The 214,985-nt window shown below is 43.1% G+C and overlaps 12 protein-coding genes across 20 annotated transcripts; 5 read left to right on the forward strand and 7 right to left on the reverse strand.

The window, feature by feature from the left end:
- Positions 1–10,206: 10,206 nt before the first annotated feature.
- On the reverse strand, positions 10,207–61,785 carry usp34 (ubiquitin specific peptidase 34). Of its 7 annotated transcripts, none has more exons than XM_030417518.1 (78): positions 61,406–61,785; positions 53,054–53,144; positions 50,274–50,832; positions 49,249–49,299; positions 44,656–44,805; positions 44,270–44,337; positions 41,771–41,963; positions 40,667–40,728; positions 40,362–40,443; positions 40,070–40,162; positions 38,661–38,786; positions 38,427–38,556; positions 37,959–38,089; positions 36,666–37,384; positions 36,298–36,512; positions 36,047–36,165; positions 35,565–35,692; positions 35,245–35,334; positions 34,977–35,072; positions 34,727–34,809; positions 33,644–33,798; positions 32,995–33,108; positions 32,718–32,817; positions 32,194–32,356; positions 31,975–32,101; positions 31,614–31,764; positions 31,364–31,464; positions 31,040–31,255; positions 30,817–30,942; positions 30,503–30,625; positions 30,267–30,350; positions 30,018–30,104; positions 29,683–29,883; positions 29,517–29,599; positions 29,390–29,430; positions 29,116–29,240; positions 28,116–28,268; positions 27,492–27,596; positions 27,266–27,321; positions 26,848–27,152; positions 25,887–26,050; positions 25,729–25,794; positions 25,245–25,391; positions 24,890–24,946; positions 24,265–24,342; positions 24,037–24,131; positions 23,769–23,941; positions 23,507–23,657; positions 23,322–23,400; positions 23,178–23,231; positions 22,989–23,084; positions 22,833–22,897; positions 22,660–22,735; positions 21,189–21,236; positions 21,037–21,102; positions 20,859–20,939; positions 20,360–20,445; positions 18,720–18,888; positions 18,418–18,492; positions 18,090–18,241; positions 17,836–17,989; positions 17,294–17,338; positions 16,931–17,035; positions 16,367–16,514; positions 15,627–15,931; positions 15,193–15,522; positions 14,492–14,649; positions 14,322–14,400; positions 14,015–14,141; positions 13,821–13,928; positions 13,605–13,709; positions 13,392–13,516; positions 13,140–13,263; positions 12,958–13,037; positions 12,705–12,845; positions 12,295–12,435; positions 12,042–12,198; positions 10,207–11,841 (listed from the first exon to the last, which is right to left on the reverse strand). In XM_030417518.1, the coding sequence occupies exons 1-78, from the start codon at positions 61,446–61,448 to the stop codon at positions 11,102–11,104; spliced, it is 10,995 nt and encodes a 3,664-aa protein (XP_030273378.1). In that variant the 5' UTR covers positions 61,449–61,785; the 3' UTR covers positions 10,207–11,101. The 7 variants fall into 7 exon arrangements, with proteins under 7 accessions (XP_030273378.1, XP_030273369.1, XP_030273348.1 ...); XM_030417509.1 differs by having other exon boundaries at positions 32,194–32,380; XM_030417488.1 differs by having other exon boundaries at positions 31,581–31,764; positions 32,194–32,380.
- A 2,234-nt stretch (positions 61,786–64,019) lies between these two features.
- Positions 64,020–79,352, reverse strand: xpo1a (exportin 1 (CRM1 homolog, yeast) a). Its single transcript, XM_030430940.1, has 25 exons — positions 78,719–79,352; positions 77,364–77,496; positions 76,951–77,052; positions 76,090–76,162; positions 75,946–76,007; positions 75,814–75,858; positions 75,536–75,717; positions 75,182–75,230; positions 74,978–75,097; positions 74,242–74,370; positions 72,241–72,399; positions 71,382–71,564; positions 70,955–71,093; positions 69,564–69,745; positions 69,212–69,368; positions 68,763–68,926; positions 68,539–68,673; positions 68,257–68,440; positions 67,992–68,098; positions 67,250–67,444; positions 66,989–67,157; positions 66,443–66,577; positions 66,158–66,317; positions 65,503–65,599; positions 64,020–64,926 (listed from the first exon to the last, which is right to left on the reverse strand). Exons 2-25 carry the CDS (start codon positions 77,487–77,489, stop codon positions 64,780–64,782), a joined length of 3,201 nt encoding a protein of 1,066 aa, XP_030286800.1. The 5' UTR covers positions 77,490–77,496; positions 78,719–79,352; the 3' UTR covers positions 64,020–64,779.
- A 1,002-nt stretch (positions 79,353–80,354) lies between these two features.
- fam161a (FAM161 centrosomal protein A) lies at positions 80,355–87,679 on the reverse strand. The gene is made up of 7 exons (XM_030434670.1): positions 87,382–87,679; positions 84,759–85,027; positions 82,935–84,152; positions 82,453–82,620; positions 82,276–82,375; positions 81,996–82,135; positions 80,355–81,685 (listed from the first exon to the last, which is right to left on the reverse strand). Exons 1-7 carry the CDS (start codon positions 87,535–87,537, stop codon positions 81,400–81,402), a joined length of 2,337 nt encoding a protein of 778 aa, XP_030290530.1. The 5' UTR covers positions 87,538–87,679; the 3' UTR covers positions 80,355–81,399.
- Positions 87,680–89,027: 1,348 nt separating this feature from the next.
- Positions 89,028–94,445, reverse strand: cct4 (chaperonin containing TCP1, subunit 4 (delta)). The gene is made up of 13 exons (XM_030428798.1): positions 94,130–94,445; positions 93,276–93,328; positions 93,090–93,179; positions 92,826–92,934; positions 92,381–92,645; positions 92,128–92,260; positions 91,537–91,676; positions 91,154–91,250; positions 90,811–90,921; positions 90,565–90,695; positions 89,819–90,053; positions 89,314–89,427; positions 89,028–89,199 (listed from the first exon to the last, which is right to left on the reverse strand). The coding sequence occupies exons 1-13, from the start codon at positions 94,245–94,247 to the stop codon at positions 89,185–89,187; spliced, it is 1,611 nt and encodes a 536-aa protein (XP_030284658.1). The 5' UTR covers positions 94,248–94,445; the 3' UTR covers positions 89,028–89,184.
- On the forward strand, positions 94,445–102,039 carry pus10 (pseudouridine synthase 10). 2 transcript variants are annotated; one of them, XM_030428788.1, is made up of 18 exons: positions 94,445–94,463; positions 95,558–95,692; positions 95,786–96,064; positions 96,155–96,241; positions 96,725–96,759; positions 96,853–96,967; positions 97,221–97,282; positions 97,593–97,638; positions 97,930–97,994; positions 98,079–98,164; positions 98,254–98,379; positions 98,464–98,520; positions 98,619–98,695; positions 99,074–99,129; positions 99,242–99,359; positions 100,315–100,457; positions 101,205–101,304; positions 101,582–102,039. In XM_030428788.1, exons 2-18 carry the CDS (start codon positions 95,567–95,569, stop codon positions 101,618–101,620), a joined length of 1,617 nt encoding a protein of 538 aa, XP_030284648.1. In that variant the 5' UTR covers positions 94,445–94,463; positions 95,558–95,566; the 3' UTR covers positions 101,621–102,039. The 2 variants fall into 2 exon arrangements, with proteins under 2 accessions (XP_030284648.1, XP_030284639.1); XM_030428779.1 differs by lacking the exon at positions 94,445–94,463 and adding an exon at positions 94,505–94,771.
- Positions 102,040–103,652: 1,613 nt separating this feature from the next.
- On the reverse strand, positions 103,653–131,468 carry akt3b (v-akt murine thymoma viral oncogene homolog 3b). Its single transcript, XM_030422127.1, has 14 exons — positions 130,914–131,468; positions 125,420–125,920; positions 117,538–117,663; positions 117,337–117,448; positions 114,276–114,420; positions 114,050–114,181; positions 113,122–113,187; positions 112,803–112,871; positions 111,309–111,431; positions 111,081–111,209; positions 110,391–110,605; positions 109,130–109,217; positions 108,744–108,846; positions 103,653–107,704 (listed from the first exon to the last, which is right to left on the reverse strand). The coding sequence occupies exons 2-14, from the start codon at positions 125,463–125,465 to the stop codon at positions 107,619–107,621; spliced, it is 1,440 nt and encodes a 479-aa protein (XP_030277987.1). The 5' UTR covers positions 125,466–125,920; positions 130,914–131,468; the 3' UTR covers positions 103,653–107,618.
- Positions 131,469–145,142: 13,674 nt separating this feature from the next.
- On the forward strand, positions 145,143–149,559 carry LOC115592685 (putative surface protein SACOL0050). 2 transcript variants are annotated; one of them, XM_030435735.1, is made up of 5 exons: positions 145,143–145,249; positions 147,057–147,224; positions 147,451–148,509; positions 148,611–148,671; positions 149,123–149,559. In XM_030435735.1, exons 2-5 carry the CDS (start codon positions 147,065–147,067, stop codon positions 149,196–149,198), a joined length of 1,356 nt encoding a protein of 451 aa, XP_030291595.1. In that variant the 5' UTR covers positions 145,143–145,249; positions 147,057–147,064; the 3' UTR covers positions 149,199–149,559. The 2 variants fall into 2 exon arrangements, with proteins under 2 accessions (XP_030291595.1, XP_030291603.1); XM_030435743.1 differs by having other exon boundaries at positions 145,149–145,249; positions 147,054–147,224.
- Positions 149,560–151,672: 2,113 nt separating this feature from the next.
- On the forward strand, positions 151,673–154,347 carry LOC115568812 (lysozyme C-like). Its single transcript, XM_030396472.1, has 5 exons — positions 151,673–151,849; positions 152,786–153,091; positions 153,176–153,239; positions 154,013–154,057; positions 154,181–154,347. The coding sequence occupies exons 1-5, from the start codon at positions 151,684–151,686 to the stop codon at positions 154,263–154,265; spliced, it is 666 nt and encodes a 221-aa protein (XP_030252332.1). The 5' UTR covers positions 151,673–151,683; the 3' UTR covers positions 154,266–154,347.
- A 608-nt stretch (positions 154,348–154,955) lies between these two features.
- On the forward strand, positions 154,956–166,418 carry LOC115568867 (lysozyme C, milk isozyme-like). Its single transcript, XM_030396591.1, has 6 exons — positions 154,956–154,982; positions 160,440–160,611; positions 160,969–161,190; positions 161,543–161,606; positions 166,064–166,108; positions 166,270–166,418. The coding sequence occupies exons 2-6, from the start codon at positions 160,455–160,457 to the stop codon at positions 166,346–166,348; spliced, it is 567 nt and encodes a 188-aa protein (XP_030252451.1). The 5' UTR covers positions 154,956–154,982; positions 160,440–160,454; the 3' UTR covers positions 166,349–166,418.
- Positions 166,419–168,622: 2,204 nt separating this feature from the next.
- smim28 (small integral membrane protein 28) lies at positions 168,623–172,705 on the reverse strand. The gene is made up of 2 exons (XM_030413510.1): positions 172,480–172,705; positions 168,623–169,694 (listed from the first exon to the last, which is right to left on the reverse strand). The coding sequence occupies exons 1-2, from the start codon at positions 172,576–172,578 to the stop codon at positions 169,272–169,274; spliced, it is 522 nt and encodes a 173-aa protein (XP_030269370.1). The 5' UTR covers positions 172,579–172,705; the 3' UTR covers positions 168,623–169,271.
- A 7,088-nt stretch (positions 172,706–179,793) lies between these two features.
- Positions 179,794–189,124, forward strand: ifngr1 (interferon gamma receptor 1). Its single transcript, XM_030426646.1, has 7 exons — positions 179,794–180,109; positions 183,136–183,253; positions 183,430–183,611; positions 183,723–183,883; positions 184,211–184,385; positions 186,307–186,434; positions 186,944–189,124. Exons 1-7 carry the CDS (start codon positions 180,019–180,021, stop codon positions 187,355–187,357), a joined length of 1,269 nt encoding a protein of 422 aa, XP_030282506.1. The 5' UTR covers positions 179,794–180,018; the 3' UTR covers positions 187,358–189,124.
- Positions 189,125–189,283: 159 nt separating this feature from the next.
- ltv1 (LTV1 ribosome biogenesis factor) lies at positions 189,284–197,781 on the reverse strand. Its single transcript, XM_030426636.1, has 11 exons — positions 197,581–197,781; positions 196,898–197,032; positions 196,514–196,723; positions 196,034–196,121; positions 195,380–195,512; positions 194,853–195,072; positions 194,536–194,663; positions 194,280–194,419; positions 193,234–193,286; positions 191,995–192,195; positions 189,284–190,359 (listed from the first exon to the last, which is right to left on the reverse strand). The coding sequence occupies exons 1-11, from the start codon at positions 197,581–197,583 to the stop codon at positions 190,249–190,251; spliced, it is 1,422 nt and encodes a 473-aa protein (XP_030282496.1). The 5' UTR covers positions 197,584–197,781; the 3' UTR covers positions 189,284–190,248.
- Positions 197,782–214,985: the final 17,204 nt, after the last annotated feature.

Raw genomic sequence — 214,985 nt, forward strand, 5'->3', positions numbered from 1 at the left:
AAAGATCTACTGGTGAATTTAATGATTGGTTATTGAGCAGAAACGCCGAAACGCCGTGTGATTCACACAGAAAGCCGGCACTGTACACGTCATGTTGGTGATGTCGGTGTTTCCCAGGTGTCCCGCCTGTCAATCTAAACCAACGGACAGTTTAACAATCATATGGATGCTGTTATGATGTGTAGTGATTGAGATCCTGACCCACCAAACATCCTGGAAAGTGACAAAGTTATGTATTTCGCGCTAAATTACATAATTATACATAATCACCATCAGTAAACAGGTCGCTGTCTGACTCCCTCACTCGCGGGGACGGAGGCTGTTTTCTGGGGGAAAGTTCCCTGAAGTCTCAGTCAGGATGGCTGACAGTCGCGGTGATTTATTTTCATCACAAACACTCGGTGAGTTAAAGTTTTTTGCCGGTGACAGACGCTGTTTTTGGGGCAGAAATGTGACGAGTCGGTAGGACAGACAGGAGGACAGACGATTCTCCACGTACTGCTGTGGTATTTTTTTCCTCATATACGTTGCCAAAGACAGTTACAGTTACTACGTTACTGTTGTTCAGTCCTGTAACGTTGCTTTGTGGGACATTTCTCTGTATTTAGTTGAGTGAAGGACCTGTGCAGACCGACCAGCCCCCGCTCCGCGCCTCCGGATTATCCATTCACACTGGGACGGCTCACCAATAATGCGGCCCTGATACTACCTCCAGAGGCGGATCAGCGCCGGAGCGAAATTTCCCCCCTCTCCACATCTGAAACTTTCACACAGGGGAGGGCGGAGAATTGGTGCAGGATCCCCACATGCAAACGGCAGTGTGAAAGAGGCTAGTGTTTGAAACCAAACAGGAATTCCTCACAGCAGCTAAATTAAAGGAGAGTCTTCACAGTGCACAACAAACTCAACGTCATGAATTATGTCTAAAGTGTGAAGCTGAGACAGTGAAAAGATTAACATGTTTACTGCAAGAAAGCATGAGGTAGTTCATATCATTCACTGTGTTGTAACATGAGACTGATCAGGTTCAAGTGTTGACTTTATTTACAGCAGTCAAGAACATGTGTTTGTCCCTTTCATTGCCTCGAAATGTAAAAAGACTCTACCAGTTTTCATCCAACATGGCTGTAAAGTCTAATCATGTCTGAAAAATAACTAGTGATGATAAACCCCAAGTGATCTCAGAAAGACAATTTACCAAGCACATAAGATTTTTGTATAAGTGTACAGGAACTTGACAGGAAAAAATATAGATTGTAAAACTAAATCAGAGTAAATATTAAAATAGAAACAGAAATGAAACATGAGTAACCGTAGAGGAGAATGTAAAGAAATGGACCGAAGCAGCCATAAAAATTAGATGGCATCCATTTGGCTCCATCTGGTGGCCGATGTTCAGACCTGTTCGCTGCAGCCAGGCACATTTCTGATTTTGTTCTGTTGTGCATCATTCATTAAAGAAGATGCATTGTCATCATGATAAAATCTGAGTTTGTCATCAAACCAATGAAAAGTCAAGACTGTGAAAATATGTCATAAAAACCCTCTTTATCAATGCCTAACCCTAAACACTTGGGACTGAACTTTAACCCAGATGCCCCTTTACAGTAGGGATGCACATCTTCAACACTGAGGCGATACGATACGCATCTCGATACACTGCCAACGATACGATACATTAAAGATTCATATAAAACAACCACAGATAAGATACAATACGATTGTCCGACTTACCGCGATACAGTGCGATATAGTACAATTTTGTTTAAAATAATGCGATACAGTGCGATACGATGCGATGCAGGAGAATATTGTACAATGGAATACAAAGTGGTGCAGATAGTTCATGTCCATTCTTTATTTCTACAGTGTGCTTCACACTTTCAACAGCGACAATGGGAAACTAAACTCTAAGCAGTGGTGCCTTTTGGCAGTTATAAGCTGCTGAATGAATGCAAAAGTTGTACAGATTGACACACATGTTGTCACTGCCCACGACTTGTTTGAAATGGGTCCATATCTCCAACTTTCCTCCAAACTAGCTCAAAGTTAATTTCTCCTGTTTTTATTTACACAATCAGTGATGCCAATAACGTGTAATCTAACTTGTTAATATTTCCAAACCAGTAATCAGATTGAAATTACTTATTCAAGTCTTTGTGCGTTACTATTATTTTTGTCATTTTCCTTTGTAACAATATATATTTTTGCTTTCTTCTTGCATCTCGTGAGTGATGTCACGTATGCGAAAAGTCACGTTTTCAGCCCGAGGACAACTCGCGTGTAACCACGCAGCGACACAAACACTAACATTGTGTTAGCAGCAGCACCCCACAGGTGCTAACCACTGGAGCTGACGAGGACCTCTGTCACATTAACACCATGTCGCCGCTTCAGGTGAGAGCTTAGATTGGTTGTGTTTAATCGCGGCACGGCACATTTTACAGATGGAATTTCTCAAGTTGATCATCTCCTTTTTAAAAGCCGAAGTGTCCACAAACACCAGACTTGTAAGTGACCGGCGAGTGTATCTCTTCTTCCTCCATGCTTACTTTCTCTCTGACCGGCTCTGATTTCCAGCCTGTTGTTTGGTGCTCTGCTCACCCTGGCTCCAACTCGCGTGAGACGAGATTCTGGCTGAATTGGATGATTGCAGCAGTGGTGATAAGAACGGAAACAAGCACTTGGTCCTACTTCTAAATTAGTTTATTTTAAGTATAGATACGAGTCGGATTTTTTCGATGCAGAGATTTTATACACGATATATCTCAAGTTCATCCGTATTTTTTAACCTATGCACACTTCTGTCATCAATGCAACCACATTGTAAATGTTCATACAGATGTACCGATACAAATCGGTGAAACTTACCATCCCTACTTTACAGTCCCTACTTTACAGTCCCTAATCAATAAATTCTTCTGTACATTAATTCAGAAATATATAAAAACTAAGACAACTTATATAAACACCATGCAGCAGGGAACAACTGGCATAAAAAACATTCGTACATCTGCAAAATTAATAAAACATAAAAAGGACCAATAAAGAATATATTGTAAATACTTTAAAAATTATTATTCCACACATAATTGTATAACATGTATAACTACATAAAGCATTTCATAGGGATAGAATTAAAAACAAGTAGAAGGGACCCCCATTACAAAGCTCTGGCCTTCAGTTACGGATACGGAAGGGGCGGGCCTCAGTCAGGACTGTGAGGGACGGGCTATAAATACTGCAGCACTAACCACACTGTTCACTCCTGCTTTGACTCTCATTGAGGAAACACTTGTTGACAATCTGCGAGCAGAGATCAGTATATTTTTGGTGTTTGCCTATGCCTGAAGAAGACACAGTGATCGAAACGTTACTTTTGGTACACGTTATTTTACAAACCGTATTTAATTTTAAGAAAACATAATTTATGTTTAAAAAATGTTTTTTCACCTTTTCTTTTCAATTCATTTAAGACACATTTAATGTCATATTCATATAAACAGTTAAAAAGATAAATACACATTTTCATGACAACGATTTAACCATCATACGTTCCGGGGGCATACAAATGAGCCACCACAACACTCATTTCAGGGGGAACACTCGTTGCATCGTGAGGTGGAGACTTCCAGTGGAAGGACAGTGCACCTCCTGTCCCCAGTGGATAAGGAAGATGGGACTCTTTCCCCTATCCTATCCTGTCCCAACCACAACTGTATTTGTAACCCTAATAACCCTAACCCAACCTTAAATGGCTACAAACAAATTAATCTGGCAATTAATTAAAAATAAATAAATATAAAAACCATGCGGCAGGGAACAATTGGCATAAAAAACATTCATACATCTATAAAATTCATAAAACCAAAAGGACTACTAAAAAATACATAGCAAATACTTTTAAAATGATTATTCAACACAATTGTTTAACAAGTTCAACTTCATAAAACATTTCATAGTGATAGCATTAAAAACAAGCACAAGGCACCCCATTACAAAGCTCTGGCCTTCAGTTACGGATCTGGAAGGGGTGGGTCACATTCAGGGCTACGGAGGGATGGTCTATAAATACTGCAGCACTACCCACACTCACAGTCCACTTATTATAAGCGACTTTGGACTTATTTTTCTGTAACGTCGCTTGTAAATATTGGTAGCTGTGGGTTGCAGGTTTTTGGGCTTGTTGTTAAAGTCTTCCTCTTTTTGCATGTCATATTGTTTTGAAGTCCTGGGACTAAAACAAAAAAGGATCATAACATATGAAAACAATAATAAATACAATGATACAATGCAATCATTTTCTGGATTCTGTGTGATATTTGTGTATGTGCAAAGTGTAACAATCTCTGTTTTTTGTTTTTTTTAACCACGAATGGAGAAGTTGTTCGTTTGGGGTTTGTTTTCATAGTCCCACTTGCTTGTTTCTCTCGCGATATCTGGCAAACCTGCCCACACTGCTCACTCCTGCTTTGACTCTTATTGAGGAAACACCTGTTGACAGTCTGCAAGCAGAGCTCAGTTTATTTTTGGGAGTGTGCCTCCACCTGAAGAAGAACCGTAGTGGGTGAAACGTTGCCTTGGGCACATTATTTGTCAGACCATATTAAAGTTTAAGAAAATGTAATTTTTATTTTTTTAAATTATAGAAAATATGTCCTCGTGCCTCAAACTGCCCTGCCCACAAGATAAGGGCAGTTTGGTATTTGAGACAACCTGCATGTCACAATAGCACCAGTCACAGGATGCTTGTACGGCATCTGAATGTTAGCATGCGGTGAGTCCACATACATCTGGACGAAGGTGAGCTTGCTGTCTTTCATAAGAACAGAAAGCAACTCCTTGCTCACTTCCATTCCTGTGTTGTCGAGATAGCTCTGGAAATTTGTGGCCTCATGCATCCCCAGTGTGGTGACGGCACCCTTGAAAACGACATGGGTTTCAGTGTCCTTGGCCATAATGTTACAGGCAAAGTGCAGGGCCGTAGCCACCACTGAGGACACTGAGGTCGTGTCCTCAGTATTTTTTTCCTTAAGTTTCGTTTCATTAAAACCGAAAGTAAACACGGTCGCGACGTGACTGCAGGTCTATTTTTAGAATGGCAATTAAATGAATCGGAGCAAAGTTGCAACGTAGTGGTAAGAGGCTGCATCAATCCAAGTTATCATTTGCATGGATTAAAGTTATCTGTCGCTACGACGGATTTCTGTCATTCAAACTTCACAGAGGCAACGTATGAGATCGATGTAGATCAGAGGAGAACAGTTGGGAACTGGAAACCCCTCAAAGACCAATGTTGTCCCCAGACCACTGGTTGAGAATCACTGCTTTACAAAAAACTACATCTCTGCTTTCAATAACTCAATGTTGAAGTCACTTGACTTCACAGGAAGGACATGTACCAGTACAATATAGGAGCACAACAAACTGTCTGCCCATGTCTGTCTGGTCTCCCCATGTCTGTCTTCCTGTGTCTGTCCGTGTGTAGTATGGAAAGACATTAACACCAGAGAGGAAAAACATTGACACTGTATGTACTGTCCATCATATTTGAAGTACAAATGCTCTACATGGATTAATCTACCTTTACAACAATACTGCTTTCAGCAAGACAAACTCAATGAATGAAATAAAACCACAATGTCCCAGAGCTGATTGCTGCAGCTATTCTTCACCCAAAGTTCCACTCAAGTGTGTGTCCATTCAAGTTTCTGAAAGTCAAAGAAATGTTTTTTTTTTTGTTTAAAACCACACACACACACACAGCACCACTTCCTACAAAATGTAGTTTTTGTGATCAACACACACTCACATTCTCACATTCTCACAACATGATGACATTGACCGAGACAAATAGAAAATAACATGGTGAAAGTCTGGTTAACTTGCGTCAACGTGTTTCTTTAAGTTGGACGTAGAGTTGTTGAAAGCAGAGAGGTAGTTTTTCTTCGGCAAACACAATAAACATTTGAAAATATATGTCTGTTTGTCTGTGTCCACGTTTTTTACTCTGTCAAACTCAAATATGGAGTCCAGATAAGGACAAGGATTTTCTGAAAGTTCCTGCTCCGGATCATTATTAGACTCAGCGGATTGTCTTTCTTCTCCTGATGCAGCCACTGTCGCGGATTTGTGTTGACAAACGCAGTCGAGAGCGTGGCTACTTTGGTGGTATCCTTATGGGGAGGGATGACGTATTTCCGCTTTTACGTAGATCCCAGTGGAGAGCGTGCACTGTGATAGGTTTCCTTCTTTGACAAACACAGGCCGCCTGGTGGCAGGGGCCGGAGCTGCAGCCTGCCACGGCCTCCCAGGGATGGTGCGGGCTGCTTGAATTGGTCACTCTATCATAGTCACACAAATGATTACAATGAAAAATACATAAAAATATTAGGTCTTAATAAACAATAAATATAATGGTTGCCATTGCAAAATCAAGTTTTAGCAATATATGCTAATAACTTAGCTCAAACTTCCCATTTTGGAATTGTTGAATGCAGATACATGTACAAAAACAGAAATAAATGTAAACATAAATTAGAAGAAAATTACCATTTATTAAATGAATAACAATGCTAATAATCATAATACATTGTTTATTGCATGTATACGTAGGCTACGTTCAAATGTATATGCACGCTAACGTAACGTAGTTAGCATTATTTTATGCGTAGGATGTGACTTACCTCTTCACTTGCCTCCACCGGAATGAGCTCCATCTGCTGGGCTTTCCCTTTTATAGCCAGTCATAAGCGTTTGAAAACTTGTTAAAGTTGTTGAAATGTATAGTGGTTTGTAAGAGTGTTTGTTTTTTTGAAATAATCACTATTTGTTTTTATCTATAAAATGAATTAAAATGTTATATCAAGTATTATTTGTATTTTTAAACTTAAATGAAATGAAATTGTTTTCTGTTTGGTACCTGTTAAAACATAAACGCGTGTGCCTGGTGGCGACGTTTCGACCTTTGTATAGGTCTTCCTCAGGCCTGGCACATGGAGAAAAAAATACGTAGACTGGTGTTTGAAAAGCTGACAGGATGTTTCTCCTTCAAAAGTCACAGCAAGAATGAACTGGTGCCATCTCCCCGCCTGCTTTTATACCCTCCCCGAATATATATCCGTACCGTTGGCCTCCTTTGTTCCTCCCCTTTTGGTTTCTATCGATTGTAGCTTGGTAGTATATTTATATTATATATATTTTTAAGGTAAGTGCTTTTTGTTTTAAGTTTTAAAGATAAATTTTACTAGTGTTTTATGATACGTGGAGTTGTTTTTAACTTACAGGGTGAGTATGAATTGTATTGTTTTTTTACTTATTTATGATACGTAAGGGTTGTTTTTAACTTAAAGTCAGTGTAAAGCAAAATCAGCCATTTTCTTCCAAACACATTGAACAGGGCATAAATGTGTTTACTTAAAACATGTAAAAGCCATTCGGCCATTTAGAATTTAATTTTGGAGCTAGGCTCACAAACAGTTTTTCAACATTTCTGTGTTCAGGATTTAATGGGCGGGTCAGAAATCATGCAAATCATGGCCGCGTTACGTAACGCGGCCATGATTTGCATAAACCCGGCCCTGCTGCGGAAGTGGTATAAATACGTTCAGCCGTCAGCCTCAGCGGTTCTCCCACTCGCTCTCCAGTCGTGGATAGCATTGCTTACAATAGTTTGCAGCTAGCTAACCAGCCAACCAGTCAGCTAACCAGTCATGACTAACCAGTCATTCCTCCACATCCCTCGAGCAGCTTTCCTGGATGCCACAGTGTGCAGGGTGACGGCGCTGTTAGCTTATTTAAGTTTACTTCGGATGACAACGTAAGGAAACGGATCGATTTTGTCAACAGGAGCTAACATTACTGTGGGGAGTTAAACATCACCACCAACACCTCTCTGCAGTGTCCACTTTACCCCTGATAGTTTCAGCAACCATCACCAGGTAATGTCTGGATTTCTGCAGAGTCTGTTTACGCTAGTCACTGGGGCCGAACCGACCCTCTCCGTCCCCGGCTTGCATCCTCTTCTCCCGCCGACAGCAAGTGCCACCGGCCTTATGTGGCCGCCGCCGCAGCTGACCCTCTCCGTCCCGCTGACAGCAAGTGCCACCGGCCTTATGTGGCCGCCGCCGCAGCTGACCCTCTCCGTCCTGCTGAAGGCGGGTCCCACCGGCGGTATGTGGCGGTAGTATATCAGGGCCGCATTATTGGTGAGCCGTCCCAGTGTGAACGGGAACCCTAACCCTGACCCTCCCCCCAAAACACAGCTGTTCCAAAATTAAACAACGCTATCCATGGTGCTGAAATCCCCACTTCCAGCCGCACTCGCACATTTCTGAAGTGGGTTAGGGTAAGGGTTACTTCGGAGTGGGGGGTTTCGGAATGGAGGGGTGCCTTTTCGGAATAGCGGGGTCTTTGAAAAAAAGGGAAACCCCGCCATTACGATGAATTGAAGTCTATGTTCGGAACAGCAGGGTTTCGGAAAGGCGGGGTGTAACCGAAAACAGCGTCTGTCACCGGCAAAAACTTTAACTCACCGAGTGTTTGTGACGAAAATTAATCACCGCGACCGTCAGCCCTCCTGACCGAGACTTCAGGGAACTTTCCCCCAGAAAACAGCCTCCGTCCCCACAAGTGAGTCAGACAGCGTCCTGTTTACTGATGGTGATTATGTATAATTATGTAATTTAGCGCGAAAAACTTAACTCGTCACTTTCCAGGATGTTTGGTGGGTCAGAATCGCAATCACTACACGTTATAACAGCATCCATATGATTATAAACTGTCCGCGGGTTTAGATAGACAAGGGGAACACTGACGTCATTAACATGACATGTACCGTCACCTCTTTAGGAAATGTCCTGTGTCACTCTGAGGCTTCCTTACATCCAGACACCACAGCAGCTGGTTGAGTTTTATTTAAGTTGTTAAATCTGTTTTATTGATCAGTTGCTGTTGAGTTCAGTTTTAAATTTTACTTTCCCTGAGAGATAAATCATGAACAAACTGGCACTTTATTCTCAAAACGAGCAGATTTATGTCAGGAGAAACGTTCCTTCAGTACTAGATGTGTTTTGATCTCTTCACTGATGATCTGATGTCACTACAGTTGAGTTTAATAATCGATCTATTGTTATTTGGATAATTTATTTGTAAAATGGCTGCCATTAAGCAAACTGAGTTTCAGTTTTTAAGTTTAATATAATCAAATGTCTACTTTTGTTTTCAGACGCAGCTTTTATTCTTTGTCTCTTTTTCAAATTGTAAATTATATTAAAGCAGCTCTGCAGTAAGTTTTGTTTCCATGTACACAATCTGTAAAAATTTATATTTTCCATTTGAATTAATTTGGAATTTTTCTTTTCTAGTATTTGCAAATCTGTGAGAAAAATGACTTTCTTCCATTTTTGGATTTGTAAATAAATTTATTCTACTTTCAAAGAACAGAAAGTCAAATGTTTAATTTTTGGAGCAACAGGATATAAAACTGTCTTCTTACAAGATGTGAACTGAACACGAGCGACGAGTTTGTCCTGAATTTAAAATAATAAAAGAGATTCCGATCACAAGATCTGACTTTTCCTTTCTTCTACAATGTTTTTTGTTTTAAAATGTTTTGACCTGTTTTTTTATTTTTTTTTATCTATTAATATCAATCTAATGTTTTACGTGTTAATAGAAGCTTTTAGGTTCAACCTTCTGTTCATGTTGCTTTTATAACATTTACAGTGAGACAGAAGTTCAACACACCGACCGCATTTATCTTTAACAGAGTTAAACTCGGCCATCATCTCCTCCTCCGCCGACATTTCTGGAGCTTCACAGTAAAACAGTTTTGCAGCGTTCTCTCGGGGTGAACTGCTCCTTTAACTCACAACATCTGCGACAGATGAGGATTCATTTTAAAGTCTGTCAGATCAAACCACAGTGCAGCTGCAGTGTTGATGCTACAATCACCTTTTTCCCCAGTGTGACGTTAAGAAAATTATTCTGAACTTACACACTTAAAACTCGCTGCTCGAGGACTTTTGACCCACTCGGCTTCCCGTACGTCTCCGCTGCAGAGAGCCTGATGCCGGCGCGAGCGTCGACTCTGCAGCTGCAGCCTGGAAACATTTCAAACTCCTAATTTATCCAAAATGATGTAAAACTGTGAGAAAGAAAAAGACCTGACAGCTCCACATGGATTTCAGTTCATAATTCTTCATATTAAAACTGTTTTTATTAATTTATTCTCTATTAAAATAAAATCAGAAGAAAATCAGAACACAGCAGAAGAAGCAAAAATAAACAATAGATTATGGAATGTACTTCACTAAAGAAAATAAAAGCTCCAGCTGGTCCAACATGGGGGCTTTATTTCAACCACAGTCAAATAAAGCACCGCTTTTTATATATTCATATATATATAAAGATATTTATATATATATTTATATAGTTTTCATATACACCTTCAGGCAATGACTAGAGAGGATTCTTTACAGAATCAAGTTTCTTGTGGTTCTCTTAATTTACAGGTAAACTTAGTTTCTGGATAATTAAACCACAGAAAAGTCAAGGCAACTTTCTTTTGCCTCGTTCATAAAGTACAAAACTGGCACAGAGGACGACCATTTTTATACACAGTAAAAATGCAATAAAATTAAATTACATACAGAGGAGACAAAAGTTCTGTAAACCTTTCCCCGTTACAGCAAATAAAATCACTTTCCAAACAAATTCAAATCAGTATAAAACAAACAGAAAAAAAAAAACCTCAAAACTTTTTTTTTTTTTGCCCTTTGAAAGAAATGTGCTATAGCTTGTACGACTTTTTTTTCTTCGTTGACTGTCAAACGAGGGGGTCGGCTGTGCGTGGTGAAGTCTTACGGAGCGGAACGACACGGCGGCGCCACTGAAGCTGGAAAAAAGACCGACCGACTGAACATCAGCAGAAGGCAACGGACAGCAGCACACGAACAGCAGGAGGAGAAGAAGAAGAGAAACGGAAAACAGGAAACAGTTTGTTCCTCTGAGCAGAAGTCAGATTTCCAAAGAGAGAAAAAACAAAAAGAAAAGAAAAAAAGTTAGTTAAAGATCTCATGGCGGCTCTGAGTGGATGATGTCATGAAGAGGGCGGGCCTTTAACGGAGAGTTTGGTAACTATGGCGATGGTGGCTTCCACCGTCCTGTACAGCATGTCCAGCATGTCGGGTGGGGGGCCGGCGCTCGGAAACGCCTGGGAGGAGGGGGCGTGGCCACTGAAGCCTTCTGGCCCCTCCCCCACCAGCCCGAGGGCTGACGGGAAGGTGGCGTCCTCTGAGAGGGGCGGGGCTGAGCTGCTCTTAGAGCCCGCCTCCTTTTCTTCCTTCACCTCCTCTGACACCGCCTCCCCCCTCCTCCCTTCTCGCTGCTCCGCCTCCTCCTCCTCACCTGCCGCTACGTGTCGCGGTGGCTCAGGCTCCTCCCCCTGCACAAACCCCTCCCCCGCCTCCTGCAGCAGCGAAGAGGAGGAGGAGAACGAGGAGGAGGATGACGAAGAGGCCTCCATCTTCTCCTCTTTCGGAGAGGAGTCCAGGTTCCCAGAAGAGGTGGGGGCGGGGTCTGGAGAGGGCGGGTCCTGCTCTGTGCCCGGGTCGATCAGCGAGGAGGAGTCCCGCGTCTCCGTGTCCGAGGTGCTGGTGGGCGTCAGCGCCTCCTGGTGGTCGGGCTTCGGCTCGCTGCAGGGCGGGAGGGCCGAGGAGGAAGAGGAGGAGGAGGAGGAGGTGGAGGCCACGCAGAGCGGCGCCGCTGCATCACCGGGCCCCCTGTCATCATCACTGCTTACCCTCCGCCGCTTCACCGGGGTCGCTCCTTCATCCTCGGCTAACACACACACACACACACACACACACACACACACACACACACACACACAGAGAACAGTCAGAATCTCAGGATGTGGGTTTGAGGATTAAAGGTTCAGTTCACCTAAATCAAAAGCTGTGTTTTGCGGCTCTGTTCTATGTGTGTGTGTGTGTGTGTGTGTGTGTGTGTGTGTGTGTGTGTGTGTGTGTGTGTGGTACCTTTGGCCTTGTGGTCCTTGGCCTCCAGCTCCAGAGCGCTGCGCTGCTGGACACAAACACGACAGCGACCCAGCAGCTCCTGCAGGGCGGGGCAGAGGGCGGGGTCGACCGCCTGTGGCGGCTGGACAGAGAGCAGCAACACCAACGCCCTCAGGTCCTGACGGAGGGAGAGAGGACCCGTTAAGAAGGACCGGACAAAAAGATAAAGAGAGCTGTTCTGTGTGTGTGTGTGTGAGAGTGTGTGTGTTCGTACGGCGTTCAGCAGGCCGCTGGTCTTGCTGAGCTCCAGGCGGTGAGCAGCCAGCTCAGGCTGCAGGCTGCTCTGTTCATTCAGCAGGTTCGTCACCAGAACACCGATCAGGTTGGAGCAGCTGGGACCGGACAGCACCTGGACCTGCACACACACACACACACACAAACATGGTTGCTATGGCGGCATCATCTCTAGACAATTGCTTCCATAGAGAGCTGAAGCTGACGATACAGAAAAAACTGTCCAGTAGTGAATGAAGACACAAATCATTTATTGATCCTGTTTCAAAAAAGATTTGATCAAATAAGGTCCCATGAGGGAAACAGGAGGCTGCAGACACTCTCCATCTCTGGACTGTAGGAGGAGCTCCAGCTGAGCCTGGAGCTCCTGTACAGGTGAGTTCTGTGTACCTTGTGCAGGAAGCAGGTGAGGAAGGAGTAGGCCACGTTGTTGTTGAGAAACGTCCTCTCGTCCATCAGGATGCACTTGATGTACTCGCTGAAGGCCGGATCCTCACACAGCAGCTTCACACACGTCTTAGCCAGAACAGACTGAAAAGAGCAAACGACCACATGAGCTCAGCGCCGCCGTCTGCGTGAGGCAAGAACCTGAGTGCAGCGTTAATTGTTTGTCCTGAGATAAAAAGCTTCAAACGTGACGAACCTGCAGCTGACAGAGCTCCGTCCACAGTTTGGGGAAGAGGGCGAGGTGGAGAGGAAGTCCTTCATACGCTATCAACACACCTGAGAGAGAGGGAGGCTGTTAATATGTACCTGAGACGAGACTTTATGTAAGGTATATATCACACTCACACACACACACACACACACACACACATCACGTACTGAGTTTGACGAGTGTGTCGGTGAATTTCTCGCAGTTGATGGCGACGCGACACAGCAAGTGGATGAACTGGTGGTAGGACAGGAAGTAATCCAGCAGCATCCGGTCGTACACCTCATCTTTACCCTGAGAGACACACACACAGACACACAGCGATTATTTTCACAGACACTGACATTTGACTCATTTATTTTATGAAGCTTTATCCTAAATGATGAATTGCTTCTCGACAGGTGTGTCGCAGGTGAACGTACCTTGCCGCTCTCCACCATGGAGGGCAGCAGACACATGTTGAGCTCCGGTCTGGGAGGTCGGATGTTGTTCTTGGCTCCCATCAGCTTGATGTTCTCTCTGCAGGGCAGGTAGGGTCCGAACGACACTGAACACACAAACACACAGTCAGACAAACCGACCATCAATATTCTACTGAGGAGGAGGAGGAGGAGGAAGAGGAGGAGGAGACTCACTGGGGATGTTGCTGTGGTGGTAGGTGCAGTGGTTGTGCTGCAGGAACGGGACCAGAGTGTGCAGGAAGTCGTGAGGACTCAGCAGAACCAGTTCCTTCAGCACATCTGCAGGAAACAGAACAAAGAGCACGAGATATATAACGGAGCGTCGACCTTCATCATGATCTGATCATCGAGGTACATTTAAGACTTTTGACTATTATGAAATAATTTTACCCAGGCAGGCGTTGCGGAGCTCGGGCGGGCTGTAGGAGTTGAGGAGTGTGAGCAGCTTGTGAGCGAAGTCGATCCTCTCCTGCCACTGGATCAGAGCCTGCTTCACATCTGAACGACAAGACACACAAACATCTGTTCAGAACCAACACACACACACCTCCTGCATCACCTCCCTCACGTCTTCATCTCTTTACCTTTGCGCTGCAGGTACGGCCGAGTGGCTTTGAGGACCGACAGGAAGATGGAGAGCAGCTCCACCAGGTCTCCGGTGACGTGACACGCCGTGGCCTCGTGGTACATCATGTGCAGCGTGTTGAAGGACTGCAGAGGACAGAAACACAGAGCAGCGCTTCATTTACATCAGCTGTACACTTCTGTTCCCCTAAAATCCTACAGGACGCTCAGCGACAGGTTTCTCATTACTCCCATGTTGTAATTAGTCGTACGTCTCCTTGTTTTAATGCTTTCTCGTCTGATGTAACCACGAGATTCTTATCGTACCTCAGTCATGAGGATGAGTCCTCGGTTGAAGACCACCAGCAGTCGGTCCTCATCGTTCTCCAGCAGAACCCTGAAGGCACTGAGAGGAACAACAACAACACCAGGAGTCAGACAAAATAACACTGTGCCGACATTCAGTCTCCGTGTTGTCGTCGTGGCGCCATGCTGACCTGATGAGCGTGGTCCAGCAGGAGCGTCCGTCCAGGCAGCGCAGGTAGCAGCTGATGGTTGTTTTCTTGAACTGCTTGATGTCCTCCAGCTCTTCTTCTCTCATGTCGGCTCGCTGAGCCACGAACAGCTGCATCAGGTTGAAGAGCTCCTCCACCGCCTGCAGGGGGCAGCAAAAACACACGCAACACATTTCTATGATGTGACTGAATCTCCTATCTGGTTAAACTGCTGGACAAACAGAGTTCATCCTGTGAATTCAGCTGAATTTGAAACAAGTAAACAACCCACATGGGCGGTATTTAAACACTGGTTACTAAACAGTAACATCACAAGTTATTATAGATTCTTAATGCTCGTCACTGCGTGGTTGGATAAGTCATAAAATCAAAACTGTTTCTGTGTCGGAGTGCTGAGGATGAGTGGAGGATTCTCAGCCTGAGGGAAGCTGCTGCTCTGTGGTCTGATTGTACGGCACTAAAACCTTTTTTAGGGTTTTGTCCAAAATCAACAAAACCAAAGAGTTCCTTGCAGCAGCTTTGTGTAAGAGCTGAGTGTTTTCATCTGTAATCTTGAACCAAGTGAGCTCGAACACTACAACCTCTCCACCTGCACAGGAAATAAGCTGCTACCAAGCTAACAGAAACAACCAATCAAAGCAGACGACATCATCAGTCGACCTGCACACAGACGCTCCACCCACCCCGGGGTACTGGCTGGCGTGTGGCGTCAGGTTCTTGAAGGCCCACTGGATGTTCTGGTGCGAGGCGAGCTGGCGGGTGAAGGCGGGCGACTGCTCGCAGCACATGCGCAGGATGCCGTAGTAAGCCGGCAGCATGCCGCGGTTGAACAGCACCACCTCCTGGTCGTCGTGATCAGCCAGGATGTAGTTGAAGGCGATGTTCTTCGTCACCACCGGGTTCTGCACCACCAGCCGGACGTTCTCGGGACAATCCACACACATGTTGTACCAGAAGGAGAGCAGCGCCTGCTTGTTGTGGTTGGTGGCGATGGCCGGCTCGGACAGTTTGGGCTGAAGACAGAGAGGACGACACTCAAATCAAATCATCCAGGGAGGGAAAGTGTGTCAACATGAAGGAAAAGGACAAACATGAAATAATACAGTGGAGAACGTACCTGGAAGAGGTTCCAGAGGTCCATGAAGTATCCAGAGAACATGAGCTTCTCCGTCTTGGAGATGAGGCAGTAGGTCATGAAGCTGAAGTACTGAACCAGCTTGGTGGTGCCGTGAACGCTGGCGTCCACGTACAGCTTGGCGCGTCCCAGCAGCCCCAGCAGCAGGTTGTACACCTGGTGGAGGACCACGGTGGTGTCGGGCGACAGCGGCAGCTCGCGGGTCGGCAGGTGGAGGGAGCGCGTGGAGCGGAACATCTGGCGGAAGGAGTTGCTGGGGATGAGGGAGACGAGGAGGTACGCCGCCGCTGGAGGGAGGAGAGAGATCGGACGTCAGGATCAGGAACTGAAGACTGTTTTTATCTTTATCTCCCTCGTGTTACAGACAAGACGTTAGAGAAAAAAACTGTGTGATTGTTTTGGCTCTTTCCCTGACTGAGGGTCAAATTCAAGAAATTGATAATAATGTCAAAAAATGTCAAAGTTTTAAAGAAGGTGAGAAAACATTCCTGGATCTGTCCCTTCATGTGGATCCAGACCAAAAGTTAATGGGGTTTATTCTGGACTGAAACACGTCGTCCAGACAAGTTTGAGGAAATCTGTTAGATTTTGTGTTTTCCTTCTGAAAAACCAACCAACAAAGCCCATTTCTGCTAGAACACAACATGGTGTGGACCTCGACCCAACAAGGTTTAAACTAAACTAAAGTACCACGTCTGACACTGAGGGGTTCAGGTTCTTACATGTGCGGACTCGGGGGTAGTTGTGGGCCAGCAGAAAGCGCTCCACCCAGTTCTCCATGTTCTGCAGCACCCAGCTGTGGGCCAGTTTGTTCCTGGGAGTCTGGACAGCCAGCCAGTCCAGACACTGGGACGGGTTGTACTCGATCACCTGACGGGAGGAACGCAGAACACACATGAAGCAAAAACAAAGACACGTGAGTTCATTCTGACCTGAGGAGAACATCATCATCATCAGATGTTTGAATATCAAAAGTAAAAGATTTAAACAGACGAGTTGTTTCTGCAGGACTCTCGTTAACAGACATTTAAATTTAAGAGACAGTCGAGGTCTGGGGTCAGAGCAAAACAAAAGAACCTCAAGACGCTGAAAGTGATAAATAATCCAGACTAAACTTTATCAATTTATGTGCGTCTTATACAAAATAAGTCACACAGATGATCCTGACGTAACTGGTTAACACTGAAAAAAACAAAAACAATAGAAAACAACTCTGGCACCACATTAAATAACAGATGTTAAACTTGTAAGATATTCAGAAGAATAACTGTCGGTGATGTTTTTACCTCCCAGATCCTCTGGAGGATGTAGGAGGCGAAGGAGGGCATCCCCGGCGGTCCGCCCGCAAACTCCATCAGCATCGTCAGCAGCTTGAAGAACGGATTGGCGGCCTGACGGAGCAGAAATATAAACCGTCAGTGAAGCGGACGTCGAGCTACGTACTTCTTACACGCTCATATTTTAGATCATCTGGTGCGGCTGCTCGTTACGACACAGATCAGATACAAAATACACATAACAACAAAGTACAGCGACTAACAATCATTTTCTATAAAATGCTCATCACAATACTTATGTCGTCTTCTCTGTGCCTGTTAAACACTTTGGTGAAATATGAATGAAGCTGATTAAATAAACGGTCTCATCACCTCAGGAGTCAGCTTGGCGATGGAGGTGAAAAGCATCGACACGATCTGTCAGGAGGAGAATCAAAGCTCAGGGTTAGAAAACAGCTGTTTGTACTGCGAGCTGCAAACACTGACGTCTGTCTTCAAAAATCAAAAAGTGAGAGCAGCAAAATGTTTCCTGACACATGACAGAAGCAGGATAACAAACAAATCTGAGAGCTGCGACCCAGCTGCAGTGCATTCTGGTCCATCTCTGCTTCTCTCTATGTTATCTATTGTTGAATACTCTTATAAAAGATTTTGGACTTGACAGTAAAAAATCTGACATTTAGAGTCGTTTTCCTCCTTTAAAAACTTTGCAGGAAGTTCATAGAAATCATCACATCTTAAAAACATTAAAGAATTCAATAAAGATGCAGTTTTAATAAGGGATTTTCCTACTTTACTCGTTATAACACATTATTCACACATATGAGGATCAGTTTGTAACGTTCAGCAGGAACCTCAGAACCAGACAGTCCGTTTGGTGTGAATGTGTTTCTGAGTGTCTGTGTGGAGCGTACATGCTCGGCCAGGCGGTTGTTGTAGCGGCAGAGGCTGAAGATGAGGTTGCAGGTCTGTCTGATGTTGATGCCGTCTCTGATGTGCTGGAAGAGGAAGGGGAAGCCTTTCCCTCCGGTCAGCGCCGCCATGTCGCTCTGGGACAGAGTCAGATGTCTGCAGAGGAGAGAGAGAAAGAGAAAGAATCGTGTGAATGTTTCAGACTCCGGCGTTAACGAGGAATATGTTTGTTTTCCGTCGGACGCGGCTCTCGAACCTCTCAGAGCGAGACTGCTCCACCAGCAGAGCGATGAGGGCGATCATCTTCTCCAGAGCTGCAGGACGATACTTCTCCTCCGCCAGAGACAAGATGTCCTCCTCCTCGTCCTCCTCCTCTCCCTCCTCCTCCGACAGCACCTCCACCTGAGGCTGAGGGAGGACACGTCGTTTATTATGAGTCCTAAATATCACTGAATGTCTTAAATCTTATCAACTTCGACATGAAAGACAAACAATAAATAAAAGAAGTAGATCTGAATATAAATATTGTAAATAAATGCAGAGAGTTGTTGAACATAAATGTAGTAATCAGTGAGTGAGCTCACGTTCTCGGGGCCTTTGGTTCCCATGTAGAAATGCACCATGATGGAAATAGCTTGTAGTGACAACAGGAACTGACTCTGGAGACACAAAACAGAGAAATGATTGACCAACACTCACGTCTAACACCAGGAGCACTGAAGCTGCCGACTGAACATGACGGAGCACAACCAGCACCATCCAGACTGTGTTAGTGATCAGAGAACCTCACAGAAATAACAATGTTCTGTTCGTTTTAAAAGAATAAAAACTGAGGAAGTGAATCAGATGATCGATCATGTAATTATTTTGTTTCGTTCAGACTGACCTCCTCCTCTCCCATCTTGGCGAACTCGTAGAGAAAGGCGAAGTACTCGGTCAGGTGTTTGCTGTGGGGCTTCACGCCGTGCTCCATGATGGACAGGAGGGTCTTAACGAAGCGAGTGACGCAGGACCGGCTGCCGATGTCTTCAACCGGACCGTCCATGTCGTCAGAGCTGAGACACAGAGAGAAGAAGAAGAAGAAGAAGATGACAAGATGTTTTCAGAGCTGACTCAACCTGTCGGACCTCTTTCAGTCTGTGGGGCCACAAATCTTTCTCAGAGTCCGGAGAGACAGAACCACTGAGCGACACTGGGCTCCTGTTTGGATCTCTGTCGCCATCTGATGCCACAAACACAACACAGGCTGCTGTGCTGCGCGGCTCTGACGGCACAACTGACCCAAATCCATTTATCATCGAGTCTGATGAGTTATTCTGGTGATCAATACAGAAAATACTCAAAGTTTCTTCAAAAACCTTCAATTTTCAATATCAATATTAATATTTCACAAGGTGCTTGTAAGAGTAAAATAAGATACTGTACTTGAATTTTAAAAGACAATTAAAAAACATGATGCTCGACACCAAAACAGGTCAAATAAAATAAAATGCAGAAGAGACAACATTCTGCAAACAGGCGACAATAACATCAGGGATATTTAAACATGGAGAAAAAATAATATCTGGAATTTCACCTGGAACAAGATGCTGGTTTTTGTTTTTTTTCCTGGCATAGACACCTTTATTAAGCAGTAGACAGATTGGAAATATGGGAGATAGAGAGGGGGAGGTGACATGCAGCAAAGGACCTCCAGCCGGAATCGAACCGGGGTCGGCTGCGTTTGTGGCATGCGCTCTAACCACTCGACCACCTGCGCGCCACAAGATGCCGTTTTAAAGCCTTTCTATAAAAAGGTATTTATTCATTAACTTCTTTTACACATGATATTTTTCACTCCATTGTTTTATTCTTGGACTCTCGTCATGTTTGACACAAGAGGTTCAATCAGGATTAATAAAGTTCAACATCTTAAATTGAGTTCCTTCACATGAACTTCTTCAGGTTATAACGAGTCTCATTTTAAAGGTTTGTTTAATATTTTAATTAATTGAGTGGAAGAGGAATAAAACACTGACATGAAATTTAAACATCTCACTAACAATGTTTCAAAGATCTGGTGTGAAGAACTTGGTTGCACCAAAAAGGATTTTAATCTTCAGACCTTTAAATATGTTGGATGAAACTTTAAAACTAAGATTAATTCAAAACCTTCCTTCTGTAGACATCAGTCAACTGATTAATTTAATTCTGTTGCACAAAAACTTAAAACTCGAGTCTGAACGTTGATCCAGTATTCATTATCAATTTACACTTGGGGACTCTGAACTTTTGAAATAAGATCGAGGAACTGTGCAACAGAGCTCTGCTTAGTCTTAAATCTGGATGAATTTACTTGAAACACAGTTTTATTGGTTGAGCCCGTCTCACATGGGTAATGTCTCCTTTACTTTTGAAGCACAAACTATCTAAATTCTAATCTTGATAACGAGCTGTTGGTGTGTTTGGTATTTTCAGGAGGTAAAAAACAAACGTGAGAGTGAAACATTGAACTTTCAGAGCTGCCAATAATCAGGTGTGACGTACCCGTCCTCCATGCCGGGCTGCAGGTAGAGGTGAGCGTGAACCGGACGCAGCCTCTGGATGACGTGAATACACAACCGCTGGAACATCTGGAAGACAGAGGCAGACGTGAGTGTGACATTCATCAATTAATGACACACTTACATTTACAATTAATGTTTTTAAAGACATTTTTACCAAAATCTAATAGATTTTTGGATGAAACATTTTTCTTACTCGAGCATTTTAAGTAAATATAAAAGCTACACATGTTGTTTAGAGCAGATGTTGGTTTTATGCGAGTTATGTTGTGCAAGCATGAAAATAAAAAGACAGTTTTACGTTTATCGGTTTAAAGATTTCTGATGTTAGAAATGTGAACTTTGTTGCAGAACAGCTCAGCTCATTTTGAAGAAACAGAAATGTATACTATTCAAAGAATTTTATAAGCCAGAATCCATTGAAAGTGAGAAATGTAAGACTCTTTAAGGACCTGCAGAGCTCTGTGTGATAAAGCACTCACCTGTCTGACGATCTGATTTGGGCACTTTATGAGAATCTGCATCGGCCACCAGTTGTCGTCAGCCATCCGATCCAAAAACCACTGAAACAGAAGAAAAACATGTGAACAGAATGACGCTGCGTCCAACAGAAACAGCTCCAACACGGAGATGAGATGAGAGGTAAAGCTGTGACTGAACCTCGCAGGCAGCCTGGCTGTTGTTGAACTGTTTGGTGAGGAGCTCGATCCACTGCAGCATGGTGGGCTGGAGGTACAACAGGCACATCGGTCAGATTGTGTCCAAAAGTCAACAAACTAAAACTGTCCAACAACAAGGTGAGCGTGTGTTACCTTCTCCTTGGAGTGAATGAAAGTCTCGAGGACAAATGAAGTGCTGAGCTGCAAAGAGAAGAAAACATGAAGGGAAATTAACTTTTGTTTAACAATTCACTTGCGTTTTATTGAAACTTCTCTCTCAAACACTGGGGAACATTTTATACATGTGAGATTCGCAGCATGATGAGAAACAGCCAAAACATTCAGACTGACTCTAGAACAGAATGCAGCTGATTATATATTTTAGCATCCGGGAAGCTACTAAATATTGTCTCAATCAATAAACTGAACTACAAGATGACAAAGTAAAAAAAAGACCATCCAATCTTCCTACAGACCAAGTGGAGATATTTAGTCCTGAGAGTCCAAAACCAAAGATACACAGTAAACTCCGACATAAAACAGAGAACAGCTGCACGTTTTCCCATTTGGAGCTCAAAAAGGACCTCTAGACTTTTGTTTCACTGTTAAAAAGCATCTTTTTAGTTTCTTTAGTTACTATCACCATGTTCATTAATCAAATTAACCCTCTGAATACCAAATCCCGCCAGCGGGCTCGAAATACCACTTATTTTTAAATGACTGGCATTTACAAACCATTTGTTCTATCCAAAAACGGTCAGATTCTCAAGTTTTCGAGGGTACCTGAATGTATCACAAGCGACAAGCGCAACATGTCTAAACAGGCCGGAGAAGACGGGAGAATTTCATCAACCTCTTCTTTGATTGCCAAGTCTTCTTTGAAAATGTGCAGAAAATAAACGTTTATCTAAATTCTGTAAAAAACAAATAATTCTACGCTTCTTACTGTTTTCCGGAAGCCCTGAATGACGGACATACGCCGAGTATACCAGCTTCAAGAATTCTTTGAATTTTACGTTCCATGGCATTGTCTTGCAGGAGTAACATTTCTGCTCAGAGCCGCTCACTGCCTGCTCTTGGTGCCTTACAAAGCTTGTTTCAGGTCAAATTTAACAACTTATTTTTCCTTGTTCCTTGGGCCTGGGAGTACCTGAAAATGTGGTGTACACACTCATTCCTTATTTTTTTCGATTTTTAAAAAAGATAAAATCACAGAAATTCAATTTCCGTTTTTCTTTTTTCTAATGATTTATAGCTTTTAAATTTTGGTACACTGCATGAAGACATGATTGTAGCCATGGTTGTTCTGAATCTATAGAGGTGCAGCACTTCACTTTGCAGTGAAAAATGAGACCGCAGTGAGTAAAAATGTGACAGAAGCAAAAAACTGCCAGAAACTGCCTGGGATTCTGAGGGTTAAAGCACTTTTACCTATAAACTAAACTCTGTTACACACGAGCAGCTCTACAAACATGTTCCCATGATGCAGTTCAATCTCTGTATTTCACAGTGTACCAGAGTTTGTACATCTGGAGACTGGAGAGAATTTACCGTGTTTTCTCTCCAGTAATGATGCATTTTATTTCAAACACTGGTGTCGATGCTTGAAGGTGTTATTTCTCACCTTAGCGGTCATGAGGGAGACGGCTTTAGGGTCTGGTAGTGTGCTGGGGATGCTGCTGCAGAGCTGCCACATAAAACTGCAAACACAACAACAAGATATAAAAGGTGAGAAGAGATTAAAAGTTCACTGATTCAGTCTGTCAGAGTAACTGCGTCACAGGTTCTGATACCAACCCAAAGTAAGTGTGTTCAAATATATTTTTGTCCTGTAGAAACTGCATGTTGTCGTGCCAGATCCACTGAAACAGACGCAGAGATTCAAATGTAAGATTTTAATATTTAGAGAAACGTATTCATGTGATTTAAACTGAATGAAGCAGAGCCACGTACCTCCAGCAGATCAGGAGAGACGTCGAAACTAAAATCCTTCCCGTTCTCCTCCTCCAGCTCCACCCTCTTATAGAAGAGCATGTAGGCACTGTGTGTCTGCAAGTTCAATCAATACTTCAGAATCACCTTCTGGACTATTAAACAAACTGAGTGAGAAGACGAGAACAGCAGCCTGGAGATCATCCTCACCTTCTCAAAAGAGAAATCCATGAACTTGTCTGTGACGGAGTCGTACGTTTTCGTCTGAAAGATTAAAAAAAAAAAAACATGTCAAAGAAAAAATCAAACATCAAATCATCCGTCACGTTGGATTTCTCTGACTGCAGCTCGTACCGTCATCTCTCCACCGAAGCACTCGGAGGCGAGCTGGGCCGAGTCGAAGGACTTCACCTCCGCGTCGTTGAACAAGTACCTGCCAGAAGTGAACGTGTTGTTGTTAAATCCAACTAACTACTGTTCCTGTCTGAGGAACGTGAATCTGAATCGTTATTTCCACTCCGACATGTTTCTGCGCTCACCACTTGTTGTTCTTGTAGGCGTGCGGGTTGACGATGTCTCTGATGAAACTGTAGTAATGGCCGCCGTCTGCTGTGCCCGTGTGCACTGTGACGCCGATGAGGTCGTACTCGTAGCTCTCCGTGACCTTCGCCTCGCCCTCTTCCCGAAAACCTGCAGCACACGACAAATACTGCTCAGACTTCCACTCGTGACGTAAAACAAAACACGAACGATTCAGTGAACTTTCTGTCTTTCTCGGCGTCTCGTGACGTTTGTACGAACCCTCTTTGCGCTCTCCTTTGCCCATGAGGAAGTCTTCGGTGTAGGGCGTCATGTCGAGGCGCAGCGGGAAGGAGAAGTGGGTGTTGACCTTCTCCTTCATCATGGTCACCATGTTGAAGGTGTATCTCATGGTGTTGAAACTGAGGATCCGCGGCAGCTTCTTGAAACACGCTCTGCGGGAGTGAGACGGTGTGACGGAGGGAGATTTAACTATTTATCTCACAGGTCTAAATATGATCTTACAAACTGAATTGAAGTCTCTTCTGACCTTTTCTCTGCGCGGACCTTCTTGCCACACTGGGAGCAGGTGTACATGTTGTCGCCCTCCAACGTGTCTTTGATGGTCACCTCGTCCAGAGATTCCTGCACAGAGACAGAAGAAAAAGAAACTTAACAACTTTGTTTTTTGCAGAATATTGAGTCTGAAAGCGTGAAAAGCTTTTGGTAAATATATTAAATCATTTTCAGAGCTGATGCTGATGTTTTGTGTACTCACGTAGATGTTCTTCATATCAGCCACTTGACATCTGACGGTGTAAAACTCCTCCGCAGTCTGACTGACGTGGTCACAGTCCTGCAGGACGGTAACAGACAGTTAAGATTCACCACGAGATCAACGTCATAACTCAGTAAAATGAATACTGTGAATAATAATATATCACTCGTTAAAACAGGACTAAGACCACAAATTAAAGAAGAAGATGAGAAGTTTGAGAGCTGCTTTATGATTCCCAGAATAAACTGGATCAAAATAATCCACAAAATTCTTATTGTAAATATTATCACATATGTTTGCCTCCACATTTCAGTCATTTTGCTGTTCCTGAGCACTTCTGACAGACTGTTATGACGTCACAGTGAATTTAACCTCCAAGTTTTTGGACATCAGATATCAAAACTTCAAAATTAGTTAAGAGTTAAGGCCTAATATTCTGTTATGTGAGGTCACAGTGAACTTTGGAAACCAAACTCTGAATCCGTTCATCCTCGAGTCATCGTGAATGTTTCTAATTTAAAGACGTTCCCTCGATGTATTCTTGACATATCAGGTTCGCGAGAATGTGACGGACAGACGAACAGAAAACATGAAGGTAAAAAACCATTGATCTCTTCAAACTCACCAGAGAGACGACGTTGTTGGTGATGACGCCTCCAAACAGAGTCTTCACTGTGTTTTTCTGTGAGAAAAGACAAATAAGACACATCAATCAATTCAGCAATTATTAATGCTGTTAAATACGTGAAACAAACTGTCTTCTTTTTATTCATTTGGTTTCATTTTTGTCTCATCAACATGTTTTTCTTTCCTCTGAAACTCAACAGGAAACACGTTGTAGGGTCTTTTTATTCCTACAAAGTGTTGTATTCGGAAAGATTACTCCGATCTTTAACGAATAGTAAAATAAAACTTTTATCGAGACGTTTTGTGTAAAGAGTTGCTGCTGTTCAGACTGGAGTGAAGCGCCGTGTGTTTACCAGCTCCTGGGACATCTCCTCGATCTTGGTGATGAGGTCGGTGAAGAACTCGGTCATGTCCTTCTGCTCGCCGGTGTTCAGAGGCTGTTTGTCCATCGTGTAGGTTTTACAGAAGGGTCGAGGGTTGTAGGCTTTCCTCTCGCTCTCCTGAACACGACGACAGAAAGAGGACGACAAGAGCGCGTTTAGACGATTTAACAGGTGTTTGGTTGATTCAGACTCAGATCGTCCGTCACAAACTACAAAGTAAAAGAACTTTAAAACATTAAAACTAATAAAGACAAGAGAAACTTTATTTTACATGTTACTTAATGGACGGATGTAAATTCCAAACAGTGCTTTTGGGGTTAAAGAGGTCACATGATGCTCATTATCAGGTTCATCCTTTCATTCAGGTCCTGGTAGAAAAAGTTCACATACTTTAATTTTCTTCTTTGTGTGAGACGTTTATCGGAGCAGCTGGAGGTTTAAATGTTGAACTCACCATCAGATACGTGAACATCTTCTGCAGCTCCAGCAGCGTCGTCTTGTGTTTGATATCTTCAGCGTACTGCAAAACAAACACACACCAGGTGAGACTCCACACTCTGACAGATGTTCCCCTGATGTGCTCTGCCTTCAGTGCGTCCTGCAGGTTCTGACCTTGGCGGTGAAGACGGCCTGCCGGGCCTCGGGGATCATGTAGAGCTGCTGGATGGTGGAGGCCAGGTAACAGGTCGCTCCCAGGTTAGTCAGACCCACGAAGCGACACTCGGCCCGGACGTCGTCGTGCGGCCAGTAGTCCCACTTATACGGAGCGTGAGAGGCTGGAGGAGGAATAACGGAGGTTATTTTGGTGTACAGCGTTTGTTTGTGTTACATTCAGGAAATATCTCTTGATGTTTTCTGAACTCTGCAGCTTTATGGAACTCTTTTAGCTCATTATTGTACTTTTAAACATGTTTACTCTACAGTTAGTTTACTGTTCGTCTGTCTCAGTCTCTCCAGCGTTATTCCCACCGCAGGGACAACGACTCACAGAATCAGACTGGATTCACTTTAGCAAAGCTCAAATTGAGTCAGATCACCGGCAGGACCGACACAGAGTGTAGCTTGCAGAGTTTTCCTGCTTCAGGTGGGCAGAAACACCACGAACACATACATTTACATTCTGTCAGTGTTTGTGTAAAAAGTAAATGATTTATAAGCTGGTTTAGTGAGTGTTAACATTTTCAATTTAACAGGTTCAGCTCTGAAATGTTAGAAAACAAGGAGCTCAATCACTTTATAAAATTAGAATGCTCCTCGGAGAACGAGACTGAGAACATAGTACTGCAAACATCCACACTGGAGGCGACAGGTTTGGCTCAACTAGTCGTAATTAGTCAAAGTAAATTACTCTTTCAATAAAATCTCTCTGTCCTAAAATAAAAATCTACTCGCAGAGAAAAGTCTATTTTAAGTAACTGGACTCCTGAAAACTTTCACATCTAAATGAAGTTAAACTGAGTGAAAACAAACTTCTGTTTTTGCTGCAGCTACATCTCAGTTCTGTAAAAATGAGAAAAGGTCTCATCAGTCTAACAAACCGACCAATCAGAAGTGAAGTATTCAGCGTCCTCACCCTGCATGTGCTGTGACATCACCCAGTTGTGGAGCAGCCGGTAGTTCTCCACCGAGCCCTTCACCGTCTCCACCAGCAGGTCGTAGGCGGCGGCGCGGGCAGCGTGGGATTTGCATTTGGGCTGAGCGCGGTCCGCCAGGCTGGGCAGCAGGAAGAGGAGGTTGTGGACGTCCCGCAGGAACTCCTGACCCTCGCGGGAGAACTTGAAGGGAGGTTTGTGTTTGAGGACGCTGGTGGCGAGACGCAGGAGTCCGGTGAGCCCGTCGTCCTCGATCGTCCCGTCCTGCTGGTCCAGGATCTCACGGCTGGAGGAGAGAAGAACAGAGGTCGTGATGGGTTGGTGTTTAACTCGCTAACAGAACAACACGTCCTGCAGTTCACTCGAAAAAGGTTTTGTAAAAGAAAAGGATCGTCTGACCTCCTGATGCAGTCGGCGAGGTGTCGGGCGAGAGCGTCCAGGTCCAGCAGGGTGGTCTGCATCGAGCCGGCCAGCGACAGAGAGGGAGAGACCTTCTGTGAGTTCAAACAGACCAATACTAGCAACAGTTCAATGAAACATCACAACAATGCTACCAACTGTTCAGGATACTCAATCTATCACAGATCAATGTGATCATCTGGGCTGCGTTGTGTGAGGGTCCCACCTGGCTGGCGTCTTTAACGTGGATGTTGTCGATGAGTTTACAGAGCAGCCAGAAGTATTCTTTACAGCCGGTCCGTAGCAGCGGCTCCTCTTCGTAGTCCTCCACCTGCAGACACGTTACCACCAAACTGACGCGTTAATATCGAAACACACACATTCTGCTTTCAGTGGCAGAAGCCAGAATCCACTGAACCACTGATCTGATCCAGAACCACTGGAGACGTTTAAAGGCAGCCTGATTACGTTACGAGGCTAAAAGTTCAAACACAAAAGTGGTTCCGACCCAGACGGACTTATGAACGATCTGACAGGAGAGCAACGACGGGCCAACACGCTGAGGTCTGAGGTTTCTTGTCTGAGGCTGATAAGATCGATCTCCACAGCTAATATCACAACATTAGTAAACGCTCAATAAACATGAACGTTAAATAAACATATTTTGTGTCCCAGTCGCTCCGGCATTACTCCCACCAGAGGGAACATGTCTCAGAAACAGACTGCTTTCACTGTCGCAAAGCTCAAATTGAGTCAGATCATCGTCCCAGAGGACTTCTGACACAGAGTGTAGCCTGCAGCTGAGGTCCTTTCAAACCTGGACTTTAGCTTCAGTGTGTGTGTGACTCACCCTCAGTGGTTTCAGGGCCTGTGCGTCGGGCAGGAACTTGAGGAGCGTGGAGGCGGCGAGCAGCAGGAAGGATCTGTTGATGGACTCTCCTCCCTCCAAACCGGAGAGAGAGAGCTTGTAGAGACCGTTACAGGCCTCGTGTCTCACAGCCGGCTGAGAACAACAACAACAACATGTCAGACAACACACTGGAGATTTAGCTTTCAACTTCTGTAACTTCAACTTCAAACTTTCTCTTCTTCTGTGGTGTTAAATTCACAGAAGTAGTAACAGAGAAACATGAGCTTCACTTCTTACCACCGTCAACACACACAGCTGTGAATTGAGGGCATCTGTAGTAACGATTACGTCATTGTTGATTTTTTTTCTGAATTAATCGATTAGTTCTACAATCTAAGAAATGTTGATCAGTGCTCAATAAAATGTCTGATTTTCAGGAGATCAACACTTTAAAAATGTATTTTTTTGCGTCAAGTTATCAATGAATCAATTCATTTTCAGCCATTAAATTAACTGACAACCATTCTGATAATAGATTAATCAGAAAAAAGGTCTAAATTCTGATTCCAGCTTCTAAAATATGAAATGTTCTGGTTTCTGTTCTCCCCTCTGATAATAAACTGAATATATTTGGGTTGTGGACGAAACACTGATCGACATTTTCCATATATATATTTTGTCATAATAACAAACAACTAGTGGATTAATTAATCGATTAAACAGATGAAACAGTTGTCAGTTGCAGCCCTAGATCTCGTACCGGTCCGGTCTTTATGAAACCACAACCTGCAGCTGGTTAGCTTAGCGTAGCAGCTAGCCTGGTTCTGCACCTCTGCAGCTCAGCAACACATTAATTCTTATTTCTTTTTGACAAGATTCAATCACAACAAGATTATAAAATGTAGATTTAACTAAACTAATGTTCAGTAAGGAGCTTTAGAGGTGCTGGTGGTAGATTGTGGGTACTGTGAGGAACCTGTGGAGGCTCAGACGGGCTCACCTCCGGTACCAGCAGGGTGAGCTTCTTCAGCCAGTCATGAAGGTGGTCGCTGTCGGCCAGACTGGACTTGACTGTGGACGAGCAGTGAGCCCAGCTCACCAGCAGCCACATGGAGTAGTGAGTCACTGGAGAGAAACAGAGACCGGTGAGACTGCTTTCTTTCTCTGTATCAGGTCTGTTTGTGTTTGTTTCAGGTCATATTGTGATTATCTTTGTGTGGAAATATAAAATAATGAAAGACAAATGTTAACGAGAATCATTTTTAAGTTCTTACCTTCGTGGCGAGACCTGTGGTCAGACTGCGCCTTCAGAACTCTGTTGAACAAAAGTCAACGTATAAATGAAACTTGTTATATTTCAAACACCAGATGAAGATGTTCGGTACTCCTGTATGTTATCACCTGTGTGCGAGGTTGTCGTAGGTGTAGGCCACGTTGATCAGACGCTGGATGAGGTTGGTCCCCTGAACGAGGCTGAGGAACACCTACAAACAAACAAACAAACATCAGATGATGAAGAACCAGACGGTGGATGATCACTTCAGCCATCAGCTGGAGGAACACTCACCTCAGTCAGCCGAGGGATGTGCAGGCCTTTCCCGTGCTCCACGGTGGACTTGCGAGACTTGCCCGGCCAGGCCCGTTTGCGTTGGCTGTCGGCGAGGCCGGACCAGGAGAAGACGTCGTGGTAGGCCAGGTCCAGGTCTGCAGGGTCCACAGCAAACTGGCAGATCAGCTTCAGCAGGCAGGCCAGGCAGTCGAGCAGCCACTGCAATGAAGACCACAAACATGAAGATCCCACGATACAATTCTTCATTTAGAAAGATGCAGATCAAACTACTAAGATTATGAGAATGTGTTTTCATTGAACGGTTCCCTCGAAGGGGATCTGGTCTGTCTCACCACAGTCCAGGACTCCTGGTCTTTGGGCTCCAGGATGCCCGAGTTGAAGATCTCCAGGAGCAGCTGCAGACCTCCAGATGAAACAAACTGCAGGACGGGAAGAAAAACACAGACTCTAAATGTTTCCTCTCACACCTGGTGTTTGGATGTTGTGGTTTAATTTTCATCTTTACTTCAAAAACAACAAATTTGAGAGGTTTTAACAGGTCAATGTGGTTCTCCTCTCTCAGACGATGTGCTGCTTCGTACCTTGCAGCTCCAGGTGTTCTTGCTGTTTTCGATCTGATCCTCACTCGAGTCATCAGAGTCTGGATACAGATCGCTGTAGCTGCCCTGGAAACAAACAGAAGTCTGAGAAAACGGTCCATGCATTGTGTCCATGTGTGTATTTCCATGTTTTGAATACTTCATATGTCTAAACGTAAGCTCGAAGGTTGTTCAAGTCTATAAACCGTAATAATGAACAATTCAGCGTGTTTCCTCACAGTGGACTCTCGGTGGATGCGGCGGTTGGGTTTGCCCAGAGCCTCGATGATCTCCAGAGCGTACAGCAGCTTGTGGGGGCTTTTAATCCTCAGCAGCTCCTTCCAGCACAAACCCTCCCCGTTCTACACAAACAAACAAGTATGACAGAAAAACACGTCAAATTCAATTTCGATCAACATGAAGTTTAGAAATGGATCTCTGATGTTGGTGCAATATTTTCTCTTTTTGGTTCTGAGGGACCGACACCAGAATTGATCATTCTGATATTCTGCCAGGAAGTCATTACAGTTGTGTGTGGAGTGTGTGGACTGACCGTGTCGTCAGAGATGTTCTGGAACGCCTGCAGCATCTTGGGACACGTTGGAAGCAGCATCAGCAGCTCCCAAACCCGCCGAGACAGATTCTCTGCGTGGAGGTGAAGCTCCTCACAGCGTGCACTCTGCATGGACACACACATACAATCATTTTATTCCATCTTTCTCATCTTTATTACAAGTTGCTCTGCATCTGTGAGCACTTCTGGTGTTCACACCCACCTCAGGGTTGTCGTGGACCTTCTCGGTGTTGGGGCTGGGCGGTTTGAAGCAGGCCAGCATCTCCAGCAGGTCGAACAGCGTAGTGAGGTGTGGCTCCTGGAGGAGCAGCAGCATGGGGATGTGCTCCTTCTGAGGAGGAGGCAGGCAGGAGGCCGGCAGCTGGATGCCCTCCCCCTTCCTCTCCCTCCGCGGAGCTCCCAGAGACACAAACACCATCTGGGATCAGACAGACAAACACCATGATTCATCTGTGCTGTCCATTTCAAACGACGGTGACAAGAAATAAACTCTAAAGATAAGATATTATATCCTAAATATTCTCACCTGCATGTCTTTGAAGCCCAGCTCGTGCAGCGTCTTCTCGTCGTAGTCTGTGGTCAGCTCGTGGCCGGAGGAGATCATCCTGACTGGTCCCATCAAACCACCTGCAGGAGACAAGACAGACTTCACACAGCCGCTCAGAAGGACTTGTAAGAGATCTGCATCAAATGAAGGGTACTGTTGTCAGCTGTTTAGGTGATCTGGAGACGTTTGTAACTACACAATAGCGAGGGGAGGATCTGTAGGAGCCGACCTGGGAAGTCTCCCGCCTGCCGGCCGCTCTGGCCAAACTCCTGCAGCTGAGCCTGCTGATTCATCTGCTCCTTCTGCAGGTTCTCGTACCAGTGGGTCACCTCAGCTCGCAGGTCGGCTACCTGGTCGCTGGGGTACATCTCGATGGTCATCTGCAGACACACACACAGTAGAATACTTAAACACTGACTCTAGTTCAGAATCTGATCAAATCCCAGGTTTCACAAGTTGAATTATTAATGAACTTCGAGTTCTCCAACATAAAGTTTTAGTGTCAGAGCTACACGTCAGCTGTAACTGTGCTCAGTAACTGTTCCTTAGTGGAAGTTGGTGGTTTGTTGTGTCAAATGTGAAGCTGTCACCTTGTCAGGAAGGCCGGCGGGCTGACAGACGATCCTGAGTGGAAGAGACTGTTTGTCGCTCAGAGCCTTCAGGTGGCTGCTGATTCCCGTCCCCTCGATCTGCCACTGCCGCAGGTGATACGCAAACCTGACATGGACAGGAAACGACGTGTTGTTGAGGTGCGTTTCTGTTTCTGTACGGTCACTGTTTACATGAATGCAGTAGGAAGTGATTGGTACCTGCGTCGGAAGGCCTCCAGGTGTGTTTTGAGCATGAGCAGCCCCCTCTCGATGCTGGTCAGGCTGGAGTGGGCGTCCTTCTCCAGGTTGGCTGAAGCCATCAGCAGACTCTCCATACACTTCCTGATGAACTCCTGCTCCTTCTCCAGGCCCGTCTTACCAGCTGTCACAACACAACAACACAAACCTATAAATAAAAGTTTATAGCACTCGTTACATCCATAGCAATCAATGCATGCTGTCATTGTGTTTATTTACCAGCTGTTCAAATTAATCTTTATTGTACTTTTTGACCATGATTGTTTGATTCTTGCTCATTCCTACGCCAAGGGGCATCAAACAAACGTGTTGATGGGATTGTTTCACTTTAAATACTAAAAATGTTTTGGTTTGTGAGTGATTGTGTCGATGAAACACCAACTTATATTGAAATTAAGCCTCTTTCTAACCTTGAAAACATCGACATTAAGCATTTTGCAGGTTTTTGAGACTCTTCCGAGTGCACATGATGGAGGGAAACTAACCGTTGATGTAGTAGGAGTTGATGTACTGGATGGCGGCGCGGCTGATATCAGCAGACTGAGCTCTCAGAGCGATCCCCCACAGCTGGTCCATCCCACACAGCTGGAGACACAAACACACAAACAAGTCTGTGAGTTACCGTCTGCTCAGATTTAACTGAGGGTAAGATGAGTACATGCAACATATCTGCGGCATGTTTTAATACTTTATTGAGAAAAGAAATGTGTTTTCTAAATACTGTTTTGAACATGAAGGAATCGATTCGAGGAGTCTGTTTACCTCACAGCTGGAGGCGTTGTCCAGCGCACTGGTGGCGAGGCGAGCCAAGTTACAGAGGTGCTGAAAGAGGTTCAGGCCCGTCATGCTGATGGTCTCTGGCTTCAGCTGAGGCATCTACAGACACACAAAGTTAAATTAACACTGACGCACACAAACAAAGCAACATCAACACAGCTGCTGTTCGGGGCTCAGTGTGTTTCCACTCCGGCTGACCTGAAAACATCCACTGGAATCAAACCGCTGAATATATTCTGAGTCATTTTCTATTTGTCTTGTTGTGATCATGGATTCATTTGTTTAGGACAAACGTCGTCTTAAGCAGGCGAGTGATCTGTCTACAGCGTCGCTCATTCAGCTCTCGTAGAAAACATTCAGATATTTAGAAAAAGGACAGATTGAAAACCACCTGTCAGAGTGACTTTCTGAATACGTCTGAGGAAGGAAATTGATCACGCAAGTTGCTAATTCACGACTTGATTTACATGTTTTATAACCTTCTAGAGGCTGTAAAGCTTCACATAGTTTCGATGGTTTTTCACTTCCCTGCATTCATGATTCTGACAGTAACCAAGTATGAGTTTCTGATGTCTGACACTCTGTAAACTTCTCATTCCTCTTCTCTGTTTGTGTTTCCTGGCTGCGTCTCTACCTTCTCCAGGAACAGATGTTTGTAGGTCTCCATGCCCATCGCGTGCTGGTCCTTGCTGCGGACCTGATTGAGGAACCAGTGCAGAGCGTCGTCGTAACACTCGGCGTCCTCCACCAGGCAGTGCCACAGGATGTCCACCTGCTCCAGACTCAGTCCTGAGAGGCACAAACACACACAGCCGCTCAGTCTCCATCACTTCAGACTGTGGGAGAAACTCATTTCTCTTTCATGCGTTTTCTTTAATCATGCAGCTACTGTTGGAAGTCTGGACTTCAAACGGGTAACGTTAAGACAGGAGAAACTTCTCAAGTTAAGTTTCAAACTCCGACTGTCTGACTTTTGGTTTCTTGCAGTTTGCGTTCTAAATACTTGAATGAGCGCCGTGGGTGATAAAACCGGGTTAAATCTGGTGAAATACTACAAGAAACGGGTCATATTTTCTCCTCTCACACAGAGACAGTGGGAGCATTGTTCTCAGTGGGGCAGCTCAGGTTGCATAATGAGGTCTCTTTTTTAGCGTCGTTCCCCAAAGACTCCGAGAGAAAACCAAACACTCATTCAGAGTTCATTTCCAAAATGCAGTTCCTGTCGGAAAATACAACAGAGTTTGCAGTTCAGAGCAACAGAGACGCTTTAAACTGCTGCTGCATGTTTGTCAAACAGCAGCCGATGCTTCGTTCGTGTTTTTAAAGACTTGAAATGTGTCGACAGCAACAAGAGAAACCAGCTGATTTTTACTCTAATATTCATAGTAATTTCTTTTTAAATCAGGTCTGCACAATATGATAAAAAAAAAATCATATTGCAATTATCCCAATGGTACTGCGACTGCAATATGATCCATGATTTCCTTCTCACAGAAAAAAATAAATCATTTGTTGGGATCAGTGCCAATTAAACATGTTCATGCTGCAGGATGACAATCGGCAAAACTGTCCAATCAACAAGTTACCCGTCCCTCTTCGTTTGTTTGTGAAAAGTCTGTGAGAACAGAAAACTGGAACAAAACTAAAATGCTGCAACGTTCAACTTCTCTTGATGTGGAGCGAACAAACCAAACTACAGGTGTGAAACAATCCTTACTGAAGTGGTCTGGAGATCCCAGAGTGGAGAAGACGCAGGTGAGGAACTGCAGACGGACCTGGACCTCCGCACTGTGGCTGTACCTGCGACCATAAGGAACATGGGTTCATTCATTCATCATTCACAGGCTGTACAACAGAGTCTCTAAAGGCTACTCGCAACAAAAAGTTGTAAGTTATTTTTTTAGCTCTGAGTCACTTTTTATTGAAGCAGAACTGTGTGTGACTGAGCTGCAGGCTGACAGACTTACAGTGCAAACTTGTGCCGGTGTTCACGGACTTCCTGGATGTAGTGCTGCAGGTTGTCGAAGAACAGCTTCATCATGTGCAGCTCCTTCTCAGCCCACCTGACAGAACCAACCAAACACCGTCAGGACCAAAGTACAAACATGTGAATGATTCTCCCTCATCGCTACAGTTCAGGAGCCAATTCACATCTCAAGACCAGCAGAGGTTTGTGCAGGAAACATTAATACATTAATGTGAATATAAGACATATTGGTTATTAATGTTCCTTACATGGTGATCCAGTGAGTGTCGTAGCTGGAGCCGAACTGCTGGAAAGTGCCGAAAAGTTTGGGTAGCAGACGCAAAGAAACCACAACGGACCTGAAGGTAGACGTGAAAACGAGGGTCAAAAACAAGAACAAAAGAAAAGAAGGAATGAAATAAACACGGAAACAAAATATTGTTTCTCTGTTTTATGGATCATAAAAGATGTAACTTGTGTTTTTTTTTACTTTCAAACTTCAGACCCAAGAAAAATTATCTTCTAAAAAGAGACACTATAGATATTTTCCAGGTGAGAACTCCAGACAGCTTTCAGAGTCACTCTTTACCTGTGGTGGGCCAAGTTGTCGAGGCAACCTTCGATGAATCGCATTCGGATCTGTCGGTCGGTGAACCAACAGACGAGCGAACACAGCAGCTTCTCTGCCTCGTTAATCAGACCCTCAGACAGATGAATCTACAAACACACAGACAAACATTAGTTCACACTGAGAGCTGGTCAGTCTGACTTATTAACCTCTGATCAACAGCTCTTTAATCTTTTTAGTTTTGGTACTTTTACTTTTCCTCAGCTGTTGGTGCTTTTAATTTCTGATAATTTTATAGAAATCCTCCAATAAAAAAAAGTTATACTAACCTCTGTTAATCAGAGATGAACAAACAAAGAGCCAAGACACATCACACTGAAATTAAAGGCCGACTGCTGATCAGTCCGAACATCAGCCTGCTGTTCTGTTGTTCGTAGGTGTGTTAAAAACTACTTATAAATATGTCTGACATTAGAGTTGGTCTGGAGGGTTTGAAGTCATACCGCGTCCTCGTCCTGAACCAGGTCCCACAGCAGAGTGTTGCCCTTCTTACAGACGTTGTCCAGGTTGATGTCAGTCACAGCGTGGCTGCTGGAGTACTGGTGCTTATGGACGGCCGGACCTGCAGAGAGAAGAGCACTCACATCATTATCAGGTTAACATTGATGATTTAACACAACAACAAAAAAAGAAGTTGTATGGGTCAAAATAATCAGATTAATCCAGTCTTTACGAGGCCCGGGCTGTGGCTCACCTTGGACCAGGTGCTCATGGTAGATGGAGGCCAGGTTGGGGAGGTGCTGCTGGAGGTGGGAGCTGAGCTCAGCGTGGGAGTTGATCTGGACCAGCTCCTCCTCACAGCCCGACTCCTCGCCGTCAAAGTCGGCCATGTTCTTCTCCGACTTGGCGCTGACCTGGGAGCTGCTGCAGCTCACGTCGTCAGCACTCAGCATGTCCTCCACCATCGGCCTGAGAGAGGAAGGAGGGTTTTATAAAGATCAATCAGACAGCTGCATATAACAGTTCAAGTAATTGTTCATTGTGTATTGTGTATTGTTTATTTTAAACAGTGAGTGCCGGCCCGAGCAGATTCAGGGACAAAGCTGCAGTACGTGGCCTTACCCTTCATGATGATGGTGGTGATGATGATGATGGTGGTGGTGCTGGGGGCCAATGAAACGCCGGCAGTTGAAGAGCTCACTGCCCATGGCTTCTCCCAGGAAGTCCCCAGGCCGCGGCAGGCACGAAGGCTCCTGAGGCCCCTGGACCATCTGTGAGGGGCCGATGTCTGACGGCTGCTGCTGGGGCTCCGTCCCATCGGGCCGAGCAGACGACGAGGCAGAGCAGGCGTCTAACATCCTCATCCGGCCCTCCAACGACGTTGATGCAGCTGTAACCATGACAGCAGAAGTCTCTGGGTTGAAGGGGAGAACCTTGGACTTGGCCCCGCCCCCTGTACCACTAGGTCCCGCCCCCTGGCTCGGCCCCTCACCGAGCGCCTCCCCAGCCTTCCTCTTCCTCGACTCCGTCTGCTCCCTGGGCTCCTTCTGCTGCCCGCCCTCAGCAGCCGACCTGTTCCCCTCGTCTTCGTCCTCTTCATCGTCATCATCGTCCTCCTCATCGTCTTCCTCCTCATCGTCCTCCTCCTCCTCCTTTAAGGCTTCGCTGTCCGCCATGTCGTCAGAGTGCATCTCGCTGCCGGGGCTCCCGGCTGATTGGCTGGCTCTGCTGGAGGCGGCCTCGTTGCTGGAGGCCTCGCTTCGGCCGCTGCTGCTGCCCGGCCCGCTGCTGCCTTCCTCCACACTGTTGGCCGTCTCATCGGAGCTGCCCTGCATCGACTCCTGAGGAGCGGCAGAGACACAACAGACAAAAAGAGTATTTAAACCCTTCCATGTCGCAGCCAGAGGTGAGAGCACAGGTTAAACTTTCTGATCAGTTAAAAATGTCTCATGGCACAAAGACAGAGCGCACGACATGCTTCATGTGTTTTACTTTATTTTAAAACCCAAACTTCAGCTGTTTAGCAGAATGCTGAAACTCTGTTTAGCTGACTTTATATCATCAGGAGGAGGACAAGATGACTGAGGTTTCCCTTTAAGACTCAATAGGCATCATTTTATTTCTCCACAAGTTCAGTTCGACACGTCTGGTAACTTCAGAAACTTTGCAAACTCATAATCTCAAAGTCACAGCAGCTGCTTTCATGTTTAAAATCATAGATTCCACGTGTCCATCAGGAGCTCAAAGAGTCTGTGAAGCTACATCTGCCGTGGAATGAAATGTAAGCAAAAGAAATCAAAACAGCCGGGAGTCCAGGATCCAAACCAGCGTGTGTGTGTGTGTGTGTGTGTGCGTGTGTGTGTGTGTGTGTGTGTGTGTGTGTGTGAGTGTGTGTGTGTGTGTGTGTGTGTGTACCTCCGTGTCCGACAGCCTCTGCTGGCTCCTCTTGCTTCCAGTCATCATCTGGTCGTCCATCTCCATGTCGCTGCCTCCGCTGTGTTGAGTGTCGCTGTTGTCGCTGCTGTCCGGACTAGCGGCCGGTGAACCTGAGACCAGACAGGAAGACGGACTCAGAACCAGAACCCAGACTGAGAACTTTCCTGTTTCCCCTTTTCCAGGGAATTTGCTCTTGAACAAGTTTGACATTTCCACCAGTTTTGAGCAGAACTACTGTAGTCAGGGATGCAAAACTACTAACATACAGTTTCATTTTGATCCTGCAGGACATTTGTGAGTTTAATATTTCTACACTGTGGTTTGACAACGTTTTCTCCATGAATAAATATCCTGCCGTTTGTTAGTCGGTTGCAGAAACATCTAAAATGCAGCTCTGACATTTTCTGTTCATCCGTGTTGATTTGCCGAACGTGCATCCGGACTGACCTTTCTTGTTGCCCATGGGGATGTTAGTGTTGAGAAGGGAGGCGAAGGAGCTCTGCTTGGAGAGCTGGGCTTTGGCTGCCAGGGCGTTGTTCCACAGAGCCTTGATCAGCATGGAGGCCAGGTACAGTGTCTGAGGAGGGAGGGAGACACACAAGCATGTAATACAACAGCCTGCTGGAGATCACAGTGTGTTTACAGTAATACGAGGCTCTGTGTGTGTGTGTGTGTGTGTACCTGCTCGGTGTGGGCGCTGGGGTGCAGGCCTGACACCAGGTTGAGGACGTGGCGAAGAGGCACTGGGTCCAGGTTTTTGATGAGCGAGGGGAAAAGGTCGTGGATGTAACGGCTACAGTGTTTCAGCTAAAACACCAAACAGAGAGCAGAGTTCAAGATTTCATGAGTTCATCATTGACTGGCACACATCTGATGGCCTGCAGACAATATTCTTAGATCACAGAATAAAGTTTACAACCCAGATTCCAAAGAGAAAAACACAAAATGCCCTGATCTGCAAATAAATATAAAGTAAATAAAGTCAAATTCAAGCACTTTTCAAGCACCTTTAAGGGTCATTTACCAAATTTTCCAGCACTTATCGCTGGGGTAAAATACATATTATTTTTTTCACTTTTTATCACAATCATGTACATTGTATTACGCTGTCAACATCTAAAACAGGGTTCGTACACATTTTTCAAGCACTTTTAAGGGTCATTTTTAAGATTTTCCAGCACCTTACTGCTGGGGTAAAATGCGTATCTAAAGGAATATTTTTTATTTATTTATTTTTTTTATTTATGTTGTTTGTTTCGGACATGTCAATTCATAAGCATCACATTTCATCATTGTTCAAATAATACAACACACATGGCCGAAAGGGAAAAGCGGGAGAAGCCAAAGCTTATCAAGTCCCTATACTTGTGATTTTTTTCTTCACTTTTTATCACAATTATGTACGTTGTATTATGCTGTAAACATCTAAAATTATATTCTATAATAGCAAAAACTTCAGAAATTAATTATCCAGTCTGATCCCAATTTTGTAAAAGACACAGAGTTATAATGTCAAGCACTTTCAAGCACTTAAACTACAATCCAAGCACTTTTAACACCTTGAAAACACAACATTGAAATTCAAGCACTTTCAAGGATTTCAAGCACCCGTACGAACCCTGTAAAATGATGTTTCATAATAGCAAAAACTTTAGAAATTAAAGGAGAACACAAAGTTTTATCCATAAAAAGGGAAACCACTCAGCGTTCTTCAGGTACACTTGCACTGGGACAAAGAGACCTGAGAGCAGCCTGTAATTTTCTTTTTTGACATAAACTTTTATACACTGTTCGCTTATTCATCAAAGTTTAATATTGAACGTGTCATCAGTCCAAATTGCATCAAATTCACCTTCTCCTCAGCCATCCTTCTCTATTGCTACCAGGCTGCATGTGTGATGACACACACACACACTGATTTTATTTCTCCTTGTAATAAGAAAATTATCCAGTCTGATCCCAATGTTGCCAAGACACAGAGTTAAATTCAAGCACTTTCAAGGATTTCAAGCACCCGTACGAACCCTGTAAACAGTTCTCGGGATGAGATAAAGCTGCGTACGCTCAGGTGTAAATCTGTCCCGTCTCACCTGAGCTGCAGCCCAAATACAGTCCACATGCTGCGTGCTGAGTCGGCCCTCTGCAGCCAAGAAGTTCAGGATCACTTGGCACTGTTTAATGATCTGGAAAACACACACACACGGAAATCAGCAGTGCATGGAGAAAACAAATCGATCTACACTCTCCAGTGTTTCACAGTTATAGTCAAGAAACAGGCAGGGTGGAGAAACTGCATTATAATTAATATAACAACAAGAGAAATGTGTTAGTTTTGGTTATAAAGAGCGCATTTGTTTACAGTCACAGGATCATGTGTCTCACCTCAATGTGCAAATTTGGTCCGAATATGTGCTCCACCACATTGTTGTGGATCAGCCAGTCAGCTAGTTCCTTGGCGATGGACCTGGAGGATCCAAACAGGACAGAATTCAGTGTTTAGAAACATCAGAGCAGAAAACTTCAGCATGTCATGTTGCAGGATGTGAGTGCTGTGACACTGGATGTGAATCTGCTTCTTGTTAACCCGACAGGTGTGAACAGAGCTGACAGGAGTGTGTGTTTGTGAATGCACCACCTGTGAAAGCTAACAGCGTTTCATAAATGACTGACTCGATGGACGAGCTTACGTTTCTGTGTCGGACACCAGCGACTCGTTGTTGCAGACGTCGTTGAAAGTGTGGAGTTGGTTCTGAGGAAAACACACAAACGCACGCAGATATTTCACGCTGAGTGAAGAAGCAGCACATCATTCATTTTTGTACGAGGTTATTTCCCATCAGTGCCATTCCAAAACCTTTAAATTAAAAGAAAGCTGCTGACAGACAAACGGGCTCTTGGCTGTAATCATCACTCTTTCCAGGGAAATATCAGACAAAGCCAAACTTCAAATTGTGTCTGGGGTCTTTATTGGCTTTTATAAACTGAATTAAATAAAGCAGCAGCCTTTGTAAGATGCAGGCGTTTCTTCCACCAGGTCCACAGTTCAGACTGTGATCAAACTCACTCATATTCAAAGGAAACAAGTTACGTTTTAATCTCTATATTATTGACTTTGCTGTAGATGTGGATGGTTTACTACACAACAGCAGGTTTACTTACTGAGATATCACCACTGCTGTAACTAAGACAATATAATCAATTACAATTTTACAATACAAGACGATGTCCAGTATCTAAAACACTCTGCACTAGAAATTGGAAAATAAAACACTGGGAAGATGCACCCTTTAAAAGATTTACGACCTCGGAGCCAGACGAGCTCAGTGTGACAAGTCCTAAAATGGCTGCTGTACAGACGACGAACCATTTGGAGGAAACGATTGTTTTCTGGTGATGAATATCATGTTTATATGTACATACAAGTCTATTCTATTCCTCACCTTTTTAATCATGTCATTTATTTGTTGCTGTTTTTTGTAATGTTCTGTCCTTTAGCTGCTGTAGCAAACACATTTCCTCGTTTGTGGGACAATAAAGGAATACTGACTCTGAATGAGCATTAAAGGTCCAGTGTGCAGGATTAAGGGACATCAGGTTGAACACCCCTCACCAAACCCTCCTCCCTCTCCAGTGGCTACTTAAAAAACTCAAAAGTGCCTCTTTGAAGCTGTGGCAGTGCAAAATGGCGGACGAATGTTTAGGTGCGACTGTGACAACCTTCATGTAGACGCTCGGTTAAAAAGCCTCGAGCGGCTCGACTCGAGCGGCGGTGTGTTTGCAGCGTGACTCACTGTGATTTGGCTGAGTCCTGCCAGCCTCATGGTGAGCGTGGGGGACATGAAGTATTTGAAGGCGAGGTCCAGGCTCTCCTTGTCGAAGCACAGCGCGCTGTCCAGCGGCTCCTTCACCGTGCTCCACATCAGGTCGGCCATGTTGCGTGCCGCGCTCTGCCGCAGCTCCTGATCCGACAGCTTACACAGATACCTGCAGACGCGTCGAGGAGAACATGAGCTCAGCTAACGAATAGTTTGAAAGTCACATACGAATCTTTTTGGAGCTGACAGCGTTTGTTGATTGATAACTTTGACTTGAGTGATTCGTGACATTTCCACATGTACAATAGGAAAATGGGCGTCCAGAACAATGTGCTGCTCTGCTATATTTTTTTTTTTTGCTCAATCAATTCTGCTGAAAAACTGCCTCCCACTTTAGATCTCTCTTATGACTTCTGAGTTTCAGCCACTGGTGATAATCAAAGTTAAATTCACCAGAAATATATTTGATTTTGTCTGAAAAAACAACCGAGCAGCGAGCTTGAAATTCTCCTTTCCACTCTCACATTTCACATTTCTGTCGATGCGCCGAACTTCTCCGACACTTGGAAAACTGTGTTAGTACCTCTGAGATTCATTTTTAATCACATCCCTCTCCAGCCCTGCGTAGGCGGACTTTGAGACATCTGATCAACGGCAGAATGCTGCTGACTCATCCAGTCATTACTCTGAGCCGGGATGGTTGGGTTTGTGGTTTTCAGATCTTCTGTGATGAGCTGGGAGGCTTCGGTCGCTGCTGCAGGAGTTTGTGTTTTGCTGATCAAACCGATTTTAAAGGGATTTTAAGGACAAACAACTACAAAGAACTAAACTGGCTCTCGTGTCAAAAGAAAACATGTTTGTATTGTTTCCACACCATCACTGCTCCAGAAGTTTAACGTCATCCAACACAGACGTAATAAGACAGTGTTTCAAAGCGTTAACATCAACGGGACTGTGCACTGAATCTGATGTTTGGTATGAAGTGAAACATTCAAAGAGGTCACGCTAACAAGACTAAAGGGCTTTTCACACTACTTTTAGCCTCAGCTTCGGGGTCATCGCCTGAAAATCAACTCAACTCTGGGATAAAGGGTGCTGATGTGAAATGGGGTAGAAGTAACGCTGAGGTGTGAGCTGGACGGACATTTTGAGTGAAGAGGGTGCCTGAATAAATTCACGGAACAACCCTTTAATCATTATTTCGTATTCCAGTCGTCGTTTCCTTCGACCGCGACGAGTCTCTGCTCGGTGAGCCCGCCTGCATCACATGACCGAGCTCTGCTGCCGGCGCTCTGCCTCCTCTGGGGTCATGTGAGGAGAGGTTCACCGGAGGCCTGGCAACTGTTTCCATGGCGACGGGAGCTCTTCCTAGCAACACATGTGTGGCGCTTTGGAGGGGGAGAGAGCACGAATGAGCGAGGTGCGCTGACTGACTGATTATGAGAGAGAGAGAGAGAGAGACGGAGAGGAGAAAACAGCTCGAGACTGAAACCGTCCACGTCTGGATTCGTCATCTCAGATGGCAGAAAACATCTCTGGGGAGACGCACCGCGAGACAGACGCCAACACGTGTTTCCAAAGCACTTAAAGGTGCAACATGTCTATGTATCTGACAGTGGAGAACAACACAGGACTGTAAAGGCTGCAGATGAAGACTGGAGCAGGTTTTCTGTTTGTTCTGATTTGAATCAGTCACCAGAAGCTGCGTTTCTTTCAGCCTCATCTGGGCAGCAGAGCTGTCGGGGGAGGAAAGGTGTTCAACAAAATGGCAGCTACTCAGTCATGAACAAACTCAGACGGCTGCAGCAGAGTGAAGGACGCAGAGTTACACTGGGAAAATCATCTCCTTATTCATACTTTCACTCACAGAAGATTCATTTATGAAGTCAATTTATTTTCCTCTCAGAGCTCAGCGACAAGAACAAAAACCACAATATTTGTATTATTGGCTTTAATGCCAAACACGATATATAAACACACACACACACACACACACACTGGGATCAGATGACAAAATCAAAAATCAAAAATACTCTAATCTACATTTGAATGGCCCAAAAAACGGATGTTTCTGTTTATATCCTTTATTTGTCTTTGCTGAAATACTTACGCCTCTCATCTGTCAGGGTTTTCTTGATCTTTCTCTAAAGCATTTCAAAACATTTAGATGTTAAAATCAAAACAATGTCCCGTGTGTCCTTTCTCCACAAATCACTGAAACTACTCATTTTAAATCTTAATGCACCAGGTCAGAGGGTTCCTCGTATAATTGAACATCCAAGAAACATTAAAACTGTGACTGAGATTTCACAGACTGAATGGAGCTGCTGATAGTGAGGCAGAGGTTAAACGTTTCTTCTGTTCATAAAAACATTTAGCCTTTAGTCACACAGCACAGAAACTCATCAGGAACGAATGAGGCTGAATGAAACACAAACTGAAGCCTCCGTCACTGCCACATCTGTTCTAACTCACCGTATTACGTAGGTGCGGAACGGTATGATGTGCTGCATGACGGCTGGAATGTGCAACCATATTCTGATCTGTGGACGGAAACACAACGCAGTTTAATTAACAGGTGATCCACACTGGGTGTCGTTAAATCTTCAAGTGTCTCAGCTGCAGTTTATGAGACAAATGCAGCTGAAACTAATGCAGTCTAGTATTTATTTACAGAGGTTAAATATCAGAAACACCTGTCAGTAAATAAAATGCATTTACACAGTATTTACACAAACTACAGCCTCATCAATGACCATGAAGTTGACATCCCGCTCACTAAAACACAGGTTATAGTTCAGAAAGAGTTGTGTCTGTTCTAGTCAGCAGTGAGCAGCTTGTGTTTGGGCTGGTGGACTCACGTTGGAGACGATGGTGATGAAGGCGTGGGCGATGGGGAAGGGGAGGCTCTCCGGAGTGCCCGACTCGAAGCACTCCTTCATCAGAGAGAGGCCGTGCTTCCCGCAGAACAGACAGACGTAACGCAGCAGGTGCAGAGGCACCTCCACGTCCTGGTGGAGGAGAGACCACATCAGGCATCATTAAAGGTCCCGTAGAGAACAGAGAGAGCGCTACACGTCTGGTTTCATTCAGAAACGATGAACACGCTGTCAAGACAAACCGTGCTGGGTCGGTACAACGGTGGCAGGCCTGACCCAAACTGTTCCGACCAATCAGAGCAGACGTGAAGTCAACAGTCGACTCCTGTTCACTTATTTTCTAATTTCATCGTTCGATGTCGAGATTCAGTTCCCGTCGGTCAGTTCGGCAGGATGACTCGTTCATGTAGTTCGTTCGTTCGTTCAGTCGCACTTCCGGTACAACGGCGGTGATTGTAATGCACAGTTCTCAGCTCCTCGTTCTCAAACGATCATGCTAACGGTCAACATAACAAGCTGTTCATGGCAAATACATAGCTGCAACTACATGATTATGTGTACTTTTGGACAACACGACAGTTAGCAGCTAACAGCTAAAGCCAGCTAGCCAAGAACGAGTGACTAACTGAACGAGAATGACAGGAGAGGAATCATAACCGAACGAGAACGAGAGCTACGAACGAAATGAAATGGGTTTTTTTTTTTATGTAAACGGTTCTCATTGGCTAAAATTCAACGACAGTGTCCTAGACCCAGCATACGATTGGCTGGCTCTCAGTCCTCCTCACCACTCTGATAACTGAACAGTGAACAACACAGTGACTGGTCTGTGAGAATGAACGAACGAACGAGAGAGAAGTGAAACGGGGAATCAGGTCAGTTCGTTCACGTTAAAGACTCGTTCGTTCGAACTGATTCGTTCGCGACCGAGCCATCACTATTTTCTAATTGAGCTAAGCGGCAGAAAAACATCTGTGTGGAGACTTCTGATGTTTCTGTGGTTGTTTATCAGAACGCTGCGGCTCTGTTTTACTGTGACGCTCCGACACTTCACTTGCATTTTGCGGTGATCTGATCCTTTAAGTCCTGATGCATCATCACTCATTCATACTATCTTCTTCACATTTGTTGGTTCGCTCTTCAGAAGTGGAGGCACTCGCTGAGTCATCTTCATTTACAGACAACTGTCATCAACAATGTGTTGTTGTAAATGCAAATCCCACCAAAAAAAACATTTAGTTAATGGACATAAAGTTCCAGGGGAGAAGAACCTGCGGTGACAAACTTTAACACTTTAAATGAGTCCGGGTTAAACTGACCTCCATTAAAAATCTGGTTATTCGTCTATAAAAAAAGCAGTAAAACACAAAAATTATGAGCCTGAATTTAACTCAGAGTGATTAAAACAAATTCATGAAATCATGTCAACACTTCAGTAAACTCTTCTGCACAACACAGTGATGTTCATTGTTAAATAACCTGCTGTGCTTCTCAACATTTACTCCTTTTTAGCAGGTTAGTTTCTACATTTAAATTCCTCTCCAACTTTAACCACATGAACTTGTTGGAGTGTGGGGTTCACTGCCAAAACTCCACTGTAGTGCGGCTCGCCCCTGACCTGGATTAAGACTTTATGACAGTGAGAAGGTGAAATCCACCGAGCTCACGGATTATCTGAGGAATTCATCTGCAGGAAACAAGCCTGAACCCACATGGACGCATTCAACACGCCGTGGAGGTGCTGCCTTCTTCTCCAAAGCACTGTTATTAAATTGATTCTCATCTCTGAAGATTTTCATCTCGGAGCACAAAGAGCAGCGTCACGAGCGCAGACCAATGACAGCCTGTTACCATGGACTTCACCAGGCTCGGCACTCTGTAATAATGTGGGCGTCGATTTGACAAAACAAACCAAAGAGGGCAGGAAATGTAGACAATACTTAGTGAAACAGAGAACTGTACTCAACGCTCCACACACCGACTGACATGAACCAAAACTGTGATATCAGGCGTTTCTCACGTAAACCTTCTGCCTCCGGAGGTCAAACAGTCACTGAACACAACAACTGTCGCCTTCGACAATCAAACACTTTCTTACTTTGTCTCTCACTCAGTGAAAAACAGTCATCTTGTATAAAAGTGACACGCTCCTTTCTTTGGTGCTTCATATTCTGTTCAGTTCTTATCTGAACGTGACTGCTTTCGTCAAATGTCTAACGGATGTAAAGAACAGGTTAAAGTAAGATTGAGTTCTTGCCATTTTAGTCCACTGAAATAAAAGAACAAAACTCGTCCAGGACACGGAATAAAGCCAGCAGAGAGCAGATCGCTGCAACACGAAACCTCACATCAGACAACGTTTATATTTGGACACTCAGCCGGCCGGATCAGGTTTCTGATCTCGGGGCAGGAGACTGTAAGAAACTTCCTCATGAGCGAAACACGAATGCAGCGCTTCATGAAACCTTCCAGAGAAGAACTCAAGCACTTAAAAGATACCTGAACCAACTATACGTCTTAATTATCACATTTAAATCTTTACTAAACATCTTACGTACGACCGGCTACATCCTCATCTCTGCTTTATTTCAATTTACCTTTTGTTTTTCATTTGATCCTCAGTGTTTCTTTTTATCTTAATCCATTGTAAGAAGTTCTATTCCGCTTTTATTCTTCCTGCAAGTACTTGGATGTAAAATGTCATTTAAAAACATACAAAAAGACATTCAGTTAGAAGTGGTAGTTTACATTTTGAGCCATTTAGTTGCCTCAACATGGGTTGAATATTTGTTTTAATTCAACCTTGACAATCAAAACGGTTAAATTTATGAATTTTTCAAAGTTTAAAAGACTTTTTGTGCGAACCCTGAAAATAAATCTTTCTGCTCACCAAATACTGAAGCAGGAAATACTCAAGTTTCAGTAAGTTAACAACTAACCAGTCGAACATTTTGTAAAATCTTTACACTTTTCGTTCTAACAGAGCCGCGTACAGCCGAGGGTTTTCTGGCCGGACAGCACAGTTATGGCTGAATGATAATTGTGGCTCTTTTGCTCGACACTGAAACAAAATATAAAATGAATCTTTGATGACAAAATTGTTCTAAATTGACTTTTTATTCAGTGAATATGAAACAATCTGTACTTTAAAAATCTAGTGTTTAAAGCGAAACTCTCGCCAAAAAGCAACAGAGGCTTTATTTGGGATTGAATATGAGTCAAACCTTCGTGTGAAAGCATAATTACAACGAAAGAGGCACTTTTAAGATTTACCATAGTTTTGGTTTTGGGCACAGAAAAAAAAAATGTTCTCAATGCTCGTGTTCATGAGTAGAGACCCTGGTGATGCTACGAGCAAAGTTTCATGTTGTGTCGAGACTTCTTGGTGTTCTGAAAATAGCGATTTTGAAGCTAGCATGTCCTGCCCCGAGCTCTCCCGTTCAAAATTAACATGCCCAAAACCAAAACTACGGTAAATCTTTAAAGCGCCTCTTTCGTCCTAATTATGCTTTCACACGAAGGTTTGACTCATATTCAATCCCAAATAAAGCCTCGGTTGCTTTTTGGCGCGAGTTTCGCTTTAAAGCAGCTTCGAGGCGCTCTGGTCCTTGTTGATTCTGGCGGCCCCTGTGGACAGAAGTGGTACCAGCGCCACCATCTCCGGTTCGTTTCTCGTGTGTGCAAGCTACATTTTTGTTTACTGAAAAAACTGTATGATGATTTTTTTATGATATAAATGTTCTGCACATGCAGCTGCTGTGAGAGGGAGAAGACGGACGAGACGAGAGGTTTGAAGATATACCGATCATCTTGGTTTTCTGAGTTTGAAAGTTTTGAATGTCACTCTGAGACATTAACGTGTCTCAGGAGGACAAACGTCTCCTCCAGCTGTCCAGTTAACGAGGAAGCTGCTGCTGAAAAGGAGATGACTTTCAGAAATTTCAGATAAATCACAGGAGGTGACTCAGCAAAAAGTGCTGTCAGAGGAAGTGAACTAACGCTTCAGTAATCCTCTGCCTCTTCATTTTTTCCTGTTTCTCTGTCCTCCACATGTGTGTGCACTGTGACCTCAGACACAGTCACAGAAGACCAATAATCCTGAGTCTCTCCAGCAGTCGTGACACTGTTGAGCACATTATGCGCCCCTGACGTCTTCGTCTCTTACAGAAATTCTCAGACCTACTTCTACTTCTCATCATCACATCCGGCCCAGATCCGGCTCAGGATGCCCAACAGCTGACTGGCAGCCTCTTTGTGCAGTTTCCAAATGAAACAGGTCCAGCACAGAATAAACGATAGAAATACGATCGGCAGGAGAACAAACAACAGGAATTAATCTGACATTTTAAGTGTGCAGCAGAAAATGGTTCTCAGAGCAGCCTGTGGTGAAACAAGCATCAGCAGTTTCATTGAAATGAAAGAATACGTCTGAGTTGTTCTGCAGCGGTGACATTATCGGAGTGAACTGGCCCGAAGACGACGTGTTTCTGAGGAATTGTTTCCTGCTGTAGGCGTCAGGTGATTGACAGAAGGCAGACTGTAACTAAATGCAAGAAAAAAAGGTGAATTTCTTACATTCATGTCGCAGAAGGAGCCGAGGATGTTGCTTTCGTGAGCAGATATGTCCTGGAGAAAAGAAAGACGTTTTAGAGGATATGCATGACAAGAAAACTGTGTTCTGCTTAGTTAATTAATTCAGGAGGTTTCTGGATTTTAGGCCAACGTTCACATTAAAAAAGGATGTGAAAAGGAGATTTTACAGAGAAAAACCTGGTTTAGTTATTCAGTAAAAAAGATGTGACGATGCAAAAATTATCCAGCCCCCCAAAAACTGTAGCATTCACAGTTTTATCCAGATCATAATCAAAATATGGATAAAGCCCTTATATTCACGATCATCTCGACATCTATCCTCCGTGTTTTTATATGCCATCAACGATAAAAGTCTTATAGTCTCTCAAACCTATAAAAACACTGAGAAATAGCAAGAAATGCAGTTAATCTTTGGGATTAAATGTGTCTAAAAACCTACGAACACACAGGTCTTACAGTGCACAGCATGTCTGCACAATACTGAGATAAAACTGACTCTACGTTATTTAGATTTTCTTCTACACAGATACATATATCTGAAAAATACAGGACTTCTCACCAGGTAACTTGAATGGCAGATTAGAGGTTATGCTCATCAAGTGCTGCCGTCTTAATGTTCAGTGTGAGTGCCACGAAAACACATTTTAAATTTGAACGAGCCGACTTGATTGTCCTACTTGTGACGACTCTGCATGCACACACTGTGCAGCCGTAGTGCAGACGAGCATTCACACTACTTATTTATACTCCAAGTGCTCAAATGCAGACTAACCCGACGTGATTGGAGCTGCGCAGCCCTGATCTGTTCCTCGTTCCTCATTACTAGATAATGACTATGACTGTTCATTAAATCTAGAGTTTGTTGGTTTCATCCATGCACAACAAACAAAAGTGTTAAAACATTCAGCTGTGGTTTTATTCTAGCACAACCTTCTTGTTGAACAACACCCGGGCTCAGGGGCTTCCAGAAGCTGTTCTGGCGTGTCAGGTGTGTGACTGGGTCTTACCTCTATGGTGGGGTGTGTGTTGTGTTTGTAGGCAGTGTAGAGGGGAAACTGGATCTGGAAGATCTTGGCGGCACACAGCAGCAGCTTCTCCCTTTCCTCTGTGCTCCAGGAGCTGAACGGGTCCTGACTGTCACTGCTGCTGTTTGCTCCGACACCGCCGTCTCCACCCACGGAGCCGCTGGCGCTCTCCCCAGGCCCCAGTGCTTCCATTTGGGCTTCACATGGCTGGTTGGCACCCTGACCCTGGTTCTGGGTCTTATTCTGGTTCAGATCGGGAGTGTCGCCGTCCTCTTCGGCAGAGTCTCTCTCCACATTCACAGGTTCGTCCTCCCCGGGGGAGGAAGGCTGGGGGAGGGGCCCGGACGCAGCCTCGCCCCCGCTCCATTCAGACCCCGCCCCCTCAGTCCCAGGCACGCCACCTTTACGTGAGCGGTCCTGGACGCTGCAGAGGCGGTCTCTCAGGCTGCTGATCTGAGCGATGACCAGGTTGATGAGGGCGTAGACCAGCTGGTTGAAGACCTCCAGGTGTTTGTACTCTTTGAAGCAGCAGAGACATTGTCTGGAGACGACGCAGGACACACAGGAAGTGTTACAGAGGCAACCAACAGTATACAAACTGCTTCATTTCTTAGCAGCTACTGAATAACAAGGAAGACTGAAGGTAACTTTCTCCTCACGGTGTTTCCAAGTGGTTTAACTGTTGGCAGACGACCAGATCACTTTCTGTCAGTAACAACTACCAACAACACACAAGTTTATTCATTCCTTTAGTCTATAATGACGGCTTTTGTGCCCGTTGGCAGAGAGAATATCATCGTGACAGCGTCAAAGAGTTTCTTGGGGAGGTTACTGGGGAAACGAAGGACCTAAACACACCGAACAGACATCAAGAGCTGACCGCGACGAAGCCCAGCGCTTCACATCAGCGGCACTTGAACACACAGCGGCAGCAAACCATTTTTATGATCAAGAGTTTTTTTGACACCACTATCACAATATTGCCGCTGCCAATTGAGAATATGTCTGATGACCAGGAACAGATGTGGGGGAGGAGAGAAATTAGGAGAAATGGTGGATAGAACAGCTACAGGCTCAAGAAGGGATTCACTTAGCGGAACAGCCAATCAGAGTTCGGCTCTGCCTCCAACAGACACTTTTCACAGCAGGCATTCTGACTTAACAACGCAGGAAAAGGCACAGGTGGAATTTATAACATTAATGATGGCTGCATTCCATTTAGCTGAGCTTGTTCCAGAGCTCCATCCTGATGTTAACGGCGTCACACCCGTGCTTGTCCTGCTTTCTTAAGTCTGATTATCTGGCGTGAACATTGACTATTCAGTGAGCTCAGTCAGCCATCGAGGTGACCGACGGCCCTGAAATTCACCATCTGCCTGATTTGTTTTGATCTCGAAAAGCCAACACAGCAATCTTTTGTCCTCAAACTCGTCCTTCTTAAGATACTTCGCTTATAAGATATTAATCAACACACACTAACACATAAACCCCAGCAGGCACAACAAATCACTGCGTCTGACATATATAAGAAATGCGTCAGCAGCAGATTTTGATTGTTCAGTTCAGTGTCTTCACGTCTCTGCCACACACCAAACACTAAAACGTTCCAGCTGGATGAATGAAAACGAACCAGAACAACTGGATTGTAGCGTCACTGATGTCCTGACTCGAGGATCCCTGCTGAAGCCAGACTGTAACTGCGTTCTCACTTTCAAGCTTTCCAATCGCTTCCAAGAAGGTTTCCCTGAATGAGATTTGCAATTTTCTCTCTTTTTTTTTTGGTTTTTTAAAAGACACACAGTCCTGCTGCCCGGACAACCTTTATCCTTTTATCCTGCTAAAGGAAAGAACCGCTGACACCAACAACCCGTTCAGCACCGCCTGCAGATCATTCACTCGTTTCCTCAGCAGATCAGGAAGAAATGGGTCATAAATTTAATGTAATAAATGAACAATGTATTTATTTTAAGTAAAAAGGGGATAAAAATGTGATCAACGTGTTACGGTACAAGAATGTGCTGATGGTTAACAGATAGAGGAGCCTTCGTTTCAATTGTGTCGCTAACAGTCATTTTGTATTTTCATTTGTTTACACTGTACTTAAATACAGCTCTCATGCTACGAGAAGTGAGGTTGCATGAGGAACACAAGACCTTCAAGTGATAAACGCCTGTCCCTGATGCTGGAGGCATCAAGGTGAGCGGCGTCATTACTTACTTTAGTTTGAATCTAATGAAGTCAGTAAATAGCCACGTTTCCATAAAATGTCAAGTGAATTTTAAGCAAACTTTTGAAGGTTTGCAAATACTATAAAGTTTTGAGCACGGCTAACTAAAGCGTAACTTGCTCAGAGGATGACGCAGTGCAGGCTACGTGGCTACGTCAGGCTACGTGGCTACGTCAGGCTACATCAGGCTACGTCAGGCTACGCGGCTACGTCAGGCTACGTCAGGCTACGTCAGGCTACGTCAGGCTACATGGCTACATCAGGCTACGTCAGGCTACGTCAGGCTACGTCAGGCTACGTCAGGCTACGTGACTACGTCAGGCGTGGATGTGGAGGTAAACAGAGGCTAGCATAAACAAACCAGGGGACAAAATGGAGAGAGATCTTCAGGAATTGCTTTGGAAAGGGCAAGTCGTAATCAGGCTGAGGAACTTCTGTCAACACGTGCCCACTGCTGACAGATCTCAAACTGCTTTATGGAAACACTGATGTAAACTTTAAATCAGGTGACTCATGTCGGATGTGAGTGACTGACCTCTGTGTCCAGGAGCTGATGTAGCCCAGCACTCGCAGGGCATGTTCCTTCTTCAGCTGGAAGCCTCCTTCACTGCTGTCTGCATCCGATACTGAGGAGGAACAAGAGGGAGCGGCTGTTAGAGATCAGCTGGATACATCAAGACATCTCCGACCGAACACGTGTTATTCTAACTTTTCATTTTCCACAGAAACGCAGACTGAACACCTCCAATGAACTGCTGGTTGGTTTTATATGGCAACACTCACCAAACAGTCAGAAACACAACAGATTATGATATGTGTCACATAGTCGAGTTCCCCAGAGTTTTCTTTCAGTTTCACTCGTTCACTTTGGGTCAGAGATTAAACAATCGACATGAAGACTGATGTGGTCGACAACTATTGGTTTATAACTGTATCAGGATCAAAATATAACACAGACTGATTTATAATCTTCATCAGTCTTATGTCACAATGTTACAGAAAGTGAGAACATTCTTCCTGAATCCACCAAAAACTATTGGGGGCTGTTCCAGGCTGAGACCCATCCCCCATCCAAGTCTGGTGGAAATCTGCTCTAGTTTTTGTGTAATCCTGCTGACAAACCAACAAACGCACACCGTCCACCCTTGACCCCTTTCTATCCTCAACTAAAGAGATTCTAGTCCAAACACAAGCCTTTGTCCACTGTCTGAGGCTTTTGTACCGTTTCACAGTAATCTAAACAGTTCAGCACAATTCAACAAGTCTCAAACATTTCATCTACGAACCTTCAGAGAAAAATCCAACAGTACTGATTAGAAATCACTGGCCTGAGATCAGTAGATCATTTCATTTCCCACAACAACCCAAAAACAGACACGGGTGAAAACGTAACCTCCTCGTCAGAGTGACAACTAAAAATAGGAAACATCGTCGTCTTTAACGAAGGGTTAACACTGTCAGGCATATTCATGTATGGGTGAGGAAAACATGGTCAGTTCTCCAGAGGAATGAGGAGACATTCCCCAGAAAGGGAACATCTTGAGAAACAAAGATCATATCACACATGTTCTCATGGTCAGTGACTGAAGAAGGAATCGGCTGAGGCCTGAGGCTCAAGAATAAATCAAGTTTGTTTCACTGCAAACAACAAAGACATCGTCATGACGAGAAATAATCGAAGGACAATATGAACAAATTCCATCGATTAAGACACGTCGGCTCCACCATGTTTAAGAGTATTCAGTATCAGATGTTGATAATCCAATGAGCTGGTACCATGGCGCTGAACATCGACACCCGACTCCGACAGCTTCTCTCCAACGTTACTGTTCTTGTTTTGGCCTTCAAAGATTCATATCAGTCAGACTCGGTTCAGAGGAATCAAGTGTCTCCACTGAATCACTGACCTGAATTTGGCAGCGAAGAGACGGAACATAAAAAACAGAAACAACAGTAACCTGTCGACCATGTTGGCCGTTCAGGCAGGAACCAGAACTCTTTCAGCTCTGCGTGTGAACAGAAGCTCCTCTGAGGCCCACTTCCACACACGGGTGTTCTGGGACGCCGGCCCGGCGGCCTTGGCCGTTGTCCTGCTGCCGCGCTGAGGGATTGTGTCGTTTCACTGCTTTGATGATGATGTTGTCTGGGAACAGGAGCCGACATTAAACTCAGTTTATGGCTGCAGCTCACTGAGGATATAAATACGAGGAGGAGGAGGAGGAGGAGGAGGACACCAGCACTGTGTGATCACACTCCTCAGCTCAGCAGCGACTGTAACGTTCAGCCAGACTGGAGGCGTTTAAATAGAAACGTTCCAGCTGTGACACTATAATAAGTACTGATCAACTCAGACGTGTCGTTTTAAAAAGGCAACAGCAGGTGGAGAAGAATCTGAAGCTCTCAGAATGACAAAACGCTTCAAGTAAAAACACTTTCTTTCTGAGGTTTCCTTGTTTTTTAAAATTATTTCAGCTCACATGGTGATTGTTAGATGGTTTTCTGTATTGAGCTGTAGAAGCAGCTCAGGGCGTCCTCGCACTATTTCACCAACTTCTAATGTGCACAGGATGTTGCTTCAGTAATTCAGGGACAGTCCGGCACACAGACTGTATTCAGATGACAGATGCTTCAATGAAGCCAGTCGTCAGTTGTGTTAATCAGAAGTTTACAGCAAACAAACCAGAGATTTAAGTTGAAGAGGAGAAAATCAATCTAATAGCCAATAGTTGCTTTTTTAATGTGCTTGTCACTTCACTTACACTTTCCGTTTGAGGAACGTATTATGAGTTAGAGGAGTAATAAATAATCTGACCGTCTTGCAGAAAAGTGTGAAGCAAAAACACGTGTAGAAACAGCCAAACAATCTGCCTTTTTTTTCTGCATTATAAGACAGTTAATTTAGTTTGACTGCATCATTGCTTTATTCTGCGGACGTGTTAAAACAACATTCACACTCAAAACTCTTCATTTCAAGTGTAGAAATCAACACCCACTGGATACAGCTGTGTTTAACCACAAGCAACCGTTTCAAATGTCCAATTTAGTCGATTGGGATTTATATTTCTCGTTCTTTTTGCCAGTGAAACGTGACATCGTGTCGTGGATGCAGAGAAAAAAAAAGCCTCTCACAGTAATTTAACAGTAATCCGACAGACGGACGTGAATAAAAAGCCTCTCCTCACTGAAGTTGTGCTCAGACACACCAGTGCTTTGAGCTAAATGCTAACGACAGCATGCTAACCTGAATCTTCACCATGTTTACCATCTTAGTTAGCATGCTAACTTGAGCTAAGTAAACAGCTGGGGCTGAAGGGAATTAAATTAGTACAACAGGTTTTTATTCAAACATCAAAGTTTTGGACAAACTGAACTGTAACGTGATGACGGTGTTTGATGTAATTGTGAAGGCTCAGCCAGGTGAGTTCAGCTGAGGGGATCAATGTTTGAACTGAAGCTTAATCCATCTGATATTTGACCACGGTGGTCGGTCAACACGCCATCGTCACCAAACCAGCTTCTTCCCAACAATGACACAGCACAACGTCTTCCAGACAGTCCGAAAACCCAACAACTCGTCGTAAATGACAAAGAAAAGCACAAAGAAAATCCTCACGAACCAGAAAATGTAGAAACACACCATAAAGGATTCATCTGTTATCAGGATCGCTGGATACTAATGTTCTTCTGATCACGTTATCAGCTACTCACTGCAGCTCTGAACTCTTCATGATTCAAGTCACATCTTCTTGACATAAACTCACTTATTTGAGTTTGTCTGTGGTCAAAGTCTAAACTAAGTCTGTATGATTTAACGTCTGATCCTTGTGACTTTGATATAAAGATATCACAGGTCCAGGACTACAGCTAACCATTATGTATTTCATCACAATTAATTGATGATCAAGAGATAAATCCAAGAAAAAAACCAAAACCATCTTCACGTTGTTTTGTCTGACAAACAGTCCAAAACCAACAGATATTCCATTCACACACAGAACACACAAAAAGCAGCAAATCCTCGTATCTGCGGAGACCACGTGGATCAGCCCAACACCGCTCCCTGTTGTAAGAGGGGATTCTGCCTCACACACACACACAAACACAAACACACACACATGCTGCTGCAGCAAATCTGAGGTCGCAGGTCAGCTGCAGACTGAACACATGGAGCTGCCAGTCTTGCAGACAGAGCTGTCTCAGCTGACAGCGGCCTGCTGGGGAGCCGCTGACCCGACGCTCAACAACACCGGATTGTATCAGTGAAAGCTGTGAAGGCGTCCGATACAAACACGATACCTGCCGCACAACAACACACAGACACACAACCAGTTATCACAGCTGAACTGGTGAGCAGCAGCAGCAGGTTTCTGTCAGTAATCTGAGTCAGAATCGAGCAGCGAGGGGAAGCTGTGTGTGTGTGTGTGTGTGTGTGTGTGTGTGTGTGTGTGTGTGTGTGCGTGACAGCAGACGTCCGTCCACAGCACCGAGCGTCCACAGCTGAGGACTGAAAGCTGCTTGGTCAGATTTTCACTCTTCATCAGAAAAAGTTCCTGATTCAAACCAAATACTTTACAGTTTTACACAGTTTCATATATCACTCACTTGGCCGCACGATTAATAAATTAAATACTTTGCAATACGGCTTGAGTGCAACAGCCAAATCACAGATTCTGCAGTTTGTTGATGAAGATAAAATGTGTTAACAGCTTTATAATGAAGCACCGTGGAGCTGCAGAGACGTCCGGATCTGCACATCTTTGTTCTCCACATGTAAGAAAACATGTCTGATTGGTGCAGACGCCAACACATGTCACATCATCAGGATTTTAATAGCAGCAATATGATTATTTTTACCAAATCCTGCAGCACTAAATCTCAGTTCTCTTATGGCTGCTCCAGATCCTGAGTTTTAATGTGTTTTGTAGAAAGAAGGAAAAGAAACAAAAATGACTTTATAATTGTCTTTTTTGGGTGAACTGTTCCTTTAAGAATGCAGGTGAAGATTAAAGCTGCTGTTAAGTTTATATCATGCATCACATGATATGTGACAAACACCAATTAGACACCACACCCACAGTTTCCCAAAAACACACAGATTTTCTTCCACACGTCAGGATTAGACGAGTGTAATCTGATGACTGCAGCGTGTTTCTGTTCCACACATCAGAACAGAAACACTGGAGCAACACTCCTACAGATTAAACTCTGTAAAACAGAGTCGCTGCTCATTCAAAATGCACCATACAGCCAAAAATAGGTGGAGACTCTTTGTATACTTCTAGTCTGGAGTTCCCCTCAAGTCACAATGTGTGGAAATCTAACTGCTACAGCACACAATGACTTCTTCCAGCTCTGTGTCTGCAGTTTGTGTTTGTCTCTTTCCTGCTTCAACATGACAATGCTCCTGTCCTCCAAGCCAGATCCATAAAGGAATCTGTTGCCAAGTTCGGTGTTGAAGAACTCATCTGGTCTGCACAGAACCAGAACCCAGAGCTCCACCTCATCCAACATCTTCCCGGCCAGGTCAACACCAGCAGCCGGCGGCTTCAGACAAACATGGCTGCCTGGCTTTAGCGAGCAGCTGTCATTATGAAGAATGATAAAGTTACGATATTGACCTTTAATCATCACTCGACATAACGCTCTAACAATAAGAAGACAAAGGAGGAGCAGCCGAAACAGAAAGTGTTCAGGCAGAAACCGTCCCTCCTCTTCTGGTGTTCCCCCAAAACACATGTGTGGTGAGACACACTCAGTGTTCCAAGGATTAGACATATCATGTTTGTCAATTTAAAAGATTATTTTTTCACTCAAGAAAGTCACAGTTTGTTGTAAAAGTAGCGAAGCAGCATTAAGTTTAGTGAGTATGTCACCAACACGGCTGTCGCTGTCAGCTGCCGCTCATGAGAGACGACTACAAGGTTTCAGCTGCAGGGATGCATCGTATTTAAATTCATTTTATCTGTTATCTTAGGATATCAATGAAATGTTTCATTAATAAACAGAAGCAACAATGTGAACAGCATTTACAAGCTCTGACACAGAAGGTTTCACCAATAAACGCAGAAATATTAAATCATCCATCCTTCTTCACCACATCTCAGTTTTTACCCTCAACTACAGGTTATTCATTCATTCTTAAAACACAGAAATGTGAATCATCTGTGATCTTCACGTATCGTCGATGAGAGGCAGCTAATTATCAGTTATCTGTATCGGCAAAGACAATCCGTATTGTGACAACACTTGAACGACTGTGTGTGTGTGTGTGTAGCCTTTCTGATTTCTTATTCTTCAACAGTGTCACGGCGGCTGTAGCTCAGGAGGTTGAGCGGGTCGTCTAGTAATCTGAAGGTCGCCGGTTCAAATCCCGGCTCCCCCAGCTGCATGTTGAAGTGTCTCCTGATGTGCTGGTCGGCACCTTGCATGGACGCCACCAATATCAATGTGTGAATGCATGAATTACTGTGAGTCGCTTTGAACAGAACATCTGATAGATGCTTTAAACTGAAGATGAAAAAAATCACGTTTCATTCATGACACAAACAAAGTAACCAGGACCTGGATGACTGAGAACCTTCATCATTTTATCTGAGGGGAACAGAACCTGTTTATTCAACTACACAGCAGGATAGATAGAGGTTCTGCTAAGAATGAAGGACGCAGGTTTAACATGTAAATAAATCAATGTCATGTGTGCATCTCCTGTATGAAACAGATTTAATGCTCTCACTGCAGAATGGAGAGCAAACCTCTGCAGCCAGGTCCTAAAGTCTGGTTCAAAGTCTTCCTAGAGGACAGGACTGTAGAATAAAAGCCATGGTTTGAAATGTTCAGCCTTTGTCTGCAGACGAGTGTTAGAGCCAGGAGTGAGGACTTGACATTCAAAGAATAAAGGCCGACTTTTGGACACTACATCGACCAGCTCATGACTGCCCCAACATGTGTAGATGAACTGGTGAAACTCCACATGAGATTGTACTTCAGCTCGTATCAGTGCAGTTGTCAGTATGAGGAGATGGTTACACTACAATCAGAACGTTACACCCTCAGGATGTAGTAACTGTAGGCTCAAACAGCTCGCACAGTCGAGGTACAATTTCATGAATTAAGTCTAAATGTCAACTAGGAAGTCAACTCTTCTGGTCCATTAATCCAGTTACATTAATCCAGCCTTGTTTACGAGCCGTCCGAGCCTCAGTCTCTGATGTTACTACATCGTTTGGAGAGTCGTACACTGTGTTGATGAGAAGGACAGTTTCACCAACACGTCTACACAAGACATTCTGTTGAGGCGGCTTAAATCGTGAAATGTCAAGTCTATTCTCCACATTTTGAGTTTTTTCTTGAAGTGCATGATGACAAAAACCTGTCCTCCTCTCATCTGTTTCTCACCCCGCGGCTCCGACGCTCAGTTTGTGTCTGAGGTGTTGGGGTGTCCACATATTTTTAGCCATACACACCGAGGATGACATTCCTCTCCAATAACAGGTGGCCAACATCTCAGGCTCTCACAGCCGGAGTGAAATGTGTGTGCATGCATCCACACAAGTGTTTATCTTCTATTTGACAACCACATGCCAGCTCGTCCAAGAAGACATCAGCCTGATGTCCAGGTGCAGTTTGACTCAGTGAGAACATGCTGCATTCAGGTTAAAGTGGATTCCTACAGATCCTGCAGGAGGAGCATCCACTTCACACACACACACACCGGCTCATGACAAACACAGGAAAAACTGCAAATAACCCGCAAATCACTGCATGCTAACTGCTTCAGGAATAGAGTCAAAGCACACAGAAAAATCTTTGGTTTCTTGCAGACAGCTGTGCAGTGCAGCAGGGCCTGGTTAGCACGCCTGGACTGACGGCTAACTTTTAGCTATAAAGGCAACCTTGTATTTACGTTTGCTGGGTTAAGTTGACGTTAGCCTCCCGTGTGTGAAACGGGACTTGATGGCAAAGATCCGAAATAATTGTCCCACCAAAATGAGCCAAAAGTAAGGTTATAGTACATGAGACATCAGCCGAGATATATCGACAAAGCTACTGAGGATTAACGATATGCTATGTGCCAAAATATGCGCCTCGTTGCAGCCATTAATTTTCTGGGTTAGCTTGAGTCGCCGCGAGCTAAAGCTATGTTCCCATTTATCAGGCTCGCCAAAACACACATAAGAAATTCACATCATTTTAATCGTGTCAGCAATATCAACCGTGACCGTGTTATTGACAGTTAGCAGGCCATTTTGAACTGTGAATGTGACCATCCGCAAAACAATGGGTGGCAGCGTAGTGGACAGCTAGCAGACTGACCTGACAAACACATCAAACAAAGTCAGGCTGCTCGCTAGCTAAACCTAGCTAACTTAGCTAACTTCAAAATCCGAGCAAACCGCCTTTTAGCAAACAGCAGCTGCCTTCTAAACCGCTCGCGTGCACCGTGTTAACCGTCGCTAACGTGTCATGAGCCGTGGCTGTAATGTCACACACAAAAATGGTCGATGTCTTTAAATTCAGAGTGGATTTAGGAGTTAGCTTGTGTGAGTTCTGTGAGGAGTGTTTGACAGACAGGCCCCAAAAAACTGACTGCCAATCTGGAAAAGGGAAAAAGGCATCTGCATTCATATCAACCCGACACAGTGTGACACGAAGACACAACGTTGACCGACTGCAACACATGCAGAAACAATGTCACCACGTCCGCTGTCTTTACTCCTGCAAACGTCTGGATGGAAAAGACGGAGCCAATCAAGAAAACACACAAAGTTATATTTAGCTAGCCTCCGAGCTAACATGCTCCCATGAAGCTTCAGTGGACAGCGATGCTAACATCAAGCAGTTGGTTCAGCATCGCCTGGATGTAAATAAAAATGACTTGTTTACTTACTTTCATTTAAAACCTCCACCAGCTCGGCGCAGTTTTCACACATTGTTCATGAAGAGGAAAACTGTGTGCACCTACTCAAACCATTGCTCTGGAAACTGTTGTTGGCTGGCAGTTGGTTGTTTTTTGGGGTAGAAAAAAAGGCCCAGTGGAGGGAGTGATTGGTGAAGGTTATTCCACTGAGTGAAACCAGGGGAGACAAAAAGGTGTAGGACGTGATTTGCATCCAAGCGAAGTTGATGTACACCAAAAGTTACGAGGCACTGGAAGGCAGAAATCGAGTCAGTCTCCAATCTGAGCGTTACTTGAGAGAGCAGACATAGCAGCCATGTTGAAAAAGGAGGGGGGGCGACACAGAGTGACGACCGTTCGGCTCTTTCCGTCCTGTCTCCTCCGCGCGTTCGGGTTTCTTCGGTGCTCTCGCGATATCTCCTTCGTGAAGTAATGTTTACAACCTTTCCTCGGGAGTTCAAGGACAAGTGTGCTCACAGTCATCAGGATGACTTTAATTAGGTCAGTGCAGACAAATATCAGTGTTGATACTAAAAACCTCATGTCAAATTAACAAAAGTACATTTTTTGGATGCATAATTATGACTTTATATTTTAAAATAATGTTGTTTTTATCTTGTGAATATTACTTTTATCTCCATTTCTGCTTTTTAATCTGATTATTATGACTATTTATGTCATAACTTCAATACTGATTTTTAAACATCTCATAATGTTGGTTTTATATTGTAAATGTGACTTTTATCTCCATTTTTGCTTTTTAATCTGATTATTATAACTTTTTATGTCATAAATATGATTTAATGTCACAATAATAATTCATGAACCGTACAACCAGCACTGCTCCCAATAGCATACATCTGCATAAAATTCTTATAAATACCTACATTTATTATTATTTGTAAATTTGTCATTTTTTATTTTGTACACTAAAAATGTTCATATGTGTTTATTCATTCTATTCTATTTCTATAGCTTTTTAAATTATTTTGTTTATAATATTCTCTATTGTTATTGTTTTTTAAAAGCACTACTGTCCTTTTGCTGCTGCAACAAATATCCACATGTGTGGGACAATAAAGGTGCTGATTCTGATTCTGATTCTGATTCTGATGGGAATATTAGTTTTCATCATTTGTTTAAATCTTTAACTGGCAGAAATTTTTTTTCCATACAAATACACATTTTATTATTAAGATGCAAAATTCTGTTAGGATCCAAAGTTCCCCTTCATGGACTGACTGGAAATAAGTATTTAAACTAGTGAAAAACAAAACAGCATAAACAATATTATCTTTTTTTAATGTTTAATCCCACATTTGGTAGCTCTGATATAACTGAGTGAACCACGACAACTAGAAAATCATGTAATGAGGTTTAAGGGTTTATTTTGTCTGTACAGTGCACTAAAGCTAAAAACAGTGGTACCCTTTAATATGTGTTTACTACATCTGTTCACATCTACTCTGATGTAATACAACCTAAATTACACCGGGGCAGGTCAACTTTAAAACATCTTCTAACCAGACCTAGTTGTCATAACTTTCTCTGGACTCGCAATGTAGTTTTTGTGAACGTGTATGCTTGAAAACATCTATCGAATATAAAGATTCCCTCTCCATGAGACCAGCGACCAACCTGAGACTCATTTCATGTCTCGACTGGCTGCTCTCAGTGTGTATTTCAGTCTGGACTGACAGGGCAGAACATTCTTCAGTAACGTAACACATTCTTTATTTGCTTCATCATTCAGCCGTCGGTCCATGTCACTGTAATAATGATTTAATGATAGTTTTGGTAATACTGAGCAGGGAACTCATTTTATGTCACTTCTTGTTCCCAATTAGACCCCTGACTGTGGAGGAAAGTCCGGGACAGTCAGCACTCCTCTTCTTCTTCTTTAGTCTTCAGATAGAGTGAAACCTTTCAGGTGTGTTTAGGTTCATTATCCTGAGTGCTGCTTCTCCTCAGTCGGATTGGAGTCCATCCTGTTCAGCCCAGACATGAATCTTCTATTCAGATTAATCAATAAAGACTTTTTTTAGTCATCCACTGTGAAATTCTGATATTTCTTAGCCAACCTCAACTGTTCAGCATCCTCCCTGCCCTGAGAAATGGTTTAGAATCTGGTGCTCGTCCTCTGAAGACACCAGAACAGCTTCCTCTGTCAGGACTCTGGCTTGTTGTTTATTTATCTGTGATGAAGTTGCTTTTCTATCCCTCAGTGAACTGAGCTTGATGTATTGATCTTCTTGTGATGTGGTCAGGCTTTGGATACAACTGATCCAGTGTCTGTGAAGGGTTTTACAGTTCCGTGCACTGCTCCCTTAGAAACCTTTGGTCCAGTTATGATTTAATGTCCAGAAATCCCCCAATTAAACTCCTGACAACCTCACTCAGTTCCTGAATCCCCAAACTGTGACTGTTTCCAGGCTGACGTGAGAATATTAGAGATTTTCAAAGTAGTTTCAGACTTTTAGACTCCACTCTGAGTCATCCTGAGCGACCCTTCAGGTTCTGGAAGGCGAGCTGTGACATTCCTCGTCTTTTCCAGGCTTTCCAGAACCTTTTGAGGCTGTGGTAAGAATCAGAGTCATACAGACTGTTTTTGTAAAAATAGCCAACTTTATATTCTCAGAGTACTAAGACAGCTTTACAAACAGGATGATATGCACACAGCCTTCCTTCTCATCCAAACGCAGAGCGGTCCAACTGAAGCTCCGACTCATGAGAGCCGGAGTCAAAGAAAAAAACAAAACAAACACACGGACAAACCAAAACAAGACAACAAAGGAAGCAAGGAAGTACACGTCTACCTCCTTGAGCGTCACATTCGTCCTGCACCATGCACGTGGCACTTCTGAAACCAGAGCAATCCAACCGCTAACCATTGCAAGTGTTTCCACATTATATATTACATATTAACAAAGAGGAGGAGGTGAATCGAGGGAGTGAAGGATTAAAAATAACTTTGATTTCTTTCAACTTCATGCAGGTGGAAAAGAACCGTATGGCCAAACATAAAGCTTTAATTAGCAAAGAATTAACAAAAGATGGCATGTTACACACAAAAATCTTTGTATAAAATAAGTTTGGTGGAAAAAAAAAGAAGAATGAATCCACACAAGGGTTGAGGGAGTCAGGGGGACGAGTCTCATTTACATATTGACATTGATTTGGTCGACGTACAACCGAGTGCTGGGGTCCTTCCTCTGGCCCCTCATTCTCTTTTCAAACACACACACACTCTCACACAAACACACTTGAAAAGAAAACAATTTATCAACAGGAAGCGTCCTTGCTCTCTCTTGACCTTTCCCCCCTTCAGAGCTGTTTTGTACATGTTGTTCTCTGCCGCTGCTGCTTCAGTCGCACATCTCCTCCGGCAGCTCGTGAGGGTTGAGGATGCCGGGCACCGACATCTGGAGCTTGTGTTTCTCCTCCTGGGCTTGGCGCAGGGCCGTCTCCCTCTCCTCCAAGAACAGGTCCGTCGTGTCCTCGCCAGCAAACTCCTGTAGGACCACACAAGCAGAGGCTCAGCAGCGCTCACACCAGGCCGCGGGCTTTACATTCAAGCTGGACAAAGACGAAGACTTTCTCCCACAAAATGAATCCTGTGCTGCTCAGAATTTCCACAAAGTCCCTCTAATTAAAAGTCTGACACAGGCTGTAGCTTTCAGTCACATTGTCTGGTGTTCAGGCACAGTGTAACTAATGTTACACCTCCTTTGATATGTTGTCTTATACGTCTGGACTTCATCTCTGAATGTTCTGAAATCTGAACACTGAAGTGACCAAAAATCACATTAAATGAGCGTCATCAGGCTCCAACTCCAGCATCATACATGACACAACATGAATCAGTGATATGACTCATCATGTCGAAGTGACTCCCAGTCAAACAGAGTAGCAAATAATGGAAAGTAAGATTCTAATGTTTGCTGTCGTTTCCTTAAAAAGGTACAATATGTAAGAATGCTAATTTATGACAATTGTTAGAGTTGCTTCCTCGCTGAGTTCCCCCGGCCCAAGAATTAAAACCTCATCCTGCTGATGGTCCAAAGTTTCTGTGCCAGGAGCACACTCACCTTGATCTGCACGAGGAAGTCCCTCAGGTGCTCCTTGAAGGCGGGGATGTCCTGATTCAGGCTGAACAGACCCGTTACAAACACCTTCACCTGGGCACTGAAGACGAGACAAGTCAGCTGTTAGTGTGGCGGTGCAGTGTGAACAAAATAACATGAACATAGTCAGTATTGTTGATTGAATGTCCCCAGTTGTTACACTTGGCCTGAAGTTTTTATTTTGACATGGTTTATTCTTTCCAGAAGAACCATAAAATAAACACAAAACTGACAGAGCGCCACATTAAAATGTTGTGATTCATTTAGTAGAAGACTGTCACCCTTCTGTCACCTTCAGACTTTAGTTTTTCTGCATTAACCAATGTGAAAGATGTCTCTTGAACTTGTTCAACAGTGCTGACTCACTGCCTGATTTTAGGACTCGGGGTTATGTTTATGATCACAGCTGGAGCCTTCACTCAAAAACTTTTTATGGCATAAGTTCACTCTGGTCCACTGCAGCTGCTGTGGCTGCGTTGAAAATATCTCAGTTATACAATTTTTTCTTTATAGCTTGTGTAAAACCTCTCCCTTTAAAAAGCCCTGAATACTGACTTTAACCACACACGCAGCTCATGTAATCTCTCTGTGGTTCACCTGACGGGCTGAGCCTACTTACTCTTGCAGATGGGGGAAGGCCGTCTTCAGCAGGTTGGCGATGTACTCCTGGACGTGTGCCTGGTTGTTGGCTGGACTGGCAGCGCTCAGAGCAACGCTAACCTTCCCCTCCTCCACCAGGTTAAACATGTAGGCCAAGATGGTGGCGTGCATGGTCAGACCTGTAGACAGAGAGCGGGCAGGCAGGCAGGCAGGCAGGCAGGCGGGGGGTTAAATCAGAACTTTGAATTCACTTTTATGCAAGAATGTTTAATAACACTGGGCCTATAAAGCTGTTGCGCCTTACCTGCAGTGTGCGAGGTATCTGTGACCACAGAGAAGATGTGCTGCAGGATGTCACAGAAGTACGTCTGGTAGAAGCTCTGAGCTGCTGCCTCCTCGTTGGACACGTTCTGCAGGAGAGTGTACAGGATCTGAAGACCTGCAGGAGACGAGGACATGCTCATTAGACCAACACGGGAGTGAAAAACTGATTCTGTTGTCCACCATGATGTCATTCTCCGTTTCAAAATTGAACATGTGCCTGTTAAAGACTTTGTTTAGGCAACTTTTCAAAGGTGAATTGCTTGCAGGCCACTTCTTATGATGTAATTACTGTAATATTATTAATCTGGTGTTATTAGCTTTTATTTTTCTTCTATGTTTGGGATGAAGACGTTTGTCAAAGCTGCCTTGCAAAAAACATCGTATCGTATACCACGATCCACTCAAATCCAGTATGGAGCCGACTTTGTTATCATGCCAGGACAGTTTTTAAATTCCCTGACTCGTCTGGGTTTCTCTATTTGTGTGAATTCTCTATCTGACATGATGAGTTGTTGCCACTTCAGACCTGTGTCAGCCACGTTCCTCATCGTGTGCTTGAAGGCCCAGATGATGGAGTCCAGGATCAGTTTGAACTGGGCCGGGGCGATGGACAGGAAGGCTGGGAAGCACTGGGAGGTGGCGGCTTGAAGGAGGTAGAAGAAATGGGTTCTGTGTTCTGGGAATTCTTCAAAGTCCTGACGGGGAAAATAACGAGGAGTTAAACTCTGTAACTTCACAGCTGTGCCGTTTCCTCTGGTAGCAGGTGTGATTAATGACGCAGACAGACCTTGTTGATCATGTTCAAAGTGCACTCAAAGACGGCATCAAAGATCTTGGGGATTTCTCCCGTGATGTGGACTCCCAGCTTGTTGACGATGGTTGCCATGGTGCTGAGGACCTCGGGCTCCCGGGCAGCCGGGACGTTCCTCTGGTAGTCGATGAGCACCGCCTCCAGCAGGGGGGGCACAAAGTTCTCTCCCACCTGGAGCACAGAACAACACATGAACATGCTGACAGACCCACCAGCCACTATACATTACTACTTCTGATCACAGTTAGCCTGAAGAAACGCCCTCACTAGATAATCAACAGTAACTTCTATTTTATTCATTTACAATACTGAGAATTTTCTTTCACGTGGGGTTTAGTCTCGTTAAACTCTTCTAAAAACTCATCTACACAAGTTGGTATACGTCAATGAGAACCTGGTTCAAATAAAATCATATTGGCATTTATCTTTTACAGTGTAGGTCGCGGTACTGAAACCATTTTTCTGACTGTAGATTTTAATTATAAACATAACAGTTGTTTCTGAGAAGGAACTGGGCAGAACTCCAGTTTTCCGTTCGCTGTACTGGCCGAAACTGCGTCTTTACTGTGTTGTTGCTGAATCAAACACAGAGGATGCTTTGTGTGGACCGCTGCTAAAAATACAAGTCATTATAAACATAGATTTAAATATAAACACATGTTTAAAAACTTCTATTACAGAACGAACCAGGAACAATAAAAAAAACACGCCGGCTTACCATCTGAGGGTCGTTTGAGCGACTGACCCAGCCGGAGATCAGCTTCAGTGTTTCTCTCTTCACTGTCCTCATACTCCTGATCAGAGGCTGTTTGGTCACCATCTCACCTGTAACACATGAGAACAGTTATTCAAAGCTGCAAGAACTGAATCACATATCAGCCTTTTCTGAATTCTAGACACTGGTTTTGTCCCCAGCCAAAGTAACATCTCTGAAATATGTCCCTGAAAGTATGTCGGACACACAAACACACAGAGGAACTAACCGTTGGTCTGGACAGCTGAGGAGATGTTTTCACTCAGGCACTTGTAGACGTTGAGCATGTCCAGGTAGATTCGCCCCAGCTGGACAACAAAGGGGTGACCAACAGCTTTACAAGCTCTGACGTTTGTCTTTAGGATGCTGCCCAGCTGACGCACCGTCTCTGCGTCCTTCAGGATGTCCACGTTCTGCAGCAGAGTGCCCACAGTTTAGTTGACATTGACATTTTCAACAAAAGCATGAAATAAGAGCGTTGGAGGGCATTAAGGAATCGTGCTGTCCTCACCTTTGTGGCCTGCTGGATGATGCTGTCCCACACCTGGTTAGGCAGCAGCATGTACTTCTCTATAAGGAGCTCCTGAACTGCCTGATCGTTTGAGGCGGCAATCATGTAGCCAACGGCCTCGTAAAACGTGTGGACCTGCAGAGACGAGGAGCAGAGTTTCATCAGTGACATCAAAAACTCAGAGCTGTGTTGATGATGACAGGAGGTCCAGAGGAGGGACTGACCTGCTGCGGCTGCAGGTCGCAGATGATGGTGTTGATGTTGTTGAGGATCTCATCGATGAAAGGCATCACCTCGCCCACCTGAACCTGAACAAAATGACGCCGGCACTTCTGGGCGATCTTGATGAAGGTGTCACACGCCATGTCCTGCACACCGTCGTGGGTCTCTGTGTGGCGAAGAAGAGGAGGAGGAGGAACCACACAGATTCATGATGAGACTCTGACAGACAGCATCCATGTGCAGTCATAGTTCAACCAACACTGGCAATGGAAACATCTGAATCTAAATCTTCATCTCTGTTCCATTTTTATCACACATCACATTCAATGTGACAGAATGTTTCTATAAGAGTGCAAACAGCTGTGGGTTTGAATTCAAAGTTTAGAGAAGGATTTAGGGGAAGGGACTGGATCTGGTCCGTGTGGAGGATTTGGTCTCTTCAGTTTCTCACCGTGCATGAACTCAAACAGCTTGTTGACGACAGTCTTGAGGAACTTCCAGTGGGCTCGGAGGAAGCGAGGATACTGGCCCACAATGTACATGATGTTTGATGCTATGATGGCCTTGTTGTCCTTCCCTCGTTTCTGCTCACACAAGCCGAGCAGGTCCTGAGTACACAACACACACAATCATTGAACGTGGGTAACAGCGCAGCACACACACAACTGCTGTGTCAATAACTGGTCCAGGATTACAGAGAAAGCAATTAGAACTAATACAACTGGACTCAGCAGGAGTTAGCAGAATAAAGACTCCTGTCACACAGACATGTAACACAATATAAAATCGTCTGTGCGTCTCACCTTGATGACTGTGACCAGGAACCTCTTCTCGTCCTCCTCGTGCATCGCCCCGCTGATGGAGCCGATGGCCCAGCAGAGCATGTTCAGATTCCTCCACGACCACTCGGTGCCGTTCACCTGGTTGTGGAGCTTTTCTGTCATGATGCGTTCCGTGTCGGCATAATCCAGATGGGTCAGATACACTGCAGACACACACACACACACAGCTCAGTTTATTGTTGGATACCAACTATGGTACTCTAAAGGGTACCGACCGAATCACGCTGATACTACAGAGCACCTCTTCAAGTTAAATCAATGCCAAATTTCAGTGCATGAGACAAACTTCAAAGCAGCATTAAAGAACTTTTTGCATAATTTATAATGCAAAATACAAAACTGACCAGCAGGTTTCTGACCTGAGGAAACACCTGGTCAAACATGAAACATATCTAACAGCTGAAGAGAGTTCTGTGTTTGATAGCCTGAGACCCAGCTGATGTTAGCATGCCTGCAGCCAGCGCTACGCTCGCTCACGGACAGCTGAACCGCCCTGCATGACTGATGAAGCATCAACATCTTCATCAACATCTTTATGGAATTAATTAGCTTATTGGAGGAGTTGTTGTTGGAGATAACTCGGTTTTTATTCACTGTCCTGGCTAACATTTTAACCTTCTGACAAGCAATAGCCAAAATTCAGCCCCTGGCTATGTAAATGGGTTTTTCTGCATGTCCAGAACCTTAGAATGAAACCATCAGTACAGGAATTGTGAACTATTTACTGGGAAATATTGCAGTATGCAAGCACAAAAGAGATGCCATTGTTTCTTCTTTGGATCAGGCAGATTAGTCGGTGCAACACGTATCACTGCTCTCTGTTATAAATGCTCCTTTGACAGTACTTATTATTCAGTAATAATATTCTAGTCAAGTTATCGGGTTAAAATCTGTTTTTCCGTCTTTGAACAGCTTCCTCCTTTGATGATCCGATTCGTACACGTTTGATTGCCAATAATAAACTGTGTTATTGATATTAATTCCTCTTATGACTCAGTGACTCACTTTGCATCTAAATCAGTTGAAATGATGAGTTAACTGTTGTTTCCCTCAGCTACACAAAAACTAAAAAGGTGTGAAAACAGACAATATGAATTGGTTTTCTTACCATCTGATCTAAATTTAACACATTTCCTGACCCATATATAAAATGTATATTAAGAGACCTCAACCAGGTCAGTCCAGTAAGTGGAGCACAATGTAAATGACTTCAGCGTGATGGATGTGAGTCAGCGTAGGAATAAACAAGCTTAGCTGGAAGACTTCAGGTTAAAGGAAATAAATGATATTTTTAAACGTATGTACCTGAAGGAGGAGCATGTTTTTATCTGGGCAGACATGTTGTAACTTACCAAGAGTCTCTCTCATGTTCTTGTAAAGGTTAATGGCGTCCGTGTCCTTCATGAACTCCCTGACCACCTCACCCTGGTCGTTCTCCACCACCAGAACCTCCTCTGGTTTGGCCATCCGGCTCACCATCAGCAAACGCACCTACAAGAAGAGGAGGAGGAGGAGGAGGTTAATGTGAGACTGTGTGACTAGGCAAACTGAGCAGTCTTCTTAATGCGACATTATCAGTAAGTATTAAATGTTTGTACGATATAAAGGGTAATTTGTTGACATAAACAGACAATCCTTATTTTCACAGTTCACTACTGTGCAGCTCTTCCACAGCTGAATCACCCGACAGTCACATGTCTACACAGTCTGTGTGTGTGTGTGTGTGTGTGTGTGTGTGGTGTGTGTGTGTGTGTGTGTGTGTGTGTGTGCTGGCCTCACCTGGGAGAGCACAGGCAGGTAGAGGTGTCTGCGAGGCGGGACGTCGGACAGCAGCGGGGTGCTGGAGGTTGAGAAGGGACTCTCCCTGTAGAGCTCGGCTGCCAGGTGGTTCCAGTACTCCAGGCAGATCTTGAAGATCTCCGTCTCCTCCACCTCCGACACCAGCAGCATGTAGTGCAGAGCCTGAGGGCGGGACAGTGAACGGTAAAGGTGATTTATTCTTCTACCACAAAGACAAATAATAACTTCAGATCACAGATGACTGTTTAAGTCCTGGCATTTAAGATGATTTAAGAACTGAAATGTTAATTACAAAGAAGGTGTACAGTTGTGATTGGTTTTGCTCTGTCCGACTTTCAAAGTGGGAATTTTAAATTCACTTCATATTGTTATATTAGATATTTGTATTTATTCATGTTACAGCCAAAAACTTGAGCTCCTCTGTGTCCTGAGACTTGTCTGAGATTAATGTTCGATCTCTCTGTGCATCTCTAACTCTACTAACTCAGTCTTTTCTTGAACAAACTGCTACAGAGACTCTTGAAACAATTAGACAAGACGACAAACAGCCACAGGAAGGTGGTCTTTCAACTTAATTAGTCCCAAATGTGTCATTACGAAGGTGTAATCAGGACACCACATCCAAGGAAGATGGGAGAGGGTCAGGAAACTCAGTTCCCTGATACGAGGGCGAGAAACAGAGACGGAAATGACTTAAAACCACCAGCTGAGAGTTGTAGGTGTGTTTACTCAACCAGACCCCAACAATCATTTTTGGCTCACCTTCCCACCAGATGATCTACTCAACATGAAAAAATGTTTCTTTCTGTCCTGAAACTGATGGAACAGAACATCCTACCTCCATGAGCGTCTCCCGCAGGTTGGGTCTCTTCTCGATGAGCTGTCCGTGTTCTTTGAGGAAGGTGCAGAGGAACAGGCTGAGGTTCTGGATGAAGTTCTGCTCGTCGTCCTTCCCGTTGGCGTAGGCCAGTCTGATGTTCGTGTTCAAAGGCAGCATCTGACGAGATGACAGAAACGGGCCTTTATTTATTTATACTGACTTCAGTTGTTTTGCCATGATTGCATCCATAGTGTGTTTTGTTTGAGGAAATTGCTTTGACTGTAAATACATTCAGTTTTAAACCACTGAGATATGTGACCACCCAAGATCCCCCGTTCCATCTGACACCAACAAAGCAACCCTGCAAACACCGTCTGGTGAGGAGGACCATGAGATGAGGATAAACGCTTTGGAAAAAAGCAGTAAGTGAACCTTGAGTTAAGGTTTTTGCTTCCAATGTCTTTCAAATTAAGGGAATTTATAATAACATTTATAATTCATAGTAAAATGATGCTTCTTACTAGCAGAATATAAGATATGATCGAATGTTATCAATCCCGAAGGAAAGTCTCGTGCCAGAAGTTGCTCCAAAGTACAACCAGTAAACAACAGTGGATCCCGGGTCAGGGTCACAGTTTTTATGGAGAATAAAGAGAGTATCAAATATGAGTGAAATATAAACTTAGAAATATACGGAAAATATAAGATTTTTTTAAGGAGTGAACGCAAAAACTAGAAGTACGAGAGCAAACTAAAAAAGAATCAAATTAGAAGAGAGTAGTATAGAAGGTGAATACATGTATATTCCTTGAGATCTGAGAGGTTTGAGATAAAAGATAAAAAAAAAAAACTTCAATGACTTCTAAAACAAATGGTGAATGAAGATTATGATAAGAGAGGTGACGGGTTAGTAAAGTCAAGACTTCAAGAGAGTTGAAATGTTTAGTGAGTCATATTTAAAGTGTGTGTGCCTCCTGGTACCTGATCTGTGATGTGAAACTACACTACAGCATGACCAACATCACCCTGAACTGAGCCTGGAGGCGTATAGATGCCATATCTGAATATCTGCTGCTGTTTCATTTTGAAGGAGCCTTTCGAGTCTCAGAGGAGCCGAATGACTTATATTTCATCTTTATATTCTGCACACAACTTTGTCTCATCGTGTATTCCCTCCTCCTCCTCCTCACTTCCTCCTGTAGAGCCTCTGTAGGGTGAATGTTTTGTACACTGCTCACTCAGTTTGCTGTTTGATGGAGCAGGATTCATCAGCCTGATCAAACTGCAGTCTGGTCGTCTGTAAACAGTCTTGTCAAATTATTCTGATGATGCAAGTTTTGTTAAAAGGAAAACATTAGCTCACGCTGTAGACTAAAAGTAAGTGTTCCTGTGTGTTGCTCATCATTTTTCAGGCAGTCTGTAAAAACACTCTGTGTGTGTGTGTGTGTCACTTTATCCTGCAGAGACACTCAGCTGAAGTGTGTCACTTTAACGCTGAGCTGCCTGAGGAGGCTCGGTAGGGCCAGAACCTGCTGTGAATGTCTGATTCTCTGAACAAAACAACGACAACTCAAGTTCCACTCTGCATTTGTTTTGGGAATTCCCCCCCGCAGCTTTTATCTGTTGTCCCATCAGAACTGTTGAAATCACACGTTCATTCCTCCCACAGACGCGTTATTGTGTCTATTTGTAATAACAGTGAACAAACAGAAAACTGCTTACACCGACTGACAATGTTTGTGTGTGTGCAACAACGGGCTGACAGCAGCCTGCTGCCTCCAGACTGTTACTACTGTGTGTGAGTCTGTGTGTGTGTGTGTGTGTGTGTCAAAGAGTGGAAATAATGTGTCAGAGGAGGTTCAAACAAAGTGTGTGTTTGTGTGTAATAACAGAGTGGGCACATGTTAGTGTGCAATCATACAGAGTGCAATTAACTTGAGCACCACTCAAAATGATTGTGTGTCTGTGTGTGTGTGTGTGTGTGTGTGTGTGTGTGTGTGTGTGTGTGTGTGTGTGTACCTGTTTGAGCTGGCACATGGTGAGGGTAAACAGGTTGACAAACTGCTCCTCGTACTGGTTGACGCTCACTCCAGCGATCTCCGTCAAACATTTCAGCGTCACGTTGCGGAACATGGGCACGTTTAAAAACTGAAATTCACACATAAACAATCTGTCAATCAACAGAACGAGACGTATCAGCACTCATACTCATCTTACAATCACATCACCCGTCAACTCACAGATTCTCAGCCCTCATCGCTGCTCAGAGACCGACACTGACTGTGACTCAGTGTCACACACGAGGCTGCGACTAAAGGTAACTTTCATTATCAGTTTAAAATGAATTAATGTCCTGAAAACTGGAAGAAACAGACAACTTTCCCAGGGTTCAAGCTGACAGCTCTCATTTAGTCAAACTTCAAAGATATTCAGTTTGCAGCCTCAGTAATGCTACATTTCTGGGGCTGAAATTAAAAAGTATAGTTTGGTTCAGTGGGCCAAAAAGCTGATTTCTTTTACGTCTTCATAACTAAAAATCTTTATTTCAAAGCAGCAGTTGTTTAAATTTACACTTTGCACCACATTTCTCAAATGTTTTTTTAACTTTATGTGTACTGTTTGTTTTTATTTATTTATGAGTCACCTCAAAGTCAAACTTTCATCACTTTGACGGACAGTAAAGACGATCTGATTCTGATGATACAAATGTTTCAGCTGAAGTTTTGATGGACTGAATGGATTCGAGATGGTTTACCTTGTAGACCAGAGTGCTGATGAGCTTGGTCTCAAAGATGTATCCTAAAGGAATCCAGTTCAGGAAACGGAGGAGAGTCTCAAGCGTGGCGTGGACCAGTGGGGCATTCTGGGAGTTTTCCTACACAGATAGAGAAGGTTAGATGTGAGAACAGCTGGTGGCGTCAGAGGGAGATGCTGAGAGCTGATGTCAACCTTCTCTTACCATCACAAACTGGCACAGCTGGAATATTTGGGAGAACTCGTTGCACATGCTGAAAGACAAAGAGAAGAGATCGTCAGATCAAAAAGAAGAAAGTAGGCTTGTTACAAGATCACTAACAACCTACAGACACCGCTGGTACAGAAAAGATCCCTGAACACACCAACACATCTGTAACAGTGTTAATATCTGTGCATCTTTAGCTTCAGGACTTTGGATATTATAGAGTGTGGATACTGTATTGGGATCGGTCAAACACACTGTATCAAAACAGCATTGCTTTCTTTTGTTAACCTTGCGACTTTTGAGACAACTTCACTTCACATAACTCACAGTAGATCATATTCTATCAGTTACCTGTCTTTGAGGTGCTTGGCCTTCACCTGGGTCATCTGGCCACTGGAGAAGTCAAAAACTTCTTCGCTGAGCAGTTTGAGGATGATCATGTTGTTCTGACAGAGGCTCTCGCTGGTCCGACTCGCACCCACAATATCACTGATGAAGGTGGGCCAGTGTTTGGGCCATTCCTGCTTCAGGATCTAAAACAGGTCCAGAGAAGAAGAGCTCTGTGTCAGCAGCCTCATCACAACCTGCCAGTCGTTGTGCTCGTGTCAAACAATCACATGTTTATTCACCTGTACGAGGATCATGTTGAGTTTGGAAATGTACACTCCCTCCTTCTGCACATAAACAGAACAGTGACGTCAGTATCGAGCAGCACAAAGTTTATTTATAAAGTGCAACATCTTACAACAATGTCACTTCACCTCCATGTTTGCTGGATCAGAAGAAGTCTTGATGATCAAGCCAACAACATATTTCTTGATGCCTGAAAATACATCATAGTTTTTAATGGAAAATGCAAAGAGCAACAAATGTCCAGTCGGTTTACTGAATGTTATTAAACTGACCTTCACACTGATTTCGAGGGAGAATCTTCCAGCGTGTTTTGATGACTGTCTCCAGAATCTGCAGCGCATAATACTGAGAGAAAAGTAGAGACAAATTAGAGCTGTGAGAATTACACATTCTTCACATCAGGAGCTAATAAACAACAACAGGAATAAACCACAATACAGCATGTTTACCAGGTGATGTCATACATGTACAGCCTGAAATGTATGACCAGTAAACTCTGGACATGGACCATACACACCAAAAAACACATGTGAGCATTTCCATATGTACAGATGGTAAATGTAGTCTAACTAGAAGTGTGTACGCCATCTGCAGCAGACTATTCCTTCCACAACACGCCCATTAATCTAATGAGAAATCACAGTGTTGTATGTAATGTAATATCTCTTGTTACAACAGTTAATTTCAGCTTTTCTGAGTTGTTATTTGCTGCAGTATTTTACTATGCTGGCAGCAGAAACTGGTTTGAAAAGGGGAGAGCTGTAGATGGTGTGCAGAAGCATTAAAAGCCATCACAACTGAACAAATAAAGACAAAATTGACACCAAGGGATACTCTAAAAAGAAAAATCAACATTCACCAGCACTGACGCATGAGGATAATATCATCACTACAGCAACAGCAAAAAAGGAGAACAAATAATCTTGCAAACTAAACACACTGCGCTTCTATTAGCTGAAGAAAATCCAATAACTACAGCGGATATAAAGCAGAGTGAATTCTCAAACCTTGCTGCCCTGAAAGCCTCGGCCTGATGTGGATGAGCTGATTAATATCAGCAGACATTATTACACTGGCCTGATAGACTGTCAACAAGCAGCTGAGCCGATGCGAGTTCACAGTCGGGTACGTACTTTAGTTTTCATGTTCTGAGAGAACTCCAGGATGGTGTCGACCCTCGTCCAGGCATCTGGGTGGTCCTTCAGGTTGGTGAGAACTTCCTGGGCCACTCGTTGCTACAACACAGAACCCCCGTTATACATTTGCAGTGATGATAAGTACAATTTAGTCAAGTGAAGGTACTTAAGATCAATTTTAAAAAGGAACTTGTCATGAGTCCATATTCTGCTACTTTTAATTAAATGTAACATTTTACATTTAATGAATAACTGTGGTTACTTGTTAGTTTGCAGATTCAGATTATTAAGTGTTGATTGTCTGTTGCAGGTAGATTATTGGTCTATTGCTACTGAGCACCAGTTGAAGCTGCATAGTTTTTATTCCTGAAGAAAATACATCCAACCAGTGGGGGGGACTGAGACCTCACCTGGGATCCAATGTCGTGGTACATGGAGTTGACAACATTGTCCAACAGGTTGATGTCCAATTTCTGACTGAAGTCCAGCAGCTGTCTGGCTGGGTGATCCGCCAACATCGTCATTTCTGCTGGCATAGAGCTTCTGAGGGGAGAGGAGGAGAAATGATTACACTTCAACATGAGAGGCAACTGAAACATTATAATCTTTATCTGCACATGTGTATTTAGTGTAGTATTCTAATCTTTAGTTTGTATTTTAACCAGAAGGTTTTGAACAATGAAATAAAGGAAAAGAAGATAAAAAAAAGAACACAAATAAAAACAGCCATGGTTACAAGTGTCCATCATCTGAGGATGAATACAGCAGTTACTCACTGTATGATTAATCATCCATTTACTGGCAAAAGCATGTTCACTCCATCTCACTGCTCAATATAAGGAGGTCTTGTTCCAACTTCATGTGATTGCCTTTTTACTTTCGATGGCGACCGGTGACATAATCATTTATCCTTCCAAGGTACATAACCCAACATTCCTTAGGTATGACATAACCAGGAATGTTCTTGATTATAAAATGCAAATTTTCCCAAAAGGATTGTATCTTATGGCATTCACAATGTGATTTGCCTCATTATTTCCATATATTTCCGCACTTTGTTTTTTCTTTATTTTAGGTGTAATGAAATAACAGGTTACATCTTTCCACCCAAACTTCCTCCATGTTCTTGTTTTGTTTCACACATGCTGGTCCAGTCATCTGTTGTAACTTGGATATTTAAAGTCATTCAGTTTATAGTAGGAGCTCGGAGGAAAGAAGGGTTTGAGTACTACTCACATTTTAAGTACAATAAGCATGTTTGATGGATGCATTATTTGATTCTTTTTAATCCAAAGCTCAGGGGGGCTTCTGCACAAACGTGGTTTGTCTTCATTTCACGTTTTGTGGCTGTTTGTCTGAAACTAGTTATTCTTATTCAGCCCAATGTGTCTCAGCAGCACCCAGCCTGGAGCTTCACTCAGCCCTCGTGGTCCAATTCTGACACCCATTGAACCCAATCATAACCCGTCCAACATGAAACAACGCCCCCACCTGGCTGACTGGTGCCTTAGTGCTGCATTCACCACAACCCGACTCATAGACCCGTTTTGTGACTATTGAGATCCGCCAATATTCGAAAGTAATCGTAGAAAGCAGATCGAGGAGAAACAAGCCCCCCCGGTTACACTCCGCTGCGCCATGTTCAGTTTGTGTAACCGTTAGTTAGCCACCACGGCTAAAACGCCACATTACTTTTGAAACTGACGGATGCTAACGTTAGCCCACGATGGGTGAGTTAGGTTACTGTTGATCGGGCTGAACTTACCTGGTGTGTCTGGTCCGCTCCTCGAAAACAAGTAGTGGTTAGCTGGAGTAACTTGTAGTTGAAGTCCGGAATATGAATCTTCTGTAGCGACTGTGCGATGTTATCTCATGGCACAGGCTTACACTGCTCCTAACCTTCGGTAGCCGAAAGCTAATGTTAGCTTTCCTGGATGACACTAGCGGCGCTAATTTAAAAAAAGCCGTTACGGTGGATACTTATCGACTCTTAGCGATGTATAAAAAGCTTTCCGCAGTTTAGCACAGCCTGTTAGTTCTTGTCTTCAAACAGTCTGAAACATATCTCTCTTCTTTCAATAATTACAGCCGACTCCCACTAGGCTAATAGCAACTTAGCGTGCTAATGGAAAAGTCAATGATGGTTCAAGTCTGCCTGCTAATGTAAGCTAAGCTAACAACACAGATTCACGGAGTCACACTTAGAGCGGTATTCCGGGTCATAATCACGAAGTGAAAGAGTCTCGTTTTTATTTCTGATTCTATTCGCACACACTGTTGGAGAGCAGAGATGTTTTAATGCGTGCAAGTGTGCTCTTCCTCTAAGCTCATGCTTCCAACCACGGACCGGTTGAAACCGGTTGAGACCGGGATATTCATTCTCGGTGTTTCGGCCCGCCGCGCGCCGCGTAAAATTTGGACTATGTACCCGCCCATCCAGCATGTGATTGGTTGTGTTGGTGTAGTCGTCATAGAGTGTCATAGGCTGGGTGGAGCTGTCAATCTGGCTCAGCCTCCCTCCTCCTGTCTGCTTCCAGTTTGACCTCTGATGAGAGGAAACATGGACATCAACGCTCAGGCCTCCAGCAACAACAAATAACTCACATTCATAATGAATCAAATCAGTCTCTGTTTCCTTAAGATAGGTGATTTTATGTAAATGGTTCAGTGTCACATAAACAAGTTCATGATGGCTAAAATAGCGATACATATTTCATATAGCAATAGATGTTTGTACGTATCTGTGAGGTCATATATGATATTTGACAATATATAAGTCCCTGTACACACGTACACAGATCATTCTTCAAACAGAGCTTTTAATATACGTTCTGGCCTTCTGTACACACGTGAACTGCGTTTCAGGTTTCTGAAAACTGAGCTTTTGGAAAACTCCTGCCAGGCTGAAAATATTCAGAAACGCTGTTTTCATTGTTTATTTGTAGACTGGATAACTGCTCGTCTCCTTTTGTCTGGGGATGTCTCAGAACGGAACTGCTCGAGGGAAAGAGCTAGGATATTGCCGTACTTTAATTGGCAAGACTCCCAGTCCACATTTTCTTGGATTTTGTTCACTTTATATTCACATGTGGCACTGAAGAGTAACTCCTCTCCACACATTTGATTCTCTCCCTGCAGACGCCATTGTTGTTCTGCCTTTTCTGGTAATGACTTCAGGCTTCTGATTTGGCAAGTCTGCATCTGCTTTTTCATGTGGAAAGAGATTTTTTTTAAATGCTGTTGGTGTGGACAGAATTTTTTTTTTTTAAACCAGAGTAAAAAAATGTGTTTTTAAAAAATACCCGTGTACATGTGGACTAGTCCTGAGTGTATATGTCCCAAAACCAACAACTGAAAGCCATAAACAGTACAGAAACATCATTAAAGCTGGACTGTGCCTGTATGACAACAACAGAGTTTAGTGTTTATTTTTTCTCATAACTGTCAGATTAGAGAAATTAGGCCTTTTAATGGAAGACATTGTTTTTGTCACAGTTGGAAAAGCAGAGCGGTAAATAATAAAATGACTGATGACCAAATTTCATTCAGCTGCTTTTCGTTCAAAGTTCTGCAGCAGGTCCCAAATCGTTTCAACACACTAAAATTAATACATTCAAGTTGAACCACATAGCAGTCAAACCACATGTGATTGATTTTTGTGTGTTTTCCTCTGATGTACATTATTCTCCTACAAAGCAACACACAGAAGAAACATCAAATTGAATGGTGATGAAACGAAACAGCTCCAGAACATGACTGGAAAGCTGGCAGACAAGTATTGAATCTTAAGAAAAATATATTTCTTCCTTGACATTACGAATTTGTAGTTTAATTGACATCTGGTTTGTGGCGTGTTTTGTCACTTCCTGTTGGGTCAAAATGGTTAAGCATGTTGTTTTTGTTAAATAACTGCTAAAACAGTAGACAAACAGTATTGGTAGCTCACTGGAACCCTTTATTAGTAATACCAGTGCTTTTCCTACTATGATAAGTTAAAGTATGCACCACTCAGAATGGACTATAGCTGTGTCTAGCATCACGTCCTTAAGTCGGACTCTTGTGCATTATCTGTGCCCTCAATATTACCACACTATCAGAAAAAAAAGAATGGTCCTTACAAGTGCACCATTTTGCTGAAAAATGCTATAATGCAGCGCTACGTACAAATGTGAAAATCACAGTTATGCAAAATAATATGTGTCCAAAACTTAAATTAACTGCTCACTACGGAGTAATGGAATGAGTGGGAACAGTGATCAAGTTAACAAGGAAGTGATTTCAGACACAATCTCATCACAAAACTCTCCATTTTTATGAGCACAAAAATGTACAATACAATATAACATCTTCTTCTTCAGTGTTCCTTTTCACCTCATGTGTTCAGTTCTCTCCATCAGAGTTTTTGGACATTACTCCAGGCCAATCATATCATCACATCTGATGACATCACTCCCCTGCTTCCTGCTGTCTGGTGTCGGTATCGTGCTCGCTGTCCTCTGAGTAATGCTCATGATCGTCTGAGTAGTGGTAACTTTCATCTGAACCGTGCCGATCGTCTCCGTTATCATCCTGATCTGACTGATGACTGCTGTTGTCGTCTCCATCGTGGTGGTTTGATGACGCCCCGCCACTCCCTCCTTCTCTATTGTTTGGATCTACTTCCATGTCCTCGTCATCCAGGAAGACCTTTCTGTAGTGGACTGCTTCATATCCCATGTCTGGCTCTTGGTCACTAACACACAGAAGAGCACAATCAGCTTCTGATCAGAGAGTCAAATGCACGATCAGGCCTTAAATACAGTATGTCTGAACTCATATTCATAGTAATCAAACACACAACTTTCTTCTCTGGTAACGTGGCTCTTTATCTTTTTTTTCATGTGGACACGGGCTAATGAGACTTGACATTCATCACTGGCTTTACACTAAATCTTTTCCTCATTCTTGACATTCTATTGACCTGCAGCCCTTCCTAGACGTTTCATCTCACCATACTTTGAGTGTAGTGTGCAGAGTGCACCACAATGATGTCACAGTCTCACCTCTGTTTGCTGTCACTGGACGGAGAAGCTTTGCGGGCAGATCCTGATTTGGCCGCCTTGCTGCTGATAAACTCATCGGTCAGATCACACCCGTGCAGAGCGTCTGTGTAGCGCTTCTCTGCTGCCTGCTTGGCATTCCTCTGCAGAGAGTTAGTGTCAACAATAAAATGTCAATCAAAGCTAAAATAACACACCTTCATTGTTAGATTTCATCCGTCTCTGAATCCTGAACACTAATGGTAATGAAATGCTGCACTCTGAGGTAAGGCGTGATGCTCACCTGTGCAACCTGTTCCAACAGCAGTGGCCTCCCCTTCACCCTCCTCTGCATTTCTTTAATCTCCTGCTGGTACTCCTTCCTGCGCTGCACCTCTTGTTTCCTGCAGAGAACACAGAGTTATGGGTCATCCTACTCCATTCAACAGCTCATGCTGCAGTCATGTTGTTGTCAGGCTACCTGAATTCTTTGAGTTTGGTGTGCTGCATCTGTGAGAGAGCCAAGTGGGGGTCGTTGGCCTGGGCACGTTTGGACACCACCCTCTGCAGCTTCTTCTCCCTCTGCTTCTGCCTTTCCTTCCATCGCTCCTCCTCCTCCTCAGCCTTCTTCCTCTGCTCCAGCGCCTTTCTACTCAGGGAGACAATCTGGTCACAGATGCAGGGAGGTTTGGATGGGATGGGATGGGACTTCAGGAGAGCGGGGGCAGGAAATTCAGGATGGGAGCAACAATCAGCTAGGGGGTGTAGAAGCTGTTTTGGAGGGAGCTGTACGCACACTGCAGGGATGTTGGGAAAAGGAGTTCCACAATAATTCAGCCTTTGAGGATTTCAAACACAGACGGCAACTGCTGAGGACTCGATGTCTACACGGGACAAGTGCGTTCTGAGGCTGTCTCTATCTCAACTAAAATGGTGGAAGCCTTTGGAGTGCTGAGATGGTACCTCACGGCCTCATGGCGCTTTTTGGAGGCATCTGTGACTTTGGCAGGCAGGAGCTCCAGGCTGCCAGAGAGGGACGAACAGAGACTTGAGTTCGCCGTCCGAGATGGCCCGGAGCTGAGGTAGGGCCAACGCATCATCCGAGGGCTGCCCTGCTCCTTCTCGATGTCGGCCAGGATGCGTTCACGGTGTGAAGAGATCTGTGAGGTCTTAAGGTCAAAGGGTTCACATGCAGTTGTGGGCTTCACATCTTTGTGCTTCTCCAGGTGTTTCTTGAAGCGTCGATAACTTGCGTCAAAGTCAGGTATCTCTTTGTTGATATGGGGCTTGTGGGAGAAGTTGTCTCCTCCGGCTGCAGCGCTGCCGTCTTTGGTCTTCTTGCGATCACTGAGTCTTCGTGCCAGCATGCTGGGAGGCATGGAAGCGCTGCAGAGCATCTCCTGAGCTCTCATCTGTATCTTTATAGAGCGATACAGCTGCTCCTCCTTCATCTGCTCCCCTGATGCTGCTGCATACACAGCCTTGGGCACGGGCTTGGCCCTGAAGGGTTTGACTGTCTCCTTGTCAGAAGATTGTAGGTGATTCTGCTGTTTCTGCTCCTTCTTCAGTCGCTCCCTCTCCAGGAAGCTGAAGGGCTTCTGGTTGGTTCGAAGACGCTGATCTTCTCGCTCTCTCATTCTTCGCTGTCGTTCCTCGTTCCGTTCCTGCAGCTCTTCATAAAGCGGGAGGTGAACGTGAGCTGGTACCGGGCTGGCACGGAACTTCCTCTGGCACTCTGTCAGTTCCTCCAGCTGCCGCCGCAGATCAGCGTTCTCCAGTTCGATCTCTGAACGCGTCTTTATTCCACGCTTTCGTCTCTCGTCCTCACGCAGCATCATCTGGAAAGGTTTGGGAACCGTCACTCTGTGTTTCCAGTGCTCCTGCTCTCCATCTTTATCCCCTTGCCTCTTCTTCTTTTCCATTCGTCTCTTCGGGTCTGCTGGCAGGCTGTTCAACGAGGTAGAAGACAGCCGACGATGGTGAGGGGACATCTTAAAGTCTCGCCACATGTTCTTTATGTGTTCTTTTGGAGAAAAAAGCAGGCCTTTCTCCACATCACTACTGGCAGCTTCATCCTCGTCTGAGGAGTCTGACTGTCTGGAGCCTCTCCTGAGTTCAACAGCAGAGTGCGACTTCCTCAAACGGCGAGAAGCTGCTGGGCTGCTGTTTGACCACAGGAGCCTGAGAAAACATGAGATATCAATGACTGTTAATATGACAAAACACTGAACACTGAAGAAATACTGACCATCACTCAAACTCACTATATCACAATGAATTAAACAGTCTATTCTGCATGAATGAAAATCCCACTAATCATCTCCCTCCATGCTGATGAACGTCAGGTGAACTTTAATATCCCACAAAACATTTCTGGAGCTTCACAGCAAAACAGTGCTGCAGTAATCTGCATCAAAAATGAGTGATATTTTACAAAATGTTCTATTCAAATGAGAATTTCCAGAATTGTGACAACACTAAAAGGTAGATATCTCCAAATACAGGAACTAAAACAGAACTAGCAACATGGCTAAATACAAATGAAAGTGAACATGATGTTTTTCATGATTTGGGTGAACTGGCCCTTCAAGTTGCTGAGAAATGTCGACATAGCGCCCCCTTTAGCCCAAAAGGAGTAAGATTATGGATTCACACCTGCATCACTGCACTCTTTTTTATATACTAAGTGCATTTGCAGAAGTTCTCCGCCTTGAGGCCATTAAATAACAGAGACAAACCAGAAACCAATTGAATTAACCTCCCTCACATAATCTTGACTCCACCCACCTGTGTCCCGTCTCCAGGTTGGCCATGTCCAGAGGCTCCATGGACTTGAGCCGCAGCTTTCGTCGGTACATGCTCTCCAGCTCAGCCATGGTGCGGAGGTGGGCCTTCTTCAGCTCCTCCAGCTTGCAGTAGTACTCCTCGTTGGAGAAGAAGATTCCGGTCAGGTCGTGGTGTTCTGCTGCTGCTCTGTGGTCAGTCATCACGAGAGGGCCGCCCTTCCCCAGACACTCCTCATCACAGAAGTCAGAGCCCGAGTCCTCATACTCCAGCTGAAACGGTGGAAAGTCACGTAAAGCTCATGTGGAAATCAATGCTCATTTTCATTTATTCATTCATCTAAATCTTAAAGGAAAATTCCGTCAATATCCAGTCCACAAAACTGTGTCGAGGGTGTAAATACAGTCTTTTCAAATAAATTAGAAGTCTTGGAGCTTCCAAAGAAGAAAGGGCGGCTGTGCCTCAGTGGGTAGAGCAGGTCGTCTAGTGATTGAAAGATTGCTGGTTCGAATCCCGGCTCCCCCGAGCTGGGCTGAGCTGCGTGTCGACGTGTCCTTGAGCAGGATACTGAACCCCACATTGCTCCAGATGTGCAGTAGGCAGCCTCTGCCATCAGCGTGTGAATGTGGCAAGTACTGTAAAGTGCTTTGAGTACTGGAAAAAGTGCTATATAAATGCTAGTCCATTTGACAGTCAGGTGAAGCTCATGAGGCAATCTCTAAATCTTAAAGGTATAGTTCACCCAAAAATGAAAATCCAGTATAGTCTTTTCAAATAAATCAGAGATCTTGGAGCTTCCAGAGAAGAAACATTTATATTTATTCAGTAGTTTTTTTCCATTTTAAATTAAGTCTTCAGCCACTGCAGCTGTTCAGCAGAATGCTGCAGCCCTGTTTAGCTGTGAAGCTCCAGAAATGTTTTGTGGACTACAACACTTCACCTGACTTTCCATCAGCTTGGAGGAGGAGATGAAGACTGAATTTACAATTTTTTAGCTGAACTTTTCCATTCAGCAACTCAATGCAACAGTCGACTTGTGACAAGTTTGGCTTCATCGGTAAAACAACAGGATATAATTTAACTTGAGGTGAAAGCCTGGCCAATACATCTTTTTTTTTCCAACATCGATCTATATCGGCTCAACACACACATTTTATGCCTCAAATGTGGTTATCAAAACTTTGTTTTCCAGAATTAACACAATTGTTCTGCAACAGTTAACTTTACTTTGAATTTAATACATATAAAATACTCAAAGCAGCTTTTTCTGCATCATAATCTCTAAAAAACAAGTTTTCAGCCAACAAATACACCAATACCAATAATCTGTCATAAGATAATATCGATCAATTATATTGGCCAACCAGTATATCGTCTGGGCTCTAAAATGTGGCCTAATATGTTTGTTTTGGAGCTGTGAGTTGGTTTTATTCTATCCTGGCTGCAGGACATTGTTTTAACCACCAGGCCTCCTGGAGCAGAGCAGCCCTGCTCAGTGACACTCAGGCTCCTCCAGGCTAAGCTTATTATCCTGCTGCAGGAGCGACGGGGGCCATATGGTGGAGCACAAAGGGCAGATTATCAAGAAAAGAGCTCAACGACACACAGCCGGCATCAGATGTCTGGCTCTGCCACTGCTCAGATCATCATGAGGTGTCATGATCGTCACTGAAATGGAACAAGTGCTGCAGGATCCTGCGTGGGACGTCAGCAGTGTTGTTGTCCAAAAGGATCATTAAGTGTCTGGGATTAAAAAACGAACGTGGCCGTCTGGTAATCTAGTCAAGACGGAAATCCAAAAATAGTCTGGTTAACAAATTATACAGGTCAAATCCCATCACCACACAGACTGACCTGAAACTGTCAAACTGTCAACGGCCTGCTAACAGTTCAGGATCAGAGATTGTGACTGTTTCACTAGGAAACTAAATAAAGTTGTACACTGGTATAATTTAAAAATGTACAGCTCTATTAAGTCAGGGTTGTTATATGGAGGGGAAAACACATTAATCCAAAAGCAGTATTGTGATTTTACCAATTTAGGATAAGCAGATGTAAAGTGAAGCGTAACACCCCTTTAAACTCATGTTTTCCTCTTGATGATTAAAGTCAGTTGTTGTGATTTATTTGGCAGCATCAGTGAGGTGACAGGAAGGTGAAATTAAAGGTAAAATTACCTGAATACTTGTGTTTCCTCTGGTATTCGAAGGGATAATTCTAATTTTAATACACATTAAATGTTTTGCATTAACCGTTCAGGTACATGTGGCCTAAATACAGTAATAGACTTACTTTAGAAGACAATGGGATTTTATTAGCTTAAGTTAAGTTGACGTTTCCTTGACGTGGTACTTCCCTTACTGTAAGAGCACAGTGAGTTTTTTTTAAATTACTATTATGTAAATGATTGGAGCAATTTAAATAGTTTGTTTTCATGATGTCTGACACCTACAACTGTTTTAAAGCTAAGCTAACATGCTTTTACTTAGAACTTGTCAGGGATATTTTGTATCAGTAAAATCAGTCTTCAAAGTCATTTTTGACAGTGTTTAAAACTAAAATGTAATGTTATAACAGCTTTATCTTAGTTAGCTTGTCACAATAATGTGGTTTTTATTGTCTTTACCTCCTTCTCGTAGTCCCGGTTGTCCATCTGACCCGCAGCCGTGTACGGCAGCACTCTCTCCCGCTCGTAGGAGGCTAACGGGGCTTTGGTGTGCGGGTCAACCGGCGTTTTTAGACACGAAGTGACCATAACGTTCGTCCGGTGGGAATTCGCCATGTTTTCCTGATGTTTGTTCCAGTTTTGAAGTAAGTTAAAGTGATAAAATGAGGTTTTTAGTGAGCAGACGGCAGAGCTCAGGAGGAGTCGCTGTCCGCGTGCTTAAAACTGAGCCGGTATCCAGGCAGCAGGTGGGCTCCTTAGCAACGGAGCGGAGCTTGGTTGGGAGGGAAGTGACGTAAGGATCAGGAAGTAAAAATGACGCGGCCGTACAAATTAAAAGTATTAGGTTGATATTGATTGTATTAAGATTAAAATATTAAAATCTCTCTATATATCTTACTTCATTATATTCTGTGTAATGCCAATAAAGTCTTTCTATTCTGTTATATATATATTTTTTAAAAAAAGTTAATTATTAGTTAATTCTTTGTTTACTCACTCTCACTTATCATAGAGGCAAAATTATGCCTTTATTGGTTAAACTCTGGTCAGTCACCCATGGATGTAAACTGAGAAATCTGTCAACACAATTCTCATAATTGCAAAAGGAAAACAAAACAACTTTAAATATTCTATAACAAATCTCGGCTGTACGGTATTTCCTGGAACACAATGACTAACAAAAAGATATACCGAACAATGAGCTGACCTGTACACTGATTTATTTGATTATTTATTTCTCTTCCTTTTCTTCTCTTTATTTACTTTTTTCTTTTACATTTATCTTTCTTTTCATTTCTTTTTCTTTTACTATGTGCATATACTTAAAGTGTTGGTGTTGTTCCTGCGTGTTGATAGCACTGCTGTGATTTTGTATGGACTTATTCTCTTCCTTAAAGAGTTGAAGTAAAAACTAAATCTGTACAATATTTGTCTTTACCTGCAGTATATGTACAATTCAGTAATGCTAGGACTTCTAAAATAAAAATATATTTTTGTTAAGGTCAGATTTTGAGGATCTGGTCAGTTGGTTGCCAAATAGACTCATGACAATAAGGCCAAAATAGTGTTTCTAGCTGGAGTGCAGGACTTTTACATACAAATAAACATCTTTCACAGACACAGTAGCTGATTGCTGATCTGTAGATTTTGCAGTGGACCAGTTTTCAAATCTGGAGTCTGTGATGATATTCCCGCGCTGTCACGGCTAAAACAATTTATTTAAAAAAAATAAATAAAAGTTTAATATTATTATTGTAATTCTAAATTAGACTCTTGAATGTTTATGGTTTGCTGCTCATGCCATGAAACTAATGCCAAGATTATACTGCTCTGTTTGTGTTTAGTAGAACAATACATTACAATGTATTATTTCCTGGTGCTCAGCCTAAAAGCTCAGATAAATACAAGGTTTAGTTATTTCAGTAAAAGGAAAATTTACCCACATGGAAAATGTATGTAGAACCATTTTTCAGATGCATAAAAAGAAATATCAGTCTCCTTACAAATCCCTTTTTACAAATACTAAAGTACAATCTAAACTTTAAATGTACCCGTTTTAATGGTCCGACCATCCCAAAGGAGAAAGAAGAATCACAGTCAACAGCTGGAGTGTGAACAAAAAAAAAACAAGCCTTTTTTATTAAATTATGCAACGTAACAACTACAGCAGACATCTGAACAGACTGACGTCGACAGAGTCCTCTGATCCCTCGCAGTACGAGCAGGCTTAGTGGACAGAACTCACTGGACAACTCAAATCTCTTATCGGGTGTTCACCTGCAACAAGACACAACAGATTTACACCTCAGACACATGGATTACAACACACCCAGATTTAGCAAAAACATGAATGCAGAGACTGAATCCACAGTTTAGGATGTTGAGTCTTACCACGTCGTCGATCTTCAGGATGCTGCGGACCGTCTCTGTGGCCAGGGTCAGTGCACTGATGGAAACCAGTAAAGGCTGCACAACCAGCTCCTCCAGGATGTTGGAGATTCCTCCCTGTCACACACACACAGTGAACCAGTCAGTCAAACCAGTCTTGATACTGGGAGCTGTGTGATGCTGTCAGTTAATGCTGCAGGAGGCTAATCTAGTAATATCACTGCTGTATTACCATTTAATGTCATATTAAAGTTCATATAACCTTGTTAACCCTAGCTTTAATTATATTTACTATAAAAAAAAAAAAATATTGTTTGGTCTGTGAAATGTTTACTTCAATATATAAACATCTGATAAATCCCTTGACTGAAAAACAAGAACTACAGATCTTTTTTTGTTATTTTTTAAATTACATAAATAACTTCAACGACTGATCAACCAATCGGTTCAGCACTAATGCTCTGTCTGTAATCTACTTTTCTAATGACAGAGGAGAAGGAGAACAGACCTTGCGGACGTTGATGCCGGCCATCTTGTCTCCCTGAGCGTGCCTGTTGCGGAGCTCCGTCACAGTGGAGATGGGGTTCAGGCCGGCGTTCTCAGCCAGCGTCGAGGGGATCACCTCAAGGGAGTCGCTGTACGCCCGCACGCAGTACGCCTCCATGCCGCCCAGAGTGCGCGAGTACTCGGCCAGACGCACGGCCAGCTCGATCTCAGGAGCACCACCACCAGCAATCAGAGCCCTGAGGGGTGGAGGAGGAGGAGGAGGAGGAGAAACGAGATGAAGAAAAGTCGATACAATGTGTCACATTGTGCTCAAAAGGAAAGTCAGCTAATTGCTAAAACATGGTGACATCAGAACAAAATCAAACGGCCAAATCAAGAAACTGTATAATAACTAAGATTTCACTGAATTATCACACAGTATCTTTTACAAATCTCAGAGTTTTTAAACATGAAATCTTCTAGAAATTAGTCAAAAATCATTTCCTCATATTCCTGGGCCATGTTATTTATGTATGAACGCTCCCCGGCCAAGTTGCAGAGACAACCAGGAGTGGAGAGCTTTCAAACGTTACTGTTCCTCAGTCTGTTACGCTCCTGCAGGATGAACATGCAGGAGCGCCTTTGTCAGAGGTTATCTGTGCTCTCAGACAGTTTATCTGCCACCAGAATCAGCAGCGATAAATGTGTCTGTCTCTTCCCCTTTGTAAAGGCATTTGAGTCTCGTCTTTGTGAAATGGTCCCACTGACCTCTTCTTGACCAGGCAGCGGATGACACACAGCGCATCGTGGATGGAGCGCTCTGCCTCCTCGATCACCAGCTTGTTGGAGCCTCGAACCACGATGCTCACCGTCTTCCCGGGACTGGCGCAACCTGTGATCTGCACAGAGCGACACGAAACATTTACTGGAAGCTTCACAACAGTGTCAGGACAGCCTCAGCCTAATTTCCTAACAGCAAAGTACTTTATGTGAAGTGAGATGTGTGATGCGGACCTTGACCAGCTTGCCGGAGCCGTCCAGGCTGACTTCCTCTGCCAGCTCCGCTGTGCCGAGCATCTCTGGAGTGAAGTGGTCGATGTGGGCGATGGGCTTGGTACCAAGAGTCTGAATGGTAGAGAAGAGTTGTGAGACCTGGTGTATTCGCTAGAGAATAATAATATATGTGCAGTGACGTTGATATTGAGGGATGCTGAGAGACAAACAGAAAAAAAGAACAATGGACATGCTGACAACAAACTTAGCAGAGTTAACTTAACAGCTTCGTAGGGCTAATCAAAGCTAATAAGGTCCCTAGACCACAGCTCCAGTCTTCTCATCTCTAATGACGGTTGCTCACCTTGCAGATGAACTCGATGTCCTCTCTCTCGATCTCCTTCACCACCATGATCTTCATTTTGTTGAGGAAGTGCAGGGCGAGGTCGCTCAGAGCGTCTCTGTCACAGGACAGTTTGTTGTTAGTATCAAACATGTTACAGTTCACATCCAGACAGGAAACAGGGCTCATTTCTCCATTTTGTGCCTCTTCATCTCCTCTGACATTTCTCTTTTGATATTAATTATGTCACTGAATGCCACATTCAAAATCAAATCATCGTCTCTTCTGCCTCTCAGGTAGGAGGGACAAAAACGCAAGAAGAGGAGGCAAAGAAAGTTATCAAGGATGTACAAACTGAGAAATGAGAGGAGGGGATGGACACCACGTTAGCGGTGTTCACGTACCTCAGGATGGACTTCTGGATGAGCAGCACGTTGCAGCCAGCCTTCTTGATCTGTTTCACCATGTTGAGGATGTAGGCGCGCTCCTCCCGCAGCACGCGGTCCATCTGGGCGTAGTCTGACACGACGATCTGGTTGTCCATCTGCACGCCGAAGACGAACACAGCAAGTCAGGAGAGAAAAGGACCATGACAAAAAATCTGTTTTTAAAGTTTTTTTAAATAACCATTTTTTTGGGAAGACTGCTTTAATTAAAACTTAAAGATGGGATGTTTTTGGAAAACTTTGATGGCTGGAAAAATGACACGTGCTGGTTTGCATGAATAAAAACAGCAGCAATGATTCTGAGCAGTGCTGAGAGAAGAATATTAAGCCTTTTAAGAGCACTTACTTCAGCAAATATTACAAGCTGAGAAATAAAGTTTGTTTTGGATGTGAAGAGTTAAACCGATTCTCTACATGACCGTGGAACCGTTCATTTCAATGAGGATCAATTACAAACAGCGAGACCACAACTAAGACGTATTTCCTCCTTTTAAAGTCGAAGCAGTCAGAACAGCTGCAGTCTTCACTCTGATTAATCAGGTGACTCACGTCAGTTTTGGGCGGGGACAGGCAGAACTGGATCAGACCGATCTTGGCCTTCTCCACACGTGTTACGCTGCTGTTGGCCACCCTCTGGTTCAGCACCAGACCCTCCACCATCTCACAGTCATCGATGGTCCCTCTGATGTAACACAAGGATAGAAACTTTGATTAACAGCAGGAGTGGATATATAATTCTTATAAAGGTTCATGAAACACAAAGGAATATAAAAAGGATTATCTAACATAACCTCACACTCACCCGAGCTTCTTGATGATTTTGATGTCCTGCAGGTCGACACCGGTGGCGGTGGCCGGGTCAATGACACGCATGACGGCATCCACGCTCATGGGCGCGAGCAGGCTGGAATACTGCGACACAACCTTGGAGCACAGCGACGTGGTGGCGCTGTTGAGCAGCGTCTCGCGGTCGCTCAGCTGCACCGGCCGGCTCATAGCTGTCAGGATCTCCACACCCTTCTCCACGGCCTTCTGGAAGGACTCCGAGATGATGGTGGGGTGGATGCCTGATCGATGGGACAACGTGTGAACATTATTGTTTTAACTATTCAACAATAGATTAGTTCATCTGCAGAAAATCTGATTCATTAGTAGTAATCTGAATGTCAAACATACGCAGAATAAGCAGTCAGAACTGTATCCATTTATTTGAAATTTTGTTTTTTTCTGTCATCTGCAGCTCTCACCTTTCTGCAGCAGCCTGTAGCAGGCGTCCAGCAGCGCCCCGGCAATCACAACCACAGAGGTGGTGCCGTCACCGGCCTCAATGTCCTGGGCTTTGGATAGTTCCACCAGCTGAAATACACAAACACAAAGATTTTAAGCCAGGTTAGAACTAATTAAATACCAGTGAGTTGAACTGCAAATCATCCATGGAGGACATCAAACTAACGTTCATGTTTTGGATGCAGAACAATCAACACAACCAGGCAGCATCTGTAGGAACGTACCATTTTGGCTGCAGGGTGGAGCACCTGCATCTGCTTCAGGATGGTGGCGCCGTCGTTGGTAATGGTCACGTCACCTTTCTCATCCTGGATCTGAAACAAACAGCAGCACCTGCTTTAGTAACCGGTGGACATAAAAGACGCAAACTTGAGTTGGCCTGTGATCAAGATGATAAATCTGTTACTGACCATCTTGTCCATGCCTTTGGGCCCCAGGCTGGTTCTGACAGCATCTGCAACAGCTGTCAAATAAGCAGGTGCAACATCAGTACAGTAACAAAAATCAACTCAACATCCATGTTTTCATGAGCAGGAGGGAACATTTTAATATTTTGATTGCTTCAAACAAAAGAACATCTTAATATTAATGTGGTCTTGTTCTTCTTTGCACACACTGCAGGATAATAACATTAACAAACTGCATAAATTATTCATAAGAAGACAGGTCACAAAAAGAGAATCAAAATGGTTTCCACATTAAACATTAAAATAACAGTTGTATCTGACACTAATACTACAGAAGTGCACTCTACCTGGTTTAGCTCATCATTGTACCCATCTTAGCCTCTGGCCATATATAGTAAGAAACACTGAGCTAGCTTAATGCTGAGATTGTGTCGAGTCATGAGCATCTTGCAGGAAGAGAACAGTGCACCAAACTCCTGGTGTTTTACATCACAGTTTTGGAAATGACTGCCTCATGCTGCCTGCTACTTTAAGCTAACAATGACAGAAGCTTTAACGGAAGAAACTCGAGTTTGAAGTCGTATCTGGTGCAGTCATACATGCCGAATAGAGAAGTGGATTATTTTGAATCAAGAAATCGCTCTCAGCTATTGTATCCCTCATGTGCTTTTTATTACGGAGTAAAAGTGTTAAAATGGCACTTTACTGAATTAGATTTCGGACGAGGTAGAGACGAGTACCAATGAATAACGGTGCCCAGCCCAACCCAACCCAACCCAACCCAGAACTATTATAACTGATGGTGAGCTTTTGGACCAGATACCAGCCGTTTCAACAGTATATGTATTTTGGCCTACCTTTGGCCGCAGAGATGTTACTGAACCGAATCTGGGCCGGCTTGTCGCGGTCCTGGTACGCCCCTCCTTTGTGTCTGCCCATGTTTGAGGCATTCGATGCCGTTCTCACTTCGGGCATCTTGACTTTATAATCGATGGAAAATGTTAAAAGAAGTCTTCAGAAGGGGACCGATGCACCCCGGGGCCGAAACACTGCGATTCGGCTTCGGATGGACTTAGATTAAGGTATCTCCACCCGGTCCCAGTTAGAACCTTCTAGAGACACCGGCTGCTGCGCAGAGAAGAAGGACCCGGCTGTCAAACTGCCCGGCGCTTGGAGATGACGTAACAGACAGTAGGCGTCAAATACCGATGTGATAGAATTAATTTACGATGATTTTTATGGAAATGATCTCAATGTTTGTTAAGATTATACGTGAAGGTGTTCAGTTATCATTTGTCGGTGGGGTGTAGCCTATTTATTGTTAAAATAAGATGATTTATTTCGCATTAATTTAAGTAAATCTGATCTGGGTTGATTAGCTTCGTCTGTTCAGGCTAAAACATCAGGAAAGAAGCATTTTGGATGAACATGTTAACAAGTAAATGAAACTATAGCCTGTTTTACTTCATATCTTCCTGGATTAACCACCTTTGTGTCCGGTAGGTGTATTTCGAGTATTAAGCTGCAGCTCACTGGGCTGTTTCCATTCACGTCCTCTTATTATGGCTGTGGAAAAGTTAGTGTTAGCTACGTTAGCTTAGCACACAGCAGACAGGAAAACATGCTAACATGCTTTAGCTGCTGTTTTGAGCCTGTTGGGCAGAGGTGGGTTCAACAACTCATTATTTACATCGTGTGTGCTGCACATTACAGGAGCAGCTGTCTACTAGCTATCGCAGCTATTTGCCTGTATAGGTAATAAATATAAAATATAATATGTAAATATATATAAAACAGCCAGGATGGTATACAAATATGAGAACAACAGAGTAAAATAAAAATACAGAAGTGAGAGATAATAAGTGATGCAGTTATTGGATTTGTGAGGGTAATAGTGATGATATACATTTTAAACAAGGATACATTAAGTTTGGTTATCACAGTGACCCTCATGATAAAGAGGGGGACAGATTGTCCACCAGAGAGCACAGACAAGTTTATTTCTCATCTGTGAAGCTGTGAAAATTGCATTTATGTTTTGCAAAGTCATTGTTGGCAGATGAGATTCAGCCTGAGATGTTTTTTTTTAAAACATCAGATAAAATAACTAGAGAGACATTCACATCAACACCAGCAGGGACTGATTCATCGTGCACAATGATACATAAATACAGTTGAAGCAGCATTTAATGTGTGTGTTTACTTGGAAAGTGTTGAAGGAATCCTTCCAGCACTGATGTGTCTGATCGTGTGTTTCCTCCTGAATGTCTCTGCACCTCCTGCAGTCTGGAGTCATGCTGCCGCTGAAGGAGAAGGACAAACCCATCGTCCAGAAGCTGCTGTCAGCCGGCTGCTGCGCTCGCTGCGTCCTCCGGTTCTGCTGCGTGAGCGTCCAGGCTGCCTACAGAAAACCCCCTCAGGTGAGACTCATCCTGCATGAAGAACACGTGTTCCCTCCTCAGCCAGCCGCTCACTGGTCCCTCATGCCGTTGTGTTTTTTCCATCTCACACAGGATACACTCAACGAACTTCAAGCTTTCATCAGCAGTACAGAGAACCCCAAAACACAGGATTCAGCATCAGCAGAGTCCACAGATGAAAACAACAAATCCCATGATGCAGCAGTGTCAGAGCCACCTGAAGACCCTCCGAGTAAAAGAGCGAAACTGGAGGCCGGTCCGTCAGAGGAAGACGCTGCTGCTGCGGTCAAGCTGAAGGATGAAGAGTCGCGTGTGTGTGTGGTGTGTTTGGGGATCCTGCAGGACCTCTGTGGCCCGGCTCAGGCCCTCAAGGTGTGTGTGAGGTTAAACATTCACAGCTTTCAGACACAACAGTGCCAGCGCAGTGTACCGTGAACGTGAGGTTTTGTTCTACTTTCACAGATAGCCGAGACAGTGAAGGCCGAAAAGTACGAGTTCGACACCCTGGTGCTGTCCGTGTCTCTGCCCGCTCAGCTGTGTGTCCGAGAGGTCAGTGTCTCTGTGTGGTGTCACAAACAGACACCTGCTGATCTTCATATTATTAATATTTCAATCATTTGTTCTGTAGAATGTCAGAAGATTGTCACGGTTCTCCACAGCTGAATATGATGCCTGTGAATAGAAATTCTTAACTAACTTTATTAATTGATTCACTGTTTCAGCACGCGTTATGAACAGTGTTGTGTTTGTGAGCTGTTCTGTCAGAAGATTGATTAAATCTTTCATATTTCAAATCACATAAAAACCAACAACATGCTTTCAGTACTTTCTGCCTTCCTGTCTGTGGCACGTTTGTTCCCACTGAGGATCTTTAAAAACACCTCACAGATAAAAAGTTTCATTTAAAACAGTCATTTCCTCAAACAGTCGCTCGCTGTGGTTGTTGAGGAGGTCGGGTGGTTGTTGGGGACTATTTCCAGCAGCGGATGAATCCATATTTGTCTGTTGATGTGTCTTCTTTCATCCCTGCAGCACTCCTGTTGGCTTCACGTGAAGAAGGAACTGAGGTGAAGGAATTTATCTTGATGTTTTTTAATGTTTTTCGTTCGGTCGGGCTTCAGGTGGAATCACAGGTTTGTTGTTTTTCTCTCCTGTTTCAGAGAGAAGAGCATCGCTGTGGACAGGGACGACCTGATCCAGGTGAAGGAGGCCTTCAAGTGGATCATGCAGGGCCTGGTCGCCAAGGAGCTGGGGGGCGTCGCCGTGGTTACCAGGGTAGGCGACCGCAACGAAGAAGAGAAAGAATTATTCAAGTTAATTTAAGGAACAGTCAGTTACAACGTTGATGTTATTTATTTGAATTTAACTTGTCGTCCTTTAGGGCAGGTCGGAGTTTCAGTGCCTTGCTCAAACTTTCTCATAACCGTAGCTGGTTATGGAGCTTAAAAGCATTTAATGTTCCTTTTCTCTCCATGACAAGCGTGATGTTCACAGCTGGAGCTCAACGTTTTTGTTTTTGTGTTTTCAGAGTTTGTTCGAGGTCAGCGTGGAGTTCACTTACCCAGAGACCGACGCCGACTGCCACTTCCTGTAAGTCCTACACATCGGAAAACATGAGAGACAGAAGTTAACAAGATAAAACCAGTGACAGTAAGATTATCGACAAGGATGTAAGTTAGGGAAAGTTTCAACAAGTTATGATTTGATAAGATAAGTTATGATAAGTGACTTAAAAGAAAGTTTGTTTCCTCTGAGCTGAACTCTGACCTTTAAAGCTGAATGGCTGTTTGGTTAAATGATGATCTCTTCTTCTTCTTCTTCTTCTTCTTCTTCTTCTTCTTCTTCTTCTTCTTCTTCCTCCTTCTCTTCGTCTTCTTCTTCTTCTTCGTCCTTCCTGCAGTGCAACAACATGTTCTGACTGCTTCAAACCCACAAAGAACAAACAGGTGAGGAAGCAGCAGAGTCGACACCTTTCAAATCAATCAATGATCAAGTTTATTGTCATTAATCTATGACATTAGAAGAAAAACACTCTATTTTACTTTCTTCAATCAAGCAAACTTTATTAATATTGCACGTTTCAAACAAATCAGATTTAATTCAAAGTGCTCAACTACACTCCGGTAAAAAGTTGAATTTTCAGTTAATAAAATAAAATGCATAATAATGATCAACAATAAGTTCCTGATAAAACAAATAGAATAAAATAAATGATCTGTCTGTTTGTCCGTCTGCAGTCGGTGTTCACCAGGATGGCGGTCGTCAAAGCTCTGGAGAAGATCGCTGACGCCAAGTTCTTAAAGTAAGCTCCACGTTTGTATCTCAGGTTTTCTGTCTGGTTTTTTTTATGTTTTGCTGTTTGAGATGATGATTGTTGTGTTTCCAGACATTATCCTTCTCCACCAGCGCAGCCGACCAGCAGCTGCATCCCGCAGGACGTCCAGTGTCTGCACATGTCCGTCTTCGTGGCAGGTAAAAAAAAAATAAATCTCTCGACATGTAGACGAGAATTCAGAATCAGAAGTCAGTGTTGATGTTCTGATGTTCTTCTTGTTGCTCAGGGAGGTACAACAAGTTCTGTCGCAGTCTACCTCAGACTCCCTGGGTGATCGATGGAGAGAGGAGGATGGAGTCGTCGGTGGAGGAGCTGATCGCGGCGCCCGTCCTGTCGTCCTTCAGGTCCGACGGTGAGTCCACACTGTGACGCTCTCAGCACTTTGTGGAGCGGGACAACAAACTGACCCTGAATCTGTTCTGATGGTCTGATGCAGGTTTTAATTTCTCCTCGTCTGGCAGAGAGGACGTGGACGTCCGGACTCTTGGAAACGGTGAAGATGCATATAAATATTTTTTTTATCTTTTTAAATCCGCACTTTCATTGTGAAGACTGGAGTGTGTTTATTCTCTGTTCCATCGTCTTCGACAGGTCGTCCGTTCGCGATGGAGCTGCTGAATCCTCACAGATCCAGACTGAGCAGAGCGGAGATGAAGCAGCTGCAGGAGGTCGGCCGTCGTTCACTCACAACACTGACGTCTCTGAGAACACTCGGTGGCTTTTTATTCACCTGTGTGGTCGTTACGAAGCACTTCATGCTCTAATGCTAATACGTATCCTCAGTCACCACCTAATTACTGCTTATTTATCTTAAGTTAAGAAGTTGTTGTACATGAATTATGATCTCAATATGCTTTTATTCAGTGTCGGCCTTACAAGGTGGAAGTACCACAAGAATAGTCATTGTCCCTTAAAGGAACAGTTCACCCATCCATGAGGATGTTTTGGATGGAGTGAAGTTTCTGAGCTGCAGAGTTTTTGTCCTCACGTGTTCTGAACAACTTCAAACTTTGTTTTATTTGTTTTATTTGTTGATTTGTTTTCAGACCATCAATAAATCTTCAGACAAGATCAGGGTGAGAGACCTGCAGATTGTTACCAGGTGAGAAAATCTGAATTAACTTTGCGCCTGCATTATTATTCAAAGTCTGGCAGTCAGTGAGTATCAGAGACAGCTGATGAATCGGCTCACTGTGCTGGTTGTTGACGTGCAGAGAGGCCATGAGTCGGATGAAGGAGGGCGAGGAGGAGAAAACCAAGTCGTACACGGCGCTGATCTGGACCCTGAAGCCCATTCAGAGGGAAGACATCACGTTCATCGACGACATCAAGGTCAGACAGCCTGTCTGTTCTCTATGATCCAACCAGTGAACCGATATCCAGAACATCACCAGACTCCCTTAACAAATGTAGTGATTTAAGACTTGTTTCATGAGGAGAAACTGAACAAACATTATGGACACTGTCTCTGACAGATTCTAACTCATTGTGTCCTTCTTGTAAATTCAGCATTAAATGTAAAACATGAAGCCGACTATTAACCACATTTCACCAGACTCCCTTAACAAATCAACTAATTTAAGTAGTTGTTGTGTAGCGTAGCACTTTATAAACATAATGAAACTACGTCTGTGACAGATTGTAACTCATTGTGTCCTTCTTGTTAATTCAGCATTAAATTTAATACATGAAGCCGACTATTTACCACAGCATCACCAGACTCCATTAACAAATTAGCTAATTTAAGTAGTTGTTGTGTAGCGTAACACTTTATAAACATAATGAAACTACGTCTGTGACAGATTGTAACTCATTGTGTCCTTGTTGTAAATTCAGCATGAAATCTTTCAGCTGAAGTTGTTTGTCTCCTTGTAAAACGTGTCAGTTTGTGGCAGCATGTCTGTACCAGCCTGTCTGCTTCTGTGTCTAAAGTGCTAAAGTCTTACCTGCCAACATTGATCAGCTGTTTGAACACACTGTTTACACTGATTTCACCATTTACACTCCATTTATGAGAGAAGAAACATGTTATTGATCTAAACATGTCACATGTTACAAAGACACTAAACAGGAACAATATAGGCTCCTTCTTTGTCCCCGTGGAGAAAGTCCCCAGACTCCCTTAACAAATGTGTCAGTTTAGTGAGTTGTTGAGTTGGAGACACTTTATAAACTCTGTGAAACTCTGTCTCTGACTCATTCTGCATTATTTGGACCTTCTTGTTAATTCTGCAAACGTTCTGATTATAACAAAGTGAACGGCTGTTTTTTTGTTCCGACCCGTCAGGATCTGACTCTGGACCAGAAGACCCCTCTGAGGGTTCTCCACCGGCGGGCGCTGGCCGTCCGTCAGAGAGTCATCCACAGCATGAACACGCGCTTCCTGGACTCACACCACTTCTACCTCGGGCTGAAGACGCAGGCCGGGACGTATCCTCACATTCACCCTGCTGCTGTTCACCTGGGAGATAATTACCTTATAAAATATATGACAAGCTGGCTCTATAATGTTCAGAATGTGAGAGGATTTGCATGCTAACCTGATACATCCATGATGCTAACATCACTAGCTAAGGTGAATGGCAGCATGTCAGCATCGACAACCTGACGCCTGAGAGGAATATAAGAACCGTTGTCTCTTAAGTTTGAATCTGTGCAGAAATCTGAGTTTTTGAGCTCGTGATGAGCGTTAAAGCCTCTCGTGGAGCATTTTAGCCTTCTTATCAACTCATATATGCTTTAGTCAGTGGCGGCTCTAGACCAGTTTTAATAGGGGGGCCTGGTTAGTTAGAGGGCACATACAAAAAAACAACAGATCCCTCATTCAGACGAGGGATAAATGGGACTTAAAACAGAGTTTACAATTTCAACATTTTTAATCAGGTAGTAAACAGCTGATACACTTTATTTCCAACTTTCCCTTCAGTACAAAATCATTGCAGGAAATCTGTCATTGTGTTATTGATGCAGAGTCCCTGTTGGGGGGCCACAGGGGGGTCTGGCCCCTGTTGGACCCCCCCAGAACCACCACTGGCTTTTGTTGCCAATTTTTGCCAGCTAGCTCTTAAATGACTGTATAATTTGCGGCAAAGCGGCATTTAAAAGTTTTAAATGTGTCTTTGTGACACCTGTCGGCCTGCTGTCGGATGTTTTGTGCTCCTGAACGTCGACCGACAGTTACATCAAAGAGTTCGTCCACGGAGACTTCGGCCGCACCAAACCCAACCTGTGTGAGCTGCTGAGGACCGACACCGACATCCTGGAGCTGGACGTGGAGGTGGGCGGCCCGACAAATACAAACACTGAGAAGAAGAGCAGCACAGTTTGTTTTTGTTTGAATTTGGAAATGTGTTTATCTCAATAACCCGTCTGCTGCTCAGGAGCAGATTATGTCCCAGAGCTGTAACAATGAGAGCTCATTTCATGTGAGGGAGTTAAAAAGAAAAGCCTGTTAGTCATTTTAAAGAATAACTCAAAGTCTCAGAATAATGTGAAGCCTTCTTTAAAGTGATTTCATCTCAAAGGTGCTGAGTCAGTTGTTGTTTGTGTCTCAGTCCGTGGACGTGGACTGGCCTCCGTCCATACCAGAGTGACGGCGCCGCCCCTCCTCCGCCCCGCTGCCCTCGTCCTGGTTCTGAGAGGCACCGAGTCCGAGCTGGTTCCGTCTGAGAGGAGCTCTGCACCGTCGACCGGGTTCAGAGCGAGGCTGAAGACATAACGGTGTACAGCTGGTTGGAGAAGAAACATGAACCCGAGTGTCACAGTCCTGCTGGTGCTGGGAAGCCCGGTCTGTGTGTGTTTTGGTTCTGGATTTGCCTTTTTGACTGTTTCTTCAGTTTAACCACCAGGAAACATGTTGTAGTGTAACTTTGTGTTACAAGACTCAAATCTGCAGCCACATGAAGTTTGTTTTTTATTTGTCCTGCAGGAGGCAGCAGAGAGTAACCGTCACTCACAGTGACTGCTTTTCTTTAAAGGTATAATACGGAACATTAAAACCTCTTTAAAAGACCTCTGTTGTATATTTTGTTGTTTTGTGTTCTGATGTTTTCCAAAAGTGTTCAAACCAGAAAAATCTGTCACATCACTGACGAGGATGATGGTGTGCGTGAATCGTTTCTGAAACGTAGTCACATAATTAGATTTTCATGGGCAGCGCTGGTTGCTTAAAGGTGTAATTTGTATAAATTAATACTCCAGGCCAACAGGGGGCAGCATCTCACCAGAGTAACTGCTAACTGCTGCTAACTGTAGCTCCTATTAGCTTGTAACCGTGCAGCTAGCGGTCATATTAGCTGACCCTTTAGCCCGGTTTTGTTAACTGTTTCCTGCTGGGAAAAACCAGCATAGACCAGCGTTGTGTTTTGGTGCTGGTCTATGCTGGTTTTTCCCAGCAGGATTCACCTCTTGAGGAAACTGGCTGGTGGCTAGCTGGTTAGCATGCTAACGTCAATATATATATATCTCCAATACTGTACTACAACATCTTCCTCCTCACATCAAACTGTTGTTTCTTTTCAGTCTGTTGATTGACAACAAGAAAAACTCCCATGATCCCACACTTCTCATGTCGTTTTGTTTTGAGAGAAAACCAAGCGGCAGAAAATGTTTGTCAGATTAAAGAGAAGATTTCAGCTCAATAAAGTCTCAGTTTGTTGTAATTAGAGTCAAACCTCATGTAGTTTTATAATGACGTATTTTCAGTCTGATGTTTCATTGGTTTGATGACAGGATCAATATTTTATCTGTCTCTTCAGTCACTACCAGACATTCGCTGTGTCTCAGTTCAGGTCTGCATCTTTCAGAGGAGCATTTAAAGGCCAATTACGTCACAACGCCGTCTGAAGGCTCCTCCAGATGCTCCTTCTTCTCCCTGTTTCTGGAGGACGCACCGCTGCGATCCTTCGTGGCCTCACACATCCCAAGATTCTTGGCGCGCCCGAAAAAGAAAAACAGAGAGAAAATGGCGACATCGCGTGGTGTAGATCGTCACTTTCGCGGGCCTGGGCAGCAGAAATCTTGACGTAAGAGTAAAACATCTGGTGACACAACCAGGAAATGCTCCAAAGGCTAGACCGTCACATTTAACAACGGCTGACGAGGTTAACAAGGTCTCTCTGAAGGACTCGCCTTCAAAGACCACAAAGGCCGAGTCCTTCAGAGGATGCAGACCTGAACTGAGACACAGCAGGTGATTTCATTAAATAAGGGGAACCGGAAGGGGCGGGGCTTCCGCTCTCAGAGCTCCGCCCCCAACGCTTTATGTAGATTTAAAACAAAATCTTTGCCGCCAAAACCCGACAGCTTCTGTTCTCATTGACAGAGACGAGCAAACTAAATCATTTCCCATCAAGATCGAGGCATTACTCTGAGATATTAACGAAAAAATAATTAATGAAAATAAAGAGAGCCTTGTCCCACAGTGTTAAAGGTATGAAAGTAATCCCTGGATCCAAAACTAAAGTTAACCGGGTCTACTGTGGGCTGAGACCCGTCCTCAGGCCGAGTCCAGTCCACATCCGGTCACCAGTCTTTTATGAAATCCTGCCGACAAACCAACAAACTCACAAACAAACAAACGTTGGGTGTGAAATCAGAGAGAATAAAGAGTCACGACAGCAGAAACCCTGAAATGTATTTCTTTTAATTTAATTCAAAATAAATACTACCACGGCAACGCAAGTCCACTACTGGGGTCTTGCCCTAATGTTTTGGTAAGAAAACAAACAAGCAAACGATCCAAAAAAAAAAAAGAAAAGAAAAAAGAAAGAAAGAAAGAAAAAAACAAAAAGAATAAAAAGAGACTTCAGTTAATGCATCCATCATCATCATCATCATCATCATCTTCATCATCATCATCATCTTCATCCTTCAGCGACTTTCACGAGGTGCCTTTTTTAACGACATACAAGGTAACACTGCCTAGAATGACAAACATAAATAAAACAGATACTATGGTACAAAAAAAAAGTGGGGGAGAAGGAGGAGGAGGAGCAAGGGATGATGGGACTGGAGAAACCTGATGAAACCAGCACTGCAAAAACATAAAATAAAGACTAAAGTCAGCGATGGTCCCACTGTGTGTTTGTGGAAGAAGCAGGTGGAGGGAACAGAGGAGACTCCACAGGTACAGTCACGTCCTCGCAGAGACTCGGGAGTCGCTCGTTTTCAGAGACCACGTTGACAAAAGGAGGGCGGGGTCTGTCTCCATGGAAACATCCTCCATGGAGCATAACGAGTCGAGTCGGCCAATCAACCCGAGGACAAAAGGAACAACAAACGATGGCGGGTCCAGTCTTCAACACGTCTTCTGTTGGTTTTTTTTCCTTCTTTTTTAAAATTTTCTTCTCTTTAATTGCAGGTTTTTTGGGTCGTCTGTTGTATTTTTTCGGTCACTATTCTCATCAGCAAGCTTGAAGTACAGTCACACAGGAAATCAAAAATGTTTATGTCTCGTCTGTCAAGATGCCACTAACAAAAAAATCAAAAATAAAACAGAAGGAAAGAAAAAGGCATTGCATATTTACATCAAGAAGTTTTGGGGCGACTCGACTTTTTTTTTTTTTTCTGGCAGTCCTCACAGTCTTCATACATGAGTGTCTCACGGCTCAGTTTTCTGGTGATCTGTGACATGATTAGTGATTTTCTGATCCCCCTCGGTTCAGATTTGAAAACAGGTGTGTAGAAATGAATCCTCTCTCACCGTGCTGACAGGAGGAGACGGGGACTGAAGCCCCGCGTCTGGAGCTGGAAGCCTCGTTTCTGTTAGTGTCCGCGTGATAAATTAAACCTTGTTCACTCTGATTTACCGTCTAAAAACAGTCTTTGTGTATCTGTGTGTGTGTAAATATGGATGTGTGCTGCAGGGCTCCCACACAGGTGCACAAAGGTCCAAACTACACTTGTTTCTACTCGTTCGTTCGATATGTTTCATATTTCTCGGACCTGTTTCATTACTTTCACACATGAACTGCAAGAGGAAGAGATGACGCAGCATCAGAGAGCAGTTCTTTTCTAAAAATCTTTTGCAATTGCAAACAGCTCAGAATCTCTGAACCTTCCCAGATGTGTGCAGGAACCCTGAAGAGTGCCAGCTGACTCCTGCAGAGACGATGAAGTCGGCAGTTTTCTCCAGAAACACGAGACATGAAAATGAATTCATCTTGTTTTATTTATGTCTCGAGCAGAAACGTCTACTATTTTCTGGCTCCGGCTTCCTAAACTTGACGATTTCCTGCTTTTCTTTCTCATTGATGACGGTAAATAAAGAGTCTTTGGACTTTGTGCTGCTGGTCGGACACAAGAAGCAGAGACGTGGAGCTCCGGGACGTTGTAACCAACATTTTTCACAGTTTTTAGATTAATCGGTTCATTGCTAAATCATGAAAATTAATCAATACTGGCAGTAGTTGTTAGTTGCAGCTCTACAAACTGATGGAGTTCCTCTGAATCAACCAAATGTTACTCGACACATGTTGTGCACTTCCCACGCGACTCATCGGCGACAGATCTCAGCTGGACACATCGACGCAACACGGAAACTTATCTGAAACATGTTTTCATCCAAACCGAACCGACCTTGTGAGGATATATACACTTCAGAGTTGTTTTGAGCAAATGTTCTTGTTTTCAGGGAGCACATGGTCCAAAGACTCTGGTTTTGTTATAAACACAAACACTTCCTGGATGCCGACAGCGGGAACGCTCCTCCACTGAAACTAGAGGGTTAAATTTGATTTAGTTTGGTGTTTAAACTGTTTTAAGATGCATAAATGTTAATGAATCATCTTTAGAGAAGCTGCTTGACTTGTTATTGTACTTTGGACAGCACAAGGCTGTTTACTCCTACTTTCTGTCTTTCTGCTAAACTGAGCTAAGCTAAGCTAAGCTAAGCTAAGCTAAGCTAGTCACCTCCGGCCTCTATCGTGTGTTCAACATGCAGACGTGAGATCAGGATCGACGTTTTCATCTGAAACTCGGCAAGAAAGAGAAAACAGACGAACACATTCCCCTCAAAGGAAGGAGAAGCAGAACAATGTGTGGAATATAAAGGTGCTACCGCTCGTTCTGCTTTCTGAAACCTGACGCCTACATTACCCACAATGCAACATAGCCAGTGCTACAAACCACGTGAACACTTGGTGGAGTTGCAGCGAGTTTTCTGATTTTAGTTATTAGTTTTTGTTTGGAGCAAACTGCCGACTTCAGTCTGATCAGCACACAGAACTCACAGCTGTTTCCTGTGTGTGTGTGTGTGTGTGTGTGTGTGTGTGTGTGTGTGTGTGTGTGTGTGTGTGCTATGACAGCATAAAGTTGACCCCCATGTCCCACATACATACAGTACATACATACAGTACATACATACATTACATACATACATTAAGCCACATTTCCCTGTGTAAACACCCATTCCACTAGTCCTACAGCTACGATGAGGAAACAGAAGAGAGGAGGTGAAGAAGAGGAGGCTGAGGAGGAGGAGGTGAAGAAGAGGAGGCGGAGGAGGTGAAGAAGAGGAGGAGGAGGAGGAGGAGGAGGAGGAGGAGGAGGAGGAGGAGGCGGAGGAGGAGGAGAAGCGGTGAGAAAGCAGAGAAAGGCCTCGTTCCCCTGCCGGCTGTGGAAAGCTGGAGCGGTTAGCTGAGTTTGAACGCGGTTGTGCTCTGTGGCGCCTGAGTGAACTGTGCAGTTTCTGGCAGTTTAGTGTTTCCTGTTTCAAAATAAAAGACCAACTGAGAAGCGTGAGAAAAAAAAAAAAAAAAACACATGGGGTTGAAAAGATAGGAGAGCAAAGTGGTAACACTGCAACGATGAGAGGAATGATACAGACTCGTCCATTCTGTCTTTCTTTTGATTTTTTTTGTGGTTTTGTTTTTTCCTTGTCGTTGACTGTAGACAGTGATTTTCATCGCCATGGGATTGGGGAATGTGCGCTGCCATGGCAAATGTATGAGAAAGAAAATATCTTTTTTTTTTTTTTGTAGTTTTTTTTCTTTTGAGTGAACCACGAGCCATGCACTTATTCTCAACAAAGAATGACCCCTCACAAGCCCGAAACCCGCCCGCCCTCTCCCAGAAATAAAAACAAAAACACCCTGTCGGTATGATACGAAACATCTGCACACGTAAGGCAACATTTTTGGTTTTTTGTTCCCTAAAACGGCTCTTCCAAACCAAGTGCAAAAAAGTCAAAAGAAGAAGAAAAAAGGGCAGAAACAACAAACAAACAAACAAACAAACAAACAAACAAACAAACAAACAAACAAAAAAAAGATGAACGCAACCCGGGTCGACAACTTAATACTGACGGAGAGAGAAAAAATAAATAACAAAAACATTGCCTTCTGCAGTAAATAGCGCTGAAAATGTAGGAGACTTATTTTTTTTAGTGTGGGGAGACCGGCTGGAGTCTATCCCACTGTGCAAAAACCTCTTTTAAAGTCCCTAAAAAGACTTCTCCCCGTCTGTGAGGAGGCAGAGAAGGAGAAAAAGAGGGGAGACTGGTATTTTTTTTTTTTTTCCTAAAATGGCTACGTGTTTTCCTCAAAATGGCCACGAATGGGGACGATACTGGCTGGCGGGGGGCCGGAGCGCTCACTCCCGCCCGCTGGCTGAGTAGGAGAACTGTGGGAAATGAGGCCTTCGCTCGTTGTCCGCCGCGTCCATCCCGTCCTCGTCATCTGTGGATGTGAGACGAGACGCATCAGAGGAGAACAACAACCAGCCAGAACATCACAAGTGATCTACTGACTTATCATCCGTCGACAACATCAAGTAGTTTGTGTTTCCACCGTATGTGTTCGCTTAAACCATTAAAATATCAAAGTATAAATCGATTCCTGGTCGTTTTTATGTTCAAATAATGAATCAAACACACATTTCTCAGCTTCTTCTTCTTTATATTCTGCAGTGGAAATGATCTACTTTGGTATTTTTGCTGTGACGTCATTTAAACCTGATCTCAAATGTTATTTAGGTCAATAAACAACTAAAATGCTAAATTATCTCTTTAATTATGTCACAAGTGAATCAAAATATAAATGTCAGGCATTTTTTTTCAATATTCAGGTTTGACTTAAATAAAAAAAAACATGCGGTGAACAAAATACTCTTAACACTCTACAACTTAATTCAACTAAGTTCATATTTTAGTTTTTGAGTTATGCTCATATTTCTTTCATCTTGTCAACACCTTTTCCAACATACGTCACGTGATGTGATGACATCATCGCGTACGTACAGCGTGAAATGGCGAGAGAGGAAAAGTCTTCACTTCCTGTTGCTGAAAGAATGAATGATTTAACTGTTCTGGTTTTGATTTAATTTACAATTACTGTTCAAAACAGGATGTAAACAACCATCTGCTGCAGCCACTAGAGGGCCTCAGCAGGTCTGATTCATATGGCTGAAAATGTACAGATAAGATTTGTAGCTCTTGTGTTAGATCTGCTTTGCGATTACTAGACGACCTGCTGTACCGCAGCTACAGATAGATATTTAATATAAAACATGTTGGTAAAGTCCAAACTAATAAAATGAGGCCAAATGTCCTGAATTTTTAAATACAGGGTCAATCTGTTGTTTATTTTCTGGCCTGACTAAACTTCCTCAGGCGACATCAGACAGACTGATGTTAAAGAGAATCAAACACTCCATCAGATCAGATCTGATGTGTAACCTGTCAGCCCGCTGTCGCTGCAGGCAGACGGGCGTCCTTACATTTCTCTGGCGGAGTGATGGTGATGGTCTGTGCTGTGAACTCCTCGTCAAAGTAGCGTGTGTCCGTCTCCGAGGAGACCTGCGGCTGGAAAGGCGGGACCAGCTGCAGGAGACAGGAAGTGGACAAGGTGAGTTTACTGTCTTCTGTTGGCGTGAAGCTCGAGTCGTTCAAACAGAATGAAAACGTGTTCGGACCGCTTTATGTCGTCGAGCTGAAATCCAGATGAGGTAATTATTTATTTCCTGTTCTATTTTGGAGTTTACATCCCAGCCAGACTCCTTTTGAAAAATTAGGTAACCCTGCAACCAGAATATCTCAGGTACGCTGTTTGAATAAATTACCAGTGAAGACGGGATGACGTCTCGCAGCTAAATCCTGCTCTCACCTTCTTGTCGTAGACGTCCTGCCAGTCGACTGTGCCAAAGAAACTGTGTCGCATGATCTCCTTAGCGTCATCCGGTCCGCCGCCCAGCCTGTCAGAGACGGGAAGAAGAGAAGAAGAAGACGTCCAAGTCAGACATCAAACGCTGCTCTTACAAAGTCTCCATCAATGGAACCAGAATATCCACCTGCTACTGATCCTAAAATAACTCGTCGGGGTGAACGAGTTCGCTCTCTGAAGCTGCAGTAGCCTCTTTTTTTACCGGTTTCTTCATTAGAGAAAGAAAACGCCTCGGGGATAATCGGAGTGGGAATTTAACAGCAGCCACCGGACAGTTTGGTGTAACAGCACTTTTACTGAGTCCCAAACATCACGAGAAGGTTCTGTTCTCCTGTTCACATCAACGTGTTTACAGTTCATCTGCTGCCCGGATCCTGAAACACCAGGAGGCCAAAAACAGGCGAGATGTGAAGTCGCTGTCTTGGTGTTGTTTCTGAAACACCATCATTCACGTTGCTCCTCGTCTCTGCATCTGTCCAGTCAGGTTTTTGTGATATCATAGCTTTGCTAGTTGAGAAAAAGATCCTTTAAGATCTCAGTCGTTTGTAAGGATCGATCGATTGTTGATCGATGGTCAATGCTACTAAAAAAGGAAACCAGATCACATCTGGTGACAGAATTCTGTCTTCTGCCTACAGATTTTTTCATCTGCAGATATCTGTGCTTGAGATTATTTATAGCCATCAATCTTTGAAAGTCTGGAAGAAGAATAATGAAGCAAGACATTTGTTTGAATCAAAATGTACAAATACACTTTGTAACCGAGCATCTTTAAAACATTTTATGCCTTTAATATGGAACTGACAGGAAAAAGAGGTGAGGGAAGTGAGGAGAGGACGAGAAGCCACGAAGAGCTCCGACGACGACTTTACGTTTTACGATCAGCGCCTTCAAACCCTCAGCAACCAACGTCTCACTATAATTAAGCTTTCTTAGTTTAAATCAACTTCTCAACAAAACATAATGTACGCATGTTTACCGCAGTCATCCATCTTTTCTTTGGTGGAACGTTTTTCATCAGACAATCTTAAAAAAGGGAACTGGTTTTGAATATTCAAAGCATTCTGCAGCTTTCAAGGAAAGTTCAGCTGCTCTCTGCACTCAAAACAGGTTTCTTATGCAAACCTGCTGCTGGTGTGTGTGTGTGTGTGTGTGTGTGTGTGTGTGTGTGTGTGTGTGTGTGTGTGTGTGTGTGTGTGTGTACCGTTTGTTGGGGTCCTTGATCAGCAGCCCTGACAGCAGCGACTTGGCGTCCGCCGACAGGGTCCGTGGGAACTTGATCTCCTCCATGAGGATGAGCTCAAACAGCTTCTCGTGGTCCTGGTTGTAGAACGGCAGGCGGCCGCACATCATCTCGTACGTCACCACGCCCAAACCCCACCAGTCCACCGCCCGCCCATAGTCGTTGTCCTCCAGCACCTGAACAAACACACACACACACACACACACACACACACACACACACACAACACCGCAGTTTAAACACCATGTTGTCATTCATTCCCTCTTTAAAACTACAGGGTTTTCTAACGTTCGCTCAGTTAAAACGCACTGATCACATTAAAAATCAAACCTGTGCGTCTTTTCTTTCTGATGTCTATTTTTGACTCCGACATTATCTGATATCCGCTTTCATATCCTCTTAATGGAAAATAACTTCCACCAAGATCCACATTAGAAGAAGTGAAAACAGTTGTTGACATTGAAGGAAACATTCAGCCTCCATTAGAGGAACTACGTCTCCGGGTGCTTCCACGATGTTAAGTCCTGATAGTTGATGCTCGGTGACGCAGAGACAAACCTCTCTCTTGGTTTTATCACACAAGACAGAAACAGATGAACGTGAAGGCTCAGCTTGAGTTTGGACAGGTTTGTGTTCAGTGTGAGCTCTGACCTCAGGAGCCAGGTACTCTGGTGTTCCACAGAAGGTCTTCATGGTGGCAGTGTCGGTGATGCCTTCTTTGCAGAGGCCGAAGTCTGTGATCTTGATGTGGCCGTCTTTGTCCAACATGAGGTTCTCCAGCTGGAAGAGGGAAATGTAACACATGAAACATGAAGCAATCTGTTTACTCTACAACACTGTGAACTCAGGTGTCACATGTTGGACTCTGGTGCAGTTTACCTTCAGATCACGATAGACGATCTTGGCAGAATGTAGGTAGTCTAAAGCAGAGACGATCTCAGCGCCGTAGAAACGAGTGCGGTCCTCCGAAAAAACTCTTTCTCTTGACAAATGGAAAAACAGCTGCAGAGACAAAAAAGAACACGAGTTCATTCACCTCAGACGTCTCAGCTGTAATAAGATCCTTCATCCGGTAAAGACCAGGAAGAAGATGATCTAAAATTACACACAGTTGCATTCAAAACAGAAGCAGAACGACAGTTTCAGATCATTAAATAAAGCTTAAACGTGTCATTTGTAGGAGAATGGACAGAATTCAGAGGTAGCTCCAAAACTACAGGGGGCATTGCCACCACAGTGACTGCTGCTCTGTCCATCTTGGCTCTATCTACTGTCTGCTGTTAGCATGTAGCTCAATTAGCCGTGCAGCTACGTGGCCCAGTTGCCTGACAGGAACCTCGGATCACAGGTGGAGTCACCAAGAGTTACGAGAAGACACGGCAGGCGAGACAGGAGAGGAAAGAGACACAGGCGGCAGGTGAAGAGCTGGAATATTTTCACTTGTTTCTCTGTGAACTGTTCTGGTGACTCTGATTCACTTTCTGTCCGGTTTGAACGAAGATTAAACTCGTCTCGCTTCAGTAAAAGAGAGAAACTTGAATTCAGACAATGAACGGTTGTATTTTTCTGTTTAGTAGGAAAACAGGTGTTAAAATATTCCCTTTCTTTACATTTTTTGGTAATTCATTAGTAAGCAGCATGTCCAAGCTGAAGCTACAGGGCTGTCAGACGAACACCCCCTGAAGTATGAAGTGGTCTGAGGAGACAGGCCGGGCGGAGGCTAGCTGGTTAGCATGTTAGCTTCTGTACACAGACGTCTTTGACAGAACTTCTGTGGCTTCTTTCACACTGTGTTGATAATGATGCTAACAAGAATTCAGGCCATATCTTACAGATTGCTCCTTTTAAAACAAATAACATTGTGGATAGATGAAAGTCTGCGTATGCGTTGGAATATTTCATGGGTGCAGTTTACAGATCGAGAAGAGATGCACTTTTTATCTAAACAGCAAACTTATAAAGCTGAAATCTAAAAAAAGAGATTTCTTAACACTTCTGTACGCACTGTAAACCTCAACCTCACATTCTGTGTGTCTCTACCTCTACATGGCCGTGTTCAGCTTTGTGCTGTAAGTTTACTCTGTTGTTATGCTCTTTGCTGTCGATCAATAAAGCACATTGAAGAAGCAGCGGAGGAGAGTGACTCTGAATGACACGTATGTACAGGTGAAGCTGTAAAATCATCTGAATAAATAAGACCTTAACCACAAAAAGAGGAGCGACTGCTTTCTGTTAAAGCTCTTTGAATCGCACCGTGTTGTTAATCAACACTCTTCAACAATGCTTGAAATAACTTCCATGTTGGAGTAAGACGGAACAATCTGCCAGCATCAAACGACGTGTTTTAAAAAAGAGACTGATTGATCTCCTCACCTCTCCTCCGTTGACGTACTCCATTACAAAGCACAGCCGATCCTTCGTCTGGAACGAGTACTTCAGAGACTGCAACACAATATATATACAGAGTTTTTAGTCTCAGCAGTGCTCAGCTGCTGGTTTCAAACACAGAACAGAAGCTTTGTGGTCTGAATTCAGCACATCTTTCCTTGTTTGCACGACATTTACTTAAAAAGAAAAGAGTCTTTGAACTGAAGCTGGTGGCTGAGGATGCTCGTTTTAAAAACTAGGAGGTGGACTCATTCTAACACACAGAATTCAGAATGTTTCATGCAGTGTACACGCTGATACTCACAGTTAGGAATGGATGCCGAGTGTTTTTTAATACCCTACTTTCTGTGAGCGTGTGAGCAACTTCATCCTGTGGTGAACAGAAGAGAGAAGAGAGAGGCAGAGTGATGAACGAGGAGACGGACGGAGATCGCCTGCAGACGACTTCTAGTGTAAGTCGAACGTAAAGCTGCATGATGTGGATCAAATACATCATCACAACTTTCATTTTCACTTTAAAAACAATTAAAATCCTGATGGTGTGACAATTGTTTGGGTTTTCTCACTTCAGGATCTCTGCAGCTCTACAACACTTCATCATAACGCTGTTTTGTCACAGTTTACTTTTATTAACTGCACAGCTGACAGAAAGTGCGAACATCAGGCTGAAGCTGATGGATAAATGTCTCAAAATATGAACAACCTCGACGGTTAAAGGGTCAAATATGTGACACTGAAGATAATGCACTCAGAGTTTTTGCCATTTTCACACACAGAGTTACGCTAGATGGCTATCAAAATTGATCAAATGACAGAGAGACTAAAAAATGGCGTCAAGAATAATCAATGTATTGGCAAGAATCTGTAAAACTGTAAATATACTGTAAAAGCGTACTTATTAGTATTCATCACTGTTCTTACAAAAGATAACATCAAAACACTTTTTGTGCAATTGAATTAAAATAATTAATGACTGTCTGTATGAGTAAAAAATAAATACTGTACCTGTAACTGTCACAAACATGTTCATTATTAATTAAGAGTGTTTTTGAGAATACACTGTTAAAAAACATAACGTTGTGATATTCGAGTGTATCAACACTTTCTGACAGGCCTGTTAGTGACTGTACTAAGTTATAAATATCAAAATATTAACTTTTGAAAACTAGATAAAGGTGTTTTAGAAAACATAAATACACAGCAACATGTGAAGCAGGTGAACATAAGGAGACCTTGGCTATGATGACCTCCTTCTTCAGGATCTTCATGGCGTAGTAGGTGCCACTCGCCTTCTCCCTCACCAGAATGACTTTCCCGAAGGTGCCTTTGCCCAGAAGCTTCAGATAGTCAAAGTCATTCATTGTCTGGACGAAGAGACAAGAGGCATGATGTCAACAAACCGGGTCTCCATCATCCAACCAACCACAGCTGCTGCTTTACATTCTGACTTGACGTCACCTTTCGTTTGTAGTGGCTGATGGAGGTGTCCATCTCCTCCTCGTTCACGTTCTCGATCTGGGAGGTGGGGCTGCACAGGATGCCCTCCTCCTCCTGCTTGGCCAGAGACTCGGCGACCATCTGGATGGCCTCGGCCCATTCGTCCCTGCAGGACACAACGACAGGTTGAACTACGAGCGGACGGCGCTCTGCTGGTGGTCAACTGTGGCTTCAACTATCGGCTCAACAGAAATCTTCAGAAAAGTTAAAAGGACTCTTTCTAGAACTCAAAGAAAGAGACGAAACTATTGGCTCTCAAACACTGAGCTACTGTACAACCTGGACAGATGAAGAAGCTCAAGAGTTTTCAGTTTGTACCTGCAGCATCAACCACAGCTGGTGCTGAGCTGAGGCCTGGGTTGAGCCACTGAGGCCAAAAACAAAACTAAAACTGTGTATCAGTTAAAATAGCAGTAAAGTGGGTGAGACATAGACATCATGAGGAATGTGGTCAGCTTTGTCTGCTTTCATTTCTCCTACAAGTTTCAATACCAGTGGAGATTATCTACGGTGAAGACAACATAAAGCCTCATATCTTCTTTTTATTTAAACACACATTCACAATCCTGGACAATGGACTGCTGTTAACACCTTCTTTTGAGGATAGACGCAGCTTTAACGGGACTCTCCTACAGCGTATCAGGGCCATTGTACATTTTTAAATATTTAATCAAATTGAGGTTAAAATTCAGAGAAAACTCACAATTTCAAAGATTAAAGTCAAATATTTGTGAGACAAAAACTCACAAATTTACAAGACAAAAACTCAAATTTGCTCTGAGATATTAAAGGCACAAAATTTCTTGTAAATCTGTGACTTAAATCTCAGAGAATATCAGAGTTCAAGACTTTAACTTGGGAAATTCTTTCTTGTATTATTTTCTGACCATCGAACTGTCTTGTGAACGAAAGCTGTCAGGTTTGACTTCTTCCTATCAGTTAAAGTTCTCTGTTTTATGGCGCCTGGTGCCCTGAAGGCAGTTCACCAAATCAACTAATTAAGTGCTATTTCTTATCTGAACCCTCTGAAACTGAGCACTTTGTCCTCCACTGTTAAACTATCTGCTACAAAATGAACAGCAAGTGGAAAGAAAAAAGAAACCTAATGTCATTTCCAATACTGCTTCAACAATAATGATAAAAACCTTCAGATGTAAGTTTGGTACATGTTGTCGGCCAGCGAGATGTGGCAGGTAACAACCAGCCTGCTGACGACCTGCAGACCTGCTCTGAGCTGCAGGAGGAGGCTGTCAGCTCAGTGTTGTGCACAACAAACCCCAAGCATCAGGTGAAAGTCAGAACGTATACGTTATATTGTGTTTTGGAATGAACCCCTCCAGATCCTGGCGTCCAGCCTCGGCTCCACACCCCTGCTTCCTGTCTTTCTTCTCCCTGTGCTGACAGACTCCTGCAGTGGGAGAACCTCCCGTCTGGTTCACGACTCAGAGCTGACAGACTTCTTTCTATCTGCTCACAGTGAGTCCTCTTCAGTTCACAAGAAGCAGTTAAGATGTGTTTAAAGCTGAACATCTGTATTAAAGGGTCACTTCACCAGTTTTACACATTAAATCGTCCTTACAGGTTTCGGGGAGTATCTACTGCATATGTGAGCAAAACTGTAAAAAGCTTTTGTGGCTCCAGAGGAAGCTGCTGGTATCTGATCAATCACAACCATGTCACTCAAGGGCCAACTTGCATTGTGGGTAATGTAGGCGCAAGGTTTGGAAATGAGTCCATAGTTTAAACACTGCACTCATGTAACACTGTTGGCTTCATTATGGACAGTTTAGTATAAATGTGTACAACAGAACAACAGATTTCACCTTTTCTATCCCACGCATTCGTCTTCTTTTTTAAAAATGCTGCTGCCTACATTACCCACAATGCATCTTAGCCAATGAGTGACATCACCAGCAGCAGTAGACTACAGTAGACCTCCCTGAGACACACTTTAATGTGTACAATTAGTGGAGTTACCCTTTAAGGAAACATTTGTGTGAGGTGAACACACAATGTTCATTCTCTTCGATTCAGAATTGGACTTATATTTGACTTTTGGGTCAAGATTTATTTCCATTAACCTTTCTTTATAATCAGTGCTTAAAGAAAAGGACTGACCCAAAAACTAAATATTGAAAAATAAACATATGGTAATTCACAATTCAAGTTCTTTTTTCAGCACTTACAGATTTGTCATTGTTGGACTATCATATCTGTATATTTAAAGGTCAACAGATTATTGGTTATATGCTGTAACACCTGTTATTTAAAAAGATAACGGTAACACCTCGACTTCATCCAAGTTCAAATAAAATTCACCTCAAATAAAGATTGCAGCGTTATAAAAACGCCAGCTTTCAGTGGTTCAACAATAAACAATGAAAAATAGAAATTCATTTTGTTACAAGGTTTAGTTTCTTGAATAAACAAATCAAAGAAAATAAACCTCAAATCTGCGATGCCGTCAGAGTTTCCTCTGTTAGCTGAAGGCTAACGCTAAGCTTGCTGTTTCAACTTTGAAGTCTTTGGTTGTTTTTTGTATAACCAGGAGAATCACTGCTCTCGCTTTTGATTTCAATGATTGAAATTGAAAGTTCATATTGCTTTATTTTCGATAAGGAATCAAAATCATGACAGCCCAACTCATTTACCCCCATCATGTCACCAAGTGCCTGCTCATGAGGGAAGGTTGGGTCTCTCTGACCTGCTCTACTGTCATTAAACAACTTCTATTGTGAGTCGGTGCTATAAATAAAAGTGTCCGGACTTCTTGAGTTCAGCCTGTTCTGTCAAATAAACAGAAACAAGATATGTGTGAGGAGCTGATGAGGAGGAGGAGGAGCAGGAGGAGGAGCAGGAGGAGGAGGAGGAGGAGGAGGAGCAGGAGGAGCAGGAGGAGGAGGAGGAGGAGCAGGAGGAGGAGGAGGAGGAGGAGGAGGAGCAGGAGGAGGAGGAGGAGGAGGAGCAGGAGGAGGAGGAGGAGGAGCAGGAGGAGCAGGAGGAGGAGCAGGAGGAGGCTCACCTCTCATCAGGAGTGTCGACGTGAAAAGTCCTCTCGATGACGGTGGTCCACTGCAGGCAGCGGATGATGAAGGTGTTGGGTTTGGGCCGCTCGGTCTTCATCAGCTGACATTCTGGGAGTCACACAGAGATCGATGTGTTAACACAGATATTTGTTTTCAGCGAGTGGATCATGTGATGAAGGTCTCTGTTCGTGGCTCACTTGCTACAGAGAAGTTGTTGAGCGGGTAGGCCAGGTCAGAGTCCTGCGGTTTGTCCTTGTAGCCGATGAAAGAGCCGTCTGTCTTCAGCAGAAAGTAGCGCGGTCGCCAGTTCTTGATGTACTCACCTGCAGGGAGGAGAAAACACTGAGCAGGTTACATCCTGCTGCACGGCCGCCTGTACAACATGCAATACAATAACTTTCACTTCACCGTGGAGGAACGTGTCTCTGTGCTGTTGGTATAAGCCTGACTGCTGTTGTGAAACAAAATGACAGCTCAGTCTCATTATTCAGCCTGACATCGTGTTCATGTTAGCTGTTTTCTGATTGTTATGGTGGCGTTTTGCTATAAATCATCTGCAGTGATAGACAGCTCTGTCTCATAGAGAAGAGTCCTGAAACCTGAACATGAGTTTTGCTCTTCTTGGCACCTCGTCTCACAGCTGATGGGTTTTCTAATGTGGTCCTGCTGACACCTTTTGTAGAGGGCACTAACACAGAAGCAACTTTGATTACCTTGCCAAAAGTTTGTCTGTCTGTCTGTGACAGATTTTTGTAGCACAATAGTGTCAAAACCAAGATTCAGTCACAAAGTTTTACAGGTGTGCAGCTGAGATTTGGAAGCTAGGTTGCGTCCGAGTAAGGCAGTTATGGTCTAGAAGTTTGTACCCACTGAGCACAAACCCATCCAAAAGACGTGACTTCAACGCCTTCGACGCTGAAAAGACTTCCCATGGAGAGCCAGAATAAAAGTTTTTGTGAAGTCTTTCTAAGAAGTCTTTTCAACGTTCACAAGTGAAGTCCAAGTGACGTCCTTATTGGGTTTGAAACTAAATCTTTTTTTTATTTTTCGTTTCTTTTTAGACATTCTTTCAACATCAATCACATCCAAATTTTAATCCGCACAGCAAAATCTCCAGGGTGGATTTTAAGCCTGAGACTCAACCTCAGCAGTCTGAATGAGGCGTGTACTTTACCAGGACAACTATTTATCAGCTTTAATATATTTCATGTTTAAGTCATCCAACCTTCATCAAGTAAGCTAATATTCCAAGTTTGGATGACCAAAACATCTTCACACGTCTGTGACTGAAGCTGAAGATTAAAGACTAATGTAAAAACTTTCACTTTGAACCCTGTAAGGACGTCATTTGGACAGTAGTAAGTGTTGAAAAGATGACATTTGGGTTGGGTTGCTGGTTCCATTTAGACCAGCAGATCAGAGTGTGTTTGCACTGAGCAGGTGTCAGGTGTGAATGTGTAACTGTGACCTGATCAGGACATTCCTGTAACAGAGAGCACTGCTCTCAGTGAACGCTACCAACTCCAGCGCTCCTGGTGACGGTTCACACAACCAAACAGGCCGAGCACAGAAAACCGTTTGAAGAAAAGAAAGAGGCCGAGAGAAAGGAGTGGAGCGAGTGTGGCGATGCAGAGAGGAGGGAGGGACTGCTGACTGCACAACGGACAGGAAGGTAGCTGCAACCGCAACCGCTCACTGAATAATGCTACTCAGGAACTTTAAGTCTTTACGTGTCTGTTGTGGCTTTTTACAGGAATCATAATAAAGTTACAGAACCAGAAAAAATCATTTGGTCAAAGAAGTCTGAACATTTGGGTTAGGGGCTTCTGTGTATACAATTAACTCACTCATGCACTCATGTCTTACTATCAGAATGCTTATTAAAACACTTAAAAATAAATCACAATGTAAAGTGTAATATCCTGATGCCAGAAGCTGCAGCAGCATTATAATGAAGCCCTGTGGAGCTGCAGAGACGTCCTGACCTGCACATCTTTGTTCTCCACATGTAAGAAAACATGTTTGTCTGGTACAGACACCAACAAACCTCACAGCATCAGGATTCTAATCGTTTTTTCAGTGACAGTTGAAATTGCGATGCAGAAATGATCATTTAAAGTAATCATGAATCACACTGCAATCATAATATCTGTCTAAATAAATGCAATATGATTGTTTTTTGCATCACATCAAGCAGCCCTGCTAAAATAAAGCTCATTATAAAGGGTTACAGGGTCAAACATGACGTAGAGTAAAAGAAACGGGCTCAAACAGTGAAAGTTTCACCGGCGTCTGGTAGAAAGTCACGTCCAGCTTCCAGCTGAGCCTCGTCTGAAGCATGAACAGAATCACACCTGCTGTAGTGGATGACTCATCACTTTGAACAGGTTCATTTTGGGTTTCTGCTGCATATTGTGAAATAAAACAACAATCTGTGTTGCTCTATATAAGGACATTTTAAATCACCTCAACCTTTTTGTTCTTCTAATTTTAGCCTCATAACTATTTCACTGAAACATCTGTATGGCTTCCAGGTGAAGACGACTCTCCTGATGAGGAACACCGTCTGAACACGGAGCTGATTGTTATTCAGCAGCCGTGCAGCGCTGCTTTCCTGCTGTTCTGACTCATCAATTTGTGGCACAATTACAACAAATGTTGGATTACGCTGGATATATCGCGGTGAGATGTTGACATCTCGCAGAGTCAAATTAGCACCAGAGCTAACGAAGAACGAGGCACCGAACGGCTGAACCGAGGAGCCTCGGCATCCAACACATCAAACTCTGACCAAACTCTTCTCACACATCTGATGACTCACACAGCTTCAGAACAACAGTGTGATGAGGATGACGAGACAGAAAACTCTGCTGAGCAGCACAGGAAGTCAGCAGCACAGGATTACTCGCAGGCTGCTGAATCATACCAGCTGAGGATAACTTAGAAATCAGTAATGATGTCTTTCCCCATAAATACACCTATTAAAGATTGTTATTGTGATTATTATTGATTCATTTTCCATGTGTTAAATGTGTAACAGCAAAAAAAAGCCTGTTTAAAAATCTCCGTATACCAAGACGATGTCCTAATAAGGCTCTTTTGTCAAACATGTACAGTAACAAAATCTTTTGAAAAGCACAAATGTGCAATCAGAAAATAAATTGCTTCAACTATTGATCAAGTATTGAAACGGTCATGAATACTGTCACGTTGTAAGAAGGGCAGCTTGTAACAGGAGACTTCCTGGTTCGATCCCTAAAACAGTGGAATTAAAATTAGTGTGGAAAGTGTCGAAGCGATCGTCAAATGATTATTAATCATCATTAAGAATGTGTAGAACAGTTTTAAATGTATAAAGTTACATAACAGATCTCAACAGTGACCGCCCACCTTTTTAAAGGCTCCGGTTCCGGAAGTGAATGTGCCATTCATTTACTCCATTGACGTTTCATAAAATCCTTATATAAAGAGTTTTAGGCCAATCAGCTAGGAGACGAATCGTGACCATAAAACATTTAATTTGGCGCAAAAAAAATGTTGGAAAACGGAGAAAAAAGCAAAGTTACAAGACTGTGTACATAATTATCTTAAGAGTAAAGGGACTACTCATCCCATAAACCATTGCGAATGTAACAGCGCATCTCTCATTGGTGGAGCTCGCTGTTACCAGGTAAATCTTTACCAAACCCGCAAATTTCATGTTCGGCTGAACCCTTAATAAACTCTCCTCATCACTAAATGAACGCAGTAGGTCAGAAAGTGACATCATGGTCGCTCTGTGGTAAACCATCGTAGAGTTCAGTGTTAGTAGTAACTAGCTAACATGAAATTCGCGGGTTTGGTAAACATTTCCATGGTAACAGCGAGCTCCACCAATCAGAGACGTCACTGTTATACTATAGGATTGTGGGTAGTGCAGTACTTGTCCGTGACATCGCGAATAAAACGTGTTTTTCTCAAAACAAGATTGATATCATACGGACTTGTGACTTCTACAGGATCATATATCATCATTTGACAATCTGATAACTCGTGGTGAGTCTACTTTGGATGGTTACGACATTATGGCCAATAATCAAAATCTAGATGCAGAATATGAATGGCATTTTCACTTCCGGAACCTCACTGTTGAGCTCTATTATTGATTTGCTACAAACAGAAATGATGATGAAATTTCACAAAGTTTAAACTGACTCCTCACTGTTATGTGTTCATAACATCAAATTAAAGGTTCTCTGTGAAACTTCTGTGTTGTGTTTGAATCCAGTCATAAGTTTACGTTAGAGGACTCCATTTCTAAACCAACGTTAGCTGCTGTTGCTTTTTGTTAGCGGAGCGTGGAGAAGCATGAAGTCTCATCATTTAGACTGCCGCAGCAAATCTGACCCAAGTCCTTCACTAAGAAATCCACAGTCCAGCCGCCTTAAACAACTTCAACACATCCTCCACAGGCTTCTATCGTCAACCATTTCTCATGTCAGGCTACAATCTGCTCACATACGGCCAATAAAAAGCTGATTATCGCATGTGAAGATACAAATTGTAGCACAAAGCAGCTTTAAAACAGTAAACATGTCGTGTCAAGAGGACTTTCATGATCACGCTGGTCGAAACAAAAGTCCCTACATCCATTCAAACACCATTTCTAACAAGTCAAACATGCTTAACAATCCAGTCTCCACCAACATAAACTCTGCAGGCGAGAACAACAAATGTTTTACGACTTCTTTGTGTTTCTGAAAGTCCTCAATAATTCAGTTTCAACACCCCAGAATCCAAACGGTTCTGAACTGCATGTGCACTCTGAGTTCTGAGCCGGGTCAGTTTCTCTGAAAGAGGGGCTGTTAGGACTGAATTATAAGAGCGAACAGAGGTGCAATAAACAATTCAGGGACTTGTGGGGGCCGGAGAGGAAGGAACCAGAGTGTTAGGTCATCCTCTGTATGCTCATAGTGCCACAGAGAAACTTCCCCCTGCCTGCCTGCCAGCCAACAGGCCTGAGCTCAGACCAGACAAACACACCTCCAGGACACACACACACACACACACACACACACACTGAAACGACTGTGGGAAACAACACACCAGCCAAGTGCAGCTCAGACTGGGCTGCAGCGCTGCAAAGCCTGCCTTCCCCGCTCGCCGTCTGGCAGGTAAACAACCATTGTTTGGAGGTGCTGTTCTTCAAACTGGCAGCCGGGCTTAGGCCACGTCCAAACTGAGCCGCATGAAAAACACACAACTTTTCCGAGGTCGGTGTTTTCAGCAACCCAAAGACTGTGTTCCTCTTCAGCTCTTAGCTGCGAGTTCCCCTGAAAACACCGGTCCTGTTCTGTCGTGGTGACCGAGAAAATAAAGCTTTTCCAACATAATCACTGCGGCCTGGAGACGCACGAGAGGCGGGTGAAGTCATGGTTCTGTGGTCGCTCCACGACCATCAATTGATTAGTCGATTGAAAGAACATAAATCAAACATTTCCTGGTTCCAGCTTCTTAAATGTGAGGATTTGCTTCTCTTCTTTGGGTTTTTGACTGCTGGTTAGACAACAGAGGAAACATGAAGACGTCGTTTTGAGCTCTGGGAATCTGAGATGAACATTTTTTACAATTTGTTTTTGATGTTTCATAAACTAAATAATTAAAGCATTTAATTGGGGAAATAGTTGGCACATTAATCAATAATATTAATGATTGGTAGCTGCAGCACTTGTTCAGACTTCTCAGCTATAAACAGTGATTTCATGGAGGTCTCGGTGCAGAAACCTGTTGTTCAACACGTTCATCTGAAGAACGGATCGTGTTCAGCTGCACTCACATAAACTGAAAGTGACCCCGCACAGTGAGCAGGCAGATGTAGAAGAAAACTGTTCAAGTAGTTTCATTTTTTACATTCATTCACATTGATAAATGTACAAAATGACGTCTATTTAAAGCCTTTATTATCATTATTATCATCATTAAGTGGAGGCTTTAGCGAAGGAGCTCGTTAGAAGAGTGAAAGTGAAAAATTGTGAGTCACTGCAGGAAACTAAAACAGTCATTAGTCAATCTTTTGGAAAACCTTTTGCTTTCTTTTTATGTTTAACAGGCACCAATTTCACATTAGTATTAGATGTTGAAGCAGGTTTATAGTTCTCCATTAGTTGATTGATTGATTATTGACAGGGACTTCCTGTTAATGCATCATTCTGTCGATAAAAATGCAGGAATGTGTTTTTCAGCTCGATTTTTATTTATTTTTTTACACCAAAGCTTCTGAGAAGGTTAAACAACACGATAATAATTGAAGTAATACATATTTTCTTCTGTGTTTTGGGCTGAACCAGGAACCAGAACCAGAACCAGAACCAGAACCAGGACCAGGCCTGTAGTCCTACATAATCCACATCACAGTTTTGACTCACAGATTATTGTTCGGATCAGTAAAAGAAAAGGGAGACGATTGTTACTGTGCTCTTTGTAAAAATAAAATAAAATACAGTTTATTCAAATACTCAATTGTTTAATCTGATATAAGTGGAACAATCGAATGTACTGTAATGTATTAAAACTCCATTTTAAAGGCAGTTATTTTGAATTTGGACATCGGTTCACATGCTCGCTGATGTGCAACTACGTACAAACATTTTATGTTTCACGAAAGGTTTTACTGAAAGTTTGCAGGTCTGTGAACATGAAACAGAGAACGTGCAGTTTAAGATTAACATGTTTAACAAACTACATCGAATGAGTGTGTAGTCTGAAAATTGAAATCTAGTTGATTTTGAATGAATTCAATTTGTTTGTTTGTTCTTTTTTTAGTGTGGTCTCAGGTCCAACTGTCTCCTGGAGCAGAACACACACCTCCACCTGAACACCGACGGAACACGTCAGCTCAGTGACTCAAACTAAAAATGGAAATCAGGAGAAGAACAGAGAACAGAGAACAGCAGCCATCTGTGGCTGAAAATGTTTCATTTTCCATCCTGTGTACAGACAAACCTAAAGCCACAGCACACACACACACACACACACACACACACACACACACACACACACACACACACAGATAAATAAATTCATTCAAACAAACACAGACAGAAGCAGAACACACCAGCCATGTTTCAATCCCACTGTCAGGTTTACAATAAATCCACCTCCTCTGTGTAAAAAACAAACAAACAGAAAGGCGACTTCCAAGAACCGGTCCGCACCGCTGTTCCTGTTCTGTCAGATAACGGATCACAGCTTCATTCACACTGTGTGAGGGAAAGAACAACACTTTGTATCAGGACGGCAGAACCCGGGTCAAAATGATTAAACCTGGCTGCTGATGACATCTTCAGCATCATGATGAATGTTAACACAGGAAGTTTAATTTAGCTGCAACAAGAAGCAGTTAGTTATTAGTTATTAGCTGAAGTTAACCGTTTGGTTAATTAATTGTCAATATTTTCAGCTTGTAACTCAGTTTTCACATGTTTGGGCTTCAGTCTGATCAGTGTGGGCTCTGAGAAACTGCCATCTTTCATCCTTTTATAGGTTTTAAGGACTAAAAGAAACTAGACTGAATGAAAGAAATGATTCTTAGTAAACAGTCGTAAACAGTCCCCTACTTCCTGCTCACTCCAGCCATCTTAATACACCTGAAGAAAGTGAGAAACATTTCAAGGATCTGTGTATTTATCAAAAGTTAACTGGGTTTATTCTGGATCGAGGACAGGAATCCTGATGACAAACCAACCGACAAACCAACACGGGCAAAGTTTGTATAATACTCGCAGCAATTTACTAAAACAGCTTCTGACCAACGTCACTCAAACAGAAGGAGTGCATTTGTCGGGGACTATTTCCAGCGGCGGATTAATCCACATTTATGGCTGCAGGACAGTGTGTGTGTGGGTGTCAAAATAACTAGTGTGTGTTCCTGGTAATGAAGGAACAACAGATGTGTGTTTTATAGTTTCTGGTCAACCTGGAGGTGTGTGACGACGCCGCACCACGCACACCATCCTTCATCAGCAGCTACTTCAGTAAAACACTAACTGACAGACCCGAGGAGACAGCTGGGTGTGATGTGAAAACACGACGCGTCCTCACCTCTTTTCTGGACCCAGCCTTCCTTGACGACGTTCTGGTCGCTCATGGTGGCTTCTCCTCGTCACCAGTCCTCCCAGTTCTCCCAGTGTGGTGACGGTGAAGGGACGGTGGTTTGGGGGGTTAGTGGGACAGTTTGTTTGGGCTGAAGCTCAGTCAGCCTCCCGTCTGACTGCTCGACCTCCGACCTACCTGTGCCCCCGCTCTCACCTGACCTCAGATCTGTCAACTGGCCCGTCTGAGTCTTTCTGCCTCTCTCTCTCTCTCTCTCCCACAATCACTTTCCCTTTCCTCCTCTCGCCCTGCCGACCCGACCTGACTTTCTCTTGCTGTCGTCCGTCTCTCCTTCCCCTCCTTCTCTTCCTCCCCTCTTTGTAATTTTTCACTCCCTGCTCTCTCTCCCTCCCTCCTTCTCGCTCTCCGTTTCACAGTTTTCCTCACTCTCTCGTTCTCTCTAACTTCTTCTTCTTCTTCTGTGTTCAGGCGCTCCAGCAGTGAGTCAGCCTGGAAGGAAACGGAGGCAGAGAAAGGAGAGAAGGGAGAAAAAACAGCAGGTCAGTGGATAGTTTCCCTCGCACAGCAAACACAGCAGGCCGCCACTTATTGTTCAGAGCCTTAACACACTTCCTGTCTCCTTACCTCCTTCTCTCCTTCCCTTACACCCTCTTTTCATCCCAATCCCTTCCTTTTCTTCATCAGTCATTCCTTTACTCCTTCAACCTGAGTTTCCTTCCTCTTCTCCCTCCTTCACCAGGCCCTACTTTCTCTACCTTACCTGCCTCCCCTCCTTTCCTGGTTTCCTTGCCTCCTCACATCACATCCTCCTTTGTTCCCTTTCTCCTTCTTTGCTCCCTCCTCCTACCCTCTACCTCAACTTTTTTTTTAAACTCTGCTTCTCCTTCCTTCCTTCACTGGGACCTACTTTCCTCCCTTAACCTATTTTCTCTACATCCATACCTCCTCTTCTTCTCTACCTCCCTCTTTGTTTTCTCACCCAACCTCATCCCTCCCTCCTCATTCTCTTTGCCTCACCCTTCTGTCCTCTCAATCAGTCTTTCCATAACTACTTCTTCATTATAATAATTCATATATTCATACACATCAGGAGCAGTTTGGGGTTCAGTATCTTGCCCAAGGAGACTTCTACATGCAGACCAGGGGAATCGAACCAGCGACCTTCCTATAACAAGATGCTGGCTCTCCCCCTGAGCCACAGCCGCCCTTCCCCTTCCTTTGTTCCCTTCCTTCCTTACTAGGACCTACTTTCCTATCCCACCTCATCGCTCCCTTCTCATTTTCCTCGCCTCCTCACATCATTTCCTTCTCCTCCCTTTATTTTATCCTCCTTTTAGTCCTCCCATAACTACTTCTCCTCGTTTCCTTCCCTCACCTGACTGTCTTTCCCAGCTTCCTTGCCTCCTCACACATCATATCCTTTCCTTTGCTTCCTTCTCCGTTTTTCCTTCCTTACATCCCTCCTTCACTAAGCCCTACTTTCCTTTTCTTATCCGCCTCTCTCCTTCCCTATTTTCTTGCATCCTCACATCATCTCCTCCCCCTCTTCCTGTTTCCTTTCCCCTCCTTCTCTTCCTCCTCTCATCTGTCTTTACCTGACTCCTCTCTCCATGCTTCCTTCTTAACCTCCCTCCGTCTCTCAGTGACCTCAGCTCTCCTTCCTTGTTTCACAGCCTCACATCATATCATGTCCCCTCATTCTTCCCATCAGTCCTTCTTTAAATATTCTCCTCCAACTTTTACTTCCTTTGCTCACCCCCTTCCTAAACTAACTCCTCCTCCTTCCTTCAGTTCTTCCCTAACCACTTCCTTTTCCATTCTTCTTCACTGGTTCCTTTCCTTGCCTCCTCACATTTAACCCCCTCACATCACCTCCTCTTTTCGTTCCTTCCTTTGTTCCATCCCATCTCTCAGTCCCTCTTTCAACAGTCCTTAACTACCTTTTGTCTAAACTTTTTATACCTCCTCTCTCCTTTGCTTCCTTTGCTCACCACTTCTTCTTCTTCACCTCTTGTAATTGCTTCATCTATCATTCCCCTCATCTTCCTTCTCCTTCACTCAGTCTTTCCTTCCTCGAAGAAGTCTGGTATCTCTGTCTCTCACCTCCTTCACTGACAGTCTCTACTCTCTTTCACTTTCCTCCATCTGTCCATCCTTCTCTTCACATTATTTAACCCCCACAACATACCGTCATCTGTTCTCTCTACGCTTTATTCAATAAATTCTCTTTCCTTTGTTCTATCCATCACTTTTTGTACCTCCTCATCTCCTTATTCCCTTTCCTTTCATCCCCCTTGACTCATTCTCTGTCCTCTTCCCATCCATCCCTTTATCTATCCATCATTTCCTTGGCTGCTTGTCTTCTTCTTCTTCACAAACAGTCTGGTACCTCCTTCCCTCACATCCCTCCACCGTCTGCCACCCCGCACAGACCGACACTGACAGCAACATCTCAACTGGGACGAAACCTGTTTTATAGTTTGTCCACAAAGTAAAGTAACAATCACACAGTTGAGAGAAAGTTCACATCTTATAACCAACGACATAAAACACCCCAACATGTTGCAAGACTGCTAACTTATTGCTTATTTAACGTTTGTCTTCATCTAGAGGGAAACAGGAAATCAAACCGTTTCTAATGACAAAATCAACAGTGAAATGTTATTTTTAATCACATTATGACACGTAACTGAAGACTTCCTCTTTACAGCCTGAGAAGATGACGATCACATACATACACGCGCTCTTTTAAGGCCTTACTTATATGTGTTTTGTCATCGACTGTTTAGTAATTAAGATTTTCTTTCTTTGTTCTGGCTTGCAAACCAAAAACATCGAACACTATAAGATATATCTTAAGATCATTTTTGTCAATGCTGAAGCAAAAGCGTGTACATCCGTTACAGTCCCATTTATGGCCACATGTAAAAGGTAAAAATGTTAAGACTACATCTTAGCGGTCGTAAAAACAGTAAGATCCCTGAAATCATGATCATGTATTCAAGAGATTTCCAGTCTTGAGATTTATCACATTATGTAGGCAGAGAGATCCAAAACCAATGAACTCTCCATACATGTAGTCCTAAAACTTTAACTGTCTGCTTTATTTACAGATTTGTTCATTTGCACGACAGATTAGTGTTGTCACGTTACTGGAATGTATAACTTAACGCTATAATACCTTGAAAAATATCTGTATTTGATACCACATTACTTCTGCAGGAGGTGGAACAAGAGCAGCTAGTCCTGGAATATTGATACGGCAAGAAATGAGAACTGAAAAGGTTTCAGATATCCAGTATCAATATCTATTGATGCTTTGATACCACTGACAACACTACAACAGATAAGTGAATAATAATAATGTGACAATGACGCTGCAACTGAAGATTATTTGTTGTTGACTGATGTGTTGATTATTTAGACAGTTAAATGTTGGTTGTTTGCTCTGAAAATGGTGAAAAGTGTTGATCAGTGTCACCAAAAGGTCCTAAGTCATCTTGATTCAAGATGGCGCCACGGAGAGCAGCCATGGTGTGTTGGTGCACGTTGTTTTTCCCATACAGCCCCTCCGTCTTTATTCATCAATCATCTCGCACTCCATGTCTCTGTCTGTTGATATTGTATTTATTATAGTTACTGTTTGTTTATTGTCTGCAGTGAATGCACTTTCTTCATCAAGACTAATTCCTCAGTGGTGTCAAATCCTTCTTGGTAATAAATCTGCTTCTGATTCTGATTGTTTTGTCCACAACCCACAGATGTTCAGTTTACCGTCATAGAGGAGGAAAACTTTCACATCACATTTTAGAGGCTGACAGCTAGTCAAATAATAATATTATAATAATAATAATATTTAATAAACACTCGTATGACCGTCCTGCCTGAGACAATTCATTGTTTTTAAATGTCCTGAAGCATTTTGTGTATAAATCACTTTGAAGTACTATCGCATAAACTTGAACATATGACTGTAGAGGCTTATATTTTCTACTTGAGTCTTACCAATCATTTCAATTATGATTAATACAGGTATTTCTTTTGTCTTGGAGTGTATCACACATCACAGAATTAGCAATATAATGTTAGTTTATCTCTTTAGCTTATCTTATGATGACCTAGGACCGATATTGTATGAAGAATGTAATGATATAAACATGAATTCCATCTGATTTTTCCACACAGCCAACCTTTCCTGCGCACTTCAATACATCACAGGCAATTATCATATTTCCTATAAGGGATCGTTATTTTTAAAAAAATCATCTTAAAGATAAAATATCAGATTATTGCACATGTTCAGGGGGGACAGGTTGGCTATGATCCTTCAGTGCACAGCGCACACACACAGCTAACAGCATCAATGTGAAGATCCGAGGCTGGAAAACAAATGTGAGCCTCCAATGACAACAAAAACAATGGCTGACAGGAGCAGCCGCTGGACGCTTCAGAAGCCGGCTCAGAGCCGCGGCCCTCGGTGCCACTAACACCCCCCTCTGCCTCTGATTTATCGGCCGTGGTTAGCCCCTTGCACCGCACACACACAAAACAAACAAATACTGAAACAACAGCTTTTGTTTCAAGGGCGTGTGGTGTCATTATCTGTTACATAACAACATCCGCTCGGCGTGCTCCATTATATTTTAACGGGCGAGACGCGAATAAATGTCTGGCGGCGACTCCTGCACCGACCGGCCGTGTGTTTAGGGGCGATAAGACGTGTGGCCCCCGGTGTGAGGTGGCAGGGTCGGGGAGAATGGTTGTGTAAACCAGGCTGGCCTGTGATGGCTCGGCTGGAGGATGCGAACTAGCCAGGGATGCTAGCGGGGTGGAGGAGGGAGAGAGGGAGGGAGGGGGGGGGGGAGAAGAGAGATGCTACTGCTAATGTTAGCCGGCTAGCTGTAACGGCTGGCTAGCATAGCAGGCGCGCTAACGGCTGACAGTCTCTGGCGGTTTGACGTGGTGTTATTTTCATCTCTGAGGTGAAACAGCTCGGCGGTTTATCGCTGATTTTACTGCTTCTTCCCGGGCAGAGACGCGACGCTGTGTTTTTGAAGGGGATGGGAGACCGGGGAGGAGGAGGAGGAGGAGGAGAGGGGGGGAGGAGAGGGGGGAGAAACGGGGAGGCTGGGGGTGTCGTTCATCACGGAGATGGGCCGAGGCCAGACGGACGGTACCGTTATCATTACTAGCCCTCCCCTCCCTCCTGCAGCAGCAGCAGCAGCATCCCGGCGCCGCATCCCTCCCAGACTGGCGAATGACGAAGCAGCAGCAGCAGCGGCAGCAGCCCGCTAACAGCAGCTAGCTAGCATGCTAACCTCCGCTCCCACCCGCTCCGGGCTCGAGACAAACCCGCTCCCCGTGCCCCCAAAACGACGACCCCAACCCCCGCTTCCCCCCTCCCTCCCCCTCTGCCTCTCCCGACAGACAATCCCCACCTCCACCCACAACACGTTACAGCACGTTATAACCATTATTTCACCTGGTAGTCGAAGAACGGCAGGGATGCCCCCCTCCTCCTCCTCCCCCTCCTCCTCTATGGGCACTGGAGCATCCAACGGAGTAACGTCCCTCAGAGCTGAAAACGGGAGGCGGACAGCGAAGGATCCATAGCCGCTGATGCCGTGTCCAGAGCGCGGAAGCCGAAGAGAGGAGGGCTACTGTGTCCCAGACAGACAGAGACTGCGGCGGCACACAGACACACGGACAGACAGACAGACCCGCTCGGCTCCTGCTCCCTCCGCAGCTCCGCCAGGAAACCTCGCTCGGCTCCGAGTCGGCACGTCACGTTCAGCCAGATCTGACTGGGAGGACTCCTGCTGCATTCAGGGGCTGTCGGACAGATGGGCTTTCATTCAGCCAACAAGAACCCAGCCAGCTCGGAAGTGTGGCTGAACCTGGGGAATTTAGGGCATTTTGTCCTTGTCTGTGAGGGGCTACACGTGAGAACACCAGGGCCATGTCCGGCCAACATTTTAGAAATAATGAGGTCATGAGTCCGCCACCACGCGACTCATCATCTGTAAAGGTGCACTGTGTAGTTTTCTGGGAGGGAAATGCAATCAGAAGAGAAAGATAAGAAACTAGACAAACAGACAGTCTCTGTGTTTGTGACTGAATAATCAAACTGACCTCAAGGGACGACAACAAGTTCGTACTTCACTTTGTTTACATTCAGCAGACCCTGCCATAATGATATTATGGTCATATGTATACAAAAAAAAAGAGTTTTAAATTAAAGTCAGATTCATCTTTAACTTTAACGTTTATCTCTTTTTTTTTGTGCCAATTTTTAGACACTAACATTTCAGGTGCGCTGTGTAGTTTTGGGGAAAGATAATTTTAACTCGTCAAATGATGCTTTGCCCCGTCCTACAATCACACAGTGTCCACTGAGTTGGGACAGTCGGGAAATCAAACTATTCTAACAAATAGCACCTTTAAGAGAGATTAAAAAAAAAGATTTTCATGTCTGCATAAACAAAGTGATCTTAAAGTTCAACTACCTGAATCCTGTGGCGGACCCTGCCACATTTCTAGCTGGTTAGGATGGTTATGGAAAAAAACACATATTTCTGATTTTGTATTATTATCTAATTAATATTGTAAATGTGAAAATTCTGAGTTTGAAAACTACATAGAGTCCCTTTAAAGGATAAGTTCACCCAAAAATACAAAAAACAGCTGAAGTTGCTGTTTTTTAAATGGAAAAACAAAACAAAAAGCATGAAATGGTTGCATACAGACGTTATCCAAGTCTCCAGACGCACCAGGATCTCAAAATGATTTGAAAGAAAATAGTTTACACCCTTTTGTAAAGCAGAAATCTTCACTGTAGCCATGAGCTTTAGCGCCCCCTGTAAGAAGTGGGTGCACATGCTGGGCTTCCAGGAGCCATTTCATATTTTTTATCAGATTGCTTTTCCCCGTTTTAAATCAAGTCTCAGCTGTTTCAGATGTTTAGCAGAATGCTGCAACTCTGTTTTACTGTGAAGCTCCAGAACTGTTCTGTGGACTACGACACTTCAGCTGACTTCACATTCTGTTTGCATATCTTCTTTTTCCTATTTACTCATGAGTGCACTGCATTTCTTAAATATACTTTCTCTTTTTTAAACATTGTTTTAGTTGTTCTAATAGTTTAAATACAGAAGAGGATTAGGGCCACATATGATTTTTTTTTTTTTAGTTCTGACTTTAAAGTCGAAATTCTGACTTTTTTCTCAGAATTCTGAGATTAAAGTCAGAACTAAAACAAAAATTCACATGTGGCCCTAATCCTCCTCCGTATTTAAGCGTTGTGTTTTGATGAATGTAAATGTTTACAGTGTGTCTGTCACCATGTCTGAGTATGCTGTGATCCTTTCTACTGGGAAACAGGATTTTACAGGGAGTACCTGAATGCAGCATCGCTCTCCTCATGGCATCCAGGGCTTTTGTTGGTCCCCAGCTTTTGTTGTCTCTCTCTCTCTCTCTCTCTCTCTCTTTCTCCCTGTGTCTCTCTCTTTCTGTCTCTCTGTCTCTCTCTTTTTCTCCCCCCTCTTTCTCTGTTTCTCTGTCTCTCTCTCTCTCTCTGTCTCTCCCCCTCTCTCCCTCTATATGTCTCTCTGTCTCCTTCTCTTTGTTTCTCTGTCTGTCTGTCTGTCTGTCTGTCTGTCTGTCCCTGTCTCTCTGTCCCTGGTAGATTTAAGTGTCCACATTTGGTCCAGTTATGATTCACCTCCCTCTGATCTGATCTGAGATCAGCTCTTTCTGTCCGCTGGAGTAACTGTCAAACTGACCGTGATGATATTTTGCACGTTGACAATACATTTTTTCTCAGACTTTTATAGTTATTAATTCAATCAGGCTCACCAAAATGTATAGCACCCCCTCCCTCCTCCCTCCTCCCTCCCCCTCCCTCGCTCCCTCGCTCCCCAGCCTTCCTGTGAATGGATGCTTTGTTTGAGGATCCTGGTCCCAGTCTGGCTGCAGGCCTACGTAGACGGGACTCTTGCTGCTGCTGCTGCTGCTGCTGCTGCTGCTTGGCATTAATCAATTACAGCCTGTGAAATAACAATTCAGTCCCACTTAACGTGCTATGAAATGGGACAGTTTGTGGATATTGTTCAGAGGTGTCAACATGACCCGACACACAGGAGAAGAAGAAAGAAGGAGACTAACAGAAGCAAGAAAAGATTCAGTGACATCCAACAGGAGTAAAGTAGCTACAGCAGCCATATCAGCTGTGCGTGCGTGTGTGTGTGTGTGTGTATGTGTGTGTGTGCGTGTGTGGTCATGGTTACCAGTGTCAGTTTGCTGTGTCGGTGTTGGTGGTGTTGGGTTTCTCTGTCCTGGATCTCCTGCAGAGACGATCCGAGGAGGAGCAGAGACGTTCCAGGAGCACAGTGAAGAGGAGAGGAGGAGACGCAGGTCAGAGATCAGCTGGAGGCTTTGAGAACAGCTGATCGATCGTCTCTCAGGTGTGCAGGTGAGACTGCTGCTGCTGCTTCATGTTGGATGGTCAGAATATCAGAACAATCAATATTACCTTTAAAAAGTCACACAGAAAACGATGACTCTCTGTTCTGGAGCCTTTCTGATACTTACTGATCTCACTTTGACTTACATTGTATTTTTTATGTATTTTGATGCTGTGAGATGTTAAATTGTTGTTGTTTGTTTGTGGACTTTGTACAGATTCAACTTAATTTTTTGAATTTCCTCACAAGGCGTGATTTATTCTGCTGCTTTGCTTCTGACCCTCGTCCTTCTGGGAAGTGTTTTTATGATAAGAACCAAAGATGGAATTTTCTTACTTCTTGAATATTTGCATTTGTCATTTCAGTCCTAATCTGCAGAGAAAAACAGTCATTTTAAGGCCAAAATGAATCAGATAATGTGAACTAATGGAGTTTCAATACAATTAAGTAAAGGATAGTAAAGAATAAAGAACAAATGACTTAATATTAAAGGAAAAATGGGTTATTATCCAATATTTGTAGACGTCTTTTCTTTTTTTCCTGGGAAACAGAAATCATATGAACCAAACTCCATTCAGAAAAGATGGATTTTTTTTATTTATGGAAATTGGTCCATATAGTACATTCTTCAATAGTGGCATTTATCATCTCAGCGAGTTTAATTTGAAGAGAAAAACAATCATTTTAAGATATAACAGGATAATGTGATGCCAAATTACAATTATAAATAGATGAAGAAGACGGAACAAATGACTTTATTTTTGCAAAACTAAACAATATAATTTTAAAGGAAAACAAGTTGTTTTTTCTATCACAGATTGTAGAAAAAGTTTTTTTCATTTTCCTGGGAAACAGAATCACTCATTTTAAGGTCAAAATAGATCAGATAGCACAACAGACTAAAGGATGCCAAACAAAAGATGAATATAAAGACAGAACAAATAACTTAACTATAATTTTAAAAGGAAAAAGTGTTTTCTCTTTTGTTTGTTTGTTTTTTATCCCCGATTGTAGAAAAAAAGGTTTTGGGGCTTTTTTAAGGGGGAAACAGAATCATCATATGAACCAAAGTCCCTTTAAAGATATATCGAATCTTCTTACATCTTGATTAGTGAGATTTATAATTTCAGTTTCCTAATCTGCAGAGAAAAACATCCATTTTAAGATCAAAATAGATAATGTAGAATGAAAAAAATAAAATAAAGAAGATGGAACAAATGACTTAACTTTGCAAAACAAAACATTATGATTGTGAAGGTTAAATAAGTTTATTATCTCAGATTGTTTACAGTGTGTTAAAGTCTCCTCAGCTCCGGAGGACGTATGAAACTATGAAACTATGATGTTCATGTGCTCGGTCTGTTTTAGACATGGAGACATTTTGTTCATGTTGAACATGTGCACAGGTGAGATGTCAGCAGCCTCTAGAGGCCTCAGTCCTCATTACACAGCACAACATACACAACACACACAGCAGTGGAAGGAACTGCAGCACACACTGATTATTGATCTGTAAACTGTACGATCAGTCGCTGGTGGAAGAGAACTGAACACATTTACTGAAGTTATATTAAATGTGGCATGATGAAGAGTCACAAGGTCGTATTAATGATGCAGTTATACTTTTTGTATAGAATGATTTCAATAATAATGTATATATTTGTATATATGTGTTCCTCCTCCTCCGGCTGCTGCGGTCTCTCTCTGGACTCTTTGGTGCTGACCCAGGCTCGCCTCGTCACTGATGGCCGGTTCTGGTGTCGCTCTGCGGCTCCACGAGTTCAGAGAGTCTCAGGACACCAGACAGCTTGATGGACCGACCGGGTTTACAGCAAAGTGAGTGAGCAGCACCAGCAAACTGAACCCTCCGGACTGTCACAATCCTCCAACTAAAGCTGTCTGATAATTGTATTTGAGTTAAAGTAGAACATTTAAAGTTTAAAGTAGCGTGAGTCGCACATCATTAACTCACAAACAGACTCTGAACTTCATGTGAAAGATATAATGTGCATTCAAATTACAATTCCTCTTGTTGCAGCCCGTCCCGTCTGGGCAGAGATGCTCGTGGGTTATATCCAGGAGAGCTGGGTAGAGTCCATACTGTCCACTCAAAGGATTGTGGGTAATGTATTCTTTTGCTCCCATGGAGGAGATGATAGATCAGACATGATGGTGGCAGGCTGAAGTGTAACTTCACTGGATACGTGTTCTCTTCTTCTGTGTTTCCTGTCTTCTTTGTCTTTAAACTGATTCCTCTCAGCTGCTCTTAATTAGGCGATTAAGCTCCGCCCCCTAATTAATGGCGGTTGGAGGAGAGTATTTGCGTCTTTTCCCTGACTTGGTGTTTTTCTTTTCTCTTGAGGACGGACGGCTGCTAGTCCTGTTTTTTTTTTCACAGCTTTGCTTGTTAGTTTAATTATGTAGTCTTTTTAGTTCTGGTTCCGTCGGTCCACTGTGTCCGGCCCAGACGTCCCCCGTGCTTTTGTTCTTTTTGGCCCGACCTCCAGACTCCCATTGTTTTGATTAACTGTGGTATTATCTGTTCTCGGGTGTCCTCTTTACACGTCGCTGCTCACAAGGTAGAGCCGGCTTGTTTTGTGGTGACAGTATCTACATCTGGCCCGGGATCACTTTTGGATCTCTCTCTTCTGGTTCTGCAGCCTGGTCTCATGACAGAGGGCAGCTGTGGCTCAGGGGTAGAGCCAGCGTCTTGTTATCAGAAGGTTGCTGGTTCAGTTCCCCTAATCTGCATGTCAAACGGTTCTTGGGAAGATACTGAACCCCAAAACTGCTCCTGGTGTGCTGGCTGGCACCACCATCAGTGTGTGAATGAATGAATGTAGATGTGTGGAGGTTTAACCTGGACAGCAGAACACGGTCAGGCAGAGCCACACTGTTTGGTTGTTAGATGCTTTATCTATCTGTGTTGGTCGAGTATAAAGAGGCAGAGAGACAAATGTCTGGCTGTCACTCTAATGGCAGCTTCTGTCTTCACAGCAGGAGGTCTGCTCCGTCTCTGAACCCTCCGTGTGGAGACTACCAGCAGAGCTTTGACCTTCGCTCCCTGAGAGCGCTCGCCGTCCTCAGCCGCGGTCCTGCGGGCCCGGACCAGCGCCCCCCTCAGACCACCTACCAGGAGCAGTTTGGTGTTGGGTCTGCTCTCTGTGTCACAGGCAAACACAAACTATTTCACTGATTGTAAGACTGCTGCAGTTGTTTGTAGATGAGTTCATTAGCAGCTCCTGGAGCAGGAAGCTTTATTTTCTTTATTATGATTGTTACTATTTCAATTTGATTTGATACAGACAAACAGACACGTGACGATATCATAACATCGTCGTCCTTCTTCTTCTTCTTCTACTTCTTCTTGTTCTTCTTCTTCCTCATCGTCTTCCTCTCCTTCTTCTTCCTTGTCGTCCTCCTCCTTCTTCTTCAACTTCTTCCTTGTCGTCCTCCTTCTTCTTCTTCTCCATCTTCTTCTTCTTCCTTGTCATCCTTCTCCTCCTCCTCCTTCTTCTTCATCGTCCTTCTCCTCCTTATACTTTTTTAGATTGTCTACTTTACTATTTCATTTATATCTTTATCTTTATCTCTTTTTTCCATTCATGCTTTATTTCTATTTATACTTTGCACGGAGCATCTGGAACAAAAACAATTTCCCCCCGGGACTTGATATAGTATTCTTCTTCTTCTTCTTCTTCTTCTTCATCCTCTTCATCTTCTTCTTCTTCTTCTTCTTCTTCTAAGCCAACAGGACGACGATCAGTGTGAAGATAGTCTACCTCTTTATAGTTATTAGTAGTTTTTTCGAATCTATGTTTTATACTTGTTTGTATTTGATATCTATTCTTCGAACAAAGAGCTGCTCTCTGTGTTTCGTTGTTTTGGAGACAATAAACATGATTCTGTTAACTGTAGATTATAACTTCTCCTACGTGATGAACATGTGTTCATCTCACCACAACACAGCGAGTCTGTTATTGTTAATAACGACGTGTCATTTTTTGCGGTCACTGTTTTCCAGGAACAGCTGTTGAACCTGTTCATTCAGGTTAATTCAGGAATGTGTCAGATCATTGTTCCGGTTGACTGGAAGCCGTGAGTTCATCAAATCCTCTCTTCTAATAATGAACACATCTGAGATTAGTCAGGCCTGATGACAATAGATCACTGATCATCACCACACACACACACACACACACACACACACACACACACACACACACACACATCATCTATCAGAACTTATCTGAGGCCCATGTCTTCTGATCAATACCATCAGATCGGATCAGTTTCCACTGGTGTCGATTCTTTAGAGTTTGACCCAACGCTGATTTTTTATTTCCCCCTCTTTTTTTTTTTTTTATCTGAGCATCAAATCGAAGTATGAATACACAAACCCGTTATTTTTCAAATGTTTGATTTGTTGTAAGTTAATGAGGGATGAGTCAGACATGAAAATATAATATTAATTCATTTGTTTATTCATCAATATTTCATTGATTACTATCATGTAGGTCATTTAACAACACCAGGGTTGAGAACCACAGTTCAGTTTGAGTTCCTTTCGGCTACATCACAGAAACAAACTGTTTATTATGGTGGATGTTATATAGAATCATCTCACAGCCTGAGGAGGGAGGCTGGAAGTTGCTTCTGTATCTGCTGGCAGACAGACTGCAGTTTAGTTCAGGATGTAGAAAATAAGTTCAGTTTGAATACATTTTAATAGATTTTAAGCCTGTTGGATATTTACATTTCACATTACAGGGCCTTTATCAGATGCTTCTGTCCAAAGTGACTTACACTGATGACAGAAGCTGCCATGCAAGGTGCATCTGCTCATCAGGAGCAATTTAGGGTTCATTAACTTGCTCAAGGACACTTCAACATGCAGCTAAGGACTCGAACCAGCAACCTTCAGATTCCTAGATGACCCGCTCGCCCTCCTGAGCTCCAGCCGCCCTTTAACTGTCATCTTAAAGCCTTCAGTGCTTTTTAAAGCTGTGACACTTGAGTTTATTGTGAATGTGTAGAAAACATTTATGACATAAAAGAGAAAGTTTAAACTCGTGCTCTGTTGCATAAACAGCAGTTACCTGGAATCAACCTGACAGCGTGGACACGCCTCCTGACAGTCCTGAGGTGAAACAGGTGAAACCATCTGTTTCTGTGTGGGAGCGAGGAGGAACGAGGAGACGTCAGAGGAACGAGGAGACGTCAGAGGAACCAGGAGACGTCAGAGGAACCAGGAGACGTCAGAGGAACGAGGAGACGTCAGAGGAACGAGGAGACTTCAGAGGAACGAGGAGACGTCAGAGGAACGAGGAGACGTCAGAGGAACGAGGAGACGTCAGAGGAACGAGGAGACATCAGAGGAACGAGGATTATATCTTCAGTGGTAACACGGGAATGTTCCTGTGCAGGTTCAACACGTCACCCACAGAAGCCTGTCAGTCTCTAACCGCAGACATCAGTTAACAAAGGCTGAGTGTTTGTGGCTAAAAGTGATGAACAAGCATGAGTTTGCAAATTAAACAGTGAACCGGTCCGACAGCATCGCTGATCATCTGCATCCTGCTCTGTGTTCACTTGTGAACATTTTGACCTTAAAGGAAGATAATCCGTCATGTTAGCTGAACATTTCTGCAGGTTTGTGTCCACGTCTGAATTATCCATTTTCACTTGTCAGTCAGATTAATTCATTTGTGATTTGATTTTCTTTTTTTTGCACATGTAGAAACAAAACAAGGCACATGAAATCATCTGATGTCCACATTTTCACGTGTGATCGCCTATTTTTAACTTGCAAACTTTAATTTAACACATGAGGAGAATCTAATTGTTTATGCTGATGGACACTTTCACATCAGCGTTTTCCCACGTGTGGAAACAAAACATTACACATGAAATCGTGAAATTTGCTGCTTTATTCCACATTTTACCAAAAGATTGGCAACTGAATTAAAACTTTAACATGTGATGATAAAATATTCTCACAGGAAATGTACATTTTCATAACTTTTATATGTTATTGGCTTTTTTTCCACATGAAAGAAAATCTTACTGTGAGCTTTTTCTTCGTTAATATAATCTTTTTTTTCAAGTAATATATGTTTATTGTTTGATTGACAACAATATGCATGAGAAAAAGGAGCAAAAGGTGCAAAAACAGAACACAAACAAACTGAGAAACACAGCAGATCCAGAGAGTATCAGTATCAATAACCACAGTTTCATCACTTCACGTTTTTTGCAATCAGCTGTTTCTTTTTCATTCTTATTTGCCTGAGACATGAAACTACAGTAGAAGATTTTCCACCGCTTCCCAAAGGCCAGGTGAACCCAGGTGTGAAGGGTTCATGTGGGTTACTGAGGCCAGGTGAGCCCAGGTGTGAGGGGTTCATGTGGGTTACTGAGGCCAGGTGTGTCCAGGTGAGAGGGGTTCATGTGGGTTACTAAGGCCAGGTGTGTCCAGGTGTGAGGGGTTCATATGGGTTACTGAGGCCAGGTGAACCCAGGTGTGAAGGGTTCAAGTGGGTTACTGAGGCCAGGTGAACCCAGGTGTGAGGGGTTTATGTGGGTTACTGAGGCCAGGTGAACCCAGGTGTGAGGGGTTTATGTGGGTTACTGAGGCCAGGTGTGTCCAAGTGTGAGGGGTTCATGTGGGTTACTGAGGCCAGGTGTGTCCAGGTGTGAAGGGTTCATGTGGGTTACTGCGGCCAGGTGTGTCCAGGTGTGAAGGGTTCATGTGGTTTACTGCGGCCAGGTGTGTCCAGGTGTGAAGGGTTCATGTGGATAACTGAGGCCAGGTGTGTCCAGGTGTGAAGGGTTCATGTGGGTTACTGAGGCCAGGTGTGTCCAGGTGTGAGGGGTTTATGTGGGTTACTGAGGCCAGGTGTGTCCAGGTGTGAGGGGTTTATGTGGGTTACTGAGGCCAGGTGTGTCCAGGTGTGAGGGGTTCATGTGGGTTACTAAGGCCAGGTGTGTCCAGGTGTGAGGGGTTCATGTGGGTTACTAAGGCCAGGTGTGTCCAGGTGTGAGGGGTTCATTTGGGTTACTGAGGCCAGGTGAGCCCAGGTGTGAGGGGTTCATGTGGGTTACTGAGGCCAGGTGTGTCCAGGTGTGAGGGGTTCATGTGGGTTACTAAGGCCAGGTGTGTCCAGGTGTGAGGGGTTCATGTGGGTTACTGAGGCCAGGTGTGTCCAGGTGAGAGGAGTTCATGTGGGTTACTAAGGCCAGGTGTGTCCAGGTGTGAGGGGTTTATGTGGGTTACTGAGGCCAGGTGTGTCCAGGTGAGAGGGGTTCATGTGGGTTACTAAGGCCAGGTGTGTCCAGGTGTGAGGGGTTCATGTGGGTTACTGAGGCCAGGTGTGTCCAATTGTGAGGGGTTCATGTGGGTTACTGAGGCCAGGTGTGTAGAGGTGTGAAGGGTTTATGTGGGTTACTGAGGCCAGGTGTGTCCAGGTGTGAGGGGTTCATGTGGGTTACTAAGGCCAGGTGTGTCCAGGTGTGAGGGGTTCATGTGGTTTACCGAGGCTAGGTGTGTCCAGGTGTGAGGGGTTCATGTGGGTTACTGAGACCAGGTGTGTCCAGGTGTGAGGGGTTCATGTGGTTTACTGAGGCTAGGTGTGTCCAGGTGTGAAGGGTTCGTGTGGGTTACTGAGGTCAGGTGTGTCCAGGTGTGAGGGGTTCATGTGGTTTACTGAGGCTAGGTGTGTCCAGGTGTGAAGGGTTCGTGTGGGTTACTGAGGCCAGGTGTGTCCAGGTGTGAAGGGTTCATGTGGGTTACTGAGGCCAGGTGTGTCCAGGTGTGAAGGGTTCATGTGGGTTACTGAGGCCAGGTGTGTCCAGGTGTGAGGGGTTCATGTGGGTTACTGAGGCCAGGTGTGTCCAGGTGTGAGGGGTTCATGTGGTTTACTGAGGCTAGGTGTGTCCAGGTGTGAAGGGTTCGTGTGGGTTACTGAGGCCAGGTGTGTCCAGGTGTGAAGGGTTCATGTGGGTTACTGAGGCCAGGTGTGTCCAGGTGTGAAGGGTTCATGTGGGTTACTGAGGCCAGGTGTGTCCAGGTGTGTCCAGGTGTGAGGGGTTTATGTGGGTTACTGAGGCCAGGTGAACCCAGGTGTGAGGGGTTTATGTGGGTTACTGAGGCCAGGTGTGTCCAGGTGTGAGGGGTTCACTGTTAAACTGTCTGTGGAGAGAACTCAGTTCTTCATTGCAGGTGGGTGAAAAGTTGTGTCGTAGTTCACCTCCTCTGTTCAAAGACGGTCATTCCAGTGTGACACTGATGGATTCTTTTACCTCTCTTTCAAGCCATCTGTCATCTGGACAACATGTTCACATTGTCGTCCTCTAAGAAATGATTTTTCTCCTTCAGGTGTTGATGGCCGGAGAAGACAGATGACTGAGAACCTTCATCAGCTCATTACTGTTTTCTTAGCCTCAAGTAGAGTGAGACTTACAATCAACCTGAGATTTAAAACTTCGACTGTACACAGAAATATAAAGTAATGATGCAGTAATGAGTAATCAATGAGTCGTAACTAGTTTGTGCCAAATCACAGTTATTCAGGCATCAATCATTAATCACAGTCACGTCGTCTCGCCTGTACGATGAACGACATCCTCTGTCCTCAGACTAATCTGCAACGATTAAGTAGGTAAATAAAGGATTAGGCTGCTTTTCTTCTTGTTAAAGTGATGAAATCCAAACAGGTTTTCTGAATGTTGAGACTATTTTCACCCTGAGCTGCCTGACTTCCTGGAGACATGCGACGCGTGTCCATGTACACATGAATATGTTTGGATAATGACATGGCAAAAAAGTAAGACTGGACCAACGTGTCCTCATCCTGTTTGTCATCTCACACAATGCGTGGAACAAACATCCGCTTCACCCCGCCAACTTAACTACATCCTGGAACAAAATCCTAGCAGAACGGTTACACAACTATCACCTGACTGCACAGATTGTGAGGTTCAGCAGGTAATCGAGAACGCAAATCTCACGAAGGGACATTCCTCAACCTGGGAACCGAAAAATGTGTCACTGTGAGCACAACTATGTCATTAATAATATCAATAACATGTAACACAAGTACTCGTGTCCATCCGATAAATGTAGGAAATCTGACAAATCGTTATATTTTCACCACTTCCTGATTGATCAGCAAGTGCAACTTCAATTTGATAACCCACAGCAGCTAACGTTAGCATTTAGCCACTTCTTAGCTAACATGGCAGTGTGATTATATTACACAGTAAGATATGAAAAGTGAAAAGTAATTGTAAGATATCAGCGGATATCTTAGACCCATTTTTGTAAGTCTGGAAGGTAAAAACACTCGAGATGTTAGAATGCTAACATTGGCTAATGGGCTATAACATATGTTGTTTTACCTTAAAATCATTATTATCATCATCATCTTTTCAGCTGTTGAGCAATCAGGAAGTGAATCTGATTTCCTGTGTTTAGACACCAGCCTTTAAACCTCCCACGCTGAGCTTGATATTTAGAGGAATATGGCCGCCGTGTGAATATGTTATATGAAACTTTCTCCCTTGAATTGCACAACTTATTAATGCAGCATGGGTTAAAGAAGGCAACTACTTCACAGATTAGATGAAAAATGATACCAAACAGAAGCTCTGAGAGTTAGAACGTTTGGCTCTGCTCGGGTTTAAAAGATGAACCCGGCTCTCAGGTCGTCAGGATCTTAAATTTCCTTCATTGTCAGATTGTTCAGATTATTGAAAATGCATCATTAGGGACTCTTTTTTTTTGGTGGACTACATTAAACCTTATGGTGCCACAAAGCCCTACAGTTCTTTATCACTTCAGTTCACTTCCTCCAGGCCCATGCGTCATTGGACCTCTCCAGATTTACTCAATCGACCTATCAGGTACCACTGACACAGTAACCTGAGTAGTTCACCTGCTGCCGGCATGACAAGCAGTATCAGTGTTGGGTTTCTGCCCACATTTCTATTCACCCATGGAATCGACTGTCAACAGTCCACTGATTGTTTCCCTAGGAGAAGTTGAGACATTGATTGAACTCCTTACTCCAGTAAAGTAATAGATTACAGGCTCTGACATGTACTCAGAGTATCAGAGTAAAAAGTCTCCCTCTGAAGGACATTTGTGGCCAAAGCTAACTGAAGCTCACGTCATATTAATAGAATTCAAAGACTATTAAAGTTAAAGGTAGAATCAGTAGGATTTGTCCCAGCTGTTCCTGAACGCACCACAAAGACAGTTGATTGTTGAGCCTGTTACGTCTTTTACGTCTTCTTACGTCTTCTTACGTCTTTGTCTCGTCTTTGTCTCGTCTGGCTGTGTCTGCCGTGCGTGATGTGCTCCGATAGGTCGACATCGAGTCTGTTTTGCAAATGTGAGGACGAGAGAGTTCAGATATTTGTGTTCAGATGTCGGGAGGGAAAGTGAAAAGCCGTCAGAAATAACAAAGCACAGATACCTGAAAAAAGTACAGTAACAAAGTACTTAGTTACTTCCAATCTCTGCTTCGCCCTGTGCCAGTAAATTTAATAATTCTTCCTCTAAAATTTAAATCACTGAACTGCTCCTGTTGGCGTGGCCTCTGCTTTTGTTTGCTGTCCTTTGTTTTGCTCGTACACACCCGTCACTCAAACACACCTCTGATTAAGACAATGCAACTAAATACAAAAGCTTCAAACAAGGTACAGAAACATGCTGCAAACTCAGACATCACAACCACATATAAAATATCAATACAGAATGTTTCCTTAAGTTTTGTCTGATTGCATGTTTCATCATGGTAAATGGACTCATGTTTCTTCCCATTCACACACCCCACATTGCTCATCAGGAGCAGTTTGGGGTTCAGTATCTTGCTCAAGGAATAACTAGGGGACCTGCTCTACTTCCTGAGCTACAGCTTCCATAGATCAGAGCTTTGTTAAACAGGGAAAAGTGATGTTGAGCACTGAACTGCTCACAGAGCTGCAGACTGATGCTTCACATCCCTGTGATCCGTTCAGGCTTCTGAGTCGTGTTTGCGTTGCTTCATCGTCCCTGTCACACAATGAAGACGACTTAATGCTCACTCAGGCGTATGTTGACCATGTCATTTATAAAGTTAATCCATGTATTTACAAACCATCACAGTGACCTTTGTTTCTTTCTTGGTCGTGAGTTTCACATCGTCCGTCCTTCCTTCAAGGAAAGGATGTCAAAAAACTATGACAGCTGGTCAAACAGGTCGGTCCACACCAGGAAGTTAAGATATAAAAGCTTGCAGGCTCTTTGGTCTGAAGTCAGAGCGCTGCAAACATCCATCAGAGAGAAAGTCTGAACTACAGGAGGAGGAACGAGGTGAGAAACATGTTTTATTCATCTTCTGCTTGTATCTTATCATTCCTGCTGCCATGTTGTCAGAGCAACAGTTATTTCTAATGATGTGACTGATTGATATTAACTTCCTCTCTTCTGTTGTCATTTTGTTTTCACTCACTGACTCTTCCTGTTGGCTGGTTGTCTGCTTCAGTTTGCGTTCCTTGGTTTTGAATTTGAACAACACGACTAAACACATTTTAATTATCCTCAGGGTTTATGTTATTCTTCTGATTTTGCCGTGTTGTCAGAGCTGCTTGTGTTGTATTTAATACAACTGATTGATAATAACTTCCTCACTTGTTCTGTTGCCATCTGGCTTTTACTCACAACTTTAGAGAGATAATAAAATAACAACGATTAATTTATAAAAACAAATGAAAGCAGTGAACAAGAAGTCCAGAAACATTAATAAACTTACGCTGGGTTAGTTATTTGTCTCTGTCGGGACGGCGTATCATCATCAGTGCTGTGAAAAGTACCAACTACCAAAACTAAAAATATTGTGTTAAAATATTACTTTGGTAAAAGTCTTAAAGTATCTGACAGAAGCTGTAATTAAGTATCAAAAGTACAAGTTAAAGTAAAGTACACATAAATACCTGAACATGTCTGTATAGACTTTAAACTCCGGGTCGACTGATTATCATTATATCCGATATTTAGAATTTTTCTGATTATTGGAATAATTTTCTTCTCCTAAAGTTACCAGTAACTAAAGCTACAAAATAAATGTAATGGAGTAAAGAGTAAACTATTTGAATATAAAGAAAGAAAAGTATCAGAAAGTAGAAAACAAACATCTTCACTGATCCATCAGACATTAAATGTATTTTAATGGACAAGATGGAACTTTTAGCTGGTTATGAATCAGTTTTAAACTCTTCTCTCTTTGTGACCCATCAGATATAACAATATATATTTTTAACAGTTTTTCTTAATGTCTTAATTAAATCTCACACTCAGCCTGAGGACAGAAGCTGCTCTGTAGTCTGGTGGTGCAACACTAAAACAACGTTTTATTTGTTTCACCATTGTCAGCAAAAAAAAATTTAGCGTTCCTTGTTGCAGCTGTAAAGTTCATTTTGTATGAAAATGATATAATTGAGTCTCAATGATGGTCGAAAATCAGTTTCTCTTACAACTAGGACCTTTAAGTACCAAAAGCACTTGTCTGATAATAACTTAACTTAAGTAAAAATAAATTAAACATAAGTTTACATGTATCTATGTGACAACAGATGATCCGATCTGATATTTAGAATTGTTCTTATTATCTTATTATCAATTAATTTAAAATTGTGCTACTTTTTCTTTCGATGCAGCAGGTAATCCCTGAAGTAACTGGCAGGGTGGAGGATTACTTGTTTACCATTCTTGATTTCATAATTGTAATCCTGTTACTAATCTCCCTCTTTAGTGAATATATCTGTAATCTAATTACTTGTCTTTTCACTGTAACTGCAAACAGGGAAATACACAGAGAGCCAGAAGAGTTCACGCTCCACGGTGCGTGAACTCTTCTGGCTCTCTGTGTATTTCCCTGTTCGCAGATATTTATCTCAACATACGACTGAAAGAATAACTTAATTCTTGACTTGTGCTGAAACCAGATAACATCCCATCTCACCCAATGATACCAACGTCTCTTGTTGCAAAATTTCATAATCCAAATTGTGAAAAGACTCAGTGTGTTTCATTAACAGAAGCATGATTTAAAAACCCTTTAAGTTCATCCCCCTCATCCAACGTAAGATTTTCAATCATTTTTCTCCCATTTTCCCAGCAGACGTTAACATGAAGTTGGGGCTGTTGGTGGTGTTGGCTGTGGCGGTTCTGGTGCCAAGCCTGTCCGAGGGCCGGACCGTCTCCAGATGCGAGCTGAAACAAAAGCTGGACCAGGCGATCCAGCTGCCCAGGAGGTTTCAGAGACTGAAGGAGAGAATTCTGGCCATAGGTGAGATTAATGAAGTGTCCTCAAAATGAGACGTCCGAATGCAAAAATTGATTAACTGATTGGGACTGGAAGGGACGTGCAACAAGTGTTTAAAATTCACGAGTTCTCACAGCATCAGCGGGCAAAACGTACTTTTGCAGTTGGTTTTGACTGAACTGTAATAAATGTGATGATTTCATCTCGCCTTCTTTCTTTTCTTCTCTTCTTCATGACTGGTTCTCTGCAGTTATCTGTAATCTGAACAGGAGGTCCCATCTGAACACCGGCCTTATCAAAGTGTTAGGCAAACGTGTACCTACAACTCCCAAACCAATGACTTCTGGACCAGCCACCAGTGAATCAATGGCTACCGGACCAATGACCACCAATGGACCAATGATCACCAATGGATCAATGGCTACGGGACCAATGACCACCAATGGACCCATGATCACCAATGGATCAATGATCACCAATGGATCAATGGCTACCGGACCAATGACCACCAATGGACCAATGATCACCAATGGGTCAATGACCAACGGACAAACAACCACTACATCAGCCCCAATGTCATCTCCATCAACTCCATCGGAATCGAATGCCACAAATTCAACCTTCAGACCGGGCAACAGAAGACGGAAGAGGGAGGCCGACTCAAGCAGCAAGGAGTCCGACAGTAATGAGATGGAAGAGGAGATGGCAACAGAGGGTGATGAGGATGAAGAGATGTCAACAAAGGTGGATGAGGACGAAGAGATGGAGGATAATGATGAGAATGAGGCAGATCCGACGGAGGCAAGTGATGAGATGGACGAGGCTGACAGTAATGAGATGGACGAGGCTGACAATGATGAGACGGACGAGGCTGACAGTGATGAGACGGACGAGGCTGACAGTAATGAGATGGACGAGGCTGACAGTGATGAGACGGACGAGGCTGACAGTAATGAGATGGACAAGGCTGATGATGATGAGGATGCTGAGACGGAAGAGGATGAGCAGGGGCCGGAGGAAGCTGGGAAACGTAAAAAACGATCTCTACGTCGCAGGGGGCACAGGGGGCCCTCCAGGAAGAACCACAGGAGACCTGTCGGGAAGTACCACAGGAGACCCGTCGGGAAGTACCACAGGAGACCCGTCGGGAAGTACCACAGGAGACCCGTCGGGAAGTACCACAGGAAGCCCGTCAGGGAGCAGAAGCCTTGGTCCATCGGCTTCTACGGGCTCTTCCAGATGCCTGACACGTTGTTCTGCGATTCTGGTTATGTCAAGTCTAAAAACAAGTGTGAGACAGCCTGCAGTGGTGAGTCATTAAAACAGACGAACACACAGAAATGAACAATTGCAGATTTTCCTTCAATCTGACATCTTGTAAATAACTGTTCCTTCTTCTTCCCCCTGAAGCCTTCACCGATGACAACATCACGGATGACATTGACTGCTTCGTGAAGAGTCGCTTCTGGCTGTAAGTTTCTGCACAGTGAAACGATTGTGAAACTTCATCTGCATTAGTTTTAGCCAGCTGTGCCTGATGATCTGGCAACGCTGACATAATCATTTCAGCTCTCGTCCAAGAGGCTTCTTCAGTTCTAACACCTGGAGGGGAGCTGCAGGCTTTTAAACCCTGCAGGAGTTTAAAAGCCTGCAATCTCATCCAAGTGTTCAAGTTCAACTGTTTCATTTGTTAAAAACATGCTGGATTGTATTGGACTTTTTATGCAACTGTCTCAATGAGGCGTCCTTTACAAAAAAGGTTAACTCGCTTAAATAAAGAGTAAAAAAACACGATTCTAGTCAGTATTGTTCCCGCTCTGAATACTGTGTTCAGGTGTCGACAGTATAATTGTGAGGCTGTGCACGTGCTGCTTACTGACAAACGAATAACTGATTGCTTTTTCTTTCTTTCATCCAAACAGGTACATGCTCAAGACCGCCCCTCGCTGGTGCAAGCGTTTCTCTTACACTCAAAGCTTCTTTGACAAATGTAACTGAGCAGCCGTCAGAACAGTTTCTACTGCAGGACGTCACATCAACACTGATTTCCTCATGTCTATCAGCGCTGTCTCCAGTGTGACCTGCGTGCTTTGACCTTTGAACTGCATGATTATCTATCAAACTTAATGAAAGCCTTTTGTAAGCGTCACTATCAAGCTCACCTCCTGTATGTTCTGCAGGTAGCCTCGCTCCTCTGTACGCCAACACATGAATGTGAGGTGGTAATCAGTTCTCTGTCCTGATTGGATAAAGTGGGAAGCGTTTAATTTATATTTCATTATAATCAATCGCTGAAATGTCTTTACTTGGAATTGAACTGGCATCGTTTCTCAATAATGTTGATGAATATGTTGGTGGTTATTCCGGCTGAAAAAACAAAATCATCTTGTATTTTCTGTCATTTTCAATAAACACTTGATGTTAAATGTTTGAGAGCATTTTTGTTTTTTAAATCGACATGGACTGATCACGTTCAGACTGTAGATTGTGATTACTTATCAATAACGCTTTACATCACACGCAGTACGGAGGCTCAAGAGAAGCGTGAAGAAATTAGTAACGTTCAAACCTTTTCACCCTGAAGATCTGTGAACGACGGCACTGATAGCTTTAATATAATTCTCCCAAGCTGTTTTTAGCAAGTGGCAGTGAGACTGAAATGACCGCGGGTATTTTCAGATACGCTAGGCTAACTATGCTAACTGTTAAACCAACAGTCTGCAGTCACACTAACATGTCAGTGAGGACAGTGGTGATTTATGAGCTAAATACTTAGAAAGCTAACATGTGAGCAATGACAGTGTTAGCATGCTGGTCATAGACTGATGCTGATGTCACGCAGGTTAATGATTAGCATGCTAATTAGCACGGCAGAGAGGATTTGAACCCCTGATCTCAACCTCAGGAGACTGAACGAGGCGAGTTATTTACCAAGAGAGCTATTTATCAGTCTTAAAATATAGTACTAGTTACCCTTATTTTAAAGTAATGTATTAAGTTAAAGAAGTACTGTCTGCATAGAGTAATATATTACTTATTACGCTACTTTTGAGTTACTTTAATAACCTCTATAAAACAGTTTAATAGTCTAGATCTAAATAAAAGGAATGTCCTTGGACACAGTGATGAGCAGACGGACCAAGGATCAAAATCTGATATACGAATTAATATTTATAGGCTCAGACATATGAAACACAACAGAGCTATACGTTCTATAATGTAGCTTATAATGAGGAGATGAGACAAACATCTCTTCTTCTCTGCCTTTTTATCTTAGTCCACAGAACAGGGAATGCATGTTGTGCTTCATAAAACCCTGTGCAGTATTTATGACAATTCCCCGCTGGGAAATCGCAAGAGTGGGCTGTGCGCTTTGCCCCACGACGAAAAATCAAACATGGTATCAGCGAAGTTTACTCACCATCAAGTGAGAAAGACCTTAAAGAACACTCTCATCAAGTTTTGTGGTCCTAGCTACAGAAATGTGGTAATGGGAGCGAGTTAAAAAAGGGTGCAGTTTCGAAAATCCTCTTCCCGATTTACATTGGAGTAAATGGAACAGTTGAGAGCTATCTTGTCGGTTAGAGGCAGATAATTCAAAAAACGTAAATCCTACTGATAAAGCAGACACATTGGGAGAAAGAAGATAAGTGTGGCTACAACTGTGGAAAATATCACCATTGTTGAGTGACATTTGTGGCTGGGAGCGTCACGGAAAGAGAAAATTTCTGAGAGTTTTTTTGAGTCTCTCATGGCTGAAAAACTACACATCTTAGGAAAAAAGTTCAAATACAACTCAAATACACAGGACCTCCAGCTGTTCTGAGTTACAGTAGAAGACTTTTGGCTTTTGACTTCTCACATCAGCACATTTTCGTCCTTTTATTGCATTAAATCTTCTCCTCCACTTGTTTGATTAATCAGCCTGGAGCACAAGAAACTGGTTGATTTTATTACAGTTTTAGTATTTCAAGTTTAACCAAAGCCTTCATTGAAAACTGAAACTAATCTACGTCTTCTTCCGCTCATCTTCCATGTCGCTGTTTTGCTGCTCTTGACATTGTTCCTTTCTTTGTTGGACGAAACATCATAGCTGTGCTCAGGGAGCTGATGGTATACACTGCTGTCACGCCGCCCAGCCGACACCTGACTCCTGAAATGATAAATGTCTTTTTATGTCGCTTTTGGTCCCACGACCAGGTCTTTTGAACGGGGACGAAGGTGTGACCTGAAAACAAGAAAAGATGTTTTCAGGCACATAGATCGTTTTTCCTCACTGATGTCACCAGAGCTCAGAAACTCAACGCTGTAAGTGTGAGATTAAACACAACATTGTGAACTTCCAGCTGCTTTCCAGGCGCCGAGGGAGCGGCCTTTATCTGAGGAGAACAAAAGATGTCCTCTCTGATTTGCCAGCGGTGGCTCTGCAGACAGTATATATAATGTCTCATGTCACGTATGTTTTCAGGGAGTGTGAGTGGAGATGAGGGCTCTCGTGGTGTTCCTCTTGGCAGCGCTGGGCTGCAGTCCGGCTGAAGGCAGAGACGTGACCAGATGTGAGCTGAGGGACGAACTGAAGACGACGATCGGTCGCCTGCAGGAGGAAGTGAAGCAGAAAGGACTGCCTGTGGATGTCTTAGTGGCACACGGTGAGTGCGACACTGAACATGGGTAATATTTTGTTATGTGAAGTAAGAAACAGATAAAAATGTTTCCCAGGGCTGCAGATTAATTTGATGGGATTCATGATATTTATTTTTATTCATTTAATGTGTGCAATGAGGCATAATTGAGTATAAAGCGAGTCTGTAGTTTGAGGAACCGCCGCCTCACAGGTTCTCAGCTGGCAGCTTCAGTAAACGTTACCTCCGGTCTCAACGTCTGCAGAGAAGAGGCGACTCCGGGGTGCTGGCCTTCTAGGCAGAGTAGCAAAGAAACAGCCAAATCAGAGACTGACAATAACAGGAAAAAGATTCAGATGGGACAGAAACACAGACGTTGGACAGAAGAAGACGAGACGCTGACGGACAAATCTGATCACAAAGAAAAACATTTGCGAGACAGCAGAATAAATGAAAAGCTGGAGGAGTGACGACGTCGTCTGTCAGCACGGTGGAGGAAATGTGACGGTGCTGGTAGAGTGGATCCACCTTCATCCCACAGCAGGACACAGCTGAAGTACTGTACATGTCCACATGATTTATGGATGCTGAAATATTTCAACGACTATCGGATGGATTACCAGGAAAATGTTGCACAGACATTCACGGTCCTCAGGTTGAACAAACAAGGAGACCACACAAAGGCAAACATTTAAAAACAATATTTACATTAAACAAAATCAGACCTAATCTGAAGTTGTTACAGCTTTGTTCATCTCTTTCTGTTTAATGCCATGAGCAGTTTTTGATATTTCCTCTCTGCAAGAACAAGTTTCAGAAAGTTTGGGCCGATGTTGAAGCAGCAGGAAACACAAGGAGGTCATAAAGTCATTAAGGAATCATCCTCTGGGGACCATGAATATTCACAGTGTGCATGAAAAAGAGATAACTGGTCACGTTGTTTCTCTTCTCTCCTTCCTTCAGTTGTCTGTCACGCACAGTTTGCATCAGGTTTTAACACCAGTGCTGTGAACCAGCTGGACCCCGGGAGTGGAAAACATCACGGCAAGGGGAAGAGGGACACGAGCTACGCGGGCTTGTTCAGCATAGCAACCCCGCCGCCGGCTCGGGGCCGCCGGCACGCCGGGAAGGCTCCTCCTACAACACCCAAGCCTTCACATGTGGATGACAACATCTGGACGCTCTACGGCCTTTTCCAGCTCAGCAACCACCTGGTCTGCAGCGACGGAGAGTCTCTATCACCCAACATCTGTGGGATGAGCTGCAGCCGTGAGTCTCTGTTTGTGTTTTTTTGTAGAGGCCACTAAATCCTGCACACTGGACCTTTAACACATCCACTTGTTCTCTTCACAGAGTTGATTGATGACGACATAAATGATGACATCAACTGCGTGTTCACGATCTTCCAATATCTCCTGTGAGTTCACTTTTCTCTCTCAGTTCACTCGTTTAAATGTCGCAGTTAAACATGAAAGTTTGACTCGCCTGGATTTACTTAAAACGATTGTGTCCAAGGGGAAGTCGGGTGAATTTTATTAGTCCACAAAACATTTCTGGAGCTTCAGAACTGATTTGAAAAGATGTTTTCACACCTCCATCGCTCGGTGGAGCTGCAGTGAAAGGAGGACTTGAAGTGTTGGATCTCAGGGCGCTCACGTTGGGTTATTTCCAGTTATTTTCTAAGATTTAAATCAAATCTCCAGCTGCTTCTGTTGTTCAGCACAACGCTACAGCTCTGTTTTACTGTGAAGCTCCAGAAACGTTTAGTGGACTCCGACACTTCACCTGACTTTATATCATCAGGAGGAGGAGAGGATGGAAGAGTTTTACTTTTTTGTGTGAGCTTGGGTCACACTGCTGCATGAAGCTGAAGTTTTAAGTAGCCAGAATAAATGTCAGCATGGTAAGTTTCTGCAAAACCACAGATAAATGAAACCTGGGAGGTAAAAGGCATCCTGGTTTGGCTTTAACAGCTGTTTTGGTTGCTGCAAAAATGGCTGGATATCCCTCCACCATCACCTCCGTGTAACGTGAACGTGATACGCCTCGACTGATACACATCTGTGGTCTGCAGAAACATGAACCGCTGACATTATATCCTGGAGACTGGACTGTGTTCGCCTCATGTGACTCAGTCTGGAACCAGGTTGCTGTGATCGTAACGTTTTCCCGTCTGGATTGTTTTCACAGGGACAAGGGTTTTGGATACGAGCACCAGAGGGAGTTAATGATGATGTGAGTTGTTACCTTTTTGGAAAACACATTCTTTAGATGACAAACTGTTTAACATTCAGTCGTAGAAACACTGCAGGCCGTTAACCTGAACAACATGTGAATACCTGGTGTGTTTGTCTGCAGGGTCAGACTCATCTACCAGCAGGAGTGCCGAGCCATCACCGTCTCTGAGTACTTCACTGACTGCCCGTCTGACACTTCCTCTTAATGTGATCACTGGAGGGATTTACCTTTTTCCTAAAAAGAGTGTCCAGGTGATTTATCACAATAATAAAGTGAAGCATGCTGCACTTGTTGTTGGTTTGTCGAGTCTGTAATCCAACACTTGGATCTGCTCTGTCACGCGATGAGAGCCGATCAGGGAAATTCCCACGAACCAGCTCGTCTCCTCCGACCAGCCGGACCTGAAATCAAACACGAGCGTCGTTTCCTTGTAGCGACATGATGAATATAAGTGGTTATGTGTAATTCTATCTAAATATTTATGTGCATGATATTATTTTATCACCAAAACTATCAAACATGAGGTCATTAACTTGGATTATTTGACCATAACAGATGATTTATTAGCAGGAATCCCACTGATATCACAGTAATATATACAGCGTAGTTGCTGCAGTCCTATTATGTCAAACTTTCTTTCTTTTTGTCAAAACTCCTCTGGACTGATTGAACTGGATTCATGTCACCTGCTGCAGGTGTGTTCACTCACTCCTAATTGGGATCATTCACCTCAAAGCCAGTCAGGGTGTGATGACGCTCATTTTGTGAATAAGAGAGGTGGTTTGAATGCAGCGAGGTCACTTTTGATTCCTGCAGGCTCGTCCTCACAGATCGTCACTCTGCTCAGGCTCTGTTGAGATTTATTTACGATGTAGGTGTGACCATGAGCGTTAACGAAGCCTCCAAACCACTAAATATCCAAGTGAGCAAGCTCATCTAAATGGAATGAAGCCATCGTTAATTGCAACTGCAACTTTCTCCTGTTGCTCATCTTGACTGAACACTCAGTTTGTTTAATCTCGTTTCATCGCGTTCTTCAGAGAAATATATGTCAGTTTCATTATCGTCTAAAGAGGTGGATTATTTTTCATTATTATTACTGATTGTGTGAAATCAACTTAAATATATATATTGTTTAGATTTATGTGTTTTCTTTACAGTGCTGTTTTAAACAACACTACAGGAGCAGTTGTTGTTGTTGTTCTGACTTGTGACCAGCAGAGGGAGCACTTCATCCTCTCTGTCCCACAGTGTTGGTTTTGGTCCCTGTCCTGTTGAGACATGAACATATATACAAACATTTAGTTTGTTTCTTAACTTCCTTCTACTTTCTCTGTCTTGGTTGATGGATCAACACATTTGGCAGATGCGGTGAAGATAAATAAAGGTTTCCAGACGAAGAATCCAGCAGATTTTAGTGATTCCTCAGAGAAACGTTGCATGGAATCTGGTTCAGACTCAGTTGGTCTTCATCGAGCGCCACCATCAGGTCAAAGTTTTAATCTCTTCCAGGTGTTGGTTTATGACCAGTCACTCCTGTCAGCCTCAGGTGTGCCGTCACACCAAACAAGGCTGATAAGCAGACACTGATGAAGAACACAGAGATCCCCGGACACAGAATCTGTTTCCTGTGTTGGCTGGTGTCTGCTGGAAACACCTGTCACCTGCTCAGGATTCACTGTTCAGGTGTCACTGTCACCTGACTCATCGTCATCATCATCGTGAAAACGGACATGTAGCAACTAATAATGTAATCATTTAAATATAATAAAATTTCATAATGTAATAAAATCACAGACGAGAAGAGATCTTTGTGCATAATGTAATGACTTTATAACATTAAGAGCCTTATTGATACAGCTCATAATGTAATAACAGCTCATATAGTGAGAAAAGAGTTGCATTATCATCATTTTACCTCTCAAATAAAGCTGCAAGTAAAGTAAAAGGCTTCAGTTCATTAGTAAACTAAATTAGTGAAACCAATTATTATTTAATAGTAATTGAATCCTCACATTTTATTGATGTATAAAGTTATTTTGGGCCTCTGAGAAGCCGTGCTCGCTTCAACTGTGACTCCTGCAGGTCAGCAGCACTGTTTAAAGTTCAGTTAATATCTGAACAGGTGACTTTAGACTTTTATTCATCTCACATCGAGACATTCACTTGTTACAGTGGCAGTTAGACAGACATACAATAAGTACAAGACTTAAAAAATTTAAAAAAAGATTTGGATAGAAGAGAAAGATACTATATGCTATGTGCATCATATACAGGAAAAAGAGGCATGTGCATTGTATACAGGAGGTAAATGTGCATTTACGATCACGTGTTATCTGTGTATATTGTTTAGTTAAATGTATTTGGACTTGTGGTTTTCCGTGGGTGTCCTGACAGGATGTGTTTACACCTGAAGAGCTTTAGAGCTAGTTCATGTTTTACACTCACAGTTCTACACTGTGTATAGCCGGTAGATATTGTGAGACTAGTTTGATGTTCAGATCTGAATGCTTTTGATGACGTTTTTGTTATTGTATGGTTCTAAAGTGCTCGTCTCCTTCTTGCACAAGTTCCAAAATAAAATAAGTTTGAATGAACATGATGTGCTGCTTGTATCGTGTATTTAACAGAAGTAGTAGGAACATAATGTTCAAAAGCCTTTATTAAACTGGCATTAAAGACCCACAATAAAAAAGGTTGTATGGAAGGAAAAAGTGTTCGCTTACTTATTTGAAAAGAACAATTTTAAATGTGTTTTTATTAGTTATTGTAACATTAACTTGATCTGATTTAAAACCAAAGCAAAGACGGGATGAGACGCCGCTGGTTCATCTGAGCTCACTGATAAGATCAAATATTATAATAATAATTGTACCAATATCTCAACATTCATTTATTTATTAAATGATGGTAAACTCTATATTTATTGACGTAGAGTGACGCCGTCATCGTCTTCATGTACGGAGGTCTGCAAATGTCTTAATTAAGAACAAATAAAAGTCTGAATAAGTAATTAAATGCACTTAAAATGATACACAAAATAAATCTAAGTATTGATTTATACATGTGGCGTAAATCAATGTTTCTGTATTTATTTAACTTTGTGTTAATTCCACTATTTATTTTACTTTTCCACCCAACAGAGCTGCTCTGACAGTGAAGTGCCTCCTGCAGCACTGACTCACAGTATAATGACCTCCAGATGAAAACACGTGACTTCTCACATCAGCACATTTTGTTCGGCCCGGAGAACAAGATATTTGGTGATTTTATTACAGTTTTATTATCTGAAGTTTAACCAAACCCTTCATTGAAAACAAACTAGGCTACACTTTCTTCCGCTCATCTTCCATGTGGCTGTTTTGCTGCTCTCGACATTGTTCCCTCCTTTGTTCGCTGTGATCAGGAAGCTAATATTAACACCGCTGTCACGCTGCCGAGCCGATCCTCTGAAATGATAAATGTCTTTTTGAGTTGTGACAAGAGAAAGTGTCTCACCTTCTCTGGTTTTTGGTGTTCGACCAGGTCTTTTGAACGGGGATGTAGGAACACCAGCCCTTATGTCTCCATCACGAGGCTCTGCTCCCTCTCTGCGTCCTCTGACCTCTGACATCTCAACCACAAGACAAGACTAATTTAACAAACAAAGCATATCTGTTTGACTGAATATTTGCCTCTTCTCCCCCCTCACAAAGAAGATGAAATCCTTCTTCCTCAGGCCAAACTATGGCCTCTTCTCTCTATAGATTAGGACGGTGTGTTGCTCTTGCTATAAACAGATCATTGAAGACGTTTTCTTATCAATTTTAACGACTTACTACAATAGAGTCCTCTCTCTCCACATCAGATGACAAGAAGTGGGGGTTGATGTTGGTTGGGGTAAAGATGACCCAGTCCTCCCCCCTCACAGGCCAAAGGGTTTTACGACCTGTCTCTGACATTCCAGTCTTTGCTGCATCCCAATCCTATACTCATTCACATTTCAATATGTTCTGAATAACTATTAACTACAATTTCATCTTCTTAATTTTAGCAGATTCCCTAATAGCCAAGAAAGTCATACAGTAGATATTTTCCATGTTATTGTCAAGCCCAAATGAAGTTTATTACTTAATGAATTTGGGGTTTGAAAGAAACCAGCCCCCACCTTTGCGATGGGCACAGACTTGCATATCATGATAATCTTTGTGTGTAATGCTTGTGTTATTTACCAGTTAAATGTCTGATGTTTTCTTAAGATAGAACTACAAGGAATATGTATAGGTCCTTGGTCCTACTGTGTATTGTATGCTTTATGGTTTATGTTGTATACCATTGTTTTATGCCTTAATCATGTTTTTAATTCTTTCATTCTTGAATCATATTCATGTTACATCTTTTAACGAAGACAAAAATTCGACTTTTAAGATGGTAAAGTTTTTGGGAAGTTAAAACACGATTTCGAAACATTAAGGCATTATAGTTTATTTGAATTAAAGTGTTGTGGGTCACAACTCTCAACACAGAAGGAGCATTGTCAGCCAGCCCCACCCCTGCTCGGTGTGCCTGCTGTAAGGTCATAAAAACAGAGAAGATGCTCTTCTCTCTTCTCTTCTGCTTCTTCTTCTCTGCTTCTTCTCTTCGCTGGTCTTCTCTCATGCTGACGCTCCGCTCTCACTGTCGGGTCCTGACTTCGGTCAGGACTTTGGCTCACTCTCTCTCTCCTTTTGGGTCCTGACTTCGGTCATGACTTGGAGTCTTCTCCTCCGGGGTCTCTTGCCCCCCTGTTTCTCCTCCTGACTTTTCTTCTCTTCTCTGCACTTCTTTGCTTTTTATTCTTAATTTTATTTTTAAAGTAATCTTTACTTTTATTTTTGCAACAAGCTCTAAGAAAGCGAATTGAATAACTACTTTAAGTACTCTACTTTTATCCAAGTCTTTAATAGAACAAATTCTTTTCTTTTTGATTTTTGATTTGATTTTAATATAACTTTAAAGTATCACCGCCTGATCCAGAAGAAGTTGAATTAGTGAAAGGATCAGAACTTGAGAACCACCTTGAAACATCAAAGAAAAGTCTTTTTCAAGACTGTTATCATCTGATGAAGAACGTTGCAGTCCATCGTCTGCCTCAGAAGCCGTGCAAGGAGTCTCCGTAAATAGAGCCTTTGTGTGCTCCCAGCCGAGATCAACTCTGCCCCCAGCGCTCCCAAGGCGGAAACCCGCTGGGCCTTCGGACCAAGAGTCCCTCAACAGAGTACCGGCCTTCCCTCTGGCTACTGGACCGACGCGCTGTGCCGTGGTCCAACCCAGAACTCTCAAAGAGACCAAGCTTCAGTGCCTCCTGACGCCCAGACAAAACAGGCTGAACGTCTTCATACAGCTGGATCCACACACGTGAGAATGAGTGGTGTCTAAAGTTCTGACTCCTGTCTAAAGTTCTGACTCCTGTCTAAAGTTCTGACTCCTGTCTAAAGTTCTGACTTCTATCTTATAAACTTAAGAAAGTTGAGGTTAGGGTCTTGTTAGTATTAAAAGATTACTCCCGTTAAACTTAATATGTAAAAACCCGACCCTTTAACTTTACCATCTGCCAACGGTCACGTAATTTGTTTATTTCTAATTACAGTCTTTACCTTTTCTGTTATCTGTTGTTCGTCCTAAAATTGTCAGTTCATTTATGTTACCCCAAATTATTTAGTCAATAAATATATATAATCATTTGTTTTTGTCTGGATCTTGATTTTGATGTGGAGAATCGATGGATACGTGCAAAGAATTCACTGCTTCAGAATATTGAGATTGAATAAATTGATTTGAAATTGATACTCTAGCTGCCCAAGTCAAACTTGTACAGTTAGATGTTTGGAATAGTTCCCTCCAGCCTATTCTAGTAAATCAAACAATGGAGGTGGTGCCCCTTCTACGAGTGTAAAATTAATCACCAGTGATTAATGACCTTGATTATCAAGCAGTGATAGTCCCCTACATTTATATCCATGGTGCCGTCCACGTGAGGCCCGCATAGCCTACCTACATGTCCTACAAATTTGTGGTGCCCATGTGAGGCATAGTTGATTACCAGTCATTAATTAATTGCCAGTGATTAATTATCAAATATTTATCAAAGTAGTGTCTCCTACAGGGACGAAGGTGTGACCTGAAAACAAGAAAAGATGTTTTCAGGCACATAGATCGTTTTTCCTCACTGATGTCACCAGAGCTCAGAAACTCAACGCTGTAAGTGTGAGATTAAACACAACAGTGTGAACTTCCAGCTGCTTTCCAGGCGCCGAGGGAGCGGCCTTTATCTGAGGAGAACAAAAGATGTCCTCTCTGATTTGCCAGCGGTGGCTCTGCAGACAGTATATATAATGTCTCATGTCACGTATGTTTTCAGGGAGTGTGAGTGGAGATGAGGGCTCTCGTGGTGTTCCTCTTGGCAGCGCTGGGCTGCAGTCCGGCTGAAGGCAGAGACGTGACCAGATGTGAGCTGAGGGACCAACTGAAGGCAGCGATTCCTGACAAAGCAGAGTATGAAGGACTGTCTGTGGATGTCTTAGTGGCACACAGTGAGTACAAGTGGTAACTTTTGTGGTTTTGGGTGTGTTTTTCACACATGCTGAAACAGTGAGCGGTCGTCCATGTTTCCTACAGGATGAATTCTTACATCTCTTTCTGTTTGACGTCACCAGCAGGTCAAACAGATTACAGTCAGAAACACTTTGCAGCCCTCTGCCTGTTAGTTTTTGATATTTCCTCTTTGCAAGAAAGAGTTTCAGAAAGTTTGGGCCGATGTTGAAGCAGCAGGAAACACGAGGAGGTTCATAAAGTCATTAAGGAATCTTCCTCTGGGGACCATGAATATTCACAGTGTGCATGAAAAAGAGATAACTGGTCACGTTGTTTCTCTTCTCTCCTTCCTTCAGTTGTCTGTCACGCACAGTTTGCATCAGGTTTTAACACCAGCGCTGTGAATCAGCTGGACCCCAAGTCCAACACGGTCAGAACCCCGCCTCCTACAACACCCAAGCCTCCACATGTGGATGCCAACATCTGGACGCTCTACGGCCTTTTCCAGCTCAGCAACCACCTGGTCTGCAGCGACGGAGAGTCTCCATCACCCAACATCTGTGGGATGAGCTGCAGCCGTGAGTCTCTGTTTGTGTTTGTTCATATCATCCTGTCAGACAGTGTGTGTGTGTGTGTGTGTGTGTGTGTGTGTGTGTGTGTGTGTGTGTGTGTGTCTGTGTGTGATTAAAGGTCCAGGATTAAGGGAAGACACTAAATATAATAAACATAAATATGTTGATTATTCATCATATTTATGTTGTTGTTAGTGTGTCGTCACCTGAAACTGAGAGTCGTTGTGTTTCCTCTGTTTCCTACAGTAGCCCAGAACAGACAAACATAACACGGACTCTTTAGAGGGGAGGGGTTTTTGTAGAGGCCACTAAATCCTGCACACTGGACCTTTAACACATTCACTTGCTCTCTTCACAGAGCTGCTTGATGAAGACACTGACGATGACATCAGCTGCGTGTCCACACTCTTCCTATATGCTATGTAAGTACACTTTCTTTCTTTCGGTAAATGTCACAGTTAAACGTGAAGTTTTGAAACACCTGGATTTACTTTTTTAAAAAAGCCAGAAACGATGTCGGGTCAAGTTTCATAGTCCACAAAATATGTCTGGAGCTTCTGAGCTGATTTGAAAAGATGTTATTCACACCTTCATCGCTGGGTCAGACGTGCAGAGCAATAATGTTTTATAGCTTAGCGGCTACAGTGAAGACTTGAGCTTTTGAAAGGGCAGTATATACAGTGTGGGGATCAGAGGGTTTCCTGGGAGAAAACAAGCTGTATGGAGACATTTAAAAAACATTTTTGGGTTATTTTCTAAGATTTAAATCAAGTCTGCAGCTGCTGCAGGTGTTCAGGAGAACGCTGCAACTCTGTTTTACTGTGAAGCTCCAGAAATGTTCTGTGGACTACGACACTTCACCTGACTTTATATCATCAGGAGGAGGAGAGGAGGACTTTATATCATCAGGAGGAGGAGAGGAGGACTTTATATCATCAGGAGGAGGAGAGGAGGACTTTATATCATCAGGAGGAGGAGAGGAGGACTTTATATCATCAGGAGGAGAGGAGGACTTTATATCATCAGGAGGAGGAGAGGAGGACTTTATATCATCAGGAGGAGGAGAGGAGGACTTTATATCATCACGAGGAGGAGAGGAGGACTTTATATCATCAGGAGGAGGAGAGGAGGACTTTATATCATCACGAGGAGGAGAGGAGGACTTTATATCATCAGGAGGAGGAGAGGAGGACTTTATATCGTCAGGAGGAGGAGAGGAGGACTTTATATCATCAGGAGGAGGAGAGGAGGACTTTATATCATCAGGAGGAGAGGAGGACTTTATATCATCAGGAGGGAGGAGAGGATGACTTTATATCATCAGGAGGAGGAGAGGAGGACTTATATCATCAGGAGGAGGAGAGGAGGACTTTATATCATCACGAGGAGGAGAGGAGGACTTTATATCATCAGGAGGAGGAGAGGAGGACTTTATATCGTCAGGAGGAGGAGAGGAGGACTTTATATCATCACGAGGAGGAGAGGAGGACTTTATATCATCACGAGGAGGAGAGGAGGACTTTATATCATCAGGAGGAGGAGAGGAGGACTTTATATCGTCAGGAGGAGGAGAGGAGGACTTTATATCATCAGGAGGAGAGGAGAGGAGGACTTTATATCATCAGGAGGAGAGGAGGACTTTATATCATCAGGAGGGAGGAGAGGATGACTTTATATCATCAGGAGGAGGAGAGGAGGACTTTATATCATCAGGAGGAGGAGAGGAGGACTTTATATCATCAGGAGGAGGAGAGGAGGACTTTATATCATCAGGAGGAGAGGAGGACTTATATCTTCAGGAGGAGGGGGAGGAGGACTTTATATCAATCAGGAGGAGAGGAGGACTTTATATCATCAGGAGGAAGGAGAGGAGGGACTTGTATATCATCAGGAAGGAGAGGAGGACTTATAATCATCAGGAGGAGGAGAGGAGGACTTTATATCAATCCAGGAGGAAGAGGAGGAGGACTTTATATCATCAGGAGGAGAGAGAGGAGGACTTTATATCCTCAGGGGGAGGAGAGGAGGACTTTATATCATCAGGAGGAGAGGATGACTTTATATCATCAGGAGGAGAGGAGGAGGACTTTATATCATCAGGAGGAGAGGATGACTTTATATCATCAGGAGGAGAGGATGACTTTATATCATCAGGAGGAGGAGAGGAGGACTTTATATCATCAGGAGGAGAGGAGGACTTTATATCATCAGGAGGAGATAGGAGGACTTTATATCATCAGAGGAGAGGAGGAGGACTTTATCATCAGGAGGAGAAGAGGAGGAACTTTATATCATCAGGAGGAGGATGAGGATGACTTTATATCATCAGGAGGAGGAGGAGGAGGACTTTATATCATCAGGAGGAGAGGAGGACTTTATATCATCAGGAGGAGAGGAGGACTTTATATCATCAGGAGGAGGAGAGGAGGACTTTATATCATCAGGAGGAGGAGAGGAGGACTTTATATCATCAGGAGGGGGAGAGGAGGACTTTATATCATCAGGAGGAGGAGAGGAGAACTTTATATCATCAGGAGGAGAGGAGGACTTTATATCATCAGGAGGAGGAGAGGAGGACTTTATATCATCAGGAGGGGGGAGAGGAGGACTTTATATCATCAGGAGGAGGAGAGGATGACTTTATATCATCAGGAGGAGAGGAGGGACTTTATATCATCAGGAGGAGAGGAGGACTTTATATCATCAGGAGGAGGAGAGGAGGACTTTATATCATCAGGAGGAGGAGAGGAGGACTTTATATCATCAGGAGGGGGAGAGGAGGACTTTATATCATCAGGAGGAGGAGAGGATGACTTTATATCATCAGGAGGAGAGGAGGAGGACTTTATATCATCAGGAGGAGGAGAGGATGACTTTATATCATCAGGAGGAGAGGATGACTTTATATCATCAGGAGGAGAGGAGGACTTTATATCCTCAGGAGGAGGGAGAGGAGGACTTTATATCATCAGGGAGGAGGAGAGGATGACTTTATCATCAGGAGGAGGAGAGGAGGACTTTATATCATCAGGAGGGAGGAGAGGATGACTTTATATCATCAGGAGGTAGGAGAGGAAGGACTTTATATCATCAGGAGGTAGGAGAAGGAGGACTTTATAATCAACCAGAGGGGAGAGGATGAAGAGGGAGAGGACGAGGATGACTTTATATCATCAGGAGGAGGGAGGAGGAGAGGGAGAGGAGGACTTTATATCATCAGGAGGGAGGAGAGGAAGGACTTTATACATCAGCAGGGAGGAGAGGATGACTTGGGACTATCATCCAAGGAGGAGAGAGGATGACTTTATATCATCAGGAGGAGGAGGAGGACCTTATATCATCATCAGGAGGAGGAGAGGAGGACTTTATATCATCAGGAGGAGGAGAGGAGGACTTTATATCATCAGGAGGAGGGGAGGACTTTATATCATCAGGAGGAGGAGAGGAGGACTTTATATCATCAGGAGGAGAGGAGGACTTATATCATCAGAGGAGGAGAGAGGACTTTATATCATCAGGAGGAGGAGAGGGACTTTATATCATCAGGAGGAGGAGAGAGGACTTTATATCATCAGGAGGAGGAGAGGAGGACTTTATATCATCAGGAGGAGGAGAGGAGGACTTTATATCATCAGGAGGAGGAGAGGAGGACTTTATATCATCAGGAGGAGGAGAGGAGGACTTTATATCATCAGGAGGAGGAGAGGAGGACTTTATATCATCAGGAGGAGGAGAGGAGGACTTTATATCATCAGGAGGAGGAGAGGAGGACTTTATATCATCAGGAGGAGGAGAGGAGGACTTTATATCATCAGGAGGAGAGGAGGGACTTTATATCATCAGGAGGAGGAGAGGAGGACTTTATATCATCAGGAGGAGGAGGAGGACTTTATATCATCAGGAGGAGGAGAGGAGGAACTTTATATCATCAGGAGGAGGAGAGGAGGACTTTATATCATCAGGAGGAGATGGAGACTTTATATCATCAGGAGGAGGAGAGGAGGACTTTATATCATCAGGTAGGAGGAGAGGAGGACTTATATCATCAGGAGGAGGAGAGGAGGACTTTATATCATCAGGAGGGAGAGAGGAGGACTTTATATCATCAGGAGGGAGGAGAGGAGGACTTTTATCATCAGGAGGAGGAGAGGAGGACTTTATGTCATCAGGAGGAGGAGAGGAGGACTTTATATCATCAGGAGGAGGAGAGGAGGACTTTATATCATCAGGAGGAGGAGAGGAGGACTTTATATCATCAGGAGGAGGAGAGGAGGACTTTATATCATCAGGAGGAGGAGAGGAGGACTTTATATCATCAGGAGGAGAGGAGGGACTTTATATCATCAGGAGGAGGAGAGGAGGACTTTATATCATCAGGAGGAGGAGAGGAGGACTTTATATCATCAGGAGGAGAGGAGGACTTTATATCATCAGGAGGAGGAGAGGAGGACTTTATATCATCAGGAGGAGGAGAGGAGGACTTTATATCATCAGGAGGAGAGGATGACTATTTCATCCTAATTATAATTATTTATAATTATTTCATGTTGTGTCGAGCCTTCTTAGTGTAGCGCAAAAATGAAACTACGGTAAATCTTAAAAGTTCCTCTTTCGTCGTAATTATGTCGGCAAATAATGCCTCGGTTGCTTTTTGGCGAGAGTTTCACTTTCAGTCCACAGAGTGAGAGTTTGTTCACCAGAATACATTTTGGTCGGCAAGTTTCTGCCAAACCCACAGATCCATTAAAACTGAGTCTCTTGATGTTTTTGTTAAATGTTCTATGTCTCACTCAACAATGTGCTCGTGCTCCGGTTAGAGTTAGAAAGCAGAGAACTTGCCGTGAACGTAACGTATTTCCATTCTGGACTGTTTCCACAGTGCGGAGGATTCTGGATACGAGTACCAGGATGACTTGATGACTATGTAAGTTATTATCTTTTTGGAAAACATAGTTTTTAAGTTGTTTTTTTGGTAATTTGCCTGTTATGTAAATGCAATAGATAATGAAGTGTTTATCATTCAGTCATAGAAACACTGCGGTCAGTTTACTTAAACATGTGAATACCTGGTGTGTTTATCTGCAGGGTCAGACTCATCTACCAGCAGGAGTGCAGAACCATCACCGTCTCTGAGTACTTCACTGACTGCCCGTCAGATACATGAGTGGATTAACCTTTTTCTCTTGAAAGAGTGTCCAGTGATTTATCACAGTAATAAAGTAGAGCATGCTGCACGTGTTGTTGTGTTTTTTTTGTGTCTGTAAACTGAAACCTGCCCTGCAGCGTGACGCCAAAAAGGGCTGACGAAGGAATTTTCCCAGGAACCAGCTCGTCTCCTCCGACCTGCCGGACCTGAACTCTGACACGAGCGTCGTCGGGTCATGAACTCGGATTAGTTGACAAAAGAAGATGATTTTTTAGCAAGAATTCCACTAATATCACTACTTTGTCTTTATTTTAGCTGAATGTCAAAACTCCTCTGGACTGATTGAACTGGATTCATGTCACCTGTTGCAGGTGTGTTCACTCACTCCTAATTGGGATCATTCCCCTCAAAGCCAATCAGGGTGTGATGACGCACATTTTGTGAATAAGAGAGGTTGTTTGAATGCAGCGAGGTCACTTCTGATTCCTGCAGGCTCGTCCTCACAGATCGTCACTCTGCTCAGGCTCTGTTGAGATTTATTTACGATGTAGGTGTGACCATGAACGTTAACGAAGCCTCCAAACCACTAAATATCCAAGTAAGCAAGCTCAGCTTAATGGAATGAAGCTATTGTTAACGTCAGAAAATGACACCTGTGCTTTTCTGGCCCTGACAAGTCAAAATATCTGCCGTGAAAAGGGTCTATAGAGACCAACCTGGCAACCTGCATCAGGGCCGAGCTCGTGTGTGAGAGGGAAGCTGCAACTTTCTTCTGTTGTTCGTCTTGACTGAACCATTTAACTCCAGACTGCAGTTTGTTTAGTCTCGTCTCATCAGGGACTTCAGAGACGGTAAAAGAAGAAATATGTCAGTTATTTTTTATTATCATCAAAGTGATATCCCCATAAATATAAATAAATATACTGTTTGATTCTATTTTGAATTTCCTGCCATCACAGTGCTGTTTTAAACATCACTGCAGGAGCAGTTGTTGTTGTTGTTGTTGTTGTGACTTGTGACCAGCAGAGGGAGCACTTCATCCTCTCTGTCCCACAGTGTTGGTTTTGGTCCCTGTCCTGCTGAGACATGAACATATATACAAACATTTAGTTTGTTTCTTAACTTCTACTTTCTCTGTCTTGGTTGATGGATCAACACATTTGGCACATTTGTTGCAGACAAATGAAGGTTTCCAGATGAAGAATCCGACAGACTTCAGTCAAATGCTGGATGGACTGCGTGACATCTGGTTCATGCTCAGTTACTCTTCCTCAGTGCCTCCATCAGGTCAAAGTTTTAATATTTTCTAGGTGTTGGTTTGTGACCAGTCACCTGCAAAAACAGGTGTGACATTCCCGTCAGCCTCAGGTGTACCGTCTCACACCAAACAAGGCTGATAAGCAGACACTGATTAAAAACACTGAGGCCCCCCAACACCTGTAACCTGGACAGGATTTATACTGACAGGCTGCACCAATATCTCAACATTTGTTTGTTATTTATTAAATGATGGTCAAATTCTCCTCACTGCTCCTCTAAAAACTGCATTTATTGATGTTTGGACAGTAAAGGACAGAAGAAGAACTCAAGACAATCAGTTTAAACATCCAGCAGACACACAGCGACGCCGTCATCGTGTTCATGTACGGAGGCCTGGAACTGTCAAAATTAAGAACAAATAAAAGTCTGAATGAGCCATTAAATGCACTTAAAATGATACACAAAATAAATCTAAGTATTAATTTATGTATGTGACATAAATCGATGTTTCTGTTTTTATTTTGCTCCTGTTTTTATTTACCTTTGTGTTCATTCCACTATTTATTTTTTTATTTTTCCATTTAATTTTCCATTTTATCTATTATTTAGGAATGGGCAGGTGCTGCAGGTTATTCTATGTACTTGTCCCTGCACATATAAACATTAAATTAATTAATTAATTAAATTGCATAATGAAGCAGAAATGAAAAAATGTAAAAAGAAATATAGAAATAAATACGTTTTGGGCAAATAGAGAGAGAAAATACAAAAATAATCAATTAAAGACTTCATTAAACCATCATTGATAAACGTTAAATATACTGTTAATCAAGATTTAATTAACAGTTAACAAACAATGAGATGCGTCTTGAATCATTTATTAAGCGAATGTTTGTAAATAGTTAATAAATTCTGTGTAATTAATCTTTAACTGATTAATAATAACAGGTTAATAAAGAGTTTTGTTATTGACAGTTAGATACTAAAGTTGAATTGACTTTAATTAGCCATTTATTGATTATTGGGGTTTTTTGGTGTTACAAATGAAAAAAGGTTATTAAAGTATTGTGAATTGATGTAATAATACAAGTAAATAAAGGCAGAAGAATATGAAAACAGAAACATATAATAATTTAATTACTGCCAACATGTAAGTTTGATACTACTCTCAGTGCATTTGATGGCATATTGATTGATTTATTGAACATTTCTTCAGTCCTCCATGTTTATCTGCACCTGACGAGTCCGATGTCGTCCTGCGTGGGCGGGTTAGTTTGAGGTGTTTGATGAAAACAGATGCTGCTGCTGATGTAGTGATGAGAGTCGATGAGACAGACAGGAAGTGTAGAGGAGACTGGAGACAACGGTCACAAGGAGAAACTGGAACTCTCAAATTGCACCAATCGGTAACAAGATGGTTGTTACACTTGACCTTAAGATATATAAATGCTTTATAACCACGTTTCATAAACAACCAGCCGTCTATTCACGACTCGTTACATCAAACCCTGTAACGATTGTCTGCAGTCTCCAAAACTATGAGCTAAAACAGGTTTAAAGACCCACAGAGCCGCTGAGTAGGCTGGTAGTTAAATAAAGTATCATTCAGAGACAGTAAAGTTATAAAAACACCAAATATTGGAGTTTTAAGAGTCTTTGTTCGCCGAGCTTCGTCGCCTCGTCACACGTATCGGCCGCTGGACTTGAGCTCCGGACACAGCTTGGCCTCCAGGTCTTCAATCTTTATCGACTCGGTGTCTTTGGAGCTGGAGAGGCTGGCGGCCCGGGTGATCTTGGTGAGCGTTTCCTCGTAGGGGGGAGGCAGGTAGACCATGACGAAGACCCCGTCCGACCCGTCCGAGCTGGTGCTGGTGTGGCGCTCTGCGTTCCTGGTCAGGGAGGCGAGGAACTCGGCGCTGCTCTCTGCGTCCTGGAGGTCCAGAGCGATGATGTCGGCCAGGCTCAGTTTGCTGCGGGAGCACCGAAGGTAGATGAAGCCGGCCAGGAGAGCCAGAAGGAGGACAGAGACGACCGGGAGGACGATGTAGACCACCAGCTCCGACTTCCTGTCTTCTCCCAGGTCCAACTCATTTGGGTTGTGGCCCTGCAGATCAAGAAGTGACTCCATGTCAAGAAATATCTTCCAATATGTATAAAAAAAGGGCTCAGTTTGATCAGTTTCCACCATTAATGAAGAAGAAGAAGAAGAAGAAGAAGATGATGGTGATGGTGATGATAATGAAGAAGAAGAAAAGAAGAAGAAGAAGATGATGGTGATGGTGATGATAATGAAGAAGAAGAAAAGAAGAAGAAGAAGATGATGATAATGAAGTCCTCAGAAACAGGAGAAGAAGAAGTAGAAAAGAAGAAGAAGATAAAGAAGAAGAAGATAGAGAAGAAGAAGAAGATGATAAAGAAGAAGAAGAAGATGATGATAATGAAGTCCTCAGAAACAGGAGAAGAAGAAGTAGAAAAGAAGAAGAAGAAGATAAAGAAGAAGAACAAAAGAAGAAGCAGAAGAAGAAGAAGAAGGTTGGCTCTCCACTGGACATCATATGAAAGTCAGCACAGATGAGATGACCGTTTTAGATTATTTTTTGCTCAGTGCATCAAAACCTGGTGCCCACATTACCCACAATGCAACTTGAGTGACATCACTGGAGGCGATTGATCAGATTCCTTTCAGCTTCTTCTGAAGCCACAAAACTCTTTACACTTCTTTTTCTCACACATGCAGTCGTTCTCTGAAAGACCCTGTAAACACTTTGTGATGAGGAGAATTGGCGGAGTTACCCTTTAATAATGTGGGTTTCCTCTGTGAGAGCGAGGCTGTCAATCTGCAGCGCTGCTCATCATCGCGCATTACAAGTCTGCGTTTGATCCCGACAAGACGGGTGATCCAGCTGTGCCGGGACAACATGTGTCTGCTTACATCTGCTCGCTGGCCCAAATTCCCCCTCGCCTCAGTTTTTCTAGCAATTAGTTAATGCTGCCTGGATGACCCGCACCCTGCAGACGCCGGGCCTCTGCAGAACCACACAGTTTTAATTCTCAATCTGTCTGAGTGTGACTTAGTGAGTGTTGTTGTCCTGAACGTCTGAGACTGAAGGGAGGCGTCCAGCTCTCAAAGCCTCTCTGCGTCTCCTCCTCAGCTTGTGTTTGGTTCATAATAATAATAGAAAATCGTTAAGTTAGAGGCCTTAAAACAAAACTTCTCAACTTATTCAGTTTAGTTTGTGTGGTTTCTGGGCTCTCCTCATCAAAAGGTGTTGGCGTGTAGTTTGACGATAAAAGAATTCTGCGGCGGCAAGGCTGGGTGGAATGATAGAGCAATCTTTATTGAAACAGATCTCAAGCCTGCGTCCGATCCAGAAGCGGCCGCTTTTCTGGTATTCTCAAATCTATGGCAAAAGCAATGCCAAAATGCTTTGCCCTCTGCCCGATCAGAACTCCTATCAGCCTTCTATCTTAGGAGATCTTCCAAGTGCCACCGCTCCTTCTCTTCCTACGCAAGGGTTTTTAGAGTCCCTTTTCCGGTACACAACCACTTCTTCTAATTGGTCACTTTGGTAAATTATCAATAGACTAAAAGAGGAGTTGACCTGTCTCCCTGCTCATCTCCCATAACTCATCTAACTTGAAATGACCCAAAATGACCCAAATGGGTTCCCTGTCCTTCTACGGGAACATAAACAGTTTTAGTACTTTATGGTGGCCTTGTTGCCTGCTAACCTTTGACGCACTCACAGTTGGAAACCAACTCCTGGACCTTCACTCACACAAGGTAAACCAATTAGTCATCGCTGAATCTAAACTGAGTAGAATCAGAACGTGTTGCCATCCAGATACCTCATTTGTCAAAGAAATGACTTTTCTACCCAGTTTTTTTAAGAGGGAGTGAATGTTTGTATCCTGCAGAGTACAATGTTTTAGAATTAAACAAGAAAAACAAGAATATCAGTTTTAACTCCGGACAACTTATTTATCTCGTTATTTATTTGATGTTTGTTTCAGGGTGTGTGTTCACAGATCACAACATTTGTAGCCTCAGATATTTGCATCCCTCAGTGATGGAATAAGTGTTCAGATCAATTACTGAAGTGAAACCATCAATATTAAAGGAACAGTTCACCTAAATATGTAAACCTCAGTCATCCTCTCCTCCTCCTGATGATATAAAGTCAGCATCAGGAGGAGGAGAGGAGGACCAGATTTAACTTGGTGGTTCTTAAGCCTCTGACCCGGACCCAGAAGTCATTAAATCTGCTCCAGAAATGTTTTGTGGACTACGACACTTCACCCGACTCTCCATCAGCATGGAGGGAGGAGAAGAAGATCTATATCATCAGGAGGAGGAGAGCATGACTGGATTTTCACATTTGGGTGAACTGTTCCTTTAACAGGAAAGCTAAACAGTACAGAGATCCAGAATTAAAGGTTCTATATGTAGGAAAAGTAGATTTTTGGATCTTGTTCCCAGCTCATCAAACACTGGCGCTGTTGTTTAGTAGGTCAAGAGGATCGCCACAACAAAGCACCAGTCTTTGACGAGTTGGAAACGAGACTCACAAATCAACTCTCGTTAAAACAAACAAATAACACCTTTAAGAAAATGAAATCAGTTTCTGTGAAGGATCCCTCTGCAGAGACAGCACCACTGGACTCATCGTTACAAACACATCTCATGTTTTAGGTTGTTGTTAAAGACAAAGAAGTCTCTGAATGTATCACATATTTAAGATGAAATGCAGCAGAATACATAGAAATGATTTCCTGTAATTAAGCTTTAGAAACGAGTGTCTTTGGGTTTAAATGTTTCACTTAAATCCAGCTTCAGTCAGAGCAGCCACGCTGTGAAAAGACTCTCCTGTAGTGTTATATCTACACACCTGCTTCTCCAGTGTTGGAGGCGACCCTGTCACCCAGTCATACGACCCTCTGCCTGCAGGTCCAAACTTCATCCAGCTGCTCTCCAGTAGCTCCCGCATGGTGCTCAGCTGACAGCGGTGGTGGTGGAGGAGGAAGTCGTGGATGGACGGGTGGAGAAAAGTGTGTCTGCAGAGTGAATAGATGGCCGTCCAGTTGTTGTCGTCCAGTGGAGTAAACAGAGGAGAGAGCAGGGAGGGGGTGGTTGATGGTTGTGGGGCGGGGGAGGGAGGGTGGAGGTGCTGGGAGTGGAGGGCCTGATGGGCGGGGTGGTGCTGGGAGTGGAGGGCCTGATGGGCGGGGTGGTGCCGGTGGAGGGCCTGATGGGCGGGGTGGTGCCGGTGGAGGGCCTGATGGGCGGGGTGGTGCCGGTGGAGGGCCTGATGGGCGGGCTGCCAGCTTAGCAGCTGCTCACATGCCGACACATGCAGAGCAGAGCAACAGGATTCAGGCCAATGATGGGATTTAGATCCGCCGCCCTATATCATAAAGACAGTGTGTGTGTGTGTGTGTGTGTGTGTGTGTGTGTGCCAGTGAAGCTGGACAGAAAAAGGCGTGACTCCTCTTCAGATCAGATCTCAGGCACGTGGAACAAAGTTGAGGAAGAACACAATGAGACGGCTCTCAGTTCTTGTATACATTGCTTTGTAGTTTAATAAGAAAACATCATATATTTAATAAACTTTATTTAATAAACTCGTCACATTTTTTGTACTTAGTTACATTCCACCACCAGTCTCGTCCTTCGGTCCTTTGCAGAGCCTTCAGGTTTAGATTTGGAGAAGAGCCTGATGTGTCAAACATCTGTGTATGTGTGTGTGTGTGTGTGTGTGTGTGTGTGAGTGTGTGTGTGTGTGTGTGTGTGTGTGTGCGTGTGTGTGTGTGTGCGGCCTCTTTACATTAATCCTCATTGGAATATTGCATGAGAGAGAAAAAATACCTGCAAACGCTTTTTTTGAATACATTTCTGCAGGATGGATTAAACGTGAGACTTATGTGCACGATTCCGTTACCGTGGGCGATGGGCTGACCTGTTTATAATCACTAGAAGTGACTGATTATGATTGATTACGATCAGGAGGAACCACTTAAACATCTGTTTGGAAACAGCAGTGAGTGAAGATACTACTTTAATATTGTTAAACTTATATCTCTCCATCTATCAGTAGACCACTAATCCTTAAAGCTCTAACTCCCTCAGGGGTTTATAATCAATCAATCATCAGTATGTGCTCACTGACATCAGCACTGGATGTTTAAGTCTTCTTACAGAAGTGTAAGAGACCTGATGAAGTCTGTTAGCGTCGCTGAATTAAGCTGCGGCTCCATTTTCCACCCAGATTTACACATCATCAAATTCTTCACTCACTCTGGTTTAAATCCTCGACACGCCTTCAATCAAGGGATTTAAAGAAGCTATCAGGCTCTGATGATGAGGATGAGTGTGACGACTGGACCGCACACACACACACACACACACACACACACACACACACAGCTACACAATGTAAAAACTGTAGTGTGTAAGCGGAACTCTCCAGGAGGGACCAGCGGTGATCGGAGGGCCCGGTCCAGGCTAACGATGGTGCAACTGACTCCACAGCTAACTGAGCTAATTAGCAAACAATAACCAGTGTTGGGGGTAGTTTAGTAATCCATTAGAGTCCTTGGATTACTTTTCTGCTGTAACGAGTAATGAAACTTGTTCTGCAATTCAAATAATCACTTTTTATTTAGTTAGTTTCTCATAAAAGTAATCTGTTGAGAAATTGCTGTCTTTTCCTTCTGTTGCCACAAAATAAATAAAAAAATATTTGCACAGCGTATGTGTAGCTGGCAAAAAGACAAGAACAACAGCGCGGTGAAATGTGCGCAGAGGATAAGTGTTTGTCATCTGCAAAGAACTTTACCTCAGATTGTAAGAAGCGTCTGCAGGCTGAACACATCGCCACACACCGGCGGCGAGGCCAAATGCCCCGTAACTCTAAAGTACTGAGGTGTTATTTTTCTCAGTAGATAACGCAGTAACTGAACATTTTTAATCTAAACTTAATGATTTTAATTAAAAGTGATGTGACCCAACACTGACAGCAGTTTGACTCCTGTCCATGTTTTACACATTAACCTTTAAAGTTACAGAGACAGAAATAGAAGAAGTACAGATATCCATCAAGTGATGTAAGCGGGTCGTCTAGTAATCGGAAGGTCACTGGTTTGAATCCCGGCTCCTTCCAGCTGCATGTCAAAGTGTCCTTGAGCAAGATACTGAACCCTAAATTGCTCCTGATGAGCGGTCAGCACTCTGCATGGCAGCTTCTGCCATCAGTGTAAGAATGGGAAAGAATTTGTTAGTCACTTTGGACAAAAGCGATAAGGCTCCTCTGTGTCCAGAGCATCAGGAGAGTGAATGTTAGCTGAGTGTGTTTCTGCTAAAAACACAGACGAGTTTAAACATCTTTATGTTGCAGCTTTATATTTGTTTAGGTTGAATTGTTTTTATTTCTCTATCGTCACAATGCTTTGTCAGATTTCAGGGAAACATCTTGGTTTAGCTTGAAATACCAGTTTTGTTCACCCGGCTGCAGACGGTCCGACTCCCTGTGAGAAACAGCAGGAAACATCAAACTGCAGTCGGCCGTCCTGCTGCCTTGTTGGCCTGTAGTAACGCCTCCATCATCTCCTCGTGCTCCTGATGTGAAGTCAGCTAATAAACGTGTGACATGAACGTGATGTGGTACAAATGTCGACCTCGGAGGAATCTGTGGTTTGCAGAAACATTATATCCTGCAGACTGGGCTGTTTAAGAGCTGATGGTGACATTAAAAAGTGAAAATTCGACCTGTGAATCCAAGATGTTCTTTATTTGTCAGTAATTATATGCACACGGCTGCTGTCAGGTTTAATCTGAGCTCCCCGACATTCAGCAGAGGGAATAACTGTGCAGATGGGTTATTGCTGCAGCAGGAGCAGTTTTCTGTCTGATTAATGAAAATGTTCTACTCGATTACACTGAGGTCACTCTGCAGACGGCGGCACTGATTAGCCTGTCTGGGCCGAGCTGACCTACAATATACTGAGTCATCAGAATCACAAGCAGAAATACTTTATTGACCGCCGGAGAGGAACAAGAGCGTCACAGTCGATCTGACCGTAGAGACGCTTTAATAAGATATAAATAACAAACAATACAAACAACTAGAGTACTTCAGTTTTCTGTATCTTTTACTTCTACTTTATTACAATTCAGGGCAAATATTATATATATAGTTTAACTTCATTACAATTATTTGATAATTAAAGTTGTAACTTGCAGGTTTAGATAAATAATACAACAAAATAATCAACAAATATTAAAGTCCGCTCACCTTTATCAGCTGTGATGAACATATGAGTCATTCTGCATGATGAGCACTTTTACTTTTGGTGCTTTAGATAGAGTTTGATGCAAAGTCTTTACTTTTTAATTCATTTTGCATTTAATCAAAGTAAAATGTTGACTGCCGGAGTATTTCTGCATATTTACTTAATGATATTATGTAAACATTTTCACATGAAGATGTTTTAGACGACTCGAACTTTGTTGTATATTTTATTTGAGCTTACTTTCATTACCAGTGAAATCCACAAGTTTACTCAACGTAACGGTGTGTTTCGTTTGGTCGCCTGTGTTTAACAATGAAGACAACAACTCCCATGATGCCACAGTCTTCAGTGTTTCAGGAGACAGACATGCTCCTCCATCTCTGAGGAGACAGCTTGAGTTTGAAGGGATGCAGGATGCACATCATGCAGGTGACAGGTGAATTTCATTTAAAGAAAAACTCAAAACAGACAGCTCGCTCCTGTCAGGCTGGAATGGATATATCTTAAGTTCCCTTTATTTGGTGTGGAGGAACTTGACAGGCCGTACAAATATTTACATATTTTTGAAAAGCATTTCACCTTCAGGCTTTTTTCAGGAAAACCATTTATGTGTTTGTAATCACTGTGATTACTGCGTTGATCCTCTCAAACCTCCAGTCAATGTCATTGTTCTGTTAATTTAACAAACAGCCTGCAGCGCTTCAGTCCTGCTGCTGCTGCAGGGCTCCAGATGTTCATGGCGATGCTGATCAAAGGCATGTCTGCATCCAGCTGTGAGGTTCAACATCTGTCTGGAAGCGACCCAGCGGGATGCTGGGTGCTCGGGGGGCAGCGGGTGGGATTTGTCCCTGCAGGATTACTGGCCCGGCGTGCAGACGGCGGCTGTAATTACTCCTCACGTGGCGAGCAGAGTGGCAGAGATGTGAGGACCGGGTCCGAGCGCACAGAGGTGGAGAGGAGCATCATGGGTAAAGTCAGACCTGTCATGACAGCCTGATGGTGCGCTGAGTAATCCCTCTGTCCTGCGTGACATCACATCTCTGCTTTATTGTGAGAATGAAGACTGAAACTGTCAATCAAAAAGAAATTAAGAAATAAAGAAAAACCTCAATAAATAAACAAGATATAAAAAATAAATGTAGACATAAACATATAATTTCATTTTAATATTTTCTTTATAATAATTAATCGTTTAAATTTTGACCCGATGACGCAAACTTCAGAATGACAGAACACTCAGGAATGCATAAACACATATAATACAGAAATAAACACGCATGCACGCTACATGAAATAAAATACAAGCTGATACATAAAATGGAAAATTGAATAGAAAAAGGAAATAAATACAAAGGGGAATATATAAAAGGGTTAATTAATTCTGGAGCAAATTAAAATGTAAATATCCATTAAAGTCACATTTTCTCATTGAATGAATGCCTCTGTGTGAATTTATCTTTACATTATATTACTTTAGTGCATTTAATGACATATTAGTTTGTTTATTATTTTGATTTTGGTAGTTTCAGTGTCGTATCTGTAGGACAACTGTTACATCTGACACGTTAGTCTTTCTCAGAGAACAACACAGATTGTGTTCTTGAGTTTTATCTTCATGGCTCCTGGATTAATTTCAACTCTCTGTTTGTTCTCCTAGAAAGCAGTGAAAAGTCCAGAGAATAAAAACTGATTCCTGTGGACCAGAACTTTTCTTTCCCTCTCCATTCAATCACCTGACGGCCTGTCAGAGCTCAGAGATGAACTTTTTGAACTTTCTGGATTAAAAAGGTGATTTCTCTTCACTCCTGTTGATCAGTCTGACTGCAGCAGTGATCCGGAGCTGACTCTGTTCTGTTCTGTACTGCTGACTGGAGCTGGAGGGCAAATGGACTTTACTTGATGAATGTAGCATTACAGGGAGGAGACAGAGAACCAGAACCAGAACCAGATTCTCTGCTGAGTGCTGAGTTGAGTCAGAGTTGAGTTCTAACAAACACTCGCTGTGTGTCGTCTCTCGTCTTACAGCTAATGTACAGTGAAGTAATCTGGCTGTTACACTAATATATGTATACTTGTATACACAGTAAGTGTCCTGAGTACTAAACTGAGGTCCAAGTGAGTTCAAATCTGACTTTTTCTTTTGTTGGGAGCTGAAGAAAGCTGTGAATGTTGAGGCGTCCTGCAGAGAGCAGGCAGGGCTGATGATGATGATCCCGGGGTGAATATTGTTCGTGCGAGTGGTCGTCGCTGCTGTGACTCAGTAAAAGACTGCAGCTGTAATCCTATAAGAGGCTTTGCTTTTCACTCTGCTGAAGTTGGATGCTGTTGGCACGCCGGCACGATAAACATGCTTTGTCACAGCAGCTCCGGATGAAAGGACAACGACTGGACAACATGAAGCCAGACCGTCCTGTGAAACAACCTGCAATCAACTCGCCTTTAATCATGTTTCATCGCTTCTTCTTAGAGTTCTTCTTAGAGGGAGTGCTGGAAATCTCAAAGTATTTGTTTTTGAATGTACTTAAGTATCAAAAGCACAAGTAATAGTGATGATATACACATATTTACCGTACTGGCCGAGCAAACTCTCGTGTCTGATATTCAACATTCTTCTGATTATCAAATGTGACTGCTGATAAAATACATTAATGTAAACAGTGTGCTGCTTTGTCTCCAGGCAGCATGTAATCTGCACGGTAACCAGTAACTAAAGTTATCACAGACAGGCAGGAAGTAGTGGAAGAATAAAGTAGCAGAAAATGGAAGTATGGAAGTACAAAAACCTCCAAACTGTCACTAGTAATTGTCTGTAGTATATAAATGATAAATAATTGAATAAAATAAATAAATACATAATAAAAACAGGATTCATAAAATGTGAAATAAAACAGATAAAGTGAGCTTAAGTTTGAATTAAACGTTTTTTAATTTGTTTTTGTGCCACAGATGTCAAAATGAAGCACATGTCCTGTCAGGATGTGAACTGCAGGTGGCGACAAACACCTGCATCCATTGTGAGCTGTTTCACCTGTGCAGAGGGCGTTTACGAAACCGGAAATTAAAGAATGTTGGCTTCACAATAAAAGCTTCCTTGCACTAGTGAGACTAAACACGCTAATGGATCCATTTATGGGATGATGGAGTGATTATCTATCTATCTATCTATCTATCTATCTATCTATCTATCTATCTATCTATCTATCTATCTATCTATCTATCTATCTATCTATCTATCTATCTATCTATCATTTCTTATTGCTTATATGTTTACAAATAAAGCATTTGATTGGTTTATCATGTTCTAGTAATTTCTATTGCTTATATTTCAACATTGCTTGCTGTTTTTTCTAAATCATACGACAATCCTTGGGAGTCCACTAATATTTGTTAATACCGCCCATTTTTTGGTGAGAATAATCAGATTACTTCACAGCTGAATATCTGATCTGATTACTGTCCAGACTGATAATCAGTGGACTCTTAAAAACACAATACCGACATGTAAATATATGTATTATTCACTTTAACTCGCACTTCTGATAATTAATCTCAGATCCTTCAAGACTTTCACTCCAGTAGATTTGGATTTTTATGAACTCAGGTCTCAGGTTTACAGATTAAGTTCCAATCATGATGAAATATTATATTTTAACTCTTTCCTGAATGTATTTATATTCATATATTTCTCAATATGTTCTCTTGTGGGGAATCTGGAAGTATTTAGCCGATACATTAACTCATCTACTGGTTTATTGATCCATCTCTGCATTATGTTTCCCCTCTAGAAATAACATTTAAAAACATCTAGAACCTTTATTCTGAAAAGAAAGGTAAATCAGCAGACTTCCGTCGTTGACGTCATCAAGGTGTTTTTCCAGGTTTATTGTACTGATTGGTCTCATTACACCCACACACACAGACAGACAGACACACACACACACAGACAGACAGACTGCAGGATGTGAATCAGCTCTCACAGACGTGTTTTCTGTGGAACTGACGGTGGAGTTCCAGAAAGTGGAAGTGGGGAGTTGAGTAACACCTCCACCGGCGCGTGTCTCATGAAGGCTCGCTGGGTTTTCACTCATTTTATATTTTAGTTTCTCGGGTGTTTGTTGGACAGTTTGCGGGCCGGAACCATGCTGCTGGACGGTGCGTTCAGGGCCCTTCTGCTTCCTCCTGTGCTGCTGCTGCTTCTTGTGGTGATAAGTGGATCCTCTTCTGTGATTGGTGAGTATCCTCAGTTATCTACGACAGTAAACTGCGTACTGATGATGTGCTGCACTGTGATCTAAAGATTTAATTACGAAGATTTGTAACTGGAATACTACGAACAATAGAAGCAGGTTAGAATTTGAAATATTTGTGTCATCTTTAAAGAAGTAAAACGTGTTTTTTATGAAGAAAGCCAAAGATGGATGATTTATTATCCCACAGCTCTAATATCTCTGGTTCTGTTGCCCCTGACAACCTGTGACGTGATGACTCTCTGCTGATGAGTGACAATGATAAGAAAAGACTTCAGCCTCTGTTAACTTGTGATGATTGGAATCTTCTCTGTTATACTAAAACAATACAAGTTTAACTAAAAGAAAGGAATGTGTGAACGACATTAGTTTGCGGAAGCCACGCCCCCTTCCGGTAATCCTGTTTTGGATTGTGTCATTAATCACTCACATGATGTTCGTCAGTTTAAATGATAACTTTTCAAGAAATAACACGAAATATATATTTTTTTATAATGAAAAGACCTATATAAATAAAATAGATTGTATTTTATTTTTCTTTGCTGACAAACTGGATGAGGTGGAAGTCTTTGTGATGTCACCAGATGAGTCCCCACAGGAAGCTTTCAGATCTCTACCCAACATGTCCAAAGTGTTTGTGGAGTTCAGCACTCGTGTCCCAGCAGCCAGTGCAGCATGTGAGCGGCTGGTTAGTGATGGTGAAGATGTTTTTAGTGCCAAACAGAACCGGCTGTCTGACAGAAGCTTTGAGAGACCGCTCATGTGTCGTGTCAACAAGTGAATCTGCCCTGACATCTATTCTCGTGCCTCTGAAGCTGCTGTGATGTTGACCAAGCATGTCAGATTCTGTTCTTTGAAAAATAAAACTTGAGTTGAGAGGCATATTTCTGCTGGCATGTACATCTTTTGCAGGCTGTTATATTTTGCTTCACATACACCATATGTTGATTTATTTAACGCTGAGTTAAATGAGTATAAGTAGCTGCTAAAGCTAATTTTTTTAGCAGTAGTTTGTTCAAACTGCTGCCAGGCTGAACTACATGTAGTTTTACGAGCTACACTTGCAAAGTAGTTTCCCCAGCACTGGAGGTGTGTACATAAACTTGACCGCATCGACGGTTTAAATATCATCTTTTCAAAACAACTTTAGACTCAGAATTTCCTTTATTTGTCTCGCAAACGGGGAAATGTCTTCATCACAGCAGCCAACAGCCGGCAGTGGAATTGTTATAAACAATGATAATATGGTTCAGATATTTCATGTGGACGTGACCGTCCATCAGCAGGGGTGAGGAGCTGATGACATCATTTTTGGGTGAAGTTTCCCTTTAAGTTTTGAGAGAAAGCCAACTAAAAATCAAGTTGTTTTTTTAGACTCTTAGTGACATTTGACTGATGATGTGATGCATATAAAAATAATTCTGGAGCGTTCAGAGTTCATCTGTCAGTCACGACTGTGGTTGTTTTCAGCATGCAGTGAATTTATTACAGTTTTATGATCAGCTTAATGATTAACCAGACGCACTGTGACCTGAGAGCTGCTGTTTTAATCATGTTTTAATCTTTTACTGTGACTGTCAGAGATGTCCTCTAACATTCATAATTTCTAAATGATCAGGTGTCTTACTTTTTGCACAACTTTGTCTGGGTAGACGTGACTACATGTTGGAGAAGTCTAAACATGCTAACACTTCCTGCGCCAGCTCGCCCTTCTGAGTGGAAACCATCTTGCACCATGAGCTACATTCACACTGAGCGACTCACATCTTTCCAGATAATTTTGTGGTGCAGAGTTTCTTAACAGCTTTCTCCTGAACAACTGTGACGTCGATACTCGTCCACATTGCAAAGCAAAGGTTAATGTGTGTGTGTTTTAGAGGGTGTGGTTTCGTATCTGATCAAACAAGATCATTGAATCCATATAAGAACACGTGACAGGAGAATCACAGCTGCTCACACAGAGAGACGGCTCACCTTTAGGAGTTTGTGGTGGTGGAAGTATCAAAGTATTTAATTATACCACGTCCTGATAAGTGTCAGATTGAGTGAAAGCCCAAAAAAAACATACAAATTCAACCTTTAAATGTGTAATTTTCTAGCTTGCATCATGGGAGTGAAGCTGCAGTTTGGGTTAGTCGGTCCAGAAACAAACTTTGAATCTTAAAGTTTTAGTTTTATATCATACGATAGCTGTTTGCGTTTGGCCCGTGCTCGACCTATATGTTTCAGTTTTGGCCCTCCAAGAAAAAGGTCAGGCTTCCTTGGTCAATTGGTCAGTGAATAAAGTCATAATTGTGTGTTTTTGTGCAGTAATCAGTGAAATAATTCAGTCCTGCTGCGTCTTTCTGACATGAAATCAGAGTTAAAGTTGACGATTGATTGACGGGTGGATGGCGTGATGTCACTGGTTGAAATCAGTTCAGGCATACGAAAGCACGTGTGACGTTTTGTTAGATTGGAGGAAGACGAGACTTGAATTGATTTTATAATTAGTGAATAAGTCGTTGCCTTTGAGTTCTGCAGATGATTTCACTGATGAGTTTTTCCCTCTGACTTCACTTCTTGGCTGGAAATCAGTGGTCGTTGTAAAGAGCACTCAACAACAGGCCACAAGGTCTCTGCAAAGATCACACACCACTGTCAGGAGCTGAATCTAATCAACTAACTAGTTCTGCAATAAACCTCTTTTATAAAGAGGTTATAAAGTTTTAGAGACGTGTTGACTCAATGTAATGATCCTTCAGAGGCTGGAGAATGTATCTATTATTTTGTCCACCCTGTACGTATCGATGAGGATAGTTTGATAACAGTTTAAAAGAACTCTGGTGGTACATGTCTCTTATTTCTAGTCATTAGTCGTTGGAATCTGTATTATTATAAGTGCAACAATTACCCCAAATATTTACTTGTATGTATTTGACACTGGACCAGCTGTCTGCTCTGGTATGTGATGAACTGTTGTGCAGTTGTTTGTATATTTATGCATCGTTCTTATTTTCTTGCTTGCAGTTCCGCCTCCAACAAACCTGAGCGTGAGCTGCAAAAACCTCAACGTCATAGCCAGCTGGGAGTTCAGCAGACAGCAGCCGCCGACCGTCTTCAGTGTCCACATCGGACGTACTGTTGTGTAAGAATCAACAACAAAAACTATTAATCAAAACATAAAAAAGAATCAGTGCTGATCCCAGCAACACTACTGCGTAATATTAGCAGCTTCTCTGCATGTGAATGTTTGTTTTGTTTCTGGCTGCTGATCACGTGGTAACATGAGATTAATCTGCTGTATTGTTGTTCACATTTAAGGTCTTCTGTGATAAATACTACAGACCATCAGTATAATCTGACCCGCTACATCTGGCCGGATGAAATCAGCTACATGGACAACTTTTATGTCACGGTAACAGCCGTACAGGGAAGCAGCCAGTCTAAACCAGTACAATCGAAAACATTCAGCTTTAACACTATGAAGACGACTGATATAACATGTAAGTAATATGTAGATGTAAAATGTGTTGATGTTTGGGATGTGTTTAGAAATAACCTCAAGTTTCTCTTGTAGCGAACATAAAGTTTACATTTTTAATTTCTCTCCACAGGTAAGTTGGATTTCCCTCCTGTGGATCTGAAGTGGACGGACTCAGGAGCCACAGTGAGTTTCAGAAATCCCTTCCACGTCTACAGCCTGCGAGCCGACGACCCGTCTACTGCTGAAGTTGTTTTCAAGGCCTCCACATATCCGTCAGTCGGCTCATCGAAGGTTAGTTAATGATGTCGCTGAGTGAATGACGTGTGGCGGCTGTAGCTGTAGATCAACTTGAATCTAAAAAGTACGTCTGTGAAGATGTAACTACAGTTTTTACTGTGAAAAATGAAGTCCTTACCTGAAAACACCGGCCTCATGATGGAGTTTAAACTCCTGTTGGTTCATAATCAACACAGTATTCTGATTTCATGCAGTTACCTTCAGTCACATTAGATGGGCTTTTTACACAACAGGGTACAAAGGAGCTCAAATGCTTTGTTAATGATTGTAATAAGATAAAACGCATCATTATACTAACAATCCATGTGTTCTGACTTTCAGATATATTCTAACAAATGGAAATGCACAGCGAAAGAGGAAATCTGCAAACTTGATGTCTCGTTTCCTGACGGTGTGGAGAAGTGTGTGACGCTGGATGGAACGCTGTCTGATTCGAAGAATGTCGGCGAAATTGAGTTCGGAAAGGTCGAACGCATCTGTGTCGACAAGCCGGCTGGTACGTGTGTGTCTGCACATCTTTGTTTTACAATGTGTGTTCGATGTTTTGAGTTTTTAAGATTAAACACAAAAGCATTCTGGTCATATTGAACGTTGTTGTCAAGTCAAGTCGAACTTTATTGTTAATGCTGATATATGTACAGGACAAAGACAGAATTAAAATAGCGTTTCCTTCACAACCCTGGTGCAAACAGCAATAAACACGTTAATATAAAATAAATATCGTAGAGTGTGACAGGGCTGCTGCTCTTACTGTAAAATACAAACAAGAAGAACCTCAAAACCAGTAAAGAGTGGGAACTGACCAGTGACCTCGTGTTGGTTGTGTTTATCACCAATATTCAACAATATTCAATATCAGCACATGGAGAGGAAAAACCCTAATTTGAGGAGTAACTAGTAACTAAAGTTGTCAGATAAATGTAGTGGATTATACAGGTGCATAAAATAGGAATAAACAAATATAAAGGTTGACTCGAGTTGAAGTTGCACTAGAGCACAGTACCTGAGTAAATGTCAACAGGAAGTTCAGAATCAGAATCAGAAGTCCTTTAATGTCCCGCAAAATGGGGAAATGTGTTTGTCCCAGCAGCCAAACGACAGAATGTTACAAAGGACAAAAACCAATAGCAAAAATAGACAATATACTTAAAAAGGTAAAAAAAATATATATACGAGATGTATATACACAAAATGAACAGCAGTGAATTTTTATCCGCAAATGCAAATAATTAATATGGGTGTTCAGTGGTGTGCACCGACTTTATGAAGGGCAGGGGTGAAAAGAAGGGCACTTTAGCACACATTTTGGTTCCAAGAAGGGCACTTTAGCACACATTTTGGCTCGCACGTTTTGGTTCCCAGGAGGGCACTTTAGCGCACGTTTTGGCTCCCAGGAGGGCACTTTAGCGCACATTTTGGTTCCCAGCAGGGCACTTTAGCGCACATTTTGGTTCCCAGGAGGGCACTTTAGCACACACTTTGGCTCCCAGGAGGCCACTTAAGCACACTTTGGTTCCCAGGAGGGCACTTTAGCGTACGTTTTGGCCTAGGAGGGCACTTTAGCGCAAGTTTTGGCTCCCAGGAGGCCACTTTAGCACACATTTTGGTTCCCAAGAGGGCACTTTAGCGTGCGTTTTTCAACGAGGGGGGGTGACTGCCCCCACTGCCCCCCCTTGTGCACATCACTGTGGGTGTTTATTAAAGAAGTTGTTGGCATTCAGAAAGCTCAGTGGAAAATAAAGGCGTAGAGGGAAATAACTCTCTGAATGAATCACCAGCATATCTGCTAATTGTGCGTCTCATAAAGACGCCCTGTGAAAGGATCAGTCGGGCTGTGACGGGGCGAGGTTCACCACTCTGTGATTGTGTAAATGTTTTACTACACCGGCTCAGGAATGCTTCATTAAACTGCCGTCAGTGAAGAGTGAAGTTAATTTTGTAATGATTACATTCTGTTTGTGTCGTTACGTTTTACACATTTACGATTCAGGCTTGTACAGACACGAGGGGGCAGAGTATTAATCACTTTTCCTGAATTTCAATGATTACAATAGTAATGAGGTAATAACACAAACTCAGAAATATATATTTTTTCCTTAAGTGAATAAACGAGTTGTTCTAAGAGGAAAATAAGGTAAGCCACATGTCCGCCACATGTTAACAGAGTAAAACAGTATAAACTGTGTCGTCCTTTAAGGTCATGAAAACAAAGAGAGGTTGTAAATGAAGATCTTTATCTTCTGATTACATTAAAATGTCTTCCCCAAAACGACATAATGTTCCTTTTTAAAAAGTCCATTCAGGTTCTTTCTGATCTCCAGGAACCATAAATGGATTTTAACTGTACACATGATCACCGGACATGAACGCAGTCTTTTGAAAACAATGAAACTAAAAACCTTCTGTTTTGATTGCAGAGGATCTGCTCGTACTGCTGGCTGTGCTGATGTCCATCGCCGTCCTCATCATCGGTGTAATAATAGTTTGCGTGTGTCTGACGAGGGCCTGGACGATGGAGACGGGCAAAGATCTACCTCATCCTCTGGTACTATCCCCATAATTAATGATATGTGTAATGATAATTTCCTTCCGTTCCTTCTGAGCTGCATTATTATTGATCCCGTCCAAATTCTCACAGGACCCGGTAGCATCGTCTATGCTTGAGTCAAACTATTAGCTCACATTCTGTTAATGTCTTACGGCTATTTGTTCAGCTGTTGTTTTGCGGGTAAACACACAGACCTCTTCGGCCTCTCTGTTGGACTTACCTGCAGAACTACAGCTCCAAACCCGCCAGTACCAGAGCTGCTGTGTGAGTTAACCTTTGAGTTGAGCATAGAGAAGGCAACTCGTTCTTGAGACAGCTTTGATGGGTTCTATAATAACGCAGCTCGGAGAGAACGGAAGGAGGGAGGGAACAAGTGTAATCCTGGAAAAAAACAAAAATGCTCCGGTGATGCAGCTTTTAAATATCTCAACATGTTCAGGCTCTGTTTCCCAGCCCAGGTTGTTCTGTTTTAAAACCTCCTGTCTGTCCTTGTGTTCTCATCACAGGTGCTAGACCCCTCCAAACAGGACCCGAAGTACAACATTGTGTCCGACCCTGACATTGCTGTCATCACGTTGACTGGAAACCACCTCAAGGAGAAAGGCAAATCTACAGAGAACCTCCAGGATGGAGGCTTCTGCTCTGACTCAGAAGGAGGATTTTTAGCGAGCAGCAAGCGGGAAGAGGCCACGAGGCTGATCTACGAGGAAAACGGGATGGACGACGACTCTGCAGACAGCTCGGTGAAAACGGAGTGTATTTCATTGCAGCCGGACGAGTTGGAAGAGGAGGAGCAACAGGAGGTGGAAGAGGAGGTGGAGTTGGTGCCAGACTATGACCGGCCACACAATCTGCAAATGGACAATGAACGAGTAGACCTTGGTGATGGAGAGATGGCCACAGGGTACCGCGGGAGGTAGAGCATCAGTCTGAGGGCTTCACCAGGGATTAAAGATCATTCAATGACGATTCAGCTCCACCTGGTAACAGACAAACGCACTCTAGGAGTTTTTACCCTCGCTCAAGAGACTCGTCGGAGAAGTGCACTGATCGAATCTCACAGTTTTACACTCAGATGTTTCAGGATTGTAAGCAGCACTGAAGTCTAATCTGAGAGAGAGGAAGCCAAAGAACTGTGACAGGAAGAGGATCTAACAGACGTCTGCGTGCATCGTCTGCACCGACCGTGTGTGAATGTTCAATCATATGAAATCTCAGCCACATTTACTCTTGTATATAACATTTCTTAAAGGAGATGTAAAAGGAAATGTTGCCATTTTGACTCCGTTGTAGCAGAGAAACAAAGCGGTGACCGTGGAGTCACCGTCAGCTGTTTTGTGTCTGGTTGCAGATGTTCCCAGCTGGATCTCTCATCTTGTTGTTTTAAGAACTGGGGACGAGCATTTAAAGCTAGAAAGCTGCTTGATGGTCACAACCGTTATACGATTATTGAATTATTCAGTGAGCTGCTGTGTGTATGTACTGTAGCATCACATGCTTATTAACCTCCTGATACACATTTTACTGCCTGGTAATAACATGATTCTGTCAGGTATCACATTATGTTCAGAAACCTGTGAATACAAGGGGAAGAAACAGGGGAACATATTTTTATTTTTAAGTTTTTTGATTAACTGTTTTTTTCTCTGATATAACTAAAGAACGGCAGCTTCAAATACGACAGCGAGAGTTTTATCTTGAGAAAATGCCAACAGATCTCTGTAGACGTTCTGTTTTGGGTCTTGTCTTGTTCCATGATTTAAACTTTGCCAACATATATAGTTTTATTATTCTTTAAAGGGACAGTTCACGGGGAAAACAGGGCATTTTCTCACTTGCATCAAGTGGCATCATTTCCTGTAGAAGATTTGTTTGTAGATTTTGATTGTGCCGTTTAAACTTGTAAACTTTTAAGCATGCTATGAGGAACTTTTAACTTGTCATGACTCCGTCTCAATGTAACGCACACGCCTCGATATGATCTACACAAACAAACCAGACCGTCGGTGAGAAGATCTGCTGTTTCTATACAGTTATACCTCTTAAGAAGTCGTTATCGGGTTGTCATACATTTTAAAACTTATTTTTTATGTCAGAAATCTATAAAAATCCACAGAACAGTCTTCAGTCTTCAGATGGGGCGATTCCTTTGGCAGGAAGTGGTTCCAGCGAGGACTGATCTGTGGACTATCAGAGAGAACATATGCAAAAAGATGCAGCCAACCCTTTAAATGTAAATTTCTCCTTCTACTGATGATCTTATATCTTTAAACTTGGACTAATGAAGGACCACAAGAAGTCAACTTGCAGAGAGAAATGTGTGAACTTATCGTTTAATGTCCTCCTGACTGTGTTGATGTCTTCCAGCGTTTAGTTTAATTGTCCCGTCTGGACTTTCCCCCCCGACAGCAGGTGATTGCAGGTGTTGAGTAACTTTCAATCGTTAAACGTTTGAGCCACTCCTCATCGCTGCCGCTGTCGGTCGAGGTATGTGCTGCTGAGCGACCTGCTGGACCGGCTCAGCAGGCTCTGGTGTGTTTTTCTTTTGTTCGCATCATGTAGTTTGTTTACACTACTTCAGGTTCCACTTGTTTTTAATGCTCCACATTTGTTTGACCTCTTGTCGTGGTACGTTTTATTTTATATGTCTGCTACTACGATCACAATAAAATCTAATCCAAGCCAAACTGAGTATGAATGTTCCTGTGACGGCAGTATGAGATGTGACCGGCTGCTCTGCATGAAGTTTCCGGGTGTTGATCTGCTGCTCAGATAAAAACCAGTCTGATGATGATGATTATCAGCTCATCTGGAGGAAGGTTCAGTTAAAAGAAATCTCACAGGAATCACATTCAAGAGTTTTTTTAATAAACACATGAAAAATATTGATATTTTATATCATTAACTCCAAATATAATAAACGGGTCTGTCTGCTGGGCACATCTGGAGGCTCTAGATACAAATCCTGATGATGAGAGATAACTTTTCACACGGATACCAAATGCAAATGTCCGCTGGGCTTATTAGACAATGTGTTGATGATGGAGCTTTAGAGGAGCTGCTTCCTCCTGTTGTGCTAAGTTAGCCGGCTGCTAGCTGACAGACATGAGTCGTGGTGTCATGATTCTTCTCTTCAATCGAAGCGTTTCTTTCCCGGCGCTGACGGCTGCGGCATTGTAAATGTATCACATCTGGTTTCCTGGAGGCTTTTCACCGGTTGGGATTAATTTAAAACAACATCTTCTCAAATGTGTCCCAGAACAAACCCGTCACTGTCAGACTGTCCTTTGGTATCAGTCAGCTGATCGTCTTCCTGCACAGAAGATAAATATCTGGGTGTGGCACGGCATTCTCACGCTAAGCTACCTGTGTTGTTTTGTTCTGCTTTTGAGTTTTGATCAGTGAAAGTTAAACATCGTTGACATGTGTGGCAGATCTCATCTGTAGTCTGAGCAGGAGACTGAGTGAGAGTAATTCCAAAATGTCTGTCTGAGGAAAAGGAAGAAAATAAATAGTCTTAAATGGCCAAAACTTTAGATTTTAAACCAGGATCTGATCAGAGAATAGATACACAAGACAAGTTCTTCACACTCGTTGCAGCTGCTGTCTTTAGTTTTCCAGCTGTTAGAAGATGAAGATGTGAGCTCGTTCACTGTGGAGGAAGTTCATTCTTGCTCCTTGTATTTAATGTTGAGTCTCAGATTAATCTGAGCACCCAATCAGTCCTGTTTGGTCTTGTTTGTCGTCCTGTCGGCTCCACTGAAGTGAAGAGCGGCGTGTCCACGGATGACGTCATCAGCAGGTATAGAGTCTAAAGCTTCAGGCCTTGAATGTTCGTTCTCAGGCTCAACATCTGCTTCTCCTGTCGGACCTTTTCTTCTTTGAACGCCACCTTGTTGGCTTTCTTCTCTACTCTCCTCTCCTGTTCAAACAAAGTAGAATTTAACACGTCGTACTTTACCAACACTTTCATGTCTTGATGATTTAAAGACATCTTTTCCTTTTCCTCCATATCGTTTGCCTTATTTCAGATTAATTGCAGCACTGATTTCTTTTGGTAAATGTTTGAATCCAGGCTGCGGTGTTTGCAAAGTAAATGATGATCTGGGTCTTTAGTTGCTGGCCCCTTAAACAAATCACTGGCGTAAAACATCCGATGGAGCTGATCAGGGTTTTGTTATTCAAATGTTTCTTTAACCTGACAAATCTCATGTAAAGTCCAAAACCAACAACATGTTAGTGCGTCTCTAAAAACCGTCTGTAGCTCTCGTTTGTCTCCAACATGTAGACGTTAAACACCTGACGAATATTTAGTCAAAAAAAACAAACACACAGGTAGAATATCACCAGAATGAAGATTAAAGGCTCTTAAAAGTGTATTTTTGCCGATCATCTTCTCGAGATGAGCAACAGGATCCTACATGAAGTTTATATTTTTCTGCCACAGTTTGTCATTATTTAGCTGGAGAGGTTTCCTGTTGTTTGTCTCCTTCAGTGGAGCTGGCTGAGGTTCAGCTGGAGCGATCAGATAAGATGTGACGCCGGCTGTAGGATGTTTGTTGATGTTCAGTCAGAGCTGATCTGACAACACCTGCAGCGTCTGGATGACGCTGAGAACGCTCGTTTCTTATTTTGCTTACTTGTAAAAGCTGTTGGCCCTCAGAGATACATTCAATCTTTGTAATGATTGTTTGTTTGTATACTTGAAGCCTCACCAACCTCATATTTTATATTGGATTGGGTTGAAATCTGTCCTGAACATCCAAGAAACCACAAAGATCATTAACAACATGCGTCTATTTCATCTAATTAATAAGAATTAAACTCTTTCTTCAAAGAATCGTTCACTTTTCAAAGATTCACATCTCCGTTCTGTCACAGTCAGAAGTGATGTGTTGCTGCAGATCTCACTAAATCACTTCATCCAACCAGATGTGACCAGGAAGGATCTTTTCAAGTTTCATACTGCTCTTTTTTTCAGTTACTTTCTTTGTGTGTTACCTATTGAACTCTTTGTCAGCGGGTGCAGGAAACGTGCGAGTTACAGCTCGTTTCCTGAGACAAAACATTAATCCCTTCGCCCACAATCACAAGGTTTTTCTTTTTGAAGCGTTCATGAGATGAACTGGGACGTCACAGGTGACTCATGACTTCAGGATGTCTTGTTTGTTTTCACCTTGTTTGATCAAACTTTTGTCTGATACTGAAGAATAAAGAGAGACAAATAATTTATTGATGGGCAGTCAGCCAAAGCAAAAATAGATATTTGTGTTTATATTGATCTTCAGAGGACGATCTGTTTTTAAGGAAGAGGATTACGGATTAGTTAGAATTCTGAGGAAAAAGTCAGAAGTCTGCACATGTTAAACAGTTTTGAGTTCTGACTTTTTCCTCAGAATTCTGACTTTAAAGTCAGAACTAAAAAAAAACTTCACATGCGGCCCTGATCCTCTTCCATATGTTTTAGTTTGGCTCTAGTTTGAAGTTACTGGTGTCTGGTGGGATGTTTTTAGATCCCAGAGTCACCCCGACATCTTCCTCCCTCCTTGTTTCTCACCTTGCGTTCTTCCTTGATGGCCAGTTTCCTCTCTCTCCGCTCCTCCTTGCTCTCCTCCTTGTTGCGGGGCTGGGTGGACACGCGGGGCAGGTCCGAGTCGTTGATCCTCGTCATGCGCTCCGCCTGCTTGGCGGTCGGGCCTCTGGCAGGAAGGACGTCCAGCGGGATGCCCGTCTTAACGGACACGCGGATCGGCTTTGGCTGAGGATGAAAACATTTTAGAATAATTATAATAATCAATCTAACTCTTCAGTGAAGGTTCTCCCAGTGCAGGATTCAGTTATGAGTGTATCTGGAGAACAATGTGATTTGGGACGTGAGTGTGAATCATGAATAAAACTTTAAATGAGTCAGAGTTGTGAAATCCGACTCCGTCACATTCTCGCCTGGATTGTATTAAATAACTCGACTTTCCAGAACTTCTCAGCAGCTTTTAAATCCTTCAACTTCCTGTTTGCTATTGACTCTGTGCTGACAACACACAGTAAGTGGTGGAAACAAATAGTAATAAGTATGAAGATGTGTCGCTGTCAGCCCAGGAAGATTAATGAACATATGAAGGCACATGTGCAGTCTTTAACATCAGTGTTCAACAGGTTATCATGCAGATGTGACACACGACACCAGCTGGTCAGATACCTGTCTGACAGGAAGGAGAGGGACTGGTTGGTATTTTTAGCGGCAGTGATAGCAGTCCACACATCGTTTCCTCCAGGAGAGTTCAGGTACATTTGTAAATAACAGACTCTGATACTGATACTGATTTAGCTTCTTTACTCCAGTAAAGTAATAGATTACAGGCTCTGACATGTACTCAGAGTATCAGAGTAAAAAGTCTCCCTCTGAAGGACATTTGTGGTCAAAGCTAACTGAAGCTCACGTCATATTAATAGAATTCAAAGACTATTAAAGTTAAAGGTAGAATCAGTAGGATTTGTCCCAGCTGTTCCTGAACGCACCACAAAGACAGTTGATTGTTGAGTCTCATTCCCAGGACGTCAAATAGACACATGTTGGGTTGGTAAAGCGTCCCGAGCAGCAACAAAGAGAGAAAATCAGAAACTCTCTGCAGATACGAGACACTAACACGCCTTTTCTCCACATTCCAGTCTCCCTCTCTGTCTGTTTACGCCTTCTTACGGCTTTTACTCTGTTACTTCCCTCCTCTGGTTTCTGGTGTGCATCTTCTTCTACATCGTATCTAACAGCAGGTGAAAAGAAGACAAAGTGTTTTCGTACCTTCGGTGGGTCTTCTATGACTTTGGGTCTGTTATAGATGTTGGAGTATGTACCTGGAGAAGATGACAGACAGTCAGACTAAAACATACAGAAACAACATGTACAGAATACAGTCAGTGTCACTATTGAAGTATGAACATGACACTGATGTATTTAACCCTTTAGACGTGATGACACCCATCATTCTAAATCATTCCCTGTCAGACTTTGTGTCGCAGAAGTCTTCTCTGCTGACTCTATCATCACGGTCAGAGGTTGTGGATGACATTAAGACGACGTTAATGTTTCTTCTTTTAGTTATATTGAGATGCATTTTTTTAATCAATCACAGTTTTACTGCCATTTGTTGTTTTCTTTGTTTTACACGTGATCAGTTTCTTCCCGTCTAATCCTTAAACTTTTCCACTGCATGACTTGTTTAGTTTAAATGTGAAAATGAAATAAGTCGTTGAAATGAGTCTACAAGACGATTTTACTCAAGTCAAACAGTAACAAACAGTACAGCACTGATGTGGAGAGGTTGGGTTTTAACCTTTGTCTCTACAGTCTCAGAGCAGAGTTCACCTCCTCCGTCGATACTGAGACACGACCTGTGGTTCACTTTCAAAGATAAGAGTGAAAATACGACAGTGTGGACGCTGATCTTGAGTCGAGTCAAGAGTCATAACCTTCAATAATCCCAATAAACCTTTTATTGGCTGTTCTGGGATCTGCTCTGCTGTTTCATTACGTGTTTAAAGACTGTGTGGAAGAATGAGGAAACAGAAAACTAGCACAAGTTCAATATTTACACTGCAATGAAAGCAAAGTTAAGTTTGGTCTCCATTTTGACTACAAACTATAAATCTGTCTTCTTACTCAGTCTGTGTGTAACTGTTTCTCCTGAAAAGACTTGAATGTGTTTGCTCAGGTTGAATACTGTCAAAGTAAGATGGATGTTAATGATGTCGACTGTCTGATGAGTCAGTCGGCCTCGTGCAGGTTCAGCTGGTGCAGAAGCAACTTTGCATCAAAGTGAAACTTCTGTGAGGGGAATTTAAACTCACTGATGATGGTCTCACAGTCCCACTTCTCTTCTGGAGCTGCAATCACAACAGTTTCCATCTCTTCTTCCTCCTCCTCATCTTCCTCCTCCTCCTTCAGGACAGGAAGTTCTTTGGGACCCAAATCATCAGGCCTCAGGTATCTAAAACATAAAACACACACAGATTACTGAGCTGCGTCACTTAAAACAACAATTTATCAATAAAAAATACATTGTTCATATCAGATCAAGAGGGCAGAAAACTAAAATGCACTCACTCCTTCTCTTTCTGTATGAAGTAGTCTTTGATAATCTCCTCCAGACGAGCGCTGTCTGGCTCGATGAATCCTTCCAGCTCCGCGTTGTCCAGAGCGCCGATCTCATCTTCGTCGAACTGTTCGTAGAACTGAAACAACACGCAGTTTTTATTTGAATGTAATATTTAAAGACGAAGTACGAAACAGATTTAAGACACTTCTCCACATGACACCGCTCTCCAAGAATCGACAAGAGGAAGTTGAGATTCCGTTCTAACACCTCACCGCTGGGTGTACCGAATATCAGCGTGTGTCTGAAAAAAAAAGAGAGTGTTTACCTTTTCGAAGCGGTCGTCCAGCAGAGTGAGCTGCTCGTTCCTCCTCATCACCGACGACGTCATCGAGTACTCTGTGAATCGACTCTTCGTCTCCTCGTCCATGAACAGGAACTCTCGACCGCGGCCGCCCTCCTCATCGCCCGAAAACCCGCCTTCAGAGTCGAAGTCGCCTTCCTCGTCTGTGTCCTCCCACTCGTCATCATCGTCCTCATCAGCACCTCTGTCGACCGGAACCACAGCTTAATATCACTGAACGTTACAAACGTTTCCCTTCAGTTTGTGTCTTTGTGTTTCAGCAGATTGCTTTGTTTTGTAATAGAAGCGTTAAATATTAAAAATACTCGCAACTTGACCAACAATACAAACTAATCCAGAGCTGCAGCTGTAGTCTTCACCCTCAACAAAAAGATGGTACAAAATAAATAAGTTGTGTGGTTTTTCACCCGTGAATACGTCGGGTATTTGTGAAATTTAATTTGACATAACCACAAAACATTCACGATCAATCATTTGATTAAATGTCTCACTCTACGTCCTCTGCTCCCTTCGCACAGTTTGCTTTCAGGATGAAGTCGTCGTCCAGGAGGTTGTCGGGGTCGTCGTAGTTGAAGTCTTCGTCGAGAGCAGCGACGATGTCGGGGTCCATGTCGAGACGCGGTCCTGAGGGAAAACACACAAAACAGTGAGGAGGACGACGACAACACGACGCCGACGTCTGAGGCTGGACTGACTTAAAAGACAAAACTTTACATGTTGGAGACAACAAACAGGAAACTGGATACACGTCAAGTTTAACATGAAGTCAAGCTGAGGCATAAAGGGAGATCCAGATATATTGAGAGAGAATTAACAAAAGTTCAAAACTGTTCAACATTCTTTGGTCATTAAGTATCAGTATATTTACCGGAGGCATCGGATCTCTTACGACTTATAAAGTGACGCTGCCTGGGAACTACTTTCTATTCCAACAGGGTTATTTTTAGATTCAGATCTTCCCTGAATCCGATGAAAGGGACTCTGTGCTTCAGCTTCAGTGTGCAGTCACACAATCATCAATCAAAATATAATCCTGAGCAAGATTTTCCAAGGCACTTAAACATTGTACTACTTCATAAGATCAAATCCATCTGTGCTGTCACAGTTCCTCCTGGTCACCATCAGGGGTCGGTAAAGGTACTTACCTGAGATCGGAGCAGCTTTGTTCAGAAGTCCGACCTCCTCTTCAAACTCTGAGGCGAACACGGACGACGGCAGGTTGATGGAAGCTGCCTGTTCATCAACAAGACGAGAAACACATCAGAACATTTTTCTGGCATGAATCCTTACAAAGTACACAACTTCAGAGAAACGTCAACATCTCTGTTGACCAACTGTGTGAACACATGTGCCTGAAGCCTTTGGAGAACAGGGGCTGACGTCTGACGCATAAAGAAAGTCCTCTTAAATAATAATTAAAAAGTCTTTCATGTTTTGGGATTCTGGGATTTATCCTGCGTGATAACATCTCTGTATTGTTCACCCTAAAAAAAATTAAAATGTGAAGTGATCCTTAAATAACCACATGATGGCGTCAGCTGCACAAAAAACTATCTCTATCAGTCCTTTGCCTTCTTTTCCACCAGACACAATTCCAAGATTTTCATGAGTGCAGGTGAACTCACAGGCCTGGCGGTGTCGCCCTCCTCCTCACTCTCCTCGCTCTCCTCGTCTTCATCGTGGAGATGAACGCGCTGCCTGTCAGTGTGTGAGGGTCCGGATGCCACCAGCTCAGTAGTGCCGGACGCCTCTTTCAGGTGCTGCAGGTAGTTGTAGTCGTCATCGAAGAAAACTCCAAACTCCCGCTGCTCCTCGCGCCTCTTCTCTACTTCCACCTGAGATTGATCAAAATCATGGAGTCACAGTAAACAAAAGGTTTTGAAAGTCAGGAACCGCTGTGTCTTTTTATTCTTATGATAACAAAGCAACATGAAAACACAAACACTTAACTTTTCTGACTTTTGCTTGATTCTATTTTTAATTTTGGCTGAACTGTAGTGAATCTGTACCTTGGTGGCGGCGGGCAGGAGGACGTGCTGCGGCGCTTTCTCATCTGCAGCCAGCGGGTCTCTCTGACTTCTGTGGACGAGGTGAAAGGTCACGGCCTTCTTCTTCTCGATGAACGATTTCTTCTTTCGATGAGGCTGGAAGAGACGAACACAGCAGTGAATCGTGGGGATGGTGAACACACATGAAGCTGCAGAGCATCATGACACTGACCTCCAAAGTGAAAAGCCTGTCAGACAGATGTCAATCTAATATTCCTGTGTTTTTACCCCAAATCTCACCTGGGGAACATTTTCAGTCAGCATCTTTACCTTATATGAGGAGGATGAACAAGTCAAATAATCTGTATCATGACAGTGTGTCAGCTGATTTGAGGAGGCTCAGCTGCTCATCTCTGGTGCTCAAAACAACACACTTAAAATCAGAGAATTCATCTTCTACCAAATGTCGTCAGTATTGATCAGGAAACAGCTGATTTAACGAGCTACAGGAACAAGAACCGAAAAATTAGAGTTTCACATTTGGCTTTAACATGTTCTTTATTATCTATGTAGGTTAATATGATGAAACGTGTAGTTAAAAGAGGTTTTTGTCCACTAGCTCAGTGCTTGTTGATGCTCACACAGCAGTGACGTTAGCCGCTGTTAGCTAACAATCTTAGCTTACACTGAAAACTTCATCTTACCATCTTGTAACGGGATGTCGGGCGGTTTTCTTCAACTGGTCAACTTTAAAGATCCTCAAACCTCAAACAACAGGAAGCTGTCACAACAAATAAGCGTTTAAATCCAGAAAGAGTCGCTGTTGTTGTTGATCCACGTTGGTTTCTCCTCCACCATGCTGCTGCTACCATTACTGGAAGGAACCACAGCGGAGAACAACGGGGGGGTTGAACGCGATCTTAAAGCGCTTTAATGTGGAGAGAACACGGGATCGATTTTGGTTATTTGCAACAAAATGTGTTTTGTGATTCATAAATGACGTGAATTAGAAACATGTTTATATATTAATACGTGGTTCGTGGTGTTGTGACTGCGGTTGTTTCGGCTCCACATTGGTACAATCCAAGCAGCGGAGGGATTACAGGCGCGTCATCGCCCCCTGCTGGACTGGAAGGTGTCGCACCAGGTGAACACAGGAAAACAGATCAATGCAGTTTATCTCCACTGTTTCTCTTTATGTCGTTAATTAAATGACTTGAAACTTTACATAAAGCCTTCTGAGGACTATCTGTTAATGTAGAAACATGTCTTCTTCCATCAGGTCTGACACCAGAGTCTTCACTCCTCATTATAGATGATACACTCCAGTAGAACATGTAAAGGATTGTTGCTGATAAGTGTTACACATATTATTATTATTATTTTTATGTAATGCATTAGCCCGTTAAATAAACAAATAAATAACTGATAATTACATGATCATAATATTATTCCACTGTGTTATTTCATGGGTTCAGAAAATTCTCCTGTGTCTTTGGCTGAATAATCAATTTAAAGGAAACCTGCTGGACTATCTGAAAACGAGACATGTTAAGAATTAAAAAAACAAAACAAATCAAAGCTGCAAGCAGCGATGATCGAGCCCTCACCATTTGGTGAGTCTGAACATCCTAAAGTCCTCTTAACAGATCACAAAGACACTTCCCAAATCGATCACTTACATTAAGGGTTAGGGTTAATTATTTTTGTGTTATAAGTTTAATGAAATCTTATGATTAAATCTGCAAATGAAGAAAAAATCTAATTAAAAATGCAAACATGTTGATAGATTTACAAAACATTCATCTGAAAGTCAGATGAATCCTCATGAGTCCTCATTTCATTTGTTGACATAAACAGTGGCGGTTCTAGACCAGTTTTAATAGGGGGGCCAGGTTGGGCCGGCTTTTTTGTTCAGGGGCACATACAACCCGGAAAAAAGGAAAAATCCCTCATTCAGACAAAGCAAGGTTTACAATTTCGGCAATTTTGATTGGGTAGTAAACTGCTGAGACACTTTATTTCTTCCTTTATCTTCAGAACAAAATCATTGCAAGAAATCGGTCATTGTGTGATTAATGCAGACTCCCTGTCAGGGGGGCCACAGGGGGGTCCAGACTCAGAGTTACGGGGGCACTGGCCCTGTTGGCCCCCCCCCAGAACCGCCCCTGTTCATAAAAGAGTTTTTACAAAGAGAATTTCGGAGTTCTCTTTTTATCCCAGCATAAATTAGTATAAAGTTTGGTTTACGTGAGACTTGACTGAGAAAAAAAATCATAATTGAGATGACAACCTTTAAAAATCTGAAATGCAATAGTCTATACATTTTTAGATAAAGCTGGTGAATAAGGTAAAACAACAACAACAACAACAACACAATTACCATCATGTTAATTACTTTAAATGTTTGTACATCACAATTCTTATGTTTGAATATGCAAATGAAATACACAGATTTACAGACCATAAATCAGAATTTTGGATAAATCCAGGTTCATTTAATTTGTTGCCATATTACAGTCAAAGGTTTTGTGCAGATTTCACTTTTTATCACTCAAAAGTGTGATGCTTCTGAGGTTTTATCCCAGGTTTTTTTAAAATATATATTTCATTTGTTGAAATGTACTGACAGAACAGCTTGAGAGGTGACAGGAAACAGAATGAGTAGGGGAGTGATGCGCAGCAAAGGGCCAGGCTGGGACTCGAGCCTGCGACCACTGCGGCGAGGACAGATCGTGCGTACATGGGAGGGACACGACCAGCAGGATGCAGTAGAGTTATCACAGACATGAGAAGTTACTTGGATGCGGTCTTACTCATTTCATGTCTAAAATAAGTCCCACCCACAGACCCAGTGACCACAGCAGGTGGTGCGCGCCAATAGATGCTGTGTCGCACATTTTGGCGCGCAAAGTAAGCCCCGCCCCCGACTCGGTGAATTGCGGTTCACACATAAAGTTTAAATGCTGACTTAAACTCTGAACCTGAAGCTGGAGACGTCTCATTAAACTGAAAAGTGTTGAGGTATATTTAGCCTGAACATAATCATTGTACTACAGCGAAATACATTCTTTATGAACGTTATGTTTTGATCGGTGCACCAAACCTCATTGTGATTTTGAAGGTTTTTACTCTATATTGTTTATACCCAGAATAATGCCACAGTAAATTCAATTGGGACACTATCCCAAAACAAGTGAATAGTTTCAGTGAAGTCGGCATGAAAGCTTTTGTAATTGATTGACATTATCACTGTATTACATCGACATAAATCCATTATGAGCATTATGCTTTTTTCCGTGCACCAAACCTCATTGGGATTTTGAAGGTTTTTTCTCTGCCGTGTCTATAACCAGAATAATGCTTCAGTAAATTCAATTTAGGACGCTATCGTCCAAAAAGTGAATAGTTTTGGTGAAGTCGGCATGAAACATTGATTGATTTATTGATTTCCTAAAGACTTAATCAAATATCGTCTGCTAATGTTTACTGTAGAGTTGGGTGGCTATGATCACTGTTAGCTAGCTGACTTTAAAGTTGTCACAGATGCACTGCAGGGTTTGGAAAAGCAGCGGCTCAGTTTCATTTATTAACTGGTAAGACACATGAACCTGGTGGTGACAGTATAACAAGCGTTTAAAGACACCTGAGTCATTTTCTCATCGTGTTTTTACAGACAGATTTACATGTTAGCTAACTGTGTGTCTGTGGAGAGTGTTAGCATGTAACCATGGTCCTGATGTAAGACATTAACATGGTCATATTATAACTGTAGAGCTGATTATATGAAAAAGATCTGAGTACAGCACAGTTAATAATGTCTGAGTAAGTTAGCCTCTCTCCATCTGTTATCACATGAATTAAGCTAACAGCAGCTCAGTGAGAGTTTATAACATTTTACCTGCAGCTGATATGAAATATACCTGAAGTGCTGCCTGTAATATCAGGAAGCAGACAGATAAAAGGTTATTTTGAGCAGCTAAAGTAGTTTATATGCTCATTATGCAGCCTCTTTGTAGTCTGCACAAAATGGTTTCTGTGTGTTTGTCTCAGTTCTGGTTTAATGTGTGTTTTAAGATATTAAGATTTTAAGATCCTATTACTGGTCTATAAAGCACAAAACGTTATTTATTATTTATTATGTATCATCTATTATTTATTATGTATTACGATTTTTGATTTTTGATTTATTACTGCCTTACTTCCATCCAGCCAGCGGAATGTTTCGCCCTGTGAACAACTGTTGTTCTGACCTCAGACAGTGATGAAACTCTTTGCACCCTAAAACACATTCATTAATATATATTTATCATTTATTATTATATATGTATTATGTATTATTATTATTATGTATTATTATTATCTCTGTTTGCTCCCTAAAACACAATGAAATGTAAAAGATGTTTTGTGTCAACAGACAAAAGGGTTCTAATACAGCAAACACAATCATCATGAGGATAATCCTAAACTTAGCTCTTCAATTCAAACGTTTAACTAGACTTTACAGTGTTACAGTCTGAAATAAAGCAGTGATCACAGCCTGATCTGAATCTGTTCATCTTGGTCCATTTATGTATATGAAGTAAAAATAGTCTCTAACATGTGTGAAATGTGACACTGCTGCCCTGAGGAATGACAGTAAGATGACTTTCTGTAACACCCATCTGACACTAAATATACAAACTGGGCAGAAACAGTGTTTGTGACGTGCATCAGTGTTGCAACATCCTCCTTCTTAGAACTCACTATCTGAAGACTTGTAAGTGATAACAGAAGTTTTCCTGAAAACATAGCGCGTTGTCCAATCGAAACCACTGATCTCCAAAATGTGAACGTTTCATAAGCTAAGAAAGTTTATCAGCGACTAATCAAAAACATCCTGCTCTCTTTTCTTTCCTCACCCCTGGCCCTAATACTTCTCTGCATGGGCGGTGGGTAATTTTATGCTGAAAAATTGTGAAAATCATGTATAATAATATGCACACATATTATTATACATGATTTCCTATTATGAACGGGCCGCAGCTGCAGCACAACCTCAGTGTGTGTGAGGTTGTCGCTGCAGCTGTCACAATGTTGACAAATATGAGAACGCGTTGCCATGGTGACAGTCAAAAAGAGCCAGTCAACACCCGCTGTCGCTTTGGTGCGTGATTTTTGAAATCCAACATGGATATCCGATCCTTTTTTAAACAGAAGGAAAAACCAAATTCAAATATTTCAGAAGCGGCCAGCAACACTGACCGGAATCCATCCCAGCGAGTGATGGACTGGCTGCTGCTGGGCGTCGGTATGCAGGCACCTGCCGGGAGAGGGATGAGCTGAGAGAGGATGCAGCCAGGCCAGCCAGAGCTCAGTCAAAGGCGCTGGTGCAGGTACCGGTAGTCTAACTTGCACGGACCTGGGAGAGAAAGACTATGGTCTTCTTAGCCTCAGGACGAGGTTTTTTTTCGTTGAAAATTATGTGAAAAAGTGGGGTCGTCTTATAATCGGGGTCTAACCGTTGACACATGCTGATAGTTGTCTGGGTCGCTACACGACCGCAACGGCAGAGGGCGCCAGCTTATTGTAGAGACGTCACTGACACTGTGGCTGCGGTTATCTGTCAATCACAGCAGAGAAGAAGTGACAGGAGATGAAAAATGGAGAGACGCGGTGATTTTACGGAGCAAAGTGGATCAAAAGTGTGGCAAGTTAACAGACATCTGAGGCGGAGCTATGATGCTGATTTTAAGATAATGAGATCAACGCAGCGGAGGCGCCAAACAACTGTCAGCCAGCCAAGAAATATGGAGTTATGGAGTGTAACGTCCGAAGATGGCGGGTCCAAAAAGACCGTCTGAAAACGCTAACAGTAAGAGAAAAGCTTATCGTGGTCCTCTAAGCGGCCGCTTCCAAGAGACTGACAGGAGGGTGTGTGAGTTTGTTACTGATAAACGAATTTTGGTTATCAGAGTCTTTTTCTTAAGATTAGTCTTGAAAAGAGGGGTCGTCTTATAATCAGGGTCATCCTATATTCGGGTCAATAGGATATATATTTAATGATCAGCAGTTTCATCCTTGCGCTGTGTGATCAGGCAGCCTTCCCAAACGTCAGGCCCACCCACCGCCTATGCTCCTCTGTATAAAGCAGCCATGTTTTCAGCTTTGTAGCGATGCATTTTTCAGGTGATTCAATGAGTTTGAACCATCCGGCGCCTCAGGAAGGGGAGTCCTCCCCCAACACTGTTTACAGTGGAGGTGGGGAGCTGTTGACCTCGACTGGGGATATCGTCGGGCGGTGGAAGGAATACTTTGAGGATCTCCTCAATCCCACTGACACGCCTTCCATAGAGGAAGCAGAGGCTGGGGACTCGGAGGTTGATTCATTCATCACTCAAGCCGAAGTCACTGAGGTAGTCCGGGAGCTCCTCAGTGGCAAAGCACCGGGGGTGGATAAGCGGAAGAAGATGGATGGATGGAATTAGTCAGTGCAATAGTTTTGTTAATTTATATAAATGTCCCACTAATTGTATTTTGTTCCCTTTGTCTCTCTCTCACACACACACACACACATGCAGCAGCCCTGGTCTTCATGCTACCTGCTGCCAGGTGATCTCGTCAGTTCCACGTGGTACATGGCTCCAGCTCGTCGCTTTAAAGAGCTACTTCTCAGTGTTATTTAGAATAGAATAGAATAGAATAGAATTACTTTAATGATCCCAGAGTGGGAAATTGTTTTGTTACAGCAGTAGTGGGTCAGCAAATAAAACACCTAAAACACATAAATAGAATCCAATATATACATAGTGTATATATACAGTGCACAGTGTGCTATAAACAATAAACAATAATAATATATACAACAAAACAAAATATCCAAAATATACTATAACAATAATAATATATACAACAAAACAGTAGAGAGACCAGAGTTCTCTGTCAGGCAGAGGTGAGAGAGTTGTTGTATAAAGTGATGGATTGTGGCAGGAAAGATTTCCTGTATCTGTTGCTTCGACAGCGAAGCTGAAGCAGCCTTCCGGAGAAGGTGCTCCGCTGTCTGACCAGTGTGAGTTGGAGAGGGTGGAGAGGATTATCCATGATGGATAACAGTTTTTTCAGTGTCCTCCTCTCCACCACAGCCTCCAGAGTGTCCTGTTTGCAGCCAATCACAGAGCCAGCCTTCCTGATCAGTTTGTTGAGTCTGTTGGTGTCGCTGGCTCCGATGCTGCTGCCCCAACAAACCACAGCAAAGAAAAGTACACTGGCCACCACAGACTGATAAAAGATCTCCAACATCTTGCTGCACACGTTGAAGGATCTCAGCTTCCTCAGGAAGTAAAGTCTGCTCATCCCCTTCTTGTACACAGCTTCAGTGTTAGATCTCCAGTCCAGTCTGTGGTTGATGGTAACACCCAGGTACTTGTAATCCTCCACCGCCTCCACATCCTTTCCCAGAATGCACAGAGGTTGGAAAGCCGTCTTCCTCTTCTTCCTAAAATCTATCACCATCTCTCTGGTCTTGCTGATGTTCAGCCGCAGGTGATTCTGTCCAGTCCACTCCACAAAGTTGTCTACCAGTGCCCTGTACTCCTCCTCCTGTCCCTCACTTATACACCCAACAACAGCCAAGTCGTCAGAATACTTTTGCAGGTGACACGACCCGGTGTTGTACTGAAAGTCAGTGGTGTATAAGGTGAACAGGAAAGAAGACAGAACACTGCCCATACGGACAAACTGTGGCCTGCCTGTCAGGTAGTCAGCCATCCAGGAGATCATTGTGTCGTCTACACCCATCACCCGCAGTTTCTCCCCCAGTAGCAGTGGCTGAATGGTGTTAAAAGCACTAGAGAAATCAAAGAATGTGATTCTCACAGTACCTCCTCCACCATCCAGGTGCGAATGGGCTCGTTGCAGCAGGTAGATGACAGCGTCATCAACTCCCAAGTGGGGCTGGTAAGCAAATTGCAGAGGGTCTAGCAGGGCTCTCACCTGCAGCCTCAGGTTGGCCAAAACCAGTCTCTCCAGCACCTTCATGACGTAAGATGTGAGGGCCACTGGTCGATAGTCATTGAGGTCTGATGGTGTCGACTTCTTTGGAACAGGAACCAGGCAGGAAGTCTTCCAAAGCACCGGTATTCTCTCCTGACCCAGGCTCAGGTTGTAGAGGTGTTGTAGGACAGGAGACAGCTGGCTGGCACATGTCTTCAGGATCCTGGGGCTGATACCAGTCAGGGCCTGCAGCCTTCTGCTGGTGGAGTCTCTCCAGCTGTCTCCTAACCTGGCCTGCAGTCACAGTCATGCGGGGGAGGCTGCTGGTGTCTTCAGTGGAGGACGAGGAGGTGGAGGAGGAGGTGAAGGTGGAGGAGGAGGAGGTGGAGGAGGAAGAGGTGGAGGAGGAGGAGGAGGAGAGGTGCTGCACAGGAGAGCTCACAGCAGGGGAGTGAGGGAGGAGGGGAGGAAGCATTTGAGGCAGTGAGGGTGTGTGGGGGTCTGGAGGTGTCATGGAGACGACAGAAGGCTGTGAGCTGAACCTATTGAAGAATCTGTTCAGCTCGTTTGCCCTCTCCAGGCTGCCCGATGACTGTCTGCCGCTCACCTTACACCCAGTGATCTGCTTCATACCAGTCCACACATCCCTCACATTGTTGTGCTGGAGTTTGGCCTCCAGCTTCCTCCTGTAGGCGTCTTTACAGGTCCTCAGCATATCCCTGAGTTCATGCTGCACTCTCCTCTGTCTTCCCTGTCTCCAGACCTGAACGCCCTCTTCTTCTTGTTAAGAATGGCTTTCAGGTCATTGGTGATCCACGGCTTATTATTAGGGAAGCAGCGTACAGTCCGGGTTGACATGGTGGTGTGTTCACAGAACCTGATGTATTCTGTGATGCAGTCGGTCATGCTGTCCAGATCCTCTCCATGTGGCTCAACAAGTGCATCCCAGTCTGTTGACTCAAAGCAGTCCTGTAGTGCGTCAGCAGCCTCCTGAGTCCACCTCCTCACGCTCCTAGTGTGGACAGGCTGCCGCTGAACAAGGGGAATATACTTAGGGGTCAGCAGGACCAGGTTGTGGTCAGATCTTCCGAGAGGGGGGAGGGCTGTGGGACTGTATGCATCCTTAGCATTTGCATACAACAGATCCAGTGTGTTACAGTCTCTGGTGGGGCAGTCAACATACTGGTGAAATGTTGGAAGGGTTTTGTCCAGTGAGACGTGATTAAAATCCCCAGTGATGACAATAAAGGCATTAGGATGCTGCGTCTGTATCTGGGCAACAGCGGAGTGGATGACGTCACAGGCCAGCGCTGCATCAGCTGAAGGAGGAACGTACACACCGATAATGACGGCGGATGTGAACTCCCGGGGCAAATAATAAGGCCTCATCCCCACAGTCAACAGTTCAATGTCCGGGGTACAGAGACGTTTCTTCACATGAACATGTCCGGGATTACACCACCTCTCACTCACGTACAGTGCAATCCCTCCTCCTTTCTTCTTTCCGCTGCTTGTCACGTCCCTGTCCGCCCGAACAGTGCTGAAGCCGGGAAACGCCACGCTGTGGTCCGGGATGTGTGAGTGAAGCCATGTCTCCGTGAAACACAACACACTGCACTCACGATATTCACTCTGAGCCTTTATCAGCGCGGCGAGCTCGTCCGTCTTGTTCCCCAGAGACCTCACGTTTCCCATGACGATCGCCGGTACAGCCGGTCTGTGTCTCCTCCTCTTCACCCTCCGTTTGACTCCAGCTCTGCAGCCACGGCGTCTCCTCCGCAGCTCCTTCAGGACCTCAGGTCTGGCTCCGGGCAGCAGTGCAGGTTCACACAGCGCAATCAGCTGGTCGCGTGTGTAAACAATGCGCTCAGTGATGCGCTCCTGACCCTCCGTTGCTAGGGCTGGCAAAAACATCTCAAAAACATAACAAAAAGTGCCGTAAAAGTTCAAAAAAAAAAAAAAAAAGAAAGGTGTTCGTCCTCTCCCAGTCTCCGGAGAAGAGCCGCCAAAAGTTCAGCGAAAACCAGAACACAAACACAACACAAATACAACAAAAACTACGAAAAAAACTTAAAAACCCACGGGAGCTGCTGTTATAGGCTGCCACCTAGTACGGCGCCATAGCAACCGTCGATTTGTGCTTTCTCTCAGATCTGACTTTACGTTGCCAGCTACCAGTGGCTCCACTTCCAGTGACCCGGCTCTCTGCACCTCTGCAGCCAACAGTCTTGCCCTGTGCTCACCTGAGCGCCACACGCCACGCTATCCACCAGCATGACCATGAGCTACCTCTCCTACTCCTCCCTCCTCTCCGACGGAGTCTCCAGCCTGACTTTCTCCACCTTCACCTGCATTAACCTTGTGAAGTGAAATAAACCTGTTTGCACTCTACTCCCCTCCTCAGTGTCCTCTTCTGGGTCCTGCCAAAAACTACTGCAACAACAAACTGATTAGAAATGACAAATATAATTCAGTTATTTATCAGGTTAAATAGAGCTGTTGTCATTTTAAATATTGTTTTTATCATAATTCATCAATTGGAATTTAAAATAAACATTTTTACACATTACTTTTGAGAGCTGATGAAGCTCAATGTTTCTTATGTTTTACTGATGCAGTAATTAAGCAAAGCAAACTAACACGTGTCACACATGTCTGATTACATGTTACAGGAAATAATGCAAATAATGAAGATTCTCAGGAGCCATGGTGTAACAGCATGTCACTAGTTTGGGGACTTCTGTTCAGATGAATCTTGCAGTAAACTCAAGTTAAAAACTTTAATGTGTCTAAAAGTCATTTCACAACATGTGTCTAATCTTTTGATTAGATTCCTTGGTACAGAGCTGAATGCTTCAAAGTTTCCTGTGATGATGAGATAAAGAAGTCACGTTCCTCCAGCCATTAATGACAAGCTGCTGATGAGGGTTAATATAGAGATAATCAGGTGAGAGGTGTCAGTGTTTGCTCGTCCTCAGAGCAGAATGGCTGCAGTCGCAGAGCTCTCCTTCCTGCTGTTTGCTCTCATCAACAACATTAATGCAGAAGAACGTATCATCATCAAAAAGGAATCGGACTCTTTCACCTTCAGCCTCCCCGATGAGGCCGACTCCTGCCTGATCTCCAGATTTGTTGGTGAGGAGAAGCTCGTCCTGTGGAATACCTCTGCCCTCTGGTCCCAGAACTCCACAGTACCTGAAGACTTGAAACAACGACTGTCAGTTGTCAGCAGAGACAATATTTCTTCTTACAAGTTCCAGAACCTGACCCACTCAGACTCCGGCCAGTACCAAGAGGAGTGTTGGGCCAACGTGACATATGAGAACAACATTACTGTTATTGTTTGTAGTACGATAAATCTTTACACAGTTGTTTATGTTACAGTCGGACAAACAGTGGACCTGCCATGTGAGGGAGCGGCTGACAATCTGGACATCCTGTGGCTCAAGAGTGATACTGGATATAGGAACAACATTTGGACAAGAGTTTTTGGGGACAGTGTAACATCGGTGATGGACAATGTTGAAGGAAGATCCCAAGTGGTGAAAACCTCATCAGGACTTCGTATTTACAACATCACGTTAACACGGTTCAAAGTTTACACCTGTCTGGTGATGAACCAACAGCAGTGTGTCAGCAGTCACTCTGTAGAGTTACACCTACCATCAGAGTCAATCCTCCACACAGTGGGAGAGACAGCTGTGTTACAGTGTCCTGCTGCTGAGTTCACTGACAACCAGTCTCCACTTTGGACAAGGAGGAATAAAAACTCCAATGGTTTCTTAGTGGTGGGAAAAAACTACTCACTGGTGTTTTCATCGCTTCAGTTATATCACTCAGGTGAATACACTTGTAAAATCTACAACCATGTTCAACAGTATCACCTGGTGGTGTGCCCCAAACCTGGCCCACCTGCTGTTGAGCTCTTCTCAGAAGGAGACAATGTCACTTTCAGGTGCAGAGGTTGGGAAGAGGGCTGGAGGCACGACTGGTTCATCAAGTCAAACCAAACAGAAGGCAGACGCTTGAGTGAATATGATTTAACATCTGATCTGAAGAGCAGACTGAACATATTTAGAGCAGCTGGCTTGTTGATTCTCTCTAATGTCTCACTGGAAGACACAGGAGAGTTCTGGTGTGCTGTTTGTGGCAAAAATGGACGGTGTGTGTCCTCCTCCAGAACTGTTCTGAAGTCCAGAGAGCCCTCTGGGATGGACTTCACCCTCTACACGGTGAGGTCCTCACTGCTCCCTGGTCTGCTGGTGATCCTCTGTGTTGTTGTGGTCGCTGTGAACCAGAGGACCAGGAGAGGAGAGCAGCGTCCAGCTCAGACAGACAGTTAATAAACAAACTGTATGTTCATACTTACTCATCATCATGGTTTATCACCTGTTGTACATGTAAGTACTCATTTAATCCCTAATACAGGAGGTTCTATATGATATGATATGATATGATATGATATTATGTTATATTATAATATATCAAATTGTATTATATTACATTGTATTATATTATATTATATTATATTATGTTATATTATATTGTATTATATTATATGATATTATATTATATTGTATTACATTATATTATATTATATTATATAATATATGTTGATGTTGGCTAATTCATGCAAATTGTTTTGTTGTTTGTTGTTGTTGTTAAGAGGTGAAGTAAAATATTAAAATAAATAAAAGAGAGGGGTAATACTTCATAATAACTTTTAAAAATGATTAAATTTATACTTGATTAAATCTTGGTTAATAGTTATTTTACTGTTAACAAAACATGCTTCATCAACAACTGTAAATGTTGATAAACATCAGTTGTAAGTTTATAATATTATAATAATTCATCTGAATAATGTTTACAGATGAACTACACAGTATTTATCAACATTGACAAAGTATTATCAACATCAGTCGCCACGTCACAATAAACACATGCTTAATAAAGAGTTTGTTTGTCAACAGTGGAATAACTATTAACTTAACTTTAATTAACTATACATTTACCATTTATAAATCACGTTCAGTAGAAAGTGTTTCCAAAAGAGGTCGTCACAATAAAGAAAACTAAATGTAATAATGTTATTGATATTGACAGCATGGGAATAAATAGCTGACAGTTATCTATCTATAAAAGCACGGAATCTCTGTCTGTCTGTCTGTGTGTGTGTGTGTGTGTGTGTGTGTGTGTGTGTGTTCCTCAAATATCTCTGCGGATCAGGATCAGACTGACCTGAGACTTTCAACATGGATGCTGCGTGGTTCAAGGGTGTGCTATTTCGCATTTGTTTGGACTGCAATGATAGCGTGAATAAATTATTTCATAAATGCTTTACAAATTCTGCAAGCATTGTCCACCGGAGCCACCACAGTCACGTGCGCACCAGAGCCAACCACTGCAGAGCCCACCGCGACCCCCCACCTTAAAAAACAAGCAGATTTATACCTGCAGCGGCACGAGCTGGACCTGGATTTTGCCGGCGGTTCGGTTCCTGTGCATCTTAACTGACTGTTGTGGATTAATGAGATTAAACAAGTCCAAGTCTGTTCAGGTCTGAGGAGATCCGGAGACGCGCGGACAACAAAGTGGGATTGGAATCTGTGGATGTTCGTGTGTAGCTAGCGCTAGCTACATGGTCCACCGCCCGAGTCGACGGAGCGGACGCACTGGCACGTCCAAAACCGGATTTAGGGTAAATAATGTCCAACACGCTTTTTCGCGAACATTGCCGTTACGTTTGCTTTGTGTCTGGTGCAGGAAGAAACAGTAAAAATGTGCTTTTGTCACAAGCGGATTTATACCTGCAGCGGTGCAAGCTGGACCGGGATTTTGCCGGCGGTTCGGTCCCATTCTGTTCTGTTCTGTTCATCTAAACTGACTGTTGTGGATTGTAATGAGATTAAACAAGTCCAGACCGAGTCTGTTCGGGTCTGAGGAGATCCGGAGACGCGCGGTCAACAAAGTGGGATCGGAATCTGTGGATGTTCGTGTGTAGCTAGCTGCTAGCCGCTAACCGACCCACACGGCCCACCTCCCGAGTTGACGGAGCGGGCGCACTGGCACGTCCAAAACTGGATTTAGGGTAAATAATGTCCAACATGCTTTTTTGCGAACATTGCCGTTACGTTTGCTTTGTGTCTGGTGCAAGAAGAAACAGTAAAAATGTGCTTTTGTCACAAAAGTGTCCAAGCAGCAAGTTTGGTTGTTGAGGAACAGGAAGATGTGGGAGGGACGTAAGCAGATGAATGACAGGCAACGACGGTTGGTGTAGAGACAGCGATACTGAGAGTTGAGAGATTTGTGACATTTAGCGTGTTTGGAGTGTGTAGTTAGTGTGTTATGTAGTGTTTAATGTGTAGTGGAGTCGTTTTTTTGTTTAATGAGTCAAAACAATTAGGAGACTGCTGAATGAGCATTGCCTGCATTTGAATGTAAATAGTTACATGTAACTTTGTACATTTTTAAAATGTATGCACATATAATGCAAATATAAATTGTTGTTTATATTATAAGTAATACAAAATGGTTTGTAAACATATTTGTGGTTTTCACAGTAACTTTTTCTACTCAAATTTTATGTTTTTTTGTGATTTTAGGTCCATTGTGTTGATACAGTATCACAAAATAAAAAAATAACTCTACAGTCACATGTGAGGTTGTGCTAAAAAAATAATGACACCAAGTAAATAGTTTTTAATAGTTAAAAACGGCCAATTATACCCCGGAATATCGTATTTCACAACAAACCTAAATATCTCTGACGTCCCACCTTCAAACACAGCCTCATTTGGCCATCCATGAAAAAGCTACTTAACCTCCCACTTTTCTATAGGAATACATTTTTCTTACGGGCACTGCACTAGTAATATTAATAATGATAATAAAAGAAATACTAATAATAGTTTTAAGGATGTCCCCTCAGTTTCTGCACTAGTTTGTGTATAGTGATGTATAATAATGATAATATGTGTAATAACGTTATGTTTTTATGTCATTTTAACATGTATGCAAGTAATCTTTGAACATTTCACTGAAGGTAGATTTTTTAATCTTTTTACTTAAATTTAAATCTTGTGCTGATGATGATGTGACTTTGTTTTTTAAGTGTATGTGAAGAAATCTGAGTTGTATTTTATGCATTTGTCTCGCTATAAAAGCAAGAAATCTCTCTCTGTCTCGGTGTGTCTGCCTCAAATATCTCTGCAGATCAGGATCAGACTAACCTGAGAGTTTCAACATGGCTGCTGCGTGGTTTAAGGGTGTACAACGTCATATTTGTTTAGACTACAATGACATCGTTAATAAATGATTTCATAAATGATTTACCAAATATAGTTACTGACTGTTACTAAAGTAGTTAGTAACATAATTGAGGTAAAACTGTCAGAGAATGAAACACAACTGCTCACTGTGGCTTTCAATTAATTTCATGCATTTTTAAATATGTAATCTGCTTGTTTTGATGTCTTAATGTTTTAGTTTTTATTAATTTCTATGTCTCTGAATGATTTTATATAAATAAACTTGCCTAAGTGAGGTTTTATTTGACTGAAGGTTTTTAGATCTGAACCTTTAGATCTCTAGATCTGGTTTTAAACTGAATACTTACTAATATGAAATAGAAAACAGGACCTGAAATAAATCCAAAAGGCATTTTAGTCAGCAGAGTTTACATGCACCTCCTCAGCTCGCAGCACTCATTGTCAGATTTTGAACTTTGAATATTAATGGACGTGTTTTATGTGATCACAGTAAAGGAAAACTTTTTTCTTTTTCTTTAAATATAGCAAATATGATAAATGTGTTTTGTCTATTTCGGGAGTCTGTCCAACACACTGAGGGTCCCTGAAACACCTGAGGACTTTGACCACGGCGTGGTGGAGCTGAGCTGGTGGGTGGAGGCGTGCCGGCTCATATAGATGTATTCAGGGCAACAGTCGATGCATTATTTGATTCTAATGTGGATGAACCACTTATAGATTACTGTAGTTTCCAGTAGGCAACACTGAATTCATTCACCTTTTCTGGTAGTGAGGGACTGTGTTCCTGCTGTCCCCTGTAATCATCACATTAAGATCTTAATGATACACAGCATAGACTGATAAATAATGATTTATAGACATAAAAGGGAACCACATCACAGCTGGTGACCAATGTGCAGTTCTTTGGCTTCAGGTATGTTTAAACAACACAAAAGATGATGAAAGAAGTCACTGTGATACATTAACTGACAATTGTGCTTGTATTAAGTTAGATAATATACAAACTCATTAAATGCTGAGTGAAACCAACCCAGGGGAGCTCCTCAGTCCTTCAGCTTTTGGTTTACAGTCTATACATTAAATTGCACTTCATATGGCCCCAGGCCCTGCATGTGATTAGAGACCCACTGACGTGCCAAACAGCAACACACTGAATCAGACTGACCTCTGACCTCACAGTGAGACTTATGCATCCTTCATTTGAAGGCATATTACGTCACAACGCCGCGTGAAGGCTCCTTCAGATGCTCCGTCTTTTCCCTGTTTTTGGAGGACGCACCGCTACGATCTTTTGCAGCCTCACATATCCCAAGATTCTTTGCACGCCCGAAGAGGAGAAAGAAAGAAAGAAAGAAAGAAAGAAAAAGAGAAAGAAAGAAATAATGGCGACCTCAAAGTGGCGTAAACCTTGCATTTGAATGTAATCTGCCTCTTGGGATCTTCCTTCAACATTGTTCATCACCGATGTTGCACTGTCCCCAAAAACTCTTGTTCAAATGTTGTCCCTATATCCAGAATCCCTCTTGAGCCACTGGATGTCCAGATTGTCAGCAGCTCCCTCACATGGCAGGTCCACTGTTTCTCCAACTGTAAAATCAACAACTCTGGGAGAATCTATCATACTGCAAACAATAATAGTGATGTCACGTTGCCACAACACTCCTCTTGGTACTGGCCGGAGTCTGAGTGGGTCAGGTTCTGGATCGTGTAAGAAGAAATATTGTCTCTGCTGACAACTGACAGTCGTTGTTTCAAGTCTTCAGGTACTGTGGAGTTCTGGGACCAGAGGGCAGAGGTATTCCACAGGACGAGCTTCTGACACCAGTTAACAGAGCTGTGATTGGTCAGATTGTACCACAGCTTCAAGAGTCTCAAATGTTACAGGTGGATGTTTATGTTTGAATACAGGTCAGAAGAAATATATTGTTGCTGTCCAGTCAAAACCACGTAATCTCCAAATGTGGTGTTTTTGATTTGTTTGATCAAACTGAAGGAGGGAGTGCTCCGTTATGAGCTGAGACGGTTCTCGTGTTTCTGAAGCCAAACAAACCTTTAACAAACTCATTGAATCACCTGAAAAATGCATCGCCACAAAGCTGAAAACACGGCTGCTTTATACGGAGGAGTATTAGGGCCAGGGATGAGGAAAGAAATGAGAGCAGGATGTTTTTTGATTAGACGCTGATAAATTTCTTAGTTTATGAAACGTTCACATTTTGGAGATCAGTGGTTTCGACAACACCGCTAAGTTTTCAGGGAACCTTCTGTTATCGGTTACAAATCTTCAGATAGTGAGTTCTGAGAAGGAGGATGTTGCCACACTGATGCACGTCACAAACACTGTTTCTACCCAGTTTGTATATTGAGTGTCAGATGGGCGTTGGAGAGAGTCATCTTACTGTCATTCCTCAGGGCAGCAGTGTCACGTTCCATTTCCATAAACTACCTGCAGTTATTTCATTTAATTCAATTTCTTTTAAGCCTAACATGAGCTTTTTACTGCTACAGATTTAATCTACGCTTCAAAATCACAAAGTGGTGTTCATCTGTGAAGATTATCTGGATGAACAGAACCTGTAAGTGTCACAGAGATTAATTTCTGCAATAATCCAAAATCCAGTATAAAGGTTCCTGAATGCTTTTTGTGGAGGGAACGAGAGCGATGCTAACTTCTGGGTTGGCCTACAAACATACGTCATGGCTGCAGCACTCTATTCAGCTGCATGTCCTGCTTGCACAAGCCGCATGCAAGAGGTAGGAGGCGTATCCAAAAGATAAAAGACTGTGTGCAAAAGCTAGAACCAATCACATGTTTAATCATTAAGCTCCCACTCCAAGGTGGCAGGGCTGCGAATGATCGTAGCAGT

This window comes from Sparus aurata, chromosome 1, assembly GCF_900880675.1.
Source record: "Sparus aurata chromosome 1, fSpaAur1.1, whole genome shotgun sequence".
Taxonomy (NCBI): domain Eukaryota; kingdom Metazoa; phylum Chordata; class Actinopteri; order Spariformes; family Sparidae; genus Sparus; species Sparus aurata.

Bases quoted from the DNA above. Each gene is read 5' to 3' on its own strand.
- LOC115568812 (XM_030396472.1), top strand. From the start codon at position 151,684: ATGAGGGCTCTCGTGGTGTTCCTCTTGGCAGCGCTGGGCTGCAGTCCG. The intron at 153,092-153,175 runs GTGAGTCTCTGT...TTCTCTTCACAG, and splicing joins CTGTGGGATGAGCTGCAGCC to AGTTGATTGATGACGACATA. The intron at 153,240-154,012 runs GTGAGTTCACTT...TTGTTTTCACAG, and splicing joins ACGATCTTCCAATATCTCCT to GGACAAGGGTTTTGGATACG.
- usp34 (XM_030417459.1), bottom strand. From the start codon at position 61,448: ATGTGTGAAAACTGCGCCGAGCTGGTGGAGGTTTTAAATGAAA. The intron at 31,465-31,580 runs GTAGTTACAAAC...TGTCTCCTGCAG, and splicing joins GATCCTCCCCTCGCTATTGT to GTGGTTTGATGGGACCAGTC. The intron at 27,153-27,265 runs GTCAGACGATCC...TCTCTCCTCCAG, and splicing joins CTCGCCGACTGCATCAGGAG to CCGTGAGATCCTGGACCAGC.
- smim28 (XM_030413510.1), bottom strand. From the start codon at position 172,578: ATGCGGGAGCTACTGGAGAGCAGCTGGATGAAGTTTGGACCTGCAGGC. The intron at 169,695-172,479 runs GTGTGTAGATAT...CTTGATCTGCAG, and splicing joins CTCCAACACTGGAGAAGCAG to GGCCACAACCCAAATGAGTT.
- LOC115568867 (XM_030396591.1), top strand. From the start codon at position 160,455: ATGAGGGCTCTCGTGGTGTTCCTCTTGGCAGCGCTGGGCTGCAGTCCG. The intron at 160,612-160,968 runs GTGAGTACAAGT...TCCTTCCTTCAG, and splicing joins GGATGTCTTAGTGGCACACA to TTGTCTGTCACGCACAGTTT. The intron at 166,109-166,269 runs GTAAGTTATTAT...GTTTATCTGCAG, and splicing joins CAGGATGACTTGATGACTAT to GGTCAGACTCATCTACCAGC.
- pus10 (XM_030428788.1), top strand. From the start codon at position 95,567: ATGCTGCCGCTGAAGGAGAAGGACAAACCCATCGTCCAGAAGCTGCTG. The intron at 96,760-96,852 runs GTGAAGGAATTT...CTCCTGTTTCAG, and splicing joins CACGTGAAGAAGGAACTGAG to AGAGAAGAGCATCGCTGTGG. The intron at 100,458-101,204 runs GTATCCTCACAT...GTCGACCGACAG, and splicing joins CTGAAGACGCAGGCCGGGAC to TTACATCAAAGAGTTCGTCC.
- fam161a (XM_030434670.1), bottom strand. From the start codon at position 87,537: ATGGCGAATTCCCACCGGACGAACGTTATGGTCACTTCGTGTCTAAAA. The intron at 82,621-82,934 runs GTACCATCTCAG...CTCCCTGAGTAG, and splicing joins AAGCGCCATGAGGCCGTGAG to AAAGGCGCTGGAGCAGAGGA. The intron at 81,686-81,995 runs GTGAGACTGTGA...TCTGTGTGTTAG, and splicing joins TCCAGTGACAGCAAACAGAG to TGACCAAGAGCCAGACATGG.
- cct4 (XM_030428798.1), bottom strand. From the start codon at position 94,247: ATGCCCGAAGTGAGAACGGCATCGAATGCCTCAAACATGGGCAGACAC. The intron at 93,180-93,275 runs GTCAGTAACAGA...TGTTTGTTTCAG, and splicing joins CCAAAGGCATGGACAAGATG to ATCCAGGATGAGAAAGGTGA. The intron at 92,935-93,089 runs GTACGTTCCTAC...TGTGTATTTCAG, and splicing joins TCCACCCTGCAGCCAAAATG to CTGGTGGAACTATCCAAAGC.
- xpo1a (XM_030430940.1), bottom strand. From the start codon at position 77,489: ATGCCAGCAGAAATGACGATGTTGGCGGATCACCCAGCCAGACAGCTG. The intron at 77,053-77,363 runs GTGAGGTCTCAG...TCTGTGTTGTAG, and splicing joins ACCACGACATTGGATCCCAG to CAACGAGTGGCCCAGGAAGT. The intron at 69,369-69,563 runs GTGAGACGCACA...TTGTGTACTCAG, and splicing joins TCCTGGTCACAGTCATCAAG to GACCTGCTCGGCTTGTGTGA.
- LOC115592685 (XM_030435735.1), top strand. From the start codon at position 147,065: ATGAAGTTGGGGCTGTTGGTGGTGTTGGCTGTGGCGGTTCTGGTGCCA. The intron at 147,225-147,450 runs GTGAGATTAATG...GGTTCTCTGCAG, and splicing joins GGAGAGAATTCTGGCCATAG to TTATCTGTAATCTGAACAGG. The intron at 148,510-148,610 runs GTGAGTCATTAA...TTCCCCCTGAAG, and splicing joins GTGTGAGACAGCCTGCAGTG to CCTTCACCGATGACAACATC.
- akt3b (XM_030422127.1), bottom strand. From the start codon at position 125,465: ATGAGCGACCAGAACGTCGTCAAGGAAGGCTGGGTCCAGAAAAGAG. The intron at 109,218-110,390 runs GTACACACACAC...CGTCTCTGACAG, and splicing joins ATCAAGGACCCCAACAAACG to GCTGGGCGGCGGACCGGATG. The intron at 108,847-109,129 runs GTGAGAGCAGGA...TGTCTCCTGCAG, and splicing joins AGGACGTCTACGACAAGAAG to CTGGTCCCGCCTTTCCAGCC.
- ifngr1 (XM_030426646.1), top strand. From the start codon at position 180,019: ATGCTGCTGGACGGTGCGTTCAGGGCCCTTCTGCTTCCTCCTGTGCTG. The intron at 183,884-184,210 runs GTTAGTTAATGA...TCTGACTTTCAG, and splicing joins CGTCAGTCGGCTCATCGAAG to ATATATTCTAACAAATGGAA. The intron at 184,386-186,306 runs GTACGTGTGTGT...TTTTGATTGCAG, and splicing joins CTGTGTCGACAAGCCGGCTG to AGGATCTGCTCGTACTGCTG.
- ltv1 (XM_030426636.1), bottom strand. The intron at 196,122-196,513 runs GTGAGTTCACCT...GTTGATGAACAG, and splicing joins AGGGCGACACCGCCAGGCCT to GCAGCTTCCATCAACCTGCC. The intron at 192,196-193,233 runs GTACGAAAACAC...TTTCATCCTCAG, and splicing joins TCATAGAAGACCCACCGAAG to CCAAAGCCGATCCGCGTGTC.